At 40.0% G+C, this 288,358-nt stretch overlaps 6 protein-coding genes and 1 non-coding gene across 39 annotated transcripts; 3 read left to right on the top strand and 4 right to left on the bottom strand.

Annotated features, from left to right (window-relative positions):
• Positions 1-743: 743 nt before the first annotated feature.
• Positions 744-38,915, bottom strand: ACE2 (angiotensin converting enzyme 2). 2 transcript variants are annotated; one of them, XM_010968001.3, is made up of 19 exons: positions 38,696-38,915; positions 37,754-38,042; positions 30,826-30,984; positions 27,090-27,183; positions 26,522-26,665; positions 25,008-25,120; positions 23,139-23,244; positions 20,960-21,057; positions 18,493-18,662; positions 16,805-17,031; positions 14,523-14,667; positions 12,567-12,665; positions 11,755-11,877; positions 11,180-11,352; positions 9,883-9,941; positions 7,357-7,457; positions 5,902-6,018; positions 3,501-3,695; positions 744-1,715 (listed from the first exon to the last, which is right to left on the bottom strand). In XM_010968001.3, the coding sequence occupies exons 2-19, from the start codon at positions 37,937-37,939 to the stop codon at positions 1,607-1,609; spliced, it is 2,418 nt and encodes an 805-aa protein (XP_010966303.1). In that variant the 5' UTR covers positions 37,940-38,042; positions 38,696-38,915; the 3' UTR covers positions 744-1,606. The 2 variants fall into 2 exon arrangements, with proteins under 2 accessions (XP_010966303.1, XP_074215638.1); XM_074359537.1 differs by lacking the exon at positions 38,696-38,915 and having other exon boundaries at positions 37,754-38,176.
• A 22,943-nt stretch (positions 38,916-61,858) lies between these two features.
• CLTRN (collectrin, amino acid transport regulator) lies at positions 61,859-191,226 on the bottom strand. Of its 11 annotated transcripts, none has more exons than XM_045505080.2 (7): positions 191,111-191,226; positions 186,790-186,840; positions 96,106-96,280; positions 89,024-89,109; positions 78,927-79,040; positions 74,476-74,670; positions 61,859-62,739 (listed from the first exon to the last, which is right to left on the bottom strand). In XM_045505080.2, the coding sequence occupies exons 3-7, from the start codon at positions 96,160-96,162 to the stop codon at positions 62,553-62,555; spliced, it is 639 nt and encodes a 212-aa protein (XP_045361036.1). In that variant the 5' UTR covers positions 96,163-96,280; positions 186,790-186,840; positions 191,111-191,226; the 3' UTR covers positions 61,859-62,552. The 11 variants fall into 11 exon arrangements, 10 of the variants coding, with proteins under 10 accessions (XP_045361036.1, XP_045361032.1, XP_045361031.1 ...); XR_006719345.2 differs by lacking the exons at positions 186,790-186,840; positions 191,111-191,226 and adding exons at positions 73,458-73,732; positions 102,201-102,332 and having other exon boundaries at positions 62,571-62,709; XM_045505076.2 differs by lacking the exons at positions 186,790-186,840; positions 191,111-191,226 and adding an exon at positions 102,201-102,332 and having other exon boundaries at positions 61,859-62,709.
• Positions 101,803-127,095, top strand: POM121L12 (POM121 transmembrane nucleoporin like 12). 12 transcript variants are annotated; one of them, XM_074359416.1, is made up of 6 exons: positions 102,462-102,637; positions 106,694-106,845; positions 107,372-107,413; positions 107,785-115,733; positions 119,084-119,180; positions 121,120-127,095. In XM_074359416.1, the coding sequence occupies exon 6, from the start codon at positions 125,940-125,942 to the stop codon at positions 126,804-126,806; it is 867 nt and encodes a 288-aa protein (XP_074215517.1). In that variant the 5' UTR covers positions 102,462-102,637; positions 106,694-106,845; positions 107,372-107,413; positions 107,785-115,733; positions 119,084-119,180; positions 121,120-125,939; the 3' UTR covers positions 126,807-127,095. The 12 variants fall into 12 exon arrangements, with proteins under 12 accessions (XP_074215521.1, XP_074215517.1, XP_074215515.1 ...); XM_074359414.1 differs by having other exon boundaries at positions 106,694-115,733; positions 121,120-121,182; positions 121,685-127,095; XM_074359419.1 differs by having other exon boundaries at positions 106,694-115,733; positions 121,120-121,182; positions 125,162-127,095.
• LOC123612151 (U6 spliceosomal RNA) lies at positions 150,134-150,238 on the bottom strand. Its single transcript, XR_006719351.1, has one exon. It is a non-coding gene; the product is annotated as a U6 spliceosomal RNA (small nuclear RNA).
• On the top strand, positions 151,362-185,953 carry CA5B (carbonic anhydrase 5B). Of its 8 annotated transcripts, XM_045505067.2 has the most exons (11): positions 151,363-151,551; positions 152,903-153,033; positions 158,649-158,800; positions 159,327-159,368; positions 159,740-159,934; positions 169,793-169,990; positions 176,276-176,394; positions 177,468-177,563; positions 178,094-178,156; positions 179,051-179,206; positions 183,678-185,953. In XM_045505067.2, the coding sequence occupies exons 5-11, from the start codon at positions 159,793-159,795 to the stop codon at positions 183,855-183,857; spliced, it is 954 nt and encodes a 317-aa protein (XP_045361023.1). In that variant the 5' UTR covers positions 151,363-151,551; positions 152,903-153,033; positions 158,649-158,800; positions 159,327-159,368; positions 159,740-159,792; the 3' UTR covers positions 183,858-185,953. The 8 variants fall into 8 exon arrangements, with proteins under 8 accessions (XP_074215510.1, XP_045361023.1, XP_074215508.1 ...); XM_074359407.1 differs by having other exon boundaries at positions 158,649-159,368; XM_045505070.2 differs by lacking the exon at positions 159,327-159,368.
• On the top strand, positions 191,116-212,546 carry ZRSR2 (zinc finger CCCH-type, RNA binding motif and serine/arginine rich 2). The gene is made up of 11 exons (XM_010968011.3): positions 191,116-191,397; positions 191,808-191,887; positions 194,390-194,477; positions 198,239-198,347; positions 198,563-198,649; positions 201,435-201,473; positions 202,068-202,186; positions 205,533-205,746; positions 208,949-209,004; positions 209,768-209,877; positions 212,000-212,546. The coding sequence occupies exons 1-11, from the start codon at positions 191,228-191,230 to the stop codon at positions 212,527-212,529; spliced, it is 1,602 nt and encodes a 533-aa protein (XP_010966313.3). The 5' UTR covers positions 191,116-191,227; the 3' UTR covers positions 212,530-212,546.
• Positions 212,547-214,747: 2,201 nt separating this feature from the next.
• Positions 214,748-240,999, bottom strand: AP1S2 (adaptor related protein complex 1 subunit sigma 2). 4 transcript variants are annotated; one of them, XR_012504745.1, is made up of 6 exons: positions 240,843-240,999; positions 238,501-238,679; positions 232,461-232,569; positions 231,721-231,858; positions 227,905-227,999; positions 214,748-216,303 (listed from the first exon to the last, which is right to left on the bottom strand). XR_012504745.1 is itself a non-coding variant. In XM_074359424.1 (5 exons), the coding sequence occupies exons 2-5, from the start codon at positions 238,677-238,679 to the stop codon at positions 216,256-216,258; spliced, it is 474 nt and encodes a 157-aa protein (XP_074215525.1). In that variant the 5' UTR covers positions 240,843-240,999; the 3' UTR covers positions 214,748-216,255. The 4 variants fall into 4 exon arrangements, 3 of the variants coding, with proteins under 3 accessions (XP_074215525.1, XP_074215526.1, XP_074215527.1); XM_074359424.1 differs by lacking the exon at positions 227,905-227,999; XM_074359425.1 differs by lacking the exons at positions 214,748-216,303; positions 227,905-227,999 and adding an exon at positions 218,985-220,453.
• Positions 241,000-288,358: the final 47,359 nt, after the last annotated feature.

The raw sequence follows: 288,358 nt of genomic DNA on the forward strand, positions 1-288,358 counted from the left end.
GAAGCCTGGCTCCAAAAATCTAGCCAAGCAAGATTTTTAAGGAACCAGTAGAAGTTTATCAGAAAATAAGTCCAGTGATGCCAGGAGGAATCAAGTAAAGGAACAATATTCATACTATTTAAAACATGCATGATAATTCTGAATTAACTGTGTTTAGTGGTGGTATGTTGTATTTATTGTGGTTGTTTTGAACCAGAGGTCTGCCTACACTCTTTCAGAAGTGAACAAAAAGGCTGTCCACCCCTGACGTGGCTGACGAATCTGCCATTACCATTATCTCTGTAGAATTCATTCATTTAGCACAAAGTTACTCTAACATTATGCTGATCATCACATAGACTGAACTGATGGGTAGAGTTTAGATATTTTAAACTATTTAATCCATTTTAAATCAGTATTCAGGTCTGTAATGGATGCTGTGCTCAGACCTGGGCTGGGGGCTCTGAGATATATAAAAGCACTACCAGGTTTGGTTCCTAACCTGATAGTGTAGACACTCTTAACACAACTCTTTTTAGACTGATTTTGTAATTGCTTTATATTTATTATAATATAATAAATAATAATATATAATTTATATATAATAAATATAAATATATATTCCAATTGAAGACATTGGAATACATTCCAATTTGGGAGGTCAACCATCCCAGGCAGTCAGACAGCAACTTTGTTCCTGAAAGTGAAAAGCAGACAGAATCCAAGGAAGCCCCAGCATGTAAATACACATGAGACTACAGGAGTGTGTAAATCTAATAAATGTTTATTGAGTGTCTGCTTTGTGCTCAGCACTGTTCAGACATTGTGGGCAAATGCAAAAGATTGAAGAGATCGGGTGCCCACTTCAGAGGGTGGCATTCAGTTGGGATTTCCAAGCACTCCACAGAGAACAACTGAAGCGAGTTTCTATCAGATGGGCTCTGGAGGGGGTTCACAGAGGCCCCTGGGGTGAGTGTTATGTTGTCAGGAAGATGGTGATCAAGCAGCTTGGAAGGCGATGTCCTCTAACGGCTCTCTGGATTCTTCTCTCTTTTGTCGCCCTGTCACCCTGAAGAAGGCATGTTCCAGACCAATCATCACTGTGGGCAAATCACTATAGTACTTAGATTAAGTTAACGTGAAGAGAGCATGTCATCCTTTACACATGAATTAAATCAAAGTGAACAGTGTGTTCTCCATCCCCACATTTCCAACAGTTCACAGGCACTGTCCTTCAAAGTGACCCATCCAGATTCCACACAAGACCCAACACTTGTTCCCACCATGTCTCCTTTTTTGTTCCAGCAACACAACAAACATTTCCATTTCCATTTCTATTAGCCCTGAACAGCCTGTGAGGCCAAAAGACACATTTTCTCTATTTTTAAATAGAAACATTTCTTTCAGGAAACAGAAGAGAAGTCAAATCCTGAGGCAGAAACAAATACTAAAAGCAATGCAAGTGAAGATGCCCTCTCCTCAGGTGTATCTTCTCTGGACAACTTTTTCCAAACAGAGCCACAGTTTTGACATTTAATGACATCCTTATAATCTTATATTTTCTGTACCGTGAAACTAACATTTACATACAATAAAATCACCTCAAGAGGAAATAAAATAGATTTTTCTAAAATGAAGTCTGAACATCGTCACCATTTTGGAATCCTGAATTGTTTTCTCCTTTACTCAAGTCCACGGAACCATAAGGATTTTCTTCAGTGCTTGCTTGTTTTTTCCTGTTAAATAAAGTGAAGTCAACTTAATATCATGATCTTAGAATGACATGGCCTCTCTTGGACTCCACTGGGCTCAGGCATCTTTCACATCTCAGCATTCAATCACTGCTGGTCTCATTTGCATATCAGACCCTCTTAACGGACTATAAGCACCCAGAGTGCATTGCATTCACTTCTTTAGCCCCATGATCTGTTGGCATGATGCCTGGCTGAGCATAGCAGACTGGTTACTGTATAAGCTCTAGAGTCACAGAGAGGGGGCCTCTGGACCTCAGTCTGCCTATTTGGAAAATGATAGCCATTATGTGACGTCAGTGAAATAATGCTGGCAGAGTACTGACACTACCTGGTGTATAATCCTTAATAAATATTAACCATTATTATTATTTTCAGGAACTTGGTGGTTATTTAGCCAGTCACTTTCATTTTAAAGAGCTTCCCTACTAAGTTATCAGCTTCCAAAGTATAAAGACCAGGGTAGACCTCTTTGTAGTAAAACAATCAGCTTTACAAACTGAGATATATCGTCACGTGTCACTGACTAGCTGTGTAAATGTGAGAAAGTTTCTTGGCCTCCTGGAATCTCAGTCTTATATATACATGAAGATAATCACACATTTATGTCATACATGTGCTGAGAACATTAATGTATGAAAGTACTGAGCAGGATTGACAGTCCTATTTTTCTGTGTACCTTCTATTAACATAGTGTGTAGCATGAAGGGGGTGCCCCCACATAATTTCTTTAATGAATTCACTTTGGAACAGCATCACATGTGCCAATTTTTAGTATACAGAAGAGTGCTTCTCAAATGTGCGTATCAGTCACCTGGGGAATCTTACTAAAATGCAGATTCTGATTAATCCGGTCTCTGAAAAACAGATCCTTTTTACTGACTTTGGGAAGGGAACTTGGAAGCAAAAAGTGACAGGGAGACTCTAAGTCCCATTTTGCATTTAAAAAATTTGAACTATATGACTGTATTCTAGCCAATGCCTAATTTTTAAAATGAATCTATTTTGGGGAACAAAAAATCTCTATAGTAAAGAATGAGCAAAATAGACTAGTGCCTGTAAAAATTGAAACAAGAACATGTTTAAACAACCTGAAGTGTTTTGTTAGGTGCTATAAAATATTATTAACCTTAATTACATAAGCCCAACAAAAGTAAATGATTTCTCAAGGTCAGAAAACAAATCTACTGGCAGAGCAAGACTATAAATCAGGTCTCTAGTGATTTAAATCCTCAATTAACTTGGATCTTCAGTTCAAGAACAAATGAGAGGGCATCTGACTCAAGAACTGAGGGGACAGAAAGGCATCTGGGCTACTCAAGGAGGAATGAAGATTCCAGTGTAGTAGTCAGAAGCAACTCTCAGAGCTCATTCTTGATTTCACAGTTCAAACCCACCACTAATCCAATCTCTAGGGTCACTTCTAGACCAAGGAGGACTCATCAGTAAGGATAATCCCCTGAGCCTACCCACCCCTGCTGAGTTTGGAGTGCCTCTTAGCAGCAGGGAAATGATGCTGTGGCCAGGATGGAGTTGACCCGGGCATGCCAGTAAACCCCAGGCTGGACATCTGTATGGTAGGATTTGCTAGGAAGGCAAAGTGCTGATGAAATCTGGTACATTTCTAGGGGATGCCCAAGAAAATTTAGGTGCAAAATTGTCCAAGTAAGTAGTTGGCTTGTACAACCTACCAGATACTACAAACTTTCCAGTTTGTTTTCCCTAAACCTTTCTGTTTTAGGATAGGTAAGTCTAGGAAAGGTCACTTACTTCCTTCGATCTCTGATCCCAGTGAAGATGAGCACGACAATCCCAACCACTACCAGTCCCATCACGATCCCAAAGATAATCAGCCATACGGTGACAGGCGGTTCGTAAGGGGGCCCTAGAGTCGGCTGAATACCCAGAAACTCCAGGCTGTTGTCATCCAGGCGGAAAGCATCATTGATACGGCTCCGGGACATCCTATTCCCCAAAGCAAAACATTTAGGCAAAAGGGACACTTAGGCAAAATAAAATTGCGTGCAATTATTTATATTATTGTTCCCAAACGAATTTGATAAGGCTTATCTCAAAAATGTACATCTACAATCACCATGAAATCAAAGTACATCAAAGATGATTTTTAAAACAAAAACAAAAAATAGTGAAATGTTCAATATTCTGGATTGAAAACCAAAGTGTCTGGGATCCCATCGCTCTGCCCTTGGGTATAGTCAGGAGGTCAGAGTCCACCCAGATAGAGAGGTAGGTCAAAGCAGAATTAGCCACGTGACCCCTGGCAACCTCCGCCTTGAAGAGTCTCGTCATTCTGGAAACAGGAAGTTTGAGGACCCCTGCAGCTTGCAGGAGGGCTGGGCTCTTTCACGATGACCACAGCTGGCACTTTCCCCCAAGACAAATCACTTGGAGGCAGCCAGTGAGTCTCTAGGCGTGGTCGCATTGGATACCCTACTAAACCGGATTTTCTAGGCACACTGCCCTTCAGATCCTGATTCGGCTTCCGAAGATGAACGGCAGCTCAGGGGCGCCACCTAGTGAGCATCTCCGTTGCAGCAGGTATCTCAAGTTTTTTGGGTTTTTGTTTGTTTCTTTAACAGCTAGGGCAAATACCTACATCTATCCAGTCTTCACTTTTGCTGTTTTGAGAAACAGCTGAGGCAAATTGAGAAAACTGTTCCTTCTCAACGCTCACTGCCAATACCAAGTTCCTCTTTTTCTTAATTGAAGTATAGTTAGTTTACAATGTTGTGTTAGTTTCTGTTGTACAGCACAGTGATTCAGTTATATATATATATATATATATATATATATATATATATATATATATATATATATATATATATATATGTATGTATGTATATTCCTTTTCATATTCTTTTCAATTATAGGTTATTACAAGGTATTGAGTATAGTTCCCTGTGCTATACAGTAGGACTGTGTCATTTATCTATTTTATATATAGTAGTTAGTATCTGCAAATCCTGAACTCCTAATTTAGCCCTCCACCACCCTCCCTTTCATCCCTAGCAACCATAAGTTTGTTCTCTATGTCTGTGATCTGTTTCTGTTTTGTAAATAAGTTCATTTGTCTCATTTTTTAGAGTCTACATATAAGTGATATATGGTATTTTTCTCTTTCTGGCTTCACGTAGAATGATGGTCTCCAGGTCCATCCATGTTGCTGCAAAAGGCATTATTTCATTATTTTTTATGGCTGAGTAGTATTCCATTATTTATATCTACCACAACTTCTTTATCTAGTCATCTGTCAATGGACATTCAGGTTGTTTCCATATCTTGGCTATTGTAAATAATGCTGCCTTGAACATTGGGGTGCATGTATCTTTTCAAATTAGAGTTTCCTCCAGATATATGCCCAGGAGGGGGACTGCTGGATCATATGGTAGCTCTATTTTTAGTTTTTTAAGGAATCTCCATACTACCAAGTTCATCTTCTGATGTGGAGGCTAAACAATGTCTAAGGAATACTATCCTTGCCCACCTTGTTCCAGACTTTGGTTAAATGAATCCTACAACGAAGTCCCTACAGCACATGACAGCAACCCCTGTATATGTCCGCTCTGCACTTACCATTTTCTGGGTGTGCTGGCCAGACTTCCTTCAGCCAGTACCTGCTGCCTTGGCCTGGAAGAATTCCCAAGCCGCAAGATTTGGCCCTGTCTGCTGGCCAGCAATGTAGAGGGGTTACTGCCACCTGTAAGCAGTTCTCACCCATGACTCCCAGGAGATGGTAAATAAACACCCCAGATCTGATGGGACAATTCAGCTGCATGTTCTACACCGTCTCCCAGAATTCCCCAGCAGAATGGCACTCGAGTTGCCCACAGTAGCCACTTGCTCATAATGTGTCATTTATTCCCTTCTTCCCTTGCTGTCTCCTGCCCACATTTCTCTATCAGTGTTTCTTGAGATCACTTCCCAAAGAAACTACTTACACTCAAATCCTTGTCTGAGGACCTGCATCAGGAGAAACCCAATCAAGACAATTCCCTTGCTATGAGATCGTTCTGGAATGAAACCCCACGTTTTTCAGATGAGCAAAAACATGTAAATGATTCAGAATGGTGCCTGGTGGTGTAAGAGCACCCTAAATATTCCTTACAGTTCTTGTCGCACTTATATAGTTCATTTGAAAATAAAATATCACCTGATGGCCTCTTCGACTTCAGTTCTAGGAATGATGTCGGACACATTTTTAGGTGAAGTGACAAAGAAGCTGAAGGAGATTCTTGGTTTCAAATCACTCACCCACACGTCCTCCACCCTGTGGAGAAACCAAAGAAACAGCTCCCCTTGTGGCACGGAGGACACAATAAAGAGAGTGAAGATTTCTGCCGGTGAAAAGGAGATGAAGGGGAGGACCTCAGGGTAAAGGAGAGAGACATGGGTGGGGCCGCTAATGGAAGGATGTCATTGTCCAAAAAACCGGAACACCACCCAAAGTGAATGAACTCAGCTATGGAAATTGTGATAGCAAATCTTGGCACTATTGGTTCGGCCACCGTAGGAGAACCGCGGTTCTTTTTCAATGACAGAAATACTTCAAACTGAAAGCACCAGAAGAATCAGCGAGGAGTCCTTGGTGAGCCAGGACTGTGGTCAACAAGATGCTAGGCAGGGATGGCTCAGTTTCTGAGGCAGAGGTGGTGCATTTACATATTCCCACCCGGCCCTGCCCAGAGCAAACCGGCATGGTACACCCCGCGGTGACGGAGAGCGGGTGCTTACAGCACAACGTGACAAGACTGTGCTCTCACAGCTGCCACACTGATCTAATAAAGCCTAAGGCTGACCCTGTGGCCCAGAGCCTTTCTCACTCAGAATGGAAGCCAGTGTCCTGAGACTGGCTTGCAAGGCCCACGTGAACTTTCTCCTCGCCTTCCCACGCCCACGGCCGGGGACTACCCTGCCTACATCTCCCGCTTGCCTCCTATTGTCTCCCTCTGCTCCAGCCACACTGGCCTCCTTGCTGGTCCTTCAGCAGGTGGATATTTGTTCCTCGGGGTCTTTCCACCTGCTATTTTCCCCTGAAACATTCCCCCCGCCCCCGTTGTCTGCACCACTGGCTCTCTTTCCTGCTTCAGCTATGTGCTCAAATATGAACAAGGCCTTTTCTGACCATTTTAGTTAAAATTGAACTCTACACACACACACCCCAGCACTCCCTAACATTTATCACTATCTAATTCTACTATATTTCTCTTATATATTTTGTCGGTGGTCTATAACACATGCACACTCACATAAAACACATACATTAGAATATAAGCTCAATGAAAGCAGTCATTTCTCCCTTTTTTCAGAGCTGAGGGTGGCTGAGAGCATTTGAGGAAAAGAAGGGGAGAGAGGAGGGGAGGGGAGGGGAGGAGAGAGACGAGGAGGGGGCCATCTAATAAGAACAGTGCTCTTGCAATTGACAAGTCAAATAAGTCACAGTCATCCCCAAATAAAGTGGCCCCAATCCCAGGATATCAGAGGTTTAAAAGTTAGTAAGAGATTTTTCTTAATTTCACTGGAATAAAAGTTTAAGTGTAATATTTTCTTAAACCCAAGAGGAAGGGAAGTACGGGTTGGAGGAACTTGAGGGCACAAGTGAACTCACCCGAAAAGAATGGTCTGGTTTTGGACTTTTAAAAAATACTTTCTCATGGCATAGGCAAGAGATGACTGGAACAAGTACATTTCATTGTCATTCCATTCATACTGTAAATTCAAAAGGAAAGCACTGTTCAGAGGGATCATGGGTTACGTTAAACTGATACTCCACAAGCATTATTTTTCAGTTGTCTGAGATTCCAAAGATTCTTGCTAGGCACTGTCAGTGACCTCCAGCTCGAGTGTTCATCAGTGTCACCTGGAGGGCCTGTTAAACCACTGAATACTGGGCCCTACCTCAGAATTTCGAATTTAGAAGGTCTGGAATGAGACTCAAGAATTTGCAGCTCTAACAAGCTCCCAGGTGGTGCTAGTAGTGCTGGTCCAGCATCCACGCTTTAAGAACCACTGGGTTCACTGGCCCTTTTAACTTAGTTTGATGTGAGCCAAAATTAACGCCGTGAAGGCAGGTTTATAGGCGGGAGTCATGTAAACCATTGGTTTTGGTTAAAATGTCTGTATACTGTAGACAGATATGCTGAGTTTTTACTATTTTTATAACAAGTTCTCAGATATGTATAAGCATAAAAGAAAAAGAAATTCTTGAAGTTCAAAGGAAAACATTTTTTTCTTTTTGTAAACAGGATCATTTGTTCTTGGCTTTCAGTGCTAAACAAATGGGTGGTGTATAAAACTTGTTGAAAGAGAAAAAAAGCATTCACTCTTTCCTCCAGTAGGTGGCAGTAGAGATCAATGAATAGCACAAAGTTTGCGTCTCTTCTTTCCCTTTAAGGAAAAACAATTACAAGATTTCACAAAAGGATTGCCAAGTTGACCTCTGCTTGATATCACTCAGGTGTTGGGAAAAGCTGCTTTAACAGTAATAATGATAGTATTAATATCACTAATAATATTCTGGTTACTATTTCTATATTCAAAAAAATTAAAGGCTAATTTCTCAAAATGGCATCAAAGATGTAGTTGGACTTTGCCTTGAAATAGTTGGAACTGGGCAGCTATTCTGGTCCTGATGTGTAGGTGGCTACAAGTGTGGTTCTGGTCTCATCAAAGCAGCCTGCTGCTCAGTGAATTGGCCTCAAGGTTACACCATCAGCCCCTCTGAAGACTATTTACTAATCCCGCAAGGCCTGGAAAGAGGACATGGGGACAAATATCAAGACAAAAGAAGATAATTGAAAGGGATCCTGATCTACTGGATACTTTAGAGGAGGGGCTTCAAGATGGCAGAACAGAAGGACGTGGAGCTCACTCTCTCCCACAAATAAATCAAAGTAATCAAAATTTATTAGTCCAAGGAAGAGCTAATAAAAATATGACAGAAAGAAATAATCCCAGAGACATTCAATGATTGCTAAGAAATCGGAACTTCAACTTTTAGAGTTTGGGAAGTGATGTGCCTCCATTTTTATTATTTCCTCCTTAAATGTTCATTTTTTTAACTCCTATTGTTATTGATATTTTGATGTCTTACTTATCTATGACAATTACACTACAACTACTGTGGAGCCTTGGACAATATTTAACTTCCCAGGAAAAGTAAGGGTAGAAATACAATCTCTGGGCCTATCCAATGCAAGAGACAGTTTCTGTAGCATCTTGGACTGTTTTATCCAATAATGCCAGGTTGCCCTCCAATCCTGTAAAACCTTCGGAGTGCCACCCACACCCAGGCCTTTGATCCCCATCTGCCTGGGGTGGCCCTCTGCTTTCCTCTTTCCCAATCAAAGCTGCTACTCCTTCAAACTGGATAACCTGAAGCAGGTGCTTAGGAGAAAGCACGAGCTGATTAAAATAATTCACCTGAAGGTGTCAGGAATATGATTTTCTGTAAAACATTTTGTCGTCCTGAAATGCATCTCTACATTGGTGGTTCTCAAACTGTGCTGTAATTACAATCACCTGGGGAGCTTTTCCGACTCCTGATGCCACACTCCAGAGCAATGAAGTCAGAATGTCTGGGAGCGAGACTCAAAGCATGAATATTTTTAAAACATCTCAAATGACTCCACCGTACAGCCAGGTTTGAGAAACAGTGTTCTAAACCAGAGCTTCCCAGTCTTTATTGTGTCTACAAACCACCCAGGCGCTGATTAAAATGCAGATTCTGATTAAGCAGGTCCAAGGCTGGGGTCAAAGATTAAAACAAGCTTCTAGCATATAGATGATTGACTAAAACAAAACAAAGCAAAAACTACCTACACTACTTCTAAAAACAATCTCTCAAAATATAACCATGTCCTCTTCCTCAAAATACAAGTAATGGTGATAAGAGCGAATTGGGAGGGGGGATATTTGATACTTAAGATTGGATGTTTTCTCATCGATCTTCGTAACACCTTCAAAGTAACAAGGAAAAAGCAGGCACAGCCAATCCAATAAGGAATGCATTACTAAAAAAACCAACCCAAAAGCCAAAGGCCAGAATCTGGGGCTTGTAGCTTTTAAGAGAACCATGTGTCCAATTTAAGGGAATGCATAGAAAAGTAATAGACACGCTGTCCAGAATACTCACTGCTTTGTCTCCAAGAGCTGATTTTAGGCTTATCCTTACTTTGATGCTTTGGTCAGTATCTGATTAAAGAGAAATAACAGACTGTTGTCACAGATGACAGATTGACCATGTGTGTTTATTTCCTTCCTCTCCCAAGATCCCACTAAAGTGATAGTTACGGAATTTTTTAAAGGTAGAAACACATTTTTGGAAAATGAGAAGTTATGGAGGAGTGGTAAGTGTTTTCTCAAGGGTCAGGAAGAGCCTAATATGTACACAGAGGCAGTACAGACCCCCCAAGTTCCAGAGAATCCTGGAGAGGCTTGGGATTCAGATATAGCAGGGGGTGGGAAGAAGATACTGGACTGAAAACAAGGGGAATGAATGTCCAGGAATGGTTAAAGCCCCTTTGTGGGTCAGTTGATGCTCCTACCCCATGAGCTCTTGCTTAGAAAGTCACTTGGAGGCTGTGCTGTAGCAAAACAAGAGGTAATCCACAAAAGAAGACATGGCGCCCAGGAGGCAGTGGGTTCAACCCCGGACAGCAGCAAATGGATGACTGAGGGTGAAAACTGTGGTCCAGATTGAGACGGAAAGATGTGAGACTCTAAGAGGGAATTCTTTAGGGAAAAATGAGACTGAAAAGAATAGATATATTGGAATAGTTGGAAAAGATGAATGCAACGTTGATAGCAAATTAAGCACGCAAAAAGAAAAAGGTAGTAGAAACTTCAGGACAAACAAAAAGCCACATAAGAAAGGATATAAAATAGTATATTATTTGATTCTGGAGGCATAATGATGTAAATATTGATAATTTCATCACTAAAAATTATGTTAAACTTCATTGGGTGGAAAAGGAGGTGGAAGAGTAGACAGAAGTGACCAATGGAGAAATGACAATATAAACAAATTGTTTAGAAATGTGACTATAACTGCCAGAAAGAAGAGGTAATAGCATTAAAACTGTTAAAAAGTATTTATCTTTGAAGAGCAGGATTTGAATACAGTGGGTTGGGGACTGTTACATACTCTTTCATTTTAAATATGGAGCTAATAAAGCTGACTTGAAAGAGAGAGAGAGAGAGAGAAAGAGAGAGAGAGATGCAGTTTTCACTGTGCCAAATACCTAGTAGGGACTCAATAAATGTTTCCTCCCAGATAAAATGGCAGCTGCCTCCACAGCACAGTCAGAAGCAGGGTCTAAGTAGAGGGAAAACATACTCAGCTGTGTCACAGTCCCAAGAGCCTGGGGCCAGAGAGGATTAGGGAAAACAGAAAAGGGGCAATGAGAACTGCGTCAGCTCAGGGTACTCACATGGAGTCCAGTCCGTGCTCCATCCCACGAAAGAATTCCTGTTCTGGTCTTTGAGCCAGGTCAACAAGGGCTCAAAGTAGTTGAGCAGTGGTTTGACATCCATAGTCTTTACTCCTACCAAGCCTTCCAGTGCTAAGGTCCACGGCTCTGATTTTCCAAGGCTCAGCATTTGGCTACATGAACAAAGGGGAGGGTGGGTTTAGGGTCTTTTGAGGGACTCCAGATACACATAGATTTACATGTACAATCTCTGGTTTCTCCTCTTTGGCGTAAGTTTGCCCCTGGTGAGTAAGAAAATAAGGCACGTTAACAGATGGATTCATCCTTCAATCTCTTCCCTTCCAGTGAGTACAGAAAGCTCTGGAGTTATGACATGGAGAGAGGAGGGGGCCTGTCCAGCCATCACATGGTCTAGGTTCCTGTGGGACCACAAAACAAACATCTCACTTGTGGATGAGGACATTCGGAGGCCCTAAATTTTCTTTTTAGAACAAAGAAATCAAATTCAAACCCAGGCATGGAAAAGAGTCATACTGAATAGTAGGAGAGGCTGAATATTTGGAAGCACTTCTTACAGCAGCTTCTGTCCTGCTTCGGTAGAATTTGAGATGTCACATTTGTACAGGGGACCTTCATGTTTTGCTATTTGGCAAAGGGCTTCATGAAACTGGAATTGATAAATGGTCCTTGTGTAATATCTGTAAAAGATACAAACAGACAAAAATTTGTCCCGCATTTAGTTTCTGGGATAGAGTCATAGATTGGGGCATATATTTAAATTTTGAGGCCCTAATAACCAAAGAAGGACCAGTCAAACCTCTTTCCCCTCCAGAAAGACCCAAACACAAACCCTACAGAGTCATCGTACTTAGATTCGTGTATCAGCTGATAAAAAGGCAGTATACCTTTGTTAAATCTTAGCTCACATCTGTACTGTGTTTTATGGATTTAGAGCCCTTTCATATAAATGATGCCATTCGATCCTTATGGCAGGTCAAGAGTATGATTTCCACTTTACAAATAAAGAAACTGAGGCTCAGCCAATTCAAGATCTGGGGCCAATAGGTGAAGAATAGAGGTTTTTAGATTTCATGTTAAACATGTTTTTTCCATTAGAATTACTCTGAACTCTGCCAGGAACAAGAAGACAAAGAAAGATATTTTTTAATTTCTCCCAAGGATATTGTAAATTCCTTGATGGTGGAGAAAAGATCTCACATAAGTTTTATTTAACCCAATAAATTGAGTTGAGTTAAAACGAATTGAAACTGATCGTCTATTTTGAGGTTCTAGGGGGGAGGTAGTTGGAGATAGAAAGAGAGATTATAGTCATCATTCTGTCCCCAAATCCTAGGAGTTAAACAATAAGAAGAAAGCTGTCATTTACCGGATGAATGAGTAATCTTCAGCAACGTGGAACAGACACGCCGGATCACAGTATGTTTCATCATGGGGCAGCGGTTCCACCACCCCGACTATCTCTCGCCTTTGGGGAGAAATGAAGCTATGTTAGCTGTGGATCACTCACCATGAGAAAGCGCAGCTGGGTGCAGCTGGTGCGGTTGCATCAGCCAATGGCTTTTATAATGGAATTGGTTGTCAGATGAAATAGAAACAGTGTAAAAAATGACGGAATACAGCCCATGATGTAGTTACCTCTATCTTTTTAAATTCAGCTAGTCTAGACCACTAGAAGATAGTTGAACCTTCAAAACACTAATTTATTTATTTATTTATTAGTTGAAGTAATATCGGTTTACAACGTTGTATTGAAAAAACACTAATAGAGTGCATTGTGTGGCCAAAAACTGTGAAAGTCCTAATAATTCCTCTCTGGCACCATATTTTATATACTCCTGGTAGACAGAATTTTCTAAAATTGAAATCTTATTCTCCAAGGCTGGCTCAAATGGCCCCTTCTCTGTGAGGCCTGCTCCCGATCCGAACCACCCGCCAGTACAGTGAGCCCTCCAGCTCCTTCCGCCTTCTCTAGCTGCACCTCCTTGGCCATTTCTCTGTTTTAGCACTGTTCACATACAGCTCCTCCTTGCCCTGAGACTTGAGCACCAGACGGCGGGGCTGTGTTTGGATCATCTTTAGAGTTCCAGTGCCAAACACAGTGCCAGATGCTAAGAAAAGACTCTATGTGTATTTGTTGGATGAATGGAGTAATGAATGTATTCATGAATCATTGGAAGGGTCTGATTCCATGTACCTTTGGAAAGAAACTATAAGGGATCAAAATTAATTCAATCAGAAAGAAAAGGTAGGGAAACCATGTATTTGGCATTGTTTAAACAGAATACATTCATCCTTTCTGATTGTGGGATCACGATAGACATCATTTCGGTAATACTCAAGTGCTAGAAACAGCTGCTATAGATGCTGCCTCCTTCCTCCCAAGGAGGATTTATGTTAACAGAAAGACTCTTGGCAGAAGAGCGGCACTGACTCAAATTTATGGGTATGGGGCTGAATGTTATAATGGTAGATCTTCACTACAAAAAGGGAAAGTAAGAAAAATAAAGAAAAATAATTGACAGGAATCTGACTAATAGATGGTGGGGAGATTTCTTTCTTTCCTTCCTTCCTCCCTCCCTTCCTTCCTTCTTCTTGTAACACTTTCACCAATTATTTTATACCTACATGTGCCAGGTACTGTGCAAGGCACTTGGGATACAGTGATGAATGATGTAGTGCTGAAACTACTGGAAGTGATCACTCTCTGTTGCTCAAATGCAGCAGGCTCTCTCCAGCTTGGAATTCTCTGTTCCCCACTATGTATACCTGGTTAACCCCCACATCTTCTCAAAGCTCACCTGGGATGCCTCTCCTCCTCTGACCCACCAGCCAGGGCTTTGGATCTCCCCTTGGATGCCCATGGATCCCCACACCCTCCCATCACAACCCAACACATTGCAGTGGTTTCATTTCCCACACCCCTCCACAGACTAAAAGTTCTTTGGAGTCGAGGAGAACAACATGACCAGCATCAGCTCCCCAGAGCTTGACCTAAAATGTGGGCTTAGTATTTTTGCTTCAGGGAATGGACAAAAGAAAAAATCAAAATGAATACTTTGATCATTTCCTAAATAGTGTCACTATTTAATGGGTGACTCAACACTTAAGAAGATAGAGCATGAGATATTATGTAACCTGACCCTGCTGAGCCAAGGAAACGTTAACTGAGAAGGCACCCAGATGGTGACTTAAAAAGAAGGCCGTTAGTGTGTGTGTGTGTGTGTGTGTGTGTGTGTGTGTGTGTACAGGCCAGCCAAATGCTTTTAAATAAACAGCAAACTCATGAGAAAACATTTTACTGATTGCATATTCATGGACTTACTTCATCTCCCACCACTTCTGCATCCACTGCTCCTTGGGAATTTCACCCTTAAAGACCATCCACCTCCACTTTTCTAACATGTAAGTAAACGGTAGAGTTCCAACAATTGTCAGTGCTTGTTTGAGTAGGAAGTTTATTTCTGTTTCTGGAAGTACAATGGGAAAGAATAAATATTAAGATGAGGATGACAGTGGACATTTTGTGTTAGATAATTTCCTAATCTCAAGATATTATTCCTCAAGATATACTTATTATAGGGATGGTTACATGAGAAACATTGACAGTGGATATACATACAATATACATATATAATAAATACATACATATGTATATACTCGCTTTCTCAGCTGAGGGATGTGGAGTAGGGTGAAGCCTTGGATAGAACTGGTAAAATAAATCCACACATAAGTCCAAATCTTCTTCTTTAAATTAGTTTCAATTGCCTTCCTTACACACTTCTTATCAGAGCTAACTGGGGCTCTTTCATCTACTTCCCTAGTCATACTGTTTATTCTTGTGAGCCCCATGAAGGCAGTGACTGTTAATGTCTCAGTCAAGCCTGTATCCCTAGCCTGGTGTCTGCTACATGATGCTCTCTGTGAGCCTTTGCTAAATCAATGAATATTAAACAGATATGGCCAAAAGCCAGTAAACCAGGGAGGGAAAAACAAATTAAAAAAAGAGCCTCCCTAGAGGAAATAATTTCCTGGATCATCAGAAGTACAATGCACTTTAAATTTACTGACATTTCCCTTACCTGAGTTTAAAATGCCTTAACAAGTTACGTTATTTCATTTATCCTTTATTGGTGAAGTAATAAGGCAGTAGAGCTCACATCTGGTGTATAAATGAAGCTCACTGGGATGTAAGCAGAGGGATACCATGTACTTGGCACACCACTATATCTCTAGAGTCTAGAAAAATGTCTTGCACATAGTATGTGCTCAATAAATATTTCTGGAAGAAAGGAAGAGAGGGAGAAGGAGAGAGGGAGAGAAGGAATGAAGAGCCTTATTTGTTTAACATCATTCACAGATCAGAGCAGAGCCAAGGAAAGAAGCAGTTTTTCAAACCAGTGGCTTAACCATGCCTAGTACTGTCTTAGTTATTCAACCATCTTTGCCTGCTGTCAAGGAATATTTTAAAATGATAAAACAAATAATTGTCTGTTAATGGACTTGAGAATCATACTTTAAAATTAGGAAATAGGTGTGGTTACCGTGAACTCCCTTTCCTTTGCTGCTCCCTTCATGGGAGGACGCCGCTACTCATCTATTACCCACTGAGTCTGTGTTTACTGTAACTTTTTTGGACATCATGATGGCTTTACATTGACCCAGGTCCTTGTGAGATCATAAAGGTCTGAAGCCAGAAATCAAGGCACAGTGAACTGCCTACACACGGATGGGCCTTAACCTCACTGACCAAAGGTACCAGCCAGCAAAACTGATGTTTATGCTCCAAACAGCTAAAGTGAGGATAGAGAAATACATGGAAAAGAAGAACATATTTGGCTCTAAGTTTCCTTCTTTCACGCAGAAGAATCCTCACTGAAAAATCTGGTATCTTGCGAATATTTGTTGTGTTCCATCAAGTACAAGTCATCCAAAGAGAAACAGGCTGCCTCAGGCAAATGTTGAAAGATAGCCTGGATCAGAGGGGATGTTACAGGGGCAAATTCCTGCTTCAGCAAGATGAACAAAATGTTTCAGTCTCTTCCAATCTTGATTTTCACCACCTGTTCCTTAAGAACCCCCAAATTTCCAAGCTATGCTCTGCTTTGTGTAACATTATGGGAAGAGTTTTAGATTAGGCTCTGGTTCTGGTTCTGCCACATTGCTTTTTGACATTGGGCTAGTTATGTTCCCTCTCTTGTCTTCAGTCCGCTTCCTCCGCAAAATGGTCTTCAGCATCTGTTCCAGCTCCACCATTTTGGTTTTTCCCGAGAACCAGGGGGATCTAGTCAGAACTCCGACACTAATTAGCTGGCTGACCTTGGATAAGCCAGTTCAGTTTTGTGGGCCTGTTTTAAAAATCTTCTTTTAAATGGTTCTTAGAATCCCAAGGCTGCTCACTTAGTTTTCTCTCTTATGCAAAGATACAAAGCCAGAAGTTGGCATGTTGTTATATATACTTAAACTTTTTTTTACCAGTAGCAGTTCCCAGTTACCCCTAAATACATCATATGGCAAAATTAAATACATCCTACACACGACCATAAACACCTTTGTCCATATCAGACTAAAGAATCCCCAAAACATGCCATGAAAAGATGTCCATACCACTGTCTTCATAAAAGTCAGCTGGCAGAAGACCAAGGGCTTTCAAATAGTGAGGTGTTGCTGCAGAAAGTGACATGATTTCCCCAACAGCTTCATGGAAACCTTCATTAGCTCCATTTCTTAGCAGGAAGGGTTGTATGGCATATGCCATGTCATACTGGATGTGTCCCATCTCGTGATGGGCTGTCAGGAAGTCATCCATCGTCACCTTTGTGCACATCTTGATCCTGAACAAAAATGGGCACCATGAAAATGAATCTCATTGAATTTCCCTTACATATCACAGTAGAGTTGTATGGGGTTTGGATAGCACAGATCACCTTTCCAAGATTTATTCACCAATGACTCCTAAGGACTTACCATTTATGTCCTAGAAACTGTACTAGGTGCTCAATACAATGTGACGGGCAGGCCTGAACCCTGTTCTCCTACTCACAGACTAATAGAAAGAAAAACAGACTTCTACAAAAACTCTGAGGCAAGTACTCTCTAAGTGACAGTGGACATGGCCTGGGGCATAACAGTGAGTAAATGCAGGCACAGTATCCGAGAAGCACCAGGAAGGGTATAACTCAGGATGCAATGAGCAATCTGGACCTTGATTAACATGCTGCAGAGTTTGCCAGTAGATGGCAGGGAGAGACAAGAAGATGACATTCTTTTAAGTGCTCAATGAGGATGGCTTGAGAGAAGAATGTGGCATTTGGAACACAGCCAGCAGTTGGGTAGAGCCAGGACAGAGAAGTAGCAGGAGAAGGGGCTGGAAACTGATATTTGGGGATCATTAGCATGTAAGTCAGGGAGTGGATGTGATGGCCCATGAAGCAGGTGGAGAATGGCCAGAAAAGAGGGCAAAGGACAAAGCCCTAGTAGGTCCCAGGATATACAGAGTGGAGAGAGGAAAAGGAGAAAGAGAGAGAAGTCAAAGAAGTCCGGAAGAGGCTGTCAGTGCAGATACCAGTGAAAAATAGCACCTCTGGGGTGGCAGCCTCCTTCTCTTCCACCTTGTCACACAGAACCTTCTTGACGTGCCCTTTTTTCTAGCCTAACCTGTGGACGCCAGTACACAATGCCAGGTACCCTCTCTGCATTTGATCCTGCTGTTCTCCCTGCCCAATGTACTGCCCAGCCCTGTCTGTCCAAATCCTTCTCATCTTTCAAGCCTCATTCAAATGCCACCTGAAAAGCCCTGTCTGAGCTGAACCCCATTCCAGGTATGGTCACTTATCTTCCTGCTCTCCATAGAGTGTTCTCTGTGTCTCTCTTATGACACATACGACCTTCTCTGTTTTATCGCAGCTTAGCTATTCACCTGTCCTCTCTCACTCAGAAGAGGGAAACAGGGAGGGGAGGATGAATGCCTAATTCACATAGCCCATCTTCTGTAAATCTTAGCGCCAAACCTTTCCTCCTAATGGGGATACCACCATTCCCATGACCATGTAACCCTAGTGGGTGCATTTTATCTCAAATGAGGTGAACTGTTTAAAGGTTCAAGTTAGAGCCTGCAGACAGGCTCCTTTTCCTTGGAAAGCGCAGATGTGCACTCATGAACTCCCAGACTTTGTTCAAGGAGAGTTCATTCATCTCTTCTATGCTCAGAGAAGCAGAGAAGGAATCCAGATTCATCCACATCCCTCCACTATCTCCCGTTTTAGTATCAGCGGTGTAAATATCAGCCTCACTACCTGAAGTCACCCTTCCCCAGGTCCCAAGCTGTGGGGTGGCAGACCACTTTACGGCCATCGCCTGGCTCAGTTAGCATGGAGTTATCCCAGAATCCTTGAGTCATGTTAGGAAGGCCAATAGACACAAAGAACTTCTCAGCCTCCTTGAAGATCCTCTTTGCATCCCAAGACTGGAAAAAAAAAGAACAGCATTTGATTCTAGCATTAAAATCACAGCATTCTTCCTATTGGAAATGTACAAAGGAGGAGCCTTCCTGGAAGGCAATTTGGCAACATGTACGGACAGCTTTCAGTGTTTACACTATTTGTCTCAGTAATTCTATGTCTAGGGAACTAATCTAGAAAATTCTCAGAAATTAGGTCAAAGAATTACATTTTAAATGATTTTTATTGTTATTTTAATTGAAATATATTTGACATATAACATTCTATAAATTTAAGGTGTACAACATATACAATGATTTTTAATAGGGGGAAAAAAGGAAACCACCACCAGAATGGTTAAATAAATAATGATGCCTTTGTGGAATGGAAAATGAAAAGCAATTAGATTTATAAAGAATTTTTATTGATTTTTTATGATTTAATAGTAAGTGAAAAGTAAAATATTATAAACTGCTTATATAGGATAATCTTAATGAGGAAATCCATAAAAATATTAACAGTAGACTGGGTAAGATTATGTGTGATTTTTTTGGTCTTTATTCTTTATGTTCCAAGTATAAACATAAACGACCTTCTCTTTGCTAAAAACTATTCAACTCAAGCCAAAAATCCTTGATTGAGCTCCTTCAAGGGGCAAGGCCCTGGTACTAGATTCAGTGGATGACACAAACAATAGAGTAGACATGAAGTTGTGGAACCAAAAAGGCCCACAAGTGACCCAGCAGCAAATGGGGTAGCGGGCCTTGGCTTCAATGTCTGTACAAGAATCTTAACTTTCAGAATGTTCTGGAACTGGAAAGGGGCAACAGTAGGTGTCTGCCATCCAGCAAGCTCTTCTGGGAACCTAACTCTGGAGCTGACCAAGACTTCTTTGGCGATAAGGCCCTTATCAGTCAAACTAAGTTTGTGAAATTGGCAGATATTTAATGAATCACTTTTTAGTGACACAGAAAACTTCCTCTGATCTTAAAGATCTGTCAAGTTTGGTTTTTCTCCTATGTCAGCTTTCAGGAGATGAACCTGGATATAACATGGATTTTTTTTTTTTTTTACCTTTAAACGCTTAAGGTCAGGCAATATTGGTATTAATGAGCATGACATCTGTTGAACGAAGAATGAACGGACAGAAAACCAGACTGGAAATATGAGGAGTTCTCAGTTCCAACCTTTGTTGCCACTTTGGGCAAATCACTTACCTGAACCTCAGTTTCCTCACATCCAACATGGAACTATCACAATACCTGTCCTGACCGTCTCATAGGTTTGTTGTCAATGTAACATTAGGAGACATGGTAGATGGGCTAAGGAGCAACACAAGATGGGCCTCTGCTGCTGCTCAGCTGTGAAGTGGGGCTGGAACAGCTACAGGAATCTGGGGTCCTTGCAGCTTCATGTTTTTATTCTGCTGTGGACTTTTCCCAGGAGTCTGTTATGTAGGTGAAGGGGCTCCCTGCACTGCTGCTTACACATTTAAAACTGTTAGCAAGCCAAAATCCAGCAATGCATCAATAGTAAAGTAGATCATGGTGCAACTATCTGAAGAAGTTTTACACAGCCATGAGAATTATGATTATGGATTCTACTGAGAAATGTAGGCTCATAGCTAAATAAAGAAAAACACATAATTATAACTATAATATGATTTCATCAATGGAGGAGAACACAGAAGAAATTAATACAACATTGTACACAGACTATACTTCAACAAAAATTTTTTAAAAATTTTAAAAATATGATAAAAAAATTTGCACAAATGCAGAAAATCGGTGTATAGTTTAATGAATTACTAACAGATGAAAAAAATGAAGAGAACACAGAGAATTTAAACAATTATTCCAAGATGGTAAAAAAAAAGGTTATTTTAAAACTATTTTAAAGACTTTTGTAATATTTTTAACAACAAGGATTTTTTAAATATGCAAAAAAATTTTAATGATGTCCTTTTTTTTTTTTACTATTCATAGAGATCACTGACTGAGTAGTCAGCCATGACTAACTTTAGAAAGAGTTATGCCAACCAGCTGATAATTCTGTATCTTATTGCTTAATGGAAAACTCAGGTCATCTCCATTTTTAATATCTCTCAGCAAGATCAACAGCATATTGGTTATTCAAGGTACTTGATGTCCCTGGCATTATAAACTACTTTTCCATGAAAAGATAGCTACGTCAGAAATAAATTTAAATTAGCTTGAAATTCTTATTTACACAGTTTCATTTGCAAAAGATAAGAAGGGAAGGAGGGCATAAAAAAAATGAAGTTGAGGATGTACATTTGATTTTCAAGACCTCTTCTTCCTACCTGGTTCTCCATTGCTTCGGTAACATCTATGTTTGGTTTCTGTCCAAAGGGGACTGTCAAAGAGTATAGATTTGTCCAAAATCTACCCCACATATCGCCTATTTAAAAAAAGACTTGGTTAATACATGACAAAGACAGCAGAAGTAGAGACCTGGTTTTACACAGTGCATGCGGTGGAATTGGTAAACAGGCCATAGAGTATTCTAGATTTAATCTAGTTTCTATGCTTCCTTTTCATTACCTCTTTTTCTCTTCTCTTATTTTAAGTTTTCAACACTCCCTTCTTTTCATACCTCCTCTAAAAGTTTAAAATGGCAGATTATGAGGTCAGGCAAAGCTTATTAGAGAAACATCCCTGTTTCTCACATTTCAACTTCCAATTCAAAGGCACAATTTATTAAATATATGGGACATCATAGCTATTATAGATTAGAAACAGATTTATACATCCATCATCCATGGGACAAAACACTACAAATTAAACTGTTAGTAATCCTTAATGTTGGATTCAAGAGAGATCATATAGGATCATCATTTAGGACTCTCTACTAACCAACTAGTAACTAAGTTCCATTTTTATTACTGTACTATAGTAATACACTTAACTGGGTGATTTTTTAAACATCTCAAACAAATGTCAAATTGGATTCTAAGGCCAGAAACTAAAAGCAAAAATGGATCTAGAAAAAATCAACCTAATAGCAGGACCAGAATCTTGGCACCAAAGGAATAGGGCGAGACAACTACATGAAGAGTACTCTAATGAACTCATGTTTTAAAAGATAAAACTCAGTAGAGATAAATGTAAAGTCCTATGCTTCAATTTTAAAGAAAAATCTATCTATTATAGAAATATATGATACGTGACATAAGGCTAAAACATAACCCACATGTAAAAGACCAAAAGGGACCCAACAAACAGTATGACATGGCTTCCAAAACACAAATGTGACCTTAAGGTAAATGAATAGAAATACAGCATCTAGAACAAAGGAAGCCCTGGTACCATTTTAACTCCATATTGGTCAAACCCTCATCTGGAGTAACTGTTCAGTTCTGAGAATGATATTTGAAGAGGGATATCAACAAAGGATAGCTCGTCCAAAGGAGAACAAGTAGAAAAGTGAAATTTTCAAAGAATGGTTGAAAATCTGTGTAGGATATTTAACGTGAAAAAAGAAAATAGTGCACACCTGATGATAACAGTAATACTCGCTAAAATATACCGAGTACAGACTCTTGTGCCAGGTACCTCACTATACCTTTACAATGGTAGTTTACACAGCTCTTAAAGGCCATCTTATAGAAGAATGGACACATTCTGGGTAATCCCATAGCAGGGAATCTCTCTCTTAGCAGGAGAAGAATTAGCTACCAGCAACTTAGCTTGACTGTAGTAGGAATGCTCTGTATGCGTGACATAAGCTTTTCAAACACGTATTTTTATTTGGCCTCGGCTTCTGGGGTAGGGGAGAGGGGAGGGGAGGATGGCCACTCTGGTGGGAAATAAGGAAGTCTGATAAAGGGTCCCAGGTCTTGCATGATCTACAACGGGTCCATGGCAGGATCCAAAGTTCTTGGAAGACTGATTCTCCTTCTAAGCTTCCTTCATTATGAAGAATTCATTCATTACTCATATGATTCCAAATCAAGTATTTTTCAGCAAAAGTAATTAGTGTAATTAAACATGAACTTATGAAGCTTTCACTCAGGCTATACCTTAATTCTAGAAAGTCTTTCTCTCACCCCTGACCACCCTCAGCCAACCAAGCTCCTTTCTTCTGACAGTGTAATGCTAAAATCCCAAACTCCACCTCAAGAGCTTAGCCAACCAATGTAAATAAATAAAACCTATTTTCCCCATTCCCACTCTCATTTGAACTTGGGGTTCCTTCTCTAGTTACCTTAAATAACCCCTTTATCCTTTGGATTGTGGCCAACATAATAACTTTTAATGTATATTAAAAAAGTAATGCAATAGAGAGTAATTTAAAATGGATTTTCTGCTGAAGAAAGGGCTTTCAAAATATGATTTCTATAAGGTCACTAACTTCTATAAGGTCACTATCATTCACATAATTTTTCAGAAGTTTTATGTTGGGCCTTCACTCCGAAGAACAAGTTTATTGGTGGAAATAACAAAGAGCAAAGTACACAAGGAATTCCTGGAGTTTCTTACCAAGCAAATGGGCAGGGAGGCATCCAGTGGGACTGATATGGGAAGGGTAGACATCCATCAACTTGGCCCTCACGTAAGCATGAAGATGTTCATATAATGGTTTAATCTGAAAGCCCAGAAGAAAGTTTAAGGCCAAGAGTAGCCTACTCCAATTTCTCATCCCCCACACTAAAAATAGGAGCTTCTTTAGACAAGTAGAATTTCCCTAAATTCTACTTTCTTCTCCTCTCAAATATTCTGGAGAGTTTGAAAGCATTCCTTCTTCCCAGATATTGATGATGATTAGCTCCACTGCATAAGCAATAAACACACCTGGAGGCATACAGATCCCAGAAGGAAGGTAGATGCAAATAAAAAAAATTCATTTTTAAGATGCTACCTACTTCGTTTTTAAATCGAAGTATCATTTACATGTCATAAAATTCACCCATTTTAAAGTATATAGTTTCTTGAGTTTTACTAAAAGTATATGGTTGGGCAACTATCACCACTACCCGGTTTTAGAACATTTCCAACACCCCCAAAAGTTTCCTTGTATCCATTTGTAGTCGACTCCATTCCCACCCCCAGCCCCAAGTGACCACTGGACTGATTTCCATCTCTATAGTTTTGCCTATTCTGAACATTTCATATAAATGAAATCATAGAATATGTGACCCTTTATGTCTGTTATGTCTGTTATTTCTGGCACTGAGCATCATGCTAGGTTCATCTGTGTTGTTGCCTGTATCCGTAGTGCATTCCTTTTTATTACTGCATGGCATTTTACTGTATGAACACATCAGAGTTGGCTTCATTTAGTATCCCATGGATAAAATTCACCAGTTGAAGGACAACTAGGTTGTCTCCAGTTTGGGGCTATGATGAGTAATGTTTCTGTGAACATTCAAGTATAAGTCTTTGTATGGCTAAACGTTTTAATTCTCTCACATAGATAGCTAAGAGTGAAATACCTTAGTCATATGGTAAGTATGTGTTTAACTTTTTAAGAAACTGCCAAACCATTATCCAAACTGGCTGTACCATTTTATCTTTGCCGCAGCAGTGTGTGAGGGCTCTGGTGTCTCCACATCCTCGCCAACACTTGGTATTGTCAGCCTTCTTTAATCACAGCCATGCTGGTGGGTATGCAGTGGTTTTCAATCATGGTTTTAATGTGCATTTCCCTAATAACATCTTACTTGCTTATTTGCCATTTGTATAATTTCTTTGATGATGCACTTATTCAAATCTTTTGCCTATTTCCTTTTTTTTTTTTTTTTTTTGGTGGGGGAGTTGTTTGTCCTACGTCCATTTTTTGATCACTCTGCCCAACTATGGCTAAGACAGAATAGCTTCACATAAGAAGTTGGAAGGCATGGGGGTCAGAGGGAGATGTAGGGGTCAAACTGAAGGAAGAGGGAGACATTGAGAAGTGTCCATGGGGCACTGCCACTCATAGGACTCTCCCATCCCTAGAAGGTCCTCTTCTTTAGTCAAAGATAAGGAAACAACAGTATCACTTGTCCTGAGGAAGGAAGAAAAGACTCTGCTAACAAAGGAACACAGTGCTGGCCCCACACAGCTCATGAAAACTATTCCTTTTGATAATCTAAAAGACCATTTCTTCCTACAAGCTATCCTGCTTACATTCTTGCTATTGGCCATTGCTGGTCAGTGGCTGAAAGGGGAAGAAAGCAGAGCAATTCGGATCATCTGTAAGAGTTGCCCTATGATGCTCTAAAATCTTTTTACACTCTAATATTTCATAACTCTGAGGCTTGGGAATGAGCAGCCAGTATGTTAAGAACAAGTCAGAATGCTTTTGGTCACTGTCCCTTCTTCCCATGTGCTGCCCCACATCTGTCTCTGTGGGCAGTTCCTCGTTACCTCTGCAAAGGTATGTTCCACGTCTCCCATCAACTGGTCTCGGCTGTAGTCATAGTCACCTGCCCACATCACTTCATAATCCCCTCTCCAATAGTCCCCGTAGTCCTCATAATCTGTTTTTAAAAAGAAGAAAAATGAGAACACACAGAAGGAAAGAGATAAAGCACAGTATACCTAGACTAGCCTTCCTGACAGGTTAAAAAAAAATCCAAAGACTTGTCACCTTTTTACCATCCTTCTAAATATCATCTCAAAGGGATGCAAATGAATAACAACACCAGGTAATGTGTCAAAAATTTAATTCATTAATAAGCACAGAAACTCTACAAGATGGACAGCATTATAATCCCCATGGTGCAGGTTAACAGCCTGCCCTTAGCCAGTTAGATGATTTGTCCAGGGTCGCACAACGGGTCAGGGGCAGAGGCACACTCGAGGTCTCCTAACCCTGGGTCTCTACTCTCTCCATACGTCAGTTTGCATCTTTAGGTTTAAAACATGCAATTGGATCTTTCAGACCTCATTTTGTTCAGGGCCTTTGATTTTCAAACCTAACCCAACTCATCTTAGACATGGCCACAGTGGGCCTGTGTTTGTTGGCAAATTATACGTATACACAGCACAGCTCTGTGTGCTTTGTGTGGTATCTTGTCATCAGGAAACAGAAGCTTGTGTCAGGGTAACAGCTGATACAGTTTGTAAATGTATTTTCATAATTTTTACATGTACATTGGCAATGGATAATCAAGAAGATGAGGAGAGAAATAAATATTTGGATGGAAGGATGTGGTGATGGGCTTCTGTCTCCAGCTTGCCTATGGCTTGAGAATGTGAGTTCAAGTGGCAGTGAAAGACAGTGCGAAAGAGCAGATGAAAAAACGTGTTCCTTACTCAACCCTGGGAGGCAGTGAACACCAAAGCATACATTTATTCACAATGTCATGCTGTCAGCTCATTATTCAGGCAGGAGAATAAGTCAAGAGATACGGAAATCTCTCCCATGTCAAGATTTAAGATTTTGATGACCACATGATTGGAGTAATAATGACAACTGCAGAAAATAATAGGTTTCCAGCCTAAACTAATCTAATTTGTTTCTTCCTGGGCCACCACCCTGAGGAAAACATACAAATGACCTTTGAGAATGAACTCTGGCCAAATGGGAGTTTAGGTGAGAGTCGTGTCTCTGTCTCTCATTCTTTCTGGTAAATAGACTCTGTCGATCCCCAGACTCCCTGAGGAACCCTCCGGGGCCTGAGACCTTCTCAGACAACTGATTTGTTTGAAGCCTTGTAACTGAGTGTCACTTCTGAGCCCTTCAGAATGTAGAATGTCAGTCCACCTTTCCTTATTTCCTACTGGTTTCCTCTTTGAGGCAGGTAAGCTGAATTGTTCAGCAGATGACGATAAATTTAGGGATGCCCCTTATACCAAAGGGCAGGCTTGGGGGTTCATGAGAAATAGCCCCGCAGCCCCACGGAGAGCTCCAGGACCTCCACAGCCCGCGGACTCACTGTTAGCTCTTGCCATCTCATTTTTCAGGACCACATACTCTTCATACAACGGCCTCAGCTGCTTGCCGACCTCAGCCCTCCAGCCTTCCCAAGCCCAGAGCCTCTGATTGTAGTCTTTGCTGTTTTCCATTATGTCATCCAAACCTGTTATCACCAAGCCCCCAAAGGGAAGTAAACATGCATTTGTAAAATTTTCATTTGGAAACAATTCTGTGAAATTTAAAGAATGAAAAGGCTGGCAGACAGCAAGTTCATAAAGGTATTAAATGAAACCTCACAATTCATTAATTTCCTCACCCTTATTATAATTTCAAAATATTTCTGTAGAGAAAATAAGTCACTGAAATCATTTAACTACTAACTTAATGAAATTACTTGAGTGTGACAGGATTTACAGTGAAGTTTTGTTAAAACTTAAAAGAGCGCCTATGTGCTGAAATACATTTGGCATCTTCTCTTTGGATTATCCATCCGAGAGGAACAAGGTCATCATTTAACATTAATCTCATTTTTAAAACTTGGAATATAAAGTAGATTTTATAATCACTGCTGAAAATAAATAGCCTACCTGGTTCAAGTACTAAGCACTCCTGTGGGTTATTTGGATCACAAACTTCTCCACTACTGTAGATGGTGCTCATGGTACTTAGAACCGTGGTCAACTGCAAGTTAGATAGTAAACAATGTTAAAAATGGAAAATACACTAAAGAGAACGCTAATATAACGATGTCCTTTCAGCTATGTGACTTTTTATGCCTCAAAAAACAGCAGTTCACATCTATCTTCTTTTATGTAGTATAGGAACATCTCGGTTAAATTTCCCCACCATCAACTAGCACAGACTGGCCTTATGAACATATGATACACATATGTGGAGTGACTGAAAAACAAAACAGAGCTCCCCAAATCCCAAGAATGTTTCTCACCTGCACATGCACAGAGAAGTGCTTTTGTTGTCCCATTCAGCCTTCATTGAGTGCACATTTATTGAACATCTACTATGTCCTACACTCTGACAATTATGACCTGAACAAGACATTGGTCCTCAAGGACCCCACAGTTATGGGACAGTCAAGTCATGAAATCAGTGATTACACAACAGAGTGACAGGTGCTATAACTGTCACCAAAAAGTAATATGGCACTATGGGTGCCAAGGAGTGGATAAATGAGCAAACTGGAGACTCAGAAATGGCTTCAAAGAAGGGAAGCTGGGTCTTGGAAGAGAAGTAGGAATTGGTCAAGTAGAGAAGGGAGGGAGAGGATGGAGCTTAAAAGATGGCTGAAGGTTGAGAAAGACAAAGCAACTTCAGGAAGTGGTGACATGATAAAGAAAACTGGGGTGGCGGTGTTGAGTGAGGGAAGTGGAGGATGGGAGAACAGAGAGGTAGCAGGGGCCAGATCATGAGAGGCCTTCTGTGCTATTCTAAAGAGTTTAAACTTTACCTCATAGGTAAAGGAGTGTAAAGGTAATAGAGTAAAGCAGTGCTCCTCGAAGTATGGTCCATGGACCAGTGCAAATCAGCAAACAGCATGCTTCTAGTCTGTGAGAAGCCCAGGAATTGAGAGAATAAATGTTTATAAATTTTTAAAAACAATTTGATATTTCCATGACATCCAGGCATGTGATCGATGAAATTAACCAAGCACTGACCTACAATGGATTGGAAATAAGGAAAGGTCGGGAAGAAGGGAAGGGAAGAAGTAAGGGAGATACGAAGGAAGGAAGAAGGAAGACAGAGAAGGAGGGAGGAAGGGAGCGAAGCAGAGAGGATAGAACTGACTCTCTCTCTCAGAGATGATTTAAGAAGCACTGGATGAATGGCCCTGTCTCCCCTCCTATTTCTCTCTTCTGTTATTCTCTTACTCTGCTACAAGAGCCGTGATCCTAAAACATGAAACAGACTCCATGCTTAAAACTTCAACAAGATCCCATTGTCCAAAAGAATAAAGCCAAGTTCCTTACCATGGCACAAAACCCCTCCTGGTCTCTTTCTCTACCTGTTTTTTCAAACTCCCCTCCTTCCTCTCTCATGCATCCTTGAGTCTCCTCTCTTCCCAAACACTTCAAGCTCTTACATGCAGTTCAGTGATTTTTAATCCTGGCTGCACATTAGAATTATCTGGGTATCTTTTAAAAATACAATGTCCAGGGTCCACCTAAGTTAGCCCAAGCTGTTTAGAGTCTAACAGAGCAATGGGCAAGGTTTCCCACGGTGTCCTTGTGGAAAAGATGGGGAACCACGAAATGGACAAAATACAGTGGATTAATAACTATTTGGACAATTGGACACAAAGGATGCAGAATAATAAATATCACCTTGTAGGAAGATACAATTCATATGGTTTTGTCTTTATTCTTATCGTGCATTTTTCTTTTTATAGATGCAGATTAGAATCCAGAATACAAGAGGACAAGCAACTAAGAAAGGCTTTGATGTTAAATAGCCAAATATTTTAGATAAAAAATATTCCAATAGGTTAAAATCAAGGGTCTGTAAACTACGATTTGCAGACCAAATCCTATCTGCTGCTTGTTTTTGTAAAGTTTTATTGGAACACAGCCACGCCCATTTGTTTACGTGTTAGCTGTGGCTGGTTTCCTGCTACAACAGCAAGTTGACTCAGTGTGACAGAAACAATATGGCCCGCAAACCTAAAATATCTACTCTCTTTCCCTTTGCAGAAAGAAAGTTTGCTGGCTGCTGGGATAGAGAGATGAGATGAGAAATTTTTATTTTAACAGGGGTGAATATAGGCTTTCTTGAATTTAGACAAACTACCTACATAAGAATAGAATTTTAAAAGGTATCATTTGAGAGCAGCTTTGGTGGGAGAGATTTGGAGACTTCCTTGACAGTGATGTTGATATGAGTCAAATATGGACTGTGTCAAAAAACCAAACCAAACAAACAAAAACCTAATATAGTCCTGGACTGTCTTAGCAGATGTAAAGCACAGGGTGCAGAATGTCATGCTCCTGCTCACCTCTGTGCAGACCAGAATCCACTCAAAGTGCTGTGCTCAGGCCAAGGAAACTGACAAAATGAAGATAGCAGCTAAGGACTGGTTAGGGAACTTGAAACCACAGTATAGGGGAAAAATGACAGAGTGGAGGATGTTTAGTCTAGAGAAGAAGAGGCTCAATGGGTTAAAAAAAATTATCTGCCCTCAGTTATTTAAAGACAAATATGTGATATCACTTATATGTGCAATCTAAAAAATGACACAAATGAACTTATTTACAAGACAGAAACAGACTCACAGACATAGGAAACAAAGTTATGTTTACCAGCAGGGATAGGGTGGGTGGCAAGGGATACATTGGGAGGTCAGGATTTGTAGATACTAACTACTATACATAAAAGAGATAAACAACAAGGTCCTACTGTACAGCACAGGGAACTATATTCAATACCTTGTAATAACCTATAATGAAAAAGAATATTAAAAATAATATATATGTATGTATAACTGAATCACTATGCTGTACACCAGAAACTAACACAACACTGTAAATCAACTATACTTCAAAAATAAATAAACAAATAAATACTATTATAGGAGAGAGCAATTTGGCTCCAGAAAGCAGTAGGTGGTGGAGGTAAAGCACTTTATGCTCCATGGAGGGCGTATCTTTCCATCAGTTAGAGGGACCCACATATGGAACTGATGTCTTGGAAAGAGGTGACTTGCCCATCTCTAAAATGGTTTGAGCTGGGCTGGTTTAGCCACTTGTTAAAGAAGCTGCAGGTGAGAGTCAAGAATTAAAGGAGGGGGAGGATTAGATGACATACAGGGCTTCTCAAGCTTAGCACTAGTGACATTTTGGATCGGACAATTGTTTGTCACTGGGGGCCTCCTTGTGCATTACAGAGTGTTTACCAGCATCCCTACTCACTAGATGCCAATAGCAAATGCCCGCCACTGAGCTGTGACAACCAAAAATGTCTCCAGACACTGTCAATGCCCCTGGCGGGCAAAATTACTCCCAGTTGAAAAGCACTGAAATAGACTAATTGCCTGGTCCTGGGGAAGGTGACCTCTGTTTCGGGTGTCCATACATACCACAGTGCCTTGATAATCTCAGTTTAACTCTGTGTCCCAACATGCCAGTGTCTTTCTTCACTCAGAGGATTCCAGTTTGGATAATAAATTATGCAGCCACCCTAGTAAGGCACAGAGCTCTTTCTAATGTGAGCATTGCTATCTTTGCAGATAAAGGAAGCAGCTATGGGCGATAGTAATGTTTAATATTTCCCAAATATTTCAATTCTTGGGGTCAGTGCTAGAATTTCACATACTCGTTTGCTCTTGTCTGCTGAGAGCGCTGATGCCCCACTCTGCTGAAGGGCCTGCAATTGACGCTTGAGTGTGACATTCTGAATTTCTTCTAGGGGATAAGTTTTGGCAGTCTTGGACTTTTCTTCATAAAAGGTAGACCATTTGGCCCTGGCATCATTCTGAAATAACAAAAAATAAAGTTGAAGTTAGAATGGGACTGAGCGAGTAGATAGAACAGAAGATATAGTCCAAAGAACATCTGGTGGAACATCTAATATTTCCTGAGTGATTTAGTTCTCTGTTTTGCTGAAGGTCAAGGCTTAGGTTAAGAGTGATCAAGCCACTCTTGGTCACTCTTTCTGGCCTAGTGTCTAGATTTCCCAAGGGTCCTGTCCCCAGAACTGGAAGTGAATTCTCACAGATGATCCATGTTGTGGGGCCCTGGAATTTAAACCCTTAGCACTATGACCTGGGTAAGTTGCTCAAGGATTCAAGAATGAATGCACTAAAGGGAGAGCTCAGCAGGGCTCAGATTAGACTTACTGGGAATACAGTTCCTCATGGCCATGAGAACCATGAGAAATGAGAACCAGTTTGTAGTAAGCGCCATGGTACTATGATTTACCAGAGATTCTGATCTTAAATTAGGATCCCCAGTCAAGCTTGCCCAGAACATGACTATTTGGTAGCCACAGTGATTTTCCACTGGCAAAAGAAACCAATAAGCAGGTGATGATGCTAGGATTCACTTGCCCCCTATCTTGAACATCAGTAGGCAAGTGGACTTCTCCAGACTTATCCAATGCAGTCTTCTCTTAATGCACAAGCCCACTTCCATTTATCAAAGACTAAAACAAGCAACTTCTTTGTACATTGTACTTCTCTAGGCCATATAAAAGAGGTAGCATATGAGGGAAGTAAGAGCTTCATTCCTGGAGTCAGACACCTCTGACTAGCTGTGTGACTTTGAGCAAATTACCTACTCTCTCTGGGTCACAAGTTACCTTTTCTGTAAAATGTAAAAAAAAAATAAGGTAGAATTTACCTTAAAGGATTGTTGTAAGGACAAGAAAATTTAACAAATAATAAAATGCCTATCAGAGTGCCTGATACATCCTAAGCCTTAAAGAATTACAGCTGTTTCTTCATTTATTGAAAAAAGTCTTTGTCTTTAAGCTGCTTACAGTATTATCAGACAGATAAGATATGCATCATGAACGTTTCATTAATGAAACATAAGAGCATATGATAATGTAGAAACTATGAGTGGGCCAAGCAATTCCTGTTATAGGGACCAGATTTGGCCAAGCCCTCATGGAGGAAGTGGAACTTAACACAGACCTTAAGGTAAGTAGGATATACATGGGTGTAGAGTACTTTGCAAAATAATTTACCTCATTTGATCTTCTTAATAACCCCACGAGATAGAAAATTATTCGATTCCCGTTTTTCATATGTGTAGAAAGGGGCTAAGAGAAATAAATAGTGGAACTGGTAATAAATTGCCAGTATCTGGATCGTAGACCCTGTGGTAGACAGATTGTGTATTCCACTCCCTTGAGTGTGAACAGAGCCTGTGACTCACTTCTAACCAGTAGAATACAGCAAAAGTGACAGGATATACATGTTTATGTTACATAAAACTGTGATTTTTATTTTGCTAGAAGATGCTCCCTTGCTGAATTTGATGCAGCAAGATGCCATGTTGTGAGCTATCCTATGGGTAGGGCCACATGGTGAGAAGTTGAAGATGGTCTCTGACTGACATCCTAAGGACCTCGGTCCAGCAACATATGAGGATCTGAATGCTACCACTAACCACGTTAGCATGGAAGTAGATTCATCCCCAGTCAAGTCTCAGATGAGACCACAGCTCTAGCTAAGACTTTGATTGCAACCTTATGAGATTCAGAAGCAGATCTGGCTAAGCTACGTCTCGACTCCTGTCCCACAGAAACTGTGAGATAAGAAATGTGTATTGTTTTGAGCTACTATACTTGTGGTAATAATTTCATTACACTTTTAAATGTTTTCATGTGAGCTTTGTCTTAAGCCAGAGATCTGAAGTCTCTACCTAAATTATCATGGTTTTATTTAAACAATTAAAATTCTTTTGCAATAAGTTGTTTGAGATATAAAGAATTAACACCTCATTTTCTCTTTTTCTATAGCTCACTATCAACCAGGCTATTCTTTCAGCAACCTCTAAACCATTTCCTTCCCTGTAGGTGTGAGAGTTCCCTGAAGATAGAGGATGAAAAACTGAATGGAACCTTAGTATCCAAGTAGTAACTTGGAGCCCAACAAGCTCCCAGGGAACGCTCCACCCTCAGGTCTCATATGCTGGCCCGTTTTCCAGATATAGCCTTCAAAACTCCATCAGATTAAAAGATGAAAACTGCCTTGGTTACTTTTGAAATATACAACATGCAAAGTAAAAGAAGTCAGCCACAAAAGACTACCTAGTGTATAATTCCATTTATATGAAATCCAGAATAGGCAAATCTATAGAGACAGAAAGTAGATTAGTGGTTGCTAGGGGCTGGGGGTGGGGAGAAGAAAAGTGACTGCAAATGGGCATTTGGTTTCTTTTTGGAGTGGTGAAAACGTTCTAAAATTAGATGGTGATGATGGTTGTACAATTCTGTAAATATACTAAAAAGCATTGAATTGTATACTTTCAATTGGTGGATTTTATGGTGTATAATTGTATCTCAATGAAGCTCTTGGTAAAAGCCTTCAATACTAAGAGCAAAGAAAAAAATGCTTTATTCCCTAGGTCCTATAACTAGGTCTGAAAGCCCCATGGAATTGCTCCAAACCAAAGGATTTAGCGAAAATTAAATTAATTCTCTTTTACCCAGTTACCTGGCACACACTAAGAAGCAGTGGTAGTTCCTGACCACCAGGCTGCCCTCCACCTGATGTCCTGTCAGACTGCTTAGATCACTGAGTAATTGTGTCAAATCTGAATGTAATTAAACATGTCATTTTGAGTTGCTCAAGTTTAATCTCGCCAAATTACATCACTAAACTGGGGCACTATCAAGTTTTCATGACAAAGAAAAACTAGTCTGAACAAGGCCTCCAAGGCACTTGACTCATGCTAATCCTCCACATGTGGAACTTAGCCATTCACCACTGTTATCCACAGAAAACTCTCGGGTGTGCCCATCCACACTCTTACGCTTCAAGAGACAAAAAATAAGTGACTTGCCCAAGGTATCACAGTCAGCTCAGGAGAATCGGCATAGCATCGGATTTCCTGAATTCCATTATATTTACACCACGTGATGTTCCCCGACCCCTGTGCCTGTGTGTAGGTACTTGTGTGTGTTGGGGAGTGTGGGACGGACTCATTGGAGACAGGGATGAAGTCTACATTCTTCCCTTGGGTACAGAAGAGCAGTTTAAAATGACCCTGCTCTGGGTTCACGGTGCCCCCAGCCCTAAAGACAGAGGGACAGGTTCAGGAAGCAGGTGTGCCCAAGGACTCTAGGAGCCCTTGCAGCAGGGAGCTGAAGAAGCCCTAGAGGCCACCCAAAGGGTAAGTGTGGGCTTCTCGCTCTCTTGTCACAGCTGCTGCTAACTCACCAAGAAATATTTATGAAGTGTTCTCAGAGACCTACAGGGCTCCAGCATGGCAGTCATCAACACCCACTTCAGCTGAGTGCACAGGAGTTTGGGGCAGTTGTAGGAGTCACTGCCAAATACTGGACAAGTGAACCAGGATGCCTCTGCCAGCAGTAGCAACCTTTTGCTCTCTTCCAGAGGGCTAAAACATCGTCCAGGGACCTCCTATGTTGCTAGAGGGCTTCTGACTTTGCAAAGAAAGTCTATTTGATTTACAAAGGACTCTATTTCAAAAATCAAACCAATAATAACCTTCCAAAGAAGGGACAATGCAAAAAAAAAAGTAGTATCATTTTATTGAGAAGATAATTACAGGGTAATTGGTGAACATTTGAACTCAAACATGAGAACTGTATTTGCTCTAAAGCAAGTGCTTGGTAATTAATTTTCACTGAACTTCTGAACTATGTGGAAACCTGTATTTAACCAAGCTTTTTTACTTATTTTTATCTGATGGACATCTCCTTAATAGGGAGCTTTTAGGGCACTATGCTGATTAAATTTTGATGCCTTCTATTATTTTAAGGTCTATTCTCATGACTTGATCTAAGAATTGCCACACCAAGTCAGACCCACAGGCTGACAAGCCCAATATTCTGATTCTGAAAGTGATATCAAGGGATAATTAGGAAATGGCAGGTTGTCCTCAATAATGTCACTCTGATAGGATATGACACATGTGTCATAGAGCTCAAATTTCCTTTCCTGTATTAGTTATCAATTGCTAACAAACAAGCAAAAACTCAACAGGGTAAGTATTTATTGTCTACATGCCTAGAATCACTGAGGGTTGCCAGGCAGCTCTTCTAATCTTGGCTTGATTTGCTTACAACTCTGGGGGGTTGGTTTCTGCCAGGACAACTATTCCACAAATCTCTCCTTCTGTAGTTGGCTAATCCAGGCATATTCTCATGCCAAAGGCAAAGGTGCAAAGGACAAGCCCCATTGTTCAAGTCAATTCCAAGCCTCTGCATGCATCCCTTCTGCTAACACCCCGTTGGTCAAAGTAAGTCATGTGGCAAAGGACACAGTCACATCATCTTCAGTGGGATGGCACTGCAAAGTGACATAACCTGGGGTGTTGATGTAAGGAAGGGTAAAGAACTGGGTCCATAAATGTACTTGACCAGATTTCCTTACCCACAGTACACCTCTAATCTTTACATTTGCATAAATACTTCAAAAACCTATGTACAGTTTTTAATGTGTCACTTTTTTAGATTAAAGAATGGCCTGGTTTTACCAGTCTTACCAGTTTTACCACCTGTAGTGTAAATAGCACATCCTCCTGTTTGTTGTAAATTTATCTCTTTTGAGCTTTCAAAGGCACCACCTAGTATGAAGAGAGTTGGCCAATACAACTGTGAACACTCTGTCCTGTCTTGTTCCATCTCAGACTAATTTTTTTTTCTTTTTGAGTAAGGCTTTGTACAGCTAATTCTGCTTTCTCTCCTAACTCTCTCTGATCCTTTAAATCATTCCAGTTGCTCTTACTTGGGGAACTTTCTCCATTTCTACAATTCTTTCTTTAAGCATGGCCACCAGCAGCATACCATATCTCAACCACCTGCTCATCTTGGTACCTCCCCTAGCACCAGCTGCAGTGCCCATTTCACCAGGGGATCTCAAAATATGTGTCCTTTGCCCTCCTCCACAGGTAAATCCACACAGTTGCACCTATGTGCACTAATGCATCCTCACCGCTGCTTGGGGAAGGACGTTCTGGGCCCGCTGCTTGTTTCTTGCATTCAAATATTTTCACTTTCCTTTAAAGGGCCCATACTTTCTGCACTTTGGCCACCTTTTGTGATCTACGCCCTTTCATTTCTGGCCATTCCTCTAATCAACCAGTGCAATTCAAAAGTGATAACACTTAATGATCCAGAGATGATCAACAAACATCACTACATCTCATTCTATAACATGCCTTCTCAGTATCTGGGCACTCAGCAGTCTCTTCAGCAATTACAGCTCCCTCTCACACTCAAGGAATAATACCTTACTGTTCACCCATTCTCACAAGTATTGAGCACTATTCTGGTGGTTTTGTGTATTGTCTACACAGCGACCCTATGAGGCAAACATGAGTATTATGTTGTTTTTCACAGGCAAAAAAACTGAAGCACAGAGAGGGTAATTAACTAGCTCCAGTTCACACAGATGGAAAGTGGTGGAGCCAGGATTTGGACCTCAGCAGTCGGGCTCCAGAGCTCTCGGGCATGATGCTGGTATAACTTCACCATCACCTACCAGACCATTCAGCTGAGAATTAAAACAAATGCACAACGTGCCACCTGGACCTCCAACACAGATCAAATAACAAGAGAGAAAAAAGCAACAGGGAAGAGATGAAGAGAGGTAAGACCAAAATATGAGACAGGGAAACAATGCTCTCCTATGACAACCCCAGACTGTCAGAATCTGGATTTCTTTGAGCCTGAGAAAAATACAAAAAAAAAATCTCCTAGGGAATTCAAATGAGGCAGCAAGTCTCAGATTTGATCTGTCCAGTGAATGGCAGTAATTGAATTTAAACATGCAACCCACGATTTGAAAAATATAAGCTTCTGAAATACATTTCAGAAGGAATGGATTTCTGTCCAAGTGCCACAAAAACTTTTCTTAAATAATGTTGCTCAATTTCCAGCACTGAATGTGGAAGGATACTGCTTTGGGATCTCTGGGGGAAAAAATTACTAAGTCCTTGCACTTGTCAAACAAAACATCTTGCTTTCCCAGAGCATTCTGAGATTTGTCAGAGCTGGTTTCATTATGCTTTTTCTTGGAGGGCTCTGTGGATTCTGTATCCTCTGGAAGTCCCTCAGAGCTCTGTGATAAGGAAGGAAGGAATTCCCAAGGCCAGCCTTACCCGACCCAGGGTAATCTTAATTACTAGCAAGATCTTTCACTAAGCCTCCGGCTGCATTTTTCAGTTAATATATCATTTGTAGAGTCTTTAGACATTCCTGTTGACATTGTAGGCTTGGGGAAATTATTAACTCAATAGCTTATGGCATTTCCATGAAATGCTTTGAAACTCTGACTATGATGAGAGTTTTGGTGGCAACTTGCTAAAGCATGTTCACTGGTTTCCAAGAATCTGGACTGAGACCAGTGAATTATTTTGTAACAATTTTCCAAATGAACCCAAAGGTCAATTGTTTAGTCATCTGGGACTCCAGAATCAGAAATACTAAGGCAAACATCCAATCTCAGAGCTCAGAGCATTTCTTTGATTTCCCTTTTCACTTTCCGGGGCAGTAATCTGATTTTTTAAGAAGCAACAAATACCCCTAGGTAGCAATGAGAACTCACCATCTTTTGGACATTCTCATCTGTAATATTGGTGTTATAATTCCAAGAAGCAAGTGAACTTTGATAAGACAGGTCTTCGGCTTCATGGTTAAACTCCTCCAAAAATGTCTTGGCCAGTTCCTCAGTGGTGGATTGAGCAGCCGTTACAGCAACGAGGCTGAGAAGGAGCCAGAAAGAGCCTGACATCTTTCTCTGTGCACCAAGATCCCATCCACTGAACAACTTCCCTAGAGGAAAAACCTCCTCATGAGTTTTTCTCTCTCATCAGCCTTTGAACTTGGGTTGGGCACTGAGCAGGGAAGACGAAAAAAAAAAAAAAAGGAAGAAGAAGAAAAAACAGTAAACAATCTGCTGAACCGACATAAAATTCATCCTGGAAAAAACAGATATGTAAACAGATTTTAGAATGATTTCTTAAAGTAAATCAAATAAACAAATGTTATTCATTAATCCTAGAGGATCATAGCCCTCCTAGCATTTTATGGCCAAATCAAAACTTGTACATTTGGTTAATATGTTCCTTAAAATCTGTTAAAGATACACTGAAGGTGTTATGATTTTACAGTGACCAAAGAACTCTAGAATTAGGGCTCGCGGGGGAAAGTTGAGACTTTTTTTCAGACAATTCCATTAACAGTCAGTTACCCTGCATTTCTATTTATTTCAAGCTCAAATTCACAGAAACGCTCTACTTAGATAACATTTTCCCTTCCTAAATAAACAACTTTGCCTTTGTCTGTATGGAAGTCATTTTTTTCTGATACATTTTAATTTCCATGGCCATTTTTTTAAAAAATTATGACTACTCTCCACTCCACAGATTAACCATCCTGATATAACTTGGGAAAACTTTAAAAAGCTCATTTTCTACTTCTCAGATGACCATGTTAAACACTGGTTCTAAGGCTGACTTCACCGCGTGCCTCCATCCCTTTCACTTACCTGCTCAGAACGCAGGAAGGAAGGAAATTAGAATGCCTCCACGGGGTATGAAATTCAGAGTGTGTCCATGTCAAATTCTGGTCACCCATAGCCATGGGATCACGGCATAGAATTCAAAGAGACTTCAGTGGTTATCAGGAGCTGGACCGGGGTGTAGGTATGAATGTCATGGATAAAAGAGAGGAGCCACTTTAAACGGCAGGGCTCACGGGCCTGCTTGACTGCGATTATGAAACCTTCACACAGGGAGAACATTTCTTCACCCAGAAAAACAAGTCTTCCAGGTCCAGGTGAAATGGCAGTAACCAAGCCTTTAAAAAAACAACAATAACTTTCCACTACTTCCCCTTATTGCAGTTGTACATATTATTGTAGAAGAGAAAAAATAATTTTAAGTAACTGTTGAGGGTGCTTGGCATTATAATATCTCATTTAAGCCCTACAACAACCCTAGAGGCAAATATTTTTATCACCATTATACAGATTGTGAAACTGAGGGTCCGAGAATTTAAATAGATTACCAAACCTCACTCAGCCAGTAAGTGGTAGAGGCAGGATACGAAAACATGCAGCGTGATTCTAGAGTACAGGCCTTTAAGTTGCTAAGGGCAAGGATGGAGGTGCAGATGGAGAGAAGCAGAGGGCACAGTGGGAGCCTGCAGTGAAGATGATGGACTGAGTTGCGCCACATCCAAAAGACGTGGATTCTTACCATCCTTGATATGAATCAAAATACAGGACCCTTCTAAGATTACTTTACTTAGTGATGGACAGATTTAAGCAATTCTGATAAAGAATGTTAAAAGGAAGTGAGGTGAGGGGGAATCAGTGAAGTTTCAGTAGGCTCCCCCCACATCTAAGGAAGGTGAGATCCACATGCTTCTCACAGGCATGAGGAGAAAACCTGTCAAGAGAAAAGGGAGCAGTGTGCGGGGCTCCAGATAAAGAGGTGGAATATTACTTTAATAAAAGCTAAAACAAAACTCCACTTGGGTCGCTTCCTTAAGGAAGCTCATGGGTTCAGGGGAAAAAAAAAAAAAAAGGAGGGAGTTGTTTAACTTCAATGCATTGAGGCAGAAAATAAGATTAACACAATCAAATTGAAATAGAGACAGCAGGATATGAACTCTGAAAGCTAAAAGTAGGTGAACAAGAACCCTGAGATAATAAGGAGGCAGGAAAATTCTGGAAGCCAAGAAAATTTGAGGAGTGAGGGAAATGGGAGAATTGTCACAATAATTCTGTAGGAAAACTAGCTCACAGTGGCCAACTGCAAGCAATGGCTGGATTAGGGGAATTTTTGTTTACTCTCCACTGAGAAGATGCTGAGGTTCGGATAATGGAAAGAATCCGCCAAAGACCCAGGGGATGGGACCCAGAAAAAGAACTGGCCTAAAGGAACAGTTTCTCTGTGAAAGAATGAAGAACCAGGGGAAAAAAAAAGGAGGCTGGAGATGGAGAAAACCTGTTCTGCTTTTCGAAAGGGTTGGAGGGTGAATTTCATAAGAGGTAGAGGGAAGAGTTTAATCTTGACACCTGGCAAAACTATAAAATATAATTTTTTGAATGTGGTTTACACTTGGAAAATATATATCTCTGATCCTAAAAATATATCCAAGGAGGCACTAGGAACAAGTCAGATGCTGCCTGTGTGATTTCCTTTGTATCTTCCATTTCAATTAGGGATTTAACACAACGTAAATGTCCCTGAAAGAACCACACAGAACAGAATTAAGCAGTCTTCTGATCAACAGTCCATGTCCAAAACAACAAGAACTGTGATTCAACAATTATTTATTGGTCACCTACTGTATGCCAGGCACTATTCTGGATATTGGACATACAGTAATGAATGAGACAGGAAAAGCTCCTGTGGATATCATATTATATGAGGTGAGGTAGCGGAAAATGCTATGACTTTACAATAAGCAGGAAAGGAGGCTGGTGACTGATGGGGTGGGGATGAGAGGGTGACATTAAGCAAAGACCTGAAGGAAGGGATGAAAGCCATGTGGATATCTGAGGGGAGATGGTTCCAGGCAGAGGGAACAGCGAGTTCAAATGTCCGTAGGTCTCAAGAACATCAGAGACCTCTGTGGCTGGAGCCAGTGGCTCGAGAAAAGCAGCAGGAAGTAGAGATGGAGAGGAAGGGGGAAAGCCCCACCCAGAGGGCCTCACAGTCGATTGTTGGACTTGGGCTTCTACTCTGAGTAACGTAGGAAGACACTTCAAGCAGAGGTGATCTGACAAACTTTTTAACAGGGTCACTCTCACTGCTGGCCAGAGCACTGACACTGAGGGTAAGAGGAGAAGCAAGGAGATGGGTCAGGGAACTACTACAGCAGCCCACTCGGGAACGGTGAATAAGAGCTTAATATGAGCTATAAAGCCAACTTGGCTGCCCTTCAAAAGGTAAATCCATCTTAGATTATCTTAGACTTTGTTCAGAGAAGTATCAAGACAAAACGATTTAGAGCATCATGCTAATTTCTGAGGCCCATGATTTTAGAGAGACACAGGAGAGTAGCCAGAGGAAAATAAAGAAGAAGAAATAGGTCTAAAATAATGTCATTTGAAGCACAGTTCAGACCTGGAAGAGGAGACCCAGGATGGACAGCTCTCCCCATCATGGGGCTATCATTTAGAAGAAGACTTAGGTAGCATAATGGATTCACTCTGTCACTTATTAGCTGTGTGACTTTAGGCAGGTAATATTCCTCCTACACCTAATTTCCTTATTTCAAAGCTGAAAATCATATTATATTCATCCCACGGGGACACGGTTAAGTATTATATGAATACATGAGAACACAGAGAAAAACGCTGGAAGCCTAGTAATATAAGCCACTCAAAATAAGAAGAGCTGTGTAATGATTAGAGAACTTTGAGAAGTGAGGGAAATGGGAAAATTGTCCCTAATGGTTCCATAGGAGAACTGTCACATTCGGAGGATAAGCAGGCCCACGTAAGCACAATGAAAATGCACTGCTTTGATTATACCAATTTTCCATTTTGAACCATTTAAGGTAGGAATTTTTCTAAAACACATTCCATCCTAATCAGGATGTTGCCTGAACATTATTTTATGTGCCTTTTTTTTCCTTTTCCAGATGACTCAATGTCATCATCTTGGACAGTGTTTACTGCCTAGGCTATAACATGACAACCTCTTCGGGGCTTTGCATTAAGTGGCTCCAGTTTTATTGCTATTAAGTCTGCTGTCGCTGCAGGTTCTGAATTCTGCGCCACTTCTTGGAGAATGTGCTTTTAGTAGCCCCGCCTACCACGAATCCCCTCCCTGTTTCTGATTTGCTATCTTATAAAACCTAAATGGACACCAGATAACCATGGAGTTCAATCAGCAGGCACCACTTCACCAGCTCAGACTTGAGGGTAGGTCTTCTCTCTGCTCGAGCAAAGTGCACCGACCTTGAAATCCCTATTTCCCTTACCGTCAACTTTCTGTACACTTCCAACTGAGTCATAAATGGTGAGATTGCTAAATAGCTATAGCAAAAGCTTCCTCTACTTCCCCAAGTTGAAAGGGTAACTCTGGTAAACTTCAGAGGGAAAAAAAGGATGGTTTATGTAATTTCTTACCTTAAAATTGATCGAGTAATGCTTCCGACAGAAATAAGAAAGGCTATCAGGAGTATAAGGTGGAGAGAATTTGAAACTTTACACAACCAAGAATGATTTGCCTTTAGTCCAATTGGTTTTGACCACATATTTCTCACACAAAGTGCATTTATAAGTACTTTACAGAAAATAAATAACAAGTTGACTTTTTAGCCCAAAGGAAAAGCTAAAGCTCTTTCCTGTTTACATTTCTGGTTGCACAGCTGTCCCCTTTTCCTACAGACAGAGCAAAGATAATCATTAACCAAATTGACAAATATTTTCAACAGAGTTCACGTTTGTGAGGACAAACTGCAGATTCCAGGGAGGTTGTACTGATTACTACTGGTCTGAATTGATGATAGTACACAGTGCTTGTCATGTAACCCTAATTTATTCCCACACCCAGACTGTACAAAATAGCAAGTAACATGAGAATCATTAGTATACATTTATATCTAGGGCCGGAGAAACAAAACACGAACCTTTATCCTAAGAGAATGGGAAAGCATGGTAGAGTTTGAATGGAGGAGTGACATGCTCTCACTCACATTTGAGAAGAATCAGTCTGGCTGCTGTATGGAGAACAGACTACAAAGGGGCAAAACTACAGGCAGAGAAGCCAGCGAGGAGGCTACTGCAGTCATCCAAGTGAGATATGATGGTGGCTTGGTGGTAGCAGCAGAGTTTGTGAGAAGGTGGCTGAATTTTTAATGCATTTTGAAAGTAAAACCAACAGGATTTTCTGGTGAATTAGATGTAGGCTGTGAAAGAAAGGGAGAGTCAAGGATTACCCCAGGGTTTTCGGAATAAACAACTGGAAGGACGAGGTTGACATCAACTTAGATGGGGGAGGTTGTAAGTAAAACAGTTTGATGGAGTGTGTGATGTCTGTTAGAAATCCCAGTGAAGATGCTGAAAAGGCAACTAGATACACAAAAGGCATCAAGGTCAGGGGTGAAGATATAAATTTGAGAGTTGTCATCTAGAGATGGTTAGTCAAATATCTCTTTTTGGTGAAGATGAAGAGGAAAAGATCTTATTTCTCCAGGGTCCCGTGTGCTAGAAAGTATTACTTGGTCCAGACCTCAGGAGGAAAATGGGATGGAATAATCAGGAAAAAAGTTACTTGAGACAACCCTCCCTAGAGGAGCCACCTGTGGGCTGTACAGGGAAGTGATAAAAGGGAGTTTTAGGAATTTGGCCAGAGCATCACATTTCTTCACTAGCTTATAGAAAAGTAGACACATCTCAGGGGCACAGGATGGTTGAGTTGAAGCAAGGTGCAGGTTCAGAGAAGGCAGCTGACATAAGAGATCGTTGAAGTCAAATGGCTTAGACCCAGTCTGGGTCAAGGCTGTACACTGATGGTCATTGAAAGCATAGAAGACTCTTTTTGGAGCTAGCTCCTGCCTGTCAACCAGAGTCTGAGGGTGACTGAAGACTTTTACACTTTGGTTAATACTTCCTAATTGGTTCTGAATATCTTAGAATAAGCCTTCATCCCTACTGACCTCTACCTCAGTATTCAGACAGAGTATAAGAGCCATGTTTTCTGATCCAGTTAGAAAGTCCAACAGCAGTTGTCTTCTTGAAGTCTATCAAGTTCATCTTGGAGACATTGTACCCTTCCCTCCTCATCTTCTAAGGGATTTCTCTGGTCTGGGTCATCAGTGGGGCTTGGCCAAGGCTAGTTACTGACTCCATCCCCAACATCCCTAGGCACTCAAACAGTCCCTCCTACCAAGCTGGAAGAGGAGAGAGCTAATAGAACAGTACCCAGGTAGAGCCAGTTGCACTAACTCCAAAGTTGGTCCTACGAATGCTGATCAAGACTATAACTTCTCAATTTTACTAAACACTGTTTTGCCTCCTGCCAATCTGACAGCTCAGATTTAAATATATATATATATGATTCTCCTTTTTTAATGAGTCAAGGAGCAGAGCTCAAGCTTCCTGAGTACTTTATTAAAATTGATCCCTATCACCACCACCACTACATAAACATACATTGACAGTATTTAGACAACTTCCACCCATTATTTTCCTCCATGGCACCTACCACTATCTGCTACACTATACTGATTACATGTTACATATGTATTGAGTCTCCCCACTATAATATATGCTCTAAGAGAACAGGGATTTTTCTCTGTTTTGTTCACTACCATATCCCCAGTTGCTTAGAAAAATGCCTGGCACATAATAGACATCCAATAAATATTTGTTTAATGAAGATACTGTATATAAACTCAATGGTAAGGAGGAAGAGGAGGGTACAGTTCATTTTTAATAAGGCATATGTTATCTGCTTGTCTGCCCATCCACAGGTTGTGATGGATGAAATTAGTATCAACTGATAAAAGGTGGGAAAAAAAACTTCTGGAACAAGATATGATTTGGAAGTTAAGATTTGAGTTAATATGGTGGAAGACATGGAAGAAAACAGCATGATTACTATAATCCAGGCACTGGGCTAAGTGCTTTACATGTATTAAGTCTCTGAATCCACCAAATGACCTTTTTATAGATGAAGAAAAAGAAGTTTGCCTCCATCAAGCCACTTTGTCCAGAGTCACGCTATTAATTAGTAAGTAGAAAGGCAAGGGTTGAAAACTGATCAGTCTTTCCCCTGAGTCAGATAGCTCAGCCCATAATTAATGTTTTAGGCAACAAGTGAGGACATTCTGGTCTTTTATGAGTTGAACCATCTTCATGTCACAACTATGTCACAACTACCATGGTGATAAAGCTCACTGCTGACTATGAAACTAGGTGTCAGGGAGGGAGGTAAAAGTAATAGAAATCCCTCCAGTTGAGTTCATGAACAATTTTTTTTAATCTATTATTAAATTCATTCATTTAGTTTAAAATTTTTTACTACTACATTGATTCTTTGCTCTTACCCAGGTGTTGTCTTATCTGTGGCCATAATTCATTCCCCCACAGCTGTGGTCATCAGAATGCCTAGATAACCAGATGGATGATACTGTTCCAACTGGGATATCAAAGTGAAATGTTTCATAAAATAACAGTATTCTGAACACAAACATAAAACATCTATAAAAATAAGTATTTTAGATGGAGTCAGGAAGTGTACCTACTCTTTAAACTGAGTCAGCAAAACATGGGGCTAGTTATTCTAGCATTGCTAATTTATTCCACAATCTGGAGATGCTCTGAACTCAAGAGGTTAGACTGCCATCAAGTCCATGCCATTCCTTGGGGAGTTTCTGTTCTTTAAAGATGGCCCTTATAGCCAGCCATTAACATCGGCAAAGATGAGATAGCTAGGTAACCACAGAGGCCAGAATACTGGCTAAACTGAAAAGCTGCTCTGGCAGCCACATTGGATGCATGTGCTCCCACAGTGACAATGTATCAGGAGATTCGGATGAGATCATTATGATCAGGAGCTCTCAGAGGTGCCACACCTGTTGGCAAGAAGTCTAGTACTGGAATGGGTGTGCTTACTTCAGAATGAATTAGGCAACATCAGTTATAGAGAAGTAAGGTAATTCTGAATCACAAGACCTTTGGGATTCTCTGGCAAGTATGACCCTGAGTTCTGCCGATTTGAGGCTCCATTTCTGTGCCTCATGGGATGATAATTTCATCCCAGATTCCTATGTAATATATTTGATTCACAACTGATGATTGAGTGGCCTATTTAAAATAGAATATATGATTAATGTGATGGTGAGAAACCAGAAATAAAGTCAAGATACTTCACCATGTCATAGTTTAGTACATCACAGACTAATATTCCAAAAATCCAGAGAGAAAATAATTATTGCAAAGATTGAATAGCATGGCAGAGTGTATGATGACTCTACAATACACAGAATTCTCTTTTCAATTTGTTCACCTTTCTGACACACAGTGTCCCAGATAAGAGCTTATTAACACCAGTGGTACTGGAAGGATTGTAAGCACTGAGGCAGGAGAAGCTTTCTTTGGAGATATCAGAGCTCTGGAGAGCTGGAAGAACCAGGGTGTGGCTCAGAGGTAAGCTTGCTGGTCTGGTCTATAAAATCAGGGAAAGAAGCTTAATTGGGGCTTTGAAGTTTTCTTCTAGGTTATCCTGGAAACTGGTACTCTGCCCAAGAACAGTAATGTTTATTTGGTCGCAGGGCTCCTGCCTAGGTTCTCTCTGGAACCTAAGCAAGTGGGAGATGTGGAAGAAAGTACATGAGATTATAGAAGGATTCTGGTTCCCCAAACCAGAGAGATAGCGAGTGGATAAATCACCTTGGGAATCCTCAAGTGCCTAACATCTGAGCTTCAAGGAGGATCAATCTGGCAGTCAAGAGTTGAAGGGTACGGGGTTGGGAAGGGACAGACTGGGATTTCAAAATGTAGAATAGATAAACAAGACTGTACTGTGTAGCACAGGGAAATATATACAGGATCTTGTGGTGGCTCACAGTGAAAGAGAATGTGACAATGAATGTATAGATGTTCATGTATAACTGAAAAATTGTGCTCTACACTGGAATTTGACACAACATTGTAAAATGACTATAACTCAATAAAAAAAAAAGCTTCAAAAAAAAGTTGAAGGGTAAAAGCTTCAGTCTCATGCCCACATGCATACATTTACTTGGAATTATAGGAACTTTCCTGAGACTTCAGAATCTACCATATTTTAAATCAAAATCTCTTGGCTTTTGATGATGCAGGAGGTATAATGTTATCACAAATACACAAAAATTAGAAGCTCAGTTGGGTAAGAGCCTTACTACTAGTTCATTCTTTGTTATTAAAGACCATCCTGTAATTAATCTTATCAGGAATATTATTTGCCTGAGAAATATGTTCAATGTCTAGAAACTAGAAACTATCAACATAAATCCCAGGGCAGCCTTGCATCTTTTCTGGGACAGTTGGAATGTGGTGGATATTAATAATATGCATTTGGATTCCATCCAGAAAGGAGTCAAGGCCTTATTGCCTTGGACTTTGGATAATGCCATTATGTTACAAGATGTTATTTTTGGATCTCAGTGACTCTCAGTGTTTTAACATTGCTTTAGATAAGGTTAGGCAAAGCCTCAGCAATGTCTGCAAGGGTGAAGTCACTAGCAATTGTGAAAATTGAAAACTTGAGAACATACTTGGAGGAATTCTCATAGAGTATCGTTCTCTGCTCAGCCTTTCCACTGGATTTTGTGATTGGTTTTGTCCCAAGTGTTTCTGCCTCTCCTATTGTAACACTGGAATCTTCCTAAAATAAGCTGGGGAGCAAGAGTTAGTTACAGCTCGCTGGGCAGCTTGATAATCTTTGGGAGCTGATTCAGAATCCTCTCTGAATTTATTTGGTCAAGAAGTCCTTAGGCCCAAGTTCCATACAGATTCAACATGAACCTGAAATTCAGGGATAGCTCCAACTATTCTGTAAGATGTTTCTGGAAGATCTAGGATTTCGGGGAGCATGGGGCACCCTAGAGATACTTTTGGTAGTCTAGATCCATGCCCACAAGCAACATACTCCTTGGAAACCTGGAGAAGCAGTGAGGAAGGGCAAAAATCTCCATAAATTACTCAGTTGGGATTTCAACCTGGCGCTCTTTTAAGGAGAAAGCTGCTGGTAATCAAAAACCAGAAGTAACAGGGCCCAAGACAAGACAAGGCATTAGGTCAGGCCCTAATATACCCATCAGTGAGCATTATGCATTAGCAAGTCAGCATCCTTGTGTCCCTGCATTTGATCCTCACAACAACCCTATGAGGTAAGCGACAGCATCATTTTCCTTTTCTAGATGAGGAAACCGAGGCATGAAATCAAGATCACAAAACTGGAAAGCAAAAGAACTGGGGTTTGAACCTCAGCAGTCAGACTTCATGCCTAGACTCCTTGTGGTTAGAAAGGGCTTTTTGAAAGAATTCATGTTGCAGGTGTGGAAGAGATGGGATAGTCAAGGCAGAAAGAAGTATAACAGGTATAGCTTAGACAGCCTGAAAAATGGTCCCAAGATGATATCAAACTTGTATGAGTTACAGACACAGTTTCTCCTTGTACTTCTTTTCTTTTTAATCTAATTTAATTTTTAGGGGGGAGCGGTAGTTAGGTTTACTTGTTTATTTTTGGAGGAGGTACTGGGGATTGAACCCAGGATCTTGGGTATGCTAAGCACACACCCTACCACTTGAGCTATACCCTCCTCCCTCCTCCTTGTGCTTCTTTTACTGCATTCACCTTCACAATTTTCACTAAAGGGAGACCACTGGTGCTCCACCCTCTTTTGGTGGAAAGCTATGTTTTTCTCAGTAGGGTGAGACAGAATGTTCAGGAATAGAGAGTAATTAGAGATCATAGGATGACAACCTCAGATGGCATGGCAGTAATTTTGTTCTCTTCAAAACAAATCTGTATCAGTGATATAGAGCAGTGGTTCTCAACCAGGGTGATTTTGCCTCCCAGGGGACAAATGACAATGTCTGGAGTCATTTGGGTTTGTCACCACTTGGGGGAGGGTGCTACTGCATTTACGGGTAGAGGTCAGGGATGCTGCAAAACACTGTACAATGCATAGGACAGCTCCCTACAAAAAAAGAATTACTTGGCTCTAAATGTCAAGTGATGAGATTAACAGACCCTGGGCTAGATAGTGCTATGAACACAGTACTCTCAAGAACTTTCTCCATCTCAATCAGGGCCAAGCAGAGTAGTAAACTGCCTACTCCTAATAGCAAAGCTGCCAAGTATCTAATCCTGTCTATACATATCAATAATAAATAGGACAAAGCAGGAAAGAACAAAACATAAAATATCAGTACAAATAATTAACCTTGACTTGAACATGACAGAGGCAAAAACTGACAACTGTGTGCAGGGCACCAATGTATATCGTTTGCTGAGTGTTCACAACCACCTTTGTGGAAGTTGTTACTTTTCAAACACTCAGCAAGATCAGTAACTAGCTATATGTCACCCAGTAAGAGAACTGGGGTTTAACCTGTCAGTATCTTTTCCATTTCAACTCCTGCCTCTTTCCATGGGATCTGGTAAAGTTCAAAAGAGCTAGTAAGATTGTCAAAGAAGAAGATAATTATGATTTTTAAAAATAGATGAAAATGATGTAGTACTTCTGCCTTGAAATTTGTTGACGTCAATATGTAGGAGATATTATCCAGACAGCTCTGTCTTTCCCAAGAAAAGAACAGGAGGAAATGTGCTGAAGGGACATGGCAAAAGTTCAAGTTTAGTCTTAAGGGAGAATCACTTGACAATTGTGAACACTGACATAGGCTGTTGAAGGGTGTTGTGTAATCTTTGTCTCTGGAAGTCTTCATAGGCTGAGGAGGGTTTGGATATGGCCTTGACTGAGGGGGAGGACATAGATGGGCAGAGCTCCAGTCAAATGCTGCTCTGGGAAAGAGAAAAAATAACAAAAAGGAATGAAAAATTCTTACAGGACTAATGGGACAGCATTAAGAGAGATAATGTCTATATCGCTGGCATTCCAGAAGGAAAAGAGAGGGGGAAAGAAGTAGAATGCTTACTTAAAGAAATAATGGATGAGAACTTCCCAAACCTGGGGAGAGATATGGACATCCAAGTTTTTGAAGCTAATAGGTCACCCCAAAATTTAAATCCAAAACAATCTTCTCCAAGACACATTATAATAAAACTTTCTAAATTAAAGTCAAAGAGAATTTTTAAAGCAGCAAGAGAAAAAAATTTTCTCTTGTAAAGGAAACTCTTCCATTAGGCCATAATCATATTTTTCAGCAAAAACCTTGCAGGCTGGGAAAGAAAATCGGATGATATACTCAAAGTGCTGAAAGGAAAAAAAAAAGTCAGCCAAGAATACATTACCTAGCAAAGTTGTCCTTCAAAAAATAGAGATGAGATAAAGATTCCCTAACAAACAAAGATTGAGGAAGCTCATCACCACCAGACCTGCCTTACAGGAAATGCTGAAAGGAATCCTTCAAGTTGAAATGAAAGAGTGCTAATTAATAGCATGAAAATATATAACACATTGGTAAAGGTAAGTATATAGTCAGATTCAGAATACTCTAACACTATAATATGGTGGTATGTTAACCACTTAACTCTAGTATAAAGGTTAAAAGACAAAATTATTTAAAATAGCTTAGCTTCAATAATTTGGTTATGAATATACAATATAAAATATATAAATTCTGACATCAAAAAGGTAAAAGGGGAGAGTTTTTATACATGATCAGTTAAACTTTGATATTTTATCACCATAAAATATTCTGTTATAGCCATAATATGCAAGCCTCATGGTAACCACAAAACAAAAACCTACAGTAGATTCACAAAAGATAAAGAGAAAGGAATCAAAGCATACAATATGGAAAATCATCAGTTCATAATGGAAGGCAGCAAGAGTGGAATAAAGGAATAAGAGAACTATAAAACAGCCAGAAATCAATGAATAAGATGCCATTAGTAAGACCTTACCTATCAATAATTACTGTAAATGTAAATGTAAATAAATTAAATTCTCCAATCAAAAGACACAGAGTAGCTAAAAAAACAAGACCCAATATATACTGCCTACAAGAGACTCATTTCAGCTTTAAGGATATACAAAGTGAAGGAATGAGAAAAGATAATTCATGCAAGTGGAAACCAAAAGAGAACAGGGGTGGCTATACTAATATTAGAAAAAAAGTACACTTTAAGTAAAAAATGATAACAAGAGACAAAGAAGGTCACTATATATTGATAAAAGGGTCAATTCATCAAGAAGATATGACAATTGTAAATATCTCACACCCAACATTGGAGTTCCTAAATATATTAAGCAAATATAGATTTGAAGAAATAGACAATAATATAATAATAGTAGAGGATTTCAATACCCCACTTTCAGCAAAGGATAGATCATCCAAACAGAAGATCAACAAGGAAACACTGAACTTGAATCATACTTTGGATCAAAGGAACCAAATAGACATACATAGAACATTCCATCCAAAGAAGCTGAATACACATTCTTCTCAAGAGCACATGAAATACTCTCCAGGATATATCATATGACAGGTCACAAAACAAGTCTTGGCAAATTTTAGAAGACTGAAATCATACCAACTATCTTTTCCAACAATGATGGTATTAAACTAGAAATCAAAAATAGGAAGAAAGTTGGAAATTTCATAAATATGTGGAATTAAACAACACACTCCTGAACAACCAATAAGTCAAAGAAGAAATCACAAGGGAAATCCAAAAATATCTTGAAACAAAGGACAATGGAAACACAACACATCAATAACTTTTTAAAGATATTCCCCCCCCAAAAAAAAACCCCATACAAATGGCCAATAGGTACATGAAAAGGTACTTAATATCACTAAACATCAGGAAATGCAGATCAAACAGAAAAACAAACAACCCAACCCAAAAATGGGCAGAAGACCTAAACAAGCAATTCTCCAAGGAAGAAATACAAACGATCAATAGGCACATGAAAGAATGCTCAGTATCACTAATTATCAGAGAAATGCAAATCAAAACTACAGTGAGGGTTCACCTCACACCAGCCAGAATGGACATCATTCAAAAGTCCACAAATGACAAATGCTGGAGAGGCTATGGAGAAAAGGGAACCCTCCTACACTGCTAGTGGGAATGCAGTTTGGTGCAACCACTGTGGAAAACAGTATGGCGATTCCTCAAAAGACTAGGAATAGACTTACCATATGACCCAGGAATCCTGCTCCTGGGCATATATCCAGAAGGACCCTACTTCAAAATGACACCTGCACCCCAATGTTCATAGCAGCACTATTTACAATAGTCAAGACATGGAAACAGCCTAAATGTCCATCAACAGATGACTGAGTAGAGAATATGTGGTATATTTATACAATGGAATACTATTCAGCCACAAAAACTGACAACATAACGCCATTTGCAGCAGCATTGATGTTCCTGGAGAGTGTCATTCTAGGTGGGGTAAGCCAGAAAGAGAAAGAAAAATACCATATGAGATCGCTCATGTGAGGAATCAAAAAAAAAAAAAAAAAAAAAAACAGAAATACAAAACAGAAACAGACTCATAGACATAGAATACAAACTTGTGGTTGCCAAGGGGGTGGGGGGTGGGAAGGGACAGACTGGGATTTTAAAATGCAGAATAGATAAACAAGATTATACTGTATAGCACAGGAAAATACATACAAGATCTTGTGGTAGCTCACGGTGAAAAAAAAAAGTGACAATGAATATATATATGTTCATGTATGGCTGAAAAATTGTGCTCTACACTAGAATTTGACACAACATTGTAAAATGACTATTACTCAATTAAAAATGTAAAATAAAATAAAATAAAATAAAAAAGAAAGAAAAAGAAAAAAAAAGGAAATGCAGACCAAAACCACAATATCACCTCACACCTGTTCAAATGGATATCATCAAAAAGATAAAAGATAAGTATTGGTGAGGATGGTACACTGTCGGTGAGAATGTAAAATGGTACAGCCATTATGGAAATCAGTATGGAGATTCCTCAAAAAATTAAAAAATACAGGTACCATATGATCCAACAATCCCACTTCTGGGTATATATCCAAAGGAAATGAAAACAGAATCTTGAGGAGATATCTGCACTCCTGTGTTTATTGCAGCATTATTCATAACAGCCAGGATTTGGACACAACCTAAGTGTCTACTGATGGATGAATGGATAAAAAGTTCTGGGAATGTAGTGTATAGTACAGTGACTATAGTTAACAATACCGTATTGTGTGTTTGAAGTTTGGGAAAAGAGTAGATTTTATAAGTTCTCACCACAAAAAAAACCACTGTAACTATGAAAGGTGATGGATGTGTTAACTAACCTTATCATGGTAATTACTTTGCAGTATATACATATAACAAATCATTACATTATACACCTTAAACTTACACAATGTTATATGTCAATTTTACCCCAATGAAGTTCATTATATATATAACATGTGTGTATATATATATATATATATAATACATATAATGTGTGTATATATATGCATATATGTGTGTGTATTTATATATATATAAAATGAACTATTACGACCATGAAAAAAAAAAGAAATTCTGCCATTTGTGACAGCATGGGTCAAGCTTGAGAGCATTATGCTTAGTCAAATATGGCAAACAGACAAAGATGAATACTGCATGATCTCACTTATACGTGGAATGTAAAAAAGCCAAACTCATGAAAACAGAGATTAGAGTGGTGGTTACCAGGGGCTGAGGAGAGGGGGAAACGGGAGATGTTGGTCAAAGGGTACAAACTTCCAGTTATAAGATGAATAAGCTTTGGAGATTTAATGTGAAACATGGTGATTATAGTTAATGATACTGTATTATATACTTCAAAGTTGCTAAGAATAAATCTCAAATGTTCTCACCACAAAACAGGAGATGGTAATTATGTGATGTGATGGAAGTGTTAGCTAACACTATGGTGGTAATTGTTTTGCAATCTATATCAAATCAACATGTTGTACACTTTAAACTTACACAATGTTATTTGACAATTATATCTCTATAAAGCTGGGAAATGAACAAACAAACGAAACCAAATGCTGCTCTGGGAAAAAGAGTGCCAATCACAGCCCAAATGAGGCTTCTTCTCCCCTCCCCTCCTCACCCCTACGTCCCACTCCTGTGTAAGGACCTCGGTTTAACAGGCAGCCTAGCCCATCCTCCATTACATCTCTAACAGCCTGACCCAGTGGGTCCTCTCTCATTTCCAACCCTCTCAGGATCCCATCTCTCCCAGCCCCTTATAATTTCAGTTTTGAATGGTTAGATCTAGATGGTAGATAAATGGATGTTCATTATACTATTCCTCCAGCTTTATGCATGATAATGTGTATAATGAAAAACAGCAGGAGGTGTACAGGGGCTGAGGGCAGATGGTGTAGGGCCTCGTCACCACTGAGAGAGGTTGGAGTCTACCTGGAAAGAGATGGGTAGGCATGGAGCAGTTTAAGTAAAGGAATGATATGGTCTGACTTTCTGTTTTAACAGGATACGTCAGGGTTTTCTTCCTCCATTTAAGTCTGGCTCACTATAGGATGAGGAAAGCTGCAGTCCTGCTTGCAGTTTTACCAGAGCCTCTAAAACGTGTCCTTCATTACTCCTATGCCACGTATAAACAGCAAATGACCTAAATCAAGCATATCACAGGGAAAGTCAACAATTATCCAAAGTGCTATACAAACGCTGAAGCAAAAAGATAATCCTCATTTGTAAAATTTTCCAGTGGTCAAACACGTTCAATCTGTTTAAGATTCTGATTTCTCTCTATGCCACTGCCTGTGGTGCTGCATTCGGTTTGGATCGAGAATAATCCTAGCAACCACCTTGCACATTACTCAGTCATGGGGTTTCAGGCACCCCAATCCCAGTTCTTGTCCTGCACTGAGGACACACATGGCATGGCATAGCTGACATGTTCAAGTTATTCCAGGAAGAGGACTTAATGACAAAGTATTTTTTAAATGGAGATAAGCTAAACATAGAATAGTAATACTTAAAATATGGTAACTAAAAGAATCAGTCGCTGCGAACCCTCTAATAATGTGTGAACATTTTAAAATGCTGTATGATTTCAGGCAGGATATTTAAATTCACTCAGCCATTTCTTTTGTTAAGTAGGTTTAGTAATACTTGCCTTTGAATAAAATAATGAGAAGCAATAAAAATTAGTGAATAAAATGAACCTTGTGACTGAAACATTTATTCTTCAGATAAAATGATATTAAAACAATTTAACTTGAGTCCACAAAGAAAAGAAAAAAAATTTATTGAGGGAAAATATTTACAATATGGATATTCATATCGACAATGACTAAATCTTAAGACAACCTATCTATCTGGAAAGAAACAGATCTGGCAGGGAGGGGATGAATGGGAATACATAGATATGAAAGGCATCTGTTTGGATTTTCAACACAAAGTAAAAAAGAACTACAAAACTCTGAGAAAAATTGCCAAGTATACTGATTTCCAGCCCCTACACACTCACAATTCTCTCCGAAGGATTCCTGATAATCCTTGGGGAAGTTTTCTAGGTGGCTTTTTTTCCTTATCTATTGGAACGTGCTGTGTCAAGGCACTACGTCTGAAACTGTAACGTGAGTCTTTCTGTAATCACTGTTCTACTAAAATGAACCTTGGTATTCCCCTTTATAGCTAAGTAGATGATAATCTAGCAAGCAAATACTATAATAAGTGATGAGAATTTAATATAAGCCTCAGTCACCCTTGGAATGATGGCAAAGATATTAACATTGGCAAGCCTCTGTGACTTTGGAGCAAACAGATTTTAGTTCCTGCATTTATTGGTTTAAATTTTTAGTCCTTCAGAAAGCATGTTAGATTACCTGGAATTGTGATAACTAAAAGCCAAAAGCCTTATCATAGGGATGAATTGTTCTACTGCTGGCTTGTGGCCCTGTCCTCCCAGGGACCTTTGAGACTTTGCTTGTAAGAACTTCAAGGAATGAAGAAATAGGATGGGTGACTCATCCCCACATACCTGGCAGACAAGCCACAGGCACTCATCTTCAATACAGGAAAGTCTCAGTATCATTAGAATTTGACTGGATGCACAAAGTTCTACCATATTGACTAGTTTATTCAACAAAACAGCTTGTCAATCCAGTCATATAGAATTTTTTAACTGAACTGGTTGGGAGACTAATTGATTCAACAAATGTCAACTGGTTCAGTGATAGCGAGCCAAAAGAAAGAGTAATCATTTAAAACCATGATCATCATTACTAACTGAATTGAAGTTAATTAACACTGGGAAAAATAGCCAAGTTACCACAAGTTTCCCTCTCTCTGTCTCTCTGTCTCTGTCTCTTCAGGGATTATACAGGATTATATCCTCTGGGGGAAAATGAGGCATTGCTGGGGCTAGAAGTCGTGTGTACATACTTGAAAGTCTTTTTCCTTGCAATTACACTGGCAGAGTTTTGTAGTGTTTTTTTAAAAAAATTTATTTGGGTTGAAAATTCAAATAGATGTTTGATCTATGTGTAGCTGTCTTATTAGATGGGTAGGTATCTACTTCTGAGATTAAGCCATTGTAGCTATGAATCATTCATATAGTAAAATATTTCCCTTAAATAAACCCTTATTCCTCTTTATGGCCTCAAGTTGAGACGTTTCACTATCAATTTTAAGCCAAGACAGTGAATACAGACCTAATTTTTAATTAGCCAGGATCAACATCCTTTAGAGGGTCTTCAGAGGAAAATTCCTTTTACTAGTTCCATGTACTTCCTTATCCTTCCATTAAAACCTCCTTGCCCTCAAGCACTGACAATAAAATACAATCAAAGTTGGTTCTTATTAAATTGTCTTCATTTTTTGGTTTGTTTCTATTAAATTGCTAGCATTATGACAGTTTGTCTTCTAATATTTTACATCATAACGTACAATAATTCAGCTACATCATGAGTTAATACTTTCCTGTGAGCTGGCCTGAAGGCTGTCTTAGCATGTATGACCTATTTACAAGGGGAACATCTTTCCTAAATTCCAAAGAATTGACTAGCAAACTAATAGCTTAAACTACAGGAAATTGCCTTTTTCTGTAGGTCAAAAATGAATGCATAGCAGCAATTTTACCTGGTTCACCCTCTTAAGTTTTCAAATGCAACCTTGATACGAACTGAGTATTGCCACACTTCTTCAGTGTTCACTAGTTATGGTGGGCTAGGAACTAATCATTTAGAAGGACAAATGAATTCCAGGAGTGATCAACACATGAGTCTTCATTGAACTTTTACTAAGTTTTGCAAAAGGGGCCAGTTGTTCACTGCAGCAAGGCCCCTGACAGTGGCACCTTCTACACTTGCCTGCCCATGGTGGCTAGTGCTCACCTAGTTCTATGCCATTCTCAGGAGTTCTGGTTCCACCCTTTCCAGTGGTCTTGGATATGACCTAGCCCTGTTGTTCTGGAAATCGACTTTCAGATTGGGTCAAGAGATATCTGATACTTGAAAAAATCCTAGGATCACTTTCTCTGCAACTGATTAAAAGTCTCCCTTCATCCAACACCCAACACCCATATTATTGTCACATGTTCACTAATTTTCAAAAAAATAGAAGCAACATCTAGGGGGAACAATGGAAAAATTACATCTAGGGACACAGCTGTCATTCTTTGCTGGCCAAACTCTCCCCTACTGCCCAGTACCATGATAGAGACTTGTACCAACTATGTGCACCCCTACTCGGTTATAATAAAGAGGAGACTAATGCTGTGCTTTATAAGTTGGCCCATAGTCTCTGCCCATAAATAATATAAAATTCATTTTCAAACAATGCTGTGAAAACAAAGAGCAAAAGAACTCAATACGTCATTCTAAGTGAAGTAAGCCAGAAATAGAAAGAAAAATACCATATGAGATCACTCATATGTGGAATCTGAAAAAATAAAAAGAACATAAATACAAAACAGAAACAGACTCATGGACATAGAATACAAACTTGTGGTTGCCAAGGGGGCGGGGGGTGGGAAGGGACAGACTGGGATTTCAAAATTTGTAGATACTGACGGGCATATGCAGAATAGATAAACAAGATTATACTGTATAGCACAGGGAAATATATACAAGATCTGGTGGTAGCTCACAGTGAACAAAAATGTGACAATGAATATATGTATGTTCATGCGTAGCTGAAAAATTGTGCTCTACACTGGAATTTGATACGACATTGTAAAATGACCATAGCTCAATAAAAAAAATGTAAAAAAACCCCTAGAAATTATTCACTTATTCAAACCAAAATATCCTAAAAGAGAATGGTATTCTTAGTAATAAACTTAACCATATCATAAATAATGAACACGTCCCTTCTAGGAAATTTTATTTCCTGAATCTAGCATCTTATCTTACATAGAATGTCCATTCAATAAATTCTTGAGGCAGGGAGAAAGAAAGGAAGGAAGGAAGGAAGGAAGGGCCAGAGGGAAGGGCAAAGGAAGGATAGTAGGAAAGAAGGAAAGAAAATTTTCATACATTTTCTTATGTAATTGAGGTAACTAGACATGTAACATTTTTTATGAAAGAAAACAAGATGCAAAACAAAATAAAATACTATGTTAAGGGGCCCCATGACTTTGAAATAAGGACTAGGAATTTGGACTCTGAGGGATTTTATACTATTTTTGATTCTTAACCTGTGTTCGCTCCTATTTTTTATTCCTTATCCAGGGATGATAAATGTGTATACTTCACTTGGTGATATTAATATCTGGAATCTGATCACGTATCATTCTAAATGCAAGAGCTCACTGCATTCTTTGATATAGTGATGTGTTATCTTGGTTAGTCCTTGTGAAAAACAAGTTACTTGCATTTACATTTCTTCTGTGAAGCAAGTCCAGATATTACTATCATCTCAGCTAATTTTTTCTGTAGTGACCTGATTTTCAGATGCTTCCGTCTTTCCAGTTTCATCACAGTTTTTGCTAAGGACTTGGAGATTGGAGTGACAGCTGTTTTTTCACTCGCTTTACAACATTTTACTTCCAGTACATATCATCTTGCAATGTGTCCCCTTCTGGGACATTACAGGATAATTAAATTAAAGATTCAAGGTACAGTTGATGATTGACTGCTCTCTGATTACCCAGAGTATTTGTCAAAGGCCGTAAGCTCCATTTTGCTGTTATATTGAATGTCAAGTTTACAGCACATCTCTGCTAGCATGGAAAACTTCCCCAACAAGGATATTTAGTGGAGCAGACCTTTGCAGGTGAAACAAATGCCTTCGGCTTCAGGATAAACAGACAGTAAAGAAAATGATCTAGCGATCAAATTGGTTCATCCCACACCTTCAAAATAAGAAGCTTATCTAGGATCAGTATTTCTCACTCTTTTCTTTTCCATTATTCAGACTTCTCAGACATTTTTTCCTAATAGCTCATATAGGAAATTTTAATACCATAGATATACTTTTTATCTGTTTATGAAGTGGTCCTTCAGAGGACTATAAATCATTGTAATATCTAAACTTTTTTCTCCCTACCAAGAACAACTTCCACCCTCTTGAGAATGCATGTTTGGGATTATGCTTACTAGTGCACAGTGACAGAATTCAGATGATGTTTCACCAATTCTATATGCAAAGCTACCCTATTCTGGAGTATACAACTCAAGAGGATGTAAGATAGAAAACAGTTCTTTAGTAAAAATATACTGCCAACTGAAATCTCATTCCTCTCCTAAAAACAAGGAAGTCCTAATAATTTTAAAGACCATATGGTTCCCAAGTCAAAAAAGTTGCACCCACAAATTCAAACTCCTCCACGTACAGAGAGGGCGTAGGCTTTGCTCTCAGAAGGGATGACTATGAGCTTGCAACAGCCACCATCTCATTTGCTTGTTTATTAGCATACATTTATTGAGCTCTGACTATGTACACTTTCAGCTCCATGCGGGTATGGACTGTTTTCAATTTTGCTCACCATCACAGATTAAGGGAAAGAAAGAAGGAAGAGAGAAAGGAAGGGAAGGAAATAGGAAGACAAGGCACTGTGCTAAGTGACTTGAACACTGCTACTAAAAACATAACATTTAGTGTGAAGACAGAATTGTAAACAAATAAAAAAAATGAAATATAATCATTAGCTGAAAAGATGTATAGATATGGTGAGGTTACAAGGCAATGGTTAATTCTATCTGGTTAGAGGTAGGAGGAAAGTGAAGCGAGTTATGAAAACGTTTATGGAGACAAGGCTGTATTAGAAGACTTAGGTGGGCCCCAGAGCACTCTTGCCTTTGTGGTCTCCTTCTTGTACAAAAACGCATTTAAATGTAGTATAATTCTAGCATAATGAGATGAGTATCATTATCTGGGCAGTCTAGGAGCACAAAACCTGGAGGTCCAGCAAAGACTTCTAGGAGGATGAGAGGTTTAAGTGAGAGAAACTCTAAGGACAAGCTGGAGGAATGGCTGGAAGACAGGGCAGCGTGTTCCAGGGAGAGGGAAAAGCTTGGTCAAAGGCCTGTGAGAAGTGAGAGATCTTTTATGATTGGGTGGAAGAGAGAGAGAGAGACAGAGAGACAGAAAGGGGAGAAGGGTGAAAGATGAAGTTAGAGAAGAAAGTGGGAATCAAACTGCAGCAGGCCCTGTGTTAAGGAATCTGGCTTTCTCCTAAAGAGAATAAGAAACCATTTTTAAAAGCTTTTCTGTTAGGAAACCACAGAATCAGGTTTGAATTTTGGATATTCATCCAAGCTACAATGCAATCAATGGACCTGGGGGTCCACCAGGCACCCCCTTCAGGGCCCACATACCCATCCCTAGCTTCTGGAAATATTGGCTTTTGAAGGCTCAGAGCTGAGTCCTTCGATGAGAATTGCCCTCAGCCTCAGGGAACCGCCTTTTCCAAGGGCAGATTCTCTCCCAGAGAGCACCCATGGCCATACCTGGCTAATGTGGAGATACAAAGATCCAGCCACATTAGCTAGTCAGGGACAACCTCAGCTCCTAAGCTCCCTGAAGGACTGGCTGAGGCCTCTGATGTAACCATATTTCTGGTCACTTCTCCCTCTGCTTGATCCTACTTGATTAGTTTCCTATTGCTGCCTAACACTTGACCACTAACTTAGTGGCTTAAAAAACAAACATTTCTCATCTCACAATGTCCATGGGTCAGGAGTCTGGCCCCAGCTTAACTGGGTCCTCTGCTTAGGCTGCAATCAAAGTGTTGGCCAGACTGCATTCTCATCTGGAGACTTGACTGGGGAAAAATCTGCTTCCAGACTCACTCCAGTTGTTGACAGAACTCATTTCCTTGTGGTTGTAGGACTGAGGATTGCAGCTTCTTGTTGGCCGCTGGTTGGAGGCTGTCTTTGGTGCTGAGAGGCCAGCCACCAGCAATTTCTAGAGGCTGCTCACAATTTCTTTCATGTAGGCTTTCTCAGCATGGCCACTTAATCAAGCCAGCAAGGAGAGTCTCTAGAACAAGTCTGCTAGCAAGACAGACTCAGACATAATATAAGCTAATCATAGGAGTGACATCTCATCACCTTTGCTGTATTCTGTTCATTAGAAGCAAGTCACAGGTCCCCTCACTCAAGGAGGGGGAATGATATGAAGGCGTGATCAGGAGATGGCGGACACCTTAGAGTCTGTCTGCCACACTTGCCTTCCTCACTTCTTACAGGTGTATCTCCTGAGATCACGCCCCCGTAAACCTTGTGTATGCAATGACCCATCTTAGAGTTTGTATTCACTGGAGGCAGGGAAGGGAGTGAGAGACTACTGCTGTAACACCAACTATGGGTGATGGCACTGGGAGAGTGAGCAGCAAATTTTCTTTCTGTTAATAAATGTATAATATTTATTATCAGCAGTTAAAATGATACACGGCCTAACTGGAAGTAAAATCACATCTAAAAACTACAAGGTGTCTTCAAGCAAGGATACATACAACAAAAAGAATTCATTTCTAGGGCTGAAGAGCAGGTTAAAGATAACATAAAAAAAAATTAGGCCTAGTATGTTCCGCAGTGTCAAAATAAATCTCAGACCACAATCAGTCACTTAATCAAAAAGAGATGTTTAGTACTTTATTAAATTAGCATAGATTGTACTTTTACAAATTGTGGAAATAATCAATGAATAGAGCTACCCTATTAGAGACTGGTAGTCAGAAAATATATATAAGCAACTGTTGGTATGATAATAGGATCAAATTCCACATTGTATATCAACACTCCCATTTTTATCCATCTCATTTACAGTAATTACTTGTTGTTCTTGCTTATCTAGTCATATACAAAGTGATGTAAGTGATATTTAAAAAGGGCCCATTGTCGATGATTTATATACTGTATTATAGGCATTATCCACTGGAAAAAATTTTCTTAGGTCTTCAAAATGTGATATGTGTGTGTGTGTGTGTGTGTGTGTGTATACTGGTCTGACCTTATTTCTGGAGATGCTTAAATACTAATGTACTTTAACACCAATAACTACAAACATTACATGACTACACTTGCACACTCTGTTGTCAGAGAAATATTTCAGAACATTTTGAACGGTCAACCACTTATGATTCCAATGGTCTTCATGGGTATAATTCATTGCCTTTCAATTTCATGCACATTTAAAATTTCCTACAAAAGAAGAATGGTGAAACAAAATATATAATCTGCCTTTGATAAATTGTGATGTTCAGCAGTTGTACAGAAACAAGTGTTGAGTTTCATGGGGAAGCAAAACAACAGCCCTTCAAAGAGGGGTGAGCCGCTCATCCTCTGTCATAAAGGCATCATTGATGTGTCCTCCCTTCATGTCCAGGGGATCACAGGGGATGCCATTTTCAATTGTGATTGTGTTTTCACACTTATCTTCAGTGTCTTCCATCTCAGACGGTCCTTCATTCTTCCTGAATGCACATAAAGAGAATGATTGGCATCTAGGAAGAGAAAGCATGGTCTTCTGTACAAGCATGGAGATCAAGAAGGGGAAGAGAAACCGTAGAATAATGGAAAAATTGATGATGTGTATTTTAAAATAAATTTCAAAGATCATAAAGAGCTGATGAGGTAAAAAAAGATGCTATCAAGATTAGAAGTCTGCATGGATTATATATATATGTGTGTGTGTGTGTATATATACACACACACACACACACATATCAGAACAAGTGGTTTTATTTGGAATAGTAGAATATATATGAATATGTATATGAACAAATGCTTGTATACAAACACATATACACATGTACACACATGTACATTCACACACACAAATTGCGTGACGGAATGTGAAGAAAATGTATAACTTGGCAAGTTAAAGACATAACTCTAGGAGAACAATTTAAGAAAAACTGAATTTTAAAAAGTAATAAATTCCTCTTATAATATTTGCAAATTAATGATCTGCAAATGTTGAATAAAAATCAGATTGAAATGAGATATCAAGAAGTAAATCCATATTACTTTGTAGAAAGGACATAACCACTATAAATTGTAGACAGCACTGTTGGCTCTACTCATTACAGAACAGCTGCATTCATCTGTGAGTCAGGTTTTTGGAACTCAGAACACATTTTACTAATTACATTACAACTCATAGCTGTAATTCCAGGTCATTTCAAAACACTCTATATAACAGGATACATTTTTAAGTTACTTATTCTCAGACCCTTTGTAGACCCTGCTACCCAACACAAGTTAATACCAGGCCCTTAATATTTCCTTGAAGTATGGAAAGTTGTAGCCTTGAATTTAAAGAGTGTTCCTGTCTTTTGTGAAAGACCAAGACACTGAGCCAATTATGCTTGATATCATAGAGGTGGGGGAGAAAAGAGATGTGGGTACCTCTAGGCAGCCAGGGGGAAGAAGAATTTCCCTGAGGATTATCACAAGTTAGATGTTGGGGCACCATGGAGGCATGATGTTAGGCATGAGGCTCCCAGACTTGTCAAAGATTCTCTTGTCCCAGAAATCTGTGGAAACCCCAAAGAGGCAGACCTGAATGGATCACATGGCTGGGATGGTGGACATTGCTGTGGTGACCAGGATGGACTCCCACCATTATGAAAGTCCCTTAGAACCTTAGTGAGTCTCTAGTGGGTGAGGAGGTGGTGAAGATGCTCCATTGATGATTAAGGTAGTTTCCTATTAGTCCTACATGAGAGTCCATTTTAAAGTCTTTAAAAAATATGGTGGAAGAAGGGAGAGCGAAAAGACAGCTCTTGTTTACAAAAGAATGACAACTAATATAGAAGCTGTAACAGAAAAAGAAAATCACCATATAATAATTGATTCTAAGGAGGTTCATCAATGGATACTAAACCCTTGAGTGAGATGATTAGGGAACAGGATATTCACAGGGTCTCAATGTAACACCCTTATAAGCAATGTACATATCATAAAGAGACATTTGTATTTTGAAAAGGGAGAAATTTGGTGAACATCACTAACAATGAGACAAATTGGCAAGTGCCTCCAAATGTGATGTACCAAGAATAAAAATACACACACACACACACACACACACACACACACACATATGGGTAGATAGATAGATTTTTTTTAATAAAATTCTGTGTTCTGTGTCCCTGCCTCACTCCATCACCAACTCTTTTTGATCTGACTCTCTCAGGAGGAACTAATCAGACAAATCCAAATTAAAAGATATTTTGTAAAACAGCGGAACTGGACTCAGTATAGAGTAGCCACTCAACTAATGGGCTTAGAGTTGGATGGACACACATATGAGTGGCTGGCTAGCTAGTTAGACAGACAGATAAATGGCTGGATCAATGAATGTAGATCAATGATTGTTTGGCTGGATGATAAATCAATAGGTCGATAAATGGATGGGTGGATGGATGGATGAATAGATGGTAGTTAAGAGATGGAACAAACAAATGGATGGATGGATGGACTTATGCTTTGGGCAAAGTTACTCAGACAGGAGTCCAAGGTTGATTTTGAATGGGGTCCACCACAAGAGAAAGAGGGAAGGAAGGAAGGAAAAGAGGAAATACACACACATGATATTTCTTGTATCTCTAGATATTTTTTTCAAATGAATGGAGGAAAATACTCATTTTCATACCTTAGGAATTAGGAGTTAGAGTAGATTTTTCTAGGGTTTACTGATGGTTTATTAGATACTTTCAAATAGGTGGAGTTCATAAAGAAAAGTAAAGCAGCGTTGCAATACTGTAGAGCTCACTGTCATCACTTGAAAGTATTTTGTCATTATACATGCCACTGTCAAATGTCAAAGTGTGTCACTACAGGCCCAATGCCAGCAGTGGAAGTTGGGGGTTGTAGTCCCAGAGACCTGGGTAAGAACAGGCTGCTGTGTTTTCCCTTCCTCAGGGTGAAGACACTGCACTGTCCATTCCAAGCATAAGTGACCAGCAATCAGTGCTGGTTGGGGTGGCATGATGGGTCCTCCAGCCAGGTGAAATCACCTACCAGAGGACTAGAATATTTTGGTCCCTCCTCCTGTAGACAGGGGTATCATCACTTTCCATGTCCTCCAGAAAGCAAAGGCAATTGACATTCTATAACCATCAAACACATCACTTCCATTCATAGTATCCAACATTCATTCAGTAACTATGTTTTGAGTGCCTACTGTGTGTTGGAAGAGACACAGTTCTTGCTCTAAAGTGAAAAGAAAGGGCTCAGTAAAAAAGAAAAATGCCAAATTTCACTCATCCTCCCTCCCTCATTTTTATGGGTTATAAAAGAGAGAAGATATTTCAGTAGGAATAACACCCTAGTGACAAATGTATATTTATAAATTATCATCAAAAATGCCTAGCTCATGCAATTTCTCCCAAAATCATTCCTCATCAGGTCTGTAGTGAGTAATAAATAGCTTTCAATTTTTTATTGAAATATAGTCAGTTTATAATGTGACAATTTCTGGTATACAGTATAATGTTTCAGTTATACATGTGCATACATATATTCATTTTCATATTCTTTTTCATTATAGGTTACTACAAGATATTGAATACAGTTCCCTATGCCATACAGAAGAAACTTGTTATTTACCCGTTTTTGTGAGGAAGCCTCTTGTATTTCTGAAGTAAGAGATATTCTGCCAAAGTTCAGTAGGTATTTTGTGTGAATTGTTTCATCTGTGGGTGTAATTTTTGGTGTATTTGTGGGAGAGGATGAGCTATGCATCCTTCTACTCCGCCATCTTGGCAATCCACTCTTATCAGATTTTAAATAGTCAAGTTCTACCCTGAAATTTGTGTATGTAAGATAAGTATGAAATTCATATTATAAAAATCTTAGTAGATGGAGCATTCTGAGGTACGTGGAAATGCAATGGTAGTCTTAGAAATAACGGTTGCCAGTGTTCATCTGCCAGTTTCTTCAGTTAAAAAATATTTTTATGGTGTTAGAAGAAAAATCGCTGAGAGCTGGATGCTTGGCAGATCATGGCAAGAAATCTTGCCTCCCCCTCCCCAACCACAAAGGAGAAATAATCCACTGGGCATCACAAAGGAATGGGGGAGAACTAAAAAGGGAGCTGCAAATGGACGAAGACAAGGTTCTCTTCTTTAGAAGGATTTCTCAACCAAAATGATTCTGAGTGAAATCGCTGTGGAAATTTATCAATCTGAGCTGTGTTCAAGGCAAATTAGGTACATATTATTCTTTCGTGACCTTAGATCCAGTTGTTCAGAGTCTTGGCATTGCTGGGCTTCACAAACTGCAGTGTCACTAATTTGTGGGCTGGTGGACGTGATAAGAAGCTCAAAGGTTATCTAACAGTAATACAGCCCTTTGTCACATTTCGTAGTGTGTCCTGTAATAAACTGATTCACTGCCTGCGCATTGCTGTAAGAATAATAAAACTTAATTATCTTTTGGGATCATTCTGACTCAATGTTCTGCTAAAAACATGAATTCTTTCTACTGAAGAATAAAATTGAGTGCTAATGACTTCCGCTGTTCCTGCAATGTCAGGTGATTCAGGAAGAGGATTAAAAAGAAAAACAAACCCATGACTCAAACACCTGAAACTAGCTCTTAGGAGCCTTTAGAGTGGGTATTTCTCCTAAGTCCAGAGAGAAGAGGGGCAAAAGAGGGGACAGAAAAAGTAAAGGCACACCTTGGAGATAATGCAGGTTTGGTTCCAAATGACCACAATAAAGCCAGCCAGATGAATGTTTTGGATTCCCAGTGCATATAAAAGTTACATTTATACTGTATTGTAGTCTATTAAATGTGGAATAGCATGATGTCTAAAAAATTGTACATATCTTAATTTCAAAATACTTTAGAGCTAAAAAATGTTAACCATTGTCTGAGTCTTCAGCAAGTCGTAATCTTTTTGCTGGTGGAGGGTCTTGCCTCAATGCTGATGGCTGCTGAAGGCTGGGGTGGCTGCGGCAATTCCTTAAAATAAAACAAGAGTGAAGCTTGCAGCTTCAGTTGACTCTCCCTTTTCTGACTGATTTCTCTGTAGCATGCAATGCTGTTTGATAGCATTTTACCTCCAGGAGAACTTCTTTCAAAATTGGAGTCAGTCCTCTCAAACTCTGCTGCTGCTTTATTAACTAAGTTTATGTTATATTCTAAATCCCTTGTTGTCATTTCAACTATCTTTACAGCACCTTCACCAGCAGGAGACTCCATCTCAAGAAACCACTTTTTTGGCTCATTCATAAGAAGCAACTCATCATCTGTTAAAGTTTTATCATGACAGTGCAGCAATTCAGTCATATATTTAGGCTCCATTTCTAGTTCTCTTGCAATTTCTACCATATCTCCAGTTACTTCCTCCACTGACACCTTAAACCCCTCAAAGTCATCCCTGAGGGTTAGAATTAATTTCTTCGAAACTCCTATGTATGTTGATATTTGGACCTCTTCCCATGAATCGTGAATGATCTTAATGGCATCTAGAATGCTGAATCCTTTCCAGAAGGTTTTCAATTTACTTTGCCTGGATCCATCAGAGGAATCACTTTTCAGGGCAGCTACAGTCTTACAAAATGTATTTCTTAAATAATAAGACTTGAAGTTGCTCCTTGATCCATGAGCTGCAGAACAGATGTTGTGGTAGCAGGCCTGAAAGCAACAACAATCCTGTTGTCCAGCCCCATCAGAGCTGAGGTGACCAGATGCATTGTCAACGAGCAGTAATATTTTGAAAGGAGTCTTTTCTCCTGAATAGGAGGTCTCAACAATGGCCTTAAAATATCCAGTGAGCCATGTAAACAGATGTGCTGTCATCCAGGCTTTGTTGTTCCATTTATAGAGCACACACAAAGTAGATTTATCATAATTTTTAAGGGCCCTAGGATTTTCGGAATGGTAAGTGAGCACTGGCTACAACAGTGGCCCCTAACAAGAGAGTCAGCCTGTCCTTTGAAGCTTTGAGGCCAGGCACTGCCTTCTCCTCTCTAGCTATGGAATTCCTAGATGCATCTTCTTCCAATAGAAGGCTGTTTCATCTACCTTGAAAATCTGCTGTTTAGTGTAGCCACCTTCATGAATGATCTGAGCTAGATCTCCTGGATAACTTCCTGCAGCTTCTACATCAGCACTGGCTGCTTCATGCTGCACTTTCAAATTATGGAGATGGTTTCTTTCCTCAAACCTCATGAACCAAACTCTGGTAGCTTCAAACTTTTCTTTTGCAGCTTCCTCACCTTTCTCAGCCTTCATAGGATTGGAGAAAGTTAGGGCCTTGCTCTGGATTAGGCTTCGGCTTAAGGGAATGTTGTGGCTGGTTTGATCTTCCATCCAGACTACTAAAACTTTTTCCACATCAGCAATAAAGCTGTTTCGCTTTCTTATCATTTGTGTGTTTACTGGAGTAGCACTTTTTATTTCCTTCAAGAACTTTTCCCTTGCTTTCAAAACTTGGCTAACTGGTGCAAGAGGCCTAGCTGTCAGCCTATCTTGGCTTTCAACACGCCTTCCTCATTAAGCTTAGTCATCTCTAGCTTTTGATTTAAAGTGAGAGACTTCTGACATTTCCTTTCACTTGAACACTTGGAGGTCATTGCAGGGTTATTAATTGGCCTGATTTCAATATTATTGTGTCTCAGGGAATAGGGAGGCCTCAGGAGAAGGAGAAAGATGGAGAACAGTGGAGCAGTCAGAATACACAACACTCAGCATTATATGGGCATGGTCTGTGGAGCCCCAAAATAATTCCAATAGCAAGGTCAACAACATTGCTCACCAACAGTAACATCACTGATCACAGATCACCATTACAAATATAATAATAATGAAAGTGTTTGAAATATTGCAAGAATTACCAAAATGTGACACAGAGACACAAAGTGAGCAAATGCTGTTAGAAAAATGGTGCCAATAGACTGGTCTGATGCAGGGTTGGAAGAAACCTTCAATTTGTAAAAAAAATGCAATATCTGTGAAGCACAATAAAGTAAAGTAGAATCAAACGAGATTTGCCTGTATTGGGTGGCCCACGTAGGTAGGGGGTGTTGAGGAACAGGGTTTGCCAAAGACAAAGTAGTAGCAGCTAAAAGCAGAAAGAGTATTTCTGTCTCCTTTCAAACAAGATAGGGCTGAAAAGCCAAGGCCCAAGAACAGCCAGAAAAGCAACCAAGGACAAATATGATTTTAATTATTGGGGAATTGGGACTGTCATCATAATCAGTATGGATGATTCCCGAGGAAAATAGCAGTGTTGCTGGAATAACTTCAGTAGGCACTGCAGCACAGTGAGACTGGTGGGCTTTGGCATCAAGCCCAACTGGCTTAAATACTGGGACCCCTACTTTCTAACCATATGACTGCTTGTAGGCAGATCACTTTTTATCAGCCCTGTGATAGCAAAACCAACAGAAACCAGTACCTATTACATGGCAGAAGCCAGACTAAGTGTACACATCATCTCATCTAATTCCTATTGCAAACACTATACAGATTTTATTATTATCCCTGTTTTTCAAATGAAGGAGCTGAGATTCAAATATGTGGAGCAACTTGTCTTTCAGAATGGGACAAGACTGGTGAAAGGAGCGGACCCAGATAGAACTCTATTTAATCTCCCCAGGCTTCACTCAAAACACATATTAGATTGCTTATTGAGCGTGTACATTTAAGAACAGCAAAGTAAAACAATTATTAGCTCTAATAGTTCTGATTTTATTTACAATTCTATTTTCAAGACTATTTGTTCATTTAAGACTTTATAAGAATGTAAAATTTCAGTATATGAAAATGTTGGCTGAGTCTCAGTGCCTTGTGTGAAAAGATGTATAGAAATCCAAATGCCCTTCTGTTACTATTGACTTTATGGGAATAGAAATATAACCAGAAATAAACCAAGTGAATTTACTAGTGACTCTGTTCAACTGTGAGGATTAGCTAGGGTTCTGGGTCCTGAGTCCTTGACCTTGCTTTGTTACCAACTATAAGATTATAATCTCCCTGTAGACAAGGACCATCCATGTTATCTATGTACGTCTCTTCCACAGTATGGAAGAGATGGTTCTATATAGTTCTATATCTCCTATCACAGAACGGATAGTCAATAAAGGAATAAGATATTTTTATCTCTCTGGGCCTTGGCTTCTGGAGAGATGGATTTATATCATTGTTAAGGACCCTAACATTATAACAATCTGCTTATATATGGGATTCATGAATTAATCCTACCATATACATGAAAGTCTGAAATTGTGCTGTGACTCTTCTTTTATAGCACAAAGTGCCAGGTTATATAGCATTAGCACTTTGTAACTGCTTTTTGATGGTGGTGCTATAGTACTTTACATTGATAGAGCACCTTCCAGTGCATAAAGCACTTGTGTGTATTCTCTAATCTTGCCTTCCCATCATCCTAACTATTTAAGAAAATATTATCCTCATTATCCATATGTCACCAGATCAAGGCCATTCAGCTAATAAATGCCAGGGCCTGAGACTGGAACCCAAAACTGAGAGTACTGATCCAGTGCTCTTTCAACTAAAATACACCTCACATCAGCAACTTCATGATCATTACCATTATCACATCACCCTCACCATCACAATCATCATTGTCACCATCATCATCTACCATCACCATTGCCATTATCACCACCATCATTATCATCATCACCAGCATCATAAAGCTGACCAGAGAACTGAAATATCTACTTCCAGGCTAGAGCTAGACACAGATTTAGTACAAACATCATTGTGAAGTATATGCAGCTCATCTTCGTTGCCTTCCCACCTATTCAACTCCCTAATTGTTGCCCAAAGGTTAAAAAAAAAAAAACCTTCCCAACTTTTTTCCTTCAACAAATCTCTCATTTCCACAAACTCCTATTCTCAGTAGACGGTAACAGAGAGGCAATCTCCTCAAATTATCTCACGAAAAGGTGGCAGTTGTAATAGAGTCCTGAAACTGGCTAGTACAGGCTTACAAGAGGTGACTGTTAAATATTCAGAAATTCCAGACTTCATAAGAAGTCAGCAAATGCTACAAATCAGGTATTTTTTTTAGAGAGCTGGTTAACTAGCTTACCGCTATTATAGTAACCAGCAGACCTAAGAAGATCATTTGCCTTTTAAGATAGGTGTTCGTTAACTAATAAAATCCCAAGAAATGAGCCATTGAACTGGAAAATTTTCTACAGTCTGGTGGCAACATCTGGATGGAAAAGAGATCCTTTTCTAGTATCCCTTAATCACAGAAATAGGTTAAGTTCATCTTGAATGATAACAGTTACTGTTTATTTAGTGCATATTATATCCTGGGTACTTTATACACATTTACCTCACCCAATCCCCATGGAAGCTCCATGAGGCATTATCTCCTTATTACAGGTGGAGAAACAGACCCATGGAAATTAGATGACTCAACCAAAATCATTCAGCTAAAGGGTATAGTTAGTATTTGAGTTCAACTAGTTTGGGCCCCAATGACTGCACACTTTCCACCCAGTGGTTCTGAATAATCAATGCAATGCTGTATTGACACACCTCACAGAATTGTTAAAGCTTTACTTGAGAAATGTCCTCAATAGTAAGTTTAAATATGCATATATCTTAAATGACACTGGCACTCTTCTTCATAGAAGCAGAATGGTGATTTAGATGACACTGTATTCCCTCCTCGTCTTCTAGGTTTAAGATTTTGTTACAGAAATTATGTCCATTTATTATCTAACGTATGGATTGAATTCTTGAGCAAATCTTTGTCTTCCTCAATACTAAAGGCTTTGAGGGGTAACTCCCATCTTTCCTACAATTAGAAAAGGCTTTCATCACAATTATCAGGGCTCTCCCACTCCAAACTGCACCCTCTCCTCACCTTTGGAGCAATACTTTACCCAAGAGAAACCCACCACAGATTGTATCAGACGTAAAACACAACAAATCAATTTATCTTCAGAGGGTTGTCATAACTGTCCTGACTGTATTTCCTAATTATTGATGCTCTCCAGGTTTACACAGGAGATCTGTCCATCTGCTTTCCTAGTTTGAACACGAAATAAATTTGTGAAGGCAAGGTTGTGACAACAGCCTCACCTCTCCCAGGCAACAGATTATGATGCTACACACCCAATTATTATATTACTGCAGAATCTGCTCAGAAGGAAAGAGATAGCTGATCCCAGTGCAAACTAGCTGAAAGACCAACAACTGGCAGGATAATAAAATACTAGTAACAGCTAACACTTATTGAGCGCTCACTGTGCGCCAGGCACTACTGTAAGCACGCTACCGCATTAACTCTTTTGATTCCACCAAATGAATTATTTCTAATGTACCCCATTGTCACTCTAGCAAAGTTATTTATGCACAGACAGTAAAGAAAAATTTAACCAACTTAACTCGAGCACCACAAACCATATTCTGTTGAGCTTGGTTTCCTTGACTCATTGCCTGTGCTTCCTGATATCCACAGTTAATGGATTATGCACAGGAGCAGAGTCTAGGCAATAAATACTTTGAATTTAAGCAGTCTATCTCCAGAGTCCATTCTTCTAACTCCTACACTATATCCCACTAGTGAGGAAACTGGCAACCAAGGAGATGAGGTGAATTCACAAAGGTTACAACTGTTAGAAACCACAGAATCATAGCATTTCAGGATACTTAAAGATATTAAATAAAGGTATTCAAATACTGCAAGAGACTATTTCTTAATGGATACAAATGAACAATTTGTATCAAATCTCTTAGTATTATTTGTCATGCCAAGATCAACAAAATCAAGCAAGAAGGGGGAGGGTATAACTCAATGGTAGAAAGCATGCTTAGCTTGTGCAAAGTCCTGGGTTCAATCCTGGGTACATCCATTAAAAAATTTTAAATAAATAAACAAACAAACCTAATTACCCCCCTCCTCCAAAAAAGCTTAAAAAATAAAAAAAAAAGAAAATTAAGCAAGTACAACTTGATCTTAATCTTTTGAGTTTAATTCAGGAACTAGACATAAATCATATTTATTCCATAGCACTTCACTTACTATTTGTGAAAAAAATTGCAAAGCCCCAAATTTAAAATGATTACCTTCTGCTAGCAATCAGGGTGAAACATATGGAAACTAGAAAAGCTCAGGAGAAACACGTAGGTGAATACATACTTGGCCAAACATAACCCGCACATTCTGTGTGGGCACCAATCTTTCAGAAAACCAATTCATGTTCTTGTGATTCCCACTTACCAGAATTCCTCTTCCTTGGTATCAGAAAGGAAGGTTTAGAAGCATCAAAATGTCTACTAAAGAGTTGAAGACTCTCTCCACTTCATCTCTGGATCAGAGGTACTTGCAAACAAAAGTATTTTCTCCTTTCACTGTACTGAGAAATCTTGCCTCTTCTCTACCTTAGTAATTCTCCCACTGGTCGGAAATTCTCTCTTGAAGTAATGTCAATAATTTAGACAGCAAAGTTTGCGCGTGCCCCAGAATCCAGGCAAATGAACTTCAGCAATGGGAATCTATATGTAAATAGTTAAATTGGAAGCTCTCAAACTAAGTGAATTAGAATAGCCTAGATATTCATTCTAATGCATCTCCTCCAATTGTACACCAACTATACTTCAATTTTAAAAAATGCATCTCCTTCAGATAGTTGACATTAGTGGGTCTGTGGTAGGGAAAAGGAACCTACATTTTAAACAAGTGTTCCAGGTGATTTTGATGAAGGGAGTTGATTCAAAGGCCACGGGTCTATATAAAATCATAGGCACTAGAGGGATTACCGTCTATCAAGGGGTGGGAAGTATAAAACACCGCAAAAGTACATGGCACAAGATGGCAGCTGCAGACATTGGAAGAGGCAGGCCAAGGTGGGGAGGCATGAAAAGGCCTGTGGAACTACTGGCATCTGGAGGTGGATAACTACCAAAGATCAACTCTGCCTACCCAGAAAGTCTGCTTAGCTCTCTATATCCAGCTTACTAAATCATAACACAAATATTAAAATCAACTCTAGAAATGAAATATTTACATGGTGTAGAATAGAAACAAAGACAGTAATGGAAGGAGTCATAGTTAAATAAGGAACAATGAACTCCAGAAAGTCTATAAAAACAAGAGCATAAGAAATGTTTTGAAAATCACCAATTGTTTTTGGGTTCAGATAAGGGTTTATCTTCAGCTAGGGGAAAATCCTTTCATTTTTCCAAGTCATAGGGCAAAAGGAAAATGCTCTTTAAATCACTCCCTTTAGATATCTCACCTTCTATGTTGCTGGATTCCTGATAAAATCAATAGCATGGTTGCAACTATGACAATGCAAAATATCACACCAAATATAATAATCCAGATGGGCACAGGTGGGTCAGTAGGTGGTGCAAGAGTGGAAGGAATTCTTAAAAATTCCAGAGTCTGGTCATTCAAAAAGAAGGCATTGTTGATCCGGTTCCTATTCATTCTAAAACACAATGATGATTAAAAACAAGTTAGAAGAAACATTAGAAACAGAAGGTATAGCCCTATTTCTCCATGATTATAACTATCTCTATAAACAGGACATCCCCCTAGCATGAGACTTCAGGTTAAAAAGGCAGTTTGATGAGGGCAGTCATGCTGTGGTTTTCTTTTCATAAGCTGCACTGCCGGCTGCCAGAGAGATGCCTGTCTAGGCACTGCTGCCCTCCACTGTTGTGCATATCCTAGAAGTAACCCAAAGTCCTGAGTTGTGATCTCTGCCCACTGTTTTATTTTCTGACGGGTAGCATCTAGATTAAAATGACCGAGTTCTATTTAAGGTGGCTTACATAAATACCAACAGCTCGAAAAGATAAAGTAATATGTAAAAAGTGGGTGATAAACATGAGAAGAAAAGAAAACCAGGGGCAGAAAAGAAAACTTGAAGTCAGGATCAGCTGCAAATCCATCGATTTGATCTTTTTTTTCCATTCAATTCAACAAACATTTGCTGAAAACTTACTAAGCACCAGATACTGTGCTAGGTGTTGGAGATACAAAGTGAAATAAAAATACCCAAGGAGCTCACAGTCTAGAAGAAAGGCCAGTCAGTCCCTCCACAATCACAGTGCAGCAGAAACAGTTCTATGAAAGAGCTAACTAGGGGCACAGTGGGAGGACAGCAGAAGGGTGAGTATATCACAGTAAGAAGTCAGGGCTGCTTTCCTAAGAAGGCAACTTTTGAGCTGTGTTTTGAGGGACAAGCAGGAATTCTTTAGACCAGACTGTATAGAGAACACAGGAATTGGAGACATGGCATAGTATGATTTGTTCTGTAAACTGCAAGTAGTTCCATATGACTAAAGTAAATTATGCTTTAGGAGTCGAAAAGTCTAGAAAAATATGAAGGTAAATGCGTTACTTTTCCTAGGGAAAATCTGCACTTTTGGTGGTGGTGACAGTTAGGGAGAGGGTGGTAGCAAAAACTTATTTGACTGAAACGAAATAAGTGATTTCTAATTGGAATTTGCAAATTTGGTGAGAGGATTTCTTGGAGATACTGTATGGCCTTTACTGAATTCACACTAGACTAGCTGAGTTCATCTAGAGCAGCACTGAAAAACAGAATATAATATGAGCTTCACGTGTGACTTAAAATTTTCTAGCAGCTCCATTTCTTTAAAAAGTAAAAAGAAACAGGTAAAATTAATTTTAATAATATATTTTTGCCCAATATATATCCAAGAAAGTATAATTTCAACATGTAATCAATACTGAGTTGGTTCACATTTTATTTTGTGCTAAGTCCTTGAAATTCAGTGTGTACTTTACACTTAGAGCATATCTAATCTTGGACTAGATACATTTCAAGTGCTTGAGAACTACACGTGGCTGGTGACTATGGTATAAGGCAGCGCAGGTCTTGAACCTAAGAGTAATAGCTTGACAATCTCTGGAGATCAGAAGGGTAGCAGGAAAGACCTTCTTTAGCAAATGAACATCTATGGGGAGGCATGATTATTCATGAATGTGAAGGAGAATTCCAGCCAGAAAATCTACAGCAGGGGATAATTTTAACATAATTTTTATCAAACCACAGAGTGTTTTCCTTCTTCATAACTTAATATTGATAATGTGGCAACACAAACCTTGCTACAAAATAATGAACCCCACTACCAAGGTATAATTCAGAGTAAAATGCAAAGTTGCTCTGCATTCTTATTCTGTCTACCTGGTTGGTTAGCACTCAGGCTAATTAAAAGTTCTAGTTCAGTACAAACTATATCTCCAACCACTGCTGAAATCCCCAATAGGTGTCAATCACCATGGTTATCTTCCAGCCAAGATTGGCCTTGAATAAGGTCAGGTCTTCACAGTAAATCTAAAACAGACATCTTAGAACTGGTCTGTCATCCCTTCACTTAATTCCGTAAGTGTGGATATTCTAGTAGAGGGGAAAAAAAAAATCACTGGATGTGGTAGCAGTATCCCTGGGTTCAAGCCCTCACTATTTTTCTAGCATGGTGACCTTAGCAAATCAATTAATTTCCCTGAGCCTCATTTATAAACCAGGGATAATAATAATTACTCAAAAATGATTACTGTTGATACTAAATGCCACAAATGCATCAGAACATGCCTTGTGAACTAGAAAGTATTATGCAAACATTAGGTGGAATGAGTATTATTTTGTCCAACCACATAGATTCTTCAGCCTTGAAATTCCTATTGCCTGCCCTCTAGGTACCATCTCCTTTCTTTCCACTCAATCCTTCCCTCGTGGTACTGTTTCCTTTATTTTCATACACTCCTGATGAGCCCTATCTATTCCCTGATATAAATTATCATTCTATTAGCCATCCTTGCCCCCTAAATAGCTCCTCCTCCCAGGGTCTTTGAAACAGACATTTTGTTGTGAACATATTCATCTACATCCTCCACCTTCATCCCAAATACTCACTCCTCCTCCTCACATTAACTGAAGCCTGGTTTAACCAGAGTGCCTTCATTTACGTTGTAACCGTCTCAGGTCACAGAGCTTGAATAAAATCCCCTTTCTCATAAAATACAATATTCCTAATTCTTGCTCCCTAGGTGGTGAGTCTTAACAGTATTCTCAGTGGCAGAAGTGCAGAAACAATTTAGTTAAAACCGTCTTGTTAAAGCAGAATAAATTATTTACCATTGGTCTAGATCCTCAATGCCTTTGCTTCAGCAAGAAACATAGATGATTGTTCGCACAAAATCATTGGGTATTTGATTAAATACTTGTTATCTTAAATGTTAATATTTTACAAAGAGCAAGAGTTCTTTCACTAGATATTTCTCTTTGGTAAAGAGTTTAATACGCATTTCAGTAACTTGTAAACCCTTTGTAAGGAGAGTTGCTTTGTTTCACTCTTTCCTTTTCAGGAAATAGTTTATTTTGTGAACTCGTTCTTCCTATATACCTTTGCCCAACACCAGTCATGCGTGGGATTCAAAGTTTTGACACAAATAAAGTACACATTAATGGAAATAAAAACAAATGGCATCCTCTGCTTCTGAGAAGTAAAGAATACATTTCACTTTTGAAAGTTTGTTATGATCCCAAGGAGAGGAGGAGGGGAACTGTCAGGAAAAAATGTTTAAAACTTGAAATGGGCGAAAAATATCACTGAGTGCCCAGCAAGCTGACTTTTCTGGACAATTTCCACCTTTGTCTTTGAGTTATTTTGCAAATGTATAGGCTGTTGAAAACTGATATAATGTAAATGATTCTTGTCCACAGAAAATTAAGGAGAATTATGTCTGGTGAAACACTGCCTGATGGATAGCCTGGGGCATCTCTTCCTAAATGAATATCACCATTCCTCAATTCCTATATTTGTGTGCTTCCTTGAAGTCTCCTTTGAACCGGTTTTAAACTCTTACTAGTTTCCTCATGAATTAATGAGATAATAAAATCTTTGATAGCATTTATTTTTAATTTGTTTGAGAGTCATGATTTTCCTTTTTCACCCAAAAAGTATCTTTTAAAAGTAAAGACTGTACAGTGACTAAAGGCAAGACCTTAGAGACCCAAAAAATGTGAATATTTTTCTTGATTTTTAAATAAAAGTCAAAGATATGAGTTGTCCCTCAAAATGCCTTACATTTAATCTTCTCAACAACTCTGAGAGAAAAATACCATAATTATTCCTGTTTTATAGATGATAAGAGGAAGCAAAAGGAGGGGAAGTAACTTATCTATATTCAAATAGTGAGCAAGAGGCGAAGCCAGAATTAAAAACCTAAGCATTCAGACTTGAGACTGCATGTGGTGAACCATCACACAATAGTGCCGTACAAGGTGTTCTTGTCAGAGAAGACAGTACTAAACATTCTTGGTTAATATTTAAACCAGGGCTTCTCAACCACAACACTGACATTCGGGGTCGAATAGCTGTTTGCTGTGAGGTGCTGTCCTGGGCAGAGTGGGATGTGAACTGCATTCCTAACTTCTACCTACTCAATGTTGGTGGCCTCCCTACCGCCACGCCCAAGAACTATACAACAAAAATGTCTCCAGGCGTTGCCAAATGTCCCCTTGGAGGTCAAAGTGCCCCTGGAGGAGAACCAGTGATCAACACTAATTCCTACTACAAACCCACAAAATGAAATCTTTGACATCTTAATATATAAATCACTGTGAAGCAGAGAGAATTCCTCAAAAGCTAAGAAAACAGCTGAATTAATCAAGTTGATTTACCAGTACAAGGCATATTCAGCAGTGATTACCTTATAGCTGACTGTATCTCCACAGCAGGAAGGGTGTGATTTTTTGAAGGATCTGTAACCACAAACCAGAATGACACCCGCTGGGTTACATTGCAAAGTAGGACGTGGGAAATCCTGCAGATGATAAGAAGAAAAAAATGCATTATAAGCAAATATGAAATTGCATTAGATATTCCACTCTAACGTTATTACAATCTTAAGAGGTGTCTTAGTTACAAATGAAATCATTTCTACCATTATGAAAAAATTAAGAAGAAAATAATACAGAAAATTTCCTTTTATTTCAAAATCATACGCTGAGGGATCATTCCTTAAATAAGGAATCCACAAAAAAGACAAAAAGAGAATGACTCAGAGGGTGTTAGGTATCTCACTGCCCATCACCTGTGAGCTGATGGCATCCCCACTTCCTCAACATTTGGGTACCTCTGATAGAGAAACCTTTTGTGTCTCTGCATCAAGATCTTTTTAGTGTCCTCCTCATTCAGCCATCCACCTCTTAGAACCAGACAAATCTGTTGCTTCCTCTGTTTGCCAGACTTTCTGCCCCTCTCCCACTCCAGGATTAAGGCTGGTCCAGTAACACACCTCCAAACCAAAGTGCTATAATCATTTACCAGCAGGCTTTCAACACTATTTTTGTGGTTACCTGCTTCCAACTGTAACTGGAAATGTGACTCATTCTATTCTATATACCTGGATCACCAGTAGATATGACAAGAAAGAAATGGCATTAGTGTTCAGATAGAGAAAATCTGTATATAAATGTATGAAGCAGGAAAACTATAGGAGAGTTCACATTAAACCAAAGATGTCAGGGGTAAAACATAAATCCTGACTGCCTTTCACCATGTCCTTAAGAGCAAAATTGCAGTAAGTGACGTTAGCAATCATTCTAGAAGAATAAAACACACATCCCCTTTACCAATACAAGTAAATTTGCTCTTTCCTTAAAGGAGCATTCAAGTGCATTATGCTCATTTTTACAATCATGAAAGAGAGGGCCCATCTGTGAATTTTCTGTAATTTTCAGACCTGGTAGAGAGTATTCTATTTTCTCCCTTTCACGTCACATGCAAAGTCAAGGCACTCCTAGGCCCCTGGGCCCAGACCAAGCGCGGGGCGGAAGTGGGAAGCAGGAGGTTCCCCGCCTCAGGCAGCACGGGCGCCCTCGAGACCCGGATGTCCGCGGGGCGCTGCATCTGCGCGCGCAGGACCCCGTGCCCGGACGGCCTCGAGGAGCCGACGCCCTGTGCGCGGGGCTTACAGCCAAAGCCAACCGTCGCCCTCGCCCTGTGCGCTTCGCGTCTACGACTCCGACTCCGAGGACGTGCGGAAGCCGAAGCCCCTCGAAGGCCCCGCCGCCGCCGCCGCCGCCCCGCGATCATGGGCAGCTACCTGAGCAGCTACCTGAGCAGCTACCTGGGCACAGCCAAGGCCACGCAGCCGCTCCCCGCCCGGGAGCGCCGGGCCCCGCGGCCCAGGCCCGCCCTCAGCACCAGCCGCCTGCCGGGCCCCGATCACTGCCCCATCGTGTGCATCCGCCCGGTCCTGAGCGACAGCCCGCCCCCTGCCGCCCCGCCCCGCCGCCGCGACCACGACGCGGCCCGCCGGGCCCTGCTGCCCGAGGCCTGGAGGCGCTTTCCCAGCGGGCCGCCCCTCCGCACCGCCGTGGGGCTGGATCTTCTCGGCCGTCGCAGGAGTTACCCGTGGGCCGCCCGGAACCCCCGCCGCAGCCGGAGCCTGGTGACCATCAAAATCGCCCCGCCTCAGCACAGAGGGAGCATCTACTGCTGTCCCCCCGCCCAGGAGCAGCCCGACCCCTGCGCCAAGGAGACCGTGCTGAGGGCCCTCAGCCAGTGCAAGAAAGGGAAAAGGAAGTTCGACGGGCCGCTCTGGTTTGAGAGCCCCGACCCCAAGAGAAGCAGTCAGAGCCCGGAGCGCAGGCTGTCGGCCTTCCAGCCCGTGTGGAGAGATGGCGTCGTCCGGTCCTTTGTGCCCAAGACTGGGCCTCTGAGAAGCTCCAGCTCCCAGTGCAACCGCGACTGAGAGGAGGACACTGACTCGGGCCTGACTACCCCCGGCCCCCTCGGACCCCCCCCCCCCCCGCCCATCTCCCCTGGGCAGGACCCCCAAGCCCAGAGCCACCTCTCCCACCCTGCAGAGCCCGCATTCAGGAAGCACCGCTGAGAGCCAACCCTTTGCCTCCTCCTGCCCACCCGCCCCTCCTGCCTACTCCCCAGAACACCCTTCTCGGGAAGGGATGCTCTCCCTTACTGCCCAGTTTAGAGTTTAAAGGTTGTTCTTTGTTTAAGTAATAAAAATTGTTTTATTAGCCTAGAGATTGTCATTGTCTTTCTTTCAAAGGTTCAAATAGTAGGATTTGGTCCACACCATGGTTTCTCCACCCTGGCACAGCAGGGGCCAGGTAATTGTTTGTTACGTGCTGCCTTCTGCATTGTAGGGTTTTAGCAGAATCCCGGGTTTCTATGCTCTGGGTGCCAGGAGACACCCACATGGTGACAATAAAACACATTTCCAGTCATTGCCAGATATTGGGGGGGGGGTGAGGAGGTGCAGAATGACACGGGTGCAGAACCACTGAAGGACAGTGCCCTCTACTGGCAGAAACAGTCAAGCTTGGTCTTCCAAAATGTGCGGTTTTCAAAGACAGATGAACAAAACAAGGTGGTGTGTGCTTGGCAAAAACACTTCCCCCGTTTCGTAGAAAGCTGTTGGCTGTGAACGACTCATGTTTTTGGCCTTATCAATAACCAGACAATACGGATTTTTTAAAATGAGCTACTCATTTTACCTCTTCAGCTTGGCGAAAAGTAAAAAGTTAAATAGTATCGAGTGCTGGTAAAGATGCAGAGAATTGGGTTTCTAGGCTGTGCCGTGGGTGTTAATGGGCTCGGCTCTTTGGGAACAGCATCTGGAAGTGTTTGCTAGAACAGAGTGTGGCTGTCACAAACACACACTAACACAAACACACACACACACACACACACAACACACGCACCGATTACTGAGGATGTTCTTGATAACACCCTTTGTCAGAGCAGAGGACTGGAACAAACCAAATGTCCACCAGTACGGGAAGGGATAAAGTAAATGAGGTGTGTGCTATCCAGGGTAAACTAATCCACAGATTAAAGGAAAGACAGAGCCCGGGGTTTCTCTACAATTAGCTTTGGGCCAGATAATTCTACGTCGGGGATGCCCTGAGCACTGAGGGATGTTGAGCAGCAAACCCGGCCTCTACTGACTAGACAGCATCAGGGCCACCTCCGGGAAGCGATGATCAAAAAGTCTCCAGCCGTTTTCAAATAACCTCTGAAGGACAAAAACCACCCCGGGGGGAAACTACTGATCTAGAGTTACACTTTCTCTTTTATAAAAGGGCAAATCTCAAAACTACACTGTTGAATGAAGAAGATGGGAAGGGGCATATTACGGATAGCACAAGGCATGTATAGAAATTAGGCAAATACAAAGTGACACTGCTGGCATAACAGAGGAAGCCAGAAACCAGGTAAGAGATCATCTGGACGCTTTGCCTGTATTGTTCTTTCCATCGAAAGCCTCTCTAAATGCTGTTCAAACATGAATTTCATGGCACCCCTCTTTAGAGACTCAGAGAATAAGCTGTAAACAAAGCAAAGTCCCTTCTCCCTCCCTTGGAGCATGCTTTCTGAGGGGGCGGAGACAGAAGGTCAATACCTAAATAAACAAATACACACACTGGCAGGTGGGGAGATGCTCTAGGAAGGAAAACAGAGCTGGAGGACGGATGCACACAACTCCATCAACACACTGCGGCCCCAAATGCTTTCCTCTCCCCATCACCATGGAGCTCCGCTGTCCCTTACTACGAATTCAAGTTCTTCACTCTGTTTCCATTGGGTGGCAACTCACACTTTACCGTGGCACCTTGGCAAATAAAATGAAAATATTTTACCCACTTAGAAATAAAGAGTTCCAAAGTATTAAAATTGTTGCTGAACATACTCAACCCAACATTTCAATAGAGACAGTTACTGTTGGATATAACAAGCCCTAGACTAAAACTCTAAAAATCAAGCTTCTGTTTTGAAGTCTACTACCTACCACTTGCTAGACTTGAGACAAGGCATCTCACTCTACATGAGTTACTAGAAAGGGCTTAATGTGTCAATGGGGGTACTGTTGGCATTATGAGTAGGAAAGTCCTTGTTACGTGGGACTCTCCTGAGCTTAGCATCACGTGATTATCTCTCATCGCCTCCCTGTAAATGCCACGGCACCCTCAGTCAGAGATATAACCCCACAACACACTACATTTCTATATGCTACCTGCACATGCTATGGGCATGAGGTCAGTACCATACACAGGTGAGGCACACCTAGAAACGTCTTCAAAAGTGTCAAGGTCATGAACAACAGGCAGAGCAGGGTCATCAAAAACAAAGGAAGTTGCAGAAACTGTCACAGACTGGATCAGACTAAAATGGAGTAGGTTTTGGAACAGAAAAAGGACATAGGTCTTTTAAAAAGGAGATCAAAAAGTTCCATAGTTTAATAGTATTGAACCAATGTTAACCTCTTAATTTCGATGTATCGATCATGGTTATTTAACAGAACGGCATTAGGAAGCAGGTGATGGGTCTAGAGCAGAGTTTCGCAGCCTCATCACGATTACCATTTTAGGCTGGATAACCCTGGCTTGTGGGAGGTTTTCTATTCTTCTGTAGCAAGTGTAGCAGCCTCCCTAGCTTCCACACACTAGATGCCAATAGTACATCCCACTGTGAAAACCAAAATGCGTCCCGACATTTCCACATATCCTCGGGAGTGGTGGGAGGACAAAACCCCTGCAGGTCGATGACTGCTGGCACACAGAATCTCTCTGTGTTATCTCTGCAATTCTTTTGTAAATGCATATGTATATAATATATATATTTCAGATTTATACGAACACACACACACATACACAGAAATACAGGAGCAAAGCAGTTATTTTTAAAGTTTCCTGGACATAACAAAATGCTCTATAAGAAAACAAACAACCGAATCCAAAAACAGGCAGAAGACCTAAACAAGCAATTATCCAACAAAGACATACAAGTGGCCGGTAGGCACATGAAAAAATGCTCAGTATTGCTAATGATCAGAGAAATGCAAATCAAAACTACAATGAGGTATCACCTCACACCGGTCAGAACGACCATCATTCAAAAGTCCACAAATGATAAATGTTGGAGAGGGTGTGGAGAAAGGGAGCCCTCCTGCACTGCTGGTGGGAATGTGGTTTGGTGTAGCCATTATGGGAAACAGTATGGAGATTCCTCAAAACACTAAAAATAGATCTACCATATGATCCAGCAATCCTATTCCTGGGCGTATACCCAGGAGAAACTCTAATTCAAAAAGACACATGCACCCCAATGTTCATAGCAGCACTGTATACAATAGTCAAGACATGGAAACAGCCTAAATGTCCATCAACAGATGACTGGATAAAGAAGTTGTGGTATATTTATACAATGGAATACTATTCAGCCATAAAAAGAATAAAATGCCATTTGCAGCAACATGGATGGTCCTAGAGATCATCATTCTAAGTGAAGTAAGCCAGAAAGAGAAAGAAAAATACCATATGAGATCACTCATATGTGGAATCTAAAGAAAGGAAAAAAAAGGACACTAGTGAACTCATCTACAAAACAGGAAAACAGACTTGCAGACATAGTAAACAATCTTATGGTTACTGGGGAAAGGGGGTAGGAAGGGATAAATTAGGGAGTTTGAGATCTGCAAATGTTAACCTTATATATAAAAATAGATTAAAAAAACAAACTTCTTCCGTATATCACAGGGAGCTATATTCAATATCTCATAATAATCTTTAATGGAAAAATATGAAAACGAATGTATGTATATATACTCATGGCTGGGACATTGTGCTGTACACCAGAAACTGACACATTGTAACTGACTGTACTTCAATTTAAAAAAAAGGCAATGGGTCAATAATAGTTCTTACTGGCTTCATTGATAATATATCACAAATACAAATGTACTTTGAAGATAAGAAAGCTGTATTAAACTGTAAGATACTGGCATCCATCAGCATAATGCTGGTCTTAATAATTATGTCAAATTTTAAAAAATTAGTTATGTTATGTATTCAAATGTATTGAGTATTTATCAGGGTATCTCTCATTCTACTGGTGTCTTAAGAAGCACCATTTCCATCATTTCTCCAAGATTCATGTTAGCAAAAAAGGTGCATAGTCTTAGCTGCTCAGGGTTTTCCTCAATAGAAGAATACTAGTATCCGTCCTACATGATGACTCGGTCAAGAAGAGTCACGTCTAAGATTTTAAGCAAACAAAAGAGTAAACTTGTCCTCTACAAACATCACCTGTAGAAATGTAATCACAGAGATGTGTTTACATTTTGTTCAGATGTAGGCAGTTGAACTAGGAACGGGTAAGTCCACTTCCTATAGTAGCAAGGGTGTGAGGAAGGGGCCAGGGACAAGCACACCCTGCTTCTGGAGACAGCTGCAAGGCAAAGGCTGCAGAAGAAGATGGAGACACCCTTGGGTGCTGCAGCTTTCTCCTTGTTTGGATGGTGCTTTGAGAAATGAACTGATGTCTTGGCTACCACAAGAGTAAGAAACCGAGGTCCAACAAGAGGTAAAACCCAGGCAGTGGGGAGCTACTCCTACCATGGCCGTTCCCGCCACGGTCACCGGGAGAATACCCACCCAGGGGACTAAGCTGCGACAAGAGGGAGAAATGGGTGGAAGGACACTGTCTTCTTGTGTCCACCGTACCCCACAGACAGGCTCCTGGTTTCAGAGCCGAGATGTTAAGCATGCTTCATTCACTCACAAATGTTTACTGAGAACTAACAATGATTAGCCAATATGGCCAGGGATGGGTAGGAAAAGAGCCCTACTGCAAGGGCTTTTAGATTCCATGGCCCTGCCCATAAGTGCCAGGTCTAGAAGTTTAGTGCCGTTAAGACCCCTGAAGATCAAGGTCACAGCCTCTGAGCTCACCAGAAGATTGAAGCCCAAATGCAAGCAAAAACTCCCGAGATGCCAGCATCTGCCCTCAGGCCTCCATGCCTCGTCTGAGAATAGACCCAGGACAGTGGGGAGGGCAAAGGGCTTCTGGGTTTCACGTGGCTTGTCCACAGTCTTTGTCAGGAGGGGCTCTGATCCCTGCCTTGAGTAGGACTTCACAGTCTTCAAGCTTAGAACAGCCTTTTAAGTTTTATCAGCTGAGCGTCACCTGGGAGACTATCAAACACTCTGTCCATCTGCAACACAAGAATCTCCGGGCCCTGGGGCTTCAGGGCACGGCTCAAGTCTGACCTGCACTGTGAGCCCCTGTGTTCCTGAAGTGTGGCCCTTGTGCGCCCTCAGTAAGGGATTGTGAGAAGAATGGATGGATGAATGAATTAACAAAATGGAGTAATGAACTCCATTGATTTTACTCACTGTTTCTACATTATTCCAAAAGAGTCAAACTGACGAAGTAAATTGGGCCAGCGCTGCAATAATAGAAAAGAGAGGCAGGAAAGGAGGGAGACGACTTCCCTAAAACTTTGTTTCCCAATCAGAAATACTCAAGACAACGTAACAACACAGAAAACTCTCCAGTATAAGAAGACGTCTGAATATAGTGTAGCTAGGGGTAGCCAAGCAAAGGTGTACATGTAAGGAAAGTTGGTGCTACAGGAAGTTACACGAAGATGGACTGTACAGATTTCAGTAGTTAATTTACTTAGCGCCCAAAAGGTGCAAATTCCTCCCATTTATAGATTATGCACAACTAGCATGACTTCTTCCATGGTCTTTCTTCCAAATGTGACCTCACTGAAAGCCACTAAGATCTGCACAAAATGGGAAATTTATCAGCCACCAACACTTATTGAACCAACCATGTCTTTTGAAAGAATGTTTTGATGTAAGAAAGAAACTAAAGTGCCTAAATTTTAAAAGTTCTCTTCATAAGAAAAAAGAATCTGTTACAATGTATGGTGAAGGATGTTAACTAGAAGTACTGTGGTGATCATTTCACAGTATATAACAATAGCAAATCATTTTGTTGTTCTCCTGAAACTAATATGATGTGGTATGTCAATTTTGCCTCAATGGAAATAAATAAACTGAAATGCCATTAGCACGACTTGAAGAGAAATCCTATATTTTCAAGATTTGTAAATATAGATGGGTCTGTTGGAATTCTTTGAATTCACTTGAATAATAATTTTGTCTGACTACTTTACAAAGGAACAATATTTATGCACATACAAATTGCTGTCAGCAAATCGGTAAAAGGGCAAAAATGTCCACCTCCTTTCCTCGAGTGTGGGGAACCCTGGTCTGAAGGTAATTCTCTCAGAACTGGCTCCCGGGCCGTTTCCCGTTTCCCATCCCTGGCGCCAGACAGGGCCAACTGCCTCCCAGGGGAGGGAAGAATCAGGCTCTTGTTACTGGAAATCAAAGGACTAAAAAGGGGCCGGGCTGCTCTTTTACAAGCACAAGACCGTTAATCCCCTTACCATGGATACAACAGCGTGTTGTTCCTTCTCAGATCACAAGACTTATCCCTGCATATTTAGAGGAAGAAACCCATTCCATGCCCCCCACCATTTAACTCAGAAACACAACACTGTGCCTGGGTCACACTTCTATCCCCCCAGCTGAATATGATAAATTATCCCCAAAAGCCAATATTTGAGTAAACTAGGCAGGTAAAATCTCAGTTTAATGGGAAAAACAGACTGAAGTTTAAGTTCATATTTCCCAAGATACTACTTTCAACATTTAAAAAGTCATCTGTAGTGACCCAGGAAGAGTTAAACTGAGGCAGGTACCACCAGACACTGTGGTAACATGAAGCTATTTAACACCTTATGATCTGGCACCTACCAACCTAAGCAGTCAGAAGCTGCAGACAGCACGCAGGGCTGGGCAGATGTGTGAGCCTGCCCACACAGGCCCTGACCGTGCGCTTAGCGTGGGGAGAAGCATGGAAACAGGTCTGCTGTCGGAGGGCAGGCCGGCTCCTCAGAGAAAGGGAACCAGTTTCTTCTTCCCGCTCACCTATCAGATCCACCATTTCACCTCCAGAGAGGAAGAGTGATGGTGGAGAGTAGAGAGAAAGCAGGAGCGTTACCCTAATCATGAATACAGATGGAAGGAAACATCCCAAATAGGGAAGGTTCCTCTGAAGGAACAGATAAAAGTGTCTAACTATTCAAAATTGTCCTAAAGCTTTTAAGAAAATAAATGCAGTGCTATGATAGGTACCAACAGTGGGACGAACTCATACATATTTAAGTTATTTTCAAAATGAGTGCTATGGACTTATTTATTCCCTTCCCACCCAAGTTCATCTGTTGAAGCTCTAACCCCAAATCTGACTGTATTTGGACACAGGGCCTGTAAGAGATAATTACAGTTAAATGAGGTCATTGTGGTGGAGCCCTGACAGATAGGATTAGTGCCTTCATACAAAGAGAGACCATAATGCTCATTCTCCCCAGCTGCCTCTCCCTCAACAAAGAGATCACGTGAGCACACAACAACTTGGTGGCACCTGCAAGCTGAAAGAAGAGGCTTCAGAATGAAACCTACCTTGCCAGCATCTTGATCTTCAACTTCCCAGCCTCCAGAACTGCCTCCAGAAACAAATTTCTGTTGTTTAAGCCCTCTAGTCTGTGGTATTTTGTTATGGCAGCCCGAGCAGACCAATACAATGAGAAAAGAATTCTTCTCTTTCTATCTTATCTATGTATCTATGTATCTATGTATAAGAGGAATTTGTGTAAAATAAAAATGTAGAAAGCTTATGACATGTAAATACACATTTTTTATATTTATCTTCACAGTGCCTATTGAACGAAGAGCACTGTTTCAGAAGATGATATAACCATAAGGTGAACATTATAAAAAAATTTTTAAATGTTAAATTCGAATGTGGATCCCTTAAAAATGAGATTGATAAATTATTTTCAAGATTGAGCTTTGACTTAATGTACTGCCTCAAATAATACTGCCAATAATCAATTAAGACTTTCCATTGTTTACTTACTCAGTTGTTTCTCTGTTAGGAACTTTTCTCATGGAGAAAGCCACCATTGCTTTGAAGAGATATTCTTCATTTGTATCCCAGGCATACTGAAAGAGAAGTAAAACTGAGAATGTAACGTCAAGAGGCACAGGGTAAAAAATGATCCACTGGACTCTAATTGTGGCCACAGTGGTGTTGGGATGTGTGTGTGCGTGTGTGTGTGTGTGTGTGTGTGTGTGTGTGTGTGTATCTGTCTATCTGTCTCTCTCATCTTTCTTATATACTAATGACTGGAGACCCATGGTATATCATGTCACCATAATGTTCAGGATAGACTTTCCTGGGTATTCTATCGTTTCAAGAGTAGTGTGTTTCCCACTGCATTATCTTCTTCAAAACTTGCAGTATTACTAGCCAGTCAACAAATAGGGCATTTGGACATCTCATCCTGGACATCCTCAGTGGTCGGTTCCCTTCCTTTCTGTCTGTCTTCCATCATAAACTGACTCCCCATCTCAGCTCCCTTTCCTTTATTAATATCAGTACAATTTTTCTTTTTATTTTCTTAGCTGAAAGCTTCAGTTTATGTGCATGTTATGGGCTGAATTGTACCTCCCCTGAAGAAATGTATATATTAAAGTCCTAACCCCCAGTACCTCAGAATGTAACCATATATGGAGATAGTGTCTTTACAGAGGTGATTAGGTTAAAGTGAGACTATTAGAGTGGGCCCTAACCCAGTATGACTGGGGTCCTTGTAAGAAGAGGAAATCTGGACACAGACACGCAGAGAGGGAAGACATGTGCAGACACAGGGAGAAGACGGCCATCTACAGGCCAAGGAGACAGGCCTGGAACACATCCGTCCCTCACAGAACTCAGAAAAAACCAACACTACTGACACCTTGGTCTTGGATTTCTGGCCTCCAGAGCTGACAGAAGAGAAATTTCCATTGTTTAAGCCACCCAGTCTGTGGTACTGTGTTACAGCAGCCCGAGCAAATGGAAGTGGCTGACCCCAGATTTTAGGTGTGTAATCAAGTATAACTGGAGAAAGTCACAAAACGGTGTGCTGGCTTAACTCTAAATTCCTGATGGCCTACTCCCAAATTGTCTGGGATTCCCTTAGGATTCTCCATTGGTTTTCTCTCTCTCGTGGTTCAAAACAACTATTTCAAACCTCCTTCAGTCCCTCCCAAACCTCAGTGTTTTCCTTCACACCTCACTCTCATTAGACACTCTTGTTTCATAATTTTTGGATACATCTCAGAGTCATCCATTTAAACTCCCCCATCCTCCTGACACCAATACAAAACTTCCTCCACAGGCACACATCTTAACCACATCCTCTCCCAAAGGGCCAGATGTGGTATTTCTCTTCCTGTCAATGGCTGATCCACCCACTTCTATTAGGATAGCTTCCATTAAGCCCTTCTCAGGATCTAAACAGTATCAGTTTCCCCCTCTCTTCTGTGTATTCAATGCTGAAGGGAGCCCGCCCATAGACTTTAAACTATGCTCAAGTCTTTCCCATTAAACCAACAGCAAAACCTTTTTTGTGGCTGTGTAGTATTCCTGTGTGTATATATGTGTGTGTGTGTGTGTGTACACACCATAGCTTTTTTATCCAGTCATCTGTCAATAGATATTTAGGTTGCTTCCATGTCTTGGCTATTATAATAGTGCTGCTCTGAACAATGGGGTGCATATACTTTTTGAATTAGAGTCTTCTTTGCGGTAACATGGATGGACCTGGAGATTATCATACTAAGTGAAGTAAGTCAGAGAAAGACAAATATCATATGATATCACTTATACGTGAAATCTAAAAAAAAAAAATGACACAAATGAACTTATTTACCAAACAGAAAAAGACTCACAAACAGAAAACAAATTTATGCTTACCAAAGGTTAAAGGGTGGGGAGGGATAAATTAGGAGTTTGGGATTAGCAGACACAAACTATTACATATAAAACAGATAAACAACAAGGTCCTATTGTATAGCATGGGAAACTATATTCAATAGCTTATAATAACCTATAATGAAAAAGAATATACGTATGACTGAAATATTATGCTGTACACCAGAAATTGATATAACATTGTAAATCAACTATACTTCAATTTTTAAAAATTAAAAATAAATAAACAAAAAACCCCTCAGCAAAACCAAATCACTTTACTCACTCCTCCTTCCCCTACCTACTTCTCTCTCTCTCCTGCCCTTCACAGCCAAAATTCTTAAAGTTGTCCATACTCTGGTCTTTACATGTTCACTGCCCACTTATTCTTAACCTCCTCCACTATCGGCCTTCCCGTTCCGCCACACCACACAGTGGCTCTCTAAAGTCACAGTGACCTCTGTGGTGCTCAACACAATGAGCATTTTTCAGTCTCATCTTGCTTGGCCTCTCAACAGCATTTGATGCTCTCGAACACTCCCTTCTTCTTAAAGCACTTGCTTCCCTTTGGTGATACAGCTTTCTCCTGGTTTTCCTCCTGCCCCTCTGCCCCCTTTGCAGGTTCACCGTCTTCCACCAGGGATTGAAGTTTTAGAGAATCGCAAAGCTCTATGCTAGACCCTCTCCTCTTGTCACCCTCCACTTTCTCCCTCAACACCATCATCTACTCCAGGCTTTCATTATCACCTTTGTGCCAATGATGCAGGAGTGTCTATCTCAAGCCAGCTCTGTCCTTGCCTATTTGACAGTAACACCTCCAACTCAATAAGTCCAAAATTAAAGCCATGGTTTTCTTGTCAGTACCCGGTTCTCTGACTCATAAATAGGCCATCATCCATCCAGTTGCATAATTAGAACAAAAGCTTATCCTTAACCCTTCCTTCTCCTGTCCCTGCCATCCAGTCCCTGCAGCTCTCAAATCCCTTCACTGCTCTCCCTCCACCAAAACGCTGTACTCCAAACAGCCACCATCTCTCACCTACCCTCCTCCAACTGCCTCCTAACTGGTTCCTCCTTTCTACTCTAGTCCCCTTATCTGTCTTCCACACTGTGGCCAAAGGGTCTTCCCAACACTAATTCTGTCATGATGTCTCTCCCATAAAACTCCCACTTGCTTTAAAGATAACATCAAAACTCCCCAACACAGCCTGCATACTCTTTGGCCTGAACCCTCCTTCCTCTCTAAGCTCGTCATGCGCCACGGTCCTCCTCACTGCTCCAGTTCCAGACACCTCAGCCTTCCTTCCACCCCTCACTCTCACCAAGCTCCTCCCTGTGACAAGCCTTCACACGTGCTGGCCGTTCACTCTTGTTTTCTTTGATCCCCTGGTTCACTTCTACTCATGCTTTAGACCTCACAGCAAACGCCTGTCACTGAGGCCCCTGATGAGGCCCAAGCTCCTACGTACTTCTTCCTGGAACACTTGGCTGAGATTGCACATTTGCATTTGGTTCAGTAAATGTTTAATGGACAACCAATTCTCCCACTACTATAAGCTCCACAAGGCCAAGGAAGCAGGGATTTTGCCACAGTGCACCCCCACCAACCAGCCTGGTGCCTGCCCTCAGAGGGTCCTGGGATCAACAACCCTCTGTACCGGCAGAGACCGGATTCTGCAGTCAAACTGCCTGGGTTCAAACCTTCCCTCTGCCCCTTGTTGACTTGAGATCTTGAGTAGGTTAAAGTCTTTGCAATTCAGTTTTCTCATCCATGTAATGAGAATGGGCATATCTGTGCCACGTTCCTTAAGGGGCTGTTGTGAGGGCTACATGAGCTAACGTGAGCAAAGGGATCAGAAAGGTCCCAGCTAGAAAGTAAACTAAGTTCTCAATGAAGGCTGCTGGTTATAATGACTATTCCTCATTGAGTGAACAAAATTACACATTAGCGGACTGGCCTGCAAACTCAACACTTCTAAGTTTCTTTAGCATGCTTTTATCCTTTCTAGCCTGAGTCATCTTACTATCGCCTTCTACTGGTGAAAATGCTCACAGACCACACCAAAACTGAAACCAGAATTACACACCATCTTATTAATTCAACAGTCCTTACCGTTCCTATAGCTAGCTGAGCCCCATGAGTGTTTCTTTAACTTCAATTTCATAAGCATATATTTCATGTTGTTACTTTGATATTTGAGAAGAATTGAAGAAACTTCATGTTAGAATTGGAAAATCTTGTGCTATGAAAGATCTCATGTGGGTGAAACATGCCCTCTTTTCAACGATGAGAGATCTGACTGACAAAATTCAAATGACAACAACAGTGAAGAGCAGAGCCCAAGCCAGACCTGAGTGCCTGACTCAGGCCCCTTTGCTCCACTACACTAGGGTGAAACGGTTAGGCTCACAAAATTGTTTTGGGTGAGACAAAACTTCCTATATTTCCTAGCATACACTGCAGATTAAATAATTTAGGCAAAATCACTTCATTAGCAATTTCTACTTCACTATAATTTTCTTTTTTGCTTTAAGAAAATCCCAGATATGAGGTTTTGAGAAGTAATCCAGACAAGTTGAAGATAACTCTGCAGAGAGACTCATATCAGAGAAAGCAGTGTTATTAGCAAAGAAAATTTAAAATGAACATGCAGGTTCTTCACTTACTGCTTTATCTCCCAGAGCTGTTCTGATACTAAGTCTCACTTTAAAAGCATTTTCTCCATCTGTCAGAGAGGAAAAAAGAGAGAGTAGTATATGATGATAAAATCTGCCAAAATGGAGCCTGATAATCCTAATATTTAATGCAACTTAAATCAACAGAACCCAGAACTACAATTAAACTGCCCCAAATACTCCTGAAAGTTTAACTTCAGTCATTTTAGGTGGTTGAAATTTCTCTTTCAAACTCATAACACATTCACAGGCTCAACTTTCAAGCCACGACACGGTGGCAGATTTAGAAAAATAAAGAGGCCTTTCAGTCAAAGACTTGTCAATCATTTAGAAAACTGTTAATCTATTTTAAGTTTCAAGGCTTACGTACCTGGCTGACAGAGTTCAGCATGAATAGCAGTCACCAGAAAAAAGAGCAGCCACAACATTCTTTCAAAGTGGAAAACACAAGGCAAACGGAGGGAAAAAAAATCCACCCTCCACTTAAAGCTGCCTTAGCCATTCTGTGACCCGGATTAGAATATCAGACAAACGAGCAAGCCACCACCTAAAAGGTTTAATGATTAACCCCCATCATTTGGGTTAATACTTTGATAGAAGCAGCTCATCTCCTGTCAGTTATTTACAAAGAAAATCTGTTTGGAAAACAGATTAGTCGTCCTTTCCAAACTCTACCTCCAAAGAATATTTTCTCTGCTGACTCAAAAGTCGGAATCCTCCCCCGGCCCCTTCTCCCGCTGTTGTCTGGTTAAACGCACGGTGGAAATTGGCCCTTTCTGGAGGTTCTCCTTGGCATCAACTTTCCATCTTTTCAGGGCTGAAATATCTGGCTTATAGATACGCTATCTTCATTTAGGAAACAAACATCACTCCCTTCTATCTCTGGTGAACAAAGGACACCCTTCCAAGACTGGCCTCCTCTGACTCTCACCTCCCCAGGTAAACATCCAGGAGAGCTTCCAATGCTAAGGGAATGGCTCTGGTCAGCCCTAAGGTCTGGTAGTTGTGTAACATCAAAGTTAACGCGGTAGAGCAGTGCTGTCCAATGGAACATTCTGTGATGGTGGACATGTTCTATACCTGCACTTCTCAACATGTGTACAATATGCACGACACGGCAGCCACCGGGCAGAGGTGGCTGCTGAGTACCCGAAATGGGGCTAGTGCTGCCAAGAAAGAGAACTGTTCCTTAATTTAATTTGATGTAAGTAAAAAACAGTGGCTAAACAACTACACTGGTCAGTGCAGCTACAGAGCAGTCATTAGGAGTGACCTACCATGAACTAGTTTCGCTGGATTATTTCTCTAACCCTCAAAACAGCACCTCACAGTTGCTGTGCTACAGTCATCTTACATATGAGGAAACCCAGGATCCGGTGTTTAAGGCACTGGAGACAACAGAAGGATGGAATGGGTGCCACTTTACCAGCCTGGATGCCTTATACTTGAACACTGTCGCCACCACACTGAACAGTACTGCGTCCTGGGTCATCAGGGGTCAACAGTGAAATTGTAACGAAGCTCAGAGATGCGCTGGGGTCAAGGTAATGAGCGGGAAGAACCTTCCCCTAGCGGGCATTCTACAGGTGCCAGTCAGGCCCCGCGGCGGGTCCATGTCAGGGCTTTCCCTTCCACCACGCTGCCTCTTCATGAATTCAGTCCCCAAATTCCACCTTGTGGCCTGAAAACCATGGACGGAAAAATTAAACTGGGTGACCCTGCTGTTAAATAGAAATTTTGGATTTTTAAAGCAACAAGAAGAAAAATCTCGACAACTACACTTCTGCAACACAGCATATCATTTGAGGGTCAAATCATTTCCCCCTCCTAGTGAGGGTAACAGTCTATCACAGATGACCCATTTCTGTCAGCTAACTCCACCTGAGGAAGCTTCTTCTCATCCCCTTCACCTTGGTTACAAGGGCACAGAGTCAGGAAGAGTCGTACTAGACAGAGAGGCGGCCAAAAGTTAACTCAGTCATTCCAGCAATTTCACTATTAGGTGAGATGGAAATTGCCTAGAAGGAACAGCTCATGTAACTAACCCCTGAAAGTGAAGTCAGACTAGATGAAGTTATCTTAGGAAATGTTAGACTAGATAAAGGCATCTTGGGGGAAAAAGCCAATAGATAGAGATTATAACAAAGCTGATTATCTGCATCGAGGAACAAAGCCGTGTTAGAGAGAGAGAAATCTGATTCAGCTTTCCTTTGGCCTTAAAACTTCATGAAAGTATCAAATGCTTCTCTTTTGCTTTTACTTAGTCACTTATGTGACTAGGATTGAAGACAGTAAAATAGTGAATTGTAGTGTAAGCTAAGCATTTGAAAAGAGAAGAAAATCTCTTCTCTTTTGAATTATGGTTTCTCAATGTTTGTTGTATCTTTTTTTAAACAAAAGAAAAAAAGAGCAATAGCAGTTCTGTACAGAAAATACAGAGAGGCAAAAAGAGAAAAGTATAAAAGACCCACAATACCACCAGCAGGGACAACCAATGTTAACATATTTTAATAGTTGAAACACACCTTCCTTAGCCTTGGACCTTCTTGTGTTTCTTGTGTGATGCTGTTGTTTTGTCTCATTGTAGCAGCACTATCAGAACAGGGTGACTTCCCGGGGGCAATCACGTGGGCCCTTGTCTTCTTCCTCAACCCAGTAGGAACGCTGCTTCTCCACAGGATCTGGTGAGTCACTTTAAATCTGATATGTCGTGAGATAAAAGTATCCTTTTATTCCTGGTTTACTGAAAATTCCTTTTAGCAATAATTAAGTTTTAATGTTATCAACTGCCTTTTTGGCATCTATTAATCTAATCATAGAGTTTTTACCACTTGGCGTATTACGTTAAAAAATTTCTTTACATTGATCCAACCCTTAGATAAGCTCAGTTCAATGATTTCTAACATGCTTCTGGACTTAGCTGCTGTGTTTTTCTTTTAGTTTTTAAATCTATTTTCATAGAAGACTATCATTTAGGTTCCTTTTCAAGTTTATATATTATTATTATATTACCATCTTGAAAATGGTTTAGAAAGATTTCTAATATTGTCTATGCTTACAAATACTTAATCTTTCTCAGTTAATATGAAAATATCTGTGGCTAAATTTCCTTGGGGTACTTTTCAGCCATAAAAAAGAGTAAAATAATGCCACTGGCAGCAACATGGATGGACCTAGAGATTATTATACTAAGTGAATGAAGTAAATCAGAAAGAGGAACAAGTATCATATGATATTACTTATATGTGGAATCTAAAATATGATACAAATGAGCTTATTTACAAAACAGAAAGAGACTCACAGACATAGAAAAACTTATGGTTACCAAAGGGGAAAGGGAGTGGGGGAAGGATAAATTAGGAGTTTGCGATTAGCAGATATAAACTACTATATATAAAACAGATAAACAACAAGGTCCTGCTGTATAGTACAGGGAACTACATTCAATATCCTATAATAAATCATACTAGAAAAGAATATGAAAAAGAATACAAATATATGTATAACTGAATCACTTTGCTGTACACCAGAAACTAACACAATATTGTAAATCAACTATGCTCCAATAAAAAAATTTTTAAATAAAAATAAAAAGTTGAGGCTACTGTTGCCATGAGCAATACAAAAAGCACTGAATCTCCAGGCACAGGAAAAAAGAAATTGATTTCCCTGTGTTTTTTCATACTCCACAGCACTACTGCAAAGCAGTTTCTCGGCACATAACGACTGATATATTGCCCTGGAGGGTAAATTAAATATGAAATCACGTGAAAAGAGAACACGTGAGTAGCTCTTTTCATTCACGCAAGATGCCTTTTAATGTTTATCAGAGCTGTAAACACATGTGGGGGACATGTTTGCTCCATTTACCTGCAATAAAACAAGAGGTAGGGAGGACGAATGTGGCTTTTAAATTTTGACCCTAATTATTCTGTTTCATTGTCACAAACAGGTTTTAGTAAACCTGTAACACTTTGAATACTGTGAGCTTTCTTTTTTTTTTTAATCTTTAAACATCTTAGCCATCATTACAAGTCTATCTTAATTATCACCTCCTTTGAGAAATCTTTCCTTTCTTTTGTTTTTGTTACAGATTTTTATTTATTATTTTTGGTAGACTGGTCCAATCGACTTTTTATTCTCTCCTTGTCCTTGTTTCCATAGCATTTTGTTCACATTTGTACATGCATGTATTTCCAACATGATTTGCTTTTGGGTCCTACAAATTTTAAGTTCCTGGAGGGCAGGGACTATATTTGGTTTCATCTGCATTCCTCGTGGCCCATAAATATTTGATGTTTTAATCAAACTGAATTGACTTCTTTGAATCACCGCCTGGCATTTTAAGGAGTTCGAGACAGTGGAAATGAAGTATCATGAGGTATGCTGCAATTTTTTTCACATTCCCAGCCAGAGAAAAACAACTCCCAGTATCTCTGGTAAACAAGGAACCTTAGTCTTTGGAAAATTTTTATCTCCACTCCCATACCTTATGCCCTTTTTAAGATGAAGAAAAAAATCTGAAGCTATGATATTCGAAAGGCTCATCACATTTTGTAGGTTAATCAACAGCCATAACCATTATGGACCTTGTCTTTTTTTTTTTTTTTTTAACAGGGTAACATTTTTCTAGTTCCGAGAAAGTTAATCACTACCATTTGGAAATAGAGATTAATTCAGGCATACTGAGTGAGTGTAATTCTGCCAACCTTATATTCCTAAGGTAAGAATTTAAAGGACAGTTTTGTAAACAGAATGCACGTGTACCTGTCTGCATATCTCATCTTGTGCATGAAGACCAATACATTAAAGTGGGTCCCAAGTAGAATGTAGTTTGGTGCAGCCACTATGGAAAGCAGTATGGACATTCCTTAAAAAACTAAAAACAGACTTGCCATATGATCCAGCAATCCCACTCCTGTGCAGATACCCAGGGCGAACTCTAATTTGAAAAGATACATTCACCTCAACATTCACAGCAGCACTATTTACGGTAGTCAAGACATGGAAACAACCCAAGTGTCCATCAACAGATGAATGGTTTAAGAAGATGTGGCATATACACATAATGGAATATTATTCATCCATAAAATAGGATGAAATGTTGCCATTTGCAGTTAAAAGGATGGACCTACAGAATATTATACCTGTGAAGTAAGTCAGACAGAGAAACACAAATATACGATATCACTCACATGTGAAATCTGAAAAATAATACAAGTGAATCTATATACAAAACAGAAACAAACTCACAGACACAGAAAACAAACTTATGGTTACCAAAGAGGAAAGGGAGAAGGGAGGGATAAATTAGGAGTATGGGATTAACAGATACAAACTACTATACATAAAATAGGTAAGCAACAAGGATTTACTGTATAAGACAAGGAACTATATTCAATATCTTATAATAACCTATATTGGAAAATAATCTGAATATATATAGATATAGGTATAACTGAATCACTTTGCTATATGCCTGAACCCAACACAATATTGTAAGTCATCTGTACTTCAATTTTTTAATTAATTAATTAATACAAAAATGTTTTTTAAAAAATGAATCCCACATAGTATAAGCAAGACTTTACTGACATTTCTTCCTGGATGTTTAATGCTCTAAATGTTGCTTGAGTGTTGTATTAAGAGTTCTCTCATCGTTCTGGCAAGTCATGATTGATTTTCTAGGCTAAAATTACTGCAGCCATACTCTATGGAGTAGTATTTTCTAACCTTAATCTTGTATTTGGCTGCCAGTTAGTGTCACCCAGTAATGTTTAACACTGCTGATAGGTACCTCCTTTGCCGATCTTTATAAAGAGGTGGAGGGAACATGTACCTTTTAGGTTAGATGCTCTCGTCTTCATTAACAGAATCTTAAACTATCCTTGTTCTGGTTGATACACAAAGCATACAAAGTAGTCAATATATCAAAGTTTCTGCCCTTAAGTTTTGGCCAGTGACAGTGACTTGACCCTTCTACTAACTGAAATCATCAAAAACTTATAGTGATTGACACAACATTGTAAAATGATTATAAATCAATAAAAAATGTTAAAAAAAAACCTTATAGTGAGAAATGTTTCTGAGGACTGCCTAAAAGATGTGCATGTCAGACCTGTATTACTACAAATCAGGGATGCCAGATAGGTTGCTCCAACTACTCATCCATCCTCCATCCACAACAGACTCTATCAATCTATTACAGAACATTTTCCTCCTGAGCCTGGACTCAGTCACAAAACTTCCCAATTTGGTTATTCAGTCAGTTGATATGTGAGTTGAAATTTACTTGCCATCATGGGGAATGATGATCTAAATGCTGACCTGAATAAAGCTATACCACTGACGGCCTGTGATCTCAAATGAATAGGAGATTTTGGGTGGTTCACAGAATTGATTTAGTGCTCTGTGCTTTGTGATTGTGGCAACGGTTTATGTTGAGGGGATCTTTATGAAATTCTTTATGACATTTGCTTCCTCCTTAGTTCATAGTATCATCATGATCAGGATTTCCCCTTGGGACTAAAAATCAAGAAAAACTGTGCTTCTCAAAAACAAACATGAACCTGGAAGGCATTATGCTAAGTGAAATGAGTCACACAGAGAAAGACAAATACCGTATGATCTCACTTAACATGTGGAATCTGAAAAACACACAAACAAAACCAAAAAACCGACTCAAGGATACTGAGAACAGACTGGTGGTTGTCAGAGGCAGGGGAAGGGGGTGGGGGTGGGTGAAATGGATGAAAGTGGTCAAAAGGCACAAATTTCCAATTATAAAACAAATAAGTCATGGGGATGTAGTATACAGAATGGTGATTACACTTAATACTGTGTTGTATATTTGAAAGTTGCAAAGAGAGTAAATCTTAAAAGATCTCATCACAAGAAAAATAATTTGTAAATATCTGTGATGCTAGGTGTTAACTAGATTTATTGTGGTGATTATTTCACAATATATATAAGTATTGAATCATTATGTTGTACACCTGAAACTAATATAATGTTATATATCAATTACACACCTCAACTTAAAAAACAAAGAGACCTAGTGGTTACCAGTGGGGAGAGGGAAGGCAGAGGGGTAATATTGGGGTGAGGACAAGCGGTACAAACTAATATGTATAAAATAAGCTACAAGGATATACTGTACAACACGGGGAATATAGCCAATATTTTATAACAACTATGGAGTGTAACCTTTAAAAATATGAATCGCCATATTGCACACTTGTAATTTATATAATATTGTACATCAACTATACTTCAATTTGGAAAAAATATATATATATTGAAAAGAGAGAGACCAGCACTTACCAAGTGCTTATACCTTGTCCACCTATAATAAGCCCCCTTACCACATCTTCCCTAATTTACTAATCATTTCTTGTCCTATCCAAGCCCAAGTTGAGGAACTTCAGGCTACAAGCTCCTTGCAATTTGTCTTGTGACTGAAACATAGTATTGCACAAGTAAGATTTAAATGAATGAATAACTGTATGGCTGATGGAAAGTGCCCTTCCTCTTCAGCCCTTCCCCATTCAGAGATTACTAGACAGGATTTTTAAAGAAAGTTGGTAATAACCTCTTCACTTTTTTCTTGTGAACCGAGAATTGTAAATAGAGAGAGTAAAGATTAATCTCGGAGTGGTGTTGTCTCCACAGGCCCTAGACAGCAGGAGGGCACTAGGTGTTTAGGAAAAGTCATCCGAAGGAGACATCAGGAAGTAAAGAAGTGTGCTTACTCCATGCAGCTGGTTAGCATTTAAACTCGGATAGGGGGCTGGTATGAACACAGTTCCAGATGGTCCTCAGTTATGTTTTCTATCCGGTTTCTACTCTTGAGAGTTGCGGCGTTTGATACTCGGAAAGATAATACTTTTAAAATCTAAGGCCATTTTTAGGCGAGTCTCGGAGATCTGTAGGTTCCTTTCACTCTATAAATGCCACGGACTTCTAGCTCTGAGACCTTGGCGATTACTTCCGAAAATTCGCCCGCTACCCCGTGGCTTTCCAGGACTAGACATCGCCAACAGAGGGAAAACAAGAGGCGTGTACTCGGCCAGAGTGGAACCAGAAGTGGGTGGCCTGGGAATCTAGGGAGGGGCCATGACGGATGGAGAAAATGCGCATGTGCGGAGTGTGGCCAATGAGGATCTCAGAAGGGAAGGAACGTGACCCGGGCCTGAGGGGCAGGGTCTGGACACCGTGGGAAGGAGCGCGAGCGCCAGCGCCAGCCACGTCAGAAGGGGCGTGGCTTAGGAGTAGCCCAGAGGCGTGACCTGAAAATGTGGGACTTGGGGCATAAAGGGTAAGGCGTAGCGGCTCAAAACGGCATGAAAGAGTTAGTCGAGATTTTGCCCTCAGGCAGAGGGCAGAGGAATTACCACAGTGGAAAGCAGAGATATGGGCACAATGGAGGGGTGTGGGGTCAGCGCAATAAGCGTGGCCCGAAGGATTAGAGGAATGTGAAAGGATTCGCATCAGTCGCGTGGACTGGGCAGAGCACCGGGGCGTGGCCACCGATGGGGAGACGGGGCCACGGAGAAACGTACGGGACGCAATGACGTAATAGAAAGGCGGGCCCTGATCTAGGCGCAGCATAAGGACGTACCGTGAACGTGGGGGCGTAACTTTGCCGCTCTTAAGGGCGCGACAATGGTCCAGCTCCAAGGAGGGGTGGGCCCAGGCGGAGGCCAGGGGCGGGGCCAACATAGCGCGTAGGCGCGTGACCGCGGCTGGGGGCCCGGAGCAATGGCAGTAAAGGCGCAGTCATGGCGGAGGGCAGGTGTAGACCTGGGTCCTGGCTGGGCGGAGAAGTTCGGACTCTGACACCTGTACCGTCAGGACAGGACTTCAGGCTTTGCGGGACGTGGGCCGGGAGTACGGCGGCGTGACGTGAATAAGCGAAATGACGTGTCCGGCGTGAGGAGCGTGGCGAGGCGCGAAGGGGCGTAGCCAGGCGCGAAGGGGCGTGGCCAAGATGGCCGCGCGCATGAGCTTCCCATCCCGGTGGCGAACAGTCGGGTTCGCGCTCAGGGAAACGTTCTGGTAAGGTTGAGTGGCGACGTGGAGCGTGGGCAGCAGGGGGTCGTAGCCCATCAGAGAGAACTGGGACCCTCTCCTACAAACGACCACGCGCTGCGGCGGGCCCCGGAGCCGGGACAGCTGTTGGCCCCGCGAGGATGGCCGCAGTCCCAGCGGGGCTTCTTTATAGGATGAGGTGGGGGGAGGAGGCTGGGAATTGTCCCTCCCCTACTCTAATCCTGTTCCTCGACTATGGGGTTCACCAGAAAACTACACCCTCTTAGGGTTTTGTTTAAGATTTAAAGATAGAACAATTGTTCCAGAGAGTTTGGGAAGTGAGGGGATTGCAGTTTCAGAAACCCAGGCACAGCAAGCTGGGATTCACTTACATTGCCTTGTCGATCTCCTCCGCGACTATGCCAAGGTCTCTGGACGGATTTACAAGTACTGCCAGGGCAGAAGATCAGCAGCTGTCATGTGAACAAATATGAACCTTCTAAACCCCTCAATTCTTTCTTCTGTCCTTTTTGTGTGTATGCCCCGCCCCGGAGCTAGAGGGGAAGAACTTACAAAATACCAAGTGTCGGTGGCTGATTCTTTGTGGCATGAGTTAAAAGCTACTGCTCTGAGGATGCTGGAAAATCGTTGTTGTTATTGTAATTCCCTCGTTAATTTTTGCTGAGAAACCTTGAGAAATATGGAGATACCGAAAATGTGTACACCTTATTTGGGATGGAATTGTGTCAGCAATTGAAAACGACATTGCTTTCAGCTTCCCCTTCTTCCTTTGCTGACAGTCTGGCCATCTCCACTCTGCTATTTATAAGTTGCTGCAATATAGAAAGAAATCAGAAATCTCTGGCGAGAGAAGCTGCCCCACACCCTACCCATAAGCTGCCCCTGCACATTCCTCAGAACGGTCTCTGTTCTCAACCTGCATTGCAGTCTACAGTGAACCAAATTTCACCCCACTCACTCTAAGGAGGGCCCTGATAAAGAGCTATACTGTTCTGAGTATTTTGGAAGTGAAAACTTTTCAACTTTCTAAGGTTTTCCTCCTTTAGTCAGAAATTGTAAACTCAATACCAGGTCTGAAATTCACCTAAAGGCCAAAAGCAGCAAGGGCACCATTTCTGTTACTGTACACACCTGCTCTGTTGTCCCTGGAGCCAGGCAAAAAGCTGCCACGACTCAGTTGGTACACAATAAAAATTCAGTGAATTCTGACTGAATGTGAATATTGAGGGAATCTGATGCAAAGAGGGAAACAGCATTTCATGTCATTGCCCTTGGGCAGTTAGTTGCAGCATTTTAAGCAGTTATAGAAATGTAGTGTTTGGCAACCCTAGATTGGGATCATACTCTCAGAGAAGTGGGTGAGAGGAGGAAGCTGAACTTTCTCAGTCAAGGTAAAGAACCATAACTTTGCATTTAAATTTCAGAGAATTGCAGAAAGCTGCCTTCCTTTCTAAATCAGAAGATAAGAAAGTGAAGAGTCAATCTGATAAGAATCAAGGAATTTTTTTTCCAATGTAATTGTAACCTTTAGTAGAGTGTTGATGTTTTGCATAAGTATGAGTCGCTTAATCAGGCAGAGTTCAAGAGCTAAGGCATTTAATAAATACATGATCTACAAATGATTTTAAAAGGCTTTCAGAATCTATTCTTTATTTACACATTCCTGTCTGCAAAACAGCAGATAAGGAAGGTGTAAGTAAAATCCAAGAGCTTAACGTAAATAATCAGTGATAGTAAAGTATGTATAGTACAGAAAGTTTACCTTCCCTGGGACCCATCCAGCTCATGATCACATCTTTGCTGTCTCTGTAGTACAAAATGTAACTTACTGACAAAGTGCATTCTGCATTTATACATTCCAGGACTCACTTGGAGCCCATTAAATAGTGATAGTATATTTTTAATGCTAAATTTTGCAATTTATAGTCCAGGTGCAAATTCATAAACATTTTTCTGATAAAGATCTTCCTTCCTGAAGCATATACCTAGACATAAATAATCTCATGTGTTGTTACAGGTGTTGCAGCCTAGAATTAGCTAAATTCCTTTTCTTTCTATTAGGATTTCCCTGGAACCCTCCTTGCCCCTGACCTTTCGTGCTCCGTTCCTCCCATGATTGCCTTTCACTCTTCCTTCTCCGTCTCTTGGCCTCCTTCATCACTCCATGGTAGTCTCCCTCTATACACCTCTTACTCCTGGGGGAGGGGATTTTCCTTCTCTCTAGACTCACGACCTCTCCTGAGCACCAGAGCCGCATTGCCAACTCTCCTAGACCTTTCCTCTCGCCTGCCCCCTTGGTACTTCAAATCCAATAGGATTAGCAGTAAGAGTGCCATCCTTCCTTCCCCACCTGCTCCCCGTGCAGGGTTCTGTTTCTTTATTGAAGAAGTCATCCTCTTTCTACCACAAAATAGAATATTCTACCATATTCTCTCACTTGGATTATTGGAATTTCATTTCAAACTCCACATGCCCAAATCTGAGCCACTGATTTCCCACTCAAAACCTTTCCACACACAGCCTTCCCCATCTCAGTTCATGGCAGCTCCATCCTTCCAGTTGTTTAAGCCAAGAATCTTCCAGTCATCCTCCAGTCCTTTCTTTCACATCTTATGGGCTGTATCTCCAAGATATATTCAGTACTCAACCACCTCTCACCACCTCCACTGTGACTAGGAAGTTCTAGCCCCTGGATTGTCCTGAATGGGCTCCCTGCTTTTCTGCCTCTCATCCCAGTCGATTTCCAATACAGCACCATGAATAATCTTTTAAAATATAAATCACATTATGTTCCTCCTCTACTCCAAAAACTCTATCGTGTCCCCTTTTTACTTATAGCACTGGTTCCTAACCAGAGGTAATCCTCTTTCTCAAAGGGACACCTGCAGTGTCTGGAGACATTTTGGGTTGTCACAATTCGAGGGACGGTTCCACTGGCATCTAGTAGGTAGAGACCAGGGATGCTACTAAACGCCCTACAGTACAAAGACCAGTCCTTGACAAGAGTTATCTGGTCAAAAATGTCAACAATGCCGTGGTTGAAGAAGAACCTTTATAACGGCCTAGAGGTCCACTTGGTCTGCTTCCATTACCTCTGGACCTTGTCTCCTACTCCCCTCCTCCTGGTTCCCTCCACTCCTGCCATAGTGGCCTCCCTACTGTCCCTTTCATGTGCCAGACACTCTCCCACCCCACAGTCTCTGCACTATTATATATTCGTATTTTTATATATATGCTCTTCCTCTAGATAGCCACATGACTAATTCTTTCATCTCCTTCAAGGCTGTTCTTCAATTTCCCCTTCTGTCTGAGGCCTACCCTGAGCACCTTGTCAAAGGTACAACACTCCAGAGTCACATTACCCTGTTCTATTTTTCACTGAACTGATTCTAATTTTCTGTATAATTGACTCATTTATATGCTTGCTGTTTGTTGTTTATCTCTACATACTAGAATGTAAACTCTACAAGGGGGGAGGACTTTGTTTTATTCCCCTCATGAGCCTAGGACAGGGCCTAGCATTTAATAGATACTTTATTGATGTCCTGATGAAGGAAAGAATAAAAGGGTGATGAATTGAATGAAAGGTGGTTGAAGGAATTGCCTCCTCACTGACTTTCCTGGCTCCACAATAATCTGGGCACATGGCTCGTGGGGAGCCAGTTATATAGAGATCTGCCTGGAGCCCTCACTTGTGCCTTGCAGGGTAGTGACAGCAACTCTGCTTCCTGCTTCCATTGGACACACCTCAGGTGTGGTTTTCTCTCATTTCCCTTGAGTGTAGCCTTCTTCCCTCCAGCTCAGAGCTAGTGGGGTCGAGGGCAGCAGTACAGGGAGAAAAGCTAGTTCACGGCCAGTGAACAGCAGTGAGGAACAGGAAGAGAGAGACGATGAAATGAGCACATGTGCCTCCTTGCTCAGCATCACTGTGTCCATAATGTGCTTTTTTGTATTGAATACCCTTCTTGGAAAGGTGGTATGAAGAGATTAAGTCAAGTTTGTAAGTGACGTGTCTTCAGTGCCCCCCCCCGCGCCCCCCGTTTCTCTTCTTGTGCGTTTTAGCACCTGTCCTCTCCCTGGCATTGCTAAACTATCGAGAGGCCTCCAATAGGCGGAAGGCAGAATCTGCTCAGACCTGGACTGGTGTCTGTTTTCCTTCCGGTATGATACGCATCTCAAGACACTCCCAAGAGGAGAAACTGTACATCTGAAAGGTAGAATTCATGCCTTGTTCAACTTTGGGTCCTGGAGCAAAGGAAATGACGATAAATGTTGAAATGAAAATGTTCACTGGCAGAATTCCCAACCTGTGAGGCTAAGTTAGGTTCATATTCGAGTAGGTTTCTCTTTCAGATCATGCAGGACTTCCGGGGTCCTTCAGGTCTTAGATGAGACCCACTTCTTACAGGACTAGCATTTAAAAGTGTTTCAGAAGTATAAAAAGCCCTACAAATGACTGATGGTGGCATGCAGGAAGGGAAAACCCCTTAATACCGTCTGAGAACACGCTAGCGGTAACTTCACAGTTCTGGGTTCTTAAAATTAGGATCAACATCTCCATCACCAAGGAAGCCTCCTCGGGGCATTCCACTAAGACTCATCAAGCAGCCACATGCCAGGCACCGTGTCCCTAAGAGATGCAGCCATGACAGACAGACACTGTCCCTACCACCGTGGGGCTTCGATGCTGGGGGGATGGAGGCGTCAAGTACGTTCATGATCCGTTATTTAATTCAACAGCAATACGCCCCATGACCAAGAAGAGAGTGCTGGGCTCACCAGGTGAGTGCACGGTGGGGCGGGCTTTGAGTACATGACCCTGGAGTGGATCGCCTGAAGACAGGGTAGGAATTAACCAGGCACAGATGAAGGAAGAGTGGTTCAGGGAGGGAGGAGCATCTGCACCAGCTGGAGGGAGCTTGGGGAGTTGGGAGAAATAAGTGCCCCTGGCTGGTGTGCAGACAGGAGCGTGAAGTGCATGCAGGGGAAGCAAGCCATTCTGTCCAGGGGTGACCAGTGAAGAACAAGAGTGGATATGTCATTGATTCTCATTTGCCTTCCCTCCCGCCCCACTCCTAATAATCTGAGTGATGTCTGATCGGCCACCTCTGTTGTTTAAGGCTTTTCCTCCTCTGTCCTCCTTTTGCCTCTAGGTTATTAGGTCCCTGCAAGTTCTTTGGGAGCTGGTCAGGATTTCAAGCTAAAGATGGTGATGATGAGCCGCCTGAGGGCCATTCTTCAGGCCTCCCCATGCAAGTCACTGTGGAGAGGGATCCAGATTCCGAGGTCCATGCCGGTGAGGCCCTGCAGCCTCTACACCTGCACTTACAAAACCCGGAACCGAGCCTGTGAGTACGCGGCTGCCTTGAGAGAGGGGAAGGCTGGTTGTTTCCCACCAGTCACGTGTGTTGGGTGTTGGCAGCGCTGGTGTCGGTGGCATTCCAGACTGGGATCAGATGCCTCGAGAACTGAGAATAACTCATTATTTCTCTATTTGTCTTCTAAAACAAACTTGGAAAGCTCTTTCTTTTCCTAGCTTCATTGAGATATAACTGACATATGACATTGTGTAAGTCTATGATGGACATCGTGATGATTTGATACACACGTACTGCAAAATAATGACTACAGTAAGGCTTGGAAAGTCCTTTTCTTGACCAGTTTTAACTTGTTAAAGGGATGTCATGCAGAATTAGGCCAAGGGAGATGTCCCAGTTTCAAACACTTTGGAACCCATTCTTTATCGTTTCTCGTTAGCAACTGTCTTTGAACTAAGGTTGATGCACAGACTGCGAATTATTTCTGTGAATCTGAACATTCTGGAAGTTGCATGTGATTGTTCGCAAGCAGTTCAGCAGCTTCACACTCTGGAATATTCCATTCCTTATTACAAACTGCAGCAGAGTGACTTCCATCTGATCAGCGTACCGAGTGTGTGATCTGCTGTGTTTACAGCAGATCAAGTGAGGCAGCAGATGGTCTTCCCTGAAACCGCGGCGCTGCTGCCACGGGGGTGGGTCATTCTGTGCTGTCGGGGGCTGTGCTGTGCACCGTGCATGTTGCGTGGCATCCCTAAATGTCTCAAGACCTCCCTCAGTGAACCCTGGGGGAAAAATAACCCTGGTGCAGAGCCACTGAGATGACAGGGGAGGATAATGTGTGTGTTGGTGGAGACATGAGTTTAATGAAACGGTTAAGTATATTTCGTAGTTAGTTATTTTATTTATGTTCCACCATTCACAGTGAATTCACACAGTTTCCAAATGTTGGTTTGCTTCAGGATTCTAGGTTTTCAGCTTTTCCTCCCTGGGTTTCCTCTCTTTGACCCTATTTGCGCATGAAAAGGAATTACTAGTAATGCTAATCTAGCTAAATCCATTGTCTTGAAACCGCTTCATAAATATATTTTTTGTAAATTTATTTTGTTTTCTCCAGTATTGACTGTGTTTTTATTAAACTGAACTGGCCTGAGTCATAATAAATTTCTGGTTGCTGGGTGTGGCTTCCTACCAGCAGGCCCACATCCTACCCGGACTGGCTTCTTCTCAACACTGGCACTTTGCGGTCTAAGGCTTTTAGAATGGAAAAAAATAGTCATATTTATTTAGTTACTAGCAGAAAGGTTTTTTTAACAGAAAGTTGAAAGTTAAGGGTCTAAAATCCAATATGCTCATGTCTTTAGAATAGTTTGCTCCTTTTGGTGCTGACGAAATCAACAAGTGGTAGCAGCTTAGGGAAGAGGGGCTTCCCTCGATTAATTTCCCACATCAGATGTTCTTGTTTGCAGGTTACTAAGACAGACAGGTGACAGTCACGATTTGATTTTGGTTTTGGCGCTTACACTGTCCCTCCCTGTTTCACCCAGGAGAATATTTGGTGTTTGCTGCCCTGGGCCCCGAGCATGTCCTGTTTAGATATCCTGGTTCCTCATCTGTTTAGCTGTAAAGACAATACTCATTGTTTCCAGAAGCCCAGGAACCCCAGCAGAAGGCCCAGTGTATACTTGTGACCAAGAATGTCCCCAGGTTGTTGAGGGTCAGAAAAGATAATGCGGAAAGTCCTTAGCTAGTGGCTGCCACACAGTGGGGACTCAGCATTGGCAGCTACCTCTAGTACCACAGCTCTTAACCGTCATCACCATCTTTACCATCGGCATACGCTCAGCTCCTCCCTCAGATGTCTGACCATTTTTAGGATCGGGTGAAGCACAGTAAGGAATGACTGAAGGAGGAGGTGATGGCGAATTCAGAAGCGGCGTTTCCCTGGGCCCCGTGCCCTGTGCCTGACCTGCACTCCCCACCACCCGGGTAATCACTGGTGCCACGTCAAACTGCTGTTTGCTCTGATGTCAAAGTGCAGACAGTAAACGTTGACAGTCCTAACTTTGGGGACTGGTAATATGATAAAATAAAGATAAAAGCCTGCACCTGTTACCCAAGATGAAAAGAAAATCAGTTTCACTTCATGTATCACCTAGTGAAATTTAGCCTAATTTTTGTCACATAAAAAGTTTTAGGCCGGAGATGTTAGACTATAGGAAAATAAACTTAATAATGTTAATTTTTAATTTAATGAAAGAGAAAGAATATCATCTAAAATGGAAATGGTACAGACTGTTATTATTCTATTGATTCTTAATGTACTTGATCCCTACTTTTAAATGGAAGAGAAACATTTCTTTTTAGGACATCACGGAATAGAATAGGACTATATAAAATGTAGTGACTAGCTCCATGTATGAATTTATATGTGAATACAAATGTATTCAAATTTCATGTGGCTGGCACTTAACCATATTGGAAATTTTCATCATCTGAGAAAGTTCTAATTGACCGGACTGGTCTGGATCATAACTGAACTGTGTTAAAAAGTTGTTCTATTATTTCTTCAGATAATTTTAAGAGCACTAATAAAGCCTGGAGAACAATACTGTTAAAAAGCTTGTTTTCCAATGTCTTTATACACAATTCTGTTAACCTCTAGATAATGTAGGCTGGGATACCCTGACTATGTTGTCTTCCATTAACTTTCAGATAATCTGGAGAAACAGTGCACTGATTAAGAGCCCTTTGGAGTTATACTAATGGCCTCAGGGGTATCTGCAGCTATAAGGAACTAACAAATAGCTCTGAACTGACCACCGGGAAACGTGGGCCTTAATCTCCTGCACTGATAACTGCCTATGATGCTGTGGTTAGCATCAAAGTGCCATCTACAGCCCTGATGCTTTAACAAGGCAATTTGTGATTCTGTGACCATCCTCAACAAAGTCACATGGAGGGTCCCTGTGTATCTGTCAGTGCGCTAAGCCCCAGGCCTGCTAGGATGGTGTTCAGTTTGATGGGGAAATAGCACATCTCAAGGAAAAGGACAGTACAGGGCAAGGCACAGGAGAAAAAGCTAACGAGGGCATAGAGCAACAATGTCCAGTAGATAACTGATGTGAGCCACATAGATAATTCTAGATTTTCTAATAGTCACATTAAGAAAGGGATAATGAAACAGGTAAAATTAAGTATAGTAATTTAACTCACAATTTCCAAAATATTATCACTTTAATATGTAATCAATATAAAAATCATTAATGAGGTAGTTTACATGATTTTGTAATGTCTTCAAAGCCCAGGGGATACTTTACATTTACAGCACCTCTCACTGACTGACCAATGGAGTAGCCTGGCACGGTTCTGGAATTGCATGACAACACCAGAGTTCGGGACAAGTGAGGAGAAATGACGTAGTCTTTCACATGAGAACAACATGATGAAGGTGGCAGTTTAGGAAAACTGACAGATGGTGACACACAGTCGAGGGGAGTGAGAGAGAAGAAGTAACCAAGAGGCTTTGCATAAAATCTGCCATGAAGAGGCCTAAACTAGGCTGGTGGCCATGGGCCAGAGAAGAAAAGATAAACCTGAAAGATCCTTAAGGAAGAAACACTGTGGTGATCAGCAGAGTAATAGGAAATAAAGATAAAAGGAGAAGGAACCCTTCCCAGGGATGCCCTTTATATTGTACATTCACTCGCAGGCAATGATGGGAAGCCAGCTCAGATCATGGGGCATGAAGAGCCATGGGGGAGGCAGCTAATTAAGCATATGTGCATATAATTATCATTATACCCATGTAATAAATGTTCTTAAAGGAAAATATTAGAATCCTGTGATTTAAAGAAAAAATAAGAGGGGATCATATACAAGATAGTCTGAGAGGTGAGGAAGTGACATTTTTGCTGAAGAGGTGACAAGCCAGAATATAGGAGCCAGTCCTGAGCTGAGTGAGGGGAAATTGATTTCTGAGGAGGAGGAGCAGGAACGGAGGGGCTAAGGCAGGAATGGAGCTGAAAGAGGGACAACCCCCCTCCCCCGAGGCTGGAGCTATAGGTGGTACAAGCACAAAGCAAATCAAAGCCAGGATCAGTCACAGAAACAAGAACTAAACCTGAGCACATGGCATCCGAAGGGCTTCTGTCAATGACCGTGTGGTGTCACTCCCTTAAACCCTGGTTGAGAGAATCACTCTGTTTATTTCATTTTCCCCATACAGTAAAAAACTGAATATGCAGGCTCTGTCAGTCAGAACACTCAATCGTCTTCTTACTTTGAGGGAAAGTATGAGCAACTATCAAGAAATCATTTACTCTATTTTGTTAAAATGGAGCAAGAGGAAGGGAGGAGAGAACAGAAATGTGAATTTATGTTTAGCACAACAAGCCCTGGGCAGAAGCTGGCTTCACTATGGGCACAGTGACCAAGGACCCCCTAGTGGGGGCTGGTCTGGGTCCCTAAAGGAGGAGGTGGGTGGGGGAAAGAAAACCTTCTGGAAGCTGAACTTGTGAACTGAAGGGCACACATTGATAGGAGCGTTAGGGTCATAAAAGAGCAACTGAAGGAAGAGGCCCGGTTTCCTTGGGCTGGTGTCTGCCTGGGTGAGAGGAGAATCCAGGCACTCCCTGTCTGAGGTGGGGGGGGGTGGTGACTAAGGGTGAAAGAGGGCATCTTCTTGGGGGTCTGCTCATTAATCCCCACTCCCCTAGTCTCCACAGAAGACCCTCATGAATCAGTTTTGAAGGGTGTGACTTCTCCAATACTCAGCCTCGGCCTCAGCGTCTCAGAGGGGACAATCTTTAAAACCGAACCTGGGTGGTTCTAGGGGTTTCTGGTTTGCATTCTAATCAGATCGTGATATTAAAATATTGTACTGGTTCAAATGCCTTTCCTATTTTAGATTTTGAAACAAAATTCTTGTTCCTCTCTAAGGAACAACTTCCTTTATATTAAGTAAAATAAATAAAAATGTTGGGTTCAGATCTCTCTAGGGTGAAAATTGTACTATGTTATAGAAAGTAATAGAAAAAAAAAAGAATACTCTGAGTTTGCAAGAGATCATGGTTGCTCAACTTTGACATTATTTTGACATTTGGAGCCAGATAATTCTCTGTGCTGTGGCATGTTTAGCTGCATGCCTGGCGTCTACTCACTGGATGTCAGTAGCGCCCTCCTCTAGTTTTGACAACCAGCAAAGGCTCTGCACAGTGCAGAATGTCTTCGAGGGGCAGAATTGCTCCCTTTGATGAGACCCACTGGTCTACTCTCAGGAGGGTTCTATGTCTGTATCATTTTTGCCCACCCCGCCCCCCCAAAAAAGTAAGGCTAGGATTTTGAATTTATAGCTTTCATCAGCTACCCAAGCAAAAGAAATGTCTCTGCTCAAGGAGGAAACCAGAGACAAGCTTGTTTTTATGAAAAGTGCCGCGCCAGTCAGCCTGCCATGCACAGGGTGTTTGACTGGGCAGCAGCTGCCTTGTCACTCTCTCAAATCCTTAGACTCATTCTCAGCGGTGGGGTGAGGTGCAGAGGGTCACTGGTGATGATTTATCTTGACTCAGATTTTGTCTGGTTTTCCCATTGGCAGAGAGCTGGACCACCCCGAATTATACTCGGGGGTTCTATCCATCATGCATGGATGTCTCAACAGCTCTCTTTGTGTTACAGGAAATCTGCTGAGATTTGTCAGGGACTCACCACAAAGACCTGGTGCTTGTCTCTGGTAGAAAAATCACTATCAGTGATGTCATCAGTGCTCATGTGGGACAAAGTATGTGTATACACCTTGATACACAATGTTGTTAGGTATTCATGTGACAGACAGAACTCCAGAGACCTTAGCAATGCTAATATTCTACCCAGGTTTTGCAGGATGACTGCCTAATCCTCCCAGCTGGCTTATGTAAGAGGTGAACTCAGTATACACGCTTATATGGGACCACATCATCCCTCCAGTGGGATTTCTCTCTGGTTCTTTTCCCTCTGACACACTTCTCTGCTGTGATTCAGGAAGTGTTCGAATCTGTCCTTCAGGGCTTAAGTGTCCCTGTGTCTCTTTCTACTCCATGGTGTGACCGGGTCAGTGAGAAAAAATAATTTTCTCTGTACCCTTCCAGATTCTTGGCTGAGACCCCCCTCTCCAGTAATAAAAGACAGATTAACAAAAGAAAAGCAAACAGATGTTTCATAACATATATACCTCCTATATACATGGGAGAGACCCAGGAAAACTCAGTAACTCCCTGAAATGGCCCAACCCACCACCGTCAATACCGTCTTCTGCTAAAGTCAAAAGATGCTGAGAAGGAAAGAAGGGGAGGCCAATTACAGGAGGTTATTAGGCAAAGCACAGTAACCAAGGGTAAGGTTCATATGCAGATTTAAATTGGTGCCTACTCCACTGACAAGAGTTTCTAGAGATTTAGAATCGTCCTTCTCTTCCTGATACAAAAGAGGGACATCCTTAAAAATGGAGATTTCCCTTATACGTGTAAATGTCTCTTACAAAAAGTAATCACTACTAGGTTTTCAGAGCTTCTCCTATGTCTGCTGTTTCCTTAAAATAATCCGTATGCCAAAGAGGCATATTTTGGGGTGGCACACTCTCTTCCCCCTCAACAGGGCCTCCAAACACTGAACATCTTACTTACATATCTCAAATTAAGAAATTACTCCTGTGTGTGGGACACTTTGCACGACCCTGTAAACACCATACTGTCGAGAGATGGGACCCTGCCCTGTCCATGCTCCCATCTCGTAAACCAAAGCCTGGGTTAGGGAGACTTCAGGCTTGGCCCTTTGCAGGGGGCAGGGGACTGGCTGCAAAAAAAAAAAATAAATAAATAAAAAAGGAAGGAAGAAAGGAAAGAAGAAAGAAGGAGGGAAGAAGAAATTACTCCTTTTCCTCCCAGATTCATCAGTATCTTTCTTAATTTTTCCAAAACCCTAGAGTATGCCCCATCTCAACTGGAAGCCTATAATATTACACTGTGTAAAAGGATCCCAGAAATCTTTCAAACTGCAAGCTAAATTATAGGATGCATGCTATGCAAGCCTTTATTTTTAGTAGCCAACCAATTAAAAACTTACAATGCTTGACTGAACATTAGCTTTCCAGAAATTCTTCCTCCACTTCCCCCATTTCCTTTGTTGAAAGTAAGTCCATTATTGAAAATGTCATCAATTTGTCTCAGTATTGAAAACAAGTCTGGCAGGTGGGGCCCCAACAATTATCAATAAAGAAAAGAAACTCATTGGAGAACACCCTGTTTCTGCATAGTGCTAATCTCCACACATTGTACAGTTACCACAGGACTGGGTCGCACTTGCTTCAAGTGAGATTAGAAGGTCAACTGAGGTGTGTTATTTTGACAAGATATCAGAAGGCTGTTCCTCCACAAGGTGCACTCTGACCTGCTTTCCTCCTCTGCCCTAGTCTATCCATTAAGCCCCTGAGTAGCCCATTCCTAAGACTGAGATTTCATCAGCCTCAATAGGCTCTCCACAATGAGAGTTTCCTGGTGTGGGATCCCAGCTAGTAGGCCTCTCAATGACAGCCCTGATGTGCTTTCTCCCAGTGCACCCTCTCTGGGAGAGCATGGACCTGGTCCCAGGGGGCGAGCGCCAGTTACCCATCAACATCCGGTGGAGGGAAAGTGTCTACGATCCTGACTTAAAACTGCTTACCATCTCTTATGACCCGACTACCTGCCTACACATCTGGAATAACGGGTACTCTTTCCTCGTGGAATTTGAAGATTCTACAGATAAATCAGGTGAGAGCCAGACCTGTGGTCTTGTCTGGAGTTAAAGGGACAGTGTGATGTCAACATAGGCTACACTGCTTCTATGGGAGCGTGGACCTCTTTGTTAGCAGTGGCAAGGGACTCATTGGACCTACTTCTTTTTTTTAATTATTAAATACACACAACATGAAATTTGCCATCTCAGCCATTTTCAGTGTACATTTCAGTAATAGTAACTACATTCACATTGTTGTGTAACTGTCACCACCATCCATCCCCATAACTCTTTATCTTGCAAAACTAAAACTCTATACCCATTAAATAATAACTCCTTATTTTCCCCCATTTTACTTTTTGTTTCTATGAATTTGACTACTGAGTACCTCATATAAGTGGAATCATACAGTATTTGCCTTTTTATGACTGGATGATTTCATTGAGCATGTTTTCAAGGTTCATCCATATTGTAACATGTGTCAGAATTTCCTTCCTTTTTAAGGCTGAATAATATTCCATTGTGTGTACAGTTAGCCCCTGGACAACACAAAAGCCAGGGGCACCAACTCCACGAAATTGAGAATCCAAGTATAACTTATAGCCAGCCCTCCCTATCTGCAGTACCTCCATATTTGCAGATTCAACCAGCCACATGATGGATCATGCAGTACTGGAGTATTTACTTTTGAAAAAAAATTTGAGTGTAAGTGAACCTGCACAGGTTCAAAACCATGTTGCTCAAGAGTCAGCTGTGTATATCACATTTTGTTTATCTCTTCATCTGTTCATAGACACTTGAGTTGCAGCTGCCTTTTGGCTATTGTGAATAATGCTGCTACAAACATGGCTATACAAATATCTTTTCAAGATGCTCTTTTCAATTCTTTGGAGTATATACCCAGAAGTGGGATTGCTGGAATCCTCTGAGACTTTTTTGAGTGTATGAAAAATGTCCCTTTTCATTTTTATGCATGTTTCCTTCTACTAGTATAAGTAGTATTTTCTATTAATACATATATCTCTATGTATAGATTCTTTAACTGATGTGGAAGATAGGGCATGAAGTTAAAACTTTGCTAGAAATTTATTTTCTGTGTGTGTTAAGTGTATGGTAATCTTGCTCTGCTTGTTGACTTTATAGATAACTTCTGTATTAAATAGTAATAATACTTAGTTAGATTTTAAATGATAAAATTGCAATACAGTTGATCCTTGAACAATACAGGTTTGAACTGCCTAGGTCTATTTATACATGGATTTAAAAAATTTTTTTTCCTTCCAGTTTTATTGAGATAGAATTGACATACAGCACTGTATACTTTGTGTGTGTGTGTGTGTGTGTGTGTGTGTGTGTGTGTGTGTGTGTGTGTGTGGTGGGGCGGGTAATTGGGTTGTATTTATTTATTTTTTAACGGAGTTTCTGGGGATTAAACACAGGACCTCATGCTTGCTAGGTATGCACTCTACCACTGAGCTATACGCTACCCTCTACACGGATTTTTAAAAATAAATACATACTACAGTACTACTTCGTCTTCTGTTGGTTGAATCTGCAGATGAGGAACCGAAGATAATAAGGAGGGCCAACTATAAAGTTATATGCTGATTTTCGACTGAGAAGTGGTCGGTGCTCCTAACCCCTGTGTTGTTCAAGGGTCAACTGTACAGAGTAAAAGGCTAGTCAGGCAAGAAAAAGACATTTTATATCTTTGGTCACCCAGTACCATGTATGTATTTTGTCATTCACTGATTTATTTATTCAACATTTACTGAATGCCAACCATGTGCTAGACATGGCACTAAGTGCTAGGAATACTAACTCAATTCTTGACCTCCCAGAGTTCAGAGTCTAGTGAGAGAAGCACACATGAAATTAGAATTTTAAAGCAAGTGTGATTTGCAAAAGGGTTTCTGAAAGTGCTGTGGAACCACAGAGGAGGGTGTGATGTAGACTGCTCAGAAGAGTCACTAAGGAGGGGACATCTGTGTTGGGTATTGAAGGATGAATAGCAGTTTGCCAAGAGGATTAGAAGGGCATTCCCGACAGAAGGAAAATCATGTGCAAAAGCGGATGTTCAGAAAGTGGCCAAAAACCAAAGTGGCCGGAATGAGAATGTATGTTGTGGAGAGAAGCAGGAAGAATGGTGATAACTGAAGTCTAAGAGGGCAGACGAAAAGCAGGCTTATGAGACACTAGTTACTTTTAAGCCAGAGAGTGATGTAGCATGATTTTATCTAATTAATTAGTCAACTGCTTTTTTTTGTGGCTTAGAATTCTGGCTTTCATAGTATCTTTTTTTAAAATTGGATTTATTATTTTTTTAACAGTATTATTTATTTATTTATATTTTATTGAAGTATACTCAGTTTACAATGTTGTGTCAATTTCTGGCATACAGCACAATGCTTCAGTCATATGGGAACATACATATGTTCGTTTTCATATTCTTTTTCACCGTAAGTTACTACAAGATATTGAATATGGTTCCCTGTGCTATACAGTATAAACTTGTTGTTTATCTGTATTATATATATATATATTAGTTAGTATTCAACTCTTTATTTTTTTTAGATTAACCCAGTCAACAATTCAGGACTACAGGGTCCAACTAATCCATATGGGAGATGGTGGGAGCCTAAATGAAGGCTGTGGCAGTCAAAATAGAGAGAAAGCAAGTTTTAATAAACATTTTTAAAATAAAAGCAATAGGACTTGGAGATGGAGTCCTCTTCAAGTGAGGAGAAAGCGAAGTTAACCATGACCTTGAGGTGTCTCGCTTAGGAGGCTAGGGGGATAGGAATGCCAGAAAGTTCATGAGTGATGGACAAGGAGTAATTTATAGGGAAATATAAGGAGCAATAAGGAAATAAATTTTCTTCTTACAACTTTTCCCCTAATTTAATATTAAATGTTACATTAAAAATTATAGAAAGAAATACATTTTAAGTGGTGATCCCTCAAAAAAGAAATGTGTCTTCTACTCCTAATTCCCATAGGGAGAATCTATTTCTCTCAAGATAAGCATCTTTTCTCCTTTTGATCTAAATGGATTTTGGATTTTAGTATTTCCTGCAAATGAAGATGGGAATGAACAAACATCGATCCCTCACTGAGATGTTACTTGCTTTACTATATAATTAAAAACTTTTTTCTCCTCAAATAAATCCCTTTTTTCCAAAGTAGTATTAATTGCTGCTCCCACATAAATTTCTTCCTGTTTTTTAGTTCTATCTCATTTTGCATCAGATTGTCATATGCTTTCCCCAGTGGCTTTATTTTGGGTGAAGAAACATATTTAAATATTGTAGCTTGAATAAGGCTGTCGATTTATTTTGGAGGAATCCTATATTGTCAGGCACTAATTCTTTTACTGGTGTTTCAGCTGCACTTGGTGCATTGGAATGCAGTCCAATTTGAAAGCTTTGGGGATGCAACAACTGGAGGAAGATAGTTTGGCTGTGATAAGAAGACTTTTAAAGGTAAAAAAAATCTTACCAAGTTTAAATAATGTGTTGTATTCTAGGATGAAAAGATTGAACATTAGAATATTGTTATTTACTTTAAGAATATTGGGATCAATACATTGGTAAGATAAATAATGCTTAAAATACAAGATTGTTAAGAATATATTTCAAATGATATAACACTGTGCTATCCAGTATTGGTAGCCACAAGTCATGTGTAGCTATTGAGCACTTGAAATGTGGCTGGTATGAGTGAGGAAATGAATTTTTAACTTTATTTGATTTCAGTCGATTTTCATTTAAATTTAGGAACTGACAGTTCAGTTATTGGAAAACTTTTAAGAATGTTTGGAACAACTTGGGTATGTGTATCTAGATTTTCAAGCATAAAAAATACAAATCAAGTATTTTTGATGAAAATTTACCATTCAAATGGATATGTGCTATATGTTTAAAATACACAACAGATTTTCAAGACTTAGTAAATTTTCATATTGATTACATATTGAAATGACAGTATTTTGAATATATTTGGTAAAATAAAATGTTATCAAAATTAAGTTCACCTCTTTTTTGTTGTTGTTGTTGTTAACTTTTTAAATGTACCTCCTAGAAACTTTATAATTACCTCTGTAGTTTGCATTACGTTTTTATTTTTAGGCACTGGTATAAAAGGATAAAGGCAAATAACACTAAGTAAATGATAGTTAAAATGTGAGATTTGTTAAGAATATATTTTAAATGGAGTAAAAAGATAAAGGCAAACAACTATGGGAAATGATAAGGAAAGGAAATAACATTTATGAGCACAATGTGACTATACATTTGCTGAGTGCATCGTTTATCTCCCATAGAAGTCTCTGATGGCAAACGATCATCTCCATGTTTTAGATGAAGAAAGTGAAGCTCAGTGAGGTTAAATGCTTTCCTGCCGGGTCACACAGCTAGCAACTGGAGAACTGGATTGAAAATCTGTGGTCACACTCCACACAGGGCCTCTGAGCTCCTGCAAGTTCTGCAGGTGCAGGCCTCCTGCAAGCTCCCTGCCTTAGTCCACTCAGGAGGCTTAGTGTTTCAGGGGTACCCAGGTTTTGTTTTAATCAGGTATGATAAGACATATAGGCATGGAAATGGTTGTCACGAGGGAAGAATTTTATTATACTCACAGATACCTAAAAAGAGGAGACATGGCACACCATGCAGGGCCATGTGGGGAAGCACCATGCGTGGTCAAGAGCGAGTGGGCAGAAGCTTTATTGTGGTTTCCTTGGGAAGGAATGGGTGAGACAACATAAGCAGGTTTAGGATTAGCTAGTTTAGATAATTTCAGCAGGCTCTGGGGCATAGAGGCTTTCCCTCCTTGTCTGGTATGTGGCCCTGGGGTAACTAAGAATGGCTCAGAGTGTAAGAACCCCCATAAAGGAGGTAGTTGGGGTCTGAGCTCTGGATTGGTTGGTTTGCATATGAAAGGCATGCTCCCTGTTGTTTGGTCTCTCTAAGAATTGGCTAACCCTGGGAGAGGCAATCCCTCTCGTGTCAGCAAGGCCTCAGATATCAAAGCATCAAACACAGAAACTGGAAAACATAGTTAATTACACTGAGGCTTCTGAGGATTCAAGGACCTGAACTGAAATCTGGGCCTGACTCTGCTCTGGCTTGCTCTGAGAGCTTCGGCCTCCAAGCACCAGTGAGACCCAGAGAGGGAGGCTGATGGAGCAAGGGACACCTTTCCCTAAAGACTGGGTTCCAGCCTGTCAGCAAACAGCCAGCTCATTTGTTTTGTATCTACATTCATTCAGTGATGTTTACAACATTCTAAATTGTCAATTTAAGTGCAGTTTCAGTACCTTGGATTGTTTTTAGGTAATCACCAGGTATCTGATTTTAATTTACATTCTATTACAATTCCAGAGTGAGATGTCATTTGTTAATATTTTCTTTCATTGTTCTTTAGCGAGGCAAACATCATAAAGAGCTACAGAAATTGGTGGATATTGTGGCATTGATTACACATAAGGTAAGTTTTTCCCCCTAAATCACTTGCAATATATTTTGTTTCAGTCTCGGAGTGAAAACACTAACAAGGCACTTTGAATTGGGAGATGTATTTCACCTCAATGTAATTCAGGTTCTCTTTGCAAGTTGCCTTTTAAGACAACTTGCCATTTATGACACTTGTGTTGAGAGAGCCCCTGGCCCTGGGATACCTTGCAGGGGACAGAAGTGATTTCATTAGGCACAGACCACTCTGGTTTGGTTGCCATGCCACTGAGCATGCGGGGACTCAGGGACAAAACGAATCCCCTCCTCTGCTCCTGACCCCTGCTCCTTCCCAGTCCTTGTGGAAACACTTAGGGCAACCTTCTGGAATCTAGCCACCCTCTCATGGGCAGGGAGCAAAGAAAAGTTGGACACAAACATGGCTTGTTCAGCTTTAAAGAACAATTACCCACAAACTTCAAGTTGGATACCTCTGTCCAGCCCCCATGATTAATTTGCACTGCACTTTTATACATTAGCCAGGACAGGGAAGCAACCTAAATGTCCAATGACAGATGACTGGATAAAGAAGTTGTGGTATATTTATACAATGGAATACTACTCGGCCATAAAAAGAATAAAAGAATGCCATTTGCAGCAAGATGGATGGAACTAGAGACTGTCATTCTAAGTGAAGTAAGCCAGAAAGAGAAAAATATCATATGATATCACTCATATGTGGAATCTAAAAAAAGAGAAAAAAAAAAGGACACTAATGAATTCATCTATAAAACAGAAAACAGACTCGCAGACATAGTAAACAATCTTATGGTTACTGGGGAAAATGGGCTGGGAAGGGATAAATTTGGGAATTTGAGATTTGCAAATGTGAACTACTACATATAAAAATAGCTTTAAAATTTTTCTTCTGTATAGCACAGGGAACTATGTTCAATATCTTGTAATATCCTTTAATGAAAAAGAATATGAAAATGAATATACGTATGTATATTCATGACTGGGACATTGTGCTGTACACCAGAAACTGACACATTGTAACTGACTGTACTTCAGTTAAAAAACCAAATTTGCACTGCACTTTAGAAAGGAAAATTCTATTAGTCTCTCTTGAAAAAGAAAATCCTCCTTGTTTATGCATCAGCTGCTGCCTAATGCCTCCCAAAGAGTTCAGAGGAGACCACCTGCTGTAAACTCACTAGAATGGAGGGAGAAAATGGTTTTTGCTATGTTCCCACTGAGGAATATAAAAAATACAAGTTGTCAATTACATCTCAATTTTTTTCAAAAGTCAATTATATTTCAATTTTTAAAAGAGAGATATGCAGTTAATTATAGGAGCAAAATATGAGCATGATTCTGTCCTAAGGTGCCCAGAGGTACCTGTGGCTCCTCTGGACCACTGTTAGTTCCTCAGACTCCCCTAGAATCATCACCACATCATCCAGTTCCTGAGTGGATTTCACCACTAAAGGATAGCTTGATGGACCCTTCTCTTGGCCAAGATGCCCTTGTGGAATTTGAGTTGTTTGCTTCCATCTGCCTGATGCCTGCCTGCCCGGATTACTGGACCTATTCAGGGTGCCTGACTACCCTGCCACTCCCTGAGTCTGTCAAAATGATTAAGCAGCAACCTGTAGAGGTTGATCATGAACGGGTACATTCTTCCCACATTTTTATGTAAGGAAATTCTGGTCTGCCCCTTTGAAACAAGACTGGGCTCAAAAAATGAAAGAAAGAGAGAGAGAAAGAAAGAAAAAGAAAGGGAGAAAGAAAGAAAAGAAAGAAACAAGACTGGGCTCAAACTTTGGCATCAGTTTTTAACATCTTGTAATGCTTATACATTTTTATTAAAATGTGCTAACATCTTGTCTCAGTTTGAACATGGATTTGGAGATACTTCAGATTAACCACAGAGACGAGTAGAAGAACATAAGCTTTTTACTTTCATTCTTGATGATAACATATATTTTACTGTATATGCATTGTGTAGAATCACCATAAAAATTAAGACTCTTTAAATGGAAAAATGCAGGCTGGAAATGAATGTGTTCAAAACCCTATAATTTCCTTAAGGGAATTTTACTATGAAACCTCAGGCTAAAGACATAACCCAACAATATCTATTCAGAAATTGTATTCTAAGTCAGGAATTTTTACTTCATATTTATTTTTCCTTTAGAAACTAAGATTAACTGGTGGTTAACACATTAATAGAGAAAATCCTGTTTAATTCATAAACTAACTAAACTATAATAATAACTGCTTTCACTTGTATGTATTGGGTTTTTATTGCTTAAAATTTTTTCACTAGAATAAAAGTTTCCAAATTCTTTTTTATGAAGACAACAGTGAGACCAAAATCCACCAAAGATTGGACCTGCCCCCTCAGAAGTAAACAATAGGCTAATATCTCTCAAGAATATTTAGAAGAAAAGGAAGAAAAATAAAATATTAGAAACAGAAAATCCAGCAGTATATCAGAAGAAATATATACTTTGTCTAAGTAGGATTTTTTTCTAATAATGCAAGGATGATTCAATATCAGGAATGATATCATATGATTAATGTACTTTATCCCATTAGCAAATCTAAAGGGAAAACTCACATTTTCATCTTCATATATTCCTAAAACACATTTGACAAAATTCACCATCTATTTTTTAAACATTTAAAAATAAAACAGAAATGAAAGAATTCTCTAACTTGATAAAGTAGATTAATCTCAGCTCAAAAGTAAATAGTATGCCTAGTGTGGAGAGGATATCTACTAAGTCCACTATTATTAGCATATTAAATATTAAATTGAATTAAATTCTCATAGTAGCCAATAAAGTTAAACCAAAAAAGATAAGAAATTAGAAAAATAATTAGTGGAGTACCATATTAATTTATAGAAATCAATTCCTTCAACATAAAAATCACATTTAATTAGAAGATATAATGGAAGAAAGAACCCTACTTACAATGGAAACTAAAAAACTAAAACACTTTGCAATGAACTTAACATAAAATGTCAACAAGAAAAGCTAAAACATTCCTAAGGGACACAAAAAACACGAACTAATAAAATTCATGCCGTGTTATTGAATAGGAAGACAACATAAAGACACCTTTAATGTCCATTCCCCTTATTATTCTCCATGGATTGTTTGTTCTCCATACATTTTATGTGGTCCCAATAAATATACCAATAGTTACATCTTGGAAGGCTATCTCGTGCATTATAGGATGTTTAGCACCATCCTTGGCCACCACCCACTGGATGCCAGTAGTAGCCCCAAGTACTGACAATCAAAAATGTCTCCAGACATTCTCTAATGTCCATTGCAAACTCACCCCTGGTTGAGCACCACTGATACATGCTAATCTCCAATATCAACTAACCAGTGAAATCCCTTACCTTTTGCTGGGTGAGAAAAAACAGATGTCTTCAAAGTCAATGAAAATGGCTTCTAATTAATCAACAAGTTGATTTACCAGTAAAGGCATAGGGGTGACTGACTTATACCTGCCTGCAGCTTATCAGCAGAAGACTGGATTGTTGGAGGTTTTTAACCACAAACCAGAATGAAACCCATTGGGTTATATTGCAGATAGGATGTGGGAGATTCTGCAGACATTGGAAAGAAAAATGCATTAGAAGAATCCACACCCAGTAGCATTTAAAACATCCAGTCTGATGCCATTACCACCTTAAGAGGTATATTAGACATGTATGAAGAGTCATTTCTGTTATGAAAAAATGTCTTTAAAAGAAAGTTATACCATGAGAAAATTTCTCTCTTTTCAAAATCATTTACCTGGGAATCATTCTTAAATAAGAAATCAGTCCATCCCCCCTTCCCCACAAAAAAGGAATTCATCACTGAGTAGAGAGTGTTAGGGACCTCATTACCCCATGCTGCCTAGGCTGACCACACCTTAGTGTCCCAAAATATTTAGCCTCTCTCTAACCTCAGAAACCCTCTGGTGCTTCCTCATTAAACTCTATTTAGTGTCCTCACCATTCAGACATCCAACTCTCAGGTGTGGATTGAATCTGTTGGCCACTGTTGGATTTGCTGCAGGATTCTACTTTCTGTCTGTCGCTTATCCCAGCATTGCAGCTGGCTCAGTAGGAGTCTTCTGGATGTGCTTCTGAGGGAGATTTTCACGAGAGATTGATTCATACCACTGTGAACAGAACTCCAAACCTAAGCACTATAATCAATTACCAAATAGCCCTTGGACATTTTGTTTTTGAAGTCAAATGTTTTGAACTATTAGTGGAAAATGCGCCTCACTCTACTCCAGTATTACCAGTAGAACTGAAAGAAGACAAATGGCAGTAGTATACAACAGAGAACACTAGCTGTGAATGGATGAAGACTGAAATTTTAGGAGAGTCCACATTGAAAGAACGTTGTCGGGGCTAAAACATAAATCCTGACTGCCTTTCACCATGTCCTTAAGAGCAAAATTGCAGTAAGTGACGTTAGCAATCATTCTAGAAGAATAAAACACACATCCCCTTTACCAATACAAGTAAATTTGCTCTTTCCTTAAAGGAGCATTCAAGTGCATTATGCTCATTTTTACAATCATGAAAGAGAGGGCCCATCTGTGAATTTTCTGTAATTTTCAGACCTGGTAGAGAGTATTCTATTTTCTCCCTTTCACGTCACATGCAAAGTCAAGGCACTCCTAGGCCCCTGGGCCCAGACCAAGCGCGGGGCGGAAGTGGGAAGCAGGAGGTTCCCCGCCTCAGGCAGCACGGGCGCCCTCGAGACCCGGATGTCCGCGGGGCGCTGCATCTGCGCGCGCAGGACCCCGTGCCCGGACGGCCTCGAGGAGCCGACGCCCTGTGCGCGGGGCTTACAGCCAAAGCCAACCGTCGCCCTCGCCCTGTGCGCTTCGCGTCTACGACTCCGACTCCGAGGACGTGCGGAAGCCGAAGCCCCTCGAAGGCCCCGCCGCCGCCGCCGCCGCCCCGCGATCATGGGCAGCTACCTGAGCAGCTACCTGAGCAGCTACCTGGGCACAGCCAAGGCCACGCAGCCGCTCCCCGCCCGGGAGCGCCGGGCCCCGCGGCCCAGGCCCGCCCTCAGCACCAGCCGCCTGCCGGGCCCCGATCACTGCCCCATCGTGTGCATCCGCCCGGTCCTGAGCGACAGCCCGCCCCCTGCCGCCCCGCCCCGCCGCCGCGACCACGACGCGGCCCGCCGGGCCCTGCTGCCCGAGGCCTGGAGGCGCTTTCCCAGCGGGCCGCCCCTCCGCACCGCCGTGGGGCTGGATCTTCTCGGCCGTCGCAGGAGTTACCCGTGGGCCGCCCGGAACCCCCGCCGCAGCCGGAGCCTGGTGACCATCAAAATCGCCCCGCCTCAGCACAGAGGGAGCATCTACTGCTGTCCCCCCGCCCAGGAGCAGCCCGACCCCTGCGCCAAGGAGACCGTGCTGAGGGCCCTCAGCCAGTGCAAGAAAGGGAAAAGGAAGTTCGACGGGCCGCTCTGGTTTGAGAGCCCCGACCCCAAGAGAAGCAGTCAGAGCCCGGAGCGCAGGCTGTCGGCCTTCCAGCCCGTGTGGAGAGATGGCGTCGTCCGGTCCTTTGTGCCCAAGACTGGGCCTCTGAGAAGCTCCAGCTCCCAGTGCAACCGCGACTGAGAGGAGGACACTGACTCGGGCCTGACTACCCCCGGCCCCCTCGGACCCCCCCCCCCCGCCCATCTCCCCTGGGCAGGACCCCCAAGCCCAGAGCCACCTCTCCCACCCTGCAGAGCCCGCATTCAGGAAGCACCGCTGAGAGCCAACCCTTTGCCTCCTCCTGCCCACCCGCCCCTCCTGCCTACTCCCCAGAACACCCTTCTCGGGAAGGGATGCTCTCCCTTACTGCCCAGTTTAGAGTTTAAAGGTTGTTCTTTGTTTAAGTAATAAAAATTGTTTTATTAGCCTAGAGATTGTCATTGTCTTTCTTTCAAAGGTTCAAATAGTAGGATTTGGTCCACACCATGGTTTCTCCACCCTGGCACAGCAGGGGCCAGGTAATTGTTTGTTACGTGCTGCCTTCTGCATTGTAGGGTTTTAGCAGAATCCCGGGTTTCTATGCTCTGGGTGCCAGGAGACACCCACATGGTGACAATAAAACACATTTCCAGTCATTGCCAGATATTGGGGGGGGGGTGAGGAGGTGCAGAATGACACGGGTGCAGAACCACTGAAGGACAGTGCCCTCTACTGGCAGAAACAGTCAAGCTTGGTCTTCCAAAATGTGCGGTTTTCAAAGACAGATGAACAAAACAAGGTGGTGTGTGCTTGGCAAAAACACTTCCCCCGTTTCGTAGAAAGCTGTTGGCTGTGAACGACTCATGTTTTTGGCCTTATCAATAACCAGACAATACGGATTTTTTAAAATGAGCTACTCATTTTACCTCTTCAGCTTGGCGAAAAGTAAAAAGTTAAATAGTATCGAGTGCTGGTAAAGATGCAGAGAATTGGGTTTCTAGGCTGTGCCGTGGGTGTTAATGGGCTCGGCTCTTTGGGAACAGCATCTGGAAGTGTTTGCTAGAACAGAGTGTGGCTGTCACAAACACACACTAACACAAACACACACACACACACACACACAACACACGCACCGATTACTGAGGATGTTCTTGATAACACCCTTTGTCAGAGCAGAGGACTGGAACAAACCAAATGTCCACCAGTACGGGAAGGGATAAAGTAAATGAGGTGTGTGCTATCCAGGGTAAACTAATCCACAGATTAAAGGAAAGACAGAGCCCGGGGTTTCTCTACAATTAGCTTTGGGCCAGATAATTCTACGTCGGGGATGCCCTGAGCACTGAGGGATGTTGAGCAGCAAACCCGGCCTCTACTGACTAGACAGCATCAGGGCCACCTCCGGGAAGCGATGATCAAAAAGTCTCCAGCCGTTTTCAAATAACCTCTGAAGGACAAAAACCACCCCGGGGGGAAACTACTGATCTAGAGTTACACTTTCTCTTTTATAAAAGGGCAAATCTCAAAACTACACTGTTGAATGAAGAAGATGGGAAGGGGCATATTACGGATAGCACAAGGCATGTATAGAAATTAGGCAAATACAAAGTGACACTGCTGGCATAACAGAGGAAGCCAGAAACCAGGTAAGAGATCATCTGGACGCTTTGCCTGTATTGTTCTTTCCATCGAAAGCCTCTCTAAATGCTGTTCAAACATGAATTTCATGGCACCCCTCTTTAGAGACTCAGAGAATAAGCTGTAAACAAAGCAAAGTCCCTTCTCCCTCCCTTGGAGCATGCTTTCTGAGGGGGCGGAGACAGAAGGTCAATACCTAAATAAACAAATACACACACTGGCAGGTGGGGAGATGCTCTAGGAAGGAAAACAGAGCTGGAGGACGGATGCACACAACTCCATCAACACACTGCGGCCCCAAATGCTTTCCTCTCCCCATCACCATGGAGCTCCGCTGTCCCTTACTACGAATTCAAGTTCTTCACTCTGTTTCCATTGGGTGGCAACTCACACTTTACCGTGGCACCTTGGCAAATAAAATGAAAATATTTTACCCACTTAGAAATAAAGAGTTCCAAAGTATTAAAATTGTTGCTGAACATACTCAACCCAACATTTCAATAGAGACAGTTACTGTTGGATATAACAAGCCCTAGACTAAAACTCTAAAAATCAAGCTTCTGTTTTGAAGTCTACTACCTACCACTTGCTAGACTTGAGACAAGGCATCTCACTCTACATGAGTTACTAGAAAGGGCTTAATGTGTCAATGGGGGTACTGTTGGCATTATGAGTAGGAAAGTCCTTGTTACGTGGGACTCTCCTGAGCTTAGCATCACGTGATTATCTCTCATCGCCTCCCTGTAAATGCCACGGCACCCTCAGTCAGAGATATAACCCCACAACACACTACATTTCTATATGCTACCTGCACATGCTATGGGCATGAGGTCAGTACCATACACAGGTGAGGCACACCTAGAAACGTCTTCAAAAGTGTCAAGGTCATGAACAACAGGCAGAGCAGGGTCATCAAAAACAAAGGAAGTTGCAGAAACTGTCACAGACTGGATCAGACTAAAATGGAGTAGGTTTTGGAACAGAAAAAGGACATAGGTCTTTTAAAAAGGAGATCAAAAAGTTCCATAGTTTAATAGTATTGAACCAATGTTAACCTCTTAATTTCGATGTATCGATCATGGTTATTTAACAGAACGGCATTAGGAAGCAGGTGATGGGTCTAGAGCAGAGTTTCGCAGCCTCATCACGATTACCATTTTAGGCTGGATAACCCTGGCTTGTGGGAGGTTTTCTATTCTTCTGTAGCAAGTGTAGCAGCCTCCCTAGCTTCCACACACTAGATGCCAATAGTACATCCCACTGTGAAAACCAAAATGCGTCCCGACATTTCCACATATCCTCGGGAGTGGTGGGAGGACAAAACCCCTGCAGGTCGATGACTGCTGGCACACAGAATCTCTCTGTGTTATCTCTGCAATTCTTTTGTAAATGCATATGTATATAATATATATATTTCAGATTTATACGAACACACACACACATACACAGAAATACAGGAGCAAAGCAGTTATTTTTAAAGTTTCCTGGACATAACAAAATGCTCTATAAGAAAACAAACAACCGAATCCAAAAACAGGCAGAAGACCTAAACAAGCAATTATCCAACAAAGACATACAAGTGGCCGGTAGGCACATGAAAAAATGCTCAGTATTGCTAATGATCAGAGAAATGCAAATCAAAACTACAATGAGGTATCACCTCACACCGGTCAGAACGACCATCATTCAAAAGTCCACAAATGATAAATGTTGGAGAGGGTGTGGAGAAAGGGAGCCCTCCTGCACTGCTGGTGGGAATGTGGTTTGGTGTAGCCATTATGGGAAACAGTATGGAGATTCCTCAAAACACTAAAAATAGATCTACCATATGATCCAGCAATCCTATTCCTGGGCGTATACCCAGGAGAAACTCTAATTCAAAAAGACACATGCACCCCAATGTTCATAGCAGCACTGTATACAATAGTCAAGACATGGAAACAGCCTAAATGTCCATCAACAGATGACTGGATAAAGAAGTTGTGGTATATTTATACAATGGAATACTATTCAGCCATAAAAAGAATAAAATGCCATTTGCAGCAACATGGATGGTCCTAGAGATCATCATTCTAAGTGAAGTAAGCCAGAAAGAGAAAGAAAAATACCATATGAGATCACTCATATGTGGAATCTAAAGAAAGGAAAAAAAAGGACACTAGTGAACTCATCTACAAAACAGGAAAACAGACTTGCAGACATAGTAAACAATCTTATGGTTACTGGGGAAAGGGGGTAGGAAGGGATAAATTAGGGAGTTTGAGATCTGCAAATGTTAACCTTATATATAAAAATAGATTAAAAAAACAAACTTCTTCCGTATATCACAGGGAGCTATATTCAATATCTCATAATAATCTTTAATGGAAAAATATGAAAACGAATGTATGTATATATACTCATGGCTGGGACATTGTGCTGTACACCAGAAACTGACACATTGTAACTGACTGTACTTCAATTTAAAAAAAAGGCAATGGGTCAATAATAGTTCTTACTGGCTTCATTGATAATATATCACAAATACAAATGTACTTTGAAGATAAGAAAGCTGTATTAAACTGTAAGATACTGGCATCCATCAGCATAATGCTGGTCTTAATAATTATGTCAAATTTTAAAAAATTAGTTATGTTATGTATTCAAATGTATTGAGTATTTATCAGGGTATCTCTCATTCTACTGGTGTCTTAAGAAGCACCATTTCCATCATTTCTCCAAGATTCATGTTAGCAAAAAAGGTGCATAGTCTTAGCTGCTCAGGGTTTTCCTCAATAGAAGAATACTAGTATCCGTCCTACATGATGACTCGGTCAAGAAGAGTCACGTCTAAGATTTTAAGCAAACAAAAGAGTAAACTTGTCCTCTACAAACATCACCTGTAGAAATGTAATCACAGAGATGTGTTTACATTTTGTTCAGATGTAGGCAGTTGAACTAGGAACGGGTAAGCCCACTTCCTATAGTAGCAAGGGTGTGAGGAAGGGGCCAGGGACAAGCACACCCTGCTTCTGGAGACAGCTGCAAGGCAAAGGCTGCAGAAGAAGATGGAGACACCCTTGGGTGCTGCAGCTTTCTCCTTGTTTGGATGGTGCTTTGAGAAATGAACTGATGTCTTGGCTACCACAAGAGTAAGAAACCGAGGTCCAACAAGAGGTAAAACCCAGGCAGTGGGGAGCTACTCCTACCATGGCCGTTCCCGCCACGGTCACCGGGAGAATACCCACCCAGGGGACTAAGCTGCGACAAGAGGGAGAAATGGGTGGAAGGACACTGTCTTCTTGTGTCCACCGTACCCCACAGACAGGCTCCTGGTTTCAGAGCCGAGATGTTAAGCATGCTTCATTCACTCACAAATGTTTACTGAGAACTAACAATGATTAGCCAATATGGCCAGGGATGGGTAGGAAAAGAGCCCTACTGCAAGGGCTTTTAGATTCCATGGCCCTGCCCATAAGTGCCAGGTCTAGAAGTTTAGTGCCGTTAAGACCCCTGAAGATCAAGGTCACAGCCTCTGAGCTCACCAGAAGATTGAAGCCCAAATGCAAGCAAAAACTCCCGAGATGCCAGCATCTGCCCTCAGGCCTCCATGCCTCGTCTGAGAATAGACCCAGGACAGTGGGGAGGGCAAAGGGCTTCTGGGTTTCACGTGGCTTGTCCACAGTCTTTGTCAGGAGGGGCTCTGATCCCTGCCTTGAGTAGGACTTCACAGTCTTCAAGCTTAGAACAGCCTTTTAAGTTTTATCAGCTGAGCGTCACCTGGGAGACTATCAAACACTCTGTCCATCTGCAACACAAGAATCTCCGGGCCCTGGGGCTTCAGGGCACGGCTCAAGTCTGACCTGCACTGTGAGCCCCTGTGTTCCTGAAGTGTGGCCCTTGTGCGCCCTCAGTAAGGGATTGTGAGAAGAATGGATGGATGAATGAATTAACAAAATGGAGTAATGAACTCCATTGATTTTACTCACTGTTTCTACATTATTCCAAAAGAGTCAAACTGACGAAGTAAATTGGGCCAGCGCTGCAATAATAGAAAAGAGAGGCAGGAAAGGAGGGAGACGACTTCCCTAAAACTTTGTTTCCCAATCAGAAATACTCAAGACAACGTAACAACACAGAAAACTCTCCAGTATAAGAAGACGTCTGAATATAGTGTAGCTAGGGGTAGCCAAGCAAAGGTGTACATGTAAGGAAAGTTGGTGCTACAGGAAGTTACACGAAGATGGACTGTACAGATTTCAGTAGTTAATTTACTTAGCGCCCAAAAGGTGCAAATTCCTCCCATTTATAGATTATGCACAACTAGCATGACTTCTTCCATGGTCTTTCTTCCAAATGTGACCTCACTGAAAGCCACTAAGATCTGCACAAAATGGGAAATTTATCAGCCACCAACACTTATTGAACCAACCATGTCTTTTGAAAGAATGTTTTGATGTAAGAAAGAAACTAAAGTGCCTAAATTTTAAAAGTTCTCTTCATAAGAAAAAAGAATCTGTTACAATGTATGGTGAAGGATGTTAACTAGAAGTACTGTGGTGATCATTTCACAGTATATAACAATAGCAAATCATTTTGTTGTTCTCCTGAAACTAATATGATGTGGTATGTCAATTTTGCCTCAATGGAAATAAATAAACTGAAATGCCATTAGCACGACTTGAAGAGAAATCCTATATTTTCAAGATTTGTAAATATAGATGGGTCTGTTGGAATTCTTTGAATTCACTTGAATAATAATTTTGTCTGACTACTTTACAAAGGAACAATATTTATGCACATACAAATTGCTGTCAGCAAATCGGTAAAAGGGCAAAAATGTCCACCTCCTTTCCTCGAGTGTGGGGAACCCTGGTCTGAAGGTAATTCTCTCAGAACTGGCTCCCGGGCCGTTTCCCGTTTCCCATCCCTGGCGCCAGACAGGGCCAACTGCCTCCCAGGGGAGGGAAGAATCAGGCTCTTGTTACTGGAAATCAAAGGACTAAAAAGGGGCCGGGCTGCTCTTTTACAAGCACAAGACCGTTAATCCCCTTACCATGGATACAACAGCGTGTTGTTCCTTCTCAGATCACAAGACTTATCCCTGCATATTTAGAGGAAGAAACCCATTCCATGCCCCCCACCATTTAACTCAGAAACACAACACTGTGCCTGGGTCACACTTCTATCCCCCCAGCTGAATATGATAAATTATCCCCAAAAGCCAATATTTGAGTAAACTAGGCAGGTAAAATCTCAATTTACCGGGAAAACAGACTAAAGTTTAAACTTAATCATATTTTCTTGAGATACTTTCAACATTCAAAAAGTTTTCTGAAAGTATTTTTGAAAATCTGGCCTAAAGCTTATTGTAAAAACTTGAAAACATGTGGTTGCCATCTTCGATCAAAGTCCCAAGAAAACTTCAAGTAACCTGACCTAATGTCACCAGAACTTTCTATCACTTAAACTTTCCCTTCTGTCCTCTATTCTACTTTTCAGAAAATCCAGGAAATAGTAAGAAAATGACTTGATGTCAAGATCTGTAAGTAATGATTTTAAAAGAAGTATCTTTTTTTCTGTCACACCTTGTCCATCTTCCTATAACGTCCACCAGGGCCAGCTTCCTGAGTGTGGGCCCATGCTGTGTGGGACCTGGATTTTTCCATCATTTGACTCTCAGGGCCCACGTAGTGGCCTCCACAGCAGGCTTCCCACAGAGGTTACTTAACTCCACAGCTCCCATCACAGGCCCTCATTAGATCACAACAAAGAAGAGGCTTCAGTTTTGCACACCACTGCCGTGGGCCAGGTCAGCTCCTTCTCCTTGGCTTCCTGAAAACATCTAGAGCAGCTTATGGAGCCTTCATGTCATTTCTGGCTGTGAGAGAGGTCAAGCCAGTCTTAGCCAAACCTCGATGACACTGTCTTCCTGCGTCTGACACCCAGGCTCTCTCCCCCAGCAGTGCTGACCTGAGCAGTGCGCTCTGTTCCTTTACTCTCCGGGCTCAGCTCCTCCTGCATGTCGCCCCTTTCCTCCCCACCCACCCCATTCCTGCTCACTGAGGTATGGGAAAGGGAGGCGGGAGAGGGTGAGAATCAGACAGAAAAGAAAAAAGCAAGGTTCCTTCTCCTTGTGGTGCCCTCTGGCTATTCATGGTCCCTGCCGGGGCAGGAGTCCTCACATTCTCCGTGTAGAGTGCACTCGGGGGGCCTTGGAAGACTGTCTGGGGACCTGCAAGCTACACCTTCCCCTGACGTGCACGATGCACTCTGGCCAACTTCTTTCATCTCACCCCTCCCAGCCCCACTCTACGCCTTCCCTTCTGCACTGGGTACTCAGCCCCAGCAGACAGTGACTTGATCAGATCTGGCTCCCCTCGGAGCCTCCATGTGGCCCCAGGCATCCATCCCAGTGCAGACAGTTTGCAAACCTGTCCTCACTCACCCTCAAGCAACCAGCTTATGTTCCACCCACGGCACAGGGGTGGGTGGACCATCACAGTGTCTAGAACTCCAGGTGCTGCTACTCTGGTGGCAAGCTGCAAGTTGTCCTGAGAAGGTCTGCCAGTTGGAGAGCACCCAATCACAAAGGAAGGTGCCAATCTCTTCCCTCACAGACACCCCCTCTCTCTACTAGTGGTCTCTGCCTGACTTGAGGTGGGCAGGGAGACGAGCAAGTGTGTTATTCAAAACACAGAACCAGTAGGGCAGCCTGGGCACCAACACATCAGAGTGGACTGGCTGTCAGCACCCGCCGGGCTGCATGGTGTCTGCACGCTAGAACCCATTGCCCCCCTCAGCCCTGCCACCCCTGGAGGTTTCCAAATACGCAGAGGAGACACTGTGCTCTGTGTCACTTGAGGTGATCATGCTTGATATAAGAGATAGTGTAGTAAGGATTGGGGAAAGGGGGGATGTAAATGAGGGTACTCACTACTCTGTTAATTACTTGACTATCTTTAGTGAGTTACTCTTTACATTTTCAGTCTAGCCTATCTCAGTATCTTCAGTTTTCTCCAATATCCATAGAGTAAGTAATGAGGAAAAAAACCAAATAAACAACACATGTCCAAGATCTGGATCCCTGAAGCCATCCTGGAAAGGGGTATTTGCTACTGTATTAGTTTGTTAGGGCTGTTGTAACAAATATTGCCAATTGGGTGGCTTAAATAACAGAAACTTACTTTTTTCTCAGTTCTGGAGGCTAGAAGTCCGAGATCAGGATGTGGGCAGTACTGATTTCTTCTGAAGCCTCCTTCTTTAGTTTGTGGATGGCTATCCTCTCCTTCTGTTTTCACCTTGTCTTTCCTTTGTTTAAGTCTGTGTCCTAATCTCTTCTTCTAAGGACACCATTCATATTGTATTAGGGCTTACCTATAGGACCTCATCTTACATTGATTACCTCTTTAAAGACCCCATCTCTAAATACAGTTACATGTTGAGGTACTGAGCATCAGGACTTCGACATAGGAATTTTGACGGTACCCAATTCATCCCATAGCAGCTACCCTCCAGAAGTTATTCTGCCCCACATTAACACCAAAAGACCTCTGAAAGGCAGAAGACTTAAAGCCTGACCCTGCTGCCAAATTACTGGTGTCTTCCCTTCACTCACCATACTTGACAGAGGTAGCCTGTCTGCAGAGTTGTTTCCAATCCCATCTTGCATTGCATGGTGCCCCCCCCCCCATAGGGGAAACCTGTTCATGTAAAGATGCAGCCTCCTTTAGGGCAACGTGTGGAGAACTGGGCCCAGCGCTGGTAGTGCATCTTAAACACATCCCGGTTCATTAGGCAGCCCTCATCACTCAGCGCCCTGACAGCAGTATTGCTGGGACTCCTGTTGCCTGGCGGCAAGATCAGCCCATCTCTCCATTCAGGGCGTCCTGCCAAGAGCTAACTCCTCCTGCCCAGAGCATTTTCCCCTTACAGGCTCCTTCTTGTTAATCTAGTCCTGACTTAAATGGTAACTCTTCACGGACGCCTTCCTGTGATCACTGAACATAAGGAAGTTCTCACCCTACCCTATTATTAACAAAGTAATCAGTTCTTTTCCTTCATAATACATGTTTACCACCAATCTCTCTGCTGGTCTACAGATACCATGAAGAGCATTTCCTAAGGACACTCAGGAGTCAACTATGTTGCCCCATTTGGGTTTGGGAGATTTTGTGTACCATAGGCCTAGTGATAGCTGTCAGCTATGTCACTTGTGACCCAAAATTTATTGCTGCTTTTTCGTGCAAATTTACACAAGTAAAAGTGTAAGTATGTAGACAGTAGTGGCTCCAGGGGATGATCTAGGGGGACTTCAGACTATAATAATTTCTATCAGTACCTCTCTCACATCTACTCTATATAAACGTGAGATCTCAGTGAAAGGGGAGCTTGCTGTCAAAATGCAATTTCAACACAAGTCCCTTATAGCCTCCCCACCCATCAGCAGACAAAATGTGAAGCCACCAGTGTGTCTGAGGCATTCTCATTGACTGAAAACCAGGGGAAGCTCTTATATGTCATTAATGGCTATTTTGCTCGGGGGATGGATTTTTTTAAATGAATAGACATTGCAATGAAACAACTCTCTGAGTACAAAGGAAGAACTGGCTTTAGATAGGCTCCCATGTATATCTGAGATACCTTGAGGCAGGAATAGAATGACTTGCTGAAATACAAATAAGGTCAAAATCCTCACTTTAGTGAATAATTTTAGGATCCTCTTTCCTCAAAGTGACTTTCATAAATATAAGTGAAAATGAATTGGAGTTTCATTCTCCTATTGGTTTGCTTCCCTGCTTAAAGAGCTACAGTGTAGAAAGATTTCATGTCTACAAATGTAAAAATCAAGAAAGACCACTGTTGATGAGGGATCAACACAAACACTGTTCAGACAGGAAAGGCTTGTTGACAGAAGGCTGACATGGGGATGAGCCTGCCCAAGTGCAGATGAGAATGATAATGATAAGCTCAGTGCAGCAGATGAAATTGAAGATGCCAGCCAGCTCTCCTCGGAGCATGAATCTGAGTTGTTTTTCAAATGTTTGGTATAATTTGAGCTGATCTCCTGTCCTTTCTTTGTTCCTTTTAATTCCAAGAGTGTGAGCTGACTGGTGATGAGTAGGAGTTGAGTTCTGGTCACAGAACAAAGCCTCAAGCAAGATCAGAACAGGATTGATGTAGTTCTAGATTAAGTATCCTGTCAATGGAACCACTTGCCTTGGGCAAGTGTTAAAGAACTGAAAGCTTGTGTGTTCAACATAACTTATTTCTATAGGCCTTCAAGGAGATAGGCTCCATGCATAAAAGGAATTGAAATGTACAACTTAAAAGAGGATAAGGAAAGAGTTTTTAAAGCTAAACATATGTATACCCTATGACCTATAATTTCTCTCCTTGGTAAATACCCATGAAAAAGAAAGCAAATGGAAAATATATGGACAAGAATGTTTGTGGCAGCTTAGCTGCCTATTGTGCATATACTTGACACATGATAGGTGCTCAATAAATGTTTCAAAGTGAATTGAACACATCTTTATATTTCAGTTATGTCTTCACAGATCAAGCGATGCATACTAGTTGCATATATTTATCCATCAGTTTGGATTTCTAGCCTATACTATATAGTAAATACTATAAGCAAAATCATTTTATTAACAATTTCTATTTGAATCCATTATTACTTTCATAAAACATCAGATTGTGGTCTTTGGAATAATTTCTTCAAGCTTAAGGTAACTCTGCAGAAGGGCCCATTAACAAAGAAAGCATAGTGTTGGTAGAAAATCAATTTTTAAAATGAACATGAAAATGCTCCACTTACTGCTTTATCTCCTGAGCTAATCTGATATTAAGCTCATTTTAAAAGCATTTTTTTGGTAAACAGAATGGACTTGGTCAGCCCCAAGGTCTGAGATTGTAAAAAAATCAAAGTTAATGACATGGAACCGTGCCATCCAATGGAACTTTCTGCAATGATGTAAATGTCCTATATCTGTGCTGTCTAATGTGGCAGTCACTAGACGTAGGTGGCTACGGAGCACTTGAAAGAGCACCATATGATGACAAAATGTGCCAAACAGAGCCTGATAAGTCTTAGTACTTAATGCAACTGGAATGACCTGAAAACAGAGCTACAAATATTCAGCCCCAAATATTCCCAAAAGTTTCACCCCAGTCATCACATGGTTTAGCAATGTTTTTTTCCAAACTCATAAAACAGTCACAAGCTCAACTTTCAAGCCTTGACATTATTTGCAAATTCAGAAAAATATTGAATTCTTTATGTCAAAGACTTGCCAATCAAACAACAGAAAATGTAATCTATGTTTAATTTTCGAGGTGACATACCTGATTCACAGAGTTCAACATGAATAGCAGTCACCAGGAAAAGGAGGCCACAACACAATTTCAGAATGGAAAACAAAAGGCAAATAGAGAAAGAAAAAAAGGAAGAAAACAAACCCTGCCCTTGAGTTAAATTCCCTTAGCCATTCTGTGACCCGGATTAGAATATCAGACAAACGAGCAAGCCACCACCTAAAAGGTTTAATGATTAACCCCCATCATTTGGGTTAATACTTTGATAGAAGCAGCTCATCTCCTGTCAGTTATTTACAAAGAAAATCTGTTTGGAAAACAGATTAGTCGTCCTTTCCAAACTCTACCTCCAAAGAATATTTTCTCTGCTGACTCAAAAGTCGGAATCCTCCCCCGGCCCCTTCTCCCGCTGTTGTCTGGTTAAACGCACGGTGGAAATTGGCCCTTTCTGGAGGTTCTCCTTGGCATCAACTTTCCATCTTTTCAGGGCTGAAATATCTGGCTTATAGATACGCTATCTTCATTTAGGAAACAAACATCACTCCCTTCTATCTCTGGTGAACAAAGGACACCCTTCCAAGACTGGCCTCCTCTGACTCTCACCTCCCCAGGTAAACATCCAGGAGAGCTTCCAATGCTAAGGGAATGGCTCTGGTCAGCCCTAAGGTCTGGTAGTTGTGTAACATCAAAGTTAACGCGGTAGAGCAGTGCTGTCCAATGGAACATTCTGTGATGGTGGACATGTTCTATACCTGCACTTCTCAACATGTGTACAATATGCACGACACGGCAGCCACCGGGCAGAGGTGGCTGCTGAGTACCCGAAATGGGGCTAGTGCTGCCAAGAAAGAGAACTGTTCCTTAATTTAATTTGATGTAAGTAAAAAACAGTGGCTAAACAACTACACTGGTCAGTGCAGCTACAGAGCAGTCATTAGGAGTGACCTACCATGAACTAGTTTCGCTGGATTATTTCTCTAACCCTCAAAACAGCACCTCACAGTTGCTGTGCTACAGTCATCTTACATATGAGGAAACCCAGGATCCGGTGTTTAAGGCACTGGAGACAACAGAAGGATGGAATGGGTGCCACTTTACCAGCCTGGATGCCTTATACTTGAACACTGTCGCCACCACACTGAACAGTACTGCGTCCTGGGTCATCAGGGGTCAACAGTGAAATTGTAACGAAGCTCAGAGATGCGCTGGGGTCAAGGTAATGAGCGGGAAGAACCTTCCCCTAGCGGGCATTCTACAGGTGCCAGTCAGGCCCCGCGGCAGGTCCATGTCAGGGCTTTCCCTTCCACCACGCTGCCTCTTCATGAATTCAGTCCCCAAATTCCACCTTGTGGCCTGAAAACCATGGACGGAAAAATTAAACTGGGTGACCCTGCTGTTAAATAGAAATTTTGGATTTTTAAAGCAACAAGAAGAAAAATCTCGACAACTACACTTCTGCAACACAGCATATCATTTGAGGGTCAAATCATTTCTCCCTCCTAGTGAGGGTAACAGTCTATCACAGATGACCCATTTCTGTCAGCTAACTCCACCTGAGGAAGCTTCTTCTCATCCCCTTCACCTTGGTTACAAGGGCACAGAGTCAGGAAGAGTCGTACTAGACAGAGAGGCGGCCAAAAGTTAACTCAGTCATTCCAGCAATTTCACTATTAGGTGAGATGGAAATTGCCTAGAAGGAACAGCTCATGTAACTAACCCCTGAAAGTGAAGTCAGACTAGATGAAGTTATCTTAGGAAATGTTAGACTAGATAAAGGCATCTTGGGGGAAAAAGCCAATAGATAGAGATTATAACAAAGCTGATTATCTGCATCGAGGAACAAAGCCGTGTTAGAGAGAGAGAAATCTGATTCAGCTTTCCTTTGGCCTTAAAACTTCATGAAAGTATCAAATGCTTCTCTTTTGCTTTTACTTAGTCACTTATGTGACTAGGATTGAAGACAGTAAAATGCTGAGTTTTTGTCAGTGTAAGCCATTCATTTGAAAAGAGATGAAAATCTCTTCTCTTTTGAATTATGGTTTCTCAATGTTTGTTGCATCATTTTTCTAAAGGTAGGAAAAAGAGTAATACAAGTTTTTAATAGAAAATAACAGAGAAGCCAAAAGAGAAAAGTAGAAATTACCTATAATTCCACCAGCATCAATGACCATTGTTAATTATTTCTAAATGTTTTCTAAATATTTGGAACATATCTTTCTTAACCTTGAGTCTTCCTTTGTGTGTGTGTGTGTGTGTGTGTGTGTGTGTGTGTGTGTGTGTGTGTGTGTGTGTAAACACAGATAGATTTCTTTTTAAAAACAAAACTGGGAGTAGAATGATAGTTACCAGGAGCTGGGGGTGAGAGAATTGGGGAGATGTCATTGAAGGGTATGAACTTGCAACTAGTAGATAAACAAGTTCTGGAGAGTTGATGCACAGAATATTGACTATAGTCAACAATACTGAGTTATAAACTTCAAAGTTGTTAAGAGGCTAAATCTTAGTTGTTCTCGCCACAAAAAAAGAAATGATAATCATGTGACGTGATAGAGGTATTAGCTAACAATACAGTGGTAATCATATTATAATATACAAATGTATCAAATCAACACTTTGTACACTTTAAACTTCCACTGTTATATGTTAATTATATCTCAACAAAACCCCTGGGATTTTACTATTATGAAACTTTGTTACCTTCTCTCTTAAATTTAACAGTGTATATTGAATATATTTCCACATCATTAAATATTCCTCTTTAATATAGTTTTCCATGATGGTCTAATACTGCATTCATTTTATGAATGTGTCATATGCTTTTTTTTAACATTTTTTATTGATTTATAATCATTTTACAATGTTGTGTCAAATTCCAGTGTAGAGCACAATTTTTCAGTTATACATGAACATATATATATTCATTGTCACATTTTTTTCTCTGTGAGCTATCATAAGATCTTGTGGATATTTCCCTGTGCTATACAGTATAATCTTGTTTATCTGTTCTACAATTTTGAAATCCTGTCTATCCCTTCCCACCCTCCGCCCCTTGTCATATGCTTTTAAATATAATTTTCTCCTTTTTACTAAAATAAAAAATGCTATAACAAATATTCTGGAAGCTAACAATGTTTTGCTCATTTGTAATAATATCTTTGGCATAAATTCTTAAAATTTTAAGGTCAAAATTATGTAAAAATAAACTAATATAATATTGCAATCAATAATACTTCAATTAAAGAAAAGATACAAAGTTACAAACTATTATATCTAAAATAGGTAAGCAACAAAGATATATCGTATAGCACAGAGGATTGTAGCCATTATCTTGAAATAACTTTTAATGGATTATAAATTGTAAAAATATTGAATCACTATACTGTACACCTGAAACTAATATAATATTGTAAGTCAACTGTACTTCAATTCTTTAAAAGTTATGCAAAAATGTAAGGCTTCAATACATGTTAATTTCCTTTCAAAAGTTTTATGTCAGTGTACATGTTTTTTGCACTTTATGTATGTTCATTTTCCAGTATCCTGCACTGGGTATTATGGTCCTCAAAACTCTTTTGGCAAAACAAATACTACAAGAGTATGTTTGGTTTGCAATTCTAAAAAGCTAAACATTTTATATGTTGAATGACCATTTGTATTTCTTTTTTTTTTTGTAAATTGCTTATTTGATTTTTTGCCCTTTTTTTCTGCCAAAGTGTTCGTTTTTGTCAAAATTTTTTGCATGCATTTGTTTGTGCACAGACATTCTTTATCAGTTGTTAGTTCCCCTTTTCAATTTGATATATGCTTATTTTCTTGCATTTTCCTGGAAAGCAATCCTAGATTTCATGTTATCTCTACATGATTTAAAATTTTTCTCCCACTTTTCAACAGTAATACCTAGTTGTTGATGCTGCTTTGTCTCACTGTAGTGGCCCTATGAGAATGCTGTTCCTCCACAGGATCTTGTGAGAAAATCTCATGAAACTAGGATATTCAAAAGGCTCATGAAATTTTGTAGGTTAACAGCCATCACCATTAGGAACTTTGACTTTATTTTTCACAAGCCAACATTGTTTTACTTCAGTGAAAGTTAATCACTACTGCTTCAAAACAAAAATTAGGCAAACTGAGTGGGAAGGTTATATTACTAAAGTGAGAATTTAAAGGACATTTTCTTAAAAGGGAAGCATGCATGTCAGTCTGTGTGTCTCATCCTGTGAATTAAGACCAATAAAATATAATGAGCGAAAAGCAAGGCTTAGAGAGTCTTCTGGCATTTCCTCCTAGAATGTTTAATTATTTACATAGCTTCCTGCATGTTATATTGAAAGTTTTTCATGGTCTTGGCACATAATGCTTGCTTTCCTAGGGTAAAATCTTTGCACCCGTGCATGAAGTAGGATTTTCTGTCTTTAATTGCCTATTAGGCTGTCTGTTGGAGTTTACCCAGAGGTGTTTGGCCCTACCCAAATGTACTTCCTTTACCAGTTTTAATAAAGGGGCAGAGGGGACATCGGGCTATGTACTACTTTGGTTAAATGCTCTCATTTTCATAACAGAACCTTAAACGACTCTCCTCTTGCTTGATATACAAAGCATATGACTTATTCAATATCTCGTTTCTGCCCTGAAGTTTCGGCCAGCAACAATGACCTTGTACACTCTACCATATGATAGTTATCACAACCTATAATGAGGAGTGTCATTTTTGGAGGACTGGAAAAGACCTACATGCAAGACCTCCATTCCTGCAAGTCAGAGATGCTGGATAGGCTGTTGCTTGCAGCCACTCACCCATCCTGCAATGTTAATCAGTCACAAAACTTTTTCCTCCTGAGCGTGGACTCAGCCACAAAACTTTCCAGTGAAGTTATTCAGGCAGCTACCATGAATGGATCAGAGTTAAACTGTAAGTTGAAAGCTACTTGTCATCCTAGGGAACAGTAATCAAAATGCTACCCTGGATTAGGCCAGACTATTCATGACCTGAATACTTTCCCAGTTGAACAGGAAAGTCCAGATAGTTCATAGCATTGTTTTAACACATTGTGCTCTGTTATTGTAGCAATGATTTTCATTGAGCAGATCTGTGTGTGATTCTTTATGACACTTATCTCCCACTTAACTCACAACATTGTATTTATGAGGAATCAGGATTTCTTTTGGTACTAAAAATCAAGACAAACTGTACTTGTCAAAATCAATCAAACGAAACCTCTAGCTTTTATCTTATGAACACTGGAAAACCTTAAAATGATTGTCATTCTCTCTTCTGATGGGCATTCAGAAGCTTACAGTCAAATTCTGGCCCACCTTTAATAAGGACATTTTCCTCTATGTTCACAAGGGAAAAGTTCCGGATCCAATGGCTTGATTTCATCTTATCATCGGCTGCATCATTCTCTTTCTTTAAGTTCCCCTTTCCTCAATTCCTTCAAAATTTCTTTTATCCAATATTGTCTGTAATTTCCCAAGGTGCCTCAAAGGTTTGTAGAAGTAAGCTATTGTTATCTACATAAAAGTTAACACAGTGCTTACACAGTCTGCATTTGTTCTCATTTCCTGTTATTTTTTAAGGCAAGAAATGAATGACATTTGAAACATTTTATATAAATGATGCAGAATTCTCAGGGTCTGAGTGAGCTGAATAAAAGTGTTCCGTTGAATGTTGTTCTTCTATGTTCCTTCCAGCTCAACATAGTGAATGTTCCCACTGTCTTCAAGGAAAAAAATGGAATGAAGGGTGGGAAGGAAAGAGAAGGGAACTAAAATGTGATCTAAAATCTTTACTGCTAGCATATGGAGAATAATATGTAGCAAATCTTGCTACTGTGGAGGGAAAATGTAGTTCTCCACACGAGTTAATAGAGCATACATTCATTTTTTAGACAAGGACCAGGGGTCCATAACCTCACTTCATTATACAAATGCCACTGGAATCAAGCTCTGGGGCCTGAGCCACTGCATGCAGGCCCAGCAAGAGAGGCATTGTGTGGCAGGAGGTGGTATGGCCTACAAGTGAGGGATATGATTCAATGTGGGCATGACCAGAATGTGAGAGGCTTGGGTCCTGAGGGAAAGAAGGGTGGAAAGCAGGGAATGAATTCTCTTTCTCCCACAATTCCATTTTCTCTCTCAAATTTTGACTCTCCTGCAATTCTCCGTACTAACCCACAAATCTGTTTTCCCCCAGAATCCTCTTGCTCTTCCACAATTCTGTTCTTTTGCATTATCCTCTGTGCTCTTCTGCAATGCTACCTCTCTCCTACAACCCTCCATGCTCTCCCATGGTGCCCCATGCTGTCCCACAATTCTGTGCTCTCCCACAATCCAACAGTGCTTTCTCATAATCCTCTGTCTCTCCCATAGTCCTCCAGCTCTCCTACAATCTTCCTGCTCTCCCATAATTCCCCAAGCTTTCCAACAATTCCTCATGCTTTCTCACAATGCTCCTGCTCTCCCACAATGGTACTTCTCTCTTATAATCCTCTGGGATATCCCACAATCCTCCATACTATCCCATAATCCTGTGACTTCTCTCATCCTCTGTGCAATCCCATAATTCTGGGCTATCCCACAATCCCCTGTGCTCTCTCACAATTCTGTTTTCTCTCATAATTCTTTCTTTTATTCCCAGAATACTCCATGCCCTCCCACACAATCCTTCATTATCTCCCACAAGTCTCTGTTTTCCCATAATTCTATGTCTCTCTCACAATTCTCACTGGTAGGCAGATAAGGGTCTTGGCTACAAGTGCCAGAGTATGGCTATGGATAACTGGTGTGTGGCCCTTACAGGACACATATGCTGGGTTGAGATGTATGGTCATGAAAGAGCGTAATTGGCACGACTTAGGAGAGAGGGCATGACTCATAGTAAGAGAGCATAGCCAGAAGGTGAGGAGTGGTCCTGTAGGAAGGAGACAGGTAGAGTATGGATGAATTCATTCTTTTTGTTGCTCTCCCACAGTACCTTGCTTTCCCCATAATTCCTTGTCTCTCCCACAATGTTTTGTTTTCTCTCACAATTCTGCTGCCTTTCCACAATTCCTCATGCTCTCCCACAATGCTATGGCTATCCCACAATACCATGTGCTCTCCTACAGTCCTCCATGCTTTCCCACAATCCTTTCATTACATTTCCCCTGAAATTCTATTTTCTACCAGAATTCTCTGTTCTCTACCAAAATGCTCCATTCTCTCCCACCATTACCTATCTCTCCCAGAATTCTCTCCCATAACTTTAGGTCTTCTCCTCTTCTCTGTGACTCTTAGGTAGAGAACATGGGTCTAATGCAGCATAGAGGGGGCTCTGAATGAAGAATAAGGTGCCAAGGAAACACCTGGGGAAGTGGCCATAGTGGTAGAGTATGTAGTGGGGTGGAGCTTTAGGGGGCATGCTGGTCATGAAGGAGCAAAGATGACAAAACAGAAGAGGCAGGGCAAATGCAGAGGGTGAATTCTCAGTCTCTCCTACAATACCTTGCCTTTCCCACAATTCCTTCTCTCTACCCAAATTCCCTGCCTCTCACATTTCTCTGTTCTCATCCACTGTTCTCTGTTTTATCCCACAGTCCTCCATGTTATCACACGATTGTTGGTTTTCTCCCACAATTCTGTCTCTTCCAGATCTATTTCCTCCCATGATGCACCTTTCCCACAATTTTCTTCCTTCCATAATTGTATGTTTCCCTAAATTCTTTGTGGTTCCTTGGTAGTGGGCATGTCTATTAAGGTATACAGGCATGTGGCTCTGGCAGTAGCTGGGTAGTCAGGGCACTGAGCAGAGGACTTAGCTTGCTGCAATAAGAGGGAAAAGGCCATGGCCCAGATGAAACGTTCGAAGCCTGCCCAGGCTGCATGGCTAATGTGCAAAGACTGCCTGGGAAAAGGAGGAGCATGGTAGGGAAGAGGGATGGAAAGTGGCTCAGAAGAGAAAGGTTTGGTCAGGCAGAGTGGACAGGCATGACTCTAGAGGGATGGCCATGAAGGAGCACAGGAGCAGCCAAGGGAATGTCCTGAGTCTAAGAGGCATTAGGGGAAGTGATTAGGACTGAGCTCAGGTGGCAAGGCCAAGTGTAAGAGGCCACCAATTCTCTGTCTCTCCCACAATACCTCATGTATTAGAGTTCTCTAGAGAAACAGAACCAATAGGAGATACACATATATACTGGGAGGGAGAGCAGGGCGGGGGAAGAAAGAGAAAGAGAGATCTATTTAAGGAATTGGCTCAGCTGATTGTGGAGGTTAGATAACCCCATAAACTGCAGGGTAGGCTAGCAGGCTGGAGACCCAGGGAAGAGTTGAGTTGAGTCCAAACACAGTTGGCTGACAGAATTCCTCCGGGGTGGGGGGTGGGGGCGTCAGTCTTTGTTCTATTAAGGCTTTCAGCTGATTGAATGAGACCCACACACATTATGGAGGGGCATATGCTTTACTCAGAGTCCACTGATTTAAATGTTAATCTCATCCCTCCCAAATCCCACCTTCAAAGAAGCATCCAGAATAATGTTTGACCAAATATCTGAGCACTGTGGCCCAACCAAGTTGACACATAAAATTAACCATCACACCTTCCTTCTCGCCCCAAATTCTTGTCTCTCCCATAATTCTCTATTCTTGCCCACAATTTTTCATTCTTTCCCAGAGTTCCTTCTCCCATCATTCTTTTCTATCCCACAATTTTTTTCTCATACAATTCTTCCCTTACTCACAAAATCCCCCATTCTCTCCCACACTTCTCCATTCTCTTCTATAATTACCCATTTTCTCCCATAATTTTCTATTCTATCCCACAGCTCCCCATTTTTTTCTGCAATTCTTTTTCTCAAAACATTGTCCATTTTCTCCCACAAGTCTCTGTTATCTTACACAATTATTTATTATAGCAAGTGACTAAAAATCTTGTAGTTTTATATTTAAATGTATATTTCTACCTGCCTATGAGTTTTCTGAAGATGGAAAAAATATAAATATGTAAGTATTATATAATATACTATATATTTCTATTCTCTATATCAGTGCTACTGAAAATGTGTCCCATTAGCAGGTGCCCGTTCTCACCCTGTTAGCAGTCTAGGATTAGAAGAGAATCTCGCCCAAGAACGGAAAACAACCCATTGCTTCCTTCATCAAGACAGCCTTGCTATGAAAAAAAAAAAAAAAAGTCATCCTAACTAAACAATGTGCTTAGTGACATATCAGATTTACATTCTAGTTCAAGCTTCTTATCTCAGCTTGGATCAGTAACTAGCAGTTCATGGACTGCCTGTTCTAGTTCTTGGTGTATAAATGAGCAGCACTGAAGAGATAAAGGAATCAATTAATCCTGAACAACATCATTCATTCAGCAATATTTATGGAGCATCCACCAATGTGCCAGGTACTGTATTAAGTGCTGGGAATACAAAGTTGAATGAACTGGTCAGTCTCTGCTCTCATGGAATTTACATTCTAGTAAACAATCAACCAACAAACAATCCAATATACAAACAGATAAAGAAATAATTTCAAATTGGGAGATACAACATGAAGAAAATGCAACAGATAATGTGATAGAGACTGAGAAGTGAGGTTGCTATTCAAAGTGTCTTTTGTGAAACATCAAGTTTACATCTCCTGGGAGACTGCTGGAAATGCAGAATCTCAGGTCGTATCTCAGAACCACTGAGTCAGAATCTGCATTGTAACATGATCTCCAGGTGATCCCTATGCTGAGTACAGACTGAGAGGCTCTAGACACAACTTCAGATATGGTTATTAAGAAAGACTTCCTAAAGAGATGACACTTTAGCTGAGAACTGAATGATGAGAAAAACCTAGCCATGTAAATCTAGGCAAAGAATGGTCCAAACAATGGGAACAGCAAAGGAAAATGCTCTGAGATAGGAGCAGACTGGGGAAGACCAGCATGTGTGGACAGAGTGAGAGACCTTGAACTCTCTACTGACAGATATTTATCAAAAGCCCTCTAATGAGAATTCTTGATTTGGAGTGACTACACAAAAACCCTGGATACGAGACCTCTATTTCTACAAATCAAACAGCGTTTTGCATGCAGCCACTCACCCATTCTGCACCCATGCTAGTCACAGAACTGTTTCCTTCTGAGCCTGTACAAAGTCACAAAAGTCAACATTGTTATTCAAGCAGTCATTACAAATAGTTCAAAGTTGACATACGAGTTGAAACCTATTTGCCATCCTGGGGAAAGATTATCAAAATGCTACCCTGTATTAAGCCAGACCATTGAGGGCCCTGTGTACTTGGATGAACAGAAAAGTTTTGATGGTTCATAGGAGTGATTTAATGTACTGTGCTTTGTGACTGCATCAACAGTTTACATTGAGGGGACCTGTGTTTAACTCCTTATGACACTATTTCCCACTTAGGTCACTACAGCATCTATATGAAGAAACAGGATTTCTTCTAGGACTAAAATTCAAGGAAAACTGTTTCTAAAAAACAAAACAGAAGGTTGATTTTTATCTTATGAACACTGGAAGACCTTAAACGATTGCTATTTCCTCTTTTCTCTTGCCGTTCATAAGCTTGGGGGCAAATCTCTGGCCCACCTTAAACAACTGCTTTGATCTGATGGCTGGGACAGTTAAATGCTGACTCATCATTGGCTGCATTATTCTTCCATTATGTTCCCCTTTCTCTGGCTCCTTCAACTATTTCTTTTATCCAGTAATGTCTATATTTTAGTAATCTGCTTCAAATCATTTGTGGAAGGTGAGGTAGAACTAACTATATAAAAATCAACTCACTAATTTATAAAGGTGGTATTTGGACCAATGTCTGTGAGTTTTGTTTTTGTCTTTTGATTTTTTTAAATTGAAGTATAGTCAGTTTACAATGTTGTGTCAATTTCTGGTGTACAGCATAATATTGCAGTCATATTTACACGTATATTCCTTTTCAAATTCTTTATAAAATTATAGGTTACTACAAGATATTGAATATAGTTCCCTGTGCAGAAGAAACATTGTTTATCTATGTGAGTTAATTTTTCATGCAAAAATGACTGACAGTTGAAACATTTTATAAATGAGGCAGGGTTCTCAGGGTCAGGGTGAGCTTAAAAGTATTCTGTTGAAACTTGTTCTTTTCTCTGTGTTCCTTCTAGTGCAACATTTTGACTATTCCCACTATCTTCAAGCCAGAAATGGAATGGAGGGTGGGAAGAGAAGGAAAAAGTAACTAAATATGCTATCATAAAATCTTTACTGTTGCCACATGAAGAAACAGAAGCAGCAAATCTTACTGCTACAAAAGGGAAATATTACCTTTCTACGCATGCAAAAAAGGTAACTATTCCTTTAAGATTTATTTATTTTTATTGAAGTATAGTCAATGTGTTACAATGTGTCAATTTCTGATGTACAGCATAATGCCCCAGTCATACATATATATACATATATTCATTTTCATACTTTTTCATTAAAAGTTATTACAAGATACTGAATATAGTTCCCTGTGCTATACAGAAGAAATTTATTTTTTTCTCTATTTTTATATATAGTGGTTATCATTTGCAAATCTCAAACAAAAATATGGAACGCTTCACAAATTTGTGTGTCATCCTTGCAGGGGCCATGCTAATCTTCTCTGTATCGTTCCAATTTTATTATATGTGCTGCCAAAGCGAGCACTCCATGAAGATCTACTGAGAACTTACTGTGTAAAGAAGTGTACGACATCCTATAAAAGTGGCTTCCTATGTGTGCTATCCCAAAATATTCCTACTAATCAAATCAAGAAGACCAGTGATTATCAAATCCTTTCTACCTATAAACCCCTTGCCATATCTTTCTCTTTCTCATCATTTCTTGTCACGTCCAAACTCAAGCTGGGACAACTTCAGACTGTAAACTCCTTAAGGCTTATTTGTCAGGGCCTGGGAACTGAGGTCCCTCAATAAATATGATTTGAATGAATGAATCAGAGATTTCTGTACAGGGGTAGAAAAGCTGTTTGTAACCTCTACACATTTTCCTTGTGGACCCAGTGTCGCAAATGGAGAGAATAAGTCTAGCAGAATAATCTCAGCACACTCAGGGCAGCAACCAGAGTTTCAGTTTAAGTGTGGTACTATCTCGACAGGCCCTAGGCAGCAAGAGCTCACTGGGTACCTATGAAAGGACATCAGTTGGAGACATCAGGAAATACGGGAGTTCTGTTTACGCCATTCCTCTGCCTAGCACTTAACATCCCATTAGGGACCAGAAGGAACACGGGTCCACGGTTCTGGTTTAGAGGATGTGAAAATTGGCTGGAAAAAACACGGTTCCATATTTCTAGTTCGGAGGACACGAAAACTGGGTCCAAGAAACTCGGGTAAAGTGGACATGAAAACTAGTGGGAAGGAACACGGTTGCAAGACCCTGCCAGTGTTTGCTTTTCCCTACTGAGCCATCTGCTCCCAGTATATCTACTCTCCATGTTTGGAAATGGGAGAAATCTGAGGAAAGTAATTTTTTAGACGAGGCTCTTAAGCCTGCGGTCTGATTTCACCAGATAAAATGTCGCCAGACCTCAGTTCCCAGGGCCTGAGAGGGTTTCTCTAGAGACAGGGGGTGGGACGGCCCGCCCATGCAACCTCGAATTCCCAAGACTAAGTCAAGCCTGAGACTGGGGAGCCCGGGGCTTGGCTGGAGGGGCGGGGCTGGGGCGGGGCCAGAGCGGAACTGATGGGTGGAACCAAGGTGGAGGGGAGGGTGCAGGCGGAACTTGGAGGCGTGGCCCGGGTGATGAGGGCATGGCTTTGGCCTGAGGGGGGTGGCCAGACCAAACGGCAGGGATTATAGGCCTGGAGGGGCGTGGCTACTCCATGTGAGGTGTGGCCTAGAGGCGGTAGGAATGTGGTCTGGGCTGTGGGGCGTGGCTATGATGTCCAAGCGCTCAAGGCACCGGTCCGGTACTGGAACAAGCTGCAACAAGGTTCGTGCTCTGCAGAAGCGCTCAGGTAAGGACGGACAGCTGAGAGCAGTAGGGGCTATAATGGGGACACGACAACTCGGGGAGGGCTGGGACCCTCCTCACACCGCCCTCCGTCCACCACGCCGTGTCTTGGATCCCTGACAGCTTTTGGTCCTGCGAGTAATTGCTGGGGACTGCGGAGGCCAGCAGGGCATCACTCCCTCTCCCCCTACAACTGCCCAGTCACCAACCAGATGGCTGCACCTTCTTTAGGATTATTTGCACTCGACAGGAAAACAGCTGTCTCAGGGAATTTGTCGGGCCACAAGCTGAGGGCCATTCCTTAGGAGGGAGTGTTGTCAGGGGTGGTTAGATGTGAATAACTCAAGAAACTCCAACCTGTTGTAAAATAGCTGGAGACTGGAGTAAGGGCTACAAATCTGAGACTGCAGTTCCTGAAACCGATGCGCGGCAAGCTGGGACTGATTTGGGTTCTGCATTGTATTTCTTCCCCCCACCTCCCACCCCACAATACGCCTGGGTCTGAGGACGAGTTACAACCACCCCCAGGGCAGGGGATCTGCAGCACAGCTGTGTCACGTGGACAAGTATGAGCCTTCTCCATTCCGCAGTTCCCTCTTGCCTTTTTGTTTTGTGCCCCACCCCAGGACTGGAGGAGAATTTCTAAATTACAAACATTGTTGATGTCTGTGAGTTTTTGTGGCATTTGATGTTAAAAGATACTGTCTTGAGGTTGGTGGCAATTTGTTAATATTAATGTAAGTGCCCTCCCCTCCTGCATATATTCACTGGGAATGTTTGAGAAATACAAGAATTTAATGTGTATACCTTAATTTAGATAGAACTTGTTCTCATCCAGCCACTGAAAACCACATTGCTTTCTGCTTCCCCTTCTTCCTTTACTGGTAATCTGGCCATCTCCACTCTATTAAACACCTTGCTGGGATATGGAAAGGAGTAGCCAGATTTCTCTGACGAGGGAAGCTGCCCCAGACCTTACCCCTCATCTGCCCCTGCACATCCCTCAGAATGGTCACTGTTCTCGCATATGTTGGGAATGGAAAACCTCTCAGCTTACTAGGGCATTCCTCCTTTACTCAATTTTTATGTAGTACCAGAACTGAAATTCACCAAAAGGCCAAGAGCAGCAGGGCATCATTCTCTCTGCCCTGTACACACCTGCCCTGCTGTCCCTGGAACCAGGTAATAGGCTGTGAGCACTCACAGAACACAGTAAGACTGAGTGAATAGGAATATTCTGGAAATCTGATAGAAGGAGGGAAATGTATTTCATCTCACTGGTCGCACTGGGGCAGTTAGTTGCAGCACACAAAGCAGTTACTAGAAACTTATTTTAAAACCTTTGGCAACCCCAGATTGGGATCCTGCTCTCAGAGAAGTGGGTGAGAGGAAGAAACTCAGCTTTCTCAGTCAAGACATGGCAACATAATCTCAAATTTCCAATTCAAGGAATTGCAAAAGGCTTGCTTCTTTTGGAAATTGGGAGGTGAGTAAAGGAAGTCAATTTGATGAGAATCAAGGAATTTGTTTTTCCAGTTTAATTGTAATCTTTAGTCAGAGTACACTTTTTTTTTTTTTTTGCTGTCTTTTACATACATATATATGGCTTAATCAAGCAGAGTTCAAACGACTGTCATTTAGGAAATACATGATTTATGAATGATTCTTTAAAGGCTTTCAGAATCATTTTTTCCTCACACATTTCAAAGTCTGCAAAACAGCAGATAAGGGATGAATTATTAAGATCCAAGGACATACATTAATAATTAGTGACAGCAAAGGCATAAGGTACAGGAAACTTAGCTCTTCTGGGGCCCATCCAGCCTATGGTCCCATCTTTAAGAACAAACTTAAGGACAGTAATTACATCCAGTAATGTATCCTAGTGGTTCATTGTTACGTATTATGTTTGATAATTAAACATTTGTGATTTCACTAGCTTGGGCTTTATAATATCCATGGGTAAGTTTAAATAACCATCTTTCAATAAATTCTAACTTTTAATGTAAAAGGGGGTTCACCTTTGGCTTGAGCATAAATAAGCTCATGTGTTGCAGCCTAGTATTAGTTAAATTCTGTTTCTTTCTATTAGGATTTCCCTGGAACCCTCCTTGCCCCTGACCTTTCGTGCTCCGTTCCTCCCATGATTGCCTTTCACTATTCCTTCTCCGTCTCTTGGCCTCCTTCATCACTCCATGGTAGTCTCCCTCTATACACCTCTTACTCCTGGGGGAGGGGATTTTCCTTCTCTCTAGACTCACGACCTCTCCTGAGCACCAGAGCCGCATTGCCAACTCTCCTAGACCTTTCCTCTCGCCTGCCCCCTTGGCACCTCAAATCCAATAGGATTAGCAGTAAGAGTGCCATCCTTCCCTCCCCACTTGCTCCTCGTGCAGGGTTCTGTTTCTTTATTGAAGAAGTCATCCTCTTTCTACCACAAAATAGAATATTCTACCATATTCTCTCACTTGGATTATTGGAATTTCATTTCAAACTCCACATGCCCAAATCTGAGCCACTGATTTCCCACTCAAAACCTTTCCACACACAGCCTTCCCCATCTCAGTTCATGGCAGCTCCATCCTTCCAGTTGTTTAAGCCAAGAATCTTCCAGTCATCCTCCAGTCCTTTCTTTCACATCTTATGGGCTGTATCTCCAAGATATATTCAGTACTCAACCACCTCTCACCACCTCCACTGTGACTAGGAAGTTCCAGCCCCTGGATTGTCCTGAATGGGCTCCCTATTTCTTTATTCCATCCTGGTCAGCTTCCAGTAGGGCGCCCTGAATGGTCTTTTAAAAATGTAAATCAGATTATGTCCCTCCTCTGCTCCAAAAAACTCCATTGTGTCCCCACAATGGGGGACCTTTACAGTGGCCTAGAAGTCTGCTTGCTTTGGCATCGATTACCTCTGGACCTCGTCTCCTACTTCTAGCTCACTCCACTCAGCCATATTGGCCTCCTTTCTGTCCCCTGAATGTGCCAGACAAGCTCCCACCTCAGGGTCTCTGCACAGGCATTTCCCTCTGCCTGTAATACCCTTCCTCCTGAGAGCCATATAACTAATTCCTTTACCTCCTTCAATCCATTGCTCAAATTTCACCTTCTCAATAAGGCCTCTCCTGAGCAATTTATTTAAAAATGCAACACCCCCTTCCCTGTGGAACTCCAAATTCACCTTACCCTGCTCTACTTTTCACAGAATATATTTTAGTTTGTCTACAACTGACTTAAGTATTACACTGCTGTTTACTATCTGTCTCCCCAACTAGAACGTAAATCTACAAGGGTGGGGACTTTGTTTTATTCCTCTGATGAGCCTAGAACAGTGTGACCATTTAATAGATATTTGATTGATGTCCTGATGAAGGGAAGAATAAAAGAGCGATTGACTGAATGAAGGGTGGTTAAAAGAATCGCGTCCTCACTGACTTTCCTGGCTCCACACTTGGTCCACTCCTGCCCATCCTGTGCTGTGCTGACAGTCATCAGACACCATCAGTACTTCATTCTATACACATGGAATAACATCTGAAAGTCTTCTAGTCCCTTGGAAATTCATATACCCCAAGTTAATCTCAAATCCCCATCCAGCCCTACCTTACACTGTGTCCCCTGACCGTCTGCTTGGCTAACATCTCAAAAAATATTTATAGCAGACTTGGGATGGTGGAAAGTTCAGATACATTTAGCTTTGTTACAGAACACAGGATTTTGGGTTTTGTTGTTTTTGTCTAAAAACATAAAAGGTAATCTTCAGAGTCAGTGTCTCCCTGCAGTGAGATCAGCAGCATTCTCAGGAGACAGAGGTTCAGATCCCCAAGCCACACATGCTGCCCGCCACTGGGTGGGCATGGTGGAAGATGACCAAGAGTGAGGGGGGTGTCAGGTCCTCTGGCACTCTCATGTCCACCAAGCCCTAGAGAGCCAGTCTGGAAGTGGGCAGGAGATGCTTCCTCTGGGCCAGGTGTCATTGGCCTCAGTGTTGTGCCAAGACAGCATGACTGCAGAGTGCAGGGCAGTCCCCAGAGCATGGCCATGGCCCTGGCAGTCAGCCCCAGCCTGCAGCATCGGCTCAGCCTTGCCTCAGTGCTTTCCCGATGGCTCTGTGGAGCTAGACCAAGGATCAGTTATACCCAGACTTCTCTGGTCGCCATGCTAACAGGCCGCAGACCCCACACAGTGCCTTGTACAGAGCCAAATGCGTGCCTGCTTTTCCGTACAACTCCCTCAGACATCAAGCATGCCTTTGGCATTGTCTTATCACAACCTTCGCTTCGAAGGACAAATCAGCATGTCTCTTCTGTTGAGTGTACCTTGTAATTACCATTGCCTCCCAGGGATTTACTAAGCCCCTTTTTCTATCTAGACTGTAAGCAAGAAAGGAGGCCTTTCCCACATGTTTGCCCACCTCCCCCTGACACTGGGATTGAATACTGAACAAACCCAAGGCTGTTCCCATTTCAACCCCACTGTCTCCTCTGGCCTTGGCTCCTAAGCATCCCTGTCCCCCAAATGTCCTCATCATCCCTGACATTATCCTTGTCCATCTCTCTGCCTTTGCCCTTCCTGTTAAACTCTCCCCTATGACACATGGTTCAGATGCCCACCCCCTCCTGAAACTTACAGCCTCTGCCCTCTATGTTCCCACTGAATTAAGTCAGGGCTGTCATCACATCCGGCTTTGGTTAAGAAGTATTGGTTTAATTATGCTAAGTGAAATAAGCCAGACTCAGAGGGAAAATATTATACAATTTCACTTAAATGAAATATCTTGAATAGGCAAATACATAGAGACAGAAAGTAGAGTAGAGGCTACTGGGGGCTGCAAGGTAGGGAGGAGTGAGGAGTTATTGTTTAATGTGTACAGAGTTTGTAGTGGGGATGATAAAGTTTGGGTATAGATAGTGGTGATGGTTACACACCATTGTGAATATACTTAATGCCACTGAATTATACACTTCAAAAAGATTAAAATGATAATATTACGTATAGTTTACTACAACAAAAAATGTAACTAAAAAAACAGAGAAGGTATTTGTTTAAAGAGGTTATCCTTGTAGACTGCGAGCTACAGAATAAGGAGAAAACCTAACTTTTTCATCTTTACCCAGCACAGTGCTTTGCATGAGATAATCGCTCATTATTGCTTCAATTCAGGAATGGAAGTTGACTGAAAGAAGCACAGAATTCAGGCAAGGTTTCCCCACATCTCTTAGCAATTTTTGAAATTTTACAAATTGATTTTATCAGAGAGAATCCTATTTAGTTGGAATTATTTGATGATTCTGTCTTAAAAGGAAAAAATGACATTAAAAATCATCTTAAACTTCTTTCTATTTTCTTAGTTTTTGTACTAAAATCATGGGTGGCATGTTAGCAAACTCAATTTGAGTACTAACAACTTTCATTTACATAACACTTAGCAGCATTTTCTGGGAGTTTTCTCAGACCATGCACCAACCGAAGTCACAGAAAAAGTCAACTTCTTGTACAGTGTTACGGAACAACTGTTCTTCTTGCTCTTCTGGTTATGGATTCTTTCTTGCTTAAGTTGACGGGTGTACATTAAGCCTTAATCTTAAGCATTTCAGTTCATATAATCCTTTTAACCTGCTGACCTGCAATTATAAATTACACAGTTTCATGCTGGACATAGTCTTATAAGTTAGAAAGAAGCATAAAGTTCTTAACCTGGGCTCTCATCCAAGATTAGAGTGGAGATATCAAGAAAAAAGTGAAGTGTTGACATTAAGGGATAGGTAAGCACTGAGAAAGTTATCAAGTTACTGGGCTTTTATGCTATGGTTTTAATTTTGAAATTGATACTTTTCATATTCTCTCAGTAAACTATCACCAGGGGCTATTTCATACAGATAATTTTCATGGAGAAGAAACTATAAACTTGGAGGATATTTTCCTATGGAAAATCAAATCATGGATGTGTTTCTAAGATGTCTAGGATTTGCTTCAGAATAATCTGGGGTGGGGTGGGGCATAAATAAAACTTGCTTGGCCACCAACAGATAATTGTTTAAATGAAGTATTAGGTACATAGGTGGTTTTATTACAGTATTTTCACTGTTTCTATAAGTTTGAACTTTTCCAAAATAAAATATTTTTTTAATCAGAAATAGATTCTGAATAAAGTGGCCAACTGTCCATTATTCTCTAAGCCTGCTCTGTTAATTGAGTTAGTGAAGATACTTGAAAACGAGCTACTCTTATTTGGCTCAAGGCACTATCAAGATAGTGCCCTGAAAGTGTATCCCCAGTCTGTATTTGAAACCCTGTCAGACTTTTACATATCTTAAATAAGGTACATTTTGACATACTCACTCCCTCCAAAGACGTATATATACAAACACACACATAAAAGTATAAACAGAGTGATTTTAACTTGGTTTGAGAATATCAAACACCTTTTGGCAATGCAGACATACTTCAGGTGTCACTGGCCTAAAGACGCCAGGTAGGGAGTTAGGCCTGGGGGGGTGGTGCTCCCTGGGACTCACGCTATCCCAACCAGTCCCCTTGCAGGTGGAAGCCATTCATTTCTGATCCCTTGGTTCCACGTGTTCATCAGCAAAGTGAAGGGTACAACAGAGGACACGGCCCTGGGCTGGAAGGCTGGCTTGTCACCACACTGTGATTCATGTTATAACACTTATATGGGCACATGGCTCGTGGGGAGCCAGTTATATAGAGATCTGCCTGGAGCCCTCACTTGTGCCTTGCAGGGTAGTGACAGCAACTCTGCTTCCTGCTTCCATTGGACACACCTCAGGTGTGGTTTTCTCTCATTTCCCTTGAGTGTAGCCTTCTTCCCTCCAGCTCAGAGCTAGTGGGGTCGAGGGCAGCAGTACAGGGAGAAAAGCTAGTTCACGGCCAGTGAACAGCAGTGAGGAACAGGAAGAGAGAGACGATGAAATGAGCACATGTGCCTCCTTGCTCAGCATCACTGTGTCCATAATGTGCTTTTTTGTATTGAATACCCTTCTTGGAAAGGTGGTATGAAGAGATTAAGTCAAGTTTGTAAGTGACGTGTCTTCAGTGCCCCCCCCCCCGCGCCCCCCGTTTCTCTTCTTGTGCGTTTTAGCACCTGTCCTCTCCCTGGCATTGCTAAACTATCGAGAGGCCTCCAATAGGCGGAAGGCAGAATCTGCTCAGACCTGGACTGGTGTCTGTTTTCCTTCCGGTATGATACGCATCTCAAGACACTCCCAAGAGGAGAAACTGTACATCTGAAAGGTAGAATTCATGCCTTGTTCAACTTTGGGTCCTGGAGCAAAGGAAATGACGATAAATGTTGAAATGAAAATGTTCACTGGCAGAATTCCCAACCTGTGAGGCTAAGTTAGGTTCATATTCGAGTAGGTTTCTCTTTCAGATCATGCAGGACTTCCGGGGTCCTTCAGGTCTTAGATGAGACCCACTTCTTACAGGACTAGCATTTAAAAGTGTTTCAGAAGTATAAAAAGCCCTACAAATGACTGATGGTGGCATGCAGGAAGGGAAAACCCCTTAATACCGTCTGAGAACACGCTAGCGGTAACTTCACAGTTCTGGGTTCTTAAAATTAGGATCAACATCTCCATCACCAAGGAAGCCTCCTCGGGGCATTCCACTAAGACTCATCAAGCAGCCACATGCCAGGCACCGTGTCCCTAAGAGATGCAGCCATGACAGACAGACACTGTCCCTACCACCGTGGGGCTTCGATGCTGGGGGGATGGAGGCGTCAAGTACGTTCATGATCCGTTATTTAATTCAACAGCAATACGCCCCATGACCAAGAAGAGAGTGCTGGGCTCACCAGGTGAGTGCACGGTGGGGCGGGCTTTGAGTACATGACCCTGGAGTGGATCGCCTGAAGACAGGGTAGGAATTAACCAGGCACAGATGAAGGAAGAGTGGTTCAGGGAGGGAGGAGCATCTGCACCAGCTGGAGGGAGCTTGGGGAGTTGGGAGAAATAAGTGCCCCTGGCTGGTGTGCAGACAGGAGCGTGAAGTGCATGCAGGGGAAGCAAGCCATTCTGTCCAGGGGTGACCAGTGAAGAACAAGAGTGGATATGTCATTGATTCTCATTTGCCTTCCCTCCCGCCCCACTCCTAATAATCTGAGTGATGTCTGATCGGCCACCTCTGTTGTTTAAGGCTTTTCCTCCTCTGTCCTCCTTTTGCCTCTAGGTTATTAGGTCCCTGCAAGTTCTTTGGGAGCTGGTCAGGATTTCAAGCTAAAGATGGTGATGATGAGCCGCCTGAGGGCCATTCTTCAGGCCTCCCCATGCAAGTCACTGTGGAGAGGGATCCAGATTCCGAGGTCCATGCCGGTGAGGCCCTGCAGCCTCTACACCTGCACTTACAAAACCCGGAACCGAGCCTGTGAGTACGCGGCTGCCTTGAGAGAGGGGAAGGCTGGTTGTTTCCCACCAGTCACGTGTGTTGGGTGTTGGCAGCGCTGGTGTCGGTGGCATTCCAGACTGGGATCAGATGCCTCGAGAACTGAGAATAACTCATTATTTCTCTATTTGTCTTCTAAAACAAACTTGGAAAGCTCTTTCTTTTCCTAGCTTCATTGAGATATAACTGACATATGACATTGTGTAAGTCTATGATGGACATCGTGATGATTTGATACACACGTACTGCAAAATAATGACTACAGTAAGGCTTGGAAAGTCCTTTTCTTGACCAGTTTTAACTTGTTAAAGGGATGTCATGCAGAATTAGGCCAAGGGAGATGTCCCAGTTTCAAACACTTTGGAACCCATTCTTTATCGTTTCTCGTTAGCAACTGTCTTTGAACTAAGGTTGATGCACAGACTGCGAATTATTTCTGTGAATCTGAACATTCTGGAAGTTGCATGTGATTGTTCGCAAGCAGTTCAGCAGCTTCACACTCTGGAATATTCCATTCCTTATTACAAACTGCAGCAGAGTGACTTCCATCTGATCAGCGTACCGAGTGTGTGATCTGCTGTGTTTACAGCAGATCAAGTGAGGCAGCAGATGGTCTTCCCTGAAACCGCGGCGCTGCTGCCACGGGGGTGGGTCATTCTGTGCTGTCGGGGGCTGTGCTGTGCACCGTGCATGTTGCGTGGCATCCCTAAATGTCTCAAGACCTCCCTCAGTGAACCCTGGGGGAAAAATAACCCTGGTGCAGAGCCACTGAGATGACAGGGGAGGATAATGTGTGTGTTGGTGGAGACATGAGTTTAATGAAACGGTTAAGTATATTTCGTAGTTAGTTATTTTATTTATGTTCCACCATTCACAGTGAATTCACACAGTTTCCAAATGTTGGTTTGCTTCAGGATTCTAGGTTTTCAGCTTTTCCTCCCTGGGTTTCCTCTCTTTGACCCTATTTGCGCATGAAAAGGAATTACTAGTAATGCTAATCTAGCTAAATCCATTGTCTTGAAACCGCTTCATAAATATATTTTTTGTAAATTTATTTTGTTTTCTCCAGTATTGACTGTGTTTTTATTAAACTGAACTGGCCTGAGTCATAATAAATTTCTGGTTGCTGGGTGTGGCTTCCTACCAGCAGGCCCACATCCTACCCGGACTGGCTTCTTCTCAACACTGGCACTTTGCGGTCTAAGGCTTTTAGAATGGAAAAAAATAGTCATATTTATTTAGTTACTAGCAGAAAGGTTTTTTTAACAGAAAGTTGAAAGTTAAGGGTCTAAAATCCAATATGCTCATGTCTTTAGAATAGTTTGCTCCTTTTGGTGCTGACGAAATCAACAAGTGGTAGCAGCTTAGGGAAGAGGGGCTTCCCTCGATTAATTTCCCACATCAGATGTTCTTGTTTGCAGGTTACTAAGACAGACAGGTGACAGTCACGATTTGATTTTGGTTTTGGCGCTTACACTGTCCCTCCCTGTTTCACCCAGGAGAATATTTGGTGTTTGCTGCCCTGGGCCCCGAGCATGTCCTGTTTAGATATCCTGGTTCCTCATCTGTTTAGCTGTAAAGACAATACTCATTGTTTCCAGAAGCCCAGGAACCCCAGCAGAAGGCCCAGTGTATACTTGTGACCAAGAATGTCCCCAGGTTGTTGAGGGTCAGAAAAGATAATGCGGAAAGTCCTTAGCTAGTGGCTGCCACACAGTGGGGACTCAGCATTGGCAGCTACCTCTAGTACCACAGCTCTTAACCGTCATCACCATCTTTACCATCGGCATACGCTCAGCTCCTCCCTCAGATGTCTGACCATTTTTAGGATCGGGTGAAGCACAGTAAGGAATGACTGAAGGAGGAGGTGATGGCGAATTCAGAAGCGGCGTTTCCCTGGGCCCCGTGCCCTGTGCCTGACCTGCACTCCCCACCACCCGGGTAATCACTGGTGCCACGTCAAACTGCTGTTTGCTCTGATGTCAAAGTGCAGACAGTAAACGTTGACAGTCCTAACTTTGGGGACTGGTAATATGATAAAATAAAGATAAAAGCCTGCACCTGTTACCCAAGATGAAAAGAAAATCAGTTTCACTTCATGTATCACCTAGTGAAATTTAACCTAATTTTTGTCACATAAAAAAATGTAGGTTAGAGTAAATCAGAAAATAAAACCCAACAGTCAATAATAAGAAAATCCAGTTAAAAAAATGTGTCAACAGACCCATTTATTTCCTAACAAACACATCACCTAAGATGCTATATAGATGGCAAACAAGCATGCGAAAAGATGCTCCACATCATATGTCATCAGTGAAATGCAAGTTAAATAACCACAGGACACCACTACACACCTATTAGAGTGGCCAAAATTCAGAACACTGACAATACCAAATGCTGACCAGGAAGTGGAGCAACAGAAACACTCAGTCATTGCTGGTAGTAATGTAAAATGGTACAGCCACTTTGGAAGATAGTTTGGCAGTTTCTTTCAACATTAGTATACTCTTACCATACAATCCAGCAATCAATTACCCCTTGGTATTCATCCAAAGTTGTTGAAAACTATGTCCACACAAAAAACTGCACACAGATATTTATAGCAACTGAATTCATAACTGCCAAAATTGGAAGCACCCAAGATATCCTTCAGTACATGAGTGGATACATAAACTGTGGTACATCCAGACAACAGAATATTATTCAGCACTAAAAAGAAATGAGCTATCAAACCATGAAAAAACACGGAGACACCTTAAATGCATACTGCTACATGAAAGAAGCCATTATGAGAAGACTACCTACTGTATGATTCCAACTCTGACATTCTGGGAAAGCAAAACTCTGGAGACTATGAGAACTATGGAGTAAAAAGATCAATGATTGCTAAGAGTTGGCAGAGGGAGGGATGAGTAGGTAGAGCACAGAGTATCTTTAGGGCAGTGAAAATATTTTGTATGATACTATAATGAAGGATACATGTCATAATACGTTTGTCTAAACCCACAGAATGTAAAACACCAAGGGTGAACCACAATGGAAATAATGGACTTTTGGGGATTCTGATGTGTCAGTGTAGGTTTGTCAATTATAATAAAAGTACCACTTTGATGGGAGGTGATAATGGGGGAGGCTATGCATGTGTGTGGGCCAGCAGTATATAGGAAATCACTGAACCTTAAAAAAATTAATAAAGTCTTTTTAAACATTAAGCATGAGATCCTAGGCCATAAGATAATAAATTTAATGATGTTAATTCTTAATTTAATGAAATATAAGGAGTATCATCTAGAATGGAAATGGCACATATTTGTTATTTGTCATTATTCCAGTGATTCATTTTGTTCATGATGTCTAATTTTAGAAGAAAGAAAACCATTTTTTTTAGTTTAAGTTGGAATACAATGGTACTGTATAAAATGTAGGCACTAGACCCACATGGGTATTTACGAGTAAATAAAAATTCATTAAAATTTTATGGCCACAAGTGCCTAGCATTTACCATACTGGCCACTTTCATTATCAGAGAAAGTTCTATTTGACAGCACTGATCTATATAATAACTGAACTGTGTTAGAAAGTTGTTCAGTTATTTCTTCAATTAATTTTGAAGGATACAAAACCTGAAAAACAAGAGTATTACAAAGCATGTTTTGCAATATCTTCACAAAGAACTTTGATAATCCCCAGATAATCTAGACTCATGATGCACCAGATTGAGTCTTTCATTAATAGTCAAATAACGTTGAGAAACAATGGACCGATGAAGAGCCCTTTGGAATTAATTAACGGCCTCAAGGGTATCTGCAGCTATAAGAAACTAATAGCTCTGAACTGACCACCAGGAAACGTGGTCACTCCTGCTTGTAACTTCATGTGATGCTGTGGTTATCTGGGCTCAGCATTAAAGTGCCTTTTACAGCCCTGATGCTCTAACGAGGCAATTAGGGATGCTGTGACCATCCTCAACAAATTCACATGGAGGGTCTTTGTGTATCTGATACCAAGCAGGACCCTGTGGCCGCCACCCCCAACCCCTGCCTCTTGTTTGTAGAAAAGCTAAAGTCTCCCAAGCCTCCCTGAGTCATGGAAGAGCAGCTCAAGCAGTTGATTAGGACAAGCCTGCAGGCACTGGGGGATGGCAACAACTCTGACCACCTATCTCAACCATTAACTGAGATTAATCCTTCATTTCCCTTTAAAACTTTCATGGCTGAACAGAATCTTTGGAGATGGGTTTTTGAGGGGAATGCTGGGTCCACCAGATTGCAGGCAGTCTGATGAAAAGCAGCCCTCCTTTTTGTTACCAAGGCTGTTGCCCCAAGGATCCTACCCCTGCCCCTTCCTCAAACAGAAACCAATTACTCTTATCTAAGCCTCTGGAGGCAGCTGCAGAGAAGAACAAGACCTGGTTAGAACCAAGGGAGCCCAAGATGGTGGAGGATTTGACTTTTAGTTGAACTTGAGGCTCATTATACACTCACTGTAATGTATTGGCATGCTAAATGACATGCCCACCAGCAACATGACAGTTGATGACTGCCATGACAACAACCGGAAAATCCCATACCAGGACTGATTGGCTCCATCACACCCAGAAGGAGGACAAGATGGCAGAAGCCTCTTATAAAAGTCCACGTGGCCAGACCTGGGCTGGAGCCGTCTCTACTGCCCATCTTGGCTGACGCTTCCCACTTGAACGCCTTTTCCTCATTCAGGCGCTTTTCTTTCCTTCCCCCTGCTCAAGCACTTTCCTTCCATTTCCCCTTCTGAGCAATAAAGCAGCAGTTCACTTCATCTCTCTGCGTCTACTGTGCGAATTCTTTCGCAGCCAGTGGCAAGAACCTGCACTTTGGTGGGTGTCCCAATTTAGGAGTCTCTCTATCTGCTAACATATCCATCACTGTACTAAGCCCTAAGCCTGCTAGGATGGTCCTTAATTCAATGTGGAAATAGCACATCTCAAGAAAAAGGACAGTACAGGGCAAAACACAGGAGGAAAAGCTAATGAGGATATGGAGCATCAATGTCCAGTAGATAAATGATGTGAGCCACAAATATAAGCCATATAGGCAATTCTATATTTTCTTTTATTTTTATTTATTTATTTGTTTTGGGGAGGGGAGGGAGGTAATTAGGTTTGTTTGTTTATTTATTTATTTACTTATTTACTTTTATGTAATGGAGGTACTGGGACTCGAACCCATGATCTCCTGCATGCTAAGCATGTGCTCTACCACTGAACTATACCCTTCCCCTCCTATATTTTCTAATTAAAAAAGCAACAAATAAGTATGTCAATTACATCGCAATATAGCTGGGGAAGAAAAGAAGAAATAAATTTTGCTCATTTGTGAAATTAATTCTACTAATATATCAAATACATAGGTGAAATATAGTATACAGGTGAGATTAATTTTATTATTTTATTTAACCCAATATAGCAAACTATTATCACTTAAAAATGAAGCGAATATAAGAATTATAAGTGAAATATTTTATATTCTTTGTTTTGTACTAAGTCTTCAAAGTCCCTAGGTGTTTTACAGCACACCTCAATTTAAAGCAGCCATACCGAGCGAGTGGCAACCAGATTAGACAGTGCAGGAACAGAGAGCGGATGTCGAAGAGTAACAGCAGATGAAAGGATGCTTAATACATTGTGGGGTTGTTAGGGAAGGGGCTTGAACTAACCTTGAGAGCCTGGCAGGAGTTTATGGAATGAGAGAAAAACAGGCAGATGAGATCATATGAACACAGGTGTTCTGGGGTGCACCTGCTTGCTTGGCTGGAGAGACTATGAGTGTGAAGTAAGGGTAGAAAGCCTTGGCCTGGACTTGTTTGGTTTTCTCTATCAGTAAAATAAGCATTCAGTGCCTCCTTTGTGCCTGGTACCAAGTTTGGCCCTGGACTATAGAAAAAATATAGGACGCAGGCCCTTTGAGCAGATTAAGGAAATACACATTACAAGAGGACTGTTTGGATGTTAAATGTTGTGACAGTGAATGCAGGGTGAGTTCCGAAGAAAGAGAGATTAGTGGGGTTGGAGAAGATGTCAGACCACTTTGAGAAGATGGAGTAGAGAGGAGTGAGAGAAGAGCAAAACCACCACGAAGTGTGGTATGAAGTGTTGGGTACAGAGGCCCTGACCAGCCTGGTGGTCCTGGACAAGGCGAGGAAGAGATAAACCTGAGAATTTATTAAAGAAAAAATAATGTGATGATCAGTGAGGTAAAAGGAAATAAAAATAAAAGGGGGATGAACCCTTCCCAGCGATGCTCTTTATCTTGTACGTTCAATCCGCAAGTGATTGAAAGCCAGCTCAGTCTCAGACTGCAGAACAGTGAGGGAGGCAGATAGTTAAGTGTATATGTGTAGGAGAGGAGAACTGATTTTTCCTCTACCCTTCTAGGCTCTTGGCTGAGACCTCTGTAATAATATGGATTAATGGGAGAAAAACAGGAGTTTAATAACTTGTATACCTCCTATACCATGAGAGAGACCCAGGAAAACAAGTTACTCCCCCAGAGGGCCCAAGATACCACCTTTAATACTAAAGACAAAAGAAGATGTTGGGGGAGGTGCGTTATTGGAGGTGACCAGGAAACACACAGTGAACAAGGGTAAGGTTACTATGCAGATCTGAGTCCTGCATTCTCCAGTGATGAGTTTCTGGTGACTTAGTCATCCTCCTCTTCCTGGTATAGAGAGGGACACACTGTTCAAATGGAGATTTCCATTGTAAATGTAAATTTCCCTTACAAAAGGGTAATTTCCACTCTGTTTCCAGAGCTTCTCCTGTGTCTCAAAATAAGGTGCTCAAAATAATCCTTATGCCAAAGAGATATATTTATGGGTGGCATATTCTGCTCCCCTTCACCACCCCAAAATATGTCTCTTTGACATACGGATTATTTTGAGCTGCTTATTTGGAGAAACTGCAGACACAGGAGAAACTCTGGAAATGGAGTGCAAGTTACAGGGTTTTTTGTTTTTGTTTTTGTTTTTTTTTGGAAGCGACATTTGCATTAGAAAAAGGGCCTGCACGGGGACAATAGCTCTTAACCAGAGATCACTTTTTCACCTGAGAGACCTTTTACAAAGTTTGTTTGGTATACATTTCCTCTTCTCACCTTCCCGTGAAATCCCTTCCTCCCCTCAGAAATCCCAGCCCCCGTCCCACTCCTTGGTTCAAGATGGTATTGAAGCCTCAATTGCCCAGCTGCCTTTTGAGTCTCAGATCTTTGTGGGATCTTCAGTAAATAAGTAGGTAATTAAATTTTTCTCCTGTTAATCTTTCTTTTTATTACACAGGGGTCTCAGCTAAGGAACTAGAAGGGTAAGGGAAAATTATATTTACTCCTCTACAGTGGCATCTCCTGCTACCCTTCATATGCATATAATTATGACTATACCTATGTAATAAACATTGTGAAGGAAAGGATCTGAGTGCTATGATTAAAAAATAAGAAGAAGAGAGGATCATATTATAAGATGGTAGTCACAGAAAATTTTACTGAGGAAGTGACAAGCCCAAGATCTAAATATAATTGGAGCCAGTCCTGAGCTGAGTGAGGGGAAATTGATTTCTGAGGAGGAGGAGCAGGAACGGAGGGGCTAAGGCAGGAATGGAGCTGAAAGAGGGACAACCCCCCTCCCCCGAGGCTGGAGCTATAGGTGGTACAAGCACAAAGCAAATCAAAGCCAGGATCAGTCACAGAAACAAGAACTAAACCTGAGCACATGGCATCCGAAGGGCTTCTGTCAATGACCGTGTGGTGTCACTCCCTTAAACCCTGGTTGAGAGAATCACTCTGTTTATTTCATTTTCCCCATACAGGAAAAAACTGAATATGCAGGCTCTGTCAGTCAGAACACTCAATCGTCTTCTTACTTTGAGGGAAAGTATGAGCAACTATCAAGAAATCATTTACTCTATTTTGTTAAAATGGAGCAAGAGGAAGGGAGGAGAGAACAGAAATGTGAATTTATGTTTAGCACAACAAGCCCTGGGCAGAAGCTGGCTTCACTATGGGCACAGTGACCAAGGACCCCCTAGTGGGGGCTGGTCTGGGTCCCTAAAGGAGGAGGTAGGTGGGGGAAAGAAAACCTTCTGGAAGCTGAACTTGTGAACTGAAGGGCACACATTGATAGGAGCGTTAGGGTCATAAAAGAGCAACTGAAGGAAGAGGCCCGGTTTCCTTGGGCTGGTGTCTGCCTGGGTGAGAGGAGAATCCAGGCACTCCCTGTCTGAGGTGGGGGGGGGGGGTGACTAAGGGTGAAAGAGGGCATCTTCTTGGGGGTCTGCTCATTAATCCCCACTCCCCTAGTCTCCACAGAAGACCCTCATGAATCAGTTTTGAAGGGTGTGACTTCTCCAATACTCAGCCTCGGCCTCAGCGTCTCAGAGGGGACAATCTTTAAAACTGAACCTGGGCTGTTCTAGGGGTTTCTGGAAGTTTTAAAATATCACACAATTAGTCAAATACAGCTTTTTATCTCAACAATAGCAGTTGGATAATCAATACTCAAATTAAAGGGCATATATCAAATAAGGCTCTAAAGGGCACTAAAAAAGGGGAGGATATGGCTCCTGCCTGCAAAGAATTTGCATTTCAATCTGATGTATGATTGTATTGTACCAATTCATATGCATTTTTCATTTTAGATTTCTGAAACAGAAGGTTATCCTTGTCTAAAGTAAGTTCTTGTTCTTCACAAGTTCTTTTATACTAAGGGAGAAAACCCAAAACTTTGGGTTCAGAGCTCTCTAGAGATGAGATTACTACATTATATGAAAAATTTGAACCAAAAAAAAAGGGGGGGGGATACTCTGAGTTTGCCCATAGATTTTTGCTCTAGACTAAGGTTTCTCAATTTTGGTATTAATGATATTTGGGGGTCACATAATTCTTGTGAGAGCCCTGTCCTAAAACAGTGGGATGTTTAGCTGCATCCCTGGCCTCTACCCACTAGATGTCAGTAGTGCCCTCCTCCAGTTTTGACAACCGCAAGTGTCTCCAGACCTTGCCGAATGTTCCCTGAGGTCAGAAGTGCTCCCTCCTTTGAGAGCCACTGGTCTTGAAACTACCTTTGAGCATTCTATGTCTCTACAGCTGGGTACTTTTATCAAAAAATCTCCCCAAGGTTAAGATCTTGAACTTCCAGCTTTCGGCAGCCACCTCAGGGAGACAATTGTCTTCTCTGTAAGAGGAAACCAGAGACAAGCTTGTTTTTATGAAAAGTGCCACGCCAGTCAGCCTGCCATGCACAGGGGGTTTGACTGGGCAGCAGCTGCCTTGTCACTCTCTCAAATCCTTAGACTCATTCTCAGCGGTGGGGTGAGGTGCAGAGGGTCACTGGTGATGATTTATCTTGATTCAGATTTTGTCTGGTTTTCCCGTTGGCAGAGAGCTGGACCACCCCGAATTATACTCGGGGGTTCTATCCATCATGCCTGGATGTCTCAACAGCTCTCTTTGTGTTACAGGAAATCTGCTGAGATTTGTCAGGGACTCACCACAAAGACCTGGTGCTTGTCTCTTTGGTAGAAAAATCACTATCAGTGATGTCATCAGTGCTCATGTGGGACAAAGTATGTGTATACACGTGTACACCTTGATATACAATGTCATAGCATTCATGTGATGGACAGAACTCCAGGGACCTTAGCAATGCTAATATTCTACCCAGGTTTTGCAGGATGGCTGCCTAATTCTCCCAGCTGGCTTATGTAAGAGGTGAACTCAGCATATACGCTTACATGGGACAATATCATTCCTCTAGTGGGATCCCAGCTAGTAGGCCTCTCAATGACAGCCCTGATGTGCTTTCTCCCAGTGCACCCTCTCTGGGAGAGCATGGACCTGGTCCCAGGGGGTGAGCGCCAGTCACCCATCAACATCCGGTGGAGGGACAGTGTCTACGATCCTGACTTAAAACCGCTTACCATCTCTTATGACCCGACTACCTGCCTACACATCTGGAATAACGGGTACTCTTTCCTCGTGGAATTTGAAGATTCTACAGATAAATCAGGTGAGAGCCAGACCTGTGGTCTTGTCTGGAGTTAAAGGGACAGTGTGATATCAGCATAGGCTACATCACACTGCTTCCATGGGAGTGTGGACCTCTTTGTTAGCAGTGGCAAGGGACTCATTGGACCTACTTTTTCAGTGTATGGAAAAAGTCCCTTCAAGTTTTATGTACATTTTCTTCTAGTACAGGTAGTATTTTTTATTAATAAATATATATATGTATAGATTCTATAATTGATATAAAGGTAGGGTGAGAAAGTAAAGCTTTGCTGGAAATTTATTTTGTATACGTGTATTGAATATGTACTAATTTTCTCTGCTTACTGACTTTACAAAGCTCTTTTATATTAAATAGTAATATTATTTAATCAGATTTAACTGATGAGATTGCAATACCTTTGAAATGGAGCAAAAAGCATATTTATGAGTACATGCGGTTGCAGTCTTAATGAGTTAAGACTAGTCCTATTTTAGGAAAATGGAAGCTTATATTCTGTTAATTTTATTTTTTTATTTAAAAATATTTAATATTTATTTATTATTGTATTGCTTAATTATATATTTTTTATTTTCAGGGGGAGGTAATTAGGTTTATTTATTTTAGAGGAGGTACTGGGGATTGAACCCAGGACCTCACACATGCTAAGCATGTGCTCTACCACTTGAGCTATACCCTTCACCTCTGTTAATTTCATTAATTAAATACTGTTACCTAGTTTTAAAGAAACACAGTTTAAAAGAGATTTTTAAGTTCAAATATTATTTGCTTTTGAATCTTCTCCTTTTTTCATCCTATCTAGATGTAAACTAATCTGAATATTTCCAATTTTACCTGAAACTTCGAGTGTCTGTTGAAAACAGAATGTGATTAATTCTGTGCAGGTTTCTTTTTTCTTTTTTCAAACTAAATTTGATAGTATCACATAGTCTTAATTAGTCTGAAATAATTGTCTCCCTTTAGGGTTTACCATTACTCCCGCCAGAACTAGACGATGGGCAGGCTCTGTCTGTAGGACACCAGCTCTCATAAGTTCACTCCGGATGCAGAGCAGTCCTGTTATCTAGTTAGTCTCAGTCCCGTCTAGGTCCCTGACAACCTTCTTTCTTTTCTTCTGAGGATCCTACATAATGGTAAGCCTTCTCATTTCTTTGACAGTCTAGGGACTATTTGTTGCCAATGTATTATTTCTTCATTGAGTTGGAAATCTTAGGAAGTTATTTAATCAGTTTCTTAACCAAGTGAGTTAATCCTCAAGATCATTCAAGACAAACAGTTTTTTGTTTTATTTTTTTAGTCACTTTTTTTTCTTTTGAATAATAGATTCAAGAATTCTTATCCAACTATTGCCACAACATTGTAAAATGACTAGAACTCAATAAAAAAAAAGTTTAAAAAAATATAAACAAATAAACTGGATAATCCCTCAAAAAAAAAAAAAAAAAAAGAACTCTTATCCAGCTATTTGCCTGGGCAATCACATATGCAAAATAAATGGCCAATATTTTCCTTCCAATAGCTCTTTAGATATATCCAAACACAACTAACTAAATCATTCCTTGATCTTACCTTCCCTAGGTGAGTCAGCTTCAGACTATTTTTACAAAATATGCAAGAAAAATTGCAGAGAGGTTGCTAATTTTCCACTTATTTTCTTAGGGAGGACCAAACAGATAGCCCCTTTTCATTTTGCTCCAATAATTATTTTCTTTAAGATACAATTAATCTTTAATAAGTAACTAACTTTCTCTGCCTCTTTTTCCACATTTCAGTGACAACCTATTTCCTGCTCATTCTTCTCTGCTATTTCTCCATGCTGTTGCCAAATAATCAATAGCATTCAAAGAGGAAGAAAGAGTAAATGAACATAAAAAATAAAGAAAAAGTTAAAAGAAAGACAATCCTAGATTTGAAGAAAGGCAAGAAACAATTCTAATTCCAGAAAAGAAAAGATCTAATAAATATCAATGTCTATAATTTTTTTTAAAAAGTAGGAAATGCTACAGTGTGCTTTACAAAGAGCTACAGATAAAGTGTACAAGGAAAGAGGCTGGGGAAGGTATGTGACAAAAACAAAACATACCAAACCTTATGGGGTACAGTTAAAGCAGTGCCTAGAGGGAAATTTATAGATGAAAAAAACCTGTATCAAAAAAGGAAAAATTTCTCAAATCAAGAACCTAGGTTTCTACCTATAGAAACTAGAAAGAGAAGAGCAAACTAAACTCAAGGCAAATACAAAGAAAGACATAATAAAGAACAGAGCAGAAATCAATGAAAGCAAAAGTTGGTTCTTGGGAAGGATCAATAAAACTGACAAATCTTTAGCTTGGTGGACCAACAGAAAAAATAAAAGAGAGAATACTCAAATTACTAAAATCAGGAATGAAAGAGGGGCCATCACAACCTACTTTCCAGAAATGGAAAGGATACTAAGAGAAGGGATGTGAGCATGTCATACCAGTGCTCTCTGCTAGGTACTGTTTTGTCATTTGGCTCCCTGAAGAGGACACAGTTATTGATTTTAATGAGTACATGTAAAGGATACAAAATACTGAGGAAGGGCACACTACATTATGTCTGGCCTGAGTCCCATGGATGATCCCTGTAAATCATCACCTCCTCTGGAATCTATCTCACTGGCAATGTCACCACGCAGTAAAGACAAGAGATGGGTCCCATTGTTCTCCTAAGGGTGCGTCCTGCCCCACCCTGCTTCACTTAACTTTACCCTTCTATGGGGCATCACCAGTGAACCTAGTAAGAATGCTCTCACAAATATTTTAAGTTCTCCTTCCCTAGTTTTGGTCCTTTATTATTTATTTATTTATTTATTTATTTAGTTAGTTATTTATTTATTTATTTAAAAAGAACTATGTAATGATTTTTAGTAAATTTACAGAGTGGTGCAACCATCACTACAATCCAATTTTAGAACGTTTCCATCACCCCAAGTTTCCCATCCATTTCCTCCATTTGCTTTTATTTCTATGGGTCCTGTGTACTTACTACCTTTCCCTTCATCAGACCTGCCTCTGCTAGCTCCTTCATCTCCACATTCAAGGCAAAAGAAGGGAATGAATGTTGCCTAGACTGCTTACTAGAAGCCTGACTCTATGCTATTTGTTATTTAATTTTTTATAAGTTTAATTTTTGTCATCTTAAAGCACAAGAAGAACAAAATATCAGCAACCTCAAATAAACAAGTATATATTTATTTGATACATCTTATGACTTATCTGCTCTCTAATCCACTGTCTCCCTACTGTGCCCTGTTTCTTGCCGACTCCAATTCCCCTCCTCATCCAGGCCTCTACCCAGCCTGATCCCACCCTTTTCCTTGCTCTTGCTGAGGTTACCAGTATGTTTCAGTTCACAAACCCCACAGACACTTTACAGTCTATTTCTTTAGTTCCTGGTTTCATGGAGGATCTACTAAGTGCCAGGCACTGTACCCAGTGCTCAGAATAGAAAGAGGAAGAGGGGATGGGCCCTGCCTCTAAGGAGCTTACAGTGTGGTGGAGAAGCTGACCCTGGAAAAGACGATGCTAGTGAAGAGAGCTAAGTGCTGTTGGGAGGAGGTTTCTTGGTGGAGGTGACACCTGGGTACTCCACATGGGGGTGGAGGTGTGAGGCAGTGTGATGCTCACATTAAGTATTAAAAGTACAAGAAGAAACAAGTTTCTTCTGTATAGCACAGGGAACTATATTCAATACCTTGTAATAACCTAAAGTGAAAGAGAATAAGAAAATGAATATATGTATGTATATATATGACTGAAACTTTACACTGTACACCAGAAATTGACACATTGTAAACTGACTATGCTTCAATTTAAAAAAAAAAGTGCAAGAAGGAAGTAGCAGACAAGGAAGTCCTGAGTTAGGCAAAAGCCGATTCACAGAGAGTTCTAAAGACCATGTTCAGAGACCAGGAATCTGGATGCAGCTTAGCTGGGTACCTTTGCTCTAGGTCTCTCATTGGGCTGTGATGGGGGTCTTATCTCAAGGCTCTTCTGGCAAAGGATCATCTTCCAAACTCACTCAAGTGGCCGTTGGCAGGTTTCAGTTTCTCCCAAGGCTTCAGTTTCTTTCTAGCTGTTGGCCAGAGGCCACCCTCATTTCCTTGCCAAGTGGGCCTCTCCAGAGGGCAGCTCACAACACAGCAACTGGCCTCCTCAGAGCAAATAAGCAAGAGGAGTCAGAGAGGGCAAACAAGATGAAACCACTATCTTTTTGTAACGTAATCTCGAAAGTGACATCCTATTACATTTGCCCTTAGATGTGAGTCATAAGGTCCAGTTCACACTCAGGGCAGGGGATAATACAAGAGTATGAATACCAGGAGAAAGGATCATTGGGAGTCATCTTAGAAACCGCTAACACCCATGGCTAATGACACAAAGCCAGTTAATTCAAATTGAAGTTCTTTTCCTACAAAGTGCATGCTCTTAACCATATTGTACAGGAGAATATCTCCCTGTGCGATCTCTCCCCTATGTACAACTTACATAGGCAGAGTGCCCAGCACACATAGAGACTTCATTTTCCTAGCTAGCTAGTGCCCAAGACAGATGCCTAGGCATCTAACATTTCTCCCAGGAATCACAAATGCAGATGTACCTACAGTGCCAGAGAAGTAAGGAGAATGGGCCAGGGTGGGAGAGTGTGAGAGAAATGGCAGCGGTGGCCACTGTGAAGTACTGGTGGGACCATCTAAAGGGGCGGCCACGTCTTCTATCCAGCCTGTTGTTGCCTGGTGGCAGCCAATGCTCAACATGGACCAAGTATCTCACTCTCAGGTTGAAAACATTGATTTTTATGTGAGATCGTCCAGCTTTAAATGTTGGCAGTGAACTGAAAAATATGTTTAGTATTATGTGGGTGAATCAAAACACACCTGAAGGCCAGTTCGGCCCCCCTCCCTTGCACTACCCATTGGTGACATCTCCTCTTGGCCTTGCTCATCATCTTTGGAGGAGACACATAGTTAAGTGTCCAGGAACTGCTGCCAGTGTTTTTCTGAGGATAGGAGGGAAATGCTGGCCCTCTCCTCTGCCCTAGTAACTTAACTTGGGACCAGAACTTCAATCTCATCCAACCGGTTAGACTGAGTATTTGCCAAAGTCATGCGCACAAAATGGAGCTGGCATATAAAAATAAGAATTTTTTTGAAGATATTTATTTCAGTACATTTTAGTACCATTCTCCGATTAATTTAGTGAACATGCGGTATTATTCTTTGCACTTCCCCTGCCCCTCAAAGAAAAGTGGTCATTGGTGTCTTTGCTCACCTTTTACAAAACTCCTATTTGTTAAGAAAGGAAATTATGTAAAACATTTTTGAAAGCCAGTAAGATACATAGTAGACCATTGCATGCCACAGCCAGAGGTTTTGGTCCTTGGGATCCCTGTACTCAATCATTTGCATACAGAAAATTCAACTAATAAGGCAATAAACTCTTAGACCATTAAGATAGATGAGATGGAGGGTTTTTGTGTTGTTGTACTGGTTTAACCATGGACAGACATCGCCAGGGTCTGACTAGATGGAATAAGTGAGGAACTAATATGCTTTGGCAAATTCAAGCCAAAAAAAAAAAAAAAAAAAAAAAAAAAATAGCACAACCCAAAGCCTGAAGAAGGGTGACCTTTAAAACTTATATCTGAATATTTTCCCTATAATGTACTGATTTCACTAGTTCCATAAAACTTTAGTCTAAACAAAAGGTATTTATTATCCAGCACAGTGAGGCCAGTGGCAAAGTGTGTGGGTGATTCACATTGTTCACTCTGTCCAAAGGGAGATGCGTGATAATTTTTGACTTGCAAATTTCCTATTGCATTTCAATGTAATGGAAAGAAACATTAGTATCTTCAAAAATTGTAAAGCAAAGTATCAGTGCATAAAAAGAGTATCTTTTATCCCCATATTTCAGTTTTATGAGATTGGGTTGGATAAATATGCTGAGAGATTTGCATTTTATTGTACATTTTTTAAAAACTGGGCACAGTAAATACAGAGTATAAAACTAAGTCAAGAATTGGCCTTTAACAACTGTATGCAGCTTGGAGTGTAGTTAAATCTTGGTGTCATTCAGAGGAAAGGTCTCGCCCTTAGACATGTATTCACTGTGTGGAAATCAAGTTTATAAACACGTCTGTATAATAGAGTGTGCTCCATTTAAGACAGTTCATGTAGAAGGTCCACCCACAGATTCAGCCTTTCCCCATGTTCCTCCACGATATGAAAAACTGTCCCCTGAATTGTCAGATATGCTATTTCAGTGATCGAGGGAGGACCCCTGGAACACAACTACCGATTGAAGCAGTTCCATTTTCACTGGGGGGCCATTGATGCCTGGGGCTCCGAGCATACCGTGGACAGCAAATGTTACCCAGCAGAGGTAAGTTGAGAAGCTTGGAAACAGTGACAACTGTGGAGAAGAGGGGATGGTTCTGAGTTCCTAGCTCTAAGAAATTATCAGGAAGAATCAGGTAATTCCTATAGATGCTAAGTAGCTCTCTCAGAGGCATATTTGATTATTCCCAGTTTATACTTGTAAAAATGATACCTACTCTCATTTCAAAGAATATAGCAGAAATCAACCTTAAGATTCTGAAACAGAATTCTTCCAGAATTCTAAGCTAGGCTCAAATGAAAGCCTAAAGTAATAACCCAGACAACAGTGCAGGGCCACAGGCTGAATTAATCCAAGTGAGAGATGGCAGGAGACTAAATGAAAGCGGTGACAAGAGAAATAGAGAAAAAGAGTACAATTTAACAAGCAGTTTTGAAATAAAAGCAACAGGACTTGGAGGCAAGGTCCTCTTCAGGAGAGGAGAGGTAAAAAGTTAACCATGACCTTGAGGGTCTCACTTGGGAGGCTGGGAGAGGATTCGTGAATGATGGACAGGGAATGATTTGTAGGGAAATACAGGGAGCACAAAGGAAACAGAATTTCTTCTTTACAGCTTTCCCCCTAACTTAGTTTTAAATGTTACTGTACAAAGAAACACATTTTAAGTGGTTATCCCTCAAACAAATTTGTCTTCAACTCATAGTTTGCATAGGGAAAATCTATTTCTCTCAATATAAACATCTCTCCTTTAGATGTAAATGGATTTTGGATATGAGTCTTTCATGCAAATCAGGATGGGAATGGACAAATGTTGTTCCCTCACTGAAATGTTATTCACTTTGAAATACATAGAGAGATATAGATATGTAAATATATATATAAAATTTTCTCCCCTAATAAATCCTTATATTGGTCCAAAGTAGCATTAATTGCTGCTCCCACATACATTTCCTCCTGTTCTTTATTTCTATCTCATTTTGCATCAGATTGTCATTTGCTTTTCTCAGTGGCTTTATTTTGGGTGAGGAAGCATGTTAAAAATATATGTGAATAAGGCTGTCTGTTTTGGAGTGATCCTATATGGTCATGTATAAAACCATCTTTTAATGGTGTTTCAGCTGCACTTAGTGCATTGGAATGCAGTCAAATTTGAAAATTTTGAGGATGCAGCACTGGAAGAAAATGGTTTGGCTGTGATAGGAGTATTTTTAAAGGTAAAAAAAAAAACAAACAACCTTAATAGCTTTAAATGATGTTTTGTATCCTAGGATGTAAAGATACAACGTTGCAGTATTAAGTTCTAAGAATACTGAGATAAAAGTAAATAATGTTTAAAGTACAAGATTGTTACAAATAGATTTCAAATGGTATAAAAATGCACAGTCCAACAGAGCTGTCACAAGCCACATGTGGCAACTGAGCAGTTGAAATGCAGCTTCTTTGTGGAACTTTTAATTTTAATTAATTTAAATTTTAATTTAAGAATTGATGCTAAATGGAGCAGGGCTCCTTTGCCCGCAGGCATGCTGACCCTGTCAGCAAACAGCCTGCTCATTTGTTCTGTGTCTAATTAAACTCAGTGATGTTTAAAACATTCTAAATTACCAGTTTAAGTGTAGCTTAAGTAGAGTAGTTGGTTTGTTTTTATATAATCACCAGGTGGTTAATTTTAATTCACATTCTGTTACAGTTTCAAAAGTGAGATGTCAATTTTTTTTTTAATATTTTCTCATTGCTTCTTTAGCTAGGCAAACATCATAAAGAGCTCCAGAAACTGGTTGATACTTTGCCATCAATTAAGCATAAGGTAACTTTTTTTTCCCTAAATCACTTGAAATATATTTTATGTTTCAATCTCAGAGTGGAGACACTAACAAGGCACTTTGAATTGGGGAATGTAATTCACCTCTGTGTAGTTCAGCACTCGGGGACTCGGGGACACAACGAGTCCCCTCCTCTACTCCTGACCCCTGCTCCTTCTCAGTCCTTGTGGAAACACTCGGGGCAGCCTTCTGGACTCTAGCTGCACTCCCACAGGCAGGGAGCAAAGAAAAGTTGACAGAAACTTGGCTTGTCCAGCTTTAAAGAACAACTACCCACATCCTTCAGGTTGGATACCTCTGTCCAGATTCCACGGTTAATCATTCAGTATTCAGAATCCCCGAGGGGCTGCTCTCTGGAAGTCTATCTGTTCTCTCTCTTTCCCTCCCCTCCACGCCTCTGTCTCTCTCCCCTACCTCTTTCCCTCTCCATCTCCCTCTTTTTCCTTCTCTCTGTCTCTCTCTTTCTTTCCCCTTTTCGTCCAGGATCCTGTCTTCTCCTAATTTGCACTGCACTTTAGAAAGGAGAATTCTATTAGTCTCTCTTGAAAAAGAAAATCCTCCTTGTTTATGCATCAGCTGCCGCCTAATGCTTCCCAAAGAGTTCAGAGGAGACCACCTGCTGTAAACTCACTAGAATGGAGGGAGAAAATAGTTTTTGCTGTGTTCCCACTGGGGACTACCAGAAATACAGTTAATTGCAGGAACAGAGCACCAGCATGATTCTGTCCTAATGTGCCCAGAGGTACCTGGAGCTCCTCGGGACCACTGCTGGTCCCCAGACTCCCCTAGAATCATCACCACACCATCTACCACATCATCAGATTCCAGAGTGGTTTTCACCATGAAATGATGACTCAGTGACCCTTTCTCTTGGCCAGGACACACTGGTGGAATTTGGGTCATTTGACCCTTCCTGCTTGATGCCCACCTGCCCAGATTACTGGACCTACTCGGGATCCCTGACTACCCCACCACTCTCTGAGTCTGTCACCTGGATCATTAAGAAGCAGCCTGTAGAGGTTGATCATGATCAGGTACGTTCTTTCCACATTTTATGTAAGGAAATTCTAGGCTGCCCATTTAAAATAAGGCTGAGCTCACACTTTGGCATCAGTTTTTAATATCTTGTGATGCTTATACATTTTTATTAAAATGTGCTAACATCTTGTAATTTGGATATGAATTAGGAAATGCTTCAAATCAACTAGAGAGAAGAGTTAAAGGTTAGGAAACATAAGTTTTTACTTCCGTATTTGACAATGACATATTTTATGCATTGTCTATTTTATATTTAAATACGAATCTCTATATAAACAAGATCCTTTTAAAGGGAAGAATGAAGGCTGAAAATGGATGTGCTCAAAACTCTAGAATCTGTAAGGGAATTTTGCTATGGAATATTAGGATAAAAATAGAACCCAACAAAGTCTATCCAGAAATTTTAAGTCAGTTGTTTTGACCTCAGAGTCTATTTTTTCATTAGAGACTAAGTGGTGATTACCATGTTAATACACAAATCCTGTTTAATCCATAATATAACTAAACTTCAATAATATTTGCTTATGTTTGCTTTATGGTATTTTTATTAATTACAAAGCATGTTCACAAGAACCAAAGCTTCTGAAACCTTTTTTTTTATGAGGCCAGGATAACTGATACCAACATTCATCAAAGGTTGGACCCCACCCCCACCCCATAAAAAAACCAAACCATTACAGACTGATATCTCTGAAGAATACATTTTTTAAAAAGCAAAAATAATATATTAGAAATAGACTTTAGCAGTACATTAGAAGAACTATATACTCTGTCCAAGTAGTATTTATTCCAGTAATGCAAAGATGGTTCAATATTAGGAATGATGTTAAGATAATTCATCATATCAATGAATCTAAATAGAAAAATATAAAAAAAAATCATTTCCATAGATTCTTAAAAAGTACCAGAAAAATTCAGCATTCAGTTTTTCAAAAATCTTCAATATGATAGGTATGTATGGAGACTTCCCTACCTTGATAAAAGAAATTGATCTCATCCCATGCTCTTGGATTGGAAGAATCAATATTGTTAAAATGGTCACACTGCCCAAGGCAATCTACAGATTTAATGCAATCCCTATCAAATTACCCAGGACATATTTCACAGAACTAGAACAAATCATAATAAAATTTATATGGAACTATCAAAGACCTAGAATTGCCAAAGCATTACTGAAGAGAAAGAAAGAGGCTGGAGGAATAATTCTCCCAGACTTCAGACAATACTATAGAGCTACAGTCATCAAGACAGCATGGTATTGGTACCAAAACAGACATATAGACCTATGGAACAGAATAGAGAGCCCAGAAGTGAACTCACAAACTTTTGGTCAACTAATCTTTGACAAAGAAGGCAAGAAAATACAATGGAATAAAGACAGTCTCTTCAGCAAATGGTGTTGGGAAAACTGGACAGCAGCATGTAAAGCAGTGAAGCTAGAACACTCCCTTACACCATACACAAAAATAAACTCAAAATGGATCAAAGACTTAAACATAAGACAAGATACAATAAACCTCCTAGAGGAAAATATAGGCAAAACATTATTTGACATACATCTCAAAAATTTTCTCCTAGAAGAAATAAAAGCAAGAATAAACAAATGGGACCTAATGAAACTTACAAGCTTCTGCACAGCAAAGGAAACCAAAATTAAAACAAAAAGACAGCCTACGGAATGGAAGAAAATTTTTGCAAATGAAACCGACAAAGGCTTGATCTCCAGAATATATAAACAGCTCATACGACTTAATAAGAAACAACCAAACAACCCAATCCAAAAATGGGCAAAAGACCTAAACAAGCAATTCTCCAAGGAAGACATACAAAATGATCAATAGGCACATGAAAAAATGCTCAATATCACTAATTATCTGAGAAATGCAAATCAAAACTACCATGAGGTATCACCTCACACCAGTCAGAATGGCCATCATTCAAAGATCCACAAATCACAAATGCTGGAGAGGCTGTGGAGAATGGGGAACCCTCCTACACTGCTGGTGGGAATGCAGTTTGGTGCAGCCACTGTGGAAAACGTAAAATATTCCTGAAGGACACAAAAGACTTGAACTGATAAAATTCATTTCATGTTATTGAATAAGAAGACATCATAAAGACACCTTTGATGCCAATTCTGCTTAAGTTGTTATTCTTCTTGAATTGTTTATTCTCCATAATTTTCAGGTAATCCCAATAAATATATCAATAAGACTTTTAAATAGGTATGCTACTTCTAACCTCATGTGGAAAAAAATAAGCATAAATAAATAGCCAGGAAAAATTATGAAAGAGAAAATGAGAGATGATCAGATCAACAAAGCTATAAAGCCTCAGTAATTAAGTAGTGTGGTACTGGTACACAGATAAAGAGATCAATCACAGGATGAAAATTGTAGATTCAGAAATATCTCCAAACACGTGAGAATTTAGTTTATAGTAAAGGTAGCATCTCAGCTTGGTGTGGGGCAAACATAAGATTATTCAGTAAGTGCTATTGGGGACAATTGAGCAAACTTTGGGGGGAAAAAGTTGGATCTGCCATTCAAACCTTACATAAGAATGTATTCCAGATATATTTAGTTTTTTAAATTATTATTATTATTTTTTAATGTAGGAACTGGGGATTGAACCCAGGACCTTGTGCCTGCTAAGCTTGCGCTCTACTGCTAAGCAATACCCTCCCCCAGATTTATTAAATGTTAAAAATACTGTCATAAAAATACTACAATAAGCACAGGAAAATCTTTCCAGACCTCCAAATGGAGAAAGCTTTTCTAAATTATACCAAAACCAGAAGTCATAAAGATAGTAACTAGCAAAGTAGACTAATTTTATTTTTAGTTCTATGTAATGGAAATCACCATAAACAAATGACAAAATACAGAGTCTACTCATAAGCCTGGGCTTGGTGGCCTACACCTTTAGTCTGTTTTTATCCTTCATATTTAAAAACTGATATAACATTGAAAAATAAAGAAGTATAATAAATAAATCAGGGAGTCAGTGGGCCATGTGAGGACTTTTTAAATGAAATTTTAACACAGAAAATTCAGTAAGAAGAAAATGTTAGCTGTCATCAGTAATCCTAGTTGCCTATAATCTTACCACTCAATGTTAACTGTCTGGTCTTTTATTTATATAAATACAAATAAATCCTTCTGTTCTTTTATCCATGTAAATATACACAATTTTTTAACAAAATGGAATCATTCTGTATATACCATTTTGCTGCTCTTTTCACTCATTGATGTGTGGAACATTTTATAATGAACGTTATCTTCAATATCATTTTAATGGCTATGTACTAGCTCATTTTATAGATCTAATGTAATTTATTATTGGTACTTGGGCTATTTCTAGTCTTTTGCAATTAGTCAAATAAAAATGAACCTGAACTACTCAAACACCTTCCTAATGAATGGGCGTATACATGTAATTTACAACTACGGTCACTATGTTTAGTGCTTGTCCCTGTTCACAGTCCTGCCCCTGTAGCTCTACTTTGCCTGACATCTTTAATACAAACAAATCTTCACATGCTTGCCTGCTGTGCCATAGGCTATCCTCTCTGTAGCTACAGTGCGCCTGAGTGAGGAAAAATGCTATAAAGAGATTTTCTATCTGGCTTAAAGTGAAGCATTCTGTAACATGGTTGTTCCGTAAGCCAAGGAGCTACTGATTGATGTTATTGCCACACTGAAAAACAAGCCCTTGATTTTGGATCACTCCTTTCGTACTAAGCTGCGCTGTCTAGGGCAGCAGCCGCTAGACATGTGTGGGCATTTAAATTTAAATGTCAATATATTTAAATTGAAATTGAATTAAAAATTCAGTTCCTTAGTCCCACTGGCCACATTTCTAGTGCTCAGTGGCCATATGTGGCTTGTGGCTACTGTAACAAACAGGAGAGAGGACACTGCCATCATCGCGGAATGTTCTATTGGACAGTGCTGGCAGGGGGCATCCCGCTGCCTGTTAAGACCTCCACCTGTATCACGTTGCCCACAACGTCCAGGCGTGGCAAGCAATCAAGACTATATTGTTTATGTTAACAAGTCAGTTAAATTTTGAAAAAGTAAAACATTGTTGGCACTGCTACTACATGCATCAAGCCTTTCCCTCATTATCCTGTAGGCTGGCTCTTTTGCCCATTTAAAGATGAGGTTCCTGAGAACAAAAGATGAAGTAACTTGTCCTTGGCAAATGGCTAATATGTGGGGGACAGTGTCTTTGACCTCAGTCTTTGGATTCCAAGTGCCCTGCTGGTTTCACCACCTCCTGCTCCTCTCCTCACATGACAGTTTATTCCCTGTCCAGCAGTGAAGGTGTTCCTACTCAGAAATAAAATTTTCTGTATCCAATTTTAGAGGAATGTTTCAGAGTTGTAAAAATGGAAGTAATTTATTTGTGAAGTAAAGCTGTTTTTCTATTGAAATTATTTATGCTTCCTGTTTCTATTTCTAGCTTGAGCAATTTCGGACCCTGCTCTTCACTTCTGAGGGCGAGAAAGAGCAAAGAATGGTGGACAACTTCCGCCCCCTTCAGCCCCTAATGAATCGCACTGTCCGCTCATCCTTCCATCACGACTATGTGCTGAATATACAAACAAAACCCAAACCATCCACCAGCCAAGTGAGCCCCTAAGACACCATTATCTAGGTGGTGTCTTGCTTAAATACATACTAGCTCTTTAAAAATTGTTAATTAGACTCCTCTAAATGCCTGCATTTAATAATTATAGATGTGCCTTTCTTGGTATGGCAGTGCTCCTTAGTCTTTGAGGGAAGCTCTTTGCTAAACAAATTCTTACTTTTATTGATAATGATATTTACCACTGAAGTACCAGCAAAAGACACAATTTTCTCTTACAGCAATCTGTTGGTAATTGTCATGTCTTTTTATGTCTGACATTTTTGAGCTGTCTTTTTATGTTCATCAATTGCTGGTTCTATAGAGTTGTAAGTAGGGGTGATAATAAAAATATTTAACAACTGATAAGGCACAGACACTGACCATCCAGAATGCAGGCTTTTCAGAAACAGCCACAGGGCCAAGATTGGTACTTCTTGGCTGAACATTGACAATGGTTTTAGGTATATCTTATTTTAAAACATGAATGTGTAATCTTTTACAAGGCCTTCTCAATGGGTATCTTTGCCTTAATCTTTAGTTGTCATTACTAATAAGTGATATGATTACTTACTTACTATCAGATTATAATAATAGAAAAAATATTTTGTAATCCTAAGAAAACAAGGATTTACTTGTATCCAGAAATCCTTTTGCATTTCTGAATATCAGATATTTTACTTAAGGGCTTGATCATATAAAAAGCATATGCAGAGTATTTTAAAGCAAATTAAGTGCCTAGAACTTAAAATCCTTTTATGATCTGTTTACAGAAGTATTTTTCAAAGACTAATAATAATAATAGTATATAATATGGTTTATAGTATTAATTTGCATTGTTTGTACACTGTTTCATAGAATACGATAATATTTTCCACAATGACAGAACTATCTTGACTTCTCTTTAAAACTGTTGGAACTTTATTTCATTAGTTGAGGTTCCATGCAATGCAGGTGATCAACATAAATCTCATTTCTACAGTGGTTTAGAAGAGTTTTGCTACAGTAATAGGGAGAGAAACTTGTAAGATAGGCTAAAATTTAGAAAATTTTACACATTCTGAGGAATCCATGCCACTGTTGCCCTTGCTTATAAGTACTTGGAACATTTCTAACTGTCTATAAGCCTGTGTCCAAACTCAATATTGCATTTACTAGTATATTTCTTTCATTAATATGCTAGTCATCTGACCTGCAAGATAGGGTTGGATGAATATATTTAACACTACAGAACTATACACTGGAAAGGGTTAAGATGGTAAATTGTTTTTAATATGTACTTTACCACAATTAAAAATAACTAATAAATTCATTAGAAAAAATAGGGTTGCAGTGTATGTGTAAGTTTGGGGGCATATCTCTCATCTTAAAAAAGGGAGGGCATGAAAACATTGTTTCTAGAGTGCATGCCTTCTCTGGAAAAGGAAAGCACATATGCCCTAGGAAATGAATAAAATTCTTTAAAAGATTAATATGGGGGAAAAGTTATGTTAGCTTTATATAATTTATCTGTTTCAAACCACAGTTATCTTTAAAAGGTAAACACACAAGATATGCATTTTCCAGGGCACAAAGGCTTCCCTCCCAGGCCTCTTGCAAATTGTTAGTGCAAAATTCTATTGCAGTGAGTCTTCCAAATTGGAGTGAGAACCAACGCACAGAATGCCCGACTTGCCCTTATATCTTGGAGATATAAAGGGTGTATTCATAAGGTGTATCCCGGTTTGCCACTCCTGATTTACTTACATCTGGTGTTCTGGTGTAGTTATTAACAGCACCCGCTTTCACTCCAACCATGTCCTGGTTTGCCTGATAAATTCTTGGTCACCTTCTCTGGATAGGTTATGGAAACTGCCTTGGGGATGTGGTTTCTTCCATGCCTTAGTCAGATGACCCCCAACGGGGTGTAAATTCCCTGGCTACTGATACACCCTAACGAGAAGCTTTTTATGTCTTTTATGCCTGCCAAAGTGTTTTACTTGTACCTTCCTAGACATGAAGGGGGAAACTGGGCTTGAGGTCTGTCAGAGGGCTTGAGAAAGAATTTTGTATTAAAATTGCTGCTCATCTTCATTAAATAATATAATAAAACCCTTTGTTTGCACTATTAATATTTGTTGAATGACTTTTTCTTCCTATTAGTTTTTTTGAGTATGTAAGATGTTTGTAAAATTAACAAGACAACATGTAGATCAGAAAGTGAATGGAAAATCATGAGAGGTTTACTAGAGAAGCAAAATGGAAAGATCCACCCACTCCTCCTCAGCTCGCTGATTTCTATGGAACCAGAGCACAATCTGCTGACATCACCAGCAGGGCAAGCTACAAGCCCCCTTCTTTCCCAGGGCTGCATAGGTCAGGGTGAAGTTGGCTTTTCTAAAACCAGGCATCCACCTCAACAAAGTTTAGGAAGATATCTTTCCCTTGCTCACTAGGGGGACACATTCTTCTAGCACAATATTAGCAAAAGTACAGTATTGTAATCACTTGAGGTATTTTTCTGTTCACTAGAAGACTCAACTTTTGCTACCTATTCTACTTAATGTTTTACTGTCTTTTTAAATTCAACTTTGTTGTTTAAGTTCTTTCATGTAAGATTTTATTGATCAAAATGGATACAGTTCAATTAAGCGAATAAGCTCTAATATTACCATATAATTAGTACATATTTACAATACTGGCTACTTTACAAATAAATAGTAATGCATTCTTGTTGTTAGGAACTGAATGTTTCTGTCCCCCCAAAATTCATATGTTGAAACATAACTGCCAATGTGATGCTACTAGCAGGTGGGGCCTTTGGGAAGTGACTAGGTCATGAAGTTGGAGACCTCATGATGGGGTTAGTGTCCTTATAAAGAGAACCCACAGAGCTCTCACAGCCTTTCAACCATATCAGGACACAGAGAGAAGATGGCCATCTATGAACCAGTAAAGAGATACTCACCAGACTGCGAATCTGCTGGCATATTGACCTTGGACTTCTCAGCCTCTAGAACTGTGGGAAATAAATCGCTGTTATTTATAAGCCATCCACTCTGTTATATTGTTATGGCAGCCCAAACAGACTTAAACACTTGTCTCTAGGTACATTTTTTCTTTGGTAGGGGGAGCTAATTAGGTTTACTTATTTATTCTTAGATGAAGTACTGGGGATTGAACCCAGGATCGCATGCATGCTAAGCATGCACTCTACCACTTGAGCTATACCCTCCCCTCTCATGTACATTTTGATTCTTGCTTTTTGTTTGTTTTGTTTTTTGTTTTTTGGAGGGAGAGATATTTGGTTTATGTATTTATTTTAAATAGAGGTATTGGGGATTGAACCCAGGAACTCATGCATGCTAAGCACACACTCTACCACTGAGCTATACCCTCCCCCCACCATTCCTGATTTTTGAATTCAACCTACTCTTTGTGTGTATATATATATATTTTTATTGAAGTATAATCAGTTTACTATGTTGTGTCAATATCTGCTGTACAGCATAATGCTTCAGTCATATATGAAAATACATATATTCATTTTCATAGTCTTTTTCAACATAAGTTACTGCAAGATATTGAATATAGTTCCCTGTGCTATACAGTGTGAACTTACTGTTTACAACCTACTCTTCAAAATGGTATTTTGGGTTCTAGGTGGGAATATCGACTCTGCCACCATTCCAGCAGTTGTGTTGCTTTGAGCTTATTTCTAGACAAAAGAATCAATGACAAATGCTGGAGAGGCTGTGGAGAAAAGGGAACCCTCCTAGACTGCTGGTGGGAATGCAGTTTGGTGCAGCCACTGTGGAAAACAGTTTGGAGATTCCTCAAAAAACTAGGAATAGACTTACCATATGACCCAGGAATCCCGCTCCTGGGCATATATCCAGAAGGAACCCTACTTCAAAATGACACCTGCACCCCAATGTTCATAGCAGCACTATTTACAATAGCCAAGACACGGAAACAGCCTAAATGTCCATCAACAGATGACTGGATCAAGAAGATGTGGTATATTTATACAATGGAATACTACTCAGCCATAAAAACCAACAACATAATGCCATTTGCAGCAACATGGATGCTCCTGGAGAATGTCATTCTAAGTGAAGTAAGCCAGAAAGAGAAAGAAAAATACCATGTGAGATCGCTCATATGTGGAATCTAAAACAAAAACAAAAACAAAAACAAAAACATAAATACAAAACAGAAACAGACTCATAGACATAGAATACAAACTTGTGGTTGCCAAGGGGGCAGGAGCTGGGAAGGGACAGACTGGGATTTCAAAATTGTAGAATAGATAAACAAGATTATACCGTATAGCACAGGGAAATATATACAAGATCTTGTGGTAGCTCACAGAGAAAAAACTGTGACAATGAATATACGTATGTTCATGTATAAGTGAAAAATTGTGCTCTACACTGAAATTTGACACAACATTGTAAAATGGCTATAACTCAATAAAAAAATGTAAAAAAAAAAGAGTCAGTAAGAATACTGATTGAATAAAGAATAACTGTATTCACTAATAACTGCAGAAGAACTGATTGAATAAGGAAATGAATAAAGAATAACTACCCCTGGATAGTTCTTTCCTCCAAAGAAAACTTTTAATCAGTTGTACAAATATACATTTGCATGCATTTTCATATTAAAAGAGCAAGGTAAAATAGTTATGAATACATATTAAGTTATAACTGTAATCTGGAAAATATATAAAGTCCTTGGCATAGCAATGAGTGCTAGAGAGGACTTAAGACCCTACTGTATGTCCCTGAATAAATCTGGTGATTAGTACTGAAATTAATGATAGGTGAGAAATGAAATATTCTTTCCTGATAATTTCTGCATTGACCATTCAACGAGTCCTAGTACCATTGTCCTACTAGAGCAAGGGAAAAAACAAATTAATTGAAAGGGTCCCAATCTGGCATTCAGAGAGTAAACATTTTTCTTGCTCTCCCTTTATGCTTGCAATAAATGAAAAATAGATTTATGGATCATTCTTTGGTCATTTTACAATAACTAAGACTTATTTAATAATAGCATTACCTATTTCATCATTTGCATATGTAAAATATTTTCTTCAACCTTTTAAAGATAATCAGCTATTTTCTACTGACAATGTAAGATAAAAATTTAGGCATATTCCCACACAGAGGGATTAAACCAAAATATACATATTTGAGAATATGTAGATGTTGTATTTCAGGCACCTAGAAAAATTTTTAAAAATATGTTTCAGAAGAAAGATAAATTTGTTCTGTTTATCAGAATATCATAATAGAATGTATCTTTGCATTACATTTTTAACAACCTCATTTTTATCTTATGATTTATTGAATTCAAATGATGGTAACTGTAGTTTGGAAATGGAATTGGCTTTTAAAGTGACTTCTGTAATGAAATCAACTTGAGCAATTTAAGCTTGTTCATAAAAATGAATTCAGTGGTTAATTGTAGAAGATAAATGTCTAACTCTTGTAAAAGGAGATTTACATTCATTTCTAAATCAGAATAAAATCTAAATCTGTATTCTTTTTTAAGTAGGAGTATCTTCCTAGAAGACATTCTTACTTATTATTCTGACATGAAAGTCTGGTCTGATTCATAAGAAATGTTACAGCAATCCAAACACTGATGCTTTCAGAATGGCAGCAATTCTCAGCATAAGTCCTGGTCTCAGGAATCAGCAAAATTGGAGATTTGCAGCTACATTTTGTGCCACTCAGGAGTACAAGTCTCCACCTTTAAGGAGTTTGAAACTTAGCGCAAGAGGCAGACTTATGAAGGCCACAAAGTACAATGTAGTGCGGCAGGTATAAAAGGTGAAATACTTGCGCTGGGAGCACCTGCAGGACCAGTACCTAACCCACTCTTGAGAGGGCTGGGAAGTTTTCACCATGCTGCTGCTGTTAATAACAGCTAATGTTTGGGGGACACTAACTATTGCCAGGCACTATGCCAACATATAGCATTCCCCTGAGTTTTACAGATGAGAAAACTGAAGACTACACATGAGGAATTTACTCAAGATCAGAGAGGCAAGGCTTGAGTTTCCAAGTACATCCAACTCCAAAGTCTATGTCCCTAATTACTGATGCACTGAGCTGGACAAGGTCAACTTGGAGGCGTGTTCCTGCAAGTGTCTTTGTAAGAGGGAGAAGGGCAGAGTTCATGCAGAGTTTGGGCTTCTGCTGAATCACTTAAAAGAGGGACTAGGGGAAGTAGGGGCAGTTTAGTAATTGGGTGTCTCAGTAACCTTGATTTGGAGGAGAGAGGAACAAAACTAAGTCGGGGAAGTTATCCAATTATCAAAAGATAAGGGTTGTTAATCATTTTGCAGCTGCAACATGTCCTTGGAGGGAACATTTTTTTCCTGGCCTTGTCCCTGGTCTTGTATGTGTATATCAGTCTAATTATTAGCAAGGTTGATTTTGCTTTCTCAATCCCTTACTCTCATTACCCCAGTTTAATTCCTTGTGACCTCTTACCGAGACTGCGGCACTCCAGTTGTATACTTTATACTGTAAACCAGAGTAGTTTATCTAAAACACAAATATGACCACAACAAGCCTCAACTTAAAATCTTCCAATGGTTCTCTGTTGCCTAAAGAGCATAATTAAAGCTTCTTGGAATGGCCCTCCTCCATAACCTAGCCCCAGCCCCCTCCACCGCTGTATTCCTTAATACTCTCGAACTGCCCTTAATATTCGAAGACCAAAATTCTCGCGGTTCTGGCAGATTCCATTGTTTCGCCTCTCAGTGTCTTTGCGTATGCGGATTTACCTGCAACTGAATCCATCCTTCACTTGAGTTAAGGCCATCTGCCTTCAAAACTCAACTCAGGCATCAGAAAGCTCTTCTTGAATCCCCAGGTGGACTATGTTAAGTAAACTTAGTTGCCTGTACCGTATTATCTAATCTATGTGTTGGTCCTTCTGTGCCTCTAGACTGTAAATTCCTCTGAAGCAGAAGTTGCACCTCTGTAGCCTCAGGAGTTAAATTCGCCTACAGAGCTGGCAGGTGTAAACAGAAGGGAGCGGAGTGGGGAGCTTTGAGGCGCTGATAGGCAGAACGACAGAAGGAGGAGGAGCCTCGGATTGGAAAGCAAGGCGAACAGCGAGTGTGGGATGAGGCTTCGTGAATGGATGAGGAGAAAAGAGGGAGAACTGTGACTTTAACTTCCAGGGCACAAGACACCCCACTATGTGAGGAGAGGTAGTGATAACGCACTGGGGGAGGGGGGCGCTAGGAGGGAAGAATTACTTACAGGGCAGGGTAGGAGCCCCAGAGGGTTTTTCGGGAAGGAGACATTTAGCTGCGCAGAGGATTGGAAGACGAGCAACCTATCTCCCACCTTCCGTCTCTGGTCAGGCGGGGCGGAGGCATGCTCCCCGGACCTCTCGACCGAGAGGCCGCGAAACGCCCGCGCGCGGCTGAGCACGCCCTCAAGCCCGCCCCTTCCGGCCGGCTCGCGCCGGTGTGGGGGGGGCGTGGGCGTGGCTGCGCCGAGAAAATGGCGGCGCCCGAACAAATGATGTTTCCGGAGAAATTGAGGTACGCTGGGCTTAGGGATATGAGTTGACGACAAAAGGGGCCGAGCGGACCAAGGCTGGGCATGGAGGATGTGCAGGCAGGAAGGGAAGGGGAGCTGGGGCAAGCAAGCGAGCCACCGTGGCAGCTCGATCCCTTCCTAAGCGCGTTCCCGACTGTCAACGGGCACCCGTGGGCTCAGGGAGGCGAGGAGGGGAGGGGAACGGGTGGTGGGATGGAGAAGTCCTGCTGTCTGGGCATCCGACGGCGAGGCGATGGTAAAAGCATGTTCTGAAATTAAAAGACGGGAAGCAAGATTTTATTCCCCAGCACCCGAATGAGTTCCTGTCACTGGGTGCGGAGGAGAGGGGAGCTCAGGCAGCGCTGCAGGTGCGGCCACTTACGATACAGTGTGTCTGTTTTGTCTTTTCCAGCCACAAAAAGTACAGGGCCGCCCTGAAGAAGGAGAAACGAAAGAAACGTCGGCAGGAACTCGCTCGACTGAGAGACTCAGGTAACGGACTCATCGTGTTTTCTCTGTGTGAAATTGCTCCCCCGACTCCCGTCTTAACTTAGGCCCCAGTGTCAGAAGGAAGCCAATTACCGTATCTGATAAAGAACTGATGTAGCCACGGCCTCCCTAAAAGTTCTGTTAGACCCATGACAAGAACAGTGTTAACGTACTACTGAGGCGGAAGAAAGTCACAGTGAATCATTACCCACTGGTTACAGGTAGATACAAAGTATCTAATATTAAGGTGCGGGCATCATGAATTACAGCAGCTGGTACAGCCCTTGCACATAGTAAGTATTCGGTGAATATTTTTCTTTGTAAAACCAGCAGGAGTTGAGGGTTTTAGACATTTTGGAAGTTTTTTTCAAATTTCACTAATTTAACAAATCCTTTGTTGTTATTTAAGTATATGTGCTTAAAACTAGTTATGAAACTTACTCAACTAATAACATTTTTATAAACATACTTGTACATATTATAAATATAAATATTATAAAATACTTAAAAATTACAAAACAAGTGAAATTACACAGTCAGTAAAACATCAAATCTACATTAATATAATGTTAGCGATAATGGGAAACAGATGTTTACAGCATGAATATGGTACTGATCGGGGTTTGGAATGCCACTTCTACTGTTGCCCTGTGGTTATCAAGTTTTTTTCCTATTAAAATACTGTGGAACCTTTATCTCTACTGGCCATGGTGTCATTTGACCTTCACATGGCAAAATCGAACATTTGTATATTCAACCTGTTTCATGAAATTAGTGCTACTAACTTAATTATAAAATTATATAGTAGTTATAAATGCAGATGGAAGCACTAAAATTACACAGGAGTACTGAGTTATAATGGTTGCCATCCATATTATCTAGAATCTACCTATTCAATCATCCTAGATAGTTCTTTAAGTGCACAGACCATGGCTTCAAGTAACCAGGATTCTTGGGCCTTGAGAAAAATAGCCATAGCGGTTTTATTTACATTGGAGTTGCCTAGTCATTATTTTAGTAGCAATACTTGAGATATTTAGAATGGAAGGAGCAGTGTGTTTACCTGCAGCCTGTATTAGCATCTCTTTTTTTATTTATTCAAAATTGGTGCATTAGAGGCAGGATAAAGCATCAGGGATAGAAGGAAAAACAGGGTATATTGGAGTTATTGATGCTGTTAGTGATTCCTCCAACCCCCTTAAAGTTCTCAGCCCCCTTACTTTGTTAACCTGTTTTCTTGTAATATGCTCCCCCACCCCCTTTTTAAACTCTTCCTTTTTTTCTTTACCTGTTTTAAATCCTATAGCTGTTTTTTGTATTGCATTGACTTTTTTCCCCTTTAACTTTGCAAAGGGTGCTTGCAGTGAGCCTTTGTGGAGAAGCAAGTAGAAGTGTTCTTTGGCATTTTAGTCAGTTGATGCAGCTCATTGGTCAGCTCATGACTGTATGTGGCTAATGGCAAATCAAAGACTAAGCACTTGTCTCTGGACAACTATCCCTACTTTGGCCTACTCCAACTAAATTCTTTATTTAGTAGTGCTTCATGAATACTGTGGTCTACCAAACAGTGCTGTTCATTGTAGAACATATTGGATGGGCAAACATTACCCAGAAGGATAGAATATAGAGATACTCTGTAAGAATTGCTGTAAGAGTGAGTTGGCAAATGATTGGTAGAACTTTCTAGAGTATCACCTCTATTACAGGCAACCTATTTAGCACCCACTTTTACTTGAAATAAACTGAAATGAGCTGCTTAAATGATCTGCCTTATCAGAAATGAAAGTTACATGAAGTTTAAAAAGCAAGGTGCAAAACTGTAGTATGTTTCCATATATAGTTATGTGTATAATACATTTAGATACACAGTTGACCCTTGAACAACATGGGTTTTGAACTGCCCAGGTCCACTTATATGTGGATTTTTTAAATAGTAAATACTATAATATTACATGGTCTGCAGTTAGTTGAATCCAAGGGTACAGAACAGCAGATATGGAGGAACCATGGATGTGGAGGAGGGTGGTCAAAGTGTTGCCAATCTGATCACTTCATAGTAAAGGATAGTTCCTCCTTTGTAATTAGTAATCATCTGTGGACTGATATTTTGAGATAGCTAAATAAATATCCTCTTCCCAACAATTAGTTCCTCCTTGCAGAAGTGAGGACTTTTTCACTTAAGTCTTCCTACATTTTTTAGTTGCCATTCTTCTGTAAAGATGGATGTTCTCTCCCACGCCCCACTGCCTTTTGGGGTATCACTGTGGAATGATCAGTACATTTTTTTTTTTTTTAGTTTAATGTGTTACCTACTACCATTATTGTTCTTTTTGATGTTCACATTGTTCCATTTTGGGCAGTGGGGGCCTGTTATTATTAGAAAGTTTTAAAAACAGATTTGTACCATAATTGTGAAGATGAAAAATTGTACATCATTTTTCCTGAATTATTGACCAAGGTTTCATAATACTCAGATAGTGTAATGAAACATTTCTATTCCCTCAGGACTCTCACAGAAGGAGGAGGAGGCAGCAGCGGATGCTTTTACTGAGGAACAACAACTAGAAGAAGAGAGGCTGTTGGAGGTAGAGAGGTCAGCACTGATTGAAGCGCTTCCTGTGAACCCAGTTATTTCACTTGACTGTTAGAAGTCTCTGCTCATTAGTACAGGTCTTCTTCCTAATATCTTATACACAGTAGGTCTTAGAAAATACCCTGGATAAATTGTTTAAATCTCTAGCTGATGGGCTGAAATGAGATGTAGTCTTTCGAAACAAAAAAACAAAAACGAAACCCTGAGTATTTTTTACTGTTTTTGCTAATTGGTAAATGTTTTTGAAAAAAAAAGTCTAAATAATTAAGAAGTATAGAAAGTGAAAGCACTTCAGTAAACTCAACACACCCAGAGATAGCCACTGCTAAGAATGTAAGAAAGAAGTTGTAGATACATGTATATTTCTGTCATGGGATATTTATATGTATTTTTCGATAAATTGCTTTTTTTGCTGACCATGTAAGACATTTATTTCAGTGTTGATGTGGAGATCTAATTCAACCATTTCAGTGGCAACATAGTATCCATTGTACGGATGTAGCATAATTTATTTTTTATTCATAATTTATAGTTCTCTACTGAGGGACATCAGCTTATTTACTATTAAATAACATTCACTTGCCATGTACTATTAATTTACTATTTACTGTTAATTTACATTCAGGCTTTTTACTATTTTAATATAAGTATAATATTTTATATAAAAAGTTGCAGTGAGTATCCATGATTATATATCCTTGGTGATTGTCCTGTTATTTCTTTAGGAAGATGCCTAGAGGACAAGTACACGTGAAATGTAGATGGGCAGGTAGAACGGGCATCCCGGTTTGCAGTTTGCAGCCTTTCCAACAATGAATCAAGGTGCCCATCTCCCCGTACTTTCCCTCACACTAGGCATTATCGGTTCTTAAAACTCCCATAGGGGAAAGTTATATTCCATTGTTTCAAGTGTATATTCCTTGATTAGTAAGGATGAGTATCTTTTTATGTATTATCTGTCTGTAAGTTGTTTAAGTCTTGCACCTTTCTCTTTCTCTTTTTCTTAAGTTTGTTATGTAAACAATGTTATTACTTGATTAAGGGTATTAATCCTTTATCTGTTATATGTGATGTATATTCCCATTTGTCATCAGTCCTGACTTGGCTTGCGGCGGCATTACTTAGCATAATTTGATTTCCATGTCGTCAATTTTCATCATGATATCTGGCCTTGGTGTCTAACTTAAAAAGGCCTTCCCCATCCCAAGATGACAAAAATATTCTGCTTTTTTTTTTTTAAGAGTTTTTCAGGGGGTAGTTTTTTTTTAAGTGGTACACAATGATGTGAATGTGCTTAATGCTACTTAGTGGTACACTTAAATGGTTAAAATGGTAAATTTAATGGTATATATATTTTGCTACAATAAAAAATAAGTTTTTAAAGGAGAAAAAACTTTATAGACACTCTTTAGCTATTTAGTGTATTCACTGGAAATGTTGCTTCCTTTCTTGTAATTAATTCTTGTTCTCTACCTAAGCACATAAATAGGTGGAATTATCAAAATGCCTGAAGAAAAAAAAGTAGTAGTGATTGGGAAAATGGAGTTGGATTCAGCCAGGTCTGCATTCCAGTTCTGGCCCTGCTACTTACTAGTTGTGTTCAAGTTGCTTGATCTCTCTAAGCTTCAATTTCCTTGAGTTAAATATGGTGATTAAAAAAAAATCAATCATAGTACCCACTGCATAGAATTGGGGAGATGAAATGAGATTAATGAGGTGATAAGTGTATAGTGCTTAACATAGTGTGAGCAGTTAGGAGGTGTTGTAATAACTCTGGCTGTTCTTATTAGAGTTCTGTTATGATGAAGATGATGGGTATAGCATGAAACAGGGAAGTAATATTTTTTTGCTTTCCCGTTTATTTGAGATGCTTCTATTAAATCACATATGCATGTGTTTGTGTTCTGTTGGCTTTTATTTATTCTTATAAGAGTTGCATAATACTTCGTTGTTGAAAAGCAGGAAAATTATGTGAAAATGCTCTATGACTTTATGTACTACTTAAAAGCAGGTATATAGTGTCAGAGGTAAACACAGCTGGACATTAAAGTGGCAAGAACAGACTTTATTCAGTAAGTCTTGACAATAGGGGAAGAGCTGAGCTCCTTTCCCGTTTGTGCAGAGGCGATTTGGGCATTTAAAAGGGAGAATGAGAAAGGTGAACAGTACGAAGTGTTGTTCCCTATGAATGTGACTAGGCAGCTGTGTTTGTTAGTGGGGAGTTAGGGCTCTGTCCTCCCACAGGGCCTGGGCAGCAGAGGCCTCATCCTTCTTACTGATTACATTTGCCAGGAGTGGCTCTCAGATCCTTGAGAGAGACCCTTATGAGTTACAAGAGACACATATTCACAATTACGAGCCACTTGTAGTAATGCTCTAAGAAAGGGAAGGCAGGTGTTGGCTAGAGCAAACAGTCCATTTTCCTGGCAGAATTGAGCTTCCTCAGGCAGACATTTTAGTGTGTGTATGTGAGGGGGAGCAGGGTGGGTAGTGCTGGGGTCATCCTAGGGACACAGCCTTATGCTGCTAAAAGCCATGCCAGACTTTGCTCAAGTCTTTTAGTGCAGGGGTTTGACAGAATTATGTGCCCAGAGTTCTATAGTTCTCAATATTATATCCAAGTTATTACTTTTTAAAGTTTGTAACATTTTACTTTTTTGTGGTCTTAAATCTATATACACTTCGATTCAGCTTATATACAATTAATATGTTCCTCAAAAGATTCATGAATAAGAGATCTACATAAACCTATAACATACACAGGAACGTTGACATATGCAATATGGCAGTCTCTACCAGAGATGAAAGATGTGTGCCTGGAATCTCTAGTTGGAAACAGAATACTTTTTGCCGTAAAGTATTTGAAATTGTGGCTGGTCCCCAAGCTAGACATAAAATCTCATTTAACTCCTAATGTCCCTGAAATAATATAGAACAATTTCTCATGTTTCGTTTTCCTTTTACAAAATCAGTGGGGAAAATGCAATCTAGGTTTTAAACACTCAACTGGCTTATAAAGTTTTGAAATATAACCCATCTTTAAGTTAGGAACTTGTGATATTGGATGTTTGAGACACCATTTTAAGATAAGATCCCTCTTTCTAATTGGTCATTTTTTAAAAATAAACTAGACACCTAATAATTTGTTTTTGTATTTCCTTGTCATCTTTTCTTAAAACCTGTAGCTTTCTTTATTTTAAAGACATGATCATGATGTAGTTTTTTTTTCTTCTCAGCGGTTTAGGTGCTTGGTGCAAACCACAGGAGTGTCTTAACTATAGAGTAGCAGTCCGAGGGTTTATGGCAGATTTTCATCATGCTGCAATCCTGTGATAGACGCTTTTAAAATGCATAGGACAGAAAGGCTAATACTTTGTAAATTTGAAAAGCTAGATGTTGCTTTGAAACTTGTTACTCACTTTATTGGCACCTAAACATCACTGTGGCCAACCTAAAGGGAAAGCTGAAGTGTCAATGTTTTGTGTAAAGAAGTTACAGATAGGGAATGTATAAATAGTGACTTTACGCTGTCCCCCTCTTAGGAGGATAGCTGCTAAAATGTAGTGCTTTTCCAAGATCACTGCTCATATCCTCTGGTCCTCTTACCCCTACTTAACTTCTTTCTAAAAAATATCTTTCGTGATCCTTTCATCATTCCCCAAATGTCATTTTGCTATCATATATATGTGTGTGTGTGTGTGTGTGTGTGTTTGTAGATTAATGCCCATTGCTTTTGTTTCATGACATCATTACATCAATAGGCAAAAATTGCATGAGGAGTGGTTGCTACGGGAGCAGAAGGCACAAGAAGAATTCAGAATAAAGAAGGAAAAGGAGGAGTCAGCTAGAAGACGGCAGGAGGAACAAGAGGTATGGTATTAATCAGATAACGAGCTAACTAACTAATGATTTAACCAAAATGACTTCCATTAAGAGTTACATACCTGGAACTTTAAAAAATGAGGATTATTTTACCAGTGTTAACATTTTTCATTTATTTGCCTCATATGTTAAATGTTTTTAAAAAGTGAATCTGAAAAAAAATTACCTTTCGTATTTTTTATTTTTTTTCCCCCTCTGTAAAGAGAAAGTTAAAGGAAGAATGGGAAGAACAGCAGAGAAAAGAGAGAGAAGAGGAGGAGCAGAAGCTGCAGGAGAAGAAAGAAAGAGAGGTGATTCCCGTCCCAGGAGGATAAGCATACTGCGTATCCTCTTAGTGGGCAGATGTGGCGGGGGATGGGGTTGAAGAATATGCTGTAGGCGTATCAGGGTTTGGGCTTTGTGTTCTTCTTTAGAAAGAGTCATGTTTTTAGTTTAGACAGACACTAGAGTTTCCTTAGGGTGCTCTTCTTTAGGTCTGTGCTGTGGCAGATACCTTAAATTAAGGCTGTTCTTCAGCTCTACCTGTCTTACTCTTTATACGTTTTGGCCAACTTGTTCTGTAAAGGGCCAGAGAGTAAATATTTCGGGTTTATGGTCCATATGGTCTCTGTTGAAAACGTCCAACTCTGCCAGTGTCTTGTGAAAGCAGCCGTAGGTGATATGTAATGGAATGGTGGTGGCCACGTTCCCATACAGCCTTATTGCTTTATTTACCAAAACAGGCAGCTGGCCTCTGCTTTACACTTTGTACCCCTCAAGAGTAAATGGGGTTTTTCTGAAGTTTTGTTGTATATGGGTTGACTTATTTAGAGAATACTACTTTGTATCATTTCTACGTTTATTTGGTATGTAAGAGACTTCAATGCTTTTGACATGTCAGCAAGAACCAATAGATTGAAAAAATCAGAAACTCGGATACTGAGGGATTAGGAAATTTTTTTTGTTATTAAATCTTGACTTCTTCTCTAACTGGCTATAAAGGCAATTGTAGCTAACATATAGTTGCTCACTGAAAAAAAGAATCTATAAGGTATGTGTATATATCTTCTGTATCTTCCAGGATTCTTTTTAAAGATTGCTTTGGTCTATTTTGCTGCTGTTCCTTAACAGTGTATTTATTTCAAATATGTCACAGCTCATCTTTCCTTGAATGATTCATCAGGATGTATCTTTTCTGTAATATTGCTACTTTTGAATAGCGTAAAATTGAGTAATCACCTGATCATGGGGGAAAATGCATTTGTTTACATCCTAGTCATGATGGGGTAGAAACAACCTTTGTTTTTTTGTGTCTCAGGCCATCAGTTAATTCCAGCACAAATTTTTAAACACCCTTATTTGAGTACTACTTTCCAGATGAGGCAAGATCATGCTGGGTTTTTTGGGGACAGAAAAATTGTTTGGAGCTTGTCATTTTTTTTTTTTTTATAGAGAGTAATAAATTCCCATTTTAACAGTAGAATGTTCTTCAATTGAACTTTTTCTGGCACCAGATAAAAGCTAAGGCTTTTGTTTCAAAGGGAGTTCGGAGAGACATTAAGGAGAAGGAGGTAGAATGAAGTTGAGTCTACGCATATATAAAGGGATATGCAGTCTGTGTTTCTGCTGTGAGCTAGGTACTTCTCTGGTGGTCAGAGATAGGGCAGTGAAAAAGATCTCCACTCATGGAGTTTGTTTTCCAGATGGGGGAGCTGGATGGTAAGTTAGCAGAGAGATCATTTAAGTCCTCTGAGGTAATGGTAAATGGTAAAAAGAAAGAAGGTCACGTGACAGAGTGATGGGGTAGGGAAGTACTTCTTTGGAGTGCCTGTCAAGGAAGACCTCTCGGAGGAGGAGCCGATGTGTGAGCTGATGCCTGAGTGCAGAGATTTCAGGGAGAAGGGCTCCAGGCAGAGGGAGGAGGCCTGAGCATGGAGGTGAAAGGAGGTCAGGGTGCCTGACTTCTTGAGACCAAAGGAGAGAGCAGCAGCGATGGGGCAGAGGTCAGGAGGGTAGGCGGGGCATCGTGTAAGGCCTCCTGGGTCTGAAGGAGTTTGGATTTTACTTTAAGTGTCATGGAAAGCTGTTAAAGGGTTTTTAAGCAGGTAGTGACTTCATCTAATTTATATCTTTACCTTTAACAGATCATTCTAACTTTTGTATATAAAATGGGTGGTGGGGGTGGGGACTGGTGACCAAGTTGGCAAGGGTGGAAATATGGTGACCAGTTAGAAGAAGGCTGCTGTTCCAGACAGGACAGGAGGTGGTCTGGATGACAGAAGTGCTTAATACAGAGAAGTACATGGATTTGGAGTGTGTTGTGGCTCTAGCTGGTGCTGAGAGGATGGGGAGGGCAGAAGGGAAAGGGAATTCAAGTCATACTTTCAGGTTTTTAGTTTGAGCAGGTGGGCAGATGGCAGCACCATTTACTGAGATGGAACATTATTTAGATGGAGGGGGCAGAGTAGAATTCCATCTTGAGCACGTTAAGCTACTGAGGACCCTTAAGTGACCAGGTAGAGTTAGTCAAGTGAGCACCTAGACATAGGAGTCGTATGTATGCTTTAAGGAGCTAGGGAAGAGAAGTCTGTTGGACATAATTTAAAACTCAGTTAAATGCCAAGGAGATCAAAATGTACTGGCATATTGCGGGGCTGGCTTTGCCTTATTGGAAAGTTTGAGGTTTTTCATTAATCCCAGTTGCTACCATTCATGTCATCATGCAGCATCTGTTAAATGTTTGTGATGTTTCAGCCAGCATTGTGTTTTTTGATATTCACTAATACCTTAATCTTAAAAATAGAATGTAGACTATATGTTCAAATATTCTAAATATTACTCTTACAGAAACTACTAGAAGACTCTGTTTTGCAGTGTGAGCTGTTAAATGTCCTATTTGAATAAAGGTTCTCAGCCGTATGTCTTTCGAAAGCTTTTCAGAAGATCTGTGCTGTAGAAAGCAAATTAGAACCTGAAGCCTTTTGTGTGCATGGGTTTTTAAAAAATTGTTACACATGAGATTCTTAACCAGAGAAACCAGATGTGACTTACCTGACTTCGAGGTTTTCATTAGTCCTATGTTTGCACCATTTGTAGGAAGCTGTGCAGAAGATGCTGGAACAGGCTGAAAATGAGGTATTTTCAAAACCTTTCATTAAGAATTTGAGACCAACGCACCTTTCTTTAAAAGCAATACTTCGAGTAGTATTAATTTTGTGGTAAGCTACTTAGATCATGTCTGAACGTGGGAATTACATCTGTGGCTCTGTGACTTACAGCAGCAGCAACAAAAGTTAATTGATGAACAAAAGCAGAAATCACCCCTGTGGCCTGGGCTTGTTTATAGTCCTCAAAGTGTGTGTAACCAATGCCACATATTCTTACCCGAGATGGATGGTTTAACTTGATTCAGAGTAACTAAGATTTCTCACGGGGTGATTCCCTAACGAGTCCTTCGACCCTTTTTAGAACGGATGGACAGAAGGGAAACCTTGGTGCCAGCTCCTGGTAACCATAGCAATGCCTGATGGTGGGCAGTGACCAGGAGCCAGGAGTGACGTACACGTGTCTCACGACAGTTTGTAGAGTCTTGATTGTGTGTCACAGCTTAAATGTGTATATTGTTAAATGAATCTGTTTTTATTTTTGACCACAGTATTTCAATACATTTTAAACATTTATTTCTTCATGGATTTTTACACCAAATAAAGTCATGGTTATTTTCAACAGTTGGAGAATGGCACCACATGGCAAAACCCAGAACCTCCCACAGAATTAAGAATAATGGAGAAAGATCGAGCTAATTGTCCATTCTACAGTAAAACGGGAGCTTGCAGATTCGGAGATAGGTAACTAATTTTGCTTTTGATTTATCATCTCAGAGTTAAGTGACTCAAAATGTTGAGGTTTCTGAGTTCTCGTTTTGGGAGCAGCACAGGCTTGGGTTTGAAATGTTCACACTCAGGCGCTGCCACGTTCTTGCTGCCGTTCCAGTTCCCCAGCCGAGTGCCCCCTGCTCTCCCCGTACCTGTTCCCTGAGTGGGCTTGTCAAGTTCTCTGGCAGGGCTTCCTTTGCATTCCTTCCACAGCTTTCTGAAGACCTTTTGCTTTTGTTTTCTTCCTGTGCTTGTATTAGTCCATGTGGGACAGCTGGCATGGGGAAATAATCTATTTCAAAAGACTGGAGCAGCCTGGCTTTATTTTTGAATGGCAAACACTGTGCACAAAAGAGGCTTTAAAAACTGGCATGCCCAAAGGGATATCTGTGAAAGACAGGATCTAAGTGAGTAGAGGAAAATTCTAATGCACATTCTCAGTCTGCTCTTTGAGACTGAGATTGAGGAATAGACACTGGGTTCAAAAACTGGCTGTAGCGGCTGTCACTGTGGGAAGATTCCTTAAGCCCTCCGTGCCTTAGTTTTCGTGTCTATAAAATGGGGATTTAAAATAGTACCCCCTTCTAAGACGATTGTGAAGCTGAAATGAGTGAATGCAGGGAAAGCAGGTGGAATGCCCCAGACACATGGCATGTGCTGAGTGTTTGCTCCTATTTTCATGTTGTTACTGTTGCCCCTCTTCTGAGATGTTCCCTGCCTCTTGGATCAATGGTTTTAAAACAAGACATTCATGTGGATAACTAAGTGTTTTCATTCATTTAGCAAGTATTTAAATACCAACTATATGCTAGGCAATGGTGATTTTTATAATTTGGCTTGTTTATGAATGAACAACTTAAAGTAGATAAATAATTCATAATGGTGAATAAATCCATCGAGGCAAAATCTAATTATTACTTTTTACTCTGCAGAAGAAAAGATTTAATTATATCTTAATGTCCTATTCATCCTAAAAGGGGATATGAATAGGCAAATTCATATGTATTTAATGAGAAACTGTATGTTGTCTCTCATGTTTATTTTATTCATAAAATTATCCATGCTGTGAGTTTCATTTCCTTCTACTGCACTAAGTTGACTGAAATGAAAGAAATCAAATGCCAGGAAAGGAGAAGAAGTGAGTTATTATGAATGTACAATACATTGGCTTTGGAGTTTTATACATCGCAGGCAGAAATGAGCTATGTAGTTCTTACCACAAAGGAAGAGTGAGTGGGATCTCTAGAAAGACAAAGATTTTCCAGGCATCACAGTCTACATGTTTCTCCCATGGAATACTGTACTAAGACATTGAATAGAAGGGTGGCTAATAACTTTAATAGATGTTTCATTAACAGTTGCACATGTAATTTTCACAAGAATGGTTCTCACAAACACCTTCAATAAATAATTGCAGCCTACTTTAGCATGTAACTTGATTCTGTGAAGGACAGAGGTAGTGGGTACCTGGAGTGCTCCCTTGAGAATAGAAGAAGAGGCATAGTCAATTAGCTATACCTGAGGGGGCATTTGGAGAGCCATGCCATTTATTGTCCATCCTTCAGCTAAGGTAATGTCCAACTGCATGATTTGGTGGCAGTCTTACTTGATTCAAGTATCTGCGTAATGGATAAATAGCATGGCCTAAACCAGGGGTTCCCGAATAGGGCGGACCTTCAGGACCAGGTGGGAGTTACTTTGAAAACATGGGTTCCCCACTTTTTGAGCTCTAAACAGACGGTCTGGGACAGGACCTGAGAAATCTCATTTCTTCCCAGGTGATTTTGAGAATTACATGGGCTTGGTACCACAGCTTTAGGTTGCCTTCCCAAGTACCTCTTGTCTTAGCTGGCTTTTCATAGGAGCTGTAGGGCTGGCCTTGAATATACTCAGATTATATGGACTATCTCCAGCCCAAGTGGGGATTTTCCCTCGATGGGGACTTTGGCACTGTTCCAAAACTCACAAATGCTCATTTGACATCCTGGGTACTATAGCCAAGTTCATTCAGGTAAAATAATCTTGTGAACAGAATTTTAACCTCGTTAAATTGGTTTCTCATCTAATTCTGTATGTGCTTCATAGTTGTAAAAGTCTAGTTCACTGCTAACACTGCCAGCCAGGTTGCATCTTTGTTCTGTGAGTACCTGTACTTGGGAAGATGGAGCTCATTACAAGGTGTCTGACTGAATAATACAGGAGGATTCTTTGAAAAATAAAAAATCTCACATTAATGAACACTGATTGCACATTTCTGATCTGGGCATGGTATATGTGAGGCATTCTGTCTGCATTCTCTCACTAGGTGCACAGATGTATGTTACAGACAACAGAAAATGAGGATGAGTTAAACATTTAGTCATTGCAGGGCCATTGTTATTTTCCAACACTTGCCTTGTTTTTCAGCTTTTTTTCTTCCAAAGTTCTGGGGATTTTTTTTTCTAAAAATTTTGTCTTATCCAATTTCTAAACTAGAAAAGTAATCATGAAAATTTTGATGATTTGGAATCTTGAACTACATTTTTTCCCTTCATTTTATTTTAGGAGAAGGAAGTGAATAAGAGAGTAAAGTCATAAAAGATTTTTTTAAAAAAATTACTCAGTAACAACCTGGTCCAGTTTAAACTGGGAAATGAAAATTGTTCTTCACGATGGTCAACCTCCTTCATTAAAAAAAAATTCCTTATGTATATCACATCGTATAACAAACAGGCCGTAGACTCTCAGCTTTGACCTCTTGGATCCTCTCTCACCAGCCATGTGCCTTGAGTACGTGTGCTTCTCTAGGCCTCAGTTTCCTTTTGTCAGAGTGGAGAAAATTCTAGCCCTGACTGTCCTAACAGGTTGCAAGGATCAGAGGAATAATATAAAAATGCCATGAAAACTATAAAATGCATTCCACTTAGCGAAATTCTGAGTCCCCTGTCCTCTAAGCATTGGGTTAGTTGGCAGTTGTATGGAACCAGGATTGCATCGTCCTTGCCATCCGCGGAGCCCCACCTGCGTGTCTGTGCACCTGTCATCACAGTCTGCTGTGCCAGCGCACCTCCTCTTCCCCGGGCTTCCGTGTGTGGACAGCTTCCTGAACTTCAGTAAAGGCAGCTGAATGGCATATGAACTTGGAAATAATTTCAATGAGATCCAGTATATTGGTCAGCCTTAGAACAGTTGAGATTTAAAGTCTGAATGGGGTTTATCATCTCACAGTTAAGTCAAAACAGCCAAGTTGTTTGAGTCTTTATCAGAGTTTCAAGTGAGCTTTTCATGTGTAACTTCTAATCATTGGACGACTGAATTTCGGTTTTTCCTTCGTACCCAGGTGTTCACGTAAACACAATTTCCCAACGTCAAGTCCCACTCTTCTTATTAAAAGCATGTTTACGACGTTTGGGATGGAGCAGTGCAGACGAGACGACTATGACCCCGATGCGAGCCTGGAGTACAGCGAAGAGGAGACCTACCAACAGTTCCTGGACTTCTATGAAGACGTGCTCCCTGAGTTCAAGAACGTGGGAAAAGTGATCCAGTTCAAGGTGGGCATGTGCAGTGTGCGCAAAGGAGAGGACTGGTTTGCTTCCCTCTGAAGTACCGAGTGGGGTGAGAAATGAGGGCACAGGGTCTCTGCCTGGTGGGGATGCCTGGTGGCACAGTGCTTGGCCTGTTGTTGGAAGGGATGACTCCTTCTCTCCCCTTTTCCAACCCCGTCGTTGCCAGTAGGGTAGAGGTACTGCACAAAATCATGAACACACACTAGTGTGGCATTTCCTGGGTTCTGAGGTCTACGTGGGAAAAGGTCTTTCAGTACTTTTATGGTCCAGCTCTTTTTCTGGCTGATAAATTCTTTGCATAAGGTCCTCTGCAGATAACTGTCCAAGTGTTCACGTACATGCTGTGTGTGATGGGGATCGTGCTCCCTCCTCCTGTAGTCGATCGCCCCTAGAGCTATGGTGTGCACAGTTTGACACTTCTCCACTTAACTCCACCTACTGAGGTTGTCGATTTGTTGTTACTGTTTTGTGTTGATGGTGCCTGCTTGCAACTTCACCTGAGTGCATGTTCTTTCTTCTGGAGCTACCCAAGAACGTAAATCTTAATTCCTGTTTTTTTTTTTTTTTTGCATTATTTTTATTCACTGGATACTCTCAATACTGAATATAGTGTTCCCAAAGTCATGGTTTGTGTGCAGCATAGGGAGTAAAAGAGGCATTCCAGATTACAGTTATTTTAAACCATTCCTTAAAGTAAGAGTGAAGTCAGGTGTAGTAGCTGCTGCTCCCGGGACCAGTGGTTGAATCCTAACACAGGGAAGCCTCCTGCTGTCTTCGATTTGATCAGATCCCAAGCTGAGTGATTTTGTTATGTTAGGATGGGAGAAATGGCCCGTAATTTGGAAAAAGAAAGGAATAAAGCAGTGGGTTTTTTTCTGTTAGTGGGAAATGACAGTGGAAAGTTGAAACAGCCAAGGAACAGAGCAACTGCTAACCCCCGGCACTCGTGAAATTCAAGGCTATCCTCCTCTCTGCTGATTTCAAGATGTAAAAAAATTCTTTCAGAATTTTTCTTTCCCCTTTACCTTTTGCTTCCATTGCATGCACTTCCCTGTCTTCACACTGCTACTCGGCAGAGCCAATAAACACTCAAGCCACCCACGACTTGGTGCACATGAGAAGCTCGGCTGAGGGGTTGGTGTGGTCCAGTAGCCTTGTGCTCCTGAACATGACCTGGTACCTGTTCGTGCCTCTCCCTTGTCCCAGAAGGGCGGGGATTGGACTACACGAGTGTTTTCCCTCGTGGGGTCCCTACAGCACACTGCTCCTGGGAGGTTAGTGGTGGGGCTGCTTTCCAAACCTTGGACTGCCTAGTGGGAATCACACCATTATCTGCAACAGGCGGTGCCTGCTAACTACGGTGTATTTTTTCCTTTTGTTGAGAATTCTGTCAGCCAAGCTCATGTTAATCACATTGGCAGTTATAATTAGAAAACTGTTTAGTAAATTTTTAGTAGGAAAATTGCCAAAACATCAAATTCATCATGGAAAATTAATAATGGGTCTTTGGGAACCACTGGCTTAAATGATCCCTAAGGTCCCTGGTGTGCCGACATGGCCCCCTGAGGCCTTTCAGTCTTCCTTCTTGGGATGGTGTTATAAACTGTCAGTCAGTACAGATCCTGCTTCTCTGGAGATGCTCTAATAAAAATACTCTGGAAAAAATATGTAAAATTATAGATTCATTTTGAAAATAAAAGCTAAACATTAGTATGACTATTTGAAGACCTTTTTATATCATTGTATAAAACCAAATCCGATTTGCCACTTTTGAAGGTAAATGACCAGATGTTCAACCTTACTAGTAATGGGAACAATGCATATTAAAATGAGATATTATTCATACTTAGGTAAAAAAAAGATATGAATTCTAATACCAAGAGTGCTGAGGTTGTGTAAATTAGTAAAATCACTTCAGAGAGCAGTTTGTCAGTACCTAGCGAGCTTGAAGGTGCACATGACCTGCAAATCTGCAGGCTACTTCCAGTCACGCACACTAGACAACGTCTTGCTGTGCAGAGATGCATTCAGGAGGCTGTCTACAGCGCCGTTTGTTGATGAAAATTGGAAGCTTCTTGGATATCCATCATTAGAGAAGTCGATAAATAAATTTTTTTAAATTGAAGTCTAGTCAGTTTACAATGCTGTGTCAATTTCTGGTGTACAGCACAGTGCTTTGGTCATATAGGAAGGGGGTGGGAAGGGATAAATTGGGAGTTCAAAATAAATTTGATAATTTGATATATCAAGTATGTATACCATAGTACTTTAAAATGAGTCATTAAGTCATTACATGATTATATCTTAAAAAATGAATGTGCATAAACATTATATAAAACTTTCAAATGTACAAATGTATATTATCCATATATATACATGTTTCTTCGCATATGTATATGTGAATGTGTGTATACCCATATATACATAATAGACATACACTTCTTTGTATGTCTGTACATAATAAATGTATATATTTTATGGTGGGAGGTATAGCTCAGTGGTAGAGTGCATGCTTAGCATGCACGAGGTCCTGGGTTCAATCCCCAGTACCTCCGTTAAATAAATAAGTAAACCTAATTAGCTCCCCTCCACCAAGAAAAAAAACCACAAAGCACGAGTGTAAGATTAAATGTATATATTTTATGGTACATGTATGCTATATGTGTAAATGCCTGTCTGTGGTTATGGATGGCTGTGGGTATGTGTCTGTGTAGGTAGGTAGGTCTACGTGTATGTATATGTGTGTGTGTTTGTGTTTGGAATGTGAAGGATGTACACAACCTCAGGATCGTGCTCATCTGTGTGATGGAGGAGGGAGAAGAGTAGGATGGAAGGGCTTCAGCTGGGTCTTTCATGTTTCACGTATTTAAACATTCTCAGTCAAAAATGGAATATGTTAGGTTTAAATCTGGGTGATGTATATATGGGGTGATTTCTAGTCTGTCTTTATGCATGTGTGAAACATTTCATATCTTTGGGGAAAAAAGGGTCAGGATCAACAGGGATCAGATAATTGGGGGCCTTAAATAGACCTGAGGGTGGGGCAGTATCTTGATTTTGGAATCTTTGATTGATAACAACTTTTGGAAATGTTGGCCTAGACAAAAAGTGCATTTGATGACTTGGAGGGCTTCTTTTCCTTAGGTTTTGTTTTTTTTAAATGATGGAATTCTTCATTGCTCCTTAGGTCAGCTGCAACTTGGAACCTCATCTGAGGGGCAATGTGTATGTTCAGTATCAATCGTAAGTATTATGAACATAAACTTTACATTTTGTCACAGTGTAGTGTTGTGATTGTATTGCTGTCTGGGATTTCTCCACTGAATGTATAGCTTTCATATGCATGGTGTTTTTAAACATGTAAATATTAAGAGCTGATCTAGAAATACAGAAGGGATTTGAAAATAATACATTTGTATTTCATTCTTTGTATACTTACAGAGTTTTTAATCTTGTGCAATATAGTTATTTTTTTACTTATGTAATTTTAATAATTAAAACACAAACTGAAAAGGGATAACCAGAATAGAGAATAGAAATGTATAAATCGAAAGAGCCAGAAATTGAAGCCCCAAATAATCTCAGTGTGCATTTGACCCACTAAGACAGCAGTTAGCATGTCGTTTCTGCTCATCTTGCTTTTTGCCTGCGTTGTGCTGTGGTTAATGGGTTAAATTAACCATTGTAAAAAGAAGGACAGCTATCCTAGCTGGGAAAGAACAGGCTCTGACAATGGAAAACACTTGCATTTTTAATGGTCCAGTCTTTTGGTTTAAGAAGCTTTGACTCAAGCCGATTTCCATGCATCAGGACCTCTGGGAGGGTTAGTAAAAAGGGTTTTTGAATATGTTGTGAGCCTTGGGTGCTTGAATGATGCAGTGAGGACTCCCTAGGTAGCACGAAAGGAGTGAAACTGGTGGTCCTACAGTAAACAAATCAAAGGGTTAATTAACAATAGGATTAATTCTACACATCTAAAGTGGATCCTCTAATTTATGGTTTAAAGGGAAGAAGAATGCCAAGCAGCCCTTTCTCTGTTTAACGGACGATGGTACGCAGGACGGCAGCTTCAGTGCGAATTCTGCCCAGTGACCCGATGGAAAATGGCAATTTGTGGTAAAATGCAACATGATGATATTTTCCCTCAGTATTCCACAGTCATGTAAAGGGATATTCTTAGGGAAAAAAACGATATTTTAAAGGGGCAAAGCATAGCTTTTGCCTCACATGGTAGATGAGCAGAGATCACGATATAAAGGACATGACATTTTAGATCTGTAACCGACCTTGTGGGCCAGTTTATAGATGAGGTGACTGAGGTCACAATGCGTAGGCGAGAGAGTAGGTGCTAGAACTCCGGGTCTTCCCATCTTCAGCCCTGGGCTCTGCAGGAATCCTGAGAAGTTGTCTGTGGGAAGCTACCTTCTTCTTGCAGTCTTGGAGATGTTTTCTAGTTATTGGATCCCCTCACTTGAGCTATGTTTTGTGTCCCCCTCCCCCATCTTTATCCCCAATGAATCTTTTGTCATCTTTGCCACCTAAACCATTACCTGTAACATTTCCTGCCATCCCTGAAATACATGCTTTTGTGCGGTGGAGATTGATTATAGCTGTAGAATCCGGTCAGGGCACATTCAGTCAGACTGACTCATCAGACAGCGGCTGTCGAATCAGGAAATGAGTCAGTCCTTTGAGCAGCTAGCAGTTTTGAAGGGCTCCTTCTTTTTTGATTACTATCAGATGGGCTTAGCGGAACTGTTTGTTGTGAAGTGCCTAGAAGCAAAGAGCTGCCCATACCTCAGGGGAGAACTTCCCTTACCCTTTGCTTTGCCTTATGCTCACCTGCTTAAAACCTCTTATTTAAAAATCTGTAATTTATAAAGTCTCAGTCTTTGGTAACTTGGTCTTTAGGGATGCTCTCACTTAAAAAACACTTATTGAAGGGTGAAAAAAAAGAATTTAGAATTCCTTGCTTTGGCAAACCAGAAGAACCAAGGCTTAAGTCTAAAGCCTGGGGGCTGTAAGAGATGAATCTATTTTCTCTATGAAGGCGGTTACTTTTGTCAGCTCCTGGGAATCCAGTGTGATTTCAGTGAGGTGCTTCTGAGGGTGACTTTGACTCCCTCAAATTGGAGGCTATTTATTTCACTTATTTTTAAAATAACAGCTTTATTTTCCCTAGTAACTAGCAATATTGAACATTTTTTCATGTCCTTATTGTTGGATTATGGCCATTGTAAATCATCTTTGGAGAGACGTTTGTTCAGATTTTGCCCATTTTTTCATTAGGTTGTAAGTCTTTTTATCATTGAGTTGTAAGAGTTCTTGATATGTTCTACAGAAAGGTCTCTTATCACAGATTTGATTTGCAAATATTTTCTCCCATTATGTGGGTTGTCTTTTCATTTTGATGGTGTCCTTTGAAGCACAAAAGTCTTTAATTTTGATGAAGTCCAGTATATCTATTTTTTCTTTTTTTGCTTGTGCTTTTGGTGTCATGTCTAAGATAATCTATTGCCTACAAAGATTTACTTGTATGTTTTCTTCAAAGAGTTTTTTAGTTTCAGCTTACGTTGAGGACTCTGATACATTTTGATTCAGTGTATATAGTGTGTGGGTGTTGAAATACAGGCATTTCACTTTTACCTATTCTACATATTTAGAGAATTTACCGCTTTAAAGAAAAGGTTGACAATCCCAAAAAGATCTCTGAACTGTTCAAGTAGGTTTCACCTTTGACAAAACTCTTCCATATTAAAAGCACCTGGTAAATTTAAAGCATTAGGCCAGTGTCGTCATCTTCTTGAAGTGTAAGAAAATATAGGATCCTCCACTTACAGTAGGCTCTTTCGGCCAGTGGTTCTGAACAGCCACCACTGTGCCCTCAAAGCACATTGCCCCCGGGACCCCCAGGGCTGGTTCTTGAGTGTTAATTAGGGATCTGTACTGTCAATCAGCAGGATGGTAAAACCCTAGAAAAAATAATGTGATCTCCATTTGTTTGGTTGCACTCCACACCATAGTCCAGTAGGGGAATGGGACATTCTGGTTAGTTTGTTACTTTTTACAGTGCCCTTTGTTAGAGCATTGAATAGTTTTGAAATTCTGGGCACCCAAACTATGACATCATTGTACATAGGGAGAAAATAGTCCTATCCCAACTGAACATCAGAGGTGTACCTTCTGCAAAGGATGGCGTGCCAGCAGTAAGTGCCGTTTCCTCACTGTGCCATTGCAGGTTTATTTGAAATCCAGCAGTGTCCAAGAGGAAAACACTGCAACTTTCTTCATGTGTTCAGAAATCCCAACAATGAATTTTGGGAAGCTAATCGAGACATCTACCTGTCTCCAGATCGGACTGGCTCCTCCTTGGGTAAGAACTCGGAGAGGAGAGAGAGGATGGGCCGCCACGACGAACACTACACTAGGCCGCGGAGGAGGAGGAGCCCCGGGCCGGGCCATTCCTACCGGAGAAACGGGGAATCCGAGAGGAAAAGGAGGAGTAGTCATGGGGGGAAGAAATCCCACAAACACAGGTCCAAAAGCCGGGAAAGGCACAGTTCTCGAAGCAGAGGAAGAAAAAGGGACCGCAGCCGGGGCCGCCGGAGCCGGAGCCGCAGCCGCAGCCGCACCCGGAGCCGCAGCCGCAGCCACAGCCACACCCGGAGCCGCAGCCGCAGCCGCAGCCGGAGTTCCTCTAGGTCCAGGAGTTGTGGCGGGAGGTCAGGTAGTCGAGACAGAACTATTCAGAGTCCCAAATCCAAATAAACTTACTATATTCCTCAGTGATTGTACATCTTATTTATTATGACTGCTACATACTTGGATAGAGGGCTCTGAGCTCAGATGGGTTAGCAAGTCTGGCAGAACCCTATGTTCCTTGGAACCCCATTTAAAAATACTTTTATTCTCTGATCATCACAGTGTGTTTAGTGTAGGAAACATAAAATGTATAAAACACAAAAATTACTTGTAATCCTGATCCTTAAAGATAACCAGTTAACACTGGAACATTGCTTTAAGTCTTTTTTTTCCCTCTTTTTATGGGTGTGTACACATTTTTTTCACACAAAGATCATATATGGCTGCAGTTGAATATGCTTTTTTTCACACAAATCATTGTCCCCTATTCTTAGTTATTTTTACTCACTGCATAGTGTAGATCTACCAGTTTATTCAACCTATCCCTTTTGTTGGATTTTTAAGTTATTTTTAAATTTACACTATTAAAGAATTCTGTGCTATAAACAATCCTCTGGTGGATTGTCTTAAATACTTTCACACATTTCTGATCATTTCCTTAGGTTACGTCAAGAGATATGAATACTGAAGTATTTCCAAATAGCCCTCCATAAAGACTACAAAAAAATTTTACTCTATCAATAAATTTTGCTGTTCCCACAACAAATTAATCTTTGCCAGTTTGGTAAATTTTATGTGTTTATTAATTTCTGTACATATTGGCTAAGCCAAACTTTTTTTCTATACTTAATGGCCATTAAGTTTGGATGCCTGCCCCTTATAATAATCTATTGGATTTTTCTGCATGTCAATAGCTGAACAACTTTTTTACTTTAAAGCTCACTTTTTCAGTTTTAAAGTACCAAATGGTAAAGTCAACTTTTTCCCCCTCCCTCCTACCCCATATTCTCAGTCCCTCAGCTGGTTTTCCATTAAGGGTGTTCATCTTTTTTATAGCGTGTTAGAGAATTCACTGCTACTGAATATGCCTTGTGTTAAAGCAATTCTGGTTAGAAAAAAAAAAGTGGTCAGAGAAACTTGTTTAACAAAAATAAAAAAGCTTAAGCCAGAATATCATCCTTAGATTTCAGATCATTAAAAAAGATGGTCTCATACTTCCTTATAAATTTATTTTCTTAGTAACATCCTTTCTATTGGCATACTTTAAATTCAGAGTATGTGGCATTTGGCAACTTTGAGATTTGGAAGTAAGGACTTAAGGATGCACAAAATACTGAGGTTAAGAGAAATAGGAAAAGGAATTTCTTCAAGATTGGGATTTCTGAGTGGTATCTGTTGAAAATGGGACTTCTTTAATCTGTAATCTAAAAGAAAGGAAGTATGTGGTCTAGAATACATTTTACTTTAAATATTGATTTGTTCCAGACCTTAAATGCCTGCTTTAGTCTAAAAGTGGTTGAAATTTTTCTGTAATTGTCTACTGGATTCACTAATGCTGAATAATGATCACTAAATTAAAAAAACTTCAATACTTTCCTAAATACAGCCAAGATATACAAAATTAAATGTGGTACTCAAAGCTGAATAATCCTAAAAGATCATAGAGGAGAAAAATGAGTTAAACACCAGCTTGTGTTCAGGGTAACTGAATTGGTAACTTTTCCCTCAAGTGTTAATAGGCACTATGGGAGGGATGGAGGGAAAGAGTTTTTAAACCATTGACTGGTTCATTATCCTGATAAATGTCCATCTTGAACTTAATAAACTTACTGTGTTTTTTAAGCTTATAACCTGATTACTATTTATTATTCAAAAAGTCCAACTCTACATTGCCAGCAGAAGCCCACAGGCCTGTTTTCAGTGAATAAATAGCTGTGTTTGGAGGCTCTTGAAATCTACACCCTTTTTTTTGCACACATCTTTTTTAAGCAGACTAGCAACTTCATTTGATGGTAGTTGTTTCCTCGTTCTTAAATATCCTCCATTTATTATTTTATTTTCCTATAAAGATCTTTTTCCAGAAATCAGAGTATACTTAAAAAAAAAAAACTTATTTTAGTATGTAGAATTTCTATCTGTAGTTAATGGGCAGTCACTTAACTATCATGTTAACCAAAGTTTTGATTTGCTACTTATGTTAGGCCTTAGTTTGCAAATACCAGTTCATTTCAGCAAGTGTACTAGCACCTCCAGTTCATGGGGGAGACTCCAGTTGATTTGGAATACCTTTGATTACCTGGAGTAATTTAAGTTGCTCATTCATAGAGTAGAAAAGTCAACTGCATCAAGGTTTTAAAAGCGGCATTTATTGATTGATTGAAAATAAATGTGTAGATAAGTAGCATGGACTCCACATTATTTTTTAATGAGCTTGAAGTACACGAAGTTTCCTTCAATCTTCCACCATTTATCTTGTGTGTGCTTTTAACAATGGCCACATTCAAATGGAGGTGAATTTTCAACATTTTACTCAAAAAATTTTTTAGATTCTTCCTTTAGCTCTTTATAGTTTGACAAACTTGGAAAGAGACAGATAAAAACACACTGCAGTGGTGTACGTTGAACATTTATTATAACTAATTGGCGATGTCATAAGACAATGCTCACGTGGCCTGAATATTGGTAACAATCACAACAAAGCTTAATCCAGCCCAGCATACAAATGAAAGTGTAAACTGTGAAGACATGTTTACTGTGAAGACATGTTTACATATATAGAAGTATGTATAAAAGTGACACTGAAACAACTGTATAGCCTTAAAAAATATAGGGCCCACTAATGCCATTTTATCTCATTCAACTCAACTTTCGCATGAAAGGTGGTGTTTATGACTTCTGATAAGTAGACAGTGTCGTGGAAGGGAAGGAAGCTGCCCTAAAGTTTGCTCTATTTCTAAGTGGAGAGAAGCAATAGGGGAGCAAAATAAATCTGGCTATAACAAGCACCCTTGCTTTAAACAATGACTTATGCAACACTTTGTGAAGAGAATAACACACTTTTCATAAGAAACTGTTACTAAAAATCCCTGGTAAGTCAACATTTCTGTTTTATTTTGGGGGCATCAAAAATAATCCAACTAAGTGACTAAATGATTATGACCACAAAAAATTTATCTCAGGAGTCAAATATTCCTTGGCCTTAAAAATAACATACTTACTATTATTGAAACAGCTGATCTCTGTTCCCTGTCCCAGGTTCAGAAGTCTTTTAAACAATTTTTAGTGTAAAACAGCATCATTCCATTTTAGTCTTTTGCGTATTCCCTTTGTTTTAAGTATTTAGTTTCTAATAAGGGTCTTTGGTATAAATTTATTTTTCTTTAAAGTTTCAACATACAGTGAAATTTTCCTTCATTTGATACGTGACATGTCAATTCCCTTTATTCTCATATATACTGAAATGCGGCACTGGTCTTTGGTTTCATAAAATCAGGTTTCACATAATTTAAGTTTCTTTTGCCAAAGACAGTAAGTAATAAATTACCTGATCTTGTCATTTTCATAGATGCACATAATCAGATTAAGAGAAAGAGACCTATAAACTTTAAAACAGGAAGAAAAGTTACTTTTCTTTTTCTGCATTCATTCTAATTCCTATGTAAGTCCCTTGTTATCACTTGATTAACCAAAGTTCCCTTTAAAAAAAAATTGTGTAGGCCTGAATGAAGCAGCTTAGCAGAACAGTAATACTGACAAGACGTCATCTTACACCATTAGCTAACATGGACATGAAGGCAGTGATCATCTACAGTGTGTGAAATGCCACAAGAAGTCATCAACAGGGGAGGAGAGTTATGTCAGTCCGATTTCTTCAAGAACACTACGTGGGGTTTCAGCTTCCTGTGGAGGGAAAATGTGAGACTCTGGTAAGCAGATCCTGGGAGGGCTGAGAATGTGAAATCGACACGGAAGGCCATGCAAGTTTCACTGAAAAACGCTGAATGCAAGTAGTTCAGCCGTATGGCACTTTTACTATTGAGAGCTACTGTCTATTTAGCATTTTACGTCCCAAACATCAGAGACCACAAGAGGTTATTTTCAACATGCATTAAATACCTATTGATAACCTACCAACGTGCTAGGCTCCATTGCTGCTAACACAAAAAGCAGTCAAACTCACTGCAAACCCACTGGCAATTTAGGAAATCATTGCTACCAACATTTCTACAGGAAAGGTAAGTTATCTTACTGTTAAAATCCAAAAGCTCCCCTAAACAAAAAGCAGGGAAAACCTCCTAAGTTCTCCCCATTCTTCACATATTTTTATTTTCCATGCTTTTTTCTTTTTTCTTTTGAGTCACATGCATTTACAGAAATGTCTTCCTCTCTTGAGTTTTTACTCAGTTTTGGACTTAACTGTCCTCAGCAGCAAGGCTTCAGGAACTCCCCTTTCCAGAGCTCCCCAGAGCAAACAATGCCTTCCGTGGAAGCAATATTCAGGAAGAATGCTCTGGGACAAAAAGCACTTTTGTCCTATGTAACAATGAACACTCATTTTTAAATGTCAAAGAAGACTAAACAAAGCAGCCATACCACAAAAAAAAATTTTTTAATTCCCAAACTAGCTAATTTTGTACATCACAAAATAAAAAAAGGACCAAATAGGTCAAATTTCAGGTATTACTAGCAACAAGTTTGTAATTAAAAGGCATACTAGATTTTGATAAAGGAAAACAATTTTGTATCTAATAACTTACTTTTGCATCCTAATTGTGGTGCAGCACAAAACAAGGAAAAGAAAAATTAATTAAACCATAAATCCATACATTAGATTTAACTGTATGTAAAGCACTACATGGAATGAACTTAATTGTTTAAACTCCATGGTCTGTTTCCTTATTTGGGAAACAAGGATCATAGTACTTACCTTCGTATGTAGAGACTAAGGGAAATAGGCTTAGAGCCTGATTCACAGAAAGTGCTAAAAAAAAAATTAGCTGATCCATTACACAACTGAAATCTTAAAGAAGGTATTTAGTCTTACTATAAATTAACTCTCTATATAAAGTCCATATGATCTTTTAGTATGTTTGTATATTAATGAAAAATGGGTAAAAGTTGCTTTGGTGAAAAAAGGTTATTTTTTATTAAGTATTCTTGCCCCCCTAAAGTGAACCTCAACCTAACCAGGCTACAAACCTAAATATATCCAGAGGACAAGAAAAGTTAAACATCACCATTACAATCTGCCAAATACAGAATGGAGGAAATTCTACAGTATGTATAGGTGACTCAGTTAAAAAAGAAAAAAAAAAGGTAAGGGAGGGAAAAAGCAGAGGCGTTGTTAAAGATTAAGAGAAACTTAGAGACCAGATACAGTGTGAGCCTTGTTTGGAATCTGGTTCTAACAAACCGATTATAAAAATGCATTATTCAGACAATTAGAAAAAAACAAACCAAGAATAAGATATTAGGAATTACTGTCATTTTGCAGGGGGGGGGGTTGTGGCACTTATCTCTTAGGGATACAGACTGAAGTATCAAAGATGAAATGATAGGATGTCTAGGGCTTGCTCTAAAATACTCAGGCAAAAAAGGTGGAGTAGGGTGGGGTGGTGATTTATGAAACAACTGCAGTATTGAGTTGATGGTTGTTGAAACTGAGTGACTGAGGGTTCCTTATATTATTCTATTTGCATGTCTCAGAGTTTTCATGATATAGCTTGTAAAGAAAGTTTCATGGAAATGATGCAACACTCCCAAGAGTGATATAAGCCAATCTCTTTCATTTATGTTGAGCCTTAAACATTAAATATACTGCAAGACTGACATCTGAATCACACATATTAAAGGAGACAATTTAAAAATAACCATTTCCATTTAATGTTAAATAATTTTTAAAATGTCATACAACCTTTAATGTACCTATTAAAAGGATGCCTACATTGAATTCTATTGAGTTAATATTCTTAGCTTATCCATGCAAAAATGTCCCCCCATCCTATTCCCTGGAGCTGGTCAGATTTTCCCTATGTGCACTGACTGTCTGCAATCTTATATAGTATTTCTTGAAGAGAACCGTGTTGCTTATCAAATATGCATTATTTCAAAAATCTGTCCTTTCTAAAAGGCTTAGATTGAAAGTATCACTTACACATTTTATTCCTTTGAGACTTGCACAAATAGTACATTTGAATTTTTTTACCAATTGTATTTATAATATAAAATTAATTTTCACATATTCACACTCAAACTGTAGCTCAAAATTACCTAGAAAAACTATTATATAAAGTAGTCAAATTTATAGAAACATAAAGTAAAAGGTGGTTACCAAAGGCTGAGGGGAGGGGAAGTAAGGAGTAGTTGTTTATAATGGGTACAGACTTTGTTTTGCAAGATGAAAAACTTCTGGAGATCTGTTGCACACCAATGTGAATATACTTAACATCACTGAATTGTACACTTAAAAATGCTTAAGCTAATAAATTTTGTTATTTTTTAACCACAACTTTTTAAAATTACCTGTAAAAACTAAACTATGAAATCTATTTTTTATCAAAAGGATAAAAAAGTCATTCACATGAGACAGTACATGCAATACTTTTATTTTAGACATGCAAGGAAAGCTATTTCAGAATCTACTAATTTAAAGCAAGCAGCTGTATACAGATAACAAAAGAAGCAACATTTTGTTACAGCTTGGCACATAGCATCCAAAGCAAACAGGCATGAGACAATGTATATTTATGCACCATTAAAACCAGATGAATGACAAGTTGAAGGGCTGGGGGAGGGGTAGAGGGAAAAATGGAAATGAAGACCAATGTTTCCCAATGCTTTCAACGTATAATGCTAAATTTCTCATTTGATAGCCCATCCAGGTGCTTCAAATGTAATGCAGTACAGTGAGAATGGTAAGAATGGAAATAACTGATCTGCATACCTGCCTAATACACATTTTCACATGTCTTCTTTTAGTGGTAAACCAGTGTGAGCATCTGTTGAATTTACTGTTTAATGGTAGCTTACTTAACTCAGGCTTTAAGCTCTCTAGATATAAACAATGAATTATTTCATCCTTTCCCCTTTATAATAAAATATGTTGCATGTTTTATTAAAAGTATACACAAAAATGATCAATATTAAAGGTTTTAATATTCAGAAATATAAAACCATATTTAACAAATCATTAAGTATCTAAATGAAGGCAATTATAAAACCATAACTAATAAAATATTGGTATTTAAACAATATTAGAATTTGAACTATAGAAAATAAACTCCATATTAATACTCTGAAAGGGTTACTCACTATTGAATAGACTTTCCTGACATAGCTTTCTGATAGTTCTTAAAGAGACTGTTTGATACCGTTGTATATAGCACAAGTGTGATTCAATACATGTGGTATTACAAATTCCTTAAAAATTGTGAATGTTTTACATTAAATAGTGTATAATAGTACAGATTTTACTTTCTTGTATTATTTCCAAATACACTTTTATGTGATACATTAGAAAACAACAGCTCATACAGACTGTAATATAATCACCCTAAACATAGTACTGCCCCCTCAACATGTGAAGACCAAACCATGCTATACACTATGGCACTGCTTATTTTGACCTAGCATTTCAGCTATATTTTCTTTGGTAAATATTTTAATGACTGTTAGGTTTTCCTCTTACAAGATTAATCACAGATAGTTCATAAATGATGACATGTATGTGTTTTAGATGAAACATTACTCAAAAGTCATAGGTCATATTTTTTCAAGAAAAATTAAAACAGTTGTAAGCAGGAAAAAGTTGTATCAAGATCACATATAGAATGAAAATAAAATAGAAAAGAGGATAGAAACAGGAAAAATGTTACAATTGTAAAAGTACTGGTTCTGAAATGTTCTATTATTACTATATAAAGTAATCAGTCACCAAGCTGAGGATATTTTCTTTCATAAGCATATCAGCTCTCTATTTCCTCTGTGAAATTCTGCACACACGATGAGTAGTCATTTAGTACACAGGGACATTAAAATATTCATGACGTGGCTACAAAAGAAATGCATATATTCTTACACAGTATACAAACTGACACAGACACAATCAGATTTCTAGAATGTTTAGTACGCAGTAAAGAAAACTTAATTGAAACTTAGAAGTTTGTTTTTAGAATATTGGTTTATGGTACATTTAACTTTTAAATGATGCCCCAGAGTTCAGACTCATTTTTTATAACTTTACTGTATATAATGGTAACCAAAATGATGGCCTATGTCCTAGAAAATCCTAAAGTACTGTGTTTACTAATAAACTGAAAAGACTTTTCAGTGTAAATCATTTGGTCAATACTGAGTTAACTGAAAATCCAGTTAGAATACTCCTTCCCACCAGTGTTCAAGTTCATCAGCATTTTATTACACAAAGCAAAGGAATGTCAATCCCTTAATGAAAATCATTACATCCTAAGGTGACCATTAACTCTTTTACAGATCCTAAAGGAAAAAATGGAAGAGTAGTCACCCATTTAGTATTTTAAGTAGCAATGGAGGTTTTTAATGGTTCACTTAGTTAAGAAAAAAAAAATCTCAAGACTATACCTCTGTGACTAAGGATATTACTTTTTAAATAATCTTCATGACAGATTTTAAAGGATTCTCCAAATAGATGTTAAATGTCTATGTCTACAAATGTACCTAAAAAGATGTTTCTCACATCAACAAGGTAACCTGAAGTGAGATTTTAAACTGATCCTAGAGTGTACAGCAGAGATGAATTTCTAGGGACTCCAAGAACTCCCTGAAATTAGAGGTAAAATGAGGTACAGATTTTCCTGAGAAGAGGGCCCATGGCCCTTCAGACTCTTAAAAGGATTATACCTTGCCAAAAGCCTTATGACTCAAAAAAGTTTAAAACTGCTTATTTGAGGGCTTATAAGATATCCTCATTTTAATATTTATTCAACTTGGCACTCTGAAATGTTAGGCTACAAAGCCATGTAAACTATTTCAATAAAATATGTAACAGATACTTATATAATAACCATTAAATACAAAAGTATCTGAGGAAAAAAAGCCAGTTAAATCTTAATCCTCAGATAATTCCTAAACAGTTTAAAGATAAAATTAATTGCCTTTCTTCCTCCACTTAGAATGTTGTGGAATGAAGCAGCAAGCTAAAATAGTATTAATAATAAATTAAACCCCTAAATGCTTCATTTTCATGAGGGAATTCTGTTTCTGTTCAATGGCATTAATAGTACTTTTTTTTTGTCAATTAACTCTTAACCTATTTCAATATTCTCTATGTAAAAAAATAAATTATAAGCCCCAATGATAGATCATTATCAGAGCAAAATTCCCTATGAAAATATCAGTTAAATGAAATAACTGGAGACTATCCCTTGGGATTTAATGTAGTTAAACTTTTCAGGTAATGCTAAAATATAAGTAACAAACTTGACAAAATTATAATTACAAAATGAATATATGTCCTACTACATTTTGATGCATGTCAGTACTCCAGCACGTATTCTAGTACGCTTTCTTAGACCCAATGAAACTCTTGCTGTGATACATAGCCTCTGTTTTCTGGAGAGAGAACAAGAAAAGCTTAAATCTATCAAATAACCTTTCACCTAAATAATACCAGTACTTTGAGCCTTTATATTATTATACTATAGCTTTTCATCTTTTTGTTTTCCCTCTTAATTTTATACCACACCATGTAAAAACCAACCATGGAGAGCTTATGCCTACGCCATTAAAAGAAAAGAGAAAAGTAGTTTCCCAAATAGGGCTGAGTACACAGCAGTTCCTCCCCAGAGGTGACTGACTATAAAACGAAAGAGAACAAACAATTCTATAGGAGCAATTCTCAACTGTGACTTCCCCAGGCATTTCTGACAGACCTTTTACTACTTTCAGGAAAGAAAAGGATTGATAAACCAGCCAAACTATTCTTTACAGCAATGATCCTTATTACTGTACTTAAACAAGAAATTAGCATCCAATCAATTGTGAAGAATACTCTCCATAGGTAAAAAAAATCCTCTTCCTTGGAAAAACATCCTTCAAGAAGAAAACAAACCCTAAAATGCACAAAAATAAATGTATTCTTTTACCACTTTTAAGTTGCTATAACATATTTAAAATAATTCCCCAGTTTAAACTGCTAGATTCTGAAAAAATTGTGCTATAAATGTCTTAATGGCCACTTAATATTAAGGTTGATTTTTTAGCTAAATGATAGATACACTCATAATTAACAAAGTTATTTTTTCTCTTATGTACAAGGAAAACATTATAGTAGATTAAATATAACTCCGGTATTCCACCAGTACATCTTATGAGTCATGGAATAATTATAGTAATTAAAAATTGGGGAGGGTGAGAGTAAGTCTGTTAAAATACACACAAAGGACCAGTGCAGAACTAGACCTACTGTCTTCTTTTACCTAGCAAATTGAGTTTAATGCACTGAAACGTCAGTGATTACGTGGGAATAAAGGCCAGAGTGAAAATAGTGAGAAAAAATTTTTAATCTGGTTGTATTACATGAATACAAACCACAAACTGCCCTTAGTACAGATTCTTTGAAGACTTATTTTCTGAATAAAGATTAGATATTATTTTCCATCTGAAATGGGCCTTCAGTCCTGGGCAAATCACTGATTTGCTCCCAGTTAAGTCAGTCTGTTCCAAACCCTCAACATTTTCAAGTTATCTACCCCTTCTTTCTCCTTAGTTCCCACAGCAGCTCTCCTCTAATGTAGATTCTCAAAGCCAAGAAAACAATTTTCAATTCTGCTCATCCAACTCATGAGGGGGAAAAAAAAAACAACAACAAAAAAAACCCACTACAGCACTAATCTGTTATCTCCTCATACAGAGGAAGAAAACCAATGCTTTTGATTCCATTTCTATTCACCCTCCCAATATACTTTCCCCTTTATTCTATTCCTGTTTTTCATCATGCTCTGCACTAGCTCCTTCTCTTTTAGTCTACATGCATGTTCAACTTTCCTCCATACTAAGAATAATCTTTTTCGATTCCCTAAAAAAAGGACCAGATGTAGTGGGAAGGTTAGGATAACAAACAAAGCAGAGAGGAATTAAGTCACACCTGTTCCTAAACCGCCTCCATTCCTAGGAAAAGACAAACCTCATTGCCTTAAAAATTCCCACTCACTCTACTAGGCTGATGACTCAAAAGTAAACTGATCTGGTAAACTACAAAAAAACTGGTAAGCAAGCAATTACCTGAAGGTTTAAGTCTTGCTGAGATGAGAAAGGCTTAAATAGCATTAGTGGTACTGGATCCAAAATTGAAAACCTAGTCTCCTGATTTTCTCTTTCTAGTACACATTGTGGTCAAAGAAAAAAAATGTACATTTAATAAATATATGTAAGTGTAATTTGAAGTTACTGCTCTATTCCAGTTTTTCTTGTAAAGGGACTTCACTTGTTCTTTGCACTACAAAGTAATATCCATTGTCCTTCATGTTCTAATACAATGGTCCTCTTTATTGCCTCACTGAATTACTGTGGCAAAATCCTTCCTCTCAAGTCTGGAACCCTATTCCTTGAGCTAAAGACCAAAGGGCCACAGAGTATCCAAACTCACTAAGATCTATTTTTAGCAATGAATAAAAAGAAAAGAACTGAAGGAACTTTTATAAGGTGTCATTTAGATGACAGGGCTCACGGTGTCTTATTCATGAGCACTTGTGAGACACTAGGAAAGTTGAGTTATTTTTTTACATTAAGTTAGCAGTGAATGGCAAGAACAATATGGTTGCTCCAGATGAGTGTCTAGAATGGCCTGAGGGCACACCAGTGCTTCAGTTTACCTGCTGAAACTTTCTTTTCAGCAAATTCTACTCTAGTTTCACCTAAAGGAGCAACACAATGTAGAATCTTCCATTGACACAGCAGCATTTTATCATTTTAAAACATTTATAAATTTTAAAAAATTTATACTTCAAATACATGTTTTACACTTCTAGAAAATGGGGTAGGGGAAACCTCAAACATCTTCAGAGGTAACACCATTAAGTAAATGTCCTGCTCCTAGATCTTTTCTTACTTGATATACCTTGAGTATCTTTTTGTATCATTATACAGAAATTGACCTCATTTCTTTTATAGCCAGGTAACGGTTTCCTGTATGGCTATACTGGAATTTTCTTAACCTATTTCCCACTGATGGACATTTGGGTAAGTTCCAATAGCTTAACATTATCCTGAGCATGCATCTTGGTGCACCTGTACATTTCTAATGGACATAATTCCTTCAAGTATAACTAATGGGGCAAAAGGTGTACACATTTAACTGTGTACACCAAACTAATCCTCCAAAATGGAATACAATTTGAAGTGCCCATAAGCAGCAATTCTTTGCCAATCCAAGAAACAAACCAAAAAGAGGGTCTAACTGATACTTTAATTAATTTACATTCCCTTAATAAAAGGACCATTTGTTTTTTTCTGTCATCTGTGAACTACTTATTCATATCTACTGCTATCTTTTTCTGTTATGCTATTGAGCTGTTTCTATTACATTAGTCTTAAAAATAATAATGGGGATAACTTAACTATATCTTACAAAATCCTGCTCTAAAACCTGTTAGTGATGAAGTAGGACAAATAACTTTCTCTGGCAGTTAGTTTACTTTTTTAATAAAAAAGCAAGATAATTAAGTTAGCATTTCTAACTTTAGACTGTAATAGACTGTAAACAAATAGTTTTAGGCATATTTTAGAGTAATTGTATTTGCCCTGGTCTTCCATTTGGATCATACTTGAAATGTCCTAAATTTAATCAGCATTTTCCAAACATAAAAGATTTCTTGGAAATCACTGAATTTCAAATATTCAAACTCTGAATATCTTTATTAAGTAAATTCTTTAAGGTTAATAGGATACAAAAGAAAAACAAAAAAGGCTATATGTACAATGTAAAGTCTATATATACCAATTCTGGTCACTTAAACTATTCCTCTTAAGAAACCATCAAATTCCCAAGGCAGACAGGGAAATCAGCAGAAAATTCAAAAGTGTTTTGTCTGCAGGGTATGCTCAATTCTGTTTCCAGGCAAAAACTCAATTACCTTAATAGATGTTAACAGATTTGGTTTTTGTTAAGGAAATTAAATTATATAGTGATATCCCATAAGCTTTGCTGTGGGTTATCTCTGGTTACCGAGTAAAAGTAATTTGGGTGAATCACAGAGGTGATTTTTATAGCCACTTATGTGTTTTTGAACACGTGTCCTTGTTTCACAGTTTTTAGGTTTTTTTTCCCCCACCCTACTTTTGATTCATTTCCAGCTGGTCATTTATAATCTGGACTATATATTATATTGAAAAGATGTAGCAGTCCATAAATGTAAATGGAACCTATAAATGAAATCTTTACATATTTCAGTGTTAAATTAAACCTTTTCTGAACCTCAGCACTATTGATACTTGAGGCTGGATAATTTCTTATTCTGGGAGGGCAGTCCTGGGCACTGCTGGATGTTTAGCAGCATCCTTGATCTGTACTTACTAGATGCCAGCAGCCCCCCACGATTAGTTGTAACAATCAAAAATGTGTCCAGACACTGCCCAATGGCACCTGAGAAGGCACAACTGCCCCACCACTCACCCCATCTGAGAACTAGAGTTAATCTAATTGTAGCTGGTTGGTGAGTAAGATTACATTCTAATGTGCTTGCCTGTATTTGTTAATTTTTCTAGAATGGGAATTTTTATTTAAAAAAATAAAGACAACAGAGGAAACAATAAAAGAAAATAAAAAAGAATGTATCAGTAGGGGGAAAAAGAACTCAAACGCTGAAATTTTTCAGAAAGTATTTTTTAAAGAAAAAAATCACGTCAAATTACTTCAATGAAAAAAAAAAAATCACCACTAACAGCTAGGAATACACTCTGCAAGTCCCTGTGCAGGTCCCAAACCTAGGGCTCATGTAATTAATTTAGTAGATCAGGATCAGCATTGAAAAAAAAGGAGAAGAGAATACAAAATGTGAGATTGTAAAACAAGAAATAAAAGTATTTACTTAAAAAAAAATTTGGTTTGTTTATTTAACCATTGTGATATAAAAACATAATACTATGGCTTGTCGAATACTTTTGAAAATCAATTTACAGTCACTGAATATTTTAAGTTACTTCAACTTTTCATTATTACAAATAGTCCAAAGTAGCAAGAGTTGGCTCAAAATGAATTAAAATTAAATCATACGGGGGAAATCCTCAAAATTCTGAAAAGCAGACAAAGAGCTCAAAAAACACATAAACATACAGCAAAATGTTTACAACCTGAAAACCAGTGACCAAGGACTTGGCCAAATTGTTTCTTATTAAATGCAAAGTAAAAGGTAAGATTTATTCGGCCTTCTGTTTTATCTATATCTACCCCTCTATAATTTCCATCTCAAGTATTATTGTAACTAAACCTCACTTATCCAGAATTTGTTCTAGCAGATCCCAATCAATCTTACCTATAAAAATTAAAATATGCTGGCATAAATGACTATAGCCTTGTTAACTTTTAACCCAAGTGATAAGAAAATGGTTTAGACTTAAAGGTTTTAATATAAACAAAAAGGTTTAGACTTAAAGGTTTTAATATAAACAATGGTAATTACAAAGGAATTACAGGAGTTTGTCTTACTAAAGCAAATCCTAAGAGAATTTTTATCAAAATGCTTTTTTCTGTTAAATTTTATTGTACATATTTGAAACCATGTTTTAAAACAATGTAAAATATTCTTGAGTTTCACTAGCATGCCCCAAAATTCTTAATTAGCAAGATTCTAATTTAAAAAAACTTAAAACTTATTAAAAGGCATAATGTTATTAAATACTTCAATAAGTACTTAAAATAATTTTACGTTACAAGATTCATTTTTTAAAGAAATCGCTTTTTCTCCTAAGATTCTTACCTTTCCATTTTTATGTAGTTCAACAGATTTATTAATTATACTTCCACAAAGATGTTGTATAGTACTAAGATATATCATGCAGCCCCAGCACTAAAACAAATCAAATTTTAGCAGCACTAATTCTCTGTAGAGCACCACTTTCTAGACAGGCAGATTAACAACTGTAAATCCAATAAATCTGTTCATGAAGTGGATCACCTCGAAGTAGAAGCAAATTCATGAGTGTAATGCTTGCTTTTGGTACCTCACTTATTTTTCATTTCTCAGATTACTTTAGTGAGAAACAATACCAACAGCAAACAAAGCTCAAAAGGAAAACCCCACAAATTTCAAAATGATGCTGTTAGTACAAAAAAAAAAGGTCGACACATCTCAAAGCGCTAATCAACACCATCATGCATCTACTGCTGAGGGTTAAAGCCCAACGCCCAGTATTTAACTATTTGATCTTCATGGATCAAGCAAGGACTTGAAATCATTTCACGTGCAACAGTCTATGCATAACACCCCATTTAATCCATGCCACAAAAATGGTAAATTTAGTAGTTACCAATAAATAAGTTGGGGATCAAAGGGACTAAAGCCTTAGACTGCTCTTTATCATAAGATATCCTCAGACAAACCTCCCCATTCTTCATTCTGGCTCTATAAAATTAAGGAGCAGAGAAAAACTGGTTAAGTACCTGACTTCACAAAGAAAATGTACTCTATATTTCCTTTGTCATTATGTTTATAAAATAAACCCAACTGTACCACTCCCCTGTGCCCTCCCCTCCCCTGCCAAAATCTAGCTTAAAATAGATATTTAATTGGTGGTGGGGAAAATGCACCCAGTATTGCAAAAAAAAAAAAAAAAAAATCAATTTAGTAATCTCAGCATGTTGCACTTTAATAATTTAAGCATCACGTTAAGTACCAGTGGCATGTTAAGAAAACATGTTTTAAATTCCAACAGTCAAATGTTAGAAATTGGAATAATGGACTGATTTTTCTGGGCTTTACCTCCAAATCTAATTATGTATTCATACAACAGAATACCAAAAGGAATAAACATAGAGTTTGGTCTAGAAATGTCAAAACTGAAACCTCCTTTACCAAGTAATTAAGTAAAATAAAAAAGTTATCTTTATTAATCAGAGTATCTGATATTCTAGCAATATTTACTCAAATACACATTTATGTTACGTTCTCATTACTGACTATAAAATACTAACAGAAAATCTACTTTATCCACTGACTGTTTACCCTGTTGGCCTATAAAATGAAGGACTACCTAAATAAACTACATGACGTTTATACAAATTGGATAAAAGGGAAATTTTAAAGAAATTTTTCTGAAGAAAATATACATTCTTAAGGATACAGATAAATATTTCACAAATTAAAAAAAGGACTAAAACCAAAATCACTTTGTAATTTGCATTCATCTTTAAGCCAAAAGATATTTTCATTATAAATTCAGTAATCTTTAGTGTTTGGAAATAATCAATTCAAGTAAAAGACCTGACACCAAATAGAAAAATAATCACAATATATGAAGAACTAGATTAAAATCAATCAATTAGGACTTCTACAAATCTAAGGCTGCATTTAGAGAAGTGTCTTTACAGCTGTATCTACAATTTTGGAAGCAAAATCATTCCACGATGTACACTAAGTGAATATTATACCCTAAATTGTAAGACCAGAAAAGCTATTATAGATCCAGGCATTTTGATAAATCCAACAAGAAATAATTTGAAAATATTATTTATATTTATATATCTGATTAAAAATTCCAACTATTGATAATCTGGACAATGAAAATTTCCAACCTAAAAAGTAAAAGATGGCATCAGTCTTAGGAAACCTACTCTGTTCAGTATAAAAAAACGTCCAGGAGAATTATGAATTTCTTTACTGTATTACTGAGACATACAGAAGTTGGTATCTAAAACAGAATGTTTAAAATATGCATACCAAGAAAATACATGAATGTGGGGTAGGGTGGACAGAGCACAGTGGTTCAGATTTCATACAGCTCCAGAGTCTAGCGGATCTGGGTTTAGAATCCTGGTTTTGCCAGCTGCTACCTAAGACCTCACCAAGCCTCTACTTCATTTGTTAAAAAGGCTCTCATGACCCGCTTAATAAGCATTAGCTATCATCACAGTTCTTTTTGTTGTCATGGTGTCCAGACAAGTCTTTTTTGGCACTTTGTGGAATGCTTTTTCTCATCTTCTTCTACCATCTATTTCATGAACATAATATATTCAAATACTCTCCCAGAGATGTAAACTTGTATTATGTATCAACATATAAATGACTCTATTTTAGGAAACAAGCATCTTGTCATCCTGAATTTCCTGTGACAGTATGTTGGTGAATAATCTGAATAAACAGGTTAACTTGTTAACCTGAACAGAATAAGCTGAAGCTTAACTGTCCCGTAGACTTCAACTTGGCTTCATAAAGGCCTAACGTCACTCTAAATTCACAATGGACCAGTCACTTTCTGCCTTAAGACCTGAATAGCTAAAGTACGAGAAAGGATCCACTCAGACCACTGAACAGAAATTGTTTTAATGTAGTATCAACTTGGTTAATGTAAAGGTAGTCACAGATGAGAAACAGGGCCAAATAGCTCCCTTCCAAAGACAAGGAACTGTAATTAACAGTAGTCAGCTTTTTATTTTTTAAAACTAGGGTGAGATGGGGTAAAGAGAATTTTACATGAGACCATGGACATCCTATGCTTCTCTCTCCATTCCTACTTTCCCCAATTAAAGATATAAAAATACTACTTCAAAAAGGGAGACATTACTTCTTATTAAAATACTTTGATAGGTGAGATACACACACATTCACAAATAAACACGTAACTATAATAACTTTTTTAGCCCCTAGTACATTAAATACTCAATATATGCTATAATGTAAATTTAGCATATTTGTCATATTGTAGTCTATAGTGATTTTCCAGTAGAGTTTAAAAAACAATCCAGACACAAGGAGATATCAATGCCCTAAACATTACTTATATAGGCACCTTAACCACTGTTTTGGTAACTCAAGATCATTAAATGTACAATGCATTGTTTCATATTTAATATATGTTCCAGATAATGTCATCTCAACTTCAACAATTCCCACAACTGACCCAGTCAGTGACTGATGCAGAGGGATTACCAAGAGCTCCCCACTCTCCCAACTGAGGCCAACAGTTAAGAAGTTATAATGGAAAAAAAATTGCTGATTTAAAGCCTCCTTTAATAAATTATAATAAAAAAGACAATTACTCTCACAAAAACAGACTACATTTTTATACTGACTAGCTTCTTCTCCTCAACCTATAAACATTCAATTTGTTTCAAACCACAATTATGACTAAAGCGTAATTCAACTTAGTACCTGAATTAAGGTATCATTAAGTTTTTAGGAAAACGTAGCCTTATGTATGAAATGTTTAACTTCAAGAAATGATGAAGGACTTGGAGGAAATACCAGAATATGATAGAATAGAATATAGTTCCATAATAATGAAATATAATGATCAAGGGAAGGAACAAATATGAAAAATTTCCGATTTGTGACCCTGGCTTTGACCTAATTTTTAGAAAAGTCTGATTAGTGAACAGTAAAATAAGGAGGTGATAACTTTAAAGCCAATTTTACAATATGAGCTTGTAGTCGGCACACCTGTTATTACAGAGCATCAAATATACAATTAACCCAAGATAACTGTAGAAATTAGAAAGTGAATGGGGTTTATCAATGGTTCCTGTGATATCAAGGCAAGACAAGAATACAGTTGTTTGACAGAACATGGTTTGTTATTTAAGAAAAGCAAAGAAGTAGAAATACTTTTTAGTTAATTTTGCTAATGCAAAACTAGAGGATTCTACACAAAGTGTAACTGTAACACTATGATTTGCTTGGCTACATCTGCAAGTAATGGACATGAGGTGAAAATATGAACCAACATGGAATGAAAATGCCATAATCTCACAGTCAACTCCTGATCATCCACACTAATGAGAAAAGAGGTTATCTTAAGTAATTTGGAACAATGGACAGAAAGTTCTCAAATTACTGTTACTTTTCCCATCTTAATGTAGTCTGTTCTCTAAAGGTTTGGACTCTGATGTTTTGGGGTCCAAAAATGGGCCATCAATACAACAGACCATCTCCAAAGTAAATGATCCATCCACAGATAACTGAGTTGATGTGACTGACACATATTCCAATCAATAAATTGCACATGGACACTACATGCCAAGCATGCTTCAGAGTAATTTCTGAAACTGTAAGAATGAGAGAAGATGACTGAGACTTCCCTAGCAAGAGCAAAACATGCTAATGTTAGTCAAGAGAACGAGTAGCTTACCTCCTGCAGTAGATCAGCCTGCTCAATTGCTTTAAGGACATTTTTCTTGGATGTTTCCTGAACTTCCCCTCCCAAAAGAAACTCATCCAAAATAAAATAAGCCTTCTCAAAATTAAAGATGATATCAAGTTCACACACCTGAAAAGAAAAAAAAAATTAAAGCTGAAGAAAGCAAAAGATCATCAAGTAGTCAGTAAAATCTGACCAGAGTGAATCAATCTTAATTCTTCTAAAAATGGTAACCTTGCTAACTAACCATCATTGATTTAGTCAGCTTAATTTTCAAATCTCAAGTACTTGAAAACACAATGCCTACAAGCTAAAAAAGACCATACACCTTGCAAACTCCTAACATGGGCAACTGAATAATTTTCTACTCACAAAAACTAATCTTTTGAAATACATATTCCTGGGTAATGTGATTATAATTGCTAACCAAATCTAAATTCTATACTAAGCACTTAGAGTATACTTATCTTTGCAGTTGGGCTACTTCCATTTCACTACTTTAAACCTCATTCTCACCAGCATAATTAAATGAGTAGGTCTGTAGGGTCAAGCAATTCTGGCAGTTAACTGACTAGGCACACTAAGAAATATAGTCATTCCTTCCCTCTCCCACCTTTCTTTCAAATAGTCAGAATCCCCAAAACAATCAAATCAAATAATAAATTTGTTACAGAAAGGGTTTTAAAAAAAATACTACAGCATTCAATTTACTAAAGCAAAATACTACTCACACTGCCAAAATACTTGTCAAGTAATTCCACATAACGATGAATTATTTCCAGGGTAATTAGTTCATTGTCCTGATCCTCAATAGCACAGCAAAAATACAGACTGGCATATCTGTAACAAAAAACAATGTGGAAAAAAGTTTACCCTATAATCATGTTTTCTAAATATATTTTCATATCCTACTGTGAAAGACCCCATGCTTATACAATTTATTTCCTTTTTACAACAGTAGATTATTTTTCTCCTAGACTATAGAAGTAATAAATGCATAAAAAAGAAATTTTGAAAAGTACAGGCAAGCAAAAAAGATAAAAAGTAACCACATCATCCAGAAAGAGTAACTTACTTTGTTCTTCTTCCTTTCTGGCTCCTTTCTATGATGAATATTCTAACACATAGCTGACCTAAATTGTTCTTAAGTTTACTTAAAATGCACTGTGTGACTAATTCAAACTACAAATAAACAGGAAAGAAAATAAACTCTCCACCTGAAGGACTTATTGAAGACACTGTAAACGTGAAGTTGATGTTCTGAAAAGTTTTATTGAAGTGCAGTATACACAAAGAGAAGAACACAAGTCAAACGTACAGCTCAGTGACTTTTCAAAGTGAACCCACCTGTGTACCAACACCTGGATCAAGAAACAGAATTATTACTGAACCCCTGAAGCCCCTCCCCTAACCTCTCCAGGTCACAACCTCCCACCCCAAGTGTAACTACTATCTTGACTTCTAACAGCATAGAATTATTTTTAAAAAAAGGTTTACAGGATTGTGGAATAAACCCCAAGAGAAAAAACAGCAGTTCCAAGTTATCACAGAAGTTAGAGAAAAGACAGGGGAAACTGAGGCTTGAGTCCTCAAATTTTCCAAATTCTACTCTGTTAAAGTTTATTTTCCCTTGAAGAAGGAATAAAGTTGGAAAACTCATATTCTCCTCCAAATTAGGATTCTAGCACATGGGACTCGGTTATACTTGATCCAAGGAAGCCTAAATTTATTAACATACAATCTTGAGGAATAAGGGACATGACCTAATCAAATCCTTGGAGGAGGATTAAAAGAGTATTTTCAAAAGGTTTAAATGTATTTAAGGCTTTTGAAAAGAAACAAAAAACCTAAAACACTGCAAACAAGTCTCAGTTGCCATTGTAATTTTCACTGAGGAGCATTTAAGTGATTTTCAGAAAACACAATGGGCAATTACCACTAGCAGCATTAACGCAAAATAATATGCTAACACAGACACAATCCCAGTTTTGAAATTCAATGAATTCTGGCTCTTCAGTATCAGAATAACTAGTATTTTCATAACTCTATTAATTTCAACGTTATCAAAAACATTTCATCTTATTTGATCTTTCCAACAGTAAGCACTACCCATCATCCTTGATTATAGAAGAGGGAAAAAAAAAAAAAGGCCCATGAGTACAGAGCCTGCCAAGTGGTTATACTGGGACAAGAAATCTGATCTTCGGACCTTAACTCCAGGCCTTTTCCCACTCTACCATTCCAACTCCCTTATCACACACATAAACTTTTGCCATGTCTATTCTACCTGACTTCTACATTCAGTAAGTTATTTTAAATGGTGGGTCTCCCGCAGTCTTAGAGAGAAGGTGTTCAAACGTGTTCATTTATTATCGTGAAGGACATAACAGGGCACCATCTCCAACTTTATTAACAAAGTGCTTCCTTTCTTTCCCAGCACTACCCTATGTTTTGTTTATGGTTCTAAAAGGCAATGGGATATTCCAACTCTCCATCTTCCCTAACCCATGCTCCTCAAATAAGACTTTTAAATTTGGGGAAGCTGATACAAATGACTCATAAATTATCTGAATTAAGAAAACTAAAGTTTAAAGGGACTGACATTAAAAAATGGTAAATAAAAACCAAATATGACTAGCTGACATGAACTGAGTGTTAAATAATCTAATTAGAAAGAATTTACTAATAGTCTGTGTCAGGTAAAATTCCTTTTACTGTTAATTTCAAGATTTCTTCAATGCTACTGTTAAGCAATCTAATACTTGCACCAAGCTCGCTCCTTCTTCACAGTACTGTCTCTTTACTTACAAATGAACAACACTTAAACGCTAGTCAAAGGTCCTAGATTGTATGAATCATTCAGAAACATTAATTTAAATATCATCGGTACTGATGTGCCTAAGCACCAACCGTAATATTTTAAAAACCCTGCAACACTATCTAAATGTTTGCTTTCACTTAGAATGGAAAAAGCTATCAAATTAAATGAAACCTTCATTGTAGGTGAACATCAAGTTATCAGTATTATAAGAAGGCACCTCTTTCTAGAAAGCTTAAGGAAGAAACAGAAGCAGGTAACATTGAGTCCCCACCCTGAGTAAGGCATTAAATGTTAGCTAAGGTCTTGGCATAATTTACCATTTTAAATTCTTATAAAAACCCTTCCAGAGAGATACTGTTATTATTTGCATTTACAGGAGACTCAGGCTTAACTGAGTAACCTTCCCAGGAACAAAGACTTGACTCCAGAGCCCAAGTTTTATATTAAAAACTATAGCCTAGAACTGTATTCAGTAAAGTAATCCTGCACCTGGCAAAAATTAAAACATATTCAAAGCAATATTTTGCGTGCTTTGAAGAGGGAGAGAAATAAGAATTGTTATACTGATTTAGTGAAAGATTACTAGGAGAACCTGAAGTGTACTCTCTATTTTTAGAACCAAGTGGTTTTTAAAAATTCAGTAATGAGCTCATTTTGTTTTCTTAGTGCATATTTGTAAGTCTAAATCTGAAGTAAAATTAATAATAGACCAGTAAGAAGAAAGGTATGTCTGGTTATTTTTAGCAGAGTAGATTAAGGCTTACTCTAATTACTGGCACTCAGAGAACATCTGAAAGTGCCTATTCTTATATTCAAAACACATGACTTCTCTCCAGTCAGCTAAATATCAGCTGACTGTGGGTGAGTGTAACCAAACTGCTCTCAATATTCCAATGGTATATGTCATTACAAATTCTTTTATTAGTAAAGAAAATCAATATAGTACTCTCAGACCTATTGAAAGCTAGTAATTTGTAGTTATATGTATTAAGACTGTAATCTATAACTTGCTACACAAAATAGGAATCAAAAAAGCATAGCATTTTCTGTCTTCATGGGATCTTCAAGAGCATTTATTTTAGAGATGAGGAAACAAAGGCAAAATGATTTGCTCAAAGTCACAAAACTAGCTAATGGCCCAGAGAAACAGAATTCAAGTCCCCAAGTTTTCAGTCTGTTTTTCCAGCTGTATTATCCTTACTCCCGCCCGTCACCTCTCCCTCCCCAAGATGGGTAACTAATGTGGAAGGCTCAGGGATGAAAAATGTGGATGAGACAATTTGAGGAAGGCAGACATAAAGATCACTTGCTGATACGAACAGCAAAAGTGCTAGTTCAGAATTTCTCAGGAGCTAAGTGGTAATTCTTTTGCTTAAAAGATCTTCTCTTCCAGCTGGACTAGAGGAAAAAAAATCACCGGTTCCTATCTACAAAAAATACGTCCTTAAGTTCTATAGATGAGGTTTTCAGTATGAAATTGGGGATGCATAGGAAAACTGATTACAAGTTCTAATTTTGTATGTAAACTTTATCTCAGTAAAGCTTTTTTTTTTTTTTTAGTGAACCTTTATTTATAGGAGCTGATGAAAGTATCAGAGTCAGGTTAGATTACCCTTTATAGCCTTTAAAAGAAAAAGCAGCGGCCTGTCCAACATGAATGGGCTGAATGCTGTGAACAGGAACACCAACTAGCGCTTTCTTTCCTTCTGTTTAACAAGCCATTTCCTTCAGCTGCAGGAATCTTGATTCATGGGATCGATTCCCTTGCTGGTATTTTCCTCCTCCACACGAGGGACTCCTTCCCCTATCTAGAAATAAGCTTAGGTCTCGCAGGCCGTTTTTTTAACCCTGTCTCCCACTCCTGTCTATGGTGGTTATCACCTCTTCTGTCCTTCTTAGCAAAGCTCCCCCAAACAGTCTACACTTGCTGTTTTAATGTCTCCACTCACACTTTGCCCCCTTTCTTTGAGAATTCCATCTCTACTGAAATGTTCAGATAGGGTACTCTGTGAAATGCTCACTGTAAAATCTAATAGATTCTTCAGTTTAATTGAACTTTATGCAATATTTGGCACTGGTGACCTTACTTTTTAAACTCTCTCCCTTTCCCCAATGTGACTGACCCTATACTTATCCTCTCCCCCTCTGCCTGCTGCTTGAATGCTGGTGATCTAACAATTTATGCCTAATTTCCCCCCAGACTTCCATGCCTATACCCACCCTGAGAAATTAGGCATCTGCAAATGGAAGTCACATGGGCTCTTCAAAGTCAACTTTCTACTAGCTCACCATTTACCCCATCAGTTGAACCAGAAATGTGGGATCACCTCACTCCTCTCCTCCTTTCACTACCCTCACTGCTTTTAGCAGTGACCAAGTCTTATAAAACTTACTTTACAACAGCTCTTTCCACCTGCTGAGCCCACAGCAGAGGTCTTCCTTCAGGACCTCCTGACAATGCAGTCTCCTAACAGATCCCCAGGAGCCAGTCTCAGCCTGCCCTCCACCCATTTCCCAGTTACAGGATCTTTAAAGAAATGCAAATCTGCTTCTTTTCAATCTTTGCCTCCAGGGTTAAGATTTGAGTTCTGGCCCCTATGCCAGTTACTAGCATCAGACCTTGGACAAGACACTCCCCAGTTCTCCTTTGTTTGTTTGTTTGTTTCTAATAAAACTGAAGTTGATCAACAGAAGTGGTTTTCAAACTCAGGAATCATCTCCTAGACAGAGGGTGGAAGCCAAGTGAGTAGACATGCAGTCCTGACTTCACACTAGCACCTCCACTTTCACTGGTTTCATTTAAGGCTCTATCCTTGGGGTAAAAAGCTTAAAAAAAAAAGTCACTTGACATCCCCCAGCTCTAAAATGCTGTGATTTTTCTCAGCAAATACAAAATCACCCAAAGATGACTAAATTCATTCTATTGTAAAGAGGAGTCTGGTATTTTAAAAATTCTAGATGTCCTATAGTCTTCATGACTTTCTCTGCCATCTTCCCCACAAACCCCACCCATACCAGAGTGGTTAAAGGAAAGCTGAGTTAAAACCCAGACTTCTCTTTGACTGTCCTTGCAGCCCATGCTGTTACTTCCCTGCAAACCCCCCAAAGGAGAGAATTTTTTTTTTGCAGAAACATTCTTATCTTAAATTCAGTAAATTATTCATATGGGAACAGGAGTGAGGAAGAAACAAAGTAATTCTATTTCTTTTAACCTGATTAGAACAGTCTTAAAAAATTTATTTTAAGGTATTAAAAAGTTTCAGATATCAATAAAGATGTATAACATTTTTTAAAAAGCTTACTGTTCAAGGCCAATCTATGAGTCATTTTGCAACATCAAAATTTTAAAAATCTGTTCTTGGCAAAATTATCTATCTACCAGATCTAATCACACCTCCGCCACAGCAACAAGTGTACTTCAAATTAATAAACACTACTAATGAACAGATCCTGTATATATCCAGTTTTTACACATCTATGATTGAAATGGTCTATGTATCCAAGCTGTTTATAAGCAAGTAAGAGATTCTACAAGTCAGATAAAAAGGCATTTCAAACATCAGTCATTACTTTACAGATTTGTGGGAAGATGTAGGGGGAGGTAAATGCTTATCTAAATTCGGAGAACTACTCACACAATTTAAAATACTGATCCTAGTTTCCCCTGCAAAGAAATGAATTCATTGGAAAAAAAAAGGTGATTAAGCATGAATTATCATTTATGCCTTTAGTTATATAATTCGTTTAAAAAATTCCATGATTTTATTGTTGCAGCCTGGGTGAACAATCAAAACAGAAGTTATTTTAAAAATACAAAGCTTTACCTTAAGCTTATTTCATCTATAGTAATCATTATTTACAAATATCATCCTCAAAAGCCTGCAATTTCCACATTATAAATGATTTAACATTTGATTCTATTTCACCTTTCTGATAAATAAAAATTATACCTTTTGTAAACAATTTTCAGATCTCGCCATTCAAGAAAGCTGCACATTTTAGGTTTCCGTGCTAAAACGGTTTGAACAAGTTCTCTTGTGATCTTTTTCTTCTCTTTGTCTGATAATGGGACATACCATTTCTGCAGTCGAAGCTTTCCCTGACGACTAAAAAGCAACATAAACTGCATCTGTTAAGACAAATAGAACCAAGATTACAGGCAATACTTTGATTCAATAAAGTTAAGATTAAGATGACAAGTTGCATAGACAAGTCTTAGGGAACAGGGCATTTAGCTAACAAATGATGAGAAACCATCAATATTTCTATGCCAGTTAAAATACCAGGAAATTCTTGTAGAAAGATGTTCTCACCAGATGTAAAACTCCCAACACGACCCTGTTCCATTTAAGTTTGGGGGGGGGGGAAGAGCACGGGGAACAGGCAAAAGTTTAAGTGAAAATTCTGAGGAAAAAGATAATTCTTGCAATTTAAGAAACTATTGTGCACCTGTGCTACAGGACTGTATATGCATCAAAAGAGAATTGTTAACATCTACTAGATTAGGTGCATTTCAAAGAAACAGATCTACTATTTTTCACCCTAAACAGAACACGCTGTTCTAGTTCCGAACCGAATTGCTTGTAGACAGACAGCTATCAGCTATCACTTAGAATGCTCTCTTCAGTGTATCCTTACATATTTCAAGCAAAACAAAAGATCTAAACTATTAACCAAAAAAGACTCACAAATGCACATTTTTCTTAATAAAAGCCTGATTAAGTATCCCTTCTCATCTCACTTTTAAAAAATTCCAACATAAATATACACATAATAAAGTGAGTTAATATTACCAAAGAGAATATAAACCTTTAAAAAGCTGAAATAAGAGCTACACACATTCAGATATTACATGAAACGCTTCATTTAAAGCGATAAAAAACAGCATCTACAGCTGGAGTGGATGCTGAATTCTAGTGTATTTTACACAAACTATTTTGTATATATTTATTTGGAATCTGCAAATGTTGATTAGCCTACATGTTCAAATTTAAAGAAAGTTCTTTGTAATTCAATCGGTCTTCTCAACTGCAAACAGATAAGCATTGTTCCTCCAAAGGTAATTTAAAGGTAGAATTCAGATATATATATTTTTTCTTCTAACTAAGTTCCTTTAATAGTGTTACTGCAAGTAAGATTCCAGCCTGACTCTTAATATTCACCACACCATACTGAATTGGGGTGGGGGAATTTACACGATCAGTTTAGAATACAATGGGCCCTAAATCTCGCTAAGAAATTACCGTCGCCCTTTGTAATGATCCAAACGGGCATCAATAAGATATTTAGAAATTTACGATGCGACAATTTAACTTCATTAAAGTTAAAAGTGGCTTATTACACCTCACTTAAAACGCATCACTGGCACGAATTAAACGAATAATATTCATGATATCAAAGTGCCTCACACAGAAGTCCTGTTAAGGTAGCAGCATTCGAAGGGGACAGCAAGTAAAGCATCAACTAGATAACGTTCAATGCAAACCCGTTACCAGAACTTGGAAAAAAATAGACTCGTATTTCAGGATCTCGGTGACCAGGAGGGCTGGGGGTTTGCTTTCGAAAGGAGTATGGACTCAAGGCAGTCTGTAGCAGGGTCCTGTATCCGTGCCACCCCCCGCGCCCACATTGTAGGACTAATAAACAATTCACTCTCCTTAAAACAAATTATATATTAACATGGGACGATACGCGATCGCAAGGCACAAGTATTCCTTTCCTCTAGTTCAAAACCAATGAATGCTTCGATTTTGCTACAAATCACAGGGCACCTCAATTCCTCGAGATTGGTATTAAAAACAATGGGCTCGGCCGCGGAGCGGGCTCGGGGCCAGCGTTTCTCGGTCCAGCCGTCTCCGATGCCCCGCCACTGCCCCACGGGGCCGCACTTCATCACTGACCCAGCCCGGGCGAGGTGACAGTTAAGGAGCGGAGCAGACAATGGCAACCGTCGCGGCGCAGAGGGCGCCCAGGGTGCTCCGCCGCCGCCGCCCCCCGCCGCCAACCCCTCCCGCAAATACGCCGCAAAACTTGAGGTGATTCCCGAACCACAGGTGCCGCGGGGCCGCCGCAGCGTCCGAGACTGGCCTCCGCATCCCGAGGCGCGGCGCCGAGCGGAGAGGGGAACGGACGCGGAGAGAAGTGAGTTTTGGGGCGCCGTGCCCCAGTGGCGGGCCGGGCGGGCAAGCTCGGGGTGGGGTCGTCCGGGCGCTGGCGGGGCGGCGGAGAGCTCTCGCGACCCTCCCTCCCTGGTCCCCGTCCCCGGCGCCCCCACTCGCCTCCCGGGACTTACGGCGGCCGCGGGCCGCGAGCGCGGCGGGGCTTGGCCGGCGGCGGCGGCGGCTGAGGGCAAGCCCCTGTCGCTGAGCTGAGGAAGGGAAGCCGTGTTGCTGTGGGGAGGGGAGCCGGTTCGCGGAGGGAAGGCTTAGGCAGCGAGGGGAGGGCGAGCAGACAGACTCCGCCCTGGGGGCCGGACGAGGGAGGAGCCGGGGCTGCGGCGAGCAGAGGGGCGGGCTGGGCGGCGCGCTGGAAGCCGTGCGGTCGTCGCCAACGGCACCGCAGGCAGCTCAGGTGACCGCAGAATCCAAGGAAGCTGATTGGCCGCATCTCTACCGAGAAGGGTGGTCCGAGACCGGAAACCAGGCCACGTGAGCCGGAAGCGGCTTATGCCGGGGCCGGCGCGCCTGCGCACTCCTGCGCGTGCCTTAGGGACGCGAGCGCGGTTCTCCCAGCTATTTAGTGGTGAGATGGCATAGTTTCTCAGTGCCCTTTGTCGACCCTTCTGTGCTGGGCAGGGAAGGTCTGGACAGACAAGAGCCACGTTCGAGCTCCGATAACTGCGTGCCCCAAGAGGGTGGGACGGGACGGTGTGATTACCGGTGACGTTGGTGAGGGGAGAGGGAGTGCTGCAACTCTGAGGAAAACAAGTCAGCTCTTTCGTGGAGCTCCTGCACACGTTCAGAGGGCTTTTGCAATTATTTTGCCTCAAAACTGCCCGGAATCCGGTCCCTCCTATCGCACTGCTACAGCCCTAGTCACCTTTCACCCCAAGCTGTGCAAGTGTCTCTTCACTGGGCTTGCCTCGCCCATCCTCAGTGCTGCGGACCTGAGGAGTTTCCGTTTTCTGCTGAAAAGCTCAGACAATAGCTCATCTTCAAGATCCCGCTTCCTTCACTCGGAGTCGCTCCCCTTCTCCCCCACAGCCGCCTGGGTTCCAGTTTAGCCTTGCCGACGACTTGCTCTGCCTGGCATGCCCTTGCCCTCAAATGTCACATCTTCTATGAAGCCTCACCCTCAAACCCTGTAAGAACGAATCCCTCTTTCACCTACATGCCTATTAGCCTCTATTTAGCACATTGAATTTTATTCATTTTGCATCCCAACCTAGGTCACTGCCTGGTGTATAACACCATTAATAAATGTGAGTTGACTGATGAGTATAAAACGATAGATTTGTTAGGAGCCGTTGTGTCTGGCACATAATGGATGTTTATATGTTTTTGAATGAAAGGATGGATGAATCATCTAGTCCGACTCATCTTTTACAGATGAGGAAGGGGGGCCCCAAGGGATTAAGTGACCTTGCTTGAACAGTCACGGGTTTCTCGTGTAGAATGCTATTCATTACCCTAGTCACCTAGGTTCTTACAAAGGAAGCTAGGAAATTGCTTTTGTTAAGCTATGCCCTTTTTGCAGAGGTTCCCAAACATAGTCGCCAGAATTTTTTAACAGCCGAAAGGGAAAAAGATGCTAACTTTTTCATGAAGCTAAAATTTAATCAATTTAAAAGGATCCTTTACTAGGGATTGTGTTCTTTTTGTGTGTGTTAAAATATCTTTAAAACTAAGATAGTATATAACAGGGATTTGGGAGCATTTTTAATGCCCTTCTTTGGCAAAATAAAAATGTATAATACTTCCCTCTTTTAAGCACTACTGTGCTGCTTGGAAATTTTCCTACGTACATATATGCTTAACATATACTGTAATATTAAAGAAGTGGTGAATACAAAGCACAGAGCTGGTTTACTGTAGGTCTTTAGTCCCCCTGCCCAAATTTCTCTCTGCAGCCTGACCAATCATGCCTCAGAGGCACATGTTAATGTCCCATTTCTCCCTGACTACGTAAAACAAATGCCATTAGCCAATCAAAGATAGATCTAATTTTATGCAATGAAAACTCACCCTCTGACTCCAAATGCTGCTTTTCTCTTTTTCTGTACAAAACACATATGTCCTCAAGGTTCTTGAGATAACTACCTCTAAGTTTAAGTTCACTGATTATGTTCCTAATGTTGGTCTGTGGTTCTGAAAACGAGGATGTGAGACTTGCTCATGACACTGGCAGTCTCTGGTGTGCCTAGCCAAGAAAAGGTGGGGGTTGGGGGAGGAAGAAAAAGGAATTATGGGAAAAATAATTAGCAGCTGAAAGCAGCTATTACATAATCTTGGCTGCTTATTAATTTAGCAGAAGGAATGGCTTATTAAATTCTAATAGCAACAGCACAACTGCAAACAACTAGCAATTAACAGTGCAGGGCCCATTATTTTGTTAATATGTACTCTTCTTTTGGCAAGTGTGTAAGAACAAAATTTATAGAAGCAGATGGTCTTTTTCAGTAGATTATAGATGGTTTATTCCCCAGTCTTAGTATTAAGTGCTAATTGTGCATTCACCGTGAAAGACAAAAGAAGCACTGTTATTGTCTTTGTTGGTAATTAACTGCTTGACTCTGAGTCCCACAATTTCCAAAATGTGGGCTTTGTTATATACCCGGTTCTTCTCATCTAGTATCTTCTTCATGTGTCATGTTAATAGGGTATCTTTTTTAGTCCTCTGCTTTTGTTGTCTGGGTGCTCCTGATTTCTTGGTTGTTATTAATTGATGGTACAAAAATTATTTTTATGAAAAAGTAACAATCAGATTTTATACTTTTTTTTTTTGATACAGGAGACATTTATTACAAAATTCTTTCTTATGGAACAAGAACACATAGTTTCATGGTGAAAGGCTGCCTGATGTTTCCCAGGTTTCAATGGCCCAGATAGATGAAGGAAAATTCCGCAAGGTCAGAAGAGAGAAGAACAGATTTATCCTGAAATAAGAATGATAACCATGTCCCAAGTGTTCAGAAGGGGAAGAATTGAAGTATTTCTGGTAATCTGCTTTTTCTTTATTTATGTTTTTATTGAGATATAATTGACATATAACATTATATTAGTTTCAGGTATACAACATAATGATTCAATATTTATATATATTGCAAAATGATCACAACAAGTCTACTTAACATCACTTGTTTCTTAAAAAATAAGTGCCCAGTTTTTCTTTATGCTAAATGCGAGAGGTGAGGGTGAAATAGAGATTCTACTTTCTAACAGTAAATTTTTGAGACTTTATATGTTATCTTTTATAAGTTTTCAAAAATAGTTTTAGTTTCCTTTTAAATGTGTGATGGCCATATGCTTTTATCTCTTCTCCTTCTCAAAATGCCATTAAATGAAAAAAGAAAAAGAGGCATGTTTAGAGTATAGACCCACGTGGACAATAAAGGAGAGGACATTAGCATGAGGGTGTCAACAGGGTGTGAGGGTACACTCTCGGCTCATCATTAAACACTGACAATTTAAGTAAAAATTGTAGTATGTTCATATTGAGAATATGGAGGACGGAGGTGAGGGGATGTTGAAATAATGCTAAATCCTCATGCAGTAACAGTAAGAAAATAGATAAGATCTAACATAAGTCAAGAAATAGAACTATTAGCATATTCTTTTGATACCAGGAAGTAAATTCCAGAAGCAGTGATGATTTTCTTTCCAGGGACAGAATCTTGAGGTAGAATGTAATAAAGGTTATTATTACATTTTACTTTAGAGCAGGTTTTACTTAGATACATTTTTTAAATATTGTAATGAAGTAGATAAGAATTCTGTTAGTGTTAACACTGTACTATGGATTTGTACAGTGTTCCTTTAGCCAATCTATATATTATTTGAAATTTATTAAATAAAAATGTCTTGCAATGGAATTCAGTGCTGAATCAGTGCAGAAGATCACAGTAAGTATAAAAAAGATGCTTAGAGTTTGTGAATTTGCATCTCCTAAGATAAAGTTGTTCTGAGGAGAAAACTGGCCTAAAATATTGAGGATTTGTGAATCAAATCATTTCAAATAGATAGAGCTGTCAATGCCAAAGTCCTCAAGAATGAACTAAAGAGAAATATGGAACATATGCTCTTTCTCGAAGCCTGTTTCCATAGCCTTGAATAAAATACAGGAAAATGACTCTTCTTTTAATATTAGGTTAGAGCAGTGATTCTCAACCTAGGCCATTTTATCCCCCACCAGGGGACATTTGGCAGTGTCTGGAGACATTTGGGTTGTCACAATGGGATGGGGGCTGGGGAGGGGGGTGGGTGCAGTGTGGTGATGCTGTTGCAGTGTGTAGGACAGCTTCCATCACAAAGAATTAACCAGCCCAAAATGTCAGTAGAGCCAAGGTTGAGAACCCTGAGTTAGTCACTGAAAAGCATGTAGCAATGGAGATATTTTATAGACTTTCAAGAAATAAAACAAACACTTATCTTCATATTTTTTTTTCTTTTGGATGAGTTGGAATTCTCTTGGATGAGCATTCTTAATATTTAATAGGTAAAATCCTTAACTGCTAAAAAGACTGGCCACATACATAAGCAGTTAGTATTCTTTAAATTAACTAGAATAAACTATCCAAATGAAATGTTTTTTCAAAGTGATCCCAGAATATTAGTGCAGTTGCTTAGAACCAGGATCCATAGGATGACTATTCCATCCATTCATTCATTAACATAAATGTTTATTATGTGTCTGCTCTATGCCAAGTACTCTGGATGGGTAATGGAGATACAGAGATGAATAAGATGTTGATTGTGTCCTAAAACTCCAAAACCATTTCTCCTGACACAGAATTCCATGTCTTTTGGTGACAAACCTTAGATGGTCAGGGGAGCAGTCACCAGTCAAAACATATGAATACATTTTCTTTTAGGAAACCCCTAGAGATGCTTCATAGAACCTTAGATTTTCTGTGACTGACACTTGTGGAAACTATTTGCCCTAATGACCTCCAAGGGCTCTTAGCAATCTTTTCATTCTGTGAGAATTCACAGATTCAATATGTTTTCAACAAAACAGTTTCAAATAATTTTCTTTTGACCTGGTCCTTAAAATGAAATGTTTCAGCAGTAATGTAAGTCAAGTAGACTTACGGTTCTAGGATATTCCTTAGAGGACTTGTGAAAACACAAGATGACTCTCCAGAGTTTCTGATTCAGCACATCTGAGATGAGGCCTGAGAACTGCATTTTTTTTTTTTGCAGTATAGTTGTTTTACAATGTTATGTTAGTTTCTGGTATATAGCAAAGTGATTCAGATACATATGTATGTATATGTATATTTTTCAGATTCTTTTCCATTATAGGTTATTACAAGGTATTGAATATAGTTCCCTGTGCTATACAATAGGACCTTGTTGTTTATCTATTTTATATATAGTAGTGTGTATCTGTTAATCCCAAACTCGTAATTTGTCCCTTCCCTGCCCCACTTTCCCTTTTGGCAACCATAAGTTTGTTTTCTATGTCTGTGAGTCTGCTTCTGTTTTGTAAATAAGTTCACTTGTATTATTTTTTTAGATTCCACATATAAGTGATATTGTGTAATATTTATCTTTCTCTGATTTACTTCAGTTAGTGTGATAATTTCTAGGTCCATCCATGTTGCTGCAAATGACATTCTTTCATTCTTTTTTATAGCTGGGTAATATTCCATTGTATATATGTAACACAACTTCTTCATCCAGTCAATGGACATTTAGGTTGCTCCCATGTCTTGGCTATTGTAAATAGTGCTGCTTTGAACATTGAGGTGCATGTATCTTTTCAAATTAGACTTTTCATATTTTCCAGATGTATGCCCAGGAGTGGAATTATTGGGTCATCTGATAACTCTATTTTTAGCTCTTTATAATGGCTGCACCAATTTACATTTCCACCAACAGTGTATGAGGGTTTCCTTTTTCTCCACATCATTGCCAACATTTGTTATTTGTGTTCTTTTTGATGATGGCCATTCTGATAGGTATGAGGTGATATCTCATTTTGGTTTTGCTTTGCATTTCTCTAGTAATTAGTGATGTTGAGCATTTTTTTTTCATGTGCCTATTGGCCACCTGTATGTCTTCTTTGGAGAAATGTCAGTTTAGGTCTTCTGCCCATTTTTTGATAGGGTTATTTGTTTTTTTGATATTGAACTGGAAATTAAGCCCTTTTTGTCATGTCATTTGCAAATGTTTTCTCCCATTCTGTAGGTTGTCTTTTCATTCTGTTTATGGTTTCCTTTGCTGTGCTGTGATTAGGTCCCATTTGTTTATTTTTGCTTTTATTTCTTGAGACTAACCTAAGAAAACATTGCTATGATTTATGTCAGAGAATGTTTTGCCTATGTTCTCTTCTAGGAGTTTTATGGTAAGAATTACATTTGTAACAGGTTCCCAGGTGGTGCTGATGCTTGCTGGTCTTGGGACCACACTTTGAGAACCACTGCTTTATACCAAAAAAAGCTATGATATCTAATAAGAAAGTTCTCAAAGCCAGTGATTAATATATTTTCCCCAGACAAATTAGCTAAAGGAAACTTGAGATCTGAATATGTTTTATTGCTGATCTCATTAAGTCTGATAACATTGGGAGAGTAATGTTCCCAGTTATATGAACCTAAAGGTAAATCTATGTGCACAACCCACAGTGGCCTGTGATCATGGTGTGCCCTGTACAAACTAATGTACTGTAATAGTCTAAGTTAGAAATTAGAGCACTTAGAGAGACTTGAAGTTTGCATCATAAAAATCAGATGCTTACTTGATGACTATCACTGCTCTAAAAATATTTTCCAACTCCTCATGCCAACTAGGAACCACCTCTGAAATACTTTGCCAGCAATTACAGACATGAGGTGGAAAGGACAGAGTTGAGAGGCACCAGTTAGACAGAATCTCTATCCTTGGATAAGGCAGAAATAGTAGTAATCAAAATCCACCCTTTCTCTTCCTTGGCACACAGCTAGACCCTGTTCCTTAGCCACCTAAGGTGCCCACTGAGCTGAGATCAGGCTATGAAATGTAGATGTAAGTGTTATCAGGCCAGGCCCAGAGAACCTTCCACAGGAAAGCCTCTTCCCTCACCCTCTCCTCCACCCTGCTTTTTCCCCCTGGGTGTTGACACCCAGGGTGACCTTGGAAGTCAGGCTTTGAAGATGGCTGAGTCTCTGTCAGCCTGGGTTCCGGAATGACTGCATGGAGCAGACACACAGACCACTACACCATCATCATTCCTACCACCAATTATACTTTAAGTGAATGAGAAATAACTTTGTATTAAGCCACTGATTTTTTGGGTTCAACTGTTACATCTGTTAGTATTACTAACCATTCTTGCAAGCTGTTACACGCTTCATTACAAAGAGAAGGAGCCATATGATTGGGAGAGCAGTGAATTTTTCAAGTGGCTAGTTCTTTTTCTCAATTGTAAACCTGCTTTTTGTGTTCTTCATGTGTCTCCTTTCCATTGAAAAAAAAATTTTTAATCAAACATGTATGCACATAGAGTCAAACACTTTTTTTTTGCAGGAGGTAGAGGTTGGAGGTATTTGGGTTTATTTATTTAAATGGAGGTACTGGAGATTGAACCCAGGACCTCATGTATGCTAAGCATATGCTTTACCACTGAGCTATACACTCCCTACCTCCACTGAAATTTAAAGAGAATCCTCATACAATCTGGGCCCAGAATTTAAAACTACTCATCTATCAAAGGGGCAGAAGAGACTGATTTGAGATTTTCTTTACCTTACATTCCTATGGCAAAACCTAGCATTTGTACCAGGCAATAGATAATGCAAAATTAAAAAAAAAAAATCATATGGCTGAAAGAGCCAGGGAAATAGGGGCACAGGGGGAACATATTCTGGTGAACTGTCCCTAATTGTCAAAGGTGGATGATACTGTCAATTTCTTAGAACTGAGAAACCCAAAGTTAAGAGTTTATTTATAATCACATTATATCCTTGTCTTTTAAATACTATGGGACAGAGTTAAAACATTTATCATAAAGTACTATTCAGAATACATGGACATTTTAATTGAATGATTTGAAAAACTTTTAGAATATTGCACACATTTTAAATATAGCAAATACATAGAATAATAGAATTTTAAAGGTCATTTCACTCAAAAACTTCATTTTACAAATAAGGAAGGGGGAGGGTATAGCTCAAGTGGTAGAGCGCATGCTTAGCATGCACAAGGTTCTGGGTTCAATCCCCAGTACCTCCTAAAAATAAATACATACATACATACCCCCCCCCAAAAAAAAACAAATAAGGAAACTAAGCCCCAGAGAAGTAAACAAATTGCTCAAGATCATACTACCTCGTTAGTGGTAGATGAGGAAATAAGAGCCCTGTGTTCTGTCTCCAGGCAGTGTTTTCCCTCAGTCCCCTGTCTGTTGCCCATACTACTAGCACATTATCTTTAGGCAAAAACAAACAGACTGAAAAACCACACACACAGCTCCTCAAAATTCAAACTCTTCAATTCTTTCTCTTATCTCCTGGCTTGGTATTAAAGTGTTTGTGTCTCTGGTAGCCCACTGAAACCCTTGAGATCTCCAGGAATGGGATAGTATTTTACTAATCTTTATGTCACAGAACCTAATACTATACCAGAGTAGATGCTCAAAAAAATGTTAGTTAATTTGGATTTGAATGCCAAAAGAAAAACTAATAAGCCCCTTTCTCATTGCTTCTTGAGTATTTTCAGTTTCTTCTACCTGCCTCTCCCACCATAGCATATGAAGTAATCTCCAAGTTTCCATCCCCACTAATATTGCTCTAGGTCAGACCAACAAACAGAACTTTCAGTCTCAGCTCCTTGTCTCCATCTGATCCCATTACTGAGTATTTTTTTTGAAACATAAATCCAATAGTGATTAGACCTTCTGTTTAAAATGTTTCAATTTCTTTATTACTCTGACTTGTATGCCTAAGTCTGGGCCAGGTACTCACTGGGTACTGGAGATAAAATAGAGAACAACTTAGACATGAAACCTTCTGCCAGGTGCATATAGTATGAGGACAGAGGGCACAATTTACAACTGGCAATCCCAATACAGTGGAGTAAGTGTTTCAAAAGAAGGAAGGCCAGGTTGTTGTGGGAGCTTGTAAAAGAGGGCCTAACCCTGAGTTTTGGTGATAGTGATAGGTGGTGGGGTCAGAGAAGGTTTCCTGAAGGACACAGCCTTTAGGCCAAGATTGGAAAAAAAAAAAAGGAGGGGGGTAGTTAGCCAAGAGAAGAAAGGGCAAGAGTATTCCACACAGGGAGAATAGCACGTACAAAGATGAAGAGATGAGTGTGTGACTGTCTTAAGGACCTAAATAGAAAGTCAGTGTGGTCAGAGAGTACCTGGGTAAAGATGAGTCTGCAGAGAACAGGAAGATCACATTATACAGGACCTTTCAAACAAGATTAAAACATTTGGGCTTTACGTAAAGATATTGGGAGACATTAAAGGATTTTAAGCAAGGGCAATGCCATTATTGGATTTGAATATTAGAGTTTCAGAAAAATCACTCTGGGTGAAATGTGGATAATTGCAGGATATACTGTAGTCCAAATTTAGTTGCTGATAAAATAAACCATTCTAACTCATACAAACAGGAGCAATCTAAGAATGATTGGAGGAGCTGAAAGAGCAAAAGCTAGGCTGAGTTTCCAGGAAGACTTTCCAGAATAACACTGCAGAACTTGACTGCCAGGGAGCCACTGTGTCTGCCATGATCATGAGGTGGAATACTAAGAAACTGTCTCCCTAACTGCTGGCTTCAAGCCTATACCTCCTCTGCTGTGACTGAGAAATCAGGAATCTGCTGCCAGAAAAGTGGAAGCCATGGGTCCTCCCTCTTTTCACTCATGTGGCTAGAGACTGGACACTGGACTCCCTCTACAACTGCCACTGAAAGCCAGATGCTTCCATAATCATGCTTGCCAGCAGGAATAGTGTAAGTGAGGCCCCCCTCTTCATGATATATCACTTCCCCCTTCCAAGTGTTGCATGGGTACACCTGATTGTTGGAATCTACATCAAAACCAGGAGCCTTGCCATGGAATGTAGTTTTTGTTTTCTGGAAGGAACACTACAAGGAGGTTGGAATGGATATTGAACAAGCAGATCCACAATGTCCACTGTAGAGGTCAAGACTGGTGACTGAGAGACCAGTTGGGAAGCTGTTGAATAATTCACATAAGAGGTGAAGGTAGCCTGAACAAGGAATAAAAAGAAAGAGATTGATTGGAGAGAGTTTAGGAGGTAGGATTGATTGATATAGGTTGCTTTGATGTAGAGGCAAGGGGAATGGGTGTAAAGTCAAGGATGATGCTGAGGGATAATTCCCTGAGAGACAGAACCCAGAAAGAAGGCAGACTGGTGGTGAAATGATGAATTCATTTTTCATCCTCCAAAATCAGACATCTGTGGGGCCTCCAAATGGACTGTGGGAGTTGTTGATGTAAGTCTGATGGCTCAGGAGTGAAGTTAGAGCTGTAGCTAGAGATTTGTGAGTCATCAGCATAGAGCTGGTAAATGAAGCTGAAATCACTCCAGAAGAATGTATACAACAATAATATATTTTTTTTAAGTACTGTGAAGGACAGAATTATAATGTGATTCCCATGATGTTATGTTAGGTTACCTCACCAAAGGGAATTTGCTGATGTAATTAAGATCACTAATCAGTTGACCTTAAGATAGAGAGATTGTAAAACTGGGCCTAACTTAATATTATGGGACTCTTTAAAAGAAGAGAGTTTTCTCTAGCTAATAGAAGAAGAAATCAGAGAAATTTGAAGCATAAGAGGGATTTCATGAGAGGGGGTTCTTCACTGGTGAGATAGAGAGGGTCATGTGGAGGTCATGTGGAGGTCCTGAGAGCAGCCTCTAGGAGGTGAAAATGAACCCAGCTGACAGCCAAGGAATTGAATTCTGCCAACAACCTGAATGAGCTTGGAAGAGAACCCTGAGCTCCAGATGAGAACACAGCCTCAGCCAACACCTTGACGTTAGCCTTGTGAGACCAGAGCAGAGCAGCTAATTGGTGCCTGGACTCCTGACCCACAGAAGCTGAGAGATACTAGATGGATGCTACTTTAAACTGCTAAGTTTGTGTTAATTTGTTATACATTAATAGATCACTTATACAAATATCCAGGACACAGCTCAGAAATACAAACTTTTAGGGGGCAATCAGGGGAAAAGCCTCAAAAGAAGACTGAAATGGAGAGGTTAGAAGCATAGGTGGAGATCCAGAAGTATGTAGTCATGAAGCTACAGGAAGAGATCCTGATAAGGAGAAAGTTGTCAAATTTGTCAAATGTGCCAAATATTGCTGAGAACTCAAGTAGGAACAGAAAGAGCTGACTGGATTAAAAGAAGCCATTTTAGTGAAATGACATGTAGAAACACTCATTGCAGCATGTGGAGGGGAAAGTGGAAAGGGAGAAGTGGAGACAGCTCTCTTAGGAGGTTTGTATTTAAAGAGAAGGAAAAAGAGAGGCAGCTAGAGGGGAGGCATGGCATCAAATTGGAGATGCTGTTGTTGCTTAACGAGGGAGACATGCCGATGGGTAGGAGTCAGTCGAGAGGAAGAGGCTGAAGATTTAGGGGAAAGGCAGTACTACAAAGACTCTGAGTAGTGAAGAGGTGATGCAAGCCAGACACAGTAGAGACTAAATAAGAGATGGGGCATTTCTCCCATTTTGCTCAGACCAAGGGGTGATAGGGGAGGAAGAAAGGATGTAGGTAAGCACATAGTTTGGTGGTAGAGAAGCAGCTTCTTCCTCTCTGACACAGAGGAGAAGGTAAGGTTGTCTGCTGGGCATGAAGAAGGAGGTGGAGAGGGGTTGAGAAGTGGGAAACAGGTTTCTCCTAGGGACCTTGGAGAACTGGAGAGAGGCTTCTGGAGCAATATGAGCAGATAACTGAGGGCACTGAGTGTGCACTGGAGACAAGATCTGTGACTGGATCATCCTGGAATTAGGTGCATTGATGGAAGGTTGAGATTTGTCAGACAGCTGAGATACAAGGACAAGAGACTGAAGTGATGGAATTCAAGCCAGATGAGGAAAGCAGTAACAGTGAAAGCGGGGAGTTTCGGGGCAGGAGGGAGGTGGTGGATGCTGATACGATAGAACAGAAAGAGACAAAGTGATGGGGTCCAGGGAGAGGAAGATCCTACACCCACTAAGGCCAGATGAGAATTAGAGCAGCTGAGTGAGACAGCTGGAAGCATTGGGAGTCGTGTTCTGAGAGGGACGTCTGAAGGTGTTGTTTCAGAGGTGGGGGAGGTGGGAAGTTGAGTGGAAAGTATAACAAATAAGGACGGAGTGGTGGCCAAGTGGAAAGGAAGTGAAGGTCAATGGAGCAGAGAAGACCAAGGAAGGGACTCACTTGGGTGTTGAGTAGTGGGTCATCTATGTGAATATCAGAGTTATTCAGGATGGTAGCAGGACCTGATGGAAAAGGTGACAGTGATCCAGTTGCTAAAAATTCCAAGGCAAGAAGGAGTGGTATACAATGGCAGCATGAGGAACAGGGTGTGATTTTTTTAAGAAACAGCTTTATTGAGATATAATTAACATGCCACACAATTCACCCATTTATAGTGTACAATTCAATGGCTTTTAGTATATTCACAGGGTTGTACAACTATCACCACAATTTCAGAACATTTTCCTCACTCCAAAAAGAAACTGTACACCCCTTAGTCATCACCTCCAATCTCCTCAATCCCTGCAAAGCCCCTAGCCCAGCCCCTGGCAGCCACTGATCTGCTTTCTGTCTATAGATTTACCTATTCTGGCCATTCCATGTAAATGGAAGCGTAGTACATGTGGTCCTTTGTGTCTGGCTTCCCTCACTTAGCATAGTGTTTTCAAGCATCATCCATCTTGTGGCATGCATTGGGATTTCATTTCAGAGCACGATTTTAATGAGTAGAAAGAACCTCAAAAGAATTTAGGGGAGGATGCAAGGCAAACACTTCGCTTGTACACCAAGTCAGCTCTGGTCATTGGCATCCAGTGCTGAAATTGTTATAAGAATGTCTTTTTCTCAGGAGTATCTGAAATAAGTCATTATTAAATGCTAATGCTTGCTTCTTCCCTCCCTGCCCCCAGCAGTAAATATAACTGAAAGCCTTGCTTAATGACAAAAACTGAATCAGTCATTGTTGCTTCATGTTAACTACTTGCCTAAGAAACACATTCATCTTATAGAGGAGATAATGAGCAAAACTGGCAATGCCCTAATAAGCTCTAAATTAAGCATACATAATGTTGAACAAAATATAAGAATCAGCAAAAAAATTTTTTTTTTATTTATTGATCATTAGTGTTAATGAGAACAGCAGCAAGTGGCTTTGTTCCTGTTCACTTAGAAAGTATAAAAACAAGGTAAGCAAGCAATTAGGAAGGTTAATGTGAGGATTTAGTTTTCATCCTGATAATGGAATAATTTATTTTCTGGCCTATTGACCTTGGAAGCCCTGTATAGTTTTATCTTCTCTGGTCTTTGGCTACTTTTCAACCATGTTAGTAACAGAAACTGCCCAAAATGGGGTCAAGGCCTACTAAAAGCAATAAAACTGAATGAATGCATCTACCTCCAAAAAATGTCAATTACAAATAAGGAGAAGGGACTGTTGTCTGTATGAAGGGACTAGAGCCCCCTATTAATAATACTGGGGGAAGTAATCCAAGAGACTAAATGTGCTGGTGAGAGGGGCTAAGGCTCTCTGAAGAGCTCAGATTATAAAAGACACATAAAAACCTGGGAAGAAGGAGGTAGCAATCAAAGACTCAAACCACAAGAACAGCACAAAGCTGTAATGCTAATGTAAGCAAGACTAGCTAGAGAGAACTGAGGCTTGCTGAAGGGTATTTGAATTTGAAGGTTCACTGCTGCAGTGGACTCTCTTTTGTTTGCCCAGTATCCTTCACTCCTTCTAAAAACAGTACCCCCATTCTTCAGGGAAACTGTTCTGCCCCTCTACCACCATCACTCCCATTCCAGGGATGCAGACTAAAAGAATGCAGGTCTTCAGGTTGGGACAAGTCATATCGGAGAATATGAAAACAGTTTTCAGAAGAGATCCTTACAATACCATCTGCAAGCTATGTTTCCCATAGATTAGCAATAGAAGTGCTTCCTGAATACAGGAGATGGGTAAATGTCTTGGTTTTCAAAAATAGGGAGAAGGTAGGTGATGCAAACTTTAACAAGGATTTCAATATTGATTCTCTATTAAGAATATCAAATTGGCATATGTGAACTCCCAGAGAGAGAAGAGATGATCCTTAAAGAAACCAGCATGATTTACTAAGAAGAGACAGTCTGACAGGCCTTGGTTTCTTTTGTTATATGCTTACTAGACTCATAGATCAAAGGAATCCTGTGGACATAGAGTTTCTGTGCTTCTGCAAGGCATTTTTCAAAGACATTCATGGCATCTTTGCTGAAGAGATGGAAAAACTGGATGGATGATAGGATAATTTAGCAGCATAATCATTCTATCCTAAAAATGCTGATTAATGGATCTATCTTTGTCAAATCTGGCAAATTTTGTTGAAGATCTGTTTCAAACAAGATTGTTTTCCTAGCTTGGTCCTTTTTAAGTAACCTGGATATGAGCTGAGTAGACATGGTTATCAATGTATGGAGAACAGGAATCTGGGAGGGAGTGTGAATAAATCAGATGACAAAGCAGATTCCAAACTGGCATTGGCCCAGGGATGATGTATCAGTTAGTATCTTTTGGAATAAGGCAGGATAAGTATGTAAATAAACGCATAAATGGTCATCTCTATTAAAATGAAATTTAAATAGGACAAGTTTTAGTGTTCTGTTCTTAGAACCAAAGTTAAGGATATAGGGAGAACTTGCTAAATAGCAGCATGTAGAAAAGAAGACTTGGGGATTTAGTGGCCAGAAGCCAGTAAGAGCCAAGAGCGTGATAAGGCTATAAAACAAAAGAAAAAAAACCCCAAAGGAATCTTGGGCTGTTTAAATAGAAATACAGTATTCTGACTGTTCTATGCTTTTGATAATCAATCTTACCATACTTTGATTTATTATGTTCAGTTCTGGGAAACATATTTCATGAGGGACATAGACCAACTTCAACTCCTTCATAGGAGTCATCATATAGTGCTATAAATCATGGCATTTGAGCAGCAGCTGAATTGAGTGAGGATGGTTAGTTCAGGGAATAAAATATTTAGGGGCAAAAGGATGGCTCTCTTAAAGCATTGAAAAAGATGGAACATAAGACAGAATTCTGTTTAGTTCCAGGAGGAAAACAAAGATCAGTGGATGAAAGTTACTGGGGTGGTAGATTTCAGATAAAATATAAACAAGTAATTAGTAATAATTAGGAGTCTATAATCAAAGTAGGTGAACTCCCACTTGTTGGAGATGTTCAAATTACGTGGCAGAGAGGACTCCTCTGCTACCTCAAGGGTTGGACACTCAGAACCTTAAGGCTCTTTTCAGTTATGGGATCCAGAAAATACCACTGCAAGTTAGCAGTTGTTTTGGGGTTTGGGGTTTGCGTTTTGGTGTTGCTTCTCTCCACCTTAAACGGAAATGAAATGTTTCCTGACTGATATGTCAGAAGTCTAGAATAGTAGGTACAAATGGGATAGAAGGCCAGTGTCTTGAATTTCCTTTGAAATTCCTGTAATTCTCGACACACAGGCACTCAACAAAGGGACTGTTTTCTTGAAGCTTCTCCAGGTTTCTCAGGAAGATGCTTCCTTATTTTATATCTCATTTATATTTGTGATTTAATCTTAAATTGAGGTGATTTCTCTCCTTCAACTGCTTTCTTTTTACTTGTGGATATCTCCTTATTTAAGAGTGAAGAATCATGTGTTTTTACTGCTAAAAAAACTGCAGCTCATACTATGATTTCCATCATTGCAAATTCACATTAAGTAAAAATACTTTCCTAATTCTCATCCTAGTCTCTCTCCAATAGGACTTTGATTTGGAAGGTACTTGGTGTTTGCCACAAAAGCCTGGAAGAGCTTTTCAGGGCACCATACAAAGCATAAAACTCGCCCTTCCAAGTCAGACAGGCTCAGGCTTTAAATCTTGGCTTTTCTGGGTTCCTTAGTCAGCTTGCTTAGTCTTTCAGAACCTGTCTCCTCTTCTGTTAAATGAGATTAATAATGTATATTTTAGAAAATTATTTGGAAGATGAAATAAAGTATGCCAATAGCCTATCATAATGCTTAGTACATAGTAGGCATACCATAGAATGTGAATATTATTATTAATTCCTCACACAGTAACTTTCTAATAATCCTCAGCTCCCCTTAAAGTAATAGATCAAATTTAACACTATTTCTTTTTAAAATATTTAGTGCCATGTGGCCATTTCTTTCCCTGATCTAATCATTTAACTAGAACTAAAATGTCCTAACTTCATAATTATTTATAGGTTTGTTAAAAAAAAATTCATGTGCTGGTAACCAAGTCCAAAGTATGTATTTATTATTAGCCTCAACTTTTTCTACTACCCGTTCTGTGTCTAGGTCTGAAGCTATAGTTTTCCAAAATGCCTTGCCCAGAGCAAAGCAGTTGTAGGGTTCCTGCTTCTGTAGCCTGCCCTAACCAAGTCCAGGACACTGATTGTTTCCTTCCTGTACTTTGCAGAAACTGGCCTCCTCTGTTTGATTTGAAGTCATGAGTCTGGATCACAGTGAGCGGTACACTCTCCTTAATGAATCATTAGTAGAACAGGGAAAAGAACAGACTCAATTACATGCTGGGTTGGTTAACCAGTCTTTTCCTGAGCAGTGCCCTGCTCCAACCTACGCTGAAACAGGGAGGCTTTTGTATAGCAACGACTCCCTCGCCAGTAGTTCTGTCTGTTGAACCTAAGACCCATAGTCTACATTCCTGATTGATTTTAATCTGACTTGGCAGCTTTCTTAAGCACTGCAGCCATCTGCAAGCAGGAATAATGAGGGCCTTGTACAAACAGCGTAGCTGCTGGGCTCTAGGCCTCCACCCCCCTTTCTGTCTTCTTGACCACATGCTCCATCACCTGCAGGTGTCAAACTCTGTGTGGTGGCCCTTCGGAGTAAGGCTCCTGGGTCTTGCTCAGGAGGTGATAAGCCCAGGAAGCAAGGAGAAAGAGAGTAGGGGACAGATAAATGATGCACAAATAATCAGGAGATGATAAGTGCTACCCTTCCCTCCTCTGCATCCAGGGCTCCAGCCTCAGAATATTGAAGTTCTTTGAATGAGCTATGTCTTTCCCATCTCAGTGACTTTGAGCATACATATATACCTTTCCTAGCCTTCAGGAAACCTCAGCCCTTTTCAACTCTTCAGTGAGGCCTTCTTGACGTTCCCTAGATCAAAGCCTCTCCTATGACCTACTGTTTTCTGTCCACTCCTACTAGTCCAGAGGCTACTTACAAGCAGGGACCATCTCTTTTCATTTTCTGTAGCTCAGAGACTTAACACAGGGCCTGGCATATAAAGATTGCTCAATAACTCTTGGTTGATTGACTGAATGGGTCAGGGGATAGTTGAAGGCCAATCTCAATTTATTACATAAATAATACTGAGCCCCTGTGATATCCCAGGAGAGCCAGACAACCCAGATATAAACACATAAATCTGTCAGGTGGTGAGAAGTGCCAAGAGGTGACGGAAAGAGAATGACAGCAAGAGACACACAATGAGCAGATAAACAAATAGGTCAGGAGGTGATAAATAGCAAGAGAGAGATGCCAGAGAGGGGCCGCGGGGGTTGCAGTTTCAGATAGACTGGTCAAGGACTGCCTCTCTGGCAAAGTAATATTTGAGCACAGAGCTAAAGAAAGTGAGGGGATGAACCAGTGGAATCTAGGGAATAAGTTTTCCAGACAGAGAGAACAGAGTGCCAAATCTTGGCGTAAGAAAGCGTGCCATTTCTGATGGAGGAGTTGAGAGGAGACTAGTGTGGCTAGAGTAAAGTGAGTGAAGAGGAGAGTGGTGAGAGGTGAGATTAAAAAAAAAGAAGTAAGAAGGAGAAGTAGAAGGGGAAGAAGAAGAGGAAGAAGAACAACAGACAAAAGATGCAGCACGATTAGCTATAAGTGCTAGGGTTTGGACCAAGGTGAATGTGATAAACCATCAGAGAAAACTTACATATGAGATCCTGAATTCCTATGGTTGGAAAGTAGGAGAAAAGCCAGAGGAATGGAAGGGCATGGGGAAGGAGGGAGGCAGGGGTGAGGGTCCTAATTCTGAAAAAGGAGACAGTACCAAAAATAACAGCCTAGTACACTTGATGTTACTCCAAGGTAATTGACTACAATATTCAAAGAATGATTTGTAAGCACCCACACAGGAAGTTAATGAGCTGTAGGAGTTTGGATGGTGGAGTCACAAAGAACATCGTATCAGTCATCAGATTTCCTTTTACTTGTACCTTCACTAATGATATTAGGTCAGTTGATCAAAGTAATGTGGTGCAAATAGTGGGGCAGAGATTTCTGCAAGATACTTGGCAAGGCCTTTGTATCCTCATAGACAAGATGGACAGACATGCTCTGAATAGTTACCCTGTTAGATGGCTTTGTTCTTTTTAATTTATTATTATTATTAAGTACAGTCAGTTACAGTGTGTCAATTTCAGGTGAACAGCACAATGTCCCAGTCATGCATATGCATACATATATACATTTTCATATTCTTTATTATTTCTTTTTTAATTGTGGTGAAAAAATGCACATAATGTAAAAATTGCCATTTTAACCATTTTGAAGTATACAATTCAGAGGTATTAAGTACATTCACAATGTTGTGCAACTATTACCACTATCTAGTTCCATAACTTTTCCATCACCCCAAAAGGAAGCCCCCAGTCTCATTCTCCATTCTCCCCAACCCCCATTCCCAGGTAATCACTAATCTGCTTTCTGGGTCTATGGATTTGCTTATTCTAGTTATTTCACATAAATGGAATCATATAATATGTGACCTTTTTTGTATGGCTTCTTTCACCTAGCATAATGTTTTCAAAGTTCATCCATGTTGTAGCCTGTATCAGTACTTCATTCCTTTCTATAGCTGAATAATATTCCATTATATGGATATACCAGATTTTGTTCATCCATTCATCAGTTGATAGAAGTTTGATTTGTTTCTACCTTTTGGCTATTGTGAATAGTACTGCTATGAACATTTGTGGGCAATTTTTGTTTGAACACCTGTTCTTAATTCTTCTGGGTATATACCTAGGAGTGGAATTACTGGGCCATATGGTAATTGTGTGTTTAACCTTTTGAGGAACTACTGAACTGTTTTCCCCAGTAGATGCACGATTTTACATTCCCCCAGCAATGTATGAGGATTCCAACTTCTCCATGTCTTCACCAGCACTTGTTATTTTCTGGTTTTTGCTTTAAAAGAAAAAATTAGTTATTCTGTTCAACAAGGTAGCAGGATACAAGATTAACATACAGAAATCAGTTGCATTTCTTTACACTAACAATGAAATATCTGAAAAGGAAAATAAACAAACCATCCCTTTTAAAATCACATCCAAAAAAAAAAACAAAAAAAACTTAGGAATAAACCTGACCTGAAAGACTTATACATGGAGAACTACAAAACATTGATTAAGGAAGTTAAAGATGATTTAAAGAAATGGAAAGATATCCCATGCTCTTGGATTGGAAGAATTAATACTGTTAAAATGGCCATACTACCCAAAGCAATCTACAGATTTAATGTAATCCCTGTCAAATTACCCAGAACATTTTTCACAGAACTTGAACAAATAATCCTAAAATTTATATGGAATCACAAAAGATCCAGAATTGCCAAAGCAATACTGAAAAAAAAGAACAAAGCTCGAGGAATAACCCTCCCAGACTTCAGACAATACTACAGAGCTACAGTAATCAAAACAGCATGGTATTGGGACAATAATAGACGTGAATCAATGGAACAGAATAGAGAACCCAGAAATAAACCCACAGACCTACAATCAATTAATTTTTGACAAAGGAGGCAAGAATACACAATGAAGAAAAGGCGGTCTCTTCAGAAGTGGTATTGGGAAAGCTGGACGGCCACATGTAAATCAATGAAGTTAGAACACTCCCTCACACCATACACAAAAATCAACTCAAAATGGCTTAAAGACTTAAATGTAAGACAAGACACTGTAAACCTCCTAGAAGAAAACATAGGCAAAACATTCTCTGACATAAATCTTAGCAGTGTTCTCCTAGGACAGTCTACCCAGGCAATAGAAATAAAAGCAAAAATAAACAAATGGGACCTAATTAAACTTACAAGCTTTTGAACAGCATAAGCAAAACAAAATGACAACCAACAGAATGGGAGAAAATATTTGCAAATGATATTACTGACAAGGGCTTAATTTCCAGAATATACAAACAGCTCATACAACTTAATAACAAACAAGCAAACAACCCAATCCCAAAATGGGCAGAAGACCTAAACAAACAATTCTCCAATGAAGACATACAAATGGCCAGTAGGTACATGAAAAAATGCTCAACATTGCTAATTATCAGAGAAATGCAAATCAAAACTACAATGAGGTATCACTTCACACCAATCAGAATGACTGTCAATAAAAAGTCCACAAACGGTAAATGCTGGAGAGGCTGTGGAGGAAAGGGAACGCTCCTACACTGTTGGTGGGAATGTAGTTTGGTGCAGCCATTATGGAGATTCCTCAAAAAACTAAAAATAGACTTACCATATGATCCAGCAATCCCACTCCTGGGCATATATCTGGAGGACGCTCCAATTCAAAAAGGTACATGCACCCCAATGTTCATAACAGCAGTATTTACAATAGCCAAGACATGGAAACAACCTAAATGTCCATCAACAGGTGACTAGATAAAGAAGCTGTGGTATATTTATACAATGGAATACTACTCAGACATAAAAATAATAAAATAATGCCATTTGCAGCAACATGGATGGACCTAGAGATCATCATTCTAAGTGAAGTAAGCCAGAAAGAGAAAGAAAAATACCACATGGTATCATTTATATGTGGAATCTAAAAAAAAAATGATACAAATGAACTTATTTACAGAACAGAAACAGACTCACAGACATAGAAAACAAACTTATGGTTACCAGTGGGTAAAGGGGGTGGGAAGGGATAAATTGGGACTTTGAGATTTGCTGATACTAACTGCTATATATAAAATAGATAAACAACAAGTCTACACTGTATAGTACAGAGAACTATATTCATCTTGTAGTAATCTATAATGAAAAAGAATATGAAAAGGAATATATGTATGTATATGTATGACTGAAACATTATGCTGTACACCAGAAATTGACACAACATTGTAAACTGACTGTATGTCAGTAAATTTTAAAAAAATTAGTTATCCTAGTGGATGTGAAATGGCACTCATTGTGGTTTTGATTTGCAACTCCCTAATGATTAATGATGAGCATCTTTTCATGTGCTTGTTGGCCATTTCTGCATCTTCTTTGGAGAAAAGTCTGAATGGACTTGAATAGTTCTTTGCACATTTTAAACTGGTTTGTTTGTCTTTTCATTATTGGGTTGTAAGAGTTCTTTGTATATTCTAAATATTAGACCTTTATCAGATAAATGATTTGAAAATATTTTCTCCCATTCTATAGTTGGTTTTTCGCTTTCTTGATAGTGTCTATTAATTCACAAAAGTTTTTAATTTTGATGAAGTCTAGTATGTCTATTTTTTTCTTTTTTTGCTTGTCCTTTTGGTGTAATGTCTAAGAATCCATTTCCAAATCCAAAGTAATGATTTTCCCCTAGCTTTTCCTCTAAGAGTTTTATAGTTTTAGAGACCCTGTCCTGCTGTTACTCCACATATTCATGGAGAAGCTGGAAGGGGCAGGGAGCACCCAATCTATCATGTAATAGTGGGACCCAGAAGGCCTTGGACGTTCTGTCAGAGGAAGGCCCTCCTGGTGAGAAGAACATCCTCCTATCTGAAACCCCCCCAGGAGTTTGCTTCCCAGCACCCATTCAGCCTTCAGGTCTTCAGAGCTTGCAGACCTTCCTCGCAGGGCTAATTCAACCTAAGCTGCTTTTCAAGGAAGAAGTTAACTGGGCCTTAAGTAGAGTTTTTGCAGTTAGTCGGAGGTCAGAGAAGACATTGTGTTAATGGGCATACTCCAGAAAGTAACACAGAGCCAATCATGCAGCTCTGCAGATCTCTCAGTGCACGTGTGGGTAAGGAGTGCCGAGACACATCCAAAGACCTGATCAGAAGCTACTTGCCTGCTTTCCCAGGCCACCAAGGGATTGCTTGAGTTGGCCTGGGGTGGTGACCAGATGCAGCAGGAGTGGTTTTATTAGCCTCGGCACATACTCCTCCCGCAGCTGTGTGGTTTTCCAGTGCTGCTTGACTCTGACTCTTCTGCCTCTTTCTTCCACTTTTAAGGATCTTTGTGATTCATTAGGCTCCTCCAGTAATTCAGGATAATCTCTGTATCTTAATCCTATACTAACCCTATCCTAAGCTTAAAGCTCATCAGCAACCTTAATTCCTCTTTGCCATGTAACAGTATTTACAGGTTCTGGGGATTAGGTCATGGACATCTTCGGGGGTCCATTATTCTGCCTACTACACATTGCTTGTCATCTTTAGGGCTTGAAAGGATCGCCAAACTGGTGAGAAGGAATGAGGGGATGGGATTATGAGCAGCTTTATCATTCCATGTTTTCCCTTCACTACAGATACCCTGCTCCAGGGCTTCTGCAGTCTTTAGGCATAAGCCTTGTGACCACCTAGTCACTGGCCATTCTAGCTCAGCCAGATGACTTACCAGCAACCACAGGGAAGATGTATCCCACTGTCAGGTGAACCCTTCTGTCTTTCCACAAGACCATAGCATTAGGTCAAGTGGTATTAGCCCACATTGAGTGCCAGCTATTAAATCCAGGACAGGGACAAATACTACACAGAGTACATATGCAGAGATGCCTGCATAAGGCAGGCTTATTGAAACTTAGAGGAGAACCAATGAAATGTATGACAGACAATGTTCATACTCATATTACATGTGCCCCTCTCCCAGCACTTCTCTTTCCATAGGAAATGTTTGCGAGCAGGGCACAGTTGGAAGCACCAAGGATAGCTTCAGGAGAAGGACTCTGCTCCTCTGTACTTCTGGAGAAGCTGAAAGGGGCAGGACGCACTGGAGCAGGCGCCTGTCATCAGGAATTAAGAGGACTCGGGTTAATAGTCAGTGGAATGGCCTTGTCAAAGTGAAGATCATCCTTATGTAGGATGTAAGGCACCTAGAATTTGCACTCAGCACCCATGCTTCTCAGCTGAATACCTTGAAGTCCTTCCTATGAGACATCCTGTCGCCAGGCTCCCTGATGGAAGGCACAGGCCCGTCCAGCAGACCATCTGTCTCTTTTGAGATGGCAAACTGATCAGATTTTCAGATGACACCCAAGTGGAAGGGATACTCAATTTAGAATTAGGATTTTGAATGGTTGAAACAAGCCAGAAAGATGAATAGATGTTACCAGATGTTTATTTGTGATTTTTTTCTTTTATCTTTTTTTTTTTTTTTTTTTTGCAAATAACATCAGTGGGTGAGATGGGTCACCTGTGGAAAAAACTCAGACATTTTTCTAGGCCAGTTAACACATTAATGTATATATTTTAACCCAAGATTAAATTTAAGGATTTAGTTTTTCCTTCAAAGAATAACAAAAGCTAGAGAGAATAAAAGTCTGCTTAAGAAAAAAATCAACATGAAAATAGCTCTTAACAAGAACCCAGAGGCTACACAAGAAGCTTAGCAAAGAATATGCTAAAAGTGTCCAGATTTATTTCCAATGTCCCATAAGAGATCAGCGTTTAAATTTCAATAATACATGTCCTTCTAAATCAGCAAACTCAAAAACCACTGGTTACCAAACATTTTGCTTGATGTACTGATATCTCTTCTCCACTCTTGGGAGCAGCTTTCACAGAGAACCTTCCCCTCCAGGTGCCATACATAATGCAGTTAGTGAACAGAGTGTATACATGAGGGTGGGAGGAGGGTGGGAAAAATACAATTTAGAAAGCAAATCAGAAACTGTATTATTCCAGAGTCAACTTCCACACCATCAATTTTTTAAAACCTCAAAATCCATCAAAATACTTATATAATATTTTTCGTCTTCAATATTATGAGAGCACCAAAGAACAAGCCAATTAGTTTCTAAAAAATTTATGAAAAAGTAAATCATAGAATTCCATTCAATTTTTAACTATGTATAATATTTATGAGTCCACAAATTGCAGATGAAAAATAAGAAAAAGGTAATAAAAGTGATTTGTTTCCAACTGGGAAACATACATTAGAAAATTCAAATCTGCTCTTGCAAAGCCTTGTTCACCAGATTTTCTCCTGGGGGCCTGGGCATAATACTTACAGCTTTTCAGATGAAGAATGCCTCCTAAGGCTTGAATTTTCACAACTGACTTAATTTTGACAGATTTAGCTGATATCAAAGGACCTAACTCTTAGCCAGACCTAGAAGAAATCTGCATAAAGTGATGTAGGAATATCCATGCCCCCTGTCCAGTTCCAGGCACCACCATGTATAACATTCACCTGATTTAAACTGAAATCTTTTGTTTTGCACTGTTCCATCAACATGCAAACAGCAGTAGGATAAAGGGAGCTGATAAATAAAACATCCAGGAATATTATAATTTCCAAGTGTTGAAAGAAAACTCATCTGAATGTTACAGCAAGCATGATTTTTAAAGTAATATTTGCTGTTTGATAACACAAACAAGTATTCTGTGTTATGTGGTAGTGTTTGAACTTAATTGATTACTTGAAACTTTTCAGAACCACAGATTCATATACCAAAAATATGTCTACCCTAGCAAAGAGAAAAAGAGGAATTGTTCCAAAACCCAGAGTAAAATGTAAATACCTTATCTGGATAAGATGACATCTTCCTGAGCAACACACATAAGATTCAAGTCAGTATGGGGCTATTGGATGATTCTAAAACAACTAAACTGAGTCCTAAACAGTCCTCAGGTAGGAAACACCAAAATTGCAGTCAGTCTGTTAAACTCAGTATAATCCATTTCAAACACTTTTTTTTCTCTTGAAGTTACTTGCAGACTAGAATGTTAGTATTTGATAAGTTAAAGAAATAAGCAGAGATGAAGGCAATCATCCCAAGAAACAAACGTTTTTGAAATGCTGGTAACAAAAAATCACCTCTTTTAGATAAAAATCTGCCTCAAAGAAGATGTGAATGCATTTTGAGTTTTTCCAAAAAACTGATTTCCATCTACAATCCAAAAGCCATTGGTAAAGATGAAAAGCCCCAAATAAAAATGTTGAAAGAGCATTACATCTTCCCACTTCTCCAAGATAATGTCATATTAATTTAGCACAGGAATACAGGTGAATATATACATTTTTTTTTACATTTTACTATTTTACAGTCTATCCTAAGCCTGCAGCAATAATTAGTGTCATGATCTGGAACACTATTACTGTTTTAATTAATTTGTGAATATCTCTATATTATTATTATTATCAAGAACAAAAATGTTAGACTACAGACTGAGCCCAACCTACTGGTCTCCCCTTTCCTACATGGAGCGTTCTGGTAGATATTGATGGCTAAAACAGAAATTGTTTATGTATTTTAGGAACTATGACTATACTGAGGCAGTCAAATATGCAGTGACTAGCAAATCCAGCTCTGAGGCCAATGGATTAAGAGAAAAACCTCTGGCAGTTCATGGCTTCATTTGTGGATATTAGAGCTTAGACATTTTTTAAGCTCGTCTAGATTTTCTTGAAAAGTAAATATAAACCTAAAAGTAAAAGTAAATAAAAATAAAACTAAAAGAACCTTACCTAAATGGTTAATGTAGTACCTCTCATATAAACTTAAAACTTTTAATCTTGTTTTTAAGGACATGCTTTAAAATTCCTTAAAATCCAACCAGCAGTAAAAAGGTCCAAACTGTAGAGAAAAAATTGCAATTCTACTAAAAAGGAGCCCTACTTTCTGTGAAGGAAAGTGCAAGGTGGCCAGCCCTGACTCAGCACAGATGGGACAATAATAGCTTAAATTGAATTCTTCTGCTGCAAGATTATCCATTTCATTAGGGATTTAGACTCAGAGAGAGAGCTGTGCATTTTTGCTCATTCTTATTCTCAAAATAATAATATCCTTTCCTTGAGCCAGCCAATTTTATTTAAAATTTTCTATAGCGAAGACTGCTATAAGCTATAATACCCAACAGAACCTTTTTATGTTGCAAAGAAATGGCAAAGGTATATTACTTTTTATGTGCAACCCCAATGATCTCCCCCTTTATATCTCATTTTCGTTTAACTTATAGGAGGACAGGAAAAATTTCTCTGTTATCCCTAGTCTGTGACCCATGTTAAATTGTATTTATCTCACTGAAAAATGTTCCCATAACACACATTTTTAACATATAATTTTACATAATGAAGCATGAATGACTAGTCATAATCAAAGTTCAAAAAAAAAAAACCCTGACATTGTTGCACTAATTGCTTGAACATCTGCTATATAAAACAATAGAATTATTTCTAATATTTGCTTGAATTGGCCATTTTTCTTGTGAAGAACCCACTAACAGAGTCAAACAGTGTCAGCAGAGTGCGTGCATAGGGAAAAATTAATCTGTCTGTCTTTATTATGATAATAGTATAGTTTTCTCTCAAGAAATTAAACAGAATTATATTCACTGCCCCCCCCCCCCCAGCCCCGTAATGGTGTTAGGAAATGTTCTAACATTTAGTTAGATCAACATGACAGTGTTTGTAAAGCTCTTTGTAGGCTATAAAGTAGTATTCATATATAAATTAGTATCGTTGTTGGCCTAATGCTTATTTACATCTGAGGCTAAAATGAGGTGCCTGGAGGTGGTTCTAGTCTGGTTCCCCCAAAGCAGATCCTGAAACTAGGATTCTGGTGCAGGGAGTAAACTGGGGGGAGGGAGTGATCCTAGGGAGCATAAGTGAGGAAGTGGGGACCTTTACACAATTGATGGAGGAACTCACCTGAAAAGGGTGAGTTATAAGTAGTTATAACTGTGCACAAATGAAGCTCAAGGGAACTGAGCAGTCTCCGAACCTTCTGCTGAGGATGGGGAAGTGGACGTATTAAGCCACAGGCTTCTCTCCCTCATCAGTTAAAGGCTGCCCCAGGGGATGATAAATCCCTGGCACTTCCTAGACACCCTGTGCACAGACTGAGCTAGCCCTGAAGGTGCTAGTGAAGCCCTCGGGCAGAGGTGGAGAGAGACACAGGTGGCTGCTTGAGGTGAGGAGCTGTCAGCAGGTACAAGACTGTCTTCCTCAGCAGCTGCAGGTGAACCCAGGCCAGGCCAAGGGCTCGTGGGGCAGGGCATTTGCGGTCTGTGCTGAGAAGGCAACCATCATACACAGGCTCAGAAGCAAAGTCAAGAGCAGGCTTCCAGGATCTGATTTGTGCTGTCTGTCTTAGTCCCAGGCCTATCATAATCACTTTGCATGGGTGAACCATCCTAGGTGAAATTACCCTGAGTTCCCTTTAATACTATATATTGGTGCCACTATTAGCTATTTTTAGATGTTGAGATTGAAGTGCTGTCCAGCCTCTGCTATGTTTGATGAAATTTATTGATATGATTTGGGAGGCAGCACATTCTGGTACAATTTGTTCAAACCCTGGGTTTTCATTAGAATCATCCAAGGAGCTCTGAAGGAAAATACTGATGTCCAGGTCTCACCTCCATTTAAAATAAGGGTAAGGCATGGGGCCAAGGACTTGGAACATGTGTATATGTGTATGTCTTAACTCTGCAGGTGATTTTTTATTGCAGCCAAAATTGAAATTACTGGGTAATGAAGAGAACGTAGCTTGGGAAAAACTTTGAAATCAGGTAGCCTTGGGTGGAGACTTCTGCCATTCCAGTAAGCAGCTGTATAGCATTCTGTGAGTAACAGATCTTCTCTGGGGCTCGGTTTCCTCATTTGTAAAACAGGGATACTGTATCTATCTCACAGACTTCTTTGAGAATTAAATGGCTGCAAAAAGCCTACTCTTGTGCCTGATACATAGTTGGTGCTTGGTAAATGTCAGTTCTCACCTTCCTAGTACTGTTGGACTTGCTCTGAAAAGTACTTCTGTGTCTCCATACATTGGGAAATGAAAATTAAGTTTTCACATGTAGGTGGAGAGCTGTTAGAACAAATGGAGGAGGGCAGGATTGGATTATTACAATGTCAGGAGTTAAGGAAAGAGGATATACCAAGAGAACAAACAACTGGCTGAAAATGGAAACCAGAAAACCACTAACCAGCTTAAATACAATTATGCAGAGGCTTCTGGAACAGACTTAGGATGGTGTGAGAACTAGTTTCTGCTGAGATAAGTGGATACTATGGCATCAGGCCTTGCCCTCATGGAGTGTCTGTATGGAGTTGAAATCCCAAGTGGAAATACCTTCAAAGCTCAGGTAAAATGTTTACTAGGAAGCCTTTACAACACTTTGGATTAGGCTAAGTACTCTCTTCTGGGCTTCTTGGGTGACCTTTAAATAAGCATTGGATCTTATATTCAGAGTAACTGTGTGTTGATTAGAAGACTGTGAATTTCTTTGGGGCAGGACTGTGTTTATTCATTGAGAGTACCTGGTACACCATTGAAGTTCAACCATTATCAAACTAAACTAAGTCAAAACAGAGCCCAGATCAACATAGCAAACTTTGAGATCATCTCTCCCAACAAGTGGCAGCCTTAATCCCTCCCTCTTTGTTTCAGGAATGCTGAGTTTGTCCAAGTAGGGTAGAGTTTAACGTCAGGAGACACAAAGCCTGCACCCATTTTGCTTCCATAAAGAATGCTAGTCTTAACATGGTGACAGTATTGAATAGGGAAGAGTCACAAGTAAATAGGAAGGAGTCACAAGAGCTGAGATTTTGACTACTGGACTTCATCAGTTACGTGAACCAATTCTGTTTGCGTTGGGGTTTCTGTATCTTGCAAGTCAAAGTTTCCAAGTGGATTTGGTCATTGTTGGGAAAGGCAGGGTCAAAAGGCAATCTTTGGACCCCTGCTCGGCCAAATAAGAAAGGGCCTTGGGCCTGGAACACTTCCTTATCAAGACATATAGAGCCCACACAGCCTGCAGCAGGCTTTCTGCCTTGTGTGGACTGTCTTTTCCTGTTTCCTGCTCAGTGAGTGTTCCTTCATACTGCTTACGTGTGTATGTCAACAGCCCACAGGCATGCACCAGCTTTCAGTACTTTAGACTCTGCAGTGGGGGCGCCAGGGTCACTCTGCTACAGCACAAGAAGGGTGTGCATAGGCCAAATGCCCTGTGTTGGCTGCCCTCGGGACCTGCTGGCCATAAGAGACCAGCACCCACTATGAAGCTGATCTTGCTCTGTCCCCTCTCTATGTAAGTAATGTATCATTCCATCTAGTTCTTGGCTGTGTTGTGTTTTCCTTGGCAACTTCAATACCAACATGCAATGGACAAAAGTGTTTGGAGCCCCCCTCTGGGGTTGGTAGCCAGTGCGCAGTATTCAGCTTGGCAGTTATATATAGTCATATTTTGCACCAAAGTATAGTGAATTTCTTATCTTTAGATAAGCAGGATGATGACTAAATTTCTTAGCATCAGTAGTTGTATAGTTGGAACTTTTCAAAACAGATGATAAAACAAACAAAAAGAACTTTAGATAAAAAGAGATTTATTGGAAGGATCTTGGGATAATTCATAGCACAGTTTGTCTCAGTGCAACAGTGATGTGATTGGTAGAAAGATGCCTGTAGACACAGTTAAAGGAATATGTTTTCTCTGATGTCAAAAGATACAGAAACTTAGCTTCACCCAACAGCTTCACAAAGCAGAAGATGCAGCTAGCATCCTAATTCCTCCGAGATCCCTTTAAGGATGGAGAGCACAGAGTGAGAACTTTGCCCTTCCCTTCTCTTGGGGTCTTTTTACTCTCTTAGCTCCTTTCAATCAGACTGGAGAGAACCTGGCTACCTGCTTGCCTGCTCACCAGATATAAGAAGTAGAGACAAAGTTATAAGAAGATAGAAGATAGAAGAATTAGGCACATCTCTCGTGTGCCCTGAGACTGGGGACATTAAAGGTTAATTTACCACGAGTTTCTGAGTCTGAGCCTTCAGGCCTGCCTGAGGTCCATTTTGTACTTCTAGAATAGAGGCCAGAACCAATAAACCAAGTCTTGGGGAAGCGAGAATCAGGGTGGCCCTGGGAACCTGAGGGGCAAGATGTGGATCCCCTCTCCTGAAGACTCTGCCTCCCTCCCCATCTCAGCCAGGATGTTGAAACCCTGGTTGATGGCAGCTCAAGGACTCACATCCTCCTAGCACATTTCCCTTCCCTTAGGGCTGATTTACAAATGTCCAGGGAAGGCCTCTGAGAGAGCAAGCTTGGGTCACGTACCCTGTGCTATGCATGGAGTCGTCTTAGCTCCAGCAGCTAGAACAGAATACTATAGACTGGGTGGCTTAAGCAGCACTTATTTCTCGCAGTTCTAGAGGCTGGGGGGTCCAAGATGAGGGTGCCACCATAGCCAGGTTCTGGTGAGAGCTGTCTTCCTGCTTTACAGATGGCCACCTTGTTGCTGTGCCCTTACATGGCACAGAGCAGAGAGAGAAAGCAAGCTCTGTCTGCTTTTATCAGAGCCCTAATCCCATTCATGAGGGCTCCACCCTCATGACTTAATCACCTCTGAAAGGCCCCGCCTCCTAATGCCCTCATATTGGGCATTAAGGTTTCAGTGTGTGAATTTTGGCGGGACACAAACATTCAGTCTATAACATGGGTTAAGGAGGGAGGGGATGGGAGCTGGGAAGAGGATTATGACTAGCAGTGACATTAAAACCACACAGTTGGAGCAGTGGGGACGAGGCCTCCAAAAGAAAGAAGGTGGGAGTGGTGACCATGTAAGTTAAGTAGATCCCACCACAACACTAAATAGTAAACCTTTAAAATCCAAATAATGTTCACCACTAACGCCACTGACCCTGTTCAGGAAGGAACATCATCCCTGAGAGCCTTGTCTCTTAAAGAATGGTACCTGACAGAGTTGTTTTTCTAACCATGTTCAGTCGTGACAAATATTGCTGTTCTCATATCCCTTCAAGAAAACACTTAAGCACAGAGGGTGGCTGTATGGTTCTATTTCTATAAAATATCTAGTATAGGCAAATTCATAGAGACATTAGGTAGATACATGGTTGCCAGGTGCCGGGGGGAGGTAGGGGGTGAGAGCTTTCTTTTTGAGGTGATGCAGATATTCTAAGATTATGGTGATGGTTGCATAACTCAAGTGGATATACTAAAAACCATTGGATTGCACACTTTAAATGGATAAATGTATGGTATATGAATTATATCTCAACAAAGCTGTTAAAAAAGTAGAGTACTGAATGGTTTCCCTGAAAAGAAGCTTAGAAACTGGAAAAATAAGAAAAGCAAAAGGACACCCCTGCAGCAAACAAGTCCCACAACTGAAGATAGTGAGTGGGGACAAGGTCATGATATAACTCAAAGCTGTTCCAGGTGTGGGCCCCTCACCAGCAGCTGCACCTCATGGTAGCTTGTTAGAAATGTGAATTTCTGGGTCCTAGCCCAAACTACCAAATCAGAATCCCTGGAGATCACTAAAGTTGAGGAAGCATTAATTTAACTTGTTGCTTTTAGTAAATAAGAACTCCTTCCCTAACAGTGTGCAAGATACTTTCCAAACTGCAGACCAAACAAGACATAAAAGCACCTATAACGTATTTTTAAAAAATGTTACTTGGACAAAGCAACCTTAATTTTGTACTTTGCAGATAACAATACCAACATAGCAGGGCTTATTAGCAACCAATGGTTATTTGCAGAGAGGGTAGTTTATTTGCTGAAAGCTACTGAAGCAGTTAACCAGACTGATGTGCCTTGAAGCTGCAAATATTTTCTCCATGACCTGCCGGAGAGATCCCTCTATCATTTTTCTCCAGTGAAGATGCTGAAATTGGTGTGAATGCAATGAAAGCTGAGATGCAGGTGGAAATTCAGAGATAGTTTTGTCATCTTGAAAGCCAATTACTTGCTCCAATGCCACATTTCCAGATCCAAGGTTTGAGGACAAATTTATCTGCTGTGATCATGTGGAGCATTGTAAGTACTGCACACATATTAGAAATAAAAAACCAAAGCAAGAAAAACAATCTTAAGGCTGCTCCTGAAAATATTCAGAAATTATCTTCTTTAAACCATGCGCAAAGCTTAGTTGGTGAGCCTGCTTCAGTGAAATTGCACCATCACCATCCACCTAACCTTGGACCCCAGGAGGTAAATTTTGACCTTGGTCAGTTACTATTAGGGAAGAAACTTAATAAATTGGTGACATCTCGCCAGGAGCAGAGCTCCATGCTGGCGGTGCTAGCCAAAAACATGGTGTACCTATTCTGACTTCACTTGAAAGTGAATATCCATTTGGTACAAAATTGCAAATGGTGGTGCAGTAGCTGAGAGAGTGGTGCAGCAGCTGTCTGAGCCAAGATGTTTCTGTAGCTGCACTAAACTGTCACACTTTAAAAAGTGACTACTATAATTTTTGATACTAAACTTTTAATATATTAAAATAAAATTTTATGAATGAACATTCATTCTAGGATAGAATATTTGGTTCTTGCCTTGGCTTGGGCCATTGGGCATGTGGCTGAAATGTGTATTTTGTGCACCCCTGCTTTACAATGGACAAAACTTAAAATTAACTTTGGATATCCTGGTTCTTAAAATAATTCCTTGGCCCCCTCTACAGCTCCATATCGGCTTGTCTCCTTGTTAAGCTCAACCTCTCGTCTTTCTCTTCTCTGCTTTTTTCCTCTCAGGAGACAAATAGAAATTCCTTCCATTGCCTTAGGGGAGCAATTTGGCCCTCTCCCACCTCTGCCTCCAAATTCAGCTAGGGCCTTTCTTCTCATAGCTAAATTCTTATAGTAAGTATTGAAACCTAGAGCAACACCTTCCCCAGACTCTTACAGAGACAAAAATACATATTAGCAAATATATAATGTTTAATAGTATATGTATATGTGTGATATGCAAACAATACAAGATACTAGATATTCAACTAAATAAAAATTTCTGATGGGTGGAAATCAGGGATACATGGGAATCTATGCTAGCTTTACAGTTTTTCCGCAAATATAAATTTATTCCAAAATTTAAAAAATTATTTAAATTATGGATTTTAATTATATTGGAGAAACAGAACAATCCTGCCAGCAAGGCCTCCTCTGTACTGATATAGAAGAGATAGAAAACACATAACGCAGATAGTCCACCCAAAAGACTACAAGATTAGGACAAAATCTCACGTAATTTATAAAGCAAAGCAGAAGAAAAAACAATGACTTCTCTTACCTCCCAGAGAGACAAAGGACTGTGCCTTCCCAAGGTCTCCTACCCACCCTTCGAGAGAGCCCTTAGCTAATTCCAGAGGTATGCATATTTACACATCTAAAGACTATTTGGTCCTGGCCTTGGAGATAACTGTGTTGTAAAAACTGGAGCCTGGGCTTAATCCCTAGAGAGATTTCTCTCTATTCCAAAGGTTAGAGTAAGGACTCAGATTCACTGTGTCCTTACGTTTTGGGAAACACTCTAAGAAAAGGGGTGAGTGGGAAAATGGTCTCTTTGCCCACTATCAGAAGAGAAAATAATTTTTATTTGCTTTCACAATACCCAGTGTGGAAGACATGCAGCATGGAGAACTGATGTTCTGCTGATTAGGATGTAAATTGGTAAACCTCTTTGGAAAACAATTTGGCATCATCTAGAAAAGTGAAGATGCACCTATCCCATAGCCTTACTGCTATTCTCTAAAGAAACTCTGGTCTGTGTGCACCAGGAGACATAAAAAATGGCCACCACAACGTTATTCAAAATAGCAGTAAACTGGAAACAACCCTATGGTCCACTGACAGAATAATGAATAAATAAATGGTAATATATTCATGCAGTGGAATACAGTAGATTAGTGACCATGATTGAATTAGAATTTCACCCCTCAACATGGGTGAGTCTCACACATATACTAATGAGTAAAAGAAGTCCCAGAATATAGAGCATGAAAGCATACACACATATAACATTCAAAAGCTAGCAGCTCTTGGAGGAGGGTATAGCTCAAGTGGTAGACCACATGCTCAGCACCCAAGAGGTCATGGGTTCAATCCCCCAGTACCTCCTCCAAGCGGAAATCAATGAAGAAACCTAATTACCTCCTCCCCATTAAAAAAAAAACAAAACAAAACAATATGAGCAAAAAAGCAAGCAACTCTATACAGTATTCTTTAGGAATAGATATATGTGTTGTAAAACTATTTAAAAAAGCAAGGCAGTAATAAGAAGAGGATACATAATTAACAAATTTCAAGATGGTGATTACTGCTGGGGGATGCTGATAGGGACCCTGAAAACATTGGTAACATTATTTCTTCCATTGAGCAGTAGATACATAGATATTTTGTTTTATTATTCTGCATACATTATTTAGGTAATATAATCCTTTAAAATATGAAGTAGCTCATGATAGATTGTTTGCTTTAATGGATGGTAGAGACAGTAAAAGCTAAGGGAGCGATGAGTGCTGGCAGGCTTTCCAGAGCAGAAGCCTTTAGGAGGAGCTGAGACTTCAATCAGCCTTTGAAGGGAGGAATCATATAATTTTTCAAACCTGGAATGAATGTTAGTGTTCGCTTGCCCCACCCCTTCCTTTTGCAGATGAAGAGATAGAGATAAAGTATTTTTTTTTTAAAGCTTAATATATTTTCTACACTACCAGTCCAATTGCAAGGTGAAAAATTCGAGTGAAAAGCTCTTTTGAGAAGAGCATTTTAGAAGTTGAACACCATAGCCCTACAAGTGTCAGGCTGTGGCTCTCTTTCTCGGTTTTGCACGCCTCTCTGCTCAGTACTGCTCCCAGCCCTATTCGGGGGCGGGGGGCCTGAGTGGGTTGTTCAGCTATTATTGGTCAGGCGTGACAGGCGGCTATGAGAGAACCGGAAACCTCTCAGTCTGCTCAGCTCCCTCTTTTGCCTCCCGGCAGGTGCTGCCTGAAGCCTATTAGATTACGTCTAGGGTAGGGGCAGTGCCAGAAGAATGTCCTGTCTACCGCCTGTTAGAGCCCTTGGTCACCAGCCCCACACATCCAGAGAGTGCCAAGTGCTTGCAACGTTATATATTATTCACTTCATCTTTAAAGAGATACCCCACTTCACCATAGACTCACATATCTACTCAATAAAAGAATTATAATCCCCTCTCCCACTCCCGACCTTTTTTTTTTTTTTTTTTTTTTTCATAAAAAAGGAAGTGGAAATTCAGAGAAGTTAACTTGTCAAAGGCACATCTCAAAAGTGACATTATCAGGTTCCAACTCAAAGCTGCCTGGCTCCAAAGTATGTGCTGTTTTCACTATAACCCACTGACTCTGAACTATTTTTTTTTTAACAACAACAAAATGATTTATTTGCAACACAACCCAGTTTCCATCACTTCAGTACAGCATAAGAGTAGAAAAGAGTCACAGTAACTGTTTAATCCTGTTTTTCCCCTGTCATGAATTAGCAATTTATTTATTTGTAGTCATTTATTTATGATATTAGTACTTCACTGGAAATAAAGTTGCCAGATTAAACACTCTGCAATATTTGGGACAGGTTTATACTAAAATATTATTTGTTGTTGGGAGAAGATATAGCTCAGTGGTAGAGCAGCTGCTTAACACGCACAAGGTCCTGGGTTTAATCCCCAGGTACTTCCATTAAAAAAACTTAATTACCTCCCTGCCAAAAAATTTAAAAATAAAAAAATTATTAAAAAGCTAAAGCTCTAATCTATTCTTAGAAACAATTGTCAGTACATAATGTGTAAACTAAAAAACATCTGCAGGATATTGTACATATGTATTTATATGCAGTATGTATATGTACAGTCAAACTGTAATAATTCTACCTAATAAAACTGAAAAAGGAAAAAAAATTAATTAAAAATTATTTGCTGTTATCTGAAATTCAAATTTAATTGGGCATCTTCTATTTTTAATTTGCTAAATCTGACAACTGTAACCCAAAACCTTTGAGGAAATACTTCATTATTTCCAGTGAGGCTGTCCCCTTCATGCAATAAGGAGAAACACATGGGATAGGTTGGCTACTGACTAAAGACCTTAAAGAAATCTCAAGTCTTAGCTGGGGGTTATTTTGCCCCCTCCTGACATTTGGCAATGAGTGGAGACCTATTCAATTGTCCTGACTGGAGGAGGGCTTGCTAGTGGCATTTCCTGGGTGAAGGCCAGGGATGCCATTAAATACCCTACAGTGCACAAGACAGCCCCCAGCAAAGAATTATCTGGTCCAAAGTACCAGTAGTACCAAGGTTGAAAAACCTTGCCTTAAAGAATCACTCATCTAAGGTAGTATAAATCCATGAAAATTATACATATATATACATAATTTTAAAAGATTCCTTTAAGGCTACCACCGTATTTCCAAATAGGGCTTTGCCTTCTATTTCCCAGAAAAATAATGCCAAAGCTGTCTACTTATCTGAACCACTTAACTCATAATTATGCATGCTGATGGCAGCAGGAGTAGACTCAAATTTTTATGTACTTTAGCATATATCACAATAGACTTTTGATATCAGATTTGCTCTCAATTATGTTTTTTGAATAATTTTTGACATATTTTTATTGTTATTTTTACACATAAAATAATTACTGTGAACAATAATCAAATCCAATTATAAACTATAGAAATGTAGAAATATGTGATGGTAGATGAATTTTCACTAGAAAACTCAATTTTTAAAAATAATTTTAAGGAGCAATGATGCATGTTATTTGTTAACAAAAATTTTTAACTAACCTGTAAGATTAAACCCTTGTGCTAGAAACTAAGGAGAAACACAAAAGGCATAAAAGAACTATGCCTCTTGGAACTTTCTATCTGATCTATAAGAACATTCATTCATTTCTCAAACCAGTCAGTAGCATGTGAACCAGTTTATGTTTAAGTACATTAAGTCTTTCAGAACTGCTTCTAGAGTGAGATTAATGTGGGCTAGAGTTTTCAGGGACAAGACAGGATTTTTGAGCAGCTACCTAACAATTTTGATCCACTGTTTTCTCTTAAAGCTGGTAAATATTGTGGACTAACTTCTCTTGCCCAATCCCTACTCTAAAATTCACAAGCAATTATGTATACAATTTCTAAGTTTTCACTGGCCCCCAGAAGCCTGTGCACAAAGTCCAAAGGTGTCCACAGCTTTGGTGGAAAAGCTCTGTTCTGTTAGAGAATTAGATATGATTAGACCGGTGAGGAAAAGAATAGTTTTTTAAGGACAAGGAAGCAGCCGAAAAAGAGTCAAGCCCCTCTTATGTGATCTGACACATATTGAATAATGTTTTTGATTTGTACTATGGGCAAAGTTAGAAATGAGGTGTTCTTGGGAAGCAGTCTTCGTATTAGATTGAAATATATGATGGTCTAAACTGGTTGAATATTGGTAATTTCATGTGGTTTGATGTGATTTATGCTGTGTGGTTAGACTGTACGTGATGAAATGTAGTCTAATCCAATCTATGCTTTGAATCAGTTGGACCTTTGGTTGGTCCCCAGAATTGCTGTAGCTGTTGGTCCTGGGTGAGAACTTTCACTGAGTGGTTGGAGGGACTGCCTTGACTTTTTGTTTTAGTAACTAATGGAAGTTGGGAAACCCATCTTTCAGCTGTTTGCTGTGCCAGTCCTTTTCTCCTTTGCTGCTTCCTTTCATTTTACTGACGTTGACTGAGTAGAACTTGGCCCCCCAGGTGCACAAAATGTGCCCAAGCCTTGAACAGCAAGTAAATCAACTAGTAAAGAGAATTCTAATTTCAATTTGCAGCCTTTAAAATTTTATCCAGATTTATCTCCAGGCCCTGAAGTGAAGAAGGAACAGTATATTCTATTTCTTGTCAAGAACCCCTAGAGATGGGGGACATGAGACCCTTGTTAAATATCCTTGAAAATGAATATTAGCTATATTTTGGTGTGACAGATTTAGAAAAAGAAACTTCTTTGTTTAAAAAAAAGACTAAAGGCAACGTATACTAAAATGATTTGAATTTTACAGATGATATCCTACTAATATTTTTAGTTTAGCACCATCTGTTTATCTGAAATTAAATTTCTGAAAAATGGTCATGCCAGGAGATGCTGTTTTTATTTTTATGTGCAGCTGAAACACAGAATAATAAAAATCTGCTTGAGTTGAAGAAATATGTTCATAAAATGTTTCTTTTTTAATCTGAGTTGGCTGAGAAAATGACTTTTTAATCTAGTGGCAGCTGCTTTCATTTGGCTGGTGTTCAGTCTAAATAGTTTATGTTGGAGACAGATCATTTGTTTTATATTTGAATGCAATATAACAAACAGTGCCTTCTGAGCTATGAGGAGGACCCAGATATCACAAACATCTTATTTTCCCTGTTAGTCTACCTTTCTAATTATTTCTTATTTCTTTGACGACACAAGTGGCACGCAATAGGTTTGTAAATTAAAAGCACAAGTGGCAAATTGCATGCCACCCGGTTGCTGTGTTATTTTTATTCGACTCTAAGAAAGTCACATCCTACACATTAATTGGCATTTGTTTACAGGAGGGGAAAACGATGGCTTTTGAAAATATGACTCAGTAGAAACACTTCTCATCACACTGGCTTGCAAATAGAATCACTGCACTCCCTTTGGGTACTATGGGTGATTCCACTAAGAGCCTGATTCTTCCCAACAGACTGTTAATTAAAGAGAGCCACCTCTTGGCACCTCTCTCCCTCCAGCTGCACTTCAAAATCCTCCAGCCACCTCTTTAATCAACATGTGTTGGATGTCTACTTTTAGTGGGAGGGGCTGCAGCTACCACCCTGATTTCAAAGGCAGTGGCAAGGACAGGGTTTTATTGCATTACTTCGAAGTCAGGGCACCTAAACCTACATTAGTGATGCCATTTAATATCTGCTGTTGACTTGGAATGATTGAACTTACCAAGTAAACTGTGAATTTCATAGACGAGAGATCTTGCCTTTTTGTCTTTGCACCCCAGCACTTAGTGCACAGGTCTCCTTATGTTTACCTAAGAAACGTACTTTTCTTACTGGGCAGTAGTAAATTCATTTTGTGTGCCAACTTCTATTAATACTGAAAAAAACCAATGCATTATTTTGAAATGTAAAGGCTGGTTTTCAGTGATAAACTTATTACTGAAAAAAGTGAAATACATTTTAAAGAAAATTGATGTATTAGGTCAGGCTGCCATAACAAAGCACCACAGACTAGGTGGCTTAACCAACAGAAATTTAGTTCTCATAGTTCTGGAGGGTAGGAAGTCCAAGATCAAGGTGCTGGGTGATTTAGGTCCTGGTGAGCCCTCTCTTCCTGGCTTGCTGGTAGTAGCCTTCTGTAGCCTTCTTACTGTGTAGCTCCACCCTCATGACCTCATTTAACCTTAATTATCTCCTAAAAGCCCTGAGAAATACAGCCACTTTGGTGGTTAGGATTTCAACATATGAATTTGGGGGAGAGGCAGTCCAGTCCATAGCTATTGGACTGGACTAAATGAGATACTTTAATTTTAGGACTCTCAAATTACCATAAAACACCAACTTGAAAATTTGCTATTAATATTATTACCTTTTAATTTCATGTTTCAAAAATAAGTCAGTTTTTAGAATTTTATTTAATGTTTGAAAATATACCAAACTAATCTATGGAGTATTAAAAGTCATGGCAGCCATTCTGGGGAGGATATAGTGACTGAAAGGGGACGCAAAGGGGACTTCTGGGAGCTGCAGTGCTCCATTTCCTGTTTGGGTGCTCAGTCAAAGGATGTGGTCAGTATGTGAATATTTGCTGAGCTGTTCATACATAGTGATTTGTGTACTTCCCTGTATGTGTGTTATAAGTGAATCAAAAGCTAAAACACAAAAGGAAAATAAATCTGAGTGATACGTTTAATACCAGAGATAAACTATACAAGTATCCCATTTTGTCCCAACCTCAGCAGCGAAAAGGCTACTCCTTTGTCTTTTCTCATTCAAAAAGTCACTAGAGGTTAAAATCTAATGAGTGGGAGCATATGAAGGCTAGCCTTGTGCAAGGTTGATATAACATTATCTTCCTACCAGCATCAGCAGAACTGCACACACAGTGAAAATTTCTGCCTGACATTGCTTGATGCTGTTTTCCTCTGTCTGGTAGCTCAGCAGCTGGAGCCTAAAAAGCCAGGTTTCCAGGGAGAGGACGAAAGCTTTCTGGGGAAGAGGCAGTGTGGGCTCCAGATCAGGGCCGTAGTTGGGGTCCTCTGGAGAGTGGTGGCAGTTTTAAATGGGTTGTAAACCAACATTGCCATGTTGTTCCAAGAAGTTCCAGCTGCCCTAGGAAGAGGTTTTGCATCTGTGCAAGTGCCAAAGCTGGCTTTCCTAGGTGATGTGTGGAGCCAAAGGGTCAAGTGATATGTTTGTAACCCTGGATATCAGTGTCCCTAGAAGCATCATCCTCACACACCCAAGGTGGAGCTTGTCTTCCAAAAGATAATCATGCTTAAGGAGTTTGGACTGTCCGACCTTTTAGACCAGTCAATGGCTGCTTTGCAGAGACCTTCCAGATTTACAAATAGGTTACTGCTCAAATTCCACAACGCCATGACCATGTTCCATTGTCCCCAGCTCTCACATTTCATATTCTATTGTTTCACACTGTGCTATAACCTCCTCCAGGACATTAACAGCAGTAGCCCGTTGAATGTTTTCAAAACCCTTTACATTTGTGGAGCTGACTGTGCCACACCGGTGAATGGAAATTTCTTTGTTCCAGGAGGGCTGGCTCTGTCAACAGTTACTTTGGTGTTCTTGTATTGTCTGTCATGTGTAAAGCAAGCGCATTTACCTCTACTTACCTTTTATGATTACTGAGATGTAATTTTTGAAATAACTGCATAATAATAAATGCTTTTACAATAAACGTGGGAGCTCTTAGTTGTCATTTCTCTGTGGAAATGTTCCCACATGGAAAGTAATGATGTTTAAGTTGTTAAAGGTGTTGAAAAGTTCTTACCTGGTGTTTGTGGGTTGTGTGTGTCTGGTAACAGGCCTATCTTGTGGTGCTTTACTAAGAGACTCTAGACATTCATGATCATGTTAGTCTCTAGGTGTTGGTAAATTTCCAAGCATTTGGGGATGTAGGTCTTTTCTTCACCATTACCCATCCCTTGACACACAGAATGTCCTTGGCCCACCAGCATGGGGTTACCCAGAAGCTTTTTAGAAATGCCGAGTCTCAGGCCCCACTGTAGCACCAGTGTATAATAGCAGAATCTGCATTTTAACAAGCTCTGTGGTGATTCTTACACACATGTAGATGAATCAGCAAGTAGGCAATGGCAGGAATTGAGAAATCCCTCTTCTCAAAACATCTCCCACCGGACCAGTGCTGCTATTATTTAGGATGAATTTCTTGAGTTTGTGCCACTTAATATGAAAAAATCCCTGGCCTGCGTAACTCAGTAAGTCATTTTCAGTTCAAAGCCTTCACATGAATCTATCCACTCGGGCCTTTCCAACTTGACAGATGGCGGAGAGCAGGTTGACTGAGGAGTGAAGATGGGAGGAGGGAAGTGGAGGAGAAAGTGCAGGGAATTCTCTTTGGTGGAAGAAAGTGGGCAGACTCCATAAGGGCGGCACCCTGTGGTAGTGCTGCGGGGTGGCAGGAAGGAGCGGAACAGCACTGACACAGCAGTGGGCATGACGTTGCGAAATAACTGGTGGTGCGGGGATTCCTAAGCTTGCTTGACAGTGATAATCACCTGGGGGGCAACGGGAACTCCTTAGGGCATACAGGTTCCCCAGAGGCAGGTAATTATGGAATATTCACCCTGGTTTATGGTTTATTCACCCTGGGCTTGTGACATCTGAATCACTAGAGGGGAAATATCTGTATTTTTAACAAATGCTGCAGGTATCCACATCCATAAGTATGACAGAGTGAATGGAGAGCTTGGATCCCGTGCCTGGTGCTCTACAAACATTTCCAGCACACGATAAGCCTAGAAAAAAAATCTTGTTGCTTTCTACTAACTGCCTTTTGTAACAGAGAAGTTCAGTAGCTTGCCCAGTGTCACCCAGGCAGTGGGCAGCAGATGGAGGATTCCGTCCCAGATCTGTCTGACTCCAAAGCCCTTGTTCTCTCTATTCTGTCACACCATAACCTTCTACGAAGCTCCTGTGGCCCAAAGGTTATTCTACCCAGAACACACTCTGGTTGCTCCAATCCCACTTTGTGGGGGTAGCCATTTCTGCAGAAGTTCCCTAATTTGACCTGAAATTATGGTGTAAATGTCCAGATTTGGGTGGAACTGTCCGAGGAAACCACGCTGATGAACTAGCAAGGATGTCCCCTACTTCCTCCTCTCTTGCTGCAGTTAATAACTAGCAACCCAGAGCTAGGATGCTGGTCCCAAAGGGATGAAAAGCAGGGCTCTCTCGGGTAATTAAAAATTTCTGGTTGCCGTGGTATCGGAACAGCTTCCAAAAGTGATGGAAGCAGGCACATATTGCTCATGCCCTCTGAAACCTTATTTTGTTTTAAGAAATCCCTAGAAAGAAAACACACTAATTTAATACAGCAACGTTAAATACTGATAGTAGCAAGAATGGGGCACCATCTGGTACATTTGAATAATTGTCAAGGTTGGCTTTTCTTTAAATGCTGCTTATTGCTCAGTCCACCCATATTAAATTACTAGAGCTAGAAGTCACCTGGTGGTGATGTGTTAGTATTACAAGTGTGGACTTGCATATTAAATTCCTCAACTTGGGCTCAGTTTGGGAATTCAGATGTAATATTTGATCTTTATCTATATTTAATCTCCTATTGTTGATTACAGCCCCTATTATAGATTTATTTCAAAAACTTCTGATTCTGTCGTCTAGGACAGTGGTTTCCCATGCAGGGTATGTAAACCCCAAAATGATCCATTCAGATGTGGAAAACAAATATTACCTTTTTCATTAAAATGTTTATTTTATGTGTACTTTATAATGTTTATGACATTGTACTATAGTAGTCAAACGTATAAAATTTATAAATAAACACATAAATACTGGGGAGGCATACATGATTAAAAAGTTCTGGCCCTTTGTGATGCTGGCTCAAAAAAGTTTATAAAATTTTCATGTAGTCTACCAACTCTTCCTACCAACCTCATGTTTCTGCTTACGTGATGAGTGCCTTCATCTTTGTCATTTCAATTTATGTTTATCCTGTGTAGAATCTTATATGCTAAATGTTCCAGTGTATATACAAGTTTAAGGCATATTTTACCACTCTTAGAAAGTTTACTGTCCAGAATGGAGATGATGATAACGGTAGTGATTTTGGAGGAGGATACAAGGATAATGGGGGTGATGATGATGATGATGATGATGGCTAAGAAAGAGAAAAGGAGGATAAAGCCTATTTATGCTTGACATTAAAGCAAAGTTGGAGTTGACTGCTTCTTCTCCCTGCTATCTGGTAATGTGACAACTTTCCTTAACAGCAATGCTCTTCCCTGCTTGTTCATCTTGCTTCCAATGCAGCTTGAAAATACTTTTCAGTTCTCTTCAGCTTCCTAGAATTTAAGCCTTGGGAACAGGAGGTTTTCCTAAGCCCCACCACTCTTCTGTATTTTGGTCCCCGGTGCTCCACAAGCTGTGAAAGCTGTGAGTCATGACTTCCATATGGTGGGATTCCCTCCCTTCCCCTCAATCCGCATGCTTGCCCAGCCATCTGCTGCTACTCTCAAGGTTATAGAGCAAGAGATGACACAGGGAAGGGAAAGGAAAACACCAGGAAAATGAACACTGTTTTATAAATAAAACTGAAAAAAGCTGTATTTTTTTTATTATAAAAGCAATTTGTTTTCATTACAGCAAAATCAGAATATGAAGTATAAAAACAAATCAAACAGAACAAAACAGTCTCCCTCAGAGCATCATTAATTACTCTAACCATCTCCATGTATGTTTTTCCAAACCTGCATCCTCTATGTAGCTAGCTATCAAACAAAATGGGATCATTACCACATTATTTTTTAAAACCTGTTTTAAACCTGTTGTTTTAACTGAATTATGAGCATCTCTCTATGTCCATAAACATACCCCCACACTAGCATTTTTAATGTTTAAGGAATATTTTCTATGCGAGGTGTTATTCCAGTCGCTGCAGTTCATGTATAAAAATGGGCAAGACTGTCTCTGCCCTCATGTGGGTAACATAATTTTTTTCCCTCTAACATTTAGGTCATTTCCATATTTTTGCTTTTACAATCAACATTGTAATGGATCTCCTTTAGATGGATCTCTGCATATACTCATAATTTTTGAATGATTCCATTGGTTACTCTTTCCTTCTGGGTTTACTCCACATCCTTCTTTGCCTTGCTCTGTGGCCCACATCACTGGGCTTATTAACCTTCTGGTGATGGGAAGCACAAGCAGGACATTGGAGGTGGGCAGTAGAGAGAGATGGATGACATTCTGACTGCCACCCTCCCTTTTTGTGGATTTTCATTGGCTGCATTCTTGTATTGATGATGGCTTTTGTGCCTGGGCACCCCTCTCCCAGAACTCAGTTCTCAGGTCACCCCATGATACTGTACCATTTCCTGTTGGTTTATCTTAACCTTGCCTTGAAGTGTTCTTCATTAACCCCTTCTCACTTACCCCAGGAGAGTGGGCTGTAGGGGTGGAAAATTTTCCCTCATTCCCTTCTAGATTCTTTGGCTGGTCTAAGAATCAAATTAACATATGACAGATTAACAGGAGAAAAACAAAATTAATTTTGTACATAAGGGAGCACCAAGGGTAAGTCGAGCAGTTGAGGCTTACATCTCATCCTGAGCTAAGGAATGGGATAGGCACCTGATGCTTCAGAGGGCAGAAGGGTGATTCACAGGATGATAAGAAGAGCAGATGTTTGGTAATCAGATGTTTGCCTTGCCATACAGATAGGTCTTTCAGATAAAAAGTTATTTCTGGGAATAGCGCTCTTTCTGGGCCAGGCCCCCTATCTGAATTCTTTTAGGTAGTCAAGGGAGAGATAAAAGTTTTCCTTGAATCTGTTGGGTCTTGGTTGCCTGAAGCTCAAAATAATTCACATGCCAAAGTGGCACATTTTGGGGTAGCCTATTCTGCTCCCCTGCCATCTGTTTCCTAGCAGGACCCCGGATGGTAAAAGCGTATGTAGAATATTCCTAGCATATTCTATATCCCTAACTGCTTGCCTGCTTTGGGAATCCAGGATGGATCATGTAGAAAGGTCAAGAACTCCCTTTTCTCTTTTGACTTAAGATCTGGACACCAGTGGCTAGTGAGCAGCCATCTCCCATTTCTTTCTCCCGGACCCCTCCATAACTGCCATGGGGATCTTTCAAACTATGACTGAGGGACTCTAGTGGCGAGCACAGGAAGGAAACAAGAGAGCTGTTCTGCCCTCCAGTTTGGAACTTTGACTGCAGGGTCTATGCTACCTTCACTTTGTTCTTTTTTTTTTTTTTTTAATTGAAGTATAGTCAGTTTACAATACTATGTCAATTTCTGGTGTACAGCATAATAGTTCAGTCATACATATACATATATGTATTCCTTTTCATATTCTTTTTCATTATAGGTTACTACAAGATATTGACTGTAGTTCCCTGTGCTATACAGTAGGACCTTGTTATCTATTTTATATCTAATAGTATCTGCAAATCTCAAACTCCCAATTTATCCCTTCCCACCCTGGTAACCATAAGTTTGTTTTCTATGTCTGTAAGTCTGTTTCTCTTTTGTAAACAAGTTAATTTGTCTTTTTTTTTTTTAGATTCCATATATAAGTGAGATCATATGGTATTTTTCTTTCTTTTTCTGGCTTACTTCATTTAGAATGACGATCTCCAGGTCTATCTGTATTGCTGCAAATGGCATTATTGTATTCTTTTTTATCACTGAGTAGTATTCCATTGTGTAAATATACCACAACTCCTTTATCCAGTCATCTGTCGATGGACAGGTTGTTTCCGTGTCTTGGCTATGGAAAATAATGCTGCTGTGAACACTAGGGTGCATGTATTGTTACGGAAACAACAGGCCAGTCAAGAAACAAGCACCACTCGGAGGGTTGGAGTCCTCAGATGTATTACGCCGGCGGGCTCAGAGGGGCTTCTGCTCCGAAGCTCTGAGCACCTCCAAGACGTGCGCATGAGGTTTTATAGGGTAAAGTACAAGCTTGGGGTATTAGGCCAATAGGCATGGAACAGCTTTAGCAGCATTATCATCACAAAAGTGGAGGCAGGGAGGCAGCAAACCAACATTCCAAAGCCAGATATGTATCTTTGAAAACCCAGCTGGCTAGTAAAAAACATGAACAGCAGACCAACACTAATTAACCTAGATTTACAAGTTAGTCTAGCAGAACTCAGATCAGCATTCCAATACTTAGATTTGTGAGTTATCTTGTTAGCCCAGCCCAGCCTCTCCTTCACATTCCTAGACTTGTGAGTTATCTTGTTAGACCAGCCCGGTTTTTCCTTCACATTCCCCCCTCTTGATGCTTTCACAACTCCAGTTGGAGTAAGCTTCATTACTTATCTGTTGCAGGGGCTCATAATTGGAGGCTAACATCTGAAGTTTTATAGCCTCTATCCACTCACTGACAAAGCGGGTCAGGAAGTTTAGGACACAGGGCCCAAATAGCAGAACTGCAAAAATCAGGAGTAAGGGACCTATGAACGGTGCCAGCCAGGAGGTCCAGCCCCAGGGGCCTGTCCATGGGCTGTTATCTAAAATATGTTTTCTCTTTTCCACTCAGTCTTGTAACTCTTGAACCATCCCTCTGACAATTCCTGATTGATTGGCATAAAAACAGCACTCTTCATTTTAGGAAGAGGCATAGTCCCCCCTCTTTGGCCGTGAGTAGGTCCAGACCCCTCCTGTTTTGTAAGACCACCTCAGCCAGAGAGTCAATCTGATTTTGCAGAGTTCCCAGGGTTTCTGCTATTTGTTGGAGATCGTGGCTGAATTCACCTGTAAGCTGAAAATACAGGTTGGTACATGGACCATTTGTCACCCAGTTCCATGCAGGTGCGTTGTACAGCCAAGGAGAGTGAGGGCATTAGCGTCAGTAACATCAGCCTTATGATTATCTTAGACATGATGCTGCAGTGATGGCACTAATTATAACAAGATATAAAATAGGTACTAGGATTCTATGGCCTATGTTCCAGTCAGGTGGGGCGGCGCTAGTTAGCCCCATTGCTAGTACGCAGACTAGTATAGCAAACAAGGAAAGAGGCAAGGGAGCACAAAATTAATACATTTAACAGCTACGTTGAGCTTTCCTCAAGCTTCGGCCGTGTGTTGACTAGCCAGCCTCCGGGTGTGGCTAGAGCAGGGCTCATCGATCCTTTTCTGGTCCCTCTTGATCTTGATCTTGAGCGGGTCTCCCGGGACACTCTCAATTTTCCAGGGACCCTCTGTCTGAGGTGCAGTCGCTCTCTTGAC

This window comes from Camelus bactrianus, chromosome X (genome assembly GCF_048773025.1).
Source record: "Camelus bactrianus isolate YW-2024 breed Bactrian camel chromosome X, ASM4877302v1, whole genome shotgun sequence".
Lineage (NCBI taxonomy): Eukaryota > Metazoa > Chordata > Mammalia > Artiodactyla > Camelidae > Camelus > Camelus bactrianus.

Coding starts and splice junctions, on each gene's coding strand:
- ACE2 (XM_010968001.3), bottom strand. CDS start 37,939: ATGTCAGGCTCTTTCTGGCTCCTTCTCAGCCTCGTTGCTGTAACGGCT. Junction 27,184..30,825: donor CAGCAGACAAGAGCAAACGA/GTATGTGAAATT, acceptor TCTAACTTGCAG/TTGACCACGGTTCTAAGTAC. Junction 7,458..9,882: donor CAGCTCTTGGAGACAAAGCA/GTGAGTATTCTG, acceptor TTGAATTTACAG/TATGAATGGAATGACAATGA.
- CLTRN (XM_045505074.2), bottom strand. CDS start 68,047: ATGACAGCACATCTGTTTACATGGCTCACTGGATATTTTAAGGCCATT.
- POM121L12 (XM_074359420.1), top strand. CDS start 125,940: ATGTCCGCGGGGCGCTGCATCTGCGCGCGCAGGACCCCGTGCCCGGAC.
- CA5B (XM_074359407.1), top strand. CDS start 159,793: ATGGTGATGATGAGCCGCCTGAGGGCCATTCTTCAGGCCTCCCCATGC. Junction 176,395..177,467: donor GCAAATGTTACCCAGCAGAG/GTAAGTTGAGAA, acceptor ATGGTGTTTCAG/CTGCACTTAGTGCATTGGAA. Junction 178,157..179,050: donor TGCCATCAATTAAGCATAAG/GTAACTTTTTTT, acceptor TCTCTTGGCCAG/GACACACTGGTGGAATTTGG.
- ZRSR2 (XM_010968011.3), top strand. CDS start 191,228: ATGCTCCCCGGACCTCTCGACCGAGAGGCCGCGAAACGCCCGCGCGCG. Junction 201,474..202,067: donor TGGAACAGGCTGAAAATGAG/GTATTTTCAAAA, acceptor TATTTTCAACAG/TTGGAGAATGGCACCACATG. Junction 209,005..209,767: donor GTGTATGTTCAGTATCAATC/GTAAGTATTATG, acceptor TATGGTTTAAAG/GGAAGAAGAATGCCAAGCAG.
- AP1S2 (XM_074359426.1), bottom strand. CDS start 238,679: ATGCAGTTTATGTTGCTTTTTAGTCGTCAGGGAAAGCTTCGACTGCAG. Junction 231,859..232,460: donor TTGACAAGTATTTTGGCAGT/GTGAGTAGTATT, acceptor TTTTCTTTTCAG/GTGTGTGAACTTGATATCAT. Junction 221,992..231,720: donor AGGCTGATCTACTGCAGGAG/GTAAGCTACTCG, acceptor TTCTCTCTCCAG/AAAACAGAGGCTATGTATCA.